This window comes from Notamacropus eugenii, chromosome 3, assembly GCF_028372415.1.
Source record: "Notamacropus eugenii isolate mMacEug1 chromosome 3, mMacEug1.pri_v2, whole genome shotgun sequence".
NCBI lineage: Eukaryota > Metazoa > Chordata > Mammalia > Diprotodontia > Macropodidae > Notamacropus > Notamacropus eugenii.
The window spans coordinates 254,278,384-254,566,741 of NC_092874.1; the positions used below are offsets into that span (position 1 = coordinate 254,278,384).

The window sequence follows — 288,358 nt, forward strand, 5'->3', positions numbered from 1 at the left end:
GAAACTTTATTCAATTGTGGGTATTGGCAGAAAACTTTATTGCATTTTTTGAACCTTGCCCTTTGTGGCTGGGAAGCTGGACCACTTCTCTCTGCTTCTTGGAGACCCTTAACTAAGGACCTAAGTTATGCTGACCAGAAGCCTGGTCGGATCCAAATACAGATACAAGGAATTTTCTCATAGTTGTACGTCTCATGCAACCCATATGTATTATCTGAAAACTGGGTCCATATGGAACAGTTGTTTCTATATGAACTTGATAGTCCACAGAGTCTTGGGGGAACTGCCTTTTCTGAATTTGGAGAGTTGTATCTATTTACTCTTCCCTCTCCCCATTTGGAAAGTCCCTAATCTTTCCTCCAATTAGACATCAGATTACCTAATGCTGTATTGTTTTCTTTTAATTCACTGAGCTTATTTTATTCATTGTTTTTTAATATATAAAAGTCTGTCTCCCTCTGTATTTGTGGTCCAGCTTTAAGCTGAGGAGGTCTGGTCCTAGTTTCTTAGGCAATTGGCATGCATTGCTTAATAAATCAATATGTACAGAAGATCAAATCTGTCACACCATTATAGACCATAGTTTTTAATTAAGAAATTCCTGACTCATTAATAAACAGAACGCCACTCCCTGAACCCATTACTCACCAAAAACACACTTATCTATACTCACTGGAGGCAAATGAGGGAAAGATGAGTTATGTTCTACATCCTCTTCCCAATCAAATTAGAAGGTATCAATTGATAACTATAATTTTGCCATGAGTGGCTAAGCTAAGTCTCACAACATGAAGGCTTTCTCAACTCCCCATCATATCTTTCCTGATTTTTCCTTGAAGCTTCACTCTTAATTTTGGACACTTCACTGTGGAGTACAGCAACATACTAGACCACATCTAGACAAAGGCAATCAGGATGGAGAAAAGCTTGGAAAGCATTTCCTAAGTAGAAGGAAGAGTTTGGCTCAGTAGAAGGGAAAACTCTGTAATAATTGGAGCTAACCAAACATATGTGTGCATGCATGTGTGTATGTAATCTTATATAATGTAATATATTATGCTGTGTTGTTATGTTATGTTGTCAGAACAGATTGTATTTATAAAATACATCCATATAAAAGTCAGTTGTTAAAGTTTCAGTCTGAGAATTTATACCTTGGGAAATGATGCATATGAATTAGGGTTTGCAATAGATTGGAGACTTAAGAAAATGGAGAAAATGTTAATGATTCCTAGGCTTCAGGAACAGGGAGGTGATAATTCTCGTTCTCTGCCCACATCACAACTGGAGTATCCATTTCAGCTCTGGTTACCATGATTTAAAAAGGACATTGATAGGCTGCAGAGTGACCAGAGGCATGAGGAAGGACTTTGAATCCATGTCTTAAGAGGATTGAAGGAACTGGGCAGGTTTAGGCTGAAGAAGAAGAGTCAGGAGGAACATAAGCATTATCTGTGAGTATCTGAAGAGTTGTCATGTGGAGCAATGATTAGGATTGTTGTTTTACCCTAAGGGACTGAACCAAGGGCAACAAGATAGAGGGAAAAGGGCAGGAGGGAGTTATAAAGGTGGATTAATTTTGACATCATGGCAGATTTCTTAACAATTAGAGATGTTGAAAAGTAGAATGTGCTGCCTTAAGAGGTGGTAACTTCTCTCTCCTTGAAGATCTTCAAGCAGTCATTGGAGGACTATGTCTCAGGCATATTCTGGTGAGGATTCATTTTGTTTATAAGCTTGACTAGATGGTCATTGAAGTCCTTCTCAACTATCAAACTCCACAATTTTGGATGTTTAGCTACCCTGTGTAGCTCTGGTAAACAGAATCTGGTTTACGTATAGAAGTTACAAAAGAGATAGATTTTAGCTAAATATAAGCAGGAACTTCCTAAGTTAGATCTCTCTAAATGGGAATGCTTTCACAAAATAGTGAGCTCTCTGTCATTGTAAGTGTCCAAACAAAGGCTCAGTGACCATCTGGGACAGAATCATAGACTTAGAATTGGAAGAGACCTCTGGCTGTCAGAAAAGTTTGTAAACCCCTTAGTATTTTGTCAAAGAAAATTATTTTTAAAAAGGAGAGTTCCCTTTTGCTTTTAACAAAATTCCTAATAAATACAGTAAAATAATTTTTAAAAATTACACAACAGTTGTCCACTGAAGTCCTATTCACTTGCTGTGTGATGGCATGTTCTCCAAGACTGTACCAATGGGGCGTGTCCACTGACAAATCTGACCAAGCTGGAAAGGTTTTACGAGTAACAGTGGCAGAATGTTTTGTTTGTTATCTGACTACTAGCCTGGTTAAGTTTGGAAAAGCTCATCACTAGGTTGGCAGTGGAATGATAAAACTTTAGCCATAGCAGTTCGCAAAGATTATCTCTGAATACAGAAAAGGATTGCAATCTGTGTCAGTGGAAAGAGGACCCACCCACATTATTGAAATCACAGATCTTTGAAGAACTGAAGATTCTGAGTCTCACAGAAAAGAACAGATGCCAAAAAGCAGCCCCACAGATGGGACTGGATGCACAGTGACTTGGGCTTGAGTGGGTTGGGGCTAAGCTGTCTTCATGCCTGGATTAGCAAGTCTTTAGGTGGGTCTCTTCCTGGATATGATCCCTGATCTTAGATCAGGATCCTTAGCCCTTTAGGTGTCTCAAATTGTTTATTCCTTCTGGTGAAAATAATGGGGGGAAGAGGGATTGGTAAAGAGAAGGGATGGATACAGAGATCAGAGGCCAAAATGAATCAAAATAAACTGATCATTTTTCTGCTATTAAACTGTTGCTGAACTTTCCGTAGGTGAAATTCCCAGCACTTGACATGGTGCCTGGCATATAACGGTGCCTGGCATATAATAAATACAGTAAATACCATCTCTCCTTGCATTTGTATAGTGAAGACCAGAGAATCATGCAGACCCAAAGTTGGAAGAGAATTCAGCAGCCAACCTTCTTCCATACACTCAAAACAATTAGTCATCTAACCTTTATTTAAAGACTACCAATGAGCGAAACTCCACTACCTCCCAAGAGACAGTCCATTCCATTTACAGAGATCTCTAATTGTTAAATCAAATTTTTCCTGACATCACTGAAACTGGCCTCTCTGAAATTTCTACTCATTGCTCCAGGTTCTGCGCCTTGGCACCACAGAGAATAAGTACAGCCCCTTGTCCATGTGTCAGCCCCTCAGATACTTGAAGGTAGCCACCATGTCTTCTCAAGACTTTTCTTCCCAAGGCTAAGTACTCCCAATTCTTTCAACTAATCCTTATATGATAGAATACTGAGGCCCTTAACCCTGCTTGGTTGGATACTTAATGAAAACTTTCCTAAAATATAGTGTTTTGAATTAAAAACAACATGGAAAGATAGTTTTCAAGATTCTTTTTTTGTGAAATTTTGAGTTACAAATTTTTCTCCCTTCTTCCTCCCCAAGAAAACAAGAAATCTGATATAGGTCATACATGTACCAATGTATATGTACAATATACCAGACATATTTCTACAATAGTCATTTTGTAAAAGAAGAATCAAAAGGGAAAAACCATGAGAAAGTTATAATATCTCAGATATGCTTATTTTTATATGTATATATTATCTTCCCTGCCCTCTAAGAGGTAGCTCAGTGACACCGGACTAGGAGTCAGAAAGATTGTGTGGCCCTGGAATATTCATTTAACTTCCTTCTGTCTTAACTTCTTCATCTGTAAAATATGGATATTAATAGCACTTACCTCACAGGGTTTTGTAAGAATAAAATGAGATAATTTGTAGAGAGCTTTAAAAACCTTAAAGTACTTACATAGATGCTATTATTATTAAAATATAAACTCCTTGAGGACAAAGACTGCATTCTCTGCATCCTCATCACCTGCATCACACATAATAGATAATATTTTTGACTGACTTTCTCCAGTTCACATAGCCAATAGGTGTGATTTGATTCTGGGTCTCCCTAACTCCGAGGCAAGATTCTTTATCCATTATATCATGATGTCTCTACTAATATTTCCAGAGATGGCTATCAGCACTAATATGAAATAAAGTTTCTTCCTTAGGTGCCAACTCACCCTAATTAGTCCTAGTGAACTGAAACAAAGGCCCTTAGTAAATGTTTGCTGAATGAAGAGACATTGAATTTAATAGCTATGGAATTTTTTCAATGCCATCTACTTTTATAGGATATTTGAGTGAGAGAAAATGGGAGGGGACAATTTGTTTGCACCCAATTTAAACCTAGATTAAATAGCAAGCTATATTTTTTCTGAAACAGTCCTTCCCTAGCAATGGGAATGTGAGACTTATTACTGTGTCTGGTCAAGCAAGCACTGCATTTTCTAGTACCAAAAATGCGACCTCTTCAGCCTCTGTAATAGTAGAAAATCATTAAAGCTGAAAACAAAAACATTCCTAATGAAATGTTAGAAGATTCCCTTAAAAGACTGCAGTCTCATGACTCTGTGGAACAGGTTACTAACCATTTTTGCGTGTATCCATTTGGCAGTCAGGTGAAACCTCTGGCTCCTTTCTCAGAATAATGTTTTAAAATGTATAAAATGCATTGGATTACAAAGGAAGCCAATCATATTGAAATACAGTTATCAAGATGTATTTTTTAAAAGTTCATAGACTCCAGTTAAGAATCACTGTAACGTAGAAGATAAAAGCAGATTTTTGTGAAATGATGAGACACATGGGGTTTCATGATTTACCATCAATTGCCTTAAAAGGTAGATGAGTAATGGTCTTTTTAAAAGAATAAAAATCCTGAGGTCCTTGAAGTTCTCTCCCTTGGAATATTGATTATATTCATCATATTCATTCGTGGAACCTCTGTCTCTCTGTGTGTGTCTCTCTGTCTTTGCCCCTTCCCTCTCTCTCTCTGTCTCTCTCTACCTCTGTCTCTCTCTGTTTCTGTCTCTCTGTTCTCTGTCTCTGTCTCTCTGTCTGTGTGTGTCTTTCTCTCCTCTCCTCAACTCTCCTACTCTCCTCTTCTCTCTCCCTTTCCCCACCTCCCCTCCCCTCTCTCATCTCTTCCCCTTCTCTCACTTCTCCTTCTCTCTCTCAATCTCTCAGTCTCTGTGCTTCTTTGTCTCTCTGTCTCTTTCTCCTCCTTTTCCCTCCCTCCCTCTCTTTCTTTCCCTGTCTGCAAGATATTTAGTTATTCTGATATTCTACCAAAATTCATGAATAACCAAACGTAGCATCCCATTAGATAAGAAACTATATTAGCTGAAGAAAGAACTCATCAAGTCTCTGCTATCCAAAATGGTTGGTCTTAGTTTAACTTTAGTAATGCATGAAATTTGGGTTTCCATTTTCCATATATAATAATTGTTCCTTTTTCTGCTTCAAATAAGTTAACAAATGGAAGCTATTTTCTTTTTTTCTATAAATATCCTTTGAATATTTAAGATGTCACTGACTTAGCATGTACACCAAAGATATATGGAATGTGCTCCAAAATGATCATTCTTTTGTTTTACAAAAAGGTCCCAAATTATTGAAAATCTATTAAAATTCAAAATCATCCACTCATTGATTCTTGTATCTTTGCCTTTTTTTGGTAAAGACAGAATATGACCTATGATTTCACTGATGAGGGGAAATCACTGATGTAGAAACTCTCTCCTCCCAATGCAGGGACAGATTAAAAATCAAACTCATCTCTAACTTCTAGTTTCAGAATTACATGGAGAAATTAAGCAATTTGACAGTGATCACAGTTAAAGTTATAACTTGAAACCAAATCCTATTATTTCAAAGTCTTCCACCTACTGTGTCCCCTACCTTTGTCAGTGTTTTTACATAAGACATAATACATAATTTTCATATTAATCAAACTTTGTCTTTTTGATATCATTTTCTAGAGCAGCTTTCTTTGATCTTTTTAATGGTATCTTTTATGGTATGTCAATCACTTCAAGGTTTTCTTCTACTAAATTTTTCCTTCCCAATTTCCTTAGTCATATTTTAAGTAATTCAATTGGATCTAGCATAGATAAAATATTCTGTAATGATGAGATATGTGCTGGCTGGTTAAGAAAATTTAGAGTTGCCACTCACTTGGGGAAAAAAACAGGCAAGAAGAAGCTAGAAATACTCTTATAATTAAAAAAACCTATTTAAATATTTTTGTAAACAAATATAGCTGGCAATAATTTCAATTGCCAACAAAGGAATAGTTTGAATGCAAAAAAGAGAATAATTAAAACAGGAATTAAATGTTCCTAAAGATTGTGAATTATTTTAAATTACCCATTAGGTAGACAATTATCTTGTATTTTCTATTATTACTAACCACAGGGTCAACAAATTCAAAAATTTCATTCAAACTACTATTAAGAGGACATGCTTGTATTTAGAAGCACATCTAGCTAAATATCCTACAAATTACTTCATATTATGCAAGTTTATCAAGCCTTAATTAATATTTTAATTAGCTACTGTGGTTTTTTAAAAAGACTCTTGAATAGTACCTTATTTTCATAAAATGATTTTACCTTGGAAATTCAATACAGATTTATAAAAGTCTTCCACTAAAGACTTACGTCAACATATCTTTGTGTTATGGAGGTGAACCCTGGGTTAGTGAAGTCTTTGATGGTGAAATACAAGGCTTTTTAGAATCCCGCCAAGCTCAAAAGACTTTGAGTATAAATCTAGTGAGAGACTATTATATTGTCCTAGGACAGGCATGACCAAGCTCAGAATCCCATCAGCACATTAACTGCAGCCAGAGTAACTCTTAAAAAAAATTTACTAAAGTCAAGTCACAGAGAGCTCATGAGAACTAGCATCGACTGAGATAATATATTTAAACCATTCCTTCAGTCTCTGAACACTATATAAATGGCAGTTATTGTTATTGTGAGCAGCGACAGTGGACAGATTACTGTAGGAATTTTAAATCTTTGAAGTACTGACATTTTATGAAGATGCAAAAAAATAGTCAACTCTATTAAATGCTCTCGTTCATAAAGGATCATACACATATGCATATATACATACATGTGTTTATCAACATGAATTGGCTATTTTCAAAATTTTGGAAAACTGAAAAGAGACATTAAAATGATTCCAATCATAACTACATAATTCTTTAAACAATTTAGAAGGCCTGTCAGGATCTTGCAATGTCTCAGGGTTATCATTATAAACATAAATTGTCCCTGTATCCTGGTTATCAGGAAATGCTTGTCCATAAAAAGTTCTACTAGTCAAATTAAGAATAAAGAATAATTTCCTATAGTAAGATTTTAAAAGGATGAAAAATCAAAACACATGTTTTTAATAATTAAAATTTAACTAAACAGACCAAAAACTTGACTTACCATATTGCAGTTCTATATCAAAATGACCATGAAATACAAATTTTGAGAATGATGAAGTTAACTACAAAGACACATTTGTCCTTAGTGGTGACAGCTTCTTACTCTATGAAATGCTATGTTTCGTTTATAGCCTTATGTGTGCACGTTATGGAAAATCTGTCACAATAATAAGTTAAACTCACAAAGGCTTTTGAACAAAATTTAAAATTTTGCATTTGCTAATTTCAAAGAAAAAGCTTCACACAATGATATATTTATTTACAATTCACAAAGAAGAATGATCCATGAAAAATCAAATTCTACATGTATAACCTGGAAAAAAAATTATGCATTTATCATAAAATAGTGACAAGATTTAGGATTGGCTATGGTTAGTGAGATCATTTTCTCCAAGAAAATGTGACTCAAGTGAATTCAGACTTATAGCAACCTATATTTTTGTCAAAATATGTATTTCAGAATATTATGGTTAATTTTTTTATCCTACTTTTCAGAAAATACTTTGAACACATACCACATACTTATGATAGTTGATGATATGACTAATTAAAATACATTTTAAATATTCCAATTTTCTTCCAAAATATTTAGTAGTATTTCTCCCTTGTCTAAATCCTAACACTAATGATGAAAATGAATATCTCTCCAAACGTTTTTGGCTCAAACAAACCACACTATATGTGTGTCACTTTCCTGATATAGGAGTAGCAACCATACTCTTCATTTTACAGATGAGAATAGTAAAGCAAAGGAGATGAGTGAATCAAAGGTGGATTTATATAGGTCACAGAATCTAGCCTTACTCACAACTGATTACTTTTCCACTTGACTAGACGTGCTATTTTAGGGCAATTTAAGTTTTCTAATTTAGATTACTTTAACATAAATTAATTTAAATTGTGAACTTAATTTTTTTTCTCCTTTTTTCCTTTTTGTCTATTTTACAAGGATCAACAAATAATATATACAAGATAATTTAACAGAAAAGGACCAGGAAATGTTTAAACATTAAAGTATGTCACATTTGCATTTGAACCACTTACAAGGTTTAAAAATATCATCCATTTCATTATATTCTTTTCCATCTTTCATTTATACTACTCTGCCACATATGTTCTATAAGTACACATCAATGCACCCTTTAATAATCAAAGTGAGCATTTTTCCAACTTAGCTTTTCAATGTATATATATGAATAAAGACAGCATGAATATAGGAGAATTATGAACTCCAGAAGAGAGAGACTGCATTGGTCAGTCTTCTAACTGAGTTATAGGGTAATAGACAACAGCACATAATTTGGGGTTGCATGACTTCGCACAACAACATTTAGAGCTTTATAAACTGTCTGTATACAAACCCAACATTTGTATGGGCATCTCTTCATGATTCTGTGTCTTATTCAATTAAAGTGACTGTAGTCAATGACAAAAATTTAGAATTACATTACAATTTTTTTTTACATAGCTTTTCATTCATTTAATATTTTCAGCATACTAAATACAAGTTGAACAGTTTTCTTTACAGATAGGTAAACCGAAAATTCACTGAAGCTTTATTCGGGGAGGGAGAAAGAAATTGGAGAGGCAGAAATAAAGAAAGAAGAGCAGAAGAGAAAGACAGAAATAATTGATAACATTGACATTCATAAGCATTTCTTTTCTACATGGAATTTTCCCATTGACAGTGATAAAAATGAACTCCAGAGAATCTCCACTGTGTTCAACAAAACGACAGTTCCTTTAGTGTCTCACACACACCCACAAACACAGCCCTTGTTCTAGAAATATTCCCCTTTCCAGACACAATATCTTTTGTAGAACTATGTGTATGAGGATTGAGAGAAGTCCCAGAAAGATTAAATATTTCATACTACCTCTCAATTTTTTTCCCATTTGAAATTTTCAGTGTGGGCAAATTTTCATTTGTGCAGTTTTCAAAACTAAATCCCCCAAGAATTCCTTAAGATATTAATGAAATCTTCATCATCTGATACTTCGCAACTTAGTCCTTCATAGTAATCTTCAAATTCACAGTATAACACTTCATGCATATGGCTACAGGCATTCTCTAGGGTTTCTATAAATGAAGATTTAATTTCTTCCTCCGTTGCACAACCTGCAAAACAGGGCAAGCTATAAAGCAATCTCCTAAAGAATTGGATTAATGGTATTAGCTCTATTTAAACAATTACTTATTCAGTTTATGAAATCATACTCTTAACAGCTTGAGATTATACATTAAACTACTGTCCAATTTATTCCAACTTTTTTTTCCATGAATAAAATTTATTGGTGATTGGAGGTGGTAGGGGAAACACAAGGAAGAAAATTCGTAAGTGATGTTTGTTAGCAAATATTTTAATGGTTGTTTTAAACTTTTAGTAAAGTTATTGCTCATTATATAGAGGTAAAATAATATGAACTATTATATATCCTTGGATTAGGGTTTTCTTGGGGTGGGGGCACCGTTGATGTTATAAGGAACACTCCATTTCAATTGTAAATGAAAGAAGAAATATCACACAAGTTCCAGTGGTTTATAGACTTTTCAGAACACCATGATCCATTGTGTAATGGATATTTTTAGACTTTATTAAACTATTTATTCAAAAGACAACCACTAAGCTTTGTGGAAATGGAAAACAGAAGAACAAGTTTACAAGTTTAGGAAATTCTTAGTTGAATGAGCTTTTGCTTGGTTAAGATTGTACTCAATATTAATCTATAAATGAAGACTTTTTATAATCTAGGACAAACAACCTCCCACTGCGTTACTGAGCCATATTCACAAAGAAAAACAATATCTAAAAATACATTTTACACATATTAGAAGGGAGAGAGAAACAATAAAGAGACAAAAAAAACACAACTAGACTGTGTTTTTGTTTTATAGAAAAATAATCTTTCATTTATCAGGGTTTTTTTTACACTAAGAAATGTAAGCAGAAAATATAAGACTATAAACAATGAATAAAACATATATTTATGTCTTTATCTCAGTTTTGTATTACAATTAAGGGAGAAGAAGGAGAAAGAGACAATGAAAAGGGGAGTAAAAATGAGGGCTTTGGAAGAGAAAATATGCAGCCCAGGTGGCAGGAGAGAAAGAAATGACGAGACAAAGACAAAAGAATCAGAGAAAAAAAGAGACAGAGAAAGAGAGAGAGAGAGGATGAGAGAGATGAAGAAAGAACTTTGGTATGTATCACACACACACACACACACACACACACACACACACACACACACAGCTACATATAAAAGAATACTTGGAATCCTGGGATTTTAGTTCACCCACTTTGACCAAGAGAGGGAAGTAGTTGAGTAAAGTGGAAAGAGTCCAGGTCATGAGATCAGATGACCTGGGTGTTTAAATCTGCAACTTGATGTGACTTCAAATAAATTCCTTAAGCCCTTGGGGACTCAGTTTCCTCCTCTTTAAATGGAGGAAATCAGACTCCAGGACCTAAAAGGTCTCCTCCAGCTCTAGGTCTACAATTGTTGGAGTCTCTTTGAACTTCTGTTTCTTCATCTGTAAAAGGAAGTTAGTAATGCTTGCAACTACCCATTCCACAAAATTGTTATGATACCTAATAAGATATCACACATGAAAAGACTTTGAAACAAGCATTATAGAGAAATAAATTAAAGGTTTAAGACAGGCAAAGAGGCAATTTGAAAAAAACTATCCATTTGCTGATAATATGATTATTTAGATAAATCTAGACAATCAGCAAAGTTGTTAATTAAAACAATATCTTCAGCAAGATTACAGGCAATGAAATAAACCCCAAATTTAATATTTCTGTATAATAATAACAAAATTCCAAAAGCAAATCCTATCACAGAAAGGAAAATAGCATTCAAAATGCCTATAAAATGCTTAAAATTGTTGACAATCAATTTGCCAGAGTACAAAAAAAAAAAATACTTGCATACATTCAGTTAAAAAGTGCTCCTTAAAACTATAAAGAATACCATACTTTAGGATATTCAATGTTTGTGGCTGGGCCATACCAATACAATAAAAATGACAATGCGACAAAAATTACTTAATACTTTTACTGCTACAACAGTCAAACTACAGAAGAGATATTTTTATAGAACTTCTTTAAAATAATAAAATTCATTTGGAGACGCAGAGATCTAAAATATCAAGGGAATCAACTTCTAAAAAATAAAAATGAAGGACTAACATTTCCAAACCTCAAACTATATTATAAAAGAGTAATCATGAAAAACATTTTGGAACTGATTAAAAAATAAAAAGATTGAGATCTATGCAACAGGCTATACAAGGGAAAATTGGAAATAAAACCCAATAACCTTGAAAAGCCTAAAACATTAATTATTTAGCAAACAACTCCTTGCTTGATAAAAACTTCTGGGAAAACTAGAAAGCAGTCTGGAAGAATTTAGGGTTAATCTAATTCCCAGGTCACTTAACCTGTCTGTCTCATTTTCTTCCTCTTTAAAATGAAAATAACAGCAGCACCTACCTACCAATGTAGCTGTGCAGATATAATAAGGTAACATTTATAAAGCACCTCACAAATCTATATAAATGCTAGCTCTGACAACCATAGAATTAACTTATGTTTGATGGAGAACCTCTCTTATCATCTTACAACTCAGTTGTTTTAAAATAGAATGACAAAGACACAAATACCTCACTGTATTTTTAATGAATATAGCCTAAGTAGCTATCCGAATGCTGATGATATTAGAAAGCTGGACAAACAGAATTGTGTGCTGGGAAGGAACCCTAGATAGTGCAATTCCTTCTTTTTATACATAAGGGAAATGAGACATAGAGTGATTAGGTGACTTCCCTAAAGTCACAGAGACATTAAGGTGGCAGAGCCAAGTTTCCAACCCAAGTTGTACAATCCCAACATTTCCAATTATAATATAATGCCACAAATGTTAAGTTTTACATGTACTTTAAAAGGTGTATACATCCTGAATAGTATTTATTTTAATGTCAGTGTCTTAATATGATAATGAAACAAAAGGATGAAAATGTCTTTTTTTAAAATTAATTTCACCTACTATGGTGTGTAACAAGTCTTTTAATAGTGTTGCTTAGTTTCAAGTACTTTTTTTCCAAATTACAATTTACAGAAGAATTTTATAATTTAAATTTTCAAATTTAAGAATAAAATTTCTTTTTTCTCACCTACAACTGAGATCAGGTTTTGCTGATCTGTCTTAGAAACCAGCAAATTTCTGATAAGTGAGTATTCCATTCTGCCAATAATGTTTTCTAATGTCATTAAACAGAAATGTCTTTTGGAAATCTTGTTTTTATTATGCCTTACAATGTTTTTTTTTTTTTTACTTTGATGGGATACTTAGGTTAAAGAATACCAGATGGTTTCCTAGAAACTAAATGAAAATGTTGTACAAAAGCCTTAATTTGTAAATGACTGTTGACTATAAACAATCCATATACCAGAAAGGTCTATGCATAGATTACCATTGACAATATATGAGATGAAAAGTTTAATTTTGCATTTTTTCCAATTTTAAGATATAATAGTAAAGTTCAATATATGTTTTTTCATGTAGTAAGGAGGAAAAGGGGAAGATTTTTTTCTGACAGCTCACATACATCCAGAAATATCATAATTATGAGCCAAGTTTAAAGAAGGTAGAATTTGAAAGACAAAATGTTTAAATCACCTTTCTGAATTAAGAACAAGATGAAAAATAAACATCAAAAAAAAGTTCTTTTCAACATCCAAGTCTCTATTTTGACCAACTAAGAAAGACAAAAAGACGTGATCCTTGGAAGGAGGAAGAAAGAAGTGGATAAAAGGAGAGAAAGGATACCCGGTGTATACATGGTAGGATAGACAGCTAAAGGAAGCAAAACCTCACTTAGTTCTCAAAGGAGTGGGTTGAGTAATCCAACTTAGAACAGGGATAAAAAAACTGAAAGCTAGAATCAAATGACAGGTAATTTAATAAATAATTTATGTGCGAAATAACTTTGCCAACCTTAAAATGCTACATTAATGCTAGCTCACAGCATAATTTGAAGTCATAACTTTGGACATAACTTTGATATAAGTATTGGATGCCAGCATGCCTCTCTACTACCACATGGCTTAACCTTAGATTTAACTTCTTTGGTCCCAAAGAGTAGAAGTGGTTCTCAATTAGGACCAAAATGACATCACCATGCTGGAGCCAAGGTACAGTGTGCCCAACCAGACTAATATGAGCTCAGAAGGCTCACAAAAAGGTTGAAGTAGGATCATAAGATGAATGGAAGCAAATTTCTTTTCCAATGGAAAGAAAAACATCTTGATAAATAAAGATTTCCACAAGTGAAAGCAGAGACTGTATAATCATTTATTGGAGCTGTTTTAGAGGAGATTCTATTTCTGAATAGGTTGGGACAGATGACCCATGAGATCTCTTCTAATCCTGACATTCCAGGATAATAAATTACAGTAATCTCCATGAGGGAAAAAAATTAGTTTGTTGTTTTTTTTTTTCACCACATCCTAATGTTCATTCACATGAGTTGTGGCCAGAGACAGTTAAGTGGTGGAGTAGATACAGCACTGGGTCTAAAGTCAAAAACATTTAAGATCAAGCAGAGCCCCAGATACTGATATCTCAAATCCTTGAATGCAGTTCTGGTAAGAGACTGAATCTGTTTTCCAAGGACCAGTCGAATTAGTGATACAGAGGCCCATTACCAGTAGACTAGATACCAAATAATGAACTCTTTTGGCCAAGAGAACACATGAAAGAAAGACATTTCTTTTTAAAATGGTCATAAGTGCTATGTGACCCATTATGCTTCTTCACTGATAGTAACAAAGCATTGGGAAATAGCCCAGATGTTACTTGGTATCACATCATTTTTAGACTGCCTATAAATTTCAGTTTGATTATTGATACTCTAGATGAGAGATAAATGGACATATTAGTAGAGACACTAATTCCTATCAATCTTGACATTCTTGCTATAAACCAAGGGTTCTTAATTTGAAGTCCATAGACTAACCCACTCCTTCAAAGGATTCATGGATAGATATCAGGGTCCATAAACACGTAAGCAGGGGAGGGAGGATAAAGGACATCTGTTTTCACTACCTCTCACCAAAATTTACCATTTCCTTCATTTATAAATCTAGGTAACAAATGTAATCATAAGTGGTCCATAGATTTTACCAGACTGCTAAAAGTGTCCAAGATATACAAAAAGATTAAGAACCCCTGCTATAGATGAAATCAGAAGAAAGAGAAGTGTCAGCTGAAGATAGTTCACAAGTACTCCTTGGAGAAGCAAAGAAAGGAGTTGGCAGAGTGGGTTTTATCCTATTCTCAATGACTACAAGAAATATTATGGGGGACATATGATCCTTTTCACATACTGCAGTGCTCATTATAAGTAGGTATTTAAAAAAACTACTGTAAAAATAATTGTTGTTTATACACTTATATCAGTTGCTAAGAATAAAATGGTAGAAAAATCCTTAGATAAAACTTGACAATACCCACAAAAATCAAATTAAAATAAACTGGTAGTTGGTTACTTCAGTGCAAAGGTGGGACAGGAAAAGGATGAGGAGACCATATATGGTAAAATGTGGTTGAGGAGAAAGAAATGAGAGAGGCCAAAGATTTGTAGTTTATAGAGAACCTTCACTTATCTATGTCACAAATATTTTATTAAAAAAAAAAACAAATGGGTATGTACTCAACATGGTGAGCTTCAGACAATACCACAAAGAACAAAACTGTCTATAGGAGCAAATCAGATGCACAGTGGAGAAAGAGAAGAACAACTGGCTACAGTAATGCACACAGAAGTAAAGGAAACACAAGTGAAAAAACTACAGCCTGGGACCATTTAGTATAGGACCTACTATCCATGGACACCTTAATAACTACATCCTAAAGAAAATCAGTGCATAGTAAAATAACTAATGTTCCTAAGGATGACCAAATGGTTGGTTCAAATCCTCCTTCGGTCATTACCTACAGGACCTTGGGCAAGTGACTTTATATCCCTGAGCCTCAGTTTCCTTATACATAAAGGAAAGATTTTTAACTGGATAACACCTAAGTTGAGGATTCCTAACCTGGGCTTATTGACTAGTTGATTTTGTTTATTTGTTTTACTATTTCAATGTAATTGGCACATAGGATTACTCTGTAATCCTATATATTTTATTTTATACATTAAAAAAAAAGCCTAATTCTGAAAAGGGATACATCGGCTTCCCAAAACTTCTAAAGGGATTCAGGACACAAAAGGCTAATAACTCTGCTATAGGTCTTTACAAGCTTTAAATCATATGATCCTATGACCCATGATCATCAGTAGAATGTTAAAATTCTACTGATTTTGGCTACATTTGGTTTTTAATGAGGCAGAGATTTATATGACATATTTTATAGTTTTCCAAAAAAAAAAAAATCTAGAGGACTATTGCTTAGATGAATAAGCTTCTGTTATCTGGAAAATTCATTTATTCAAAATATTTCATTCCCTGATGATACTAGATTAATAAGGCATTACTACCTAATGATCTCAGGAGAGCCAAATTTACAGAAGACAGAAGAAATTATATATCTTCCATTTGTGAACTGTAGCTATAATCTGCTTCACTTTGACCAAGACATTCTGGGCTAATTCTAAGAGGACTTCCGTGTCTGGGTAAGAAATCAGTTGTTCAACAGCCCTCTCCTCATATACAAGGGACTACCTCAGTTCCTTTCAGGCTGGTCCAGTCTGCTCTGATCTATTCATATTAAGTACAGAGAGACCGTTTTTCTGTGTGGTGGCTCTATATTTTTCTATGGGTGGGTAAGTAGCTATAACAGTAAAGAAAACAGGGGAAAGCAATAAAGAGTCCTTTCCAAAGACTTTCCAATTGAAAGCTATGAAAATCTGCCCCCATCAGTCCCTCCTCCTCTCAGGCTATATCATTCATACTTTGTGTGCTTAAATCTCCACTGCCTCTGGGAGAGAAAAGTGTTTTAATAAATATGTCTTTGCCAATATTTCTTTTCCTCCTCTGTCCCAAATCTGGATAATTCAAATTAAATTAAGTCATGTAACAGGAAAATTAGGTTTTGTTTTTTTTAAAGACTCCTAAGAAAACTTCCCTATCCTTGGTGACTTTGAGTGACATTTTCACCAAAGGTAAATCCCTGGAAGGACTTCATTATAACTAGATAACTCTGGTAGCCCCACAATGCATAGTTCTTTGTGAGGGGATAATTAAGAAGAGGAAAAGAGGTTTAAAGTGTACTGTTTCTCTCTGTCTCTCTGTCTCTGTCTCTCTCTCTCTGTCTCTCTGTCTCTCTCTCTGTCTCTCTCTGTCTCTCTGTCTCTGTCTCCCTCTCTGTCTCTCTCTCTCTCTCTGTCTCTCTCTCTCTGTCTCTCTCTCTCTCTGTCTCTCTCTCTCTCTGTCTCTCTCTCTCTCTCTCTCTCTCTCTCTCTCCCCCCCCCCCCCAATCTTTAAGACAAACCATATTTTAAGAAACAACCAAGACACCTACTCATTTAGGGACTAAATGTAAAGTCAAGATGGTTGGTGGTCCAAGATAAAAGGACCTTAAAACCTTCTCAAAGTGCTTTCCCAAAAGGTCAATACATATTTTCCCCTAAAAGTCATCATCTTTGCACTTAAGTCAATCACAAACTTAAAACTCAAAGAGAAATTGACAGTAAGATAAATTACCTTACATCTAATTTCAGGTTGCTGGTAAACAAAGGGGATGTGACTTGAAACAGGACAATGAGAAAATGGAATCACAATTTGCTTTAAACATCTTTACTCAGTTTTGTCATTTGTAACCTCATGTTTCAAAGCATGACCCAAACCAGTTCTAAGTCTGGGATTAATAGAGGAAACCAAAATAATGATAGTAACTCTTATTTGAAGAAAGAAAAAGAGGAGAATTACAACCTGTCAAAACTACCTTATAACTAGAGTGAATCTAGTTATAAGAAACTCTAATGATTGGATACACACATCTGTACAAATAACCATCCTTTCTTTTCTGCTCCATCCTTAAATATGAAGGTAGAGAGAAGCATTTATCTGGGAGTGCCCAATGGTACTGTCTACCCTGCTTCTGCTTATCTGACTTTCTGACCATCCAGTTCCTCAGCAGAAAAATAAAAGATTCTACAATAAAAGATTCTAAATAAAAGAAAGAGAACAATATCATTTTCAGAGAATTTCAAAAACAGAATGGACAAACATAGCCTGAGGTTATAGACCAGGAATATTAACTCACAATGAATTACAACAAATTTGAAAATATTATGGCTTTAAACAACAACCTAGAAGCCAGATATATTTGGACTTATATCACTTACCTGATATCACATGAGGGTGTTTCTTGGCACAATAGCATTTTTTGATATCTACCATGCTCACACTGCCAGTTTTGGTGAAGTCCAATTTCATATAGGCCTAAACAAAGAAAGGATATCAAATAGCAGGAAATCACTGGAAATCATAAGTAAATGATCTTGCATTTGCTTCAAACAAGGGATTCCTAAAGTACTAAAATAGCATTTACGGCAGGGGGTATGATGGGTGCAGCAGGAAGAATCCTGAAGGGGAATTTAGGAAATCAAGATACCAGTCTGTGCTCTGCCAAACTACACCTTCTTCTACCTTAGGAAAGTCTCTTAACCTCTGTAGATACGTTAGTTCCCTCATTTGTAAAAAGATGGAATCGTACTAATGTCTAAGATGCCCTCCGGCTCTAAGATTCTATAAGCTATGTAAATAGTATGTATAAATTTACTTGGAAGAGATGTATAACTGGAAAAATGAGATTGTAAATATTGCATAAATTATTTAATGGTTTCAGGGTTGTATTTTTTTTGTTATTGATACGCTTTAGTTGTGTCTGACTCTGTGTCCTCATTGGGGGTTTTCTTGGCAGACACCAGAGTGGTTAGCCATTTCCTTCTCCAGCTCATTTGGCAGATGAAGAAACTGAAAGTAAATAAGATCACACAGGTAGTGTCTGACTTAAAATTTGAATTCAGGTCTTCCTGACTCCACAAAGTATCAATAATAGTATTGTGCTCAACACAACTTTGAATAACAAAAGAGGTTTGAAGGATATAAGAAACCATCTTCTTTCAGTCAGATGGCAAATGATAATATTTCTATTTTATAGACAGCAAAAGAGGCATCCAGACTTACACAAGATACCTTCTTAGAACAATCACTACTAAAACTAAATTTTACTAATCCCCATTATGTCCTTCCTTCACTCAGCAGAAGAAGCTAGAGGGTACAGTGGATGAAGGACTGAGTCTGATGATAGAAAGACCTAAATTCAAATCCAGCCTCAGACACTTACTAAGTTGTATGACCGTGGATAAGTCATCTAACCACCATCTCAGTTTCCTCAATTGTCAAATAAGGAAAAGACTAGCATCTACCCACATAGGGTAGTTGTGAGAACAAAATAAGATAATATTTGTAAAGTGCTTACTTAGTGCAATGCCTGCCACAGACTAGACACTTAGTCAATGCTAGTTCCCCCTTGCTACACCTTCATTAAGAAATGCATCTTCTGAGTCAACCCTAGTTCTAAGAAGGTGTAAGGAAACATGAGGAGAAGGAAGAGAGAAAAAAAAGGAAACAATAATCACCCTTGCTAGCCCCGCTCCTGCTACCATATTGCAAGGTAAGGGGTCAGGATGTTGATCTCCCGCGTAGCTATCATCTTACAAGTGGTGAATGGATGTGTTTTCCTGGTCAATAAGGACAGGTATTTTGTTTTTCAGCCTGAGATTAATATCCTATATAATTGTTCACATAAGTACACTCTGGAAATTACTACCAAAAATCACAGTAATGAACAGTGTCCACCTCAGACAGGACTTGGTTGTACCTGTTTAATTTCCCTACTTAAAGGAGACAAACAACCAACTCAATTCAATAGAGAAAAAAAAAGGCAATAATGGGAGGAAAAAGGCAATAAATTCAGAATGTAGTTGTCTGTCACCCATCCTTGGGTTATGGTAATCATAAAACAGCTTCCTGGAAAAAAGCCATCTTTAGCAAGAATGAATCAGAGGTGATTTCCTAGAAAGGTGGTAGGAGGATTGATTCTCTAAGAGTGACTGAAATAGCAGTTGAAAAGGCTAAAGCAAAGTCAAAGAACACAGAATTGGAAAGACCCAAATTAGAATCTTCTATTATACAAAAGAGCAAAAGTGTTCATGATTTTTTGAAAATAGAGGTAAATCTAGATTTGATCTCTGATTACTTCTATTATTAAAATGAAGCAAGAATTGTTGCTCAAGTAATTAAATTCTTGGGCATTATTCACTCTTATCATATCATTAGGAATCTTAGAGATTACCTAGTGTAGGTCTAGACCTTTTAAACAGCATGCCCAGGGTCACACAGAAAGTAAAAGAACCAGGACAGTAGCTAAGGTCTTTTGACTTAAAATCCAGTATCCTTTTCACCATATCAGTAACTAACACGTAAAATAAATTTCAAAATCTCTCTTTTGTGTTATTCTTATTTTTTTAAGAGTGTATCTCCCTACTCACCCTTTGGCTAGAAGTATAGTAGTCACTTAGGGGCCCAAACAAACTGCTGATTAACATGGAAGCTTTGACCTGCAATGTTTCTAACCTGTCCTTCAGGTGCCTGGTGCCCTCCTCCCTCTTCCAGAGGCTCACTATACTGGTGCCAAAGTTAGGAGAGAAACAATCAGCCATAACCCTCAGAACTCCTGAGCTCAACTCATCCACCAGGCTCAGCTGCCCTAGTAGCAGAGATTAAAAACATGTGCCATGATAGCAAGCCCAAATTCCTCTAAGAGAACAATAACGTTTAGCTTTTTAAAAAATATTTAACATAAGCATTACAAAACCTAGCACACTGTACTTATAAACATCTGTCTTAAACATTTTTGTGATAAATTCTATCACAAACCAAAAAGAAACAAGTAAAATATGCTAACTGATCAAAATGCTTAATAAAGAATCTAATTCTCTACTTGATGTAACCATTTTAAAAGACTACTTAAAACAAACTTACTTTTCGAAGAAATGCTTTTCTGTATTCATTCATTTCACCAAAAATGGCACGTTTGAATTCTCCACAATCAACTTGACCATCACCATTGATATCCAGAATTAACCATAGATCCTCAAAGTCCTAGAAATTAAATTAAGCTATTTAATTTAAAATATATCTTTAAAAAGTCATCACAATACAATCTAACTAACTAATTACAAATAGTGGTAAGCAAGCTATTTAGAACCTATGGGATCAAAAGATATGAACAGTTTCCAGGTGAAGTTATCAAAGCTATCTATAGCCACATGAAAAAAAGTGCTCTAATGCATTACTGATTGGAGAAATGCAAATTAAAACAATTCTGAAGTACTGCCTCATAGCTATTAGATTGGCTAATAGAACTGAAAAGAAACATGACAAATGCTAAAGGCGATGTGGAAAAAAAGAAACATTAATGTGTTGTTGCTGAAGTTGTGAGCTGATTCAACCATTCTATAGAAAATTTGGAACTATGCCCAAAGGGCTATAAAACCATGTACACCTTTTGACCTAGCAATCCCACTACTAAGTCTGTATCCCAAAAGAGATTAAAAAACAAAAAGGAAAAAGACCTATATGTACAAAAATTTCTTATAGTACTCTTTTCTGATGACAAAGAACTGGAAATTGAGAGAGGGTTCATTAATTGGGGAATGGCTGAACAAACTGTGGTATGTGATTATCATGGAACATTGTTTTGCTATAAGAAATGATGAGCAGGATAATCTTATAAAAACCTGAAAAGATTTACATGAGTTGATCCAAGGTGAAATGTATTGTGTACGAAGTAATAGCAATGAAGGGAAAATGATCTGGTGTGAATGACTTAGCTATTTTTAGCAATACAGTGATCCAAGACAGTTCTGAAGGACTTGCGATGAAAAATGCTATCCACCCCAAGAAAAAAAACTCATGGTGCCTAAATACAGATTGAGGCATACTTTATTTTACTTTCTTCATTTTTCTTAAGGTTTTTTTTTTTTAATTTTTGGTCTATGACTATTATGGAAATGTTTTACATGACTACACATGCATAACCTATATTAAATTGCTTGCCTTCTCAATGGTTGGGGGGGAGGGAAAGCATTTGGAACTCCAAGCTTTAATAATGATTGCTAAAAAGTTGTTTTTTACATGTAACTGGGAAAAATAAAATACTAAATAGGTCCTATGCTAACGCTTTTAATTTAAAAAAATCATTTTGTGATGCAAATTACTACTTGCCACTTCAATTTTATGTTTTATAGCTAAAGTTTTACACACAATACACTCATTTTTATCTGTGATAGTTAAGAAGCGCAAGTATGTTGGTTAATGGAGAGTTTAAGTAAATCTTAATTTTTCATGGATATCAATTATCCATAATTTATGTGTAATGGGACTAATCATGAACTTTCCCCTCTCCTACGTGCGATGATTATAGCATGTCTAATTGGAGCATGCAGGGACCTGAGTTGGGCTGCCCTTGGCCACTTACAGTAGGCTGCATGTATTCTGAACTCAGTTCCAAGCATCCTTGAATGTTATTGCCTGAGCACTTGCATGACGGGCTGATTTGTGATTAAGCTTAGCATTACATAAACAAATACCACTATGTCATCATTGCTATAACTTGATTATAAAATAGATCCACTTTCAGTCATGTAGAAATCAAAATTCACAAATTGTGCTCCTGGTTTCAATATAAAGAGTCTTAAATTCATCTTCTATATTAATTCCTCCACCTACATCATATTAAGACTATCAGCTTTCAAAAAATTGGAGCATAGTAGCGCACACATATTAAAACAGCATTAGAATATTTTCTTTGATAACTTAGATTTCAGCATCCTACAGATATGTCACAGGATTATCAAATATCTTTATACTAAAGATATAGATGTAGATGAAGTGTAGTTTGGAAAAGTACTTACTGACCCTGGTGTAGACACCAGAAAATAGCATTAAAAAAGAAATGTGTAATATTGGGGGGGGGCAGAAAATATATCTATATGTATATATATATAGAGAGAGAGACAGACAGACAGACAGAGACAGAGAATAAACATTTACATAGCACCTACTACTATGTGGCAGATTACAAAAATTAACTCACTTAATCCTCACAACAACCCTGTGAGGTAGGTGCATTATTATCTCCATTTTACTGTCAAGGAAATTAAGACAACCAGAAATTAAGTGACTAGCCCAGGGTCACACAACTATTAAGTGTCTGAGGCTGGATTTGAACTCAGGTCATCTTGACTTTAGGCCCAGTGCTTTATTCATTTGTGCCATTCATCTGCTTTCAAATTGTCAATTAGTAGTGAATTCTGGTTAATTTAATGCAAGACCAAATTTTACTTATAGATTTTTTAGCACTCAGCAAGGTGTTTTCTACCTTGCTGTTATCATTCAGTCATTCAGTTGTGTCCAATTCTTCATGAACCTGTGGACCCTAGCACCCCAATGCAGTCCATAGAGTTTTCTTGGCAAAAATGGCAAATGGTTTGCCATTTCCTTCCCCAATGGATTAAGGCAAACAGAAATTAATTTATTTGCCCAGGGTCACACAGGTAGTAAGTGTATGAGACTGGATTTTAACTCAGGTGTTCCTGACTCCAGGTCCAGCACTCTATCCACCGAGTCACCTACCAACTTCCTAAGCACTTAATGCATGCTTTTTCATTTATTTATAAAATGAGACTCAGTTAAATTTCTCTATTGAGTGATTTTTCCTGTCAAATTCAAACTATAAATTATACAAATCACAAGAAATATTGCAAAAAAAAAATCCCTCAAGTTGTCTAGCTTTCCAAGAACTTCCAACAAGTCTCAAAAGTACAAATGCTTTCCTCCACCATAAAGCCCTGCTACCTCAGCTGACTCTCACTGCTTCTTACCAAAACTTGTACTTAATTCTCATTGGTTCTCTTTCACATTGTCCAGAATGATCGTTCCAAATTTCTTCCTCTCTCCCACAAACCCAACCCTGCTCTCAAAGGTAACCTAACCTGCTACTTCCCTGAGCATATCAATGCCATGTGCTATTACAGAAGAGAATTGTATCCAAATTCAAATCCGTATTCTTCTACTTGTTACCTGCGGTAACATGGGCAAGCCAGATCACCTCTACATTCCTCTGTTTTTTCATCTGTGAAATGAGGACATTGGACTAGACCGGGGTGAGGAACCTAAATCCAATTCACCAGTTTCACCAAGAATGGTTCCCCTGATAATACTTAAGGGCCCTTCCAGTCCAAAATCCTTTGATCCTATCATTTACTTTCTTTCACTCATCATCTTTTTCTTCACTTGTTATTTCTTCCTTTCCTTTTGTCTCAGATATTCTTACTCATTGTCAAATAATCAATGACCAAATGATAATATCTGTAAAAATGCTTCGCATAGGGCCCGGTACATAGTAGGCACTTAAATGCTTCTTGCCCTCCCTTCCCCCTTGCTAAGCCTAAGAATTCCACCTATGCCCTTGATCCCAATCTCTTCCCTCTCTCCTCCAAGACTGCGCTCCACAAATCAACCCACCTCTTCATATCATTTGTCAGTTTCTGCTTTTTGCTGGCTCCTTCTCCTTTGCTTAAAATAGTAGTCTTACTTATATTTTAAAAAAAGTCTTACCTATACTTTTAAAAATTCTGTCCCTTTACTCCCTTACTTGCCCCCTTGAATTCTTACCTATCTCTTTATTCCCTTACCCTGACAAACTTATCAAAAAAGTTGACTAAAACCTACTTTCTCGTCCTAGTAGACACCTAGGTGGCCCCGTGGATGAACTGCCAGGAAGACTCATCTTCCTGGGTTCAAATCCAATCTCAGATATTTACTAGCTGTGTATCAAGTCCCTGGACAAGTCACTTAACCTTGTCTGCCTCAATTTCCTCATCGGTAAAAAATGATTTGAAGAAGGAAATGGTAAACCACTCCAGTATCTTTGCCAAGAAAACCCCAAATGGGATCACGAAGAATTGGACAGGACTGGAAAATAACTGAGCAACAACTTCCTTATACTTCAAAACATTCCTTCGCTTTACTTTCTTCCTCATCCCTTTGAACTCTCACCGGTCTCTTTATTCCCTTACACTGACAAATTTATTAAAAGAGTTGACTCCACCTCCTGTCTCACTATGCACTCAACTGCATTTCCCTGCAACCAGTCCTCCATATCCACCACTCTGCTGACTGCAACTAGTAACCTGCAAAATACCATATATAATTATTTTTCCCCTTGGTTTTGATCATTCTCAACCTCTCTCCAACAGAATATTGCTGAATCTCCAGCTTTATTCTTTTTTTCATTGTCTTTTTTTTATTCTTTACCACTACATCACTGAGGAGATATTAAGTTTGTGTAAAACATCAAAGATATTAATTGAATTTTTTATCTAAACATTTTAAGAAAAATAATAATTATCATAACCATTTCCAGATGAAGAAACTGAGGATTGGAAAAAATAAGTAATCTGCTTAATTACCAGAGCCAGGCCTTGAATGAACATTTATTCTGACATCAAGATCTGGCATTTTCTGCTATTTCATATTTTCTCTCACCTGACAGGTAACTAGGGGGCATTTTTGGTTGAGAGTAAAACCATGAGCAGACAGGGCAGAAATTACGAGGTTTTGTCTTTGCTGTCTTTGCTATCTTTACTCCAGCTCTTCCTTATATGGTGCCATCACAATGGATGCAGAGGTCAAGTTCTCAACACAGCATGCTGGGTAAAAATCTTGTCTAGGTCAAAATTCTTCTTGAAAAATCCTTTGTAACACCCTAAACTACAGCATATTATCATTTGTGGCTGGAAAGGGAATAAAGTCTGTCTATATATAAAAGAAGTCAATCTGTATTGGAGGGAAGATGATTCAGATCACTACTGAGGAAACAATTAAATGCAAATTTTATTTTAACAATATCCAGCTAAGTTTTTTGAACAGGAGCAGGAGGGAACTAGAAATTAATCAGATCAGTAAAAAAAAGAAAGACTTAGCTGGAAAACTGATTGGGGAGTGGGGAGGGAATATTCCTGAAAAGGATTCATATAGATGCTAAGGGCAGCTAGGTGGTGCAGTAGACAGAGCACCAGTGCAGGACTCAGGAGGACCTGAGTTCAAATCTCACCTCAGACACTTGATATTCACTAGCTGTGTGACCCCAGTTGCCTCATCCTGGGTCATCTCCAGTCATCCTGATGACTATCTGGTCACTGGATTCAGATGGCTCTGGAGGAGAAGTGAGGCTGGTGACCTATACAGCCCTCCCTCACTCCAAACAAAGTCAAGTGCAAGTCATGTCATTATTACTCTGATGGCATGGTCTTCTTTGGCAAGGAAGAACGAACACAAGACACAAATAGATGCTATTGGAGAAGGATCCCACCACTCCATAAATGACTGTTTGCTTTATTGGGTGGCAAGAGAGAACAAGGTCAAAGGAAGATATCATAGCCCCTCTGAGCTGACCAGGAATAGCAGCCAGGCCAACTCACACTATCTTTATCAGGAGGTTTATTAACCTAACCAGTCAATGAATAAGCATTTATCAAGTGTGTAACTATTTTCTGAGGGCTACCTGGTATACAGAGACAAAAACAGAAATATTCCCTGACTTTAAGAAGCATTCTTTCTGAGCAGACAACACACTAACAGTGCATGCATGTATACACATCTACTTTAGTACATATGTAGCACAAAAACAAAACACGTATAGGTTATATGTATGTATGCCTACATGCACATATATAAATACATATTTGTACATACAATGCTTGCGTCAGCCCAGAGAATGCATATTACATATAATGCAACATATATTACATGTTCATATGTTTGTGTGATTATATTTATATAATATAATGTGCTTATACAGTATATATATATATATGCATTATCTCACAAGCACATGTGTTTAAATGTATATACATATTGCAAATATGGAAGTGTATGTATATACATATGTATGCATGTATGGATAGGGGGAGGATGGTGAAAAATGATGAAGAATCTAGTATGATTCCAAGGTTGCAAAGCTGTGGGACTAGGAAGATGGTGTTACCCTCTATAGTAATAGGGAAGGTGTGCAGGTGGCAAGGAGTATGATTTAGAGCAGAGGTTCCCAAACTTATCTAGTCTGTGGCCCCTTTTCAAAAACAATTACTCAGTACCCCCTTGGAAATCTTACAAACTCACAAATTAGGAAAAGAGTCTCAGATTAAGGGTCCGATTGTACCTGAGGCTACTACTGCCTCCCTGAACCTAGCACCCCCAGGGGGTGAGATCACCCACTTTTGGAACCACTGAAGAAGGAAAAATAATGAATTTGGTTTTGGATATGTTGAGCTTAAGACATCTTTAGCACAATAAGAGAGCAATGAGAAAGCAGAGAGTAAACTACTTTTTCTATGAATTTGAGAGTGACGGGAAGGAGACATATAGGATGATAGCATGAAAGAGTGGGAAGCCTCAAGAACATTTTTGTTTTGTTTTGTATAAGGAAGATCTAATCATTTTTATAAACTGAGGAGAAGGAGCCAATAGTGGAGTATGAAATAGAATATTATAGAAAAGCAGTCACTGAAGACATATGAGGAAACGAGAGAATATAAATAGATCAGTTTTGGCAAGCAGAGGGGCCACCTCATTCTCTATAATGGAAAGGAAGGAGGAATGGGTAACAGCCAAACATTTGATAAAACTTGTCAAGATATACTTGAGGAGGATTTCATCTGGCCGAATGCTGAGTTTCTGGATATGATGGAGTCCAGGCAGACTGCAGACCAGGCAGTCAATGGAATGGAATGGAATAACACTCCCACCCCTCACCACAAAGATAAAAGGTCCTATATTTGTCAAAATATTTACTACATCTTTTTTTGTGGCAGCAAAAAAACAAAGCAAAACAAAACACTGGAACCTATGGGGATGCCCATCAGTTGAGTCATGGCTTAACTAACTCTGGTATATGAATGTGATGGAATAACTGTTGTGCTGTAAGAAATGAGGAAATCAATGATTTTGAAGAGATATAAAAAGACTTCTATGAACTGATAGAGAGTAAAGCAAGAAGAACCAGAAAACACTCTTATACCATGACATCAACATTGTAAAAAATAAACAACTTTGAAGACTTTTGTAAATTGATGAAGAGCGCAGAACTAAGAGAATTTATACAATAATGATAATATTGTAAATTTAATAAGAACTGTGATGAACACAATGACCACCCATGGCTCCTGAGGATTGATGATGAATCATGTGATCCACCTTCTGACAAAGGTGATGGAATTCAGGGAGCAGAATGAAAGTATTTTTGAACATGACCAATAGGGAAATTTGTTTTTCTTGACTGTCATATTTATTACAGGGATATTGTTTTTCTTTCTCTCTGTTTTTCCCATTGGGGTCAGGGGTTAGAGAGAGAGAGAAAAAAAGATTTCTGTTAACTAAAAATAAATAATCAGAAATCAATAATAATTATAATATTTAAAATATGTCTTTAGGACATCTCATTTGAGATATCTGAAAAGCAGGTGGAAACATGAGATTGGAGGTCAGTAGGGAAGTTAGGACAGGATAGGTAGATTTAAGAATCATCAGAATACATATGGTGCTTAAATCCATTGGAGCTGATGAGATCACCATGTGAAATAATATAAAAAAAGAGACAAAAGAGAGGGTCCATGGCAAAATCCTGAGGGGCACTTATGTTTAGAAGGTGTGATGTAGAGGAAGATCCAGCAAAGGAGACTGAGAAGGCATGGTCAGATGGGCAAAAAGGAGGGATGTCCTTAAAATCAAAGACAGAGTGATAAAGAGGTAGAGTGATAAAAGTGTCAGAGGCCATGGAAAAGCAAAGGGGAGTGAAGATTGAGAAAAGGTCATTGAATTTGGCAACTAATACATCACTGGTAGTATTGGAGAGGACAGTTTCCTTGTCATGATAAAGTCAAAAGCTGTCAGAAGCTAGATTGTAACTGTCCAAGAAAAGAGTGAGAAGAAAAATTGGAGGCCCTGTGGTATTTGTTCAGTAGCACCTGTATAGGAATAAAGATAACCAATGGTGGGAGTGATCCAAGGATAAGGTTTGGCAGGGTATACCTGGTGATATAAAAAGGGGACCAAGGATTTGAAAGAAGAGGACAGTACAGAGAGGAATTGGTTCATAAGGGGTCAAGATAGGGCAGAGGGGTAAATGGAGCAATTAAAGCTCATGATATGGACAAAAAGATTTGTAAGAAAAGGCAGAGAGAGAGAGAGAGAGAGAGAGAGAGAGAGAGAGAGAGAGAGAGAGAGAGGTGAAAAGCCAATAGGCTATGGTTGGATAGGAGGATTTTGAAATTCTCGAATGGGGAGATGGTATCATTGTGGGTACCACCACAAGATCAAGAATATGACCAACTTTGTATATGGCTGAGGTGTGGTGGAGACATGGAAATAGGAGATGGAGCATCATTTATAAGAAATGAAGGTCAATTTGGCTGAACAGTAGAAAATATGAAGGGGAAAAGTAATAGACTTCGGGTATGATGAAGAGGAGATTCTAAAACCACAGTCTGCACAGCAAGGAGTGCATACTGTAAGATACATGGGGATCTAAATCAGATGACGGAAAAGCAGATTCACATCTCCTATTTCCCTCCCATTCTAGGGCATGCATGCATTGCAAAGAAGGGCAGGAGAGGAAGAATTGCCTAGACCAGCTAAATTGTCATTTTCTACCCCTTCCCCCTTCATTTTTTCTTCCTTAAGCATCTAGATGACTACACCAAAGTTAAATGAGGAAGAAATGACTCATTAAACGTGGATAGTTCATCCTTCTTCATCTACTGAATTCCAACATGCCTTTTAAAGCCTAGCCCAACCACCAACTTCTTAGTTAAGCCTCTCCTGATTCTCTCTGTAGATAGCCTTTTTCCCTTAGTTCTTACAGGGTCCTTTGTTTTGCCAGATCATGGATGAATTTTACATGTACTATTCTGTACAAGAATTATCTGTGTATGTGTCTTATTCCGCTAGTAGTCAGTAAGCTCCCTAAAGGCAGTGACTCTCTGTGGCCTTGAGGCCACATGTGGCCCTCTAGGTCCTCAAATGCTGCCCTTTAACTGAATCCAAACTTCATAGAACAAATCCCCTTAATAAAAAGAATTTGTTCTGTAAAACTTGGACTCAGTCAAAAGGCCACACCCAAAGACCTAGAAGGCCACATGTGGCCTCGAGGCTGCAGGTTCCCCATCCTTGCCTCTGTCCTCAATTGCAATGCCAATATCAGTGCTCAGTACGCAGCAAGAGCTAAATGTTTACTGGATTAAATTCCAGGTATGGGAAATAACTAGGCGACAGTGGGAGCTGTCTACTTTGGCTGAAATGGAGAGCATGGAGAGACAGGGAGATTTGGCAACAAAGGGCAAGAAGACACCAGATAGCAGACAGCTCAGGAGTCTAGACCCTAAAAGGGATAGCTGATGAGGCAGGAGAGAGGGAGACACTGAGTGTTTTCCAAGGAACTGATGATGAAAATGAATCCAGGGAAAGAATGGTTAGAGAACCTTCTGGAGAAAGCCTGGAGTCAGAGAAGTCAGTTAGGAAGGAGACTGCACTAGTCAAAGCATGGAGGTAATGAGGAACTAGAGACAGTCCTGAAAATGGCAAGATGTGGAGAGGAGATAACTTCTCCCAAGGAATAACTAAGATGGTTTTTCTGTTTTGTTTTTTCTTGTTTTATCAACTTGATAAAGCAAGTGGAGGAATGAAAGAAGAGAATGAATCTAAAACAGACAAATGACATCCAAAAACAGCACAGAACCCAAAAGGAAAAACTCACACTGCTTTTCTGCTGGACATACCTTTTCAGGTACCTCTAAGTGAAAAATTTCTAGGGCCTGTTTAAAATCCGCCTTACATAGAAGACCATTCCCTTTTTTGTCCAAATTCCGGAAATATTTTCCCAATCCTGTTAGAATACGAACAGCTCTTTGATGTAATTTCTCTTTCACCATATCTGTTTCAGCAAGAAAAGAGATAAAAATAAAAACTAAACACGTTATTCAGGAATGAATTAAATTAGAGTTGATTTTTTTCCACGTGAAAATGACATGATCAAGGTAATCCATATAGAGATCAAATAATAATAGCTAATATTTATATGGCACTTACTATGTGCCAGGAATTGTGCTAAGTATTTTTATTTATCATTATCTCATTTGAAACTCACAACAAACCTTGGAGGGAGGTACAATTATTACATCTATCTTAAAAATGAAGAAACTGAAGCAGAAAGAGGTGGAGTGGCTTGCCCAGGATCACACAGTGAATATGAGGCCATATTTGAACTTAGATCTTTCTGATTCCAGGGCCAGAGCTCTGCCCCCTGTGCCTGATATATGAAGCCAAAGGAACAGACAGACTTATAGCTAATAGCAGCCACTGTTCACACTGGCTAATTGCTGAGTATTTCTATACTATGGAAGTAAGGTGCTTATTTGCAGAGTTGGAAGGATACCACATTTTCACCACAGAGGCTCAGTTAAGCAATTGGAAATAAACCAGAGCTGTAGCACCACACTGTGGCAGAAGTTTTATTGCATGATTTGGAGAATGAAAGAAAAAAAAGTCAGATTGTTTTATCAGTGTATAAATCTCCTTTGTGTGAAAAATCAAATCTTACCATGTTCTCCTTGTTGAGGATTCCCCATTTCTATGAGCTTCGTTAAGACTTTGTCACTTTCCTATTTTTTTTTTCTATTGTACCCAAATACTACCATTTCTAATCTCACTGTTTGGATGCTCCCAAATAAGTCATTTGAAAGAAAGCGCCCATGCTGCTATGCTGATGGTATTGACAGTTCTAATTAACTTTGAAATCCTTAAATCAGTCAACAAGAATTTACTTATACATGCCAGGAATTAAGGTTACTTGTATTCAGTCAGGATGGAGGGATAAATGACGCGGATGAATTTAAAATCATTTTCCCTGCCAAAATCCACCTAGGGTCATGCTCTCATTTTCCTCATTTTTCTTCCCTATCCAGTTGAATTCATTTAATCTTTAATTCAACGTACTACCTTATTCTCAGGAAATAGGACACAAATAAGTTTGTTTAACAAATTAAAAGTAAAAGAATGAAAAGGAAACTGCTAGCTATAATTAGCAAAGAAAAAAACTAGAGTTTGTTTTGTCCCAAACAAAACCCTTGTTTTGATTTAAATAATGAATCTGTAGCTGTGTATCTATCTCATCACACAAATAATAGCAAGGAATACATTTGGGCACATTGACCAAATAGCGACACTTCAAGTCTCTGTCCACCTTTCCAACTATTGCTCACAAACTGAGGTGAGTCTCAAACAGGAGGAGCCGTTCCAACACCTGAACATATGGGAACTGAGCACAATAAATAAAACACTCAGAAACTGATTCAGGAAGAGGAAGAAACCTGGTTCTTGGTGTGGATAGGAAAAGAAATTTATGTTTCTATATAGAGATATATATGTGGATATATATGTGTGTGTAGATATATATCTATATATGTATAGATCTATATAAAATATATATAAATAATATATGATATATATTATAAAAATGTTATAATATATAATCTAAATAATCTATAATATAATTAATAATATATTAATTAATGTATTATATAATATCTAATAATGTAATATGAATAATCTATAACAATTTATATGCTATTAATAGTTTGTATTAATAGATTTATGTGATATATAATATTAATTCATATATAATATATTATAATAATAATCTATAATATAATATAAATAGTATTACATCGATATATGTATGTATATACAAATATTATCTATATCTACATAGAGAGAGAATGCAGAGGCAAGACAGAATTTGAGGTATCAAAACAAACGATGTCTAGTAAACAGCATATAACCAAAAATAAGGATGTCAGCTACTTTTCTGTGAGATGCATCTATAAAATGAAATACTTTCAGGAACTGCTTAAAATCTGCCTAACATGGAAGTCTATATTCTTTCTTATCCAACTGCCAGAACGATGTTCCCAATCCTGTCAAAATATGAATACTCTTTTGATGCAATTTTTCATTATATGTAGTCTGAATATAGACTTGGTTGATGAATTAGTTCTGCTGGGTTAAAAAAAAAATATTCCTTATAAGAAATGACTCTGGGAAAAAGGATTAGGGAGGATATAGTGGAAAGTAAGTGATATAAAAACAGAAGACATCAAAGAAAAAAATCTATGATATTTGTTCAGATTGAATGTTCTGATATTCAGAACTAAAAAGTAGATAAAATAGTCATCAGGGAATGGAAATACAAGCTAATTCAGAAAACATCTTTTCCATATTCTCTTTAGCTCTTCCACATTAATCTTCCTGAAGTGTCACTACATATCTTAAATCTTTCAATGATTCCCTATAGCCTAATTAATAAAATTCAAAGTCTATTTTTATTTTAAGTTCTCCTACTGCTGGTGCTGGCTTAAATTTCCAACTTATTTCACTCCTGCCCCTCTGCCCATATTAAAGCTTCATCTCAACCAGATTACTCACTACTTCATCGATATGTTCTATACTCTCCTGCATCTATCCCTCTATCCACGCTGTTTCTGTCATCTTCCTCTTCTCAGAAATAGTTTTTTTTTTTCTTTTTGGTCTGTGAATAAGCCTTTTGGTCATCTTTCAAATATGGGATATATTAATCAATCAATCAATAAGCAGTTATTGAGTACTTTGTATCTCTTCTTCTGATCTCCAGGGGAGCACTTGCTTTGTGGAGTTCTATGTAAAATAGTCTTTTAGGTAAACATATATTTGGCATTTGAACAATGTGACCAACCCAGAGAACTTGCACTAGGCAAGTGCTCCCATGGAAGTCAGATGAAGTGATACAAGAGCACTCTCAAGATCTCTCTAAAGAGCCTTGGAATCAATTGCAAAACATGGGAAACATTGGAAAAGAACCTCCCAGCATGGCATGCCCACATCAAAGTAGGTGCTGTGCTCTATGAGCAAAGCAGAATTGCTGTAGCTCAAAAGAAATGTGAGATACACAAATTTAGAACCATAGACCTTCAAATGTTCATATGGACTATTTGTGCCTAATCTGTGGCAAAGTCAACCAAGCTTGTGTTGATCTGATCAGCCACAGTAGGACACACTGTACCTTGACCCCAACACAGTGATGTCATTTTGGCCCTCTTGGAGAATGATGGACAACAGCTATTCAACACTAACTCTGTGGCAGGTTCTGCACTAAGAAGTGAACAGTTTTATTTATTTATTTCTATTCAGGCTTATGTACCAAATGTGACAGTTCAATGGAATGGAATGGAAACTTGAATCCAAACCTGATGCTCCTGTTATCATAGCAAGCTGTCTCTTAGTCAGGACACAATCATTTAAAGAAAACTTTATATATGGACAAGTGGTGATACATATACATATCTTCATAGATAGAACTTACAGGAAGGCATATTTTGGCTCACTAAAGATTAAAAAAAACACTTTCTAACAATTTATGCTATCCAAAAATAGAATGAATTGCCTCCTAAAGAAGTGAATTAATTGGAGGGTAGAGCCAAGACGGAAGAGTGACAGCACATACTTTCTAGAGTGCTGCCCCCAAGCCCAGCCAAATACCTGTAAAAATGGCTCTAAACAAATTCTGGAGTTGCAGAACCCCCAGAATGACAGAGTGAAGCAAATCTCCAGTTCAAGACAGCCTAGAAGGTTGCCAGAAAGTATTTATTGCGCCACGCATGGGGCAGGGCACAGTCCAGCGTGAGCTGTGCTGGCACAGACCAGCGTGGGCTGTGCTGGCACAGACAGGACCTGAGCAGGTCTTGGGAAGACTGAATCTCTCACATCTGTGGCAGTTTCCAGACTTCAGGACCCTAAAACACTGAGAACAAATTGGAAGGTCAGTGGAAAAAGCCTGTGGGACCAGTGTGGGAGAATGGAGTGGTCTAGCCCTAGTCCCAGGGTGGCAGATGGGAAAGCAGGTGGAGGAATATGCCACAGCAGCAGCAGGGACAGAGCTCTAGGCCCACAGATTGTGGGGGAATCAAGTGGCTAACAGTATACTTCCCACTCCCACTGGAAGCAGAGATCAACCTTGACAAAGATTCAAAAGTCAAGTAAATGGCTGGGGAAATGAGCAAAAACTGAAAAAAGAATCAGACTATGGAATCTTACTTTGGTGACAAGGAAGACCAAAACATGCAAACAGAAGACAATAAAGTCAAAGCTGCTCCATCCAAAGCCTCCAAGAAAAATATGAATTGGTCTCAGGCCATGGATGAGCTCAAAAAGGATTTTGAAAATCAAGTAAGAGAAGTAGAGCAAAAAGTGGGAAGAGAAATGAGAGTGATGCAAGAAAATTATGAAAAAAAAAGTCAACTGCTCACTAAAGAAGACCCAAAAAATGCTGAAGAAAATAACACTGTAAAAAATAGAGCAACCCAAATGACAAAAGAGATCCAAAAACCCAATGAAGAGAAGAATGCCCCAAAAAGCAGGATTGCCACATGGAAAAGGAGGACCAAAAGCTCACTGAAGAAAATAATTCCTTAAAGATTAGAATGGAGCAGATGGAAGCTAATGACTTTGTGAAAAATCAAGAAATTATAAAACAAAACCAAAGGAATGAAAAAAAGTAGGAGACAATGTGAAATATCTTATTGGAAAAACAACTGGCCTGGAAAAGAGATCCAGGAGAGACAATTTAAAAATTATGGGAATGCATGAAAACCATGATCAAAAAAAGAGCCTAGAAATCATCTTTCAAGAAATTGGAAGAAAAACTGCCCTGATATTCTCGAACCAGATGATAATAAAGATATTGAAAGAATTCACCTCTTGAAAGAGATCCCAAAAGGAAAACTCCTAGGAATATTGTAGCTAAATTCCAGAGCTCCCAGGTCAAGGAGAAAATATTGTAAGCAGCCAGAAAGAAAAAATTCTAGTTTTGTGGAAATATAATCAGGATAACACAAGATCTAACAGCTTCTACATTAAGGGATAGAAGGGCTTAGAGTATAATATTCCAAAAGTCAAAGGAACTAGGATTAAAATCAAGAATCACCTACCCAGCAAAACTGAATGTAATACTTCAGGGAAAAAAAATGGTCATTCAATGAAATAGAGGACTTTCAAGCATTCTTGATGAAAAGAACAGAGCTGAATAGAAAATTTGATTTTCAAATACAAGAATCAGGAGAAGCATGAAAAGGTAAACAGGAAAGAGAAATCATAAGGGACTTACTAAAGTGGAACTGTTTACATTCCTACATGGAAAGATAATATTTATAACTCTTGAGACTTTACTCAGTACTAGGGTAGTTGAAGGGATGGTATGCACAGGGAGAGCGCACAGGGTGAGTTGAATAGGAAGGGATGATAACTAAAAAAATAAAATTAAAGGGTGAGAGAGGAATATATTGGGCAGAGAAAGGGAAAAATAGAATGGGGCAAATTATCTCTCATGAAAGAGGCAAGAAAAAGCTTTTTCAATGGAGGCGAAAAGGGGGGAGGTGAGAAGGAAAAAGTGAAGCCACATTTGGCCTAAGAAGGAAATAATATGCACACTCAATTTGGTATGAAAATCTATCTTACACTACAGGAAAGGAGGGGAGAAGCTGATAAGGGGGGAATGATAGAAGGGAGCACAAATGGGAGGAGGAAAAAATTAGAAGTAAATACTTTTGAGGAGGGACAAGGTCAAAAGAGAGAATAGAATAAATGGGGGCAGGATAGGATGGAAGGAAATATAGTTAGTCTTTCACAATATGACTTTTATGGAAGTCTTGCATAACTACACATGTATAACCTATACTGAATTGCTTGCCTTCTCAGTGGGGACAGGTGGGGAGTGAGGAAGGGAGAAAAGTTGGAACTCAAAGTTTTAAAAACAAATGTTAAAAATTGTTTTTACATGCAACTGGGAAATAAGATATACAGGCAATGGGGTATAGAAATCTATCTTGTCCTCCATGAAAATAAAGGGGATGGGGATAAGAGAAGGGAGGGGTGTGATAGAAGGGAGGGCAGATTGGGGGAAGGGGTAATCAGAATGCACACTTTGTTGGGGTGGGCAGAGGGGAGAGATGGAGAGAAAATTTGGAACTCAAAATCTTATGGAAATGAATGCTGAAAACTAAAAGTAAATAAATATATTAGAATTGAAAAAAAATTTTAAAAAAGCAGTGAATTATCTATCAAGCAATCAAAAGATAAATTAAGTGCTCACTATATGCCAGACACTATACTCATCACTTGGGGTACAAAAACAAAAAATAAAACAGTCCCTGCCCTCCAAGTATTGACAGGACAACATATGTGACAGGAAACAGCATATGCAGATAGAGGTCTATACAAAATAGCTACAAGAGAGCTTGGGGAGGAAAGCACTAATAGCTAGTAAGGTTAGAAAGTGTATTGTGTAGAATATGGTACTTGAGCTGAACTTTGAAAGAAATTAGAAATTCCAAGAAGTACAGGTGAGGAGACAGTGCATTTCAGGAATGAGACATGGTCAATGCAAAGGCATGTAGATGGGAGATGGAGTATCTTGAGAGGAACAGTAGTAAGGACCATGTGACTGGACCACCAACAAGCATGCTTGAAGGAGAATAAGGCTTAACTAGGCTAGACAGGTAGGCTGGGAACAAGATGTATAGGGCTTTAAATATCAATCAAAGGATTATAGAGGTAATAACCACTGGTGCTTGAGTAGGGTAGATTCATGGTCAGATATGTGGAGAGAGACATAGTCATAGATGTACTTTAGCAAAAATCACATTGGCAGTTGCATAGAGGATTTATTAAAATAAGGAGATACTTGAGGCAAGGAGACCAATTAGGAGGTTATTCCAATAGTTCAGAACACTAGTGATAGGGGCTTAATTATGCTACTGGTTGAATAATTTAAAAGAAGGGGAAAGATATGAGTGATATTACTGAGGCACTGAGATGTCCTGAGGGTAGAAATTACAATGGATATGTTAAAGAGGGTACATAAGCATTTGTTTGGTAGACTAGAGAGGAGACTCAACCATTGGTCAGACCCTCTAAAGATCTGAGTTTTATAATATAAGTGCAATAACCTTGTGAATTTCACTGGATACCTGCAACAGCATTCCATAGGTAGGATGGTTTCTTATGTTAGTGAGTCAAAGAAAATTCCATCGTGTGAAGTACTTTAAAGCATTCTACTGTCTAATAGGTATGTACTAATCACACAGACAATTTCCATTGATAAGTTTTTCTTATTCGTTGAGTGGGACAATTGAATATACTTATAGACTTCCTACTAAACTATCTTATATTTAACTATTTGTTATTTTATATGTTATATTGCATGTTTATCATGTTTGTGTGTTATATACATTATATATAGGATTTTTTTCTATATTTATCTAATTGTCTTCCCCACTAGAACATCAACTCTTTCCAAACAGGCATTTCATCCATTTTACTTGTACTCCCAGTACGTAGAACATAGTTGGTACTTACTAAATGTTTGCTAATTGATTAATGACAAAGGAAGGGTATCTTCCGAAGTGACAATTAGGTCTTAGTATGATTTTTATTATGTATTCAACTACATTCCTGCTCCCCATACTTACTATCAAAATCAATGGGAAAAAGAAGATTCTATAGACATATTTCTGCTTTATATATTTCTGGACTAAAGCCATAATTTTCTTAATATCAGGAACTTTCAATGAGTAAACTCTCCTTACCAATACAAATAAGTCCCGACTTTGCAACTTGGAGTCTTAGAGAGCTACCTCCTGAACTGAGAGGTTAAATGATTTTCTCGGAGTCACTTACCCAGTATGTGACAGAGGCTGGATCTTTGTATATACATAATAATACTACCTTATATATGAGAAATACTCTACAGGTTTCAAAAAATTTTCATTTCTATTATTTTATTTGTTCCTTGTAAGACAAATAGAACAGATATTATTATTCTCACTTTGGGAACACTTGAATGAGAGCATTGGGCCTCAAAGAAATGTCCAACCTCATAATGTTGAGAAAATCAACAAAGACAGCTTTAGAATCCAGCTAGGTCTTCTGGCTCCTACTCCACTCACTATACCATGCTGTTACACAACTTACTAGCAAAGTAAATAATGCATAAAGGAAGGTCAAACTTCCTTATCAAAAATAATCTATGTTTCACTCAATTCATTTTTTCAATCAAATGTTCTAGTATCTGATGGATTCCACAAGCTCATACTTCATATAATTCTGCCATTCAGTTAAATATGGCTGTCATGATAAGAAACACTGCAGTGAAGAAGAAAGATGTGCCCATACACAATTAGCAAAAGAAAAAGGGAAGGGAGAAGGATGGAAGGGGAGGGGAGGGATAGGGAGGAGAAGGAAAGGAAAAGAAGGGAAGGGAAAAAGTAAAGGGGAAGGGAAGGGGAAAGGAAAAGGTAATTGAAGGAAGGAAGGAAGGAAGAAAGGAAGGAAGGAAGGAAGGAAGGAAGGAAGGAAGGAAGGAAGGAAGGAAGGAAGGAAGAGATAACACTGAGACACAATGGAAATGGATTTGGAGTTAGAAGATCTGGGTTCAAATTACTGCTCTGCCATATACAACCTGTGTTGTGGGCAAATAAATCATTTCACCTATCTAGGCCTCTGTTTCCTCCTCTGTAAAATGATGAAGTTTGACCTGATGGGTCATAAGGTCCCTTCCTACTCTAAAGCTATAATCTCGTTATCCCATGATCCTGAAGAACATGGAGAAAAGTCCCTTCATGAGTGGTAAGTAAAATATAGAAAGGCAGTAATTATACAAACCTTGTATATGCTTGAAGACATTTCTGTCACTGGCCTCTTTTTCAGTCAAACCATCTCCGTTTTCCATAAATTTTTTTCTGCAATTAGAATGTTTATAAAAGTTAGAGAAGATTTTTGCCTCCAATAAAAGCCTCAGTCCTCTTTTCAGAATTTCTCTGAATCTAAACAAGTCACTTTCTGCTCACAAGAGAAAGCAAACTTCCAATCAAACAAGAGAATGGAATATCCCTCAAAAAAGACCTAAAATCATACAGTCGAACAAGAGCGTCTTTTAAATGTTCTGTTCATTTTTTAAAAGTCACTTCAATGATTTTTTCAATGAATTTGCATTTATGAAGCAGGAAATCTTTTTGTCAGAAAAAAATTAAAATATTTGAAAAAAGGATAAAATTTTTGGTGGATTACATTTAGTTTGAGCACTATAACGTAAATAACAAGATCTGGATTTCATTTTATATATTTTAACCACTTAATAAAGTAATAGTAACACCCACAACACTTTGATATTTAAAGAAAGATTGCGACTATGAACAAATACTAAATAACAAAAATGCAATAAGCTAGATCCCAATTAGTGTGAACAACAAATCCCCGGAAGTGGTCACATTATTCAAGTTTGTATCTCTTATTTCCACTGGTTTGGGACCAATCAGCCTTTTAATCTCATTTTAACTTTGAATAGTGTGTTTCAAAATACATGCTATTATTTCCCAGGGTTCATTATTCACACTAATAAATTAAAGTATGGAATTATTACTGCATAAAGTGATGAAAGTTGAAAATCCAAGTTGTTTTGTTCTATGTTAGAGTGCCCAGATATCATCTCAAAGGTATTAGTTTCTGCCGTCAATGAAATATCATGATTGAAAAGTTTTATTATCTTGATAATGTATTAAAATTCAAAGCCTAAGAAGAAAAAGATCTTCTTAAAGTTCTTCTTAAAATGTATTTCCTATTTATTTTATTATTCACTTGCCATCTCCTTTCCTCCACTACACATAATATGCATAATATTGTATAAAATATGACATAAAAATGTAGACTGTTTAATACTTTGGAGGTCTTAAATGACTTTAACATTAAGACTCCTTGGAGTAAAGAATGACAATTTAAGGTTATCCATGACCTATATTCTTCTTTTCCCATTGTACCCTCTAAATGACAAATTGGTCTGTGACTTACCGGAGATTATCCAATGCTAATTGATCAACATGTGTAATTCGAAGAGTAATTAATGGATTTTCTTTAATTCTTTTTGGAAGACTAAGATGATAAGAACTCAAAAAAGTCAAGTTAGCACCCTAAAGACAATGACAAAAAGGAATAATTTGCAGCTATGACACACGTTGACTATAAAGAATCTCGACCTACTAGCTTAATATTGCAGAGATACTTAACACAGAATATTTAATAATCCTGAAAAAGTATGTCATGGGACAACCATGTAGATTTTGGTTAAATCTATAAATTGCCTACAAGAAATGTAAGAATTCATCTTTAAATATCATTCAGTTAAACAAATGATAAAACCCAAGTGATATTCTTTTCTCAAAATAAAAAACTAAACTGTTCAAGCTTACAGGAAAACTCAGTTCAACATATAATGTGAGTTCTCCAATATATAGAAATAGTCCTCATGAGCCATAGCCATGTATTTGAAGTCATGGTAGATTTTGCTATTAACTCTTGACACTTTTCACCTCCCTCTTAATGACTAGTAGCCCAAGTTGGTGAAACTGATTTAAAGGGGTTCGTGGGTACTCCATGGCCTAACACCAAGTTTTTCTCCGTGATGAGGGATAAATCAGAACCGAAACTTTAACCTCATTTATTCACTGAACATTTATTAACCTCTATTGCCCATAAGGCACTAGGTTAGCACAACTTTAGGAGCAAATGAGCTAACCAGCAGTCGGAATAGAGAGAGGGACTGGACCTATGAATTCATTACCAGGGAACTCCTGAATAAGCAAGCTCCCTTTACCAATGTAGATAGCATCTGCTCTGCAACTTATAATTTTAGAGTTTCCTGGGGCACGGATAAGTTAAGTGACTAGTCCAGAATCACACAGCCAGTATGTGTTAGAGAGGGGACTTGAACTCAGGTCTTCTGGTTCTCTACTACACTATGATGTCCCTCAACAATAAGTAAATAAATGAGTTTTTGTTCCAATTATTCAAGATAATCTTGAACAAAACAGGAAATGGGAGGGGAGATAACATGAATGTAGGATTAAGCTCACATCACCTTTTGGGGGCTAACATGTATCTTAAAAGAACCAGTGACTAAGAAGTATGCTAAATCTACTTAGGAGTCTGGCTCATTTCTATTATTTTTTAAAGTCACTCAAGGGAATGGAAAGGATTCTTCCCTTAAAAGCAATTCATCATTTCATTAATTTTAGTCAGATTCACATCAACATCAATTTATTAAAATTCAAACAGTATCTCTTGCATGTACAGAGTTGTTCACATGTTTTCTCCAACCTCCCTCCCAATTAGAATATGAGCTTTTTGAGGGCAGAGATCTTTTTTTTTTTTTTTTTTAACTTTTCTTTGCATCCCCAGCACTCAACATAACGCCTGGACCAGTTTGTTAATTGACTTATTTCTGAAGAAAGTTGCATATAGTTTACAAAATATTTTATATTCCATTATATAACTCATAATAGATGCCCTCCATGAAATATCCAAACAATTTTGTCAGGTTCTGAGATAACATAAAGCAATATGAATATGAAGACCAAATTTTTCACATAATTGTCTTAATTGATGCTCAAAGTCTTGATAGTGCTTGGTCTTTGCAAGGAGGAAGGGAGGGAGTTAAGAACTGTTTCTAAAATGTCAAGTTTACCTTTCAGCAAATGAGCCTTTTACAATCCAAAAGAACCCTAAATTATAATGTTACAAATAAGAAAATGGTTTACTTTCCTAATAGTGCAAAAACCTGGGAAACTTTGATTAAAATATTAAAAAGTCATTATTGTGAGATTTTTCAGTTAGAACAGGAATCTCTAACCTTTTTTCTGCTATAGACCTCTTTGGGAGTAAAGCACCTTCTCAGAATAATATTTTTAAGTGCACATAGTAAAATATATAGGATTGAAAAAAAAAAGACAACCCAACCATATTAAAATAAAAATGTTCTTTTTTCCCATTCAAGTTTGAAAACCCCCAAAATCTATCCATGAACACTTGGAGATCTATGGAATCCAAGTTAAAAATCTTTGTATTTGAAGACATAAGATTAGAATACAAGTACAGGCAAAAGTCCTAATAAAATGCTAATGTAAGTGCTTTGACTATTTCCTGCATTACATTTTTGTAACATTTTTTATCACACAGAATGAAATCAGAGTAATATAGTAATTTAATTGTTAAACGAAATCTAAGAAATGATTTGGATTAAATCATTGGGTGTTATAATCACAGTCTTGTTCATAAATTCACTCCTATGGTTCCTTTATTAACCTAAATGATTGAAATCTCATTAGTCAAAAAAGACAACTAAGTCAGTAAACACAGTGTATATATTTAAACAATATAGCAACCCAAGTAGTCATTAAGTGAGTGACTGCTACCATATGCTACATCATATCTTAAGATTTACAAAATACTTTAGATAATATGTTTGTGACATTTGAGCTTCAGTAATACTGGAAGACAGCAAGTATTCTAAACCCTGTTTTACAGATGAAGATACAGGAGCACCACAGGATGACATACCTTCCCTACATTCATGCTACTAACCAGTAACAGAGTCAAAACTAAACTGTCTTCTAATTTTACATAATCTAGTCATTATCACGATTCTTGCTCTCTAAATTACAGTAATATGTCACAAATATAATTATTCTAATCTTGTTATATTTTTCTCATTTCATAGATTATTAGAATGGAACAGAGCTTTCCTAGATAAATGAATAGCAAAATTATATTATCTTATATTATATTGTATTGTATTATATTAATTATATTATATCATATATAGATATGCTTATATAGAGATAGAAATATAGTTAGAGATACAGTAAACATATATAATATATGGATATATATGTAGATAGAAAGAGATATACTAAAAATAAATAGTATATAGAGATAGGTATATATATATATATATATATAGGTATAGATAGATAGATAGATAGATAGATAGATAGATAGATAGATAGATAGACAGACAGACAGACAGGTAGATAGATAGATAGATAGATAGATAGATAGATAGATAGATAGATAGATAGATAGATAGATAGATGGATGGATGGATGGATGGATGGATGGATGGATGGATGGATGGATGGATGGATGGATGGATGGATAGACAGACAGACAGACAGACAGACACAGACAGACAGACAGACAGACAGACAGATAGATAGATAGATAGATAGATAGATGGATGGATGGATGGATGGATACTTAAACCCAATCATAGAAGTTGTTACTGGCATCAGATCAATATCAATAATATAGTGTGTAATAAATTACATTTGACCAAGAGTTTTCCCTCCCACCCAGGATCACACTGCTAAAAAGGATATCAATATATCTTTTGTCCTAATTATGTGACTTTAGAGAGGGCAAAGGAGAGCTGAATAAACAATTTTAAAATATCTAGAGAACAGAAACTGTCATTTCCTTTGGTAGTTTATCCCAGTGTTTAGCTATAAAAACACAAAGCTTCCCTAGAGTCAGTATCCTAAAAGTTCCAATAGATGGTGATGTTACTACATAAAAGTTGCAATTTCAATTAGAAGAATGAGGTTTAGCTTTCCTTACTTTTCAGAGCAGGAAGAGGTTTGTTTGTTTGTTTTTTGGTTGATTGGCTTTTCCCTCCTTTGAAGGGGGTCAGAATTGATTTGTTTTGCTTGGTCACACATATTTGTTATAAGGGAGGAGCTTTTACTGGGCAAGAGAAATCTGACTTGTTGGATAGTGATATGAAAGAAAGAACAACAAAGTATTTTAAGAGGTGCACCAAGGAAGGTAGGGAAAATGTATAAAGAGACACAAATAGAATAATTAGTTACTATCTCATTATACTTTTAAATATATACATATGTGTATATATACGCATCCATACATGTAAATTATATATAATACTTCTGCCAAGCACGTGTTGTTTTTTAAAGAGTATACAAGTAGATCTATGTATAGAGATATACATATATATATATGCACACATGCCTTATATAAAAGTTTTTGTCTTGTAGTAGTGTTTTTAAAGAGTATGTATATATACACACAGTGAGAAAGGTCTTAAAAAGGTTTAAAAACACAACTCTCCCCTTGAGGAGCTCCTATTCGAATGGCGAGGATAACATGCAAACAGTTGTATGTAAACAATTTTTTTTTTTCATATAGAAGCAGTCCTAGGTTCCAGAAGGTTTCACCAGGGAAGTGCTAGCTTTGGACAGTAACTGACAGGAAACTGGTTGGTTGCTGTCCTTCCTTCTTAAAGAGGACCAAAATGGTATCACTGTGTTGGCGTCAAGGTACAGTGTGTGCCTAGTCAGACCAATATGAGTTCAGAAGGCTCTACTGCAGACTGGGCACAAATAGTCCATACAAACAGGAAACTGGGAAGGCTTGAAGTACTGATTCTGAAAAAATTCTCAAGTCTTTCCCCACCACACTCTAGCCTCCTCTTAGGAGTTAAAGCACAAATCTTACCATGTTTCTCTCATCCATTTAGTAAACTTCATTGGCTCCCAACCACCTTCAGAATCAAATATAAAAGTTTCTGCTTGGCATTTAAAGCCCTGGTCTCTTATTGTCTTTCCAATTTTCTTACACCTTTTTGCCTTCCACATTATCTATAATTCAGTGACAGGAGCCTGGTTACTGTTCCTCAAATAAGATGCTCCATTTCCTAACTCTAGGAACTTTCACTGACTGCGCCCATGTCTGTCTCCTCATCTCCACCTCCTGATTTCCCTGGCTTTCTTCAAGTCTTAGCTAAAAATTTGCCTTCAACAGAAGCCTTTCACAATTCTCCCTTAATTGCTAGTGCCTTCACTCTGAGATTACCACTAATTTATCCTTTATGCAGGGAGTGTCAAAATCCTACAGCAGCTTTACACTAGTTAAGCTTAAAACTGCACAAAGAAAGCTTAATTACTACACGTCTTGTTTGTACATAGCTGCCGCATGTTGTCTTCTACATTAATTTGTAAGCTTCTTGACGACAGGGACTGTTGTTGCCTTCCTTTGTATCCCCAGAACTTAGCACAATTCATATCATGCAATTGATTCTTAATAAATGTTTATTTACATGACTGAATGTCTATTGCTCAGGAACTAGCCAAAGTCCGAAGATGTTCATCATCAGACGAACGATCATCTGGCATGGTCTAAGCCACACCAACCCACAAAACTGTCTGTATTTGTGAAGGGAGAGTCTTATAGGGGTGGGGAACCTGCGCCCTTGAGGTCCTATAGGTACTTAAGTCCAGCCCTTTAACTGAATCCAAACACAATTACAAGACTGCACTTGAAGACCAAAGGGCCACATGCATCCTCGAAGCCCCAGGTCTCCCACCCTTACCAGTTAAAAACATTGATTTTGAAGATACTGGGGTCAGTTACAATTTTAAATTGCCCCTTGTCTTTTATCACATTCACCTCTGGCCCAATTTAATCTCACTTCCTCTTGTGTGGTCTTCTGCATCACCTACCCTAGTGAAGCAAAGGGCAGCTAAACAGACATCGAATGCCTAAAAAATAACAATACTTACAACATAAAAGTCTTGAAGTTGATACTGTTTGCCTTTTCTTTGCCCATGTTGGTGACTATAAATGCCTTTATGAATAAAGGGAAGTGCATTGGTTCTAGAAATTAAATTAGAAAATCTTGAGATTATGACATTTTTCTCAAACTGACCTTGAAAATTACTATAAAGTTATGGAGCCTACCTATTGCTGCCAAATTGTCGATACTCATAAATGGTAAGTGACTTGTCATGTGCAAAGAAGAACCCCATCAGGTCTCTGCAAGCATCGCGTCCATTCCTAGATGAGTAGGAAATTATTAAAGTCTTTTCTTTAGTTAACTGAATTTATTTCAAAGTCAAGTCAATGGGAAATGCAAACTTTTGCTAATAAACCCAAAAGGCAAAATAAAACCAAAATATATGTTAAGCCAAATTCTTATCACTGAAGATTCTGATGTTACCTAAACCGTTGAAAGGAAAATAAAAAATGGAAGAAAAACAACATTTATAACTTCATGAGAATAATACGCAGTATGTTTTAATCTGAGTTTTCTAGTTTCCCTTTAAATCATCTTGTTAAAAAAAATCATCTTTTTAATATCCTCTAATTTAAGAAAAATGCTAGTATTTTTATATTCACATTTTACAGTTATTTCAAATTTGTTAAATAACAAAATGGGTCATATCCATTCACTAGAAATTGTTCAAATTCATATTTCTTCAGTTAAAAGGTTAACTGAAAATTAACTTCTTATGTTTAAGTTTCACAAGAAAGTTAACGTATTTGTCTGTATTCTTTGTAGATAAGGCATGTTTATATTAAAATTCACAATTACCTTGACAAAATCCGAGCATCAAATCGTAATTTGTTAGAAAGCATATTTTCAGTTAATGTTGAATGAGTTTTTATCCTGTTAAGAAAAAAGTTAATTATTTTAGGGGAAGTTTAAATGAAAGTACTTAACCTTTCCAAAACAGTAACAAGTTTTCAAGCCATCTGTTAAAAGGAACATAGCTGAAAGGGACCTCAGAGTCCATATAGGCCAACTTCCTCATTTTACAGGTGAGGAAACTGAGCTTCCATGGAGGTTAAGTGCTAAATGCCTGCTATGGGCCAGATGTTAGGCATTGGTGATACAAAAACTGTTTCAGACTGCTAGGACTTTACAATCTAGCAAGGGGAGATAATATGTACTTAATATATATATGAGACTGACAGCCACATGTGTGAGAAACAGTAGGAAAATCAATTTGTGTGGACTATATGGTATGAGCGATGGAAACATGTATAATGCTTGGATAGGTTAAGTGGGAACCACGTTGTAAAGGGTTTTAAAGACCCAAAAGGGGAACTAATAGTTGATACTTGAAGGAGCATGGGAGTTTTTTGGGTCAAGAAGCAACATAGTCGTATCTGCACTTTAGGAAAATCATTCTGGAAGCTTTATGGAAGAAAAATGGAAATGAGGAGTGAGTTGAAGTCATGTGACCAATTAGGAGGCTATTACCATTGCCTGAGAGAGGGGTAATGAGGGTGGTCATTGTAAAAGTGGAAAGAAAAGGGCTAACACAAGAAATGTTGAGGTAAAAACAGAACTTGATAAATGACTCAAAACGTGGGGTGGGTGAGAATGAGAAGTCAAGGTTGTTTACACCTAAGTGATGAAGTTGGGTGACCAATGGTTTCATGGTGCAGTGAACAGAGCACTGGGCCAGGAATCATGAAGACCTTAGTTCAAATTAGACCTGAGATACTTACTAGCTGTGGAATTCTGGGCAAGTCACTGAATCTCTGAGGATAATAACAGCACCTACACCTCTCAGGGTTGTTGTGGCAATCAGAGATAATATTTGTAAAACATCTGCCACATTAGTAGATTATTCTTATTTCTCATGTTGGTACCCATGATGTCAATGATAAAGTTCAGAAAATGGATGTATTTGAGGAAAAATACAACTGGTTCTGTTTTGCATGTGTTAAGGCTGAGCTGGCTATAGAGACATCCAGCTGAAAAGGTTCAATTAGCAGTTGTTAAAGAGAGACTGGAGCTCAAGTGAGAGCCTAGAGTTAGTTATATAGATCTAGGAGCCATCATAGCATAAAGATGGTAATTATATTCATAGAAACAAGTGAGGTCACTGAGACAATGTGTGGAGAGGAAAGAAAAGAGAAGAAGGCTCAAGACAGAGGCTCCAAGTAGACCCATAACTTGGGGCCATGATATGGATGATAACCCAACAAGAAGACTGAGAAACAACAAACAGGTGGGAGGTAAATGAGGAAAGAGCACTGTCTTGTTTAAAAACCTGAGAACGTATCTAGGAGGAAAGGATGGTCAGCAATGTCAAATGCTGCAGAGAGAGCAATAAGTAAGATTATTAAAGGTTACAAGAATTGGTAATTAAGAAATCACTCAGGACTTTGGAGAATAGTTTCAGCTGAGGGATGGGGTGAACAGCCAGGTTGCAGAGGTTGAGAAACAAGTGAGAGAAGAGGAAGCGAAAGCAACAACGGAGACAGCTTTTACAGGAATTAGACTTTGAAAGGAAATAGAGACGCAGGAAAACAGCTTAAGGGAATGGCAGGACCTCGTAATGGCTTTTTCAAGAGCAGTGAGACTTGACCCTGTTTGAAGGCATTAGAGAAAGACCCAGGAGATGCAGAGAGATTAAAGAACAGATGTCAGAGAAATAATTTGAATTTAGTCTTCTGACTCCAAAGGCAATGCTCTTTCCACTGGTCTACGCTGTTGTAACATTTAGAAAAGGGGCACAAATTGGATAAGTAATAGAACCCTTTAACCTTTCCAGGTTGCTAGCCACACATTTAAGAAAGAAGCATCTCAGATAAATACTAAATCCCTTATAATTTCTATTTTATTTGATATGTTATATAATGGTAAAACTTCATTAAAATATTTTAATCAGATGAACCAGAACTCAAATATATGCATATGATTTGATACTAGAATAGTAAAAATTTGGTAGTTCAAAGTAAGCCAAACTGCAACTTCATCACAACATATGAAGCAAATGAAGAAAAAGTCACAGACTGATAGGTACTTCCTACTTAGTCTGGCATTGGGCTGCCTGAAGTTAAACAAACAAAGTAGGTAGAAGCATCCAATACACTGGTCACACATTTACAGAAGGAAATGGACAAGAATAATAAATGATGAAAAATTGTGACTAGCTTGTAGCTGTCATCAGTGGAGAAGCCAAACTAAGGAAATTATCCATCCAAGTATGTGCTCAAATAAGAACCATTTGCATGTCATGGCATCATCTCTCTGATGTCATAGTTCTCTTCTGAGAACAAAAGACAACAATCTCTGTGAATAGTAGTAAGAGCTGCCCTCTGGGGACCCAAGTGGAACCAGCCAGTTGGGCCACACTCTTTCTTTTTTTCTTTCTTTCTTTCTTTCTTTCTTTCTTTCTTTCTTTCTTTCTTTCTTTCTTTCTTTCTTTCTTTCTTTCTTTCTTCCTTCCTTCCTTCCTTCCTTCCTTCCTTTCTTTCTTTCTTTCTTTTTCTTTCTTTCTCTTCCTTCCTTCCTTCTTTCCTTTATTTTTCTTTCTTTCCCTCCTATTCCTTTCCCTTCTTTTTTCCTTTCCTTCCCTCTGTTCATATAGGGTATCATGCCCTTACCTGAGGGTGCTCTGCTCAAAGGAATGTAAATTTTGATCACTGAAGCCTCACAAGATATCATAGGGTTAACAGGCTAGATTTCTTTCTTAAGGACCATGCCTTAAACCCAAATCATTCTGGCTCTCAACAATAGGTCCCAAGACAAGCCCCACTTGCTCATTGTTAGGGCCCTGATTGACTCTAAGTGAATGTAAATAGCAATTGTTTCTGTTTAGGCCAGAAATCTAGTAGGTCTTCCCCGGCCAGATTGTTTTTTTCAAACTAGGTACAAAAGGCCATTCTCTGCCTCATTTTTTTTTTCTTTAACGTGTGCACTTTTATTTGAACTGGTCTTAAGTCAGTATACAGGTAAAGCTCCTCCCCTCCCCCAAGTACTGGCACCAATCTCATAAAACTTTCAGGGAGACTGTAAAGTCTTCATTCACATCTATGTTGGGGGCAAGGAGGGAATTTAGGGGGCCATTCAATATGGCTGACAATTTAAAAAAAAAGGAACAAGTATTAAGGTGGAAGATAAAAAAAGTTTTTATAAAGGATTACATTAGTTTACATGTAAAGCAATACTAGTACCTTCCCCCCTACCCCCTCCTGATCTGGATGTGTTACTTAGCTCCTTTACCCTAGAAGAGGACAGCCTTCATGGAGGCTCAAAACTCTGTAACAAAGCATTATACAATATTTGGAGTGACTATAAAAAAAAAACAAATGTACAATCAGAGTCCTGAAGATGCACTGTAGAACTTGGGGGATGTTTGCCTCCAACATACTTAGACTGCTCATCACCTTCACTGTTCCAGTTTTAAATCCTGAGTCAAGCACCAAAAAAAAAAAACAAACAAACAAAACCAAAAAAAAAAAATCAACAAATAAAGCCATGCCAATCTCATCTCTTTTTTTGGGCAATTATCATGTCACACTCTTTTGACAAAAAAAAGAAAAAGAACAAGCAAAAAAACTCAAGCAGTGCATTTAGAAGTATTTGTAATGGACAATGGAGGGCCCAGACTCATCATACTTCTGCTTGCTGATCCACATCTGCTGGAAGGTGGAAAGAGACGCCAGCATGGAACTTCCAATCCAGAGTATTTGTGCTCAGGTGGGGCAATGACCTTGATTTTCATTGTGCTGGGAGCTAGGGCTGTAATCTCCTTCTGCATCCTGTCGGCAATGCCTGGGTACATGGTGGTACCACCAGACAATACAAATCCTTACGTATGTCAATATCACACTTCATGATTGAGTTGAAGATAGTTTCATGGATTCCACAGGATTCCATACCTAAGAAAGATGGCTGGAAGAGAGCTTCTGGGCTTCAGAACCTCTCATTGCCAATGGTGACAACCTGACCATCAGGGACCTCATAGCTCTTTTCCAGAGAGGAGCTAAGTGCAGCAGTAGCCAACTCCTGCTCAAAGTCTAGGGTGACATAACACAGCTTCTCCTGTGACGTACAATTTCCCTCTCAGCTGCGGTAGTGAAATTGTACCATCTCTTGGTCAGGATCTTCATGAAGTAGTCCATCAGATCACAGCCAGACAGATCCAGATGGAGGATGGCATAGGGAAGTGCATGACCTTCATAGATGGGCACAGTGTGGGTCACACCATCACCAGAGTCCATCACAATACCAGTGGTATGATCACAGGCATACAGGGACAGCACAGCCTGGATGGCAATGTACATGGCTGAGGTGTTGAAGATCTCAAACATAATCTGAGTCATCTTTTCTCTGTTAGCTTTCAGGTTCAGGGGGGTTTCTGTGAGCAGCACAGGGTGCTCTTCAGGGGCCACAAGGAGCTCATTGTAGAAAGTATGATGCCAGATCTTCTCCCAGTTGGTGAAAATACTACGTTCAATAGGGTACTTCAGGGTCAGAATGCCTCATCCCCCAAGTAGCTGTCTTCCTGGCCCATACCCACCATCATACCCTGATGTCTGGGGTGCCCAACAATGGAGGGGAAGATGGCCTGAGGGGTATTGTCTCCTGCAAAGCCAGCTTTGCACATTCCAGAGCCATTGTCAACAATGAGAGCAGCAATATTACCATTCATGGCGAGCTTTGAAGTGGCAAGTTTAAACCCTAAAGAGACAGAGGAGGTGGTGCTGCACCTGGAAGCAGGGGGGAGGTGAGTGCATGCTGGGTGGAAGAGCTCATAGCTCCCTCATTTTTTTAATACAAATTATTAGAATTATACTTATGTTATATGTAAATCTGAGCAACAGAGGACATTCTGAAATTTTTGAAATCTTGATCAGTATATAAATAACATCTCCAATTCTTTTTTCACTTTATCACTGGGAAGAAGAACTGGATGACTGTGGAATAGAGTGTCCCATTACAATACTGCTTCTTCACTTAGTTGTGATAACATTTGTAGCTGGAGCCTAAAGCATTTTTCATGAAAGACTCATTCTTCCATCAGCAGGATCAAGTCCAAAGTATTTCACCTGAATTTCTTGACCAACTACTGATCCCAAGGAACTTGGACATTTAACCTTTCTTTGATCACGTTGGGAGTTATGAAGGAGTACTGCAGTTATATTTGGATAAAGTTTTATCATTATTCCTACCTCTCTAATTTCAGTTACTGTGGCAGTATAAACTGCTCCAAATCCTAACTGATGTTCTGGATCATCTTTGCAGATTTCAGTAATAAATTCTCTTGCTTCATTCATAGCACTAGGTGTTGGTGCAAACACTGAAAATGTCTCTTCATCCACCTAACAATCACCCCTGTTTTAGCCTGAAGTTTTTTTAAGTTATATCCACCTGGTCAAACTTTGTTCTTTTTGATAAAGGCACCTGAACTGTTTCTACAACTGGTACATTTTTCTTTCTACTTTCTCGAGGTTTTGAGATTGTTTTGTTCATAATCTGTAATATTTCTCTCTTGGCTGCTATAGCTTGTTGAATTGTCTCCATTGCAATTTTTATTGGTATTCCCAGTAATCTGATATCAGCCTGTAATGCAATTATACCCTTATTTGTTCCAGCCATTTTGAAATCCATGTCACCATTATAATCTTCAATTCCAAGTATTTCTGTCAACAAACGATAATCTTCAATTTCACCTTCTTTCTCAGAACTGTTTTTGGCAATCAGTTCTATTGCTTACACCAGCAACAGCAGATGAAATCAGAACTCCTGCATCCATCAGTGCTAAACTTCTACCACATGCAGAAGCCACAGAAGAAGAACCATTTGATTCCAGAACTTCAGATATAACTTTTATTGTGAAAGGAAAATTTTGGGGAATAACTGGATACAAAGATTTTTCAGCAAGCGCACCATGCCCAAGTTCTTTCCTATTCAGCCCAGTGACTTTGCCAGTTTCATTAGTTGCATAAGGAGAAAACTAATAATAAAGAGTGACATTTTTCTCTTTTATTCCACTAATAGCTCTTATAATAAGAGTCTGACTTCACACTGAATTCTAAAGAATCAAATGTAACTGTACAAAGTACCTGTGTTTGGCCCCTCTGAAACAGTGCTGATCCACGAAGGGTTCTGAACATGTCTACTTCACAACCAATACCCCTGAGTAATGTCAAATCTCGTCCATCACATCTTCTACATCCATTCAAGACAACACTTCTAAAAACTTCTTTTGAAACAACATTGAAGGATTCTATTATCTCACATGGATTGGCCTCTGGAAAATTTTCTTTTAGTAGTTCCTCAACATCTAATCTTATCTTGTTACTAGCATCATCTCTGGAAACTTTGTCATGATAAAAATCTGTGAAAACAGCATAGATCCTTTCCATGACATGTTCATTGCCAAATGTCACCATCTGTGGTGGGGCAGAAAATAGCTTTTCAGGGGTCCTCTTAGCACTTCCACCCTCTCTCATCAATTTCTGTATCCCCTAGATTATCTGTTGAGTGTGCTTCACCCCACATTTGATGGCGTAACAAAATTTATTCTCTGCAGCAGCTTCCAGAAATCACAATTTGACTGTTAGGTGCTCCAGTCACTACTAAATTTAAAGTACTACAGGACATTTCTTTTCTAGTTGGGTTAATAACCTATTCTCCATCACTTATTCCTACTCATACTGCACCAATGGGACCATTCCAAGGAATATCTGATAATGACAATGCTGCAGAAGCACCATTAATTGCTAAGACATCGGGCTCATTAACACCATCTACTGCTAAAAGATTACAAAGAAACTGTGTGTCATAAAAGTAGCCTGATGGAAAGAGAGGCCTGATTGAACGATCTATAATTCGACTCTCTTCTAAGATGGTTTGTGGCAATTCTCCCTGCTGCAGCAGCTTTCTGTTTATAGTCGATCACTAAAGGCATGAACTGAGAGGGTGAAGGCTTTGTTTTACTGACTGCTGTAACCATCACAGCTGTTTCACCTCACTGTACTACAGCACAGCCATCTGAATTTCTAGACAGGTTTCCAGAGGATATTTCCAGTTTTCTGCTGCCCAAGTTCACTGTCACAGTCCTGTGCTTCATGTTTCCCCAGAGCCTCACCCCTTTCTTGGAGAGAGGTTCTAGGTCCAGCCTGGTCCAAGGAAGGGCTGGCTCTTCAGTGGCCACAAGCCGCAGGCATAAGCAGCAGCATATCTCTCTGCCTCATTTCTTTAATTACTTAGTGGGCATTGCCTTAGACAAACTGAGACCTGGGAAAGATCTTAACTTAAAAAAGCCAAGATTTCACACTGCATTCAGGGCCATCTCTAGTTATCCTGATCTATATCTGGCCACTGGACCCAGATGGCTTTGGAGGAGAGAGTGAGGCTGACTGGACTTTGCATAGCCTTCCCTCACTTAACTACAACTCACTTACATGTCATGGCATCACTTCCCTCATGTCATGGTCCTCTTTGAGAATGAAGGACAAACAACAATCTTAAATGAGTTATCAAAAAAAGAAAAAGATGAAAAAAATCAATATTTGAACCTATCCTAATCCCATTCTTGTGCTATAAGTGAAGCATCAAAAAATAAATTTGTAAATAAGAGGAAGTCTCTAAAATGATACATATATTATTAATCTTCTGATAGAAAAAAATAAAACTTTTTTTTTTAAGGAAAAAGGCAAAGGGAAAAGGGGAAAAACTTTCCATACCAGTAGCATAGCTAGAATTTGTCAGCTTTTTAAAAACTTACTTTGTTTCATGAAGTGTTCGTTTCCTATAATGTAGAGGTGTCTTTTCAAGGAAAAAAGGAAGACAAGGAAGCTGTTGGCTACAAATTATTGAATTTTGTTCTGGGTCACTGATGACTGCTCTGAAATACAAGACAAATTGATCAACAATTAAATATAATTCCTATATTTGCTCCATCACTCTTCTATTTATAAACAGTTGGGATAGCTCACTTCTATGAGGCAAACAACTTTTCTAGTACAGTTGTACCTATCTCAGATAGGTACCAAAGAAGCATAGTATAATTAACACCAACAAACAAAAAAGATACTGATAGCAAAAAAATGAATATTGTAGTCTGGCCATTTTACTATGAATATTGTTTGAAATCAAATAAAAAAAACTGTGAGAGTGCTAAGACATCCATTGATTTCAACAAGTTATTAGATTATCACAGAAAAACTTTTCCATATCCTTAACCACTGGGGTGACTATTAATCATTTTACTCTCAATCTAATTAGCACTGAAGAGTTCATATATAAAGAAAAGTACATATTCGCAGAATAAGGGAAGCATAACCTTGTGTTCTCATGCATTCAGTTATGATTTCTATGTTTGATTAACTCTTCAGTATCTACACCCAATCCTGACCTCTTCCCCAAAATCCAATGGCAGTTCCACCTATTTAAAGGACATTTCTGCTTGGATATAATTAAAAGAATTGTCAACTTTTATCTACAGGACTTTTAAGATTTACAAAGGAATTTTCGTATATTATATCCTTTTCTCACAATGATCCTTTGAGGTAGGTACTACTAGTATGGTTCTCCTCATTTCGACAGAACTGACATTTAACACTGAAACTTGGACATTTCACTAACTTTGCCCATAAAGGAAAGGAAAGGAAGGGAAAGGAAAGAGGAAGAAGGGGAATAGGGAAGGGGAATGCAGAAAGGAAAAGGGAAGGGGAAGGGAAGAAGCAGTAGACACTGAAAAAATTGTTATTGGATAAATGCTACTCAGTACTAAAAGTTTACCTGGATAATTGATCAATCATTACTTGTTCTATTACAGCTTGTTGCTTCTTCTCGGCAGCTACAACTTCCTAAGAGAAACAAAAAAAGGTAAGAAAGTAATAGAAATAACAATTTCTTTTTCCCATAGCACAGAGGAGCAATGAAATGGGCTAATAGAGGAATCCAAAACATTATTCTGAGCATTTTTCCATAAAAACAATTCACATTTATGTAGCAGAAGGATATTTATTAGACCGTAAATTTAGCTGGTGTAGAATTTAAAGATAAGCAGGGATTTTTAACCTTTTTTGGAGTCCTAGATCCCTCTGCAAGTCTGGTGAAGCTTATGGAGCCAAACTCACAATAATGTTTTAAATCATGTAAAATAAAATATGCAATGTAGCAAAAGGAACAATTATTATTATCAATAATAACAGTTAACATTGATCCGTGCTGTAAAGTTTACCAACATGTTACATATGTTTTCTCATTTGATCCTCACAACAACCCTGTGAAGCAGGTGCGATTATTTATCCCCATTTTACAGATGAGGAAAACAAGGCTGAGAGAGGTTAATTGATGTGCCCTGAGTCCTACAGCTAGTAAGTATCTAAGGCTGCATTTGAATTCAGATCTTCTGGACTCCAAGGCCAAGTGTATATACACTATGCCAGCTACCTGCCTAGAAAATCACATTTTTTAAAAAAATAAGTTCATAGACCCCAGGTTAGTAGCCCTTGAGTTTATTATAACCCTTTGTTTTAGAGATGAGGAAACTGAGGCCTAAAAATATTAAGTGACTTAGCTGTGGCCCAACGAGCAATAACTGGAGAAACTGGTCACTAAACCCTGGTTGCCTGATTTCAAAGCTGATGCATGTTCCATTCCATCTCATCATCTGAGAATTTAATAAGTTCTTGATCTGGTTCTTTGCAGAGTAGACATGGGGAGAAATATACCTCAGCTAGCAAGAAGTTTAACATTTATTACCTATACTTCAAAATTCGACTACAAATTTTTCTTTTCAATAATTTTCAGTCCACTTGCATTGATATGACAAATCTTCAAATGATAAGACTGATTCAAAGATGTGACAAATTAATTTAATTCTTTATATGTGTTTAATATTAAGTTTCTAATAAAATATTTTAATTAAAATGATTACCAAAAATTAAAATGATTAATAGCCAAAAGCTACCAAAAAAGTTTCTAATAAAATATTTAATTAAAATGATTAATTACCAAAATTATTTAATTAAAATGATTAATTACCAAAAAATTAAAATGATTAACTACCAAAAAGACTAAACTTTAAAAACAGCTTTTTGAAGTTTTCACTTTTTCTCTGATCAATTAGAAAGGAGTTTAATACATCGTGAATTTCATTTCTCTTTGAGCTTAAATTTAATAGTCTTTAAAATAATAAATATATCATGTGGTAAAACATTTTTCCCAGACATTTCTTATACTAGATAAGTCCAGATAAGTCCACTGTCATAAATGGTGGTTATTATCATTTTACAAAGTATATTAGGATATCATAAAATGTTTTATCTTCCTAGTGAAATGAGATAGCATTAGCATTTTTTAAAATCAGAATTCATCCATATTTGAAAATAAATCCCATGCCCTTCCCATGAGAAAAAGAATCATCATATAGTTCACCAAATCACTAAGTCCAAATAATGGTAACTTACAGCTTGAGATCTCTTTTCACATTGCCGCATATTGAAAGGGTTATTTGTGTAACATTGCTGCAAAAGGGCTTTCCTGTCCAAAGCTGGAATGCTGTCCTTGACTTGTTCATCAACATGTGCATTCTATATATAAAACAATGCATGTGGCATAAATAGAAATATTTAGACAGAATAATCAGTCTTAACAAAATAAAATCAGACTTTAAACCAGTACCACACAAAACCATTCTAAAGTTTGGATTAACATACACTTTGGATCTGGCAGAAATTTCAAAACTATATAAGTAGCTATGTGTGAAATAAAAGAATAGATGATCATGAATTATATTTCTATTAAAAGGCATTCAATTCTTAGGAGTTTTTTTTTCCTTTATTACTTGTTCTATTACAGCTTGTTGCTTCTTCTCAGCAGCTACAACTTCCTAAGAGAAACAAAAAAGGGTGAGAAAGTAATAGAAATAACAATTTCTTTTTCCCATAGCACAGAGGAGCAATGAAATGGGCTAATAGGGGAATCCAAAACATTATTTTGAGCATTTTTCCATAAAAACAATTCACATTTATGTAGCAGAAGGATATTTATTAGACCGTAAATTTAGCTGGTGTAGAATTTAAAGATAACCAGGGATTTTTAACCTTTTCTGGAGTCCTAGATCCCTCTGCAAGTCTGGTGAAGCTTATGGAGCCAAACTCACAATAATGTTTTAAATCATGTAAAATAAAATATGCAATGTAGCAAAAGGAACAATTATTATTATCAATAATAACAGTTAACATTGATCAGTGCTGTAAAGTTTACAAACATGTTACATATGTTACATTTGACTGTGAATAGAAAAATAATAGGATATTCCGTATCTTCTCCTCTACTTCCAAAATGAAAACTTCAGACCAAATTTTGTTTGTCAACATGGGGAAAAATTATTTCACTATTAATATTCTTAACTCTCTGTCATTATTAACATTTAATGTTAAAATATTACAAATACTAAAATTGAATTTCTGGACCAGTGATATAACGTTACCTTAACACTAGTCAATTAAAACATTTTCTGGACCAAACACTTTTACCTGACTATAAGGAAATCATGAACATAAAATAAACTTCTCTCTTTTCTATGACCTGTTTATGGGATTCAATATAATTAGTCATGCTAGGATATCCTAATATCACAAATTTTAAGCCAGAAAGGACTTAAAAGATGGTCGAGTCCACCTATCTCATTTTCTAAACGAACAAAGGGAGACTAAGAGAGGTGAGATTAGTAAGTCACAGAGCAATGGTTAGAACTCAGGTTTCCTAACTCTCAATTTCACGCTTTCCTACCATACCATTCTATCTTAGCTTGTTTGATTTACTTAACAAGAATGCCATAATGAATAATGGTTGATCATTATTAAATGACTCATCTTCAAAGAGAACTTTGGAAGCCACCATTAATTGTATTAGTCATTTAAAGAATTTCCTTCCTCTTCCCAAGTGAAAGATTGTAAAGAATCTTTAGAATTCCTCTTTGAAGTAACTTAATATATATATGGGTTTTACATTCCAAGTACATTTATAGATAAGCAAATAAGTTATTCAAAAGTGTCATCTTCTTTATAGAATTAAGGAAATCTGGAGAAGTGCTTGTGGACTGCAGGTAAAAAAAAAGATATGAAATTAGATTCTGAAAATTAGGACAACAAGCTTAATTGTTTCTAGTTTTTGGAAAATTCTAGAATAGCTTATTAAAGGGTGAATATATGAACACTTAGAAAGCAAAGTGGTACTCACCATAAGCCACCATGAATTTATTAAGACCAAGCCACTGTAGAATAATTTCACTTCTTTGTCTGAATTATTTAATCAAGGAAATGCTGAAGATAAATAGTTATACTGGGGAGTTTACCAAGTTTACCAAGCCATTTCTCAATATGTTCTTGTGAACAAGATGGAAAGATTTGAATTATACTTAGGTGTATATAGAAATGACTGAACAAAAGAACCTAGAGGGTATTTTTAATGAATCTGAGTCAGACTGGAGGAAGATGTCTAGCAATATGCCCCCAGGTTATTATGCACTTGGCCTTGTTCAGTCTGAAACCAAAGGCCTAGGTTAAGCTATGGACAATTTATTTATACAATTAGAAGATTACTTGAAATTGGGAGGAAGATTTTTTTTAACGGATAACAGAATCAGGATACAAGATTTTGAACAGGATGGATCTAATAAGAAAAAAATGTGAAGTCCTATATTTGGGTTCAAGAAATCATTCATATGGGGAGGAGAGGGGAGAAAAATCATTGTTCCAGGCACTGTACTAAGTGGTTTTTTTCCTTTTTATAAATTTTACCTTATTTGATCAAAGATAGTATGATAGTGATATAGAGAACTGTTCATTTGAAAGAAAAATCTAGCCTTTTTGATAGCCTACAATTTCAGTATAAGCAAATAACATGGAAGCATTATGTCCAGACCAGAGAATGATGGTACCAGTAGAATGCAGTCAGGCCTAATCAGCCTCTATCTATCTAGAATATTTTGTTCCAATTTGGGGATGACATTTTAAGGAGGATGTGAACAAAAGGAAGAAGGCTGACCAGAAAAATAAATGTTGTAAAAGGAGTGAATGTTGAACTATGGATATTTAGTCTACAGTTAAGGGAACTAGCATTTATTAATCACTCACTGTGTAGCAGGCATTGTGCTAAGCACTGATGATACAAAGAAAGGCAAAAGTAGACCTTCAAGGAACTCACAGCATACTGGGGGAGATAACATGCAAAGAAAACCAAACAAGCAAGATATATAAAGGCTAGGTTAGGAGATAATCATAGAGGGAAGGCATTAGCATCTAGAGGACTGAGAAAGGTTATCTTCTGGAAATCTATAGAAAAAGAAGGGGCATATAAAAGACACATCTATTCAGTTCTAGAGCCAGAAGACCTAGAAAGGGTAGAGGTCATTTTAGCTCCCAACCTCTGATACTCTCTGTTACTATAATCCTGGATGGGTCACTTAATCTCTCAGTATCCCCAGGCAATCCTGAGATTAGAAATTGGGGAGAATATATTGATTTGTAATGATGGAAGGAATTTGTTTCCTCATGAGGAGGATGCCAGTATCCTACACAAATGAAATCATATGTCTAATTCAAAAATAGTTACTTTCTGCCCAGTCTCTATATTGATAATGCATTGTTTGCTTATTGTTAATGTAATTTTGCTTCTTGGGGGGCTGTGTTAAGAGAGTGGAGTAAAAGCAGGGATGAACTTGAGCTCTACCACAAGTTCCTTCAGATTCCTCTAAAAAGTGAATCTGAACAAGTTTTGGAATGTCAGAGTCCACTAGGAGACAGAGTGTGACAGATTTCCAGCCCAGGACATCCTGGAAGGTAGATGGGAAGGATCAGTTACATGGGGCAGAGGGAGTGTGGAGTGCACAGCCTGCACCAGGGTAGAATCTGCCATAGCAGAGTGGAGCAGGAACAGCCCAGCCAGACTGAAGCAGAAGCAGTAGTGTGGATTCTCAAACATATCAGCACAAGACAGGAGTCTAGTAGAACTGAGTAAGACAGAAACACAGGGCCCCCAGTAATAGTAGCAGCCACTTCTGAGACAATTAGCCCATAGATTAAATATCTGAAAGTCACCTACTTGAACTTCTGGGAGCCAAGATGGCAGAGTAAACTGCAAGTGCTCTCAGCCTCCCCTTGTTGACCTTGAAAAACTGAGAGAATATTTCCACAGGAAAAATCTTGGAATAGTGAAATCAGCAGAAGGGAAACACCAGTCTTTTAGCTCAGGAGGCTAAGGAGATTGACAGGAAGGGTTCCTCTTGTTGTGGCTGAAGGGGGCCAGTGGAGGACCAGAGGTGTCCCAGACAACCTCACCTCAGCGGTTTAAGAGGAGATCCTGAGCCCCAAGGGGGTGGAGCCCATAAGCACCAACACTAAGACCCCAAATGTGCCTTAGCACACCCAGGAGAATTGGGTAAACACCAGCACAAACAGGGGTTTACCAGCTGCTGAGTCTGCCTGTGCTGTAGCTCAACCCTAGGGGAGGAGGAGATCTCCTGTGGCCAGACCACCTCTCTCCCACACTTCACACAGTGAACTTCAACGTAACCCAGGGGAAACTCAGAAAGACTTCACCTGACTTCAGCTTTGGCACATAGCAGCCAACTCACCACCAGGTAAGCTGCAGCATTATGTAGCTTTTAGTTGAAAGAATAAGAGGCCACAACACACAAAGCCAGTAATCTCAAGTAAGCCTCAAGCTCCCAGCACAAGAAATATGGGCCAGAACCCACTATGCCCCAGAAGCAGAGACCCACTTTAAAAGCCAGGAAAAAGGCAATCACTATGAGCAAGAAATCAGAAAAACAAAGACCATAGAATCTTACTATGGGGACAGAAAAGGCCAAAATTTGAATTCAGAAGAGGACACTACTGACAACCTACCCACATCTGAAACCTCAAAAGGGAATATGAACTGGTTGAAAGCCCAAAAAGCATTCTTAGAAGAGCTCAAGAAGGATGTAAAAAGCCAAATTAGAGAGGCAGAGGAAAAATTGGCCAATGATTTTAAAAATACAATTGACAAAATGAAAAAAGAATTCATGGAAGAGAACAGCTCCTTAAAAAAAGTAAAATTGGCCAAATGGATAAGGAAGCACAAAACTTAACTGGGAAAAATGGACAAATGGAAAAGGAAGATCAAAAGCTAACTGAAGAAAATAATTTATTAAAAATTAAAATTGGGCAATTAGGAGCTAATGACTATGAGACATCAAAAATCAGTCAAACAAAACTTAAAGAATGAAAAAATAAGGAAAAAATGTAAAATGCAATTTTGCTTCTTAATAGGAAGATCTTTCCCCTTCATTAATAGGCCTGCATAAGTCACCTGAAAGCCTGAGTCACATGAGTCAGCAAGTCACATAGAACAGGAAGGAGCGGAGCAGGAAGGGTGAAACAGGATGAGGCAGAGCTGAGAGGAAAGTGGTCGGACTAATCAGAGCTGGGAAAGCAGTTGGCTAGTATGAGTGAGGGAGCCTGTTTGTGATTTGTTTAAGGGAGCTGGTTTGTGGGAAGCCTAGCAGAGGGAAGGCTTAAGGATATTGCCCCCTGCATTTTTACTAGGCATAGATGACTTTGTTACTATGATGGATTTGGCTTTCTGGTATCTGAATAAGTGTTTTGGTTCTGTCTTCCATGTGGAGAGTCTGTTGTATTTCATGATTCAGAATTGCACCAGCATATTCATGGCCACCATAGGCACCATGAATATTGTATTGGCACTAAAATCTCAAAGGAAAGAAACAGGACTAAAGGATGGACATAAAAGAGACAGATATCCAGCAGGCAACAGTTAGAGCTGTTGAAAAATAGAATGTGTTGTACCTTGGGGAGGTAGTAGGTTCCCAAAACTGCTGGTTTTTGGGGCTGGTTGATGACTTGTAGAAATTTTGCATCTTTCAGGTAAGTGGTTGGACTCAATTACCTCCTATATCTTTTTTTAATGAATCAATCATATGAATATTATATACTTCTACCCTTAGAAAATAACTGCCTTACTCTCACTAGTTTATAAATATTTCCAACAGTCAACCCAAGAGCTGTAACCAACCTATTTATAAAAAGAGCTCAGTATTCTTGAACATAAAAGCAAACAGATGTTTCCATTTGGATATAGTATCTAGGGGGGAAAAACAGCAAAAACTTCCACAATATATAATTTAAAACAGATGTTACTGGAAGGCTTTGTTTTATTTTGTCAACATGACCATGGTGTATTACATACCTATATATTTATATATACATATACACAAACAGATCCTGGATTCCAGCAGAGTATGAAATTGTCTGATACCAGATGGTTATGTTTGTATAAATCTGTTTGGTAGTTTCTTTTACAATGCAATTTTAAAGTACACTATAACCTCTATTATTATTATTAATCTATTAGCTAAACATTGAGTAATTCAGCTAATTTTTACATATTTGGAACAACTAAAAAATTAACTGTTGTCATGTACCATTTGTAAAGTTATTAGTTGTTTTTGTCTAATAATTTTTAAACAGTTCTCATCTTTTTAGCAACTACACTGTTGTTTATAAAAACAAGCTAAATGGGCTTTCTATTTGAATACATCCTTTTACTTATGAAAAAGCATATAGTATCCTGCTAAAAAAATTTTCTTTTGGAAAAAATTACTCACAGCTTTTTCTAAGAAGAGAGCAGAGGACAGGAGAAGAAAGCTAGCTGGCCAAGTGAGGGACACAGATTTAAGGACATATGGTTTTAGCAAAGGTGTAATAGCAATCAAATTAGTATCTTTTGCTGTTTTCGTTTTTCTAAAAGTGCCTCTGATTGAATAATATGATTGGGGAGAATCCTTCCCACTCATTGATGGGTCTGTCCATTGTGGGAAACTTGATTAGGGGAGTTGTTTTGTAGGAGGGTCCTACAGACCTTTGATTCTTTTCTATTGAGGCACTGAGTCAGAGGGTTATGCCCTATGGCTGTAAAAAGTGTATAAATACAATGAGGGCAAGGTTTTACTTTAGGACTTACTGACTTGGGAGTGTGTCTTTGGTCAGAGAGACTCCAGGAAGCTGTTAAGGAGCCTCCAAGCTAAAACCCAGAAATTGAAGCTTCCCTCTATGGTGACTGTGTATGTATGTAATGGTCAGGCAATTTGGAAGTGCTGTCTGTTGATTTATTTTTGACTTGTCTGAAATTTCAGTTTTGATTTTCTCTGATACCTGTGCTCGATTAAAGTGATTGTTAACCCCTTGTAAGTTGCTTTCCTTTTATGAATGCAGATCTAAGAACCTGTGATAGGAGGCCCCCCTAAGCATGTTGGGGTGCTTACTGTTACAAATGGAAATGACATTGAAGATATGTCCCATTCACTTTCTGCTGAACAGAGCCTTCTCATCTGACTTGTAGCGAGTAACTTCTATAAGTGCTTTCCCCCCCCCATTAGGAAGGGATCTCCTTGAAAGCAAGGACATTCTTGTTTTCTATCGATGTTCCTAATGCTTAGCACAAAAATTTGCTTCTAGTTCAATTCATAGTAGTGACTTACTAACTGCTTATTTCCTTCCTTTCTACCTTGAAATACATGTATCTATTTTTATTAACAAAAAATATACAAATAAAATCAGTTTTAGAATATACAGACATCTCAAAAATTTCAAGTGCATTTTTAAAATTTAACAAAACTATATCATAGACATAATAGAAAATTTCTAAGTGGCATGTAAAGGCAAAATTATTAAAACTCAAGATGACAATATTATACGGATGTGTAAAATATACTCAATTCAGATCCTGAAATAAATGAAACAATATCTATCAAATACAAGAAGGCAAACAGTCCATCTCAGCTGTGAGAAAAGACAAATACTTATTACTAAAAAGATTACACATGGTGTTTATAACTACAAGGTTTTTGTCAGTGCTTCTCAGAAAATGGAACACCGCGCACGTCTCATGAGTTTCAGTAGATATGAGAAGCTCCTTCCTATAGCCTGAAAATTCCAAATCCCTAAGGCCTTCCACTCAGCTACAGTTTTCTTATTACTCTTCCTTGCTTATCAATGGAAAGATCAGAACAGTAACTAGATCCAGGTGGCAAAAGAAAAAAAAAGTCAACCTTCTCGGTGGATCCTTGGGAAATAAAGAAAAATGAAAGGAAGGGAAAGACAATGGACCAAATAATGATTCTGGTGGCCTGAAATCCTAGGAACATTAGATAGATAGATGGATGGATGGATGGATGGATGGATGGATGGATGGATGGATGGATAGATAAAGATACATAGATACATATATATGCGTATACATATATATATATATATTCAATATTTGGCAATTCTTCAAGTAAAAGAAGAAGATAAGCAAGGCAAAGAATGATAAGAATCATTTTTAAGTTAAGAACATTCAAAGCTTTCACAGAGATGTATAAAGCTACATAAAGATGTATAAAGATGTATAAAGTATGGTACCATTTCACCTACAATCTTTGGAGACTGCTGCCATGGAACATTTGGTTGTTTCTTCTCTGAATTTATCTGACTATACCGCTTACATTCTTCTTTCATTTCTGTCTGATACTGCTGATATTTTTGCTTATATTTCTGGGTTGGAGACGGCAAATTTTCTGGTATTGTTTTCTGTGAGAAAAAATATTCAATAAAAACCCAGTCATTAAGAGATTGTTGTAGGAACACACTAAAACAAAAGCAGGTTTTTTAAAAATGTTTCTTCAGCTTAGCATTTTATAGAAAATTGACTGGATCTTACAATCTACACTGTAAATGAATCTAAGGAGGGAAGCAGTAAGTTTCCTATTTTTTGTTAGTTTATTGATAGAAACAACTTCTAAGTTGCCTATTGTCAATGAAATCATTGGCAATGTCAGTCTCCAGAAGAGAAATTTTAAAATCCAGTGACTTTGATATACTTTACACTTTTTTCTTCCTTCATGTCTTTTACCTTCCTTTCCATTCGATTACCATTCTCTCTGCTTCCTTTCTTCCTCTTTTTTTACTTTGTTTATTTCTCAATGACATTGATGAACACATCCTACACATCCTGGGAATGGCTAAAGAAGTTGAAATTTCCCATTTATAATAAGAGTTTTCTAACAGAAAAGGGGAGAGGTTCTGTTTTGATAATGCATTTTTTGTTTTAGCATAATCAAGTGCCTCTGACTGAATAAAGTGATTAAAGGTCTTCTCCACCCAATAATGAGATTTGTAGGAAGGGTCACACCTTTTGTTAATGAGGCACTGGTTCTCAAGGGTTGTATTACCCTCTGGCTCTAAAAAATGTATATATCCTCTGAGGTCAGGTTTTACTTTGGGGCTTAGCTTTTGGAAGAAGCTTTGTGTACCAGATGAGACTCTGGGAAGCCACTAAGCAGCCCCCCACCTTTGAAAACCCAAATGGTAGTACTTCCCTCTCTGGTAACTATGTATGTATGGTCAGACAGTTATCTGTCAATTTGTGATATATATCACATTTGAAGCCTGTCTGTTGATTTTTATTTTTCTGTATTTTCTCTAAAGTTTGGGTGCTATTTCCTCTGAACTAAGTGAATGATACATGTGCTTGATGAAAAGTGATCATTCACCCCTCCAAAATTGCCTTTCCTTTAAAAAAGCAGATCAAAAAACCTGTGACAGCACCCCCTCCCCCCATGTATGTCAGGATGCTTACTGATACTGGTTCCAACCTCTTTCACTACAAATGAACAGCACCACTTAGAAGTTTTTCAATTTCCATTTCATCTTTTCTAAATATTAATGCTCATTAGATTCCTTTAACAAGGATTCATTCTGATTCCTTATCAGAGTATTGGCATGTCCTTGGGTTCTCAAAGATTATGCCAAGCAGAGGGCAAAGCTTTGGCAAATCCTATACCAATACAGAAGGGCTCTGAGGTCAGTCGAGCCATGAACTTTGTATCTTTCTGTTGGGGTGTAAGCTCAGTTCTCACGTGAATGGTCTTGGGCAGGTAAAAAATGAAGGCTTCTTGATTGCGAGCTCTCATGAGGTCCCCCAGGGAACAGCTGGGAATTGAGGAGTGAGACTCAAGCTTTCTTGTTTCTCCACCTCTTCTCAGTGGAAACTTGCTGGGGAGAGCATTCCACCCTTGAGATTGGTCCATGGTCTGATCACACCTTTTTGTTAATTAGCTAAGGGCCTGAGAGCATGCACGGTATCCACGTGCGAACTATGTGGCTGGGAGAATTTAAGTGGGGACAGGAAAGCCTGAGGGTCGGGGGGGGTCCTTCCCCTCTTCTGCCCTGCCCCCTCACTCTTTGATCCTTGCTCCTTGAGGAAGAGGGGGGTTCCTTTCTCCTGGAGAAGAACTCACCCTGCATATGGACACATAACTAAAATCCTGAATAAAGCCTACCACTTGTTTGACTCTGGAAAGTCTCTTCTCTCAATACGTTTATCCGGCCGGCCACCAAAGACCTGGAGAAAGGTAAGATGACTCAGGCAGCCCATGGCAATTAGGCCAGGACATCTTTCATTAAAGAAGTGCCTAGTTCTATTGGAAGAGGTTCATCACTTGAAAGTTGGCCATGTGGAGATTTAGTTTTAGTTGAGTTTTTTATGGCAACAGCAATTGTCATGGTAATTCTTGAAAATCATCTGCTAGGCAAAACTAATTTTAGTTCCTTAAAGACAGGGAAAGCAAGGGGAGCACAGGGGTAGAGTACCAGGCCTGGATCTAGGAAGATTTGAGTTCAAATCTACACTCAGACACTTTGAACTGTGTAAAATGGAGATAAGAATGATACCTACCTCCCAGGGTCTTTGTGAGGATAAAATGAGTTCACCATGCTCCCTGGCACATACTAAGCATTATGTAAATAGCTATTGTCATTATTATTTTGTTTTCTTCTTTGTACCTCCAGTGGCCTAGCACAGTGCTAGAAACACAATAAGCACTTAATAAATGCTTACTGAAAAAATGAAAGAGGGGCTGTGATGTGTGATGGAAAAGTCAGGACCCAGACTGACAAAATCATACTTTATGAAAATATGAAGCAACAGTTTTATTATTTAGGGCTGGTGGTAAGTTATGGACAAAGATATACCTATTTATAAGATTCCCCCCACAAAAAAATTACTGACCAGAATGGAAATGGAGAAATTGATTTACCAAAAAGAAGGTCATTTTTTCCTTAAATTGCAAAAAGATTCAATAGAATTAACTTTAACCCCTTTAAAAAAAATCCTTGAAGGTTATTGAAAAGAAGTCATTTTTACCAAAATTATTACAACTAAGTAAAATTTTAATTTTGCTACTCGTGGATGGAGATAAATTTGTTAAATGAATGAATTTGACTTGATAAATAAATTCCTCTCTGAGGCTATGCCTTGGAATGGAACAATTTTTGATTCATTGCACCCTAGTAAGCTTAGAATATAAATCAATTTTCAAAACTTGCAATGTAAGGCATACATCACTCTACCAAGAATCTGGTCTAATACGTAAACAATTTCTGTTTTGTCAGACCATGCATTTGTATAATTTATCTACTTCACTGCATATTTTTTTTAAAGTGACACTATATTTTAAGTACTAATTACAGCAAATTTTAATACTTTCCCAAATTTGCTTCCAAACAGCAGCTATAAATTAAAAAATGATGAAAAGCTTAATCAAACATAATTTAATATACGAGAATAAATATAAGCACTTACACACTAAAGAGTAGTTTACCAAAGATTCAATAATGAATTCACAGATCCCATAAATCCCCTTTATGCTAATAATTCTCAAATCAACTCATACAGCCCTAACTTCTTGGCTGACTTTCAGACTCAAATCTTTAACCTCACAAACATCTTAAATTCAACATATTCCAAACCAAAATCCTTATCTTAGCCCCTAAACCTTCCTTCTACTTCCAAACTTCCCTATTTACCATCAAGGGCACCACTATCGTCTCAATGCCCCAGACTCACAACCTAGGTATCTTCTTTGCTCACTATCTCTCACCCACCCCATATTCAGTCTGCTGCCAAGGCCTATAGATTTCACGTTTGCAATATTGCTCCAATATATTCCCTTTTCTGCTGTGCTGGCCTACTGCAGTAGGCTGATTGGTCTACCTATCTCAGGTTTCCTTCCACTCTAGTCCATCCTCCATTCAGCCACCAAGGTGATTTTCCTAAAGAGCAAGTCTGACCACACCCCTACTCAATAAACTCCAGTGGCTCACTCTTGCCTCCAATATCAAATAGAAAATCCTTTGTTTGATGTTTGAAGTTCCTCATAACCTAGCATCCTCCTTTCCAGTCTTCTTATACCATACTTCCAGTTATACACTCTTTGATCCAGTAATACTGGGCCTCCTGGCTGTTCCACTAACAAGACACTCCTCTTTTAGCTTCAGACATTTTCTCTGACTGTCCCAAATGGCTGGAATACTGTCCCTTCTCATCTTTGCTTCCTGGCTTCCCTAGCTTCCTTCAAGTCCCAGGTAAAATCTCACCTTATAAAGGAAGCCTTTCCTGATCCCTCTCAATTCTAGCACTTTGTTGTTTTGATTATTTCCTATTTATCCTGTACATAGCTTGTTTGTACAAATGTCTTTGCTTATTGTCTCTCCCATTAGGTTATGAATTCCTCAAAGGGAAAGACATTCTTCTGCCTCTCTTTGTATTCTCACTGCTTAATACAGTGACTGGCACATAGCAAGTATTCAATAAATGCTTATTGACTACTTACCTACAGATAAATACTAACCTGCTCATTTGAAAGATCATCAGGATAAGGCAAGCCCCAACTAATAGCAGAGGATGAATATGGAGCATCAAACTTAAGATGAATTGTACTAAGAGGAAAACCTGTAGGATCATCCTAAAATAAAGTCAGATGAGATAATTTGTATCTTAAATTTGACATTCCTTTCAAACACTTACCACACAAACATCTAGACATGCCTACTGCGCAACACCCCCCCCCCCCCCCCGCAACCAAATCAAAGTACCTCATCATCGGAGTCTACCAGTCTCCCAAAATCAAGTTGTGGCACACTGAAAGAAATAAAATATGACTAATTGGTGAGTGTGTTTGTGGGTGTGTGGGTATGTGTTTAAATGACCTGTATTTGGAACCTGAATATACACAGAATTTAAAGATAGATTGCTAACCAATGCCACATAGCAACAACGACCCTATAAGCCTATCTAATTCTATCCTATATTTTTGGAGCCAGAACTCTAGATTAAGAATTTGAATTCTATGGTCTAAGATACTTTTACCAATGAAGAAATGTGATTCCCAGAGTGGAAAAAGATCACAGTTTAATATCCTGAAAACTTACATTTGAGATAGAGCAAATGTGTCAACTTGAGTAAGTCACTTAGTTCTTCCAAGTTTCAGTTTTCTCTTCTGTAAAATGGGAATATTTTCCTAACTCACAAGACTATTATGAAGATCCACTGAGATAATAAATATTTAAGAACCATGTAAATTATAAAAACCCTCATGCAAAAGTTATCATAACTCTTAATAGAATTTGAACACTTGAATTAAAAAAAAAGTATAACTCCTAAATTTAGGAAAAAATAAAGACTTGGCAAAATAACTAAACACAAATCATAAGAATATATTGTGGGGGAGCTAAATATACATCAATGGGTAATTATTTAAAAATTAAACTTCATAAAACAATTAAATTTTTCTAGTCAATGAAAAAGCACTGAAAAGATCACAGAATTCTTAGGCTCAGAATGTTAGGGTCAGAAAAGATCTTAGGGATGATCAGTTCCATCCTTCTCATTTTATGATAAAGAAACTGAGGCCCAGAGATCACAGATCAAGTATGTACCAGAGGCAGAGCTTAAGGTTAGGGCTACTATCTCCCAGCCTTTAGCTCTTTCCACTGTAACGTGGTACCTCTCCAACTATTAAATTTCTGTAATAGTAAGGTTCATGTACTTAACAATACTTAGAAATAAAAACATTAAAAATACAGGCATTAAGAATAAGATACTTACTCAGATGGACGTGGGCTACGTCTTGCCCATGATCTGGGTCTCCATCCCTGTGTGTTTGGTTTTTTTAATTTAAGAATAAGAACACACACATATGTAGTTAGTTCTTCAACATTTCTGTGCTTCAAAAAAAAGTCAAATAATGTTCTATATAGTAAATGCAACTATCATGTGCTTAACTATATGCACATGCATATGTAGATATATGTACCTGACAATTTTTTTTTGTTTCAAAAAGCTTGGAAAGTTATGCAAAATATTATACACCCATAGAACCAATGACTTGGCAAAACTAGGTTAGGTCTAGGTTCATAAAATTATAATTAAATAATCAAGATAAAAAATAAACAGCCCACCAGTTAGTGCTGGTACTGTATAAATGTCATGAAACACATTATTTCAGTAAAAGAGGCACCTGACAAAAACAATTTTTCAAAAATTCCTTTAACCCAGTAAAATTATCAGCAAAACTGGTTTGTCTAAAAAGTATATTTCTGTCATTCTGATTGATTACTCAAATTCTTGAATTCAAATTAGGCTAAGTATTAGTAATGATAAGCTAAAAATTACCATAATCAGTCAAAAAGTTAGGGAAAAGTTATTAAAAATCACTAAGAGATATTAACAGGAAAATAATATAGCTATGATACACTTACACACTATACAGATGTCTGTTTGTGTACATATAGCCAATATATGTGACTATATATATATGAATATATGATGTATCCTAAAATAATATCAGTCTTTTATTATACAACAAAGATAATTCTTAATTATAATTATATTATTCTGATTATAATGTATTATTGTAATACATTAATCTAATATTAATTTAATAATAATTTAATAATTTAATAATAATTTAAATGGGAAGATCTTTCCCATTCATTAATAGGCCCATGTGACCTGCTTGGGTCACATGGAAGCCTGACTCACGTAAGTCTAAGTCACATGGAACAGGAAGGAGTGGAGCAAAAAGGGTGGAATAGGAAGAGGTGGAACTAGAGCACAGCTGAGAGGACACTTGTCAGAGCAGTCAGAACTGAGGGAAAGAGAGGAGACAGACAGCTAGGCTCCTGAGTGTTTGTCTGTGGAAACACCCTAGCACAGGGAAGACTTGGGGATAGTGTTGTCCTCTGCATTGTTACTGTGTATAGATTTTTGTTACTATGATGGATTTGGCTTTCTGGTGTCTGAATAAATGTTTTGGTTCTGTCTTCCATGTGGAGAGTCTGTTATATTTTGAGATTCAGAATTGCACCTGCATATTCATGGCTGGGGTAGATGCTGTGAATATAATCTATTTTAGAGAATTAAAACCAATCATGTATACAATCTCTGATGTTCTTTTTATGGGAATTAGTTCAACTAAAAAGCATATAAGAGCAGAAGCCTCATATTTAATTCCAGAGATAATAAAAGATATTTTGAAAAATATATAGATAAAAGGCAAATGGAATATACTTCATTGTTCACATACTGGAGTAATACAATGCACTAACATTTAGGAACTTCAGACTTCAAGAGAAAGGCTTTTTATAAGGAGAAAATCATTTTCCTGTACTATGAGAGATGTAGGCAGCCAGAATTTAACACATGCTGAGATTCCTGAAAAAGTATGTATATGCATCTTCTAGGCAATTTTGTTTATCACAGAAGTATATGATGAACTATTTTAGGGCAAACAGAAGACACAGGTGACCAGTAGAGGGACCTCCTAATCATCAGTCTTTCCAAAATAAAAGGGTCCTCTCTGACCAATTAGGAATAAAAAGAACTGCCTGTAAAAATCTTTATTTCATATGATATATACACACAAATTATGTAATTTGAATGTCACATTCCATTAAATTGCAAGGTTCTACAGAAAAGGTTCTATATATGGTAGGAACTAAATGATATTTGAATATTACAATGAATTACAACATTTATAGTTTACTTTTTAATCTATTTTTTACTTCTAATCTAAAGATGTCTCTATAAACAAAAGATTAAAATATTCTAATTTCCAGGTCCATTGCTCACAAGTACATAATTTCCACCCCATTAGGATATATACTTCTTGAGAATCTATTAAACGTCTCTTGAATCCTAATTCCTAGGATGGTGCTTTTCTTCTAAGAAGGCATTTAATCATTATCTGTTGAATGTCAATAAAGTCATGAATCTCTTAAATTAGAATATTCTGAAAAGAAAAAGTATTCCTTCTGTTTTATTAGCCAATTTAGAAAATACCATCATTTCACGGGTCCTGGCTATGTTACTATCTTTCCTTATGAATGATAGATCAGTTCCCTATTGGTTCCAACTTTGAGGTGAGGTCCTCTAGACTGAAACCTCTGCCCCCCAATCCTGTCATTCCTATCTCCCTTTAAGAAAAGATACACTCATAGGCCATATATTCTAGTAACTATCCAATGGCCAAATGGGAGAACGAGGCATTTTCTGATTCTCCCACACATGAGAACCCATGTCACTGTAGTACCAGGATGCCCACATGCTGAGAGGCAATAGAATTCCCCTCAGTGCCTTCTGTCCAAGTCCCATCTTGTAGAGCACCTAGTTAGCTGCCATAATGATAATGAAATAATTCCAGCCTATCAAATGGATTGTAGAGGCAGCTCGCACTGGAGTGAGTCATGCTACTTGGACAATCAAGTTCAACCCAATATGGGGGCATCCCTCTAGGCTCCAAGTAGCAAAACTGAAAAATCAATGACTGTACCTTACCCATGAATCTGCCCACTAAAGGAGATCATTCCTTGAGGAATACAGCAAAAAGAATGACATAGCTGACCGAGCCTGAACCCAACAAATCCTCTCAATATCACAATGGATTCAAGTCTAAAATGATCATGCAGATGAACATATTATTCAGGAAAGAGCCCACCAGAGGGGTGCCCACATTCCCAAAGAAGAAGCCAAAGATGTGAGGGCTAGTAGAAGTACGGCCAGCTAGATCTTGGTGAGTAGCTTATTCTTCCATATCAGGGCCTCTTGTCACATAAGCTCTGGGGCATCAGGCAATAAGGATGAAGGAGGGGAGGGAGTTTGGGGATGTCCATTTAGTAGAAATCAGTATGTGGTGATAAATAGGGATAATGGATCCCGTGTGAGATAGAAGGCCAGGGTACCGGGGGACATTGTGGATCCTGATCACCAGAGAGTTCATCTTTAATTTGGTGGGAAAAGAAGTGACTAGACCCAGAAGAGAGAATGTTAGTTTGTGAAATGAAGGACCCTTTCCTGGACCCTTCCTTTACTTCCACAAGTAACTTTGGACACTGGATGGTAAATAATAGAGACTCCATTCTCACTGCTCCTGCTGACCTGTTTGATTTTCCATTTGATCACTGACCCTGTTCATCACCTGTGGTGGAGGCAAGCAGACCCAGATAGAACCATGAAAGCAGTCCTACTTCGCACAAGAACTCACTTTTGTTTGTGTTTTTTCCCCAGGTACAATGCTATGGAGCCAATCACATTGAACTCCTTCACATACTCGATGCCAGCAAGAGCAGTAGCATTGAACTTCAACATCATATGGATCTATCAGCTGAATTCAGGAATACCTGATGGGTAGATCCTAAATGCCTTCCAAATCCTGGCTTTCTGCATGATAGATAAAGTCATCATGCTAATGATAATCCATGGAGTTCTACAATGTATTCATTGCCAGCTCACTATCAACTTTCACAAGTCCTGGACAGGAGAACTTTTGATTTCAATGAAGGCTGCTAGGCCCAGAACAAGGTGGATTGTGTATTAGTAGATATGGTCTAATATGCATGTATACAAAAGATAATGCACCCAGAGACTGGACTTTACCTGCTGCCACCACCCTCCCCCCCAGCCTCTTCATGGACGACAGAATTAGAACTATGTTCCTTACATATCTCATGCTTTATTAGATAATTTAGAAACTATCTAATTTCCCTTGGCCTGGTTATACTACTATCTTTCTCTATGGATGAAAAAGCCAGACAGGCTTTTGTCTAATATTCAACGTAAATATAAGCCCTGAGAGCTTCTGAGCTCAGTGTAAAAGCCACTGCAGATTTCCATATCCAGAAGCCACCCCACTGTTTGCTTCCCTTGACTGAGGTACCCTGAGACTTCTCTATCAGCATCAATTCTCCTTCTCCCCTTGTGAAAATGATAAGGTTTTTTCCATTGCTGTCTCTATAAGACTCTGATGATCTTCAAACAAATTCTATTGTACTATGCATACTATTGGAGAAAGTGAACAGTATCACTCTTGACATTCTCACTATAAGTAGGACCAGAAGACAAAAGCAAATGGCAACTAAATGAAATAGACTCATGGGGTCTCTTGGAAAAAGACAAAGATGATAGAATTCACTTTTCATATGACCATATTCCACAAGAAACATCACTTTATAGTATATTATATCATCACATCTTGCAGTCTCTACGTAGGTACTGTTTCCCCCAAAGCTTCCTTCAGAGCTCCCTTCAGAGCCTCTGACACATACCAGTAGCTTGACAAATGGCTAGTGAATTTAATTGCTCATGATAAAGACCACCTACATGAATAAAATAGAACATTATTATGTGATAAAAAAAAATGATGATGAAGAGTACAAAAAAATGGCAAGATTATATGAAGTGATGCAAAGTGAAGTATGCAGGACTTGGAAAACAATACTAACAATATTATATGAGAAATCTAAATAACTCTAATGTAGCAATATGAAAGCTACAATATGAGAAGTGGAAAAAATATAAAAGAACATTGAAACTGAGCTCAAATAATAATGCCCAAGCTTATCCCCAAAGAAAGGATATGTGAATGCCCCTTCTTCCCCCTCCTTTGCAGGGGTAGGGGTCCATAAATGAAGAATACTACATATACTGTCCGTTGACATGTTGGTTTATTTCACTGAATTATTTTTCTTTTCTCTTTTCTATTCACTGTTATAATGGATGACTCTCAAAGAGTTCAGCAGTATCCCAAAGGACTATTTCATCTAGCACCTGGAGGTGCTTGAGAACTGAAGTGTGGAATAAATGGTGAGCCTGGAAGAATTTCCACAGAGCACTGAAATACTAGTAATATATAGTAGTAGTAGCCTTTGTCACAAATGTATCATTAGCCTGCCTCACTACCACTGGTCTAAGAATGGGCCCACAAACATGGTATTTATTTGTGGGAGAACATTCCCTAGTTTTATAGAGGGAATGTTTTCTACCTACTGTTTTTGCTATTACATCTTATGTCTACTGGGTGTTTGTCAATGAGAAGTAAATTTATAGGCATTTATGAGCTTTACAATCTTGGAAGGGCAACCTCACAGGCTGGTCCTAGAACTATGAAGTAGTAGCTTCCCTCTGGAGGACCTAAGCTGCTAATTGGAGTGCAAATTGTTGGAAGTAACTCAGTGGGGTACCAAAAAAGTAATTTAATTGTATTATCCACTGAGGAACTCAATGAAATGTGGGGAGATTTGGATAAACTTTTATAGAATCAAATATGTCTTTTTGTATATATGTATATATTCTTAAGTATTTGATTTCATAGAGGACTATGCTTCTTAAAATATCTTGTATGAATGTTAAAAATCATAAAATATTCTTTGAAAAATCTACCAGAAATTTCAACAATCTTCTAATTGCTAATAACAAGCCAGTCATAAAACAGAAGGAGTTCATGGCTACTATCATGGAGAATGTCCAGCACAGAATATAAAGGAAAGAAGTAATCCTTAGTAGACTAGAAGCTCCTATTTACAGATGACAGTGTTGATTGTCTCAGATCCCAGAGCATCCTAAATGAGACTGAAAATAATTCAAGAGTTCAGCCTATTCAAATAGGAAAAACTAAGAAGATGAAAAATATCTATTATCCATATTGTGATATGTATTTGGCTGGATGACCTCTGAATTGGACTCACAATTGAACAAGAAGGAAACAGAGATTTACATAGTCTTTAAGAAAACGTGTAACACTTTTAGTGACCTTGCACTTCTCCCTGAGAAAAAGACCCATTTTTTAAGCAATATTCTCCCAGTGGTATTTTATGGCTGATAGTCACAAAATACTATAACCTACAAAGTTGAGATACCACCCAAAGAGTAATAGAGAGGTGTATGATGAGTTTGTAAATGATAAAACATTTTAAATGAAGAATTTTATTGGGAACATGGCATAAAGGATGTTATCAGATATGTATGAATGGAAAAGAAGGTGACTTGGTGATGTGGAGAGTGTCAGGGAAAAATAACAGCTAGCCCATGCACTCTATCAGGATACATGCATGTGAAAAACACTATAGGAACTAGAGGGAGATCATCTGTGTATGATTTATGGAAGGATATGGAACAGTCACACAGAATCAGAAGTCATGGATGGGTTGTGATTTGTGTCACTGAAAGGAAGACTCACATCAACGTATCTCCATGAAAGTAAGATAACTAAGAATTGCAGAATATTTATAGCTGGCAGGGACTCTTCAAAGTTCATTTAGTCAATTCTCCTTATTTTAAAGATAAGAAAACTGGGGCCCAAGAAGATTAAGTGACTGATGTACACTGCATATTAATAAAAGTTTGTGGCAGAATAAATTACCAAAGGATACACAATGATTTAGAGGCAAGTTTCCTAACCACAGCTCCTTCCAAAATACTGAAATTTAAATAATAAAACCTGGTATATAATAATGACAATATCATTTGAACCCCAAATTGTAGTATACATACTTGCATATGTTTCTTGTTTCTGGAGAATTGCTGAGTTAGGCTCTTAGGGGAAGCAGGAACTCCTTTAATTTCTAAATTCATTTAAATGTAACTATATGTTTTGCAATATACTAAAAAAAGAAGAAAAAAGGGCAAGGTAAAATATGTACAAAACTCTGCATAAATGAACTATGCAATTTATTACAATTGATAAAAAGAAATCAGGGAAAGGCTTAACAACAGACTTTCTTAAAATCTGTTTCCTGATTCACCTTTCCCATTTTCTTTCTCTTCGTTGCCACTGAAATATATTCTTCCAACTCTCTTTGCTAGACACTTTTTATACTACTTTTCAAATTAAAATTTGGGAGCTATGTTTTTCTGTTGGGAAAAATAGATTTGTCTATATCTATGCTTAATTACTTAGTCACTATGGTAGATAAAAGAAGAAGTAATTACACTGTTCAGGAACTGAGTACAGAAAGTAAAATTGGAAAGTATACTAAAAAAATCCACTTTTGAGGATAAATTAATTTTTAAAAAGTGGATCAGTGCCTGTACTACCCAAGGTTTGGCAATTTTATTAGAGTTTTTGCCTCCTCATGTCACCAACAATGCATCTTTGTCCAAAAGTTCACTCCCTGTTTAGTAATGGAAAGAGAATCCCGACTTGCTTGCATTTGCTTGACTTGGCATTCAGTATATCCATGGACTGTTCTTGCCCAAGATTTCCTATTTGGGTACCTTTCCATCCCCAACCTGACTGGCCTACATCAGTCTCCCCTATCCAATTATTTTCCCAAAACCTTCAAAGGGTCTATAGGTTCCATCTATAAAGAGAAAAGTTTCCTGGGTTTGCCAGCAAGTGTATGATAGTAATAAAGAGATGACACCTAGGCCCAGCCCTTCCCTAAGTCAATCTCTAAGTATCCTTCAACTAATACAAGAAAAACATTTATTTGAAAGCCATATGCCCTTAATTTAGCTTATTATGCTTAACCACCAAAACTGTTACAGCTTTGCTACTGGTCCAAATATACTGATACTTAAGTACACATCATTGTTGTTCATTCTGTTATGTCCAACTCTTCATGATCTCATGGACCACATGCCAAGCAGGCTCTTCTTGCCTCTGCTATCTCCCAAATCCATCCAAGTTCATGTTTGTGGTTTCCATAATGCTATCTGTCCATCTCATCCCCTACCATCCTCTTTTCTGTTTGCCTTGTATCTTTCCCAACATCAGGATCTTTTCCAAGGAGTCTCATCTTCTCATTAATGTAACCAAAATATTTAAGCTTCAGCTTCAGTATTTGAACTTCTAGGGAATAGTCGGAAGCATTTTTTTTTAAGTATTAACTGATTTGATCTCCTGGCTGTCCAAGAGACTCTCAAAAGTCTTCTCCAGCACCAAAATTTAAAAGCATGGATTCTGCAGTGGTCACTGTTCTTTCCCTATAGTTGTACAGCCATACATTGCTACTGAAAAAACCATAGCCTTGACTTTACTGCCCTTTATCCCAAAGTGACATTTCTGCCTTTTTAGTAAGTGTCTAAGTACACATTTGAATATATTTAGGCACCATTAGTGGCAATATTTGTTGTTGCTATTGTTTGAATACTGTTAATGGGAGATCCAAAATTCAACGTTGGACACATTTTTTTGGAAGTCCCAATAGGTAGTTCTAACTCCACAAACATCTATGGCATGTACCTTAATCACGAACTGGGCAAGCCATAGGGGGAGGAGGGATAAAGGAAGGGGCGGGTGAAATAAAGAAATGTAAACATACCAGGGAAAGCTAAAAAGCTATTCAAGTATAATATTCCAGAGGTCTCAGGAAAGCCACTTAGGCTAAACTCACCCAAGGCATCTTTCCCAGTTCAGCACAGTTTGCAGTTTCCATAAAGACCAGTCAATTCGCCCCTCGTTAAGGGAAAGGGTGGAGGGTGTGGGCTGGAGGGGGGGCGGGGCGGCATTCAGATGGGCTACAATGCAGGACCCCTGTAATGCTCCCAGTCGATCCCAATGTCACCCTTCTCCCATCCCACACCCACAGTGGGGAGGGAGGCACAGGGGGATGAGGCGGGGCTCAAAGACCCACCTGATGTCCTCTGGGTCTGCAATGACCAGGTCTGGGGATGAATGGGAGCGCACGAGGCGGGTAAAAGATACTTCTTCCTCTTCCTTCAGGAGTCCCACTTAAAGAGACAAGTTTCCCTTTGCTTGGTTCTGGGACTCCCGCACAGCACACAGTCTCCGCGGTCCCGGACACTAAGCGCTTTGGTGGCTGGGGATCGAGCCACCTGGAGTAGGCGTGCTGGCCCGCAGCAAAGCAGGCCGGGGAGTTACTTGGTTGCCTAGAAACATATGGACGCTTCCTCCCCTCGCGCTCCCTCTCCCTCAAGCCGGGGCACTCGCAGAAGGGAGGGAAACGAAGGTCTTACGTTCCTTTGTTCCGTTTCTTTCTTCTCTGTACTTGCACCACCTCTCCCCTACAAAGGCTCTGCACCCACCCCACTCTGGAAGAAAGGGAAGCCCAGAGGGACCTCCACACGGTCTCCTCCCCACTGGCCATCTGGAGAACCTGAAACACCCTGGCAGCTCAACTTCCTCAAGCTCCTCTACTTTTGCTCCCTACTTTAGCCTGAGGGTGAAGTGATCTGCTCCGCAAGGGGACTGGGTAGGCCTTGGGGGTCCTACATCTGTTCGCAAAGCGGGGGCTGCCCGCACCATCTGGAACTTAAGTAGGTATCTGAACCTGGTTTCTAAATCTCCAAGGTATTTAGGTTAAGATAAACTTTCTTGTCTAGGCAGCTTGGTGACAGTGGATAGAGTGCTGGGGCAAGTCACTTCATCCTGTTTGCCTCAGTTTCCTCATCTGTAAAATGACTTAAAGAAGGAAATAGCAAACCATTCCACTATCTCTGACAAGAAAACCCCAGATGGGGGTCACAAAGAGCCAAACACGACTGAAATAACTGAACAACAAACTGTCTTATCCAGTAGAGATGGCAGAGCAGATGCAGAGTAAGCAGGTCTCCTTAAAATGAATAATATCAAAGAATCTAGCCCTTTTAGGACCTGAAAAGTCATCCAGTTCTATCTCTTCTGGTTACAAATAAAGAAAAACCAGGGCCCAGAGAGGTTTAGTGATTTACCTAGGATCTCAAAGCAAGTTCTTGGCAACAAATTAACTACAAACCTTATCTCAACTTCCAGTCTTCAGTCATTCCTCTACTATGACATGCTTGTCTCCTAATATTCTTGAGGAATAATTTGAATGCAATAGTCCTTTAAAATATTAAATTTAACTGGGTAGAAGAACATGAGGATGGGGAGGAGTAGTGGTGATGAAAGGTCATGACAAGAAAATCTGTACTGGTTTAAAGGCTCCCCTAATGAATGGATCATGTACAATGGTAGGTTGACAAGCAGTCAAAATAGTAATATGTATAAAATTAGTGGAACTTCATTGCAAGGCTTTCTGCTTCCTTCCTTCTCAGGGCATAAAACCAATGAATCACAGGCAGAAAAGAGAACATAACAAGGAAACTCATACTTGAAACTAAATATGTAGCACCCATGCTGTGTTATCCCCAACTCATACTCACCCTGGCAGGTTGCCTGCATCCCAACATCACCTTGATGGAAGATTGCTCTGTAAATAAGTGTTCTTAAATTGTAATTTATAAGCCCCCACTAAGTGAGCTTATCTTTCAGAACCAGATATAGGTCCTGAAAGTGATGCATTCAGTGAAGGAAGCTGTATGCCTTATTAGAAAGTAGGACAACTGAACTTAGAAGCAATTCCTTTACTTCCCAGAACTGCTCCAGAGACTCCTAGGGTACAGAATCAATCCACAGAATTCCAACAAACTGCGAGCCAACCTGACATAACAGGTGTAGACGCTCAAGTCTACAATGATACTGATAGTCAAACCCTTACCAACTACCTGCTACTCTGCTATAGGAGCAGAGAGATTTGTCAGTGAGAGAATTAGGCCTGTTAGTAGACACTATGCTAAGATATGATGTTACTGGTGAATCTGAAGATAGTTACACATGTATCTAGGTGACAATACTAGAGATTATCCATGTGAAATGTGCCTTGCATGTAATTGCATATGTTCACTCCTGTACATGGGGAAGCTATGTGAAGCTAGGTGACACAGCGGATGGAGCACTGGGCTTGGAATCTGAACTCAGACATTGGCTAGTGTGTGACTCAGGGCAAGACACCTGTTTGCCTCAGTTTCCTCACCTGGAAAATGAGCTGAAAAAGGAAATGACAAACTACTCCAGTATTTTGCCAAAAAAAAACCCCAAAACACCCTCAAATGGGGTCAAAGAGTCAGACACTGCTGATAATGAAACAACATTGCCCTATATGTGAGTGTGGGCAATGTTATATATATATATATATATATATATATATATATATATATATATATATATATATATATATATATATATATATATATATATATATATATATATATATATATATATATATGTGACTATATTTGTTTGTTTTTTGTTTTTCTGTTATAGTCATTTGGCTCTGTTTTGTTTTACTACATTCATGCTGTAACAATGTCTATTTGTTCACTGCTTTGCATATATGGGAATATTTATAGAAAAATTTGACTTTATATATAGACCAATTAATAGTGTTATTGTTGCAGCTAGCTAGTTTTACCTCGTGAGTTCATCATGCTAATTGCTTTTGAATGCTGATTGCTGAGTACTATGGCTATGCATGGAGTTTTGAAATGTGCATTGTTATATTCTATATGTAGTTAGACATGTTAACACTGTAGTTTCCTCCTAAGTTGTACTCTGTATATATGTACTGTTAATGTGTGTTTGTTTTATTTTCCATGGTACTGAAGGTTGGTTACCTGGGATACCATGAAACTCACCCTTGTTTTAAAGCACTGATATTTCTGTTGATACTGTATAGTTACAAGTTTTGGACCTGCTCCAGCTATTCTTTGCAACGTAATACAAAGTTTCAGCCCAATGAAGAAATGTAACCTGAGTCCCAAAGCCCTTTGGTACGGGCTTCTCTCATTTTTGGAGATTAATTCCTTGAGCCTGAGGATTCCTCTACTTTTAAACTCTCAATAAGGCTGCCTCCACCCAGAGACAAGTCCATTCACTGTACCCAATTCTCTACCCACTTTCTTTGCCTTTTCATATGCCAGTGGACCAACCAGAGTCCTCAAAGGAGATCATCCTTTGCTCTACTACCTACCCAATACCTCCTATGATTTTGTCAAATGAGTGTGGGGCGGGGAGTAAAGGAGGACTCAACTAATTGGTAGCTAGTTCTCTAAAAATCTGTTGCTGATGATCATACTGTTGGTTATCTCATGTCTGACTCTTCTTGATTCCATTTTGGGGATTTTCTTGGCAAATACTGGAATGGTTTGCCATTTCCTTCTTCAGCTCATTTTGTAGATGAGGAAACTGAGACAAACAGGGTTAAATGACTTTTTCAGGATCACATAGATAATAAATGTCTGAGTCCACACTTGAACTCATAAAGGGGAGTCTTCCTGATTCCAAGCTCAGTGACAAATTCACTGTACCACCTCAGAAATGACATAGAAAGCAGTACAAAGAGGTATGATGGAGAAAAAGAGTGTGATTAATAAGTGGCTATAGGTTTCATGGTGTTTTTGCAAACTGAATGCAATTTTGGAAAAATAAAAAAAATTGAAAAATATGATTTTAATTGCAATTTTTGACTAAGCTAATACTAATGATCACTGCTGATACTTGAGTGTAAGTTAAGAGTTCACAAAGAGCATTATATGCACTATGGATGTTTTATTATATTAATGACATTTCATGGCACATAGGAGTAATAAATACTTACTAATTGAATGATGTAACATTTTAAATTCATTAGCTATAAGTATTCAATTTATTTGAAAGCAGTTAGCAGAAGTAGGATTCTAGAGAATTTCTTTTAATAGCAGGATCAATGGATGAAAGTAAAAATATATTGTTTCATTCCTGAACAATGTAATTGATTTATATAATGGATTTAAATCATTTAGATTAATGTCCTAAAACTGCAAAGTGAAATTTCTAACTTTCAGTATATTAGCAACATAATTCTACTTCTAAGGGCTTTTATATTCCTGAAATGACAGGACTGAGATAGTTCAAATGGTAGAAGGAAAATTTACAGAGGAACTTTTCTTTTTCACAAGGTATCAGGTGGTGATAGATCTAAAGGCTTTATCAGTGGAAAAGTGACTATTTTTTATAAATTTCAGGTTTATCCCTTCAAGAAGTCAACCTTTTTCAAGGTAAGGAAATGGAAGCCATTACTTTGTGGTTAAAATCTTGGCAACATTACACATTTAACAGGTCTATTGCTTATATGCTGAAGAATAACTAAAACTACCCATGGTTTTCATATTCATATTCCCCTAGGTATGCTAACAATACGTGTAATCCTGTGTGATAGGACTATCTGACAGAGCCAACCTCAGCATGTATTAGGATAAGGCAACAAAACAAAGATATTTGCGGGGCAGGGGTACAGAGTTGAGTAACCCTAAAGCTGTACCTCCCTTGACACAGTTTTCTGGTGGCTTCAGGCTATATGGCTTCCTGGTCACCTAGAGGACGAAAAATTTCTATTGACATGTTTTGGGGGCCTTTCTAACTTGATGGATGTCCAAAGACTACATAAGTCATCATGGTCTGCCCTGATGACTGGACTGTTTTCCATATGGAGACCATTCACCCTTTCCCCACTCCACCCTCACATATCTGTAGAAGCTAAATCCCACTGTATCCTTCTTGCATATTTTTACTATGTAAATCTTCTTCTATTATCTGCTCAGTGAAATACCAGAGTGTGATTTCATTCCAACTGTTTTGCAGTGTAACCTTTCCTTGTAATTACCATGGAGACAGTGACACTTTCAAAAATTCTACCAGCCACTAACATCATAGAACTGTTTGCAAAGAATTCAGGGAAGATGAGAAGCAAGCCAAGTGATGGCATGTCAGGGTAATAGATATCAGTCCCCTTGGTGAACAAAAACACACCTTACAATCAGAGCAACTGTTTATATAGTTTGGTGGTTACATAAAGTCCAGTGATGCAAACTAAACTAAACTAAGGCTGTGATTGGTCTATAAGAAAGGTGACAGGTGGGCTATAAAACATATTGACTGGCAAGAAGGAGTCCCTAAGGGAGCAGAGACAAGATGGCAGAGTAGAAAGATGCACATACTCTAGCTCTTCCCCCATAGCTCATAAAATACCTGTAAAGAATGACTCTCAACAAATTCTAGAGCAGCAGAAGCAACGGAACAATGGAGTGGAGGAGATTTTCAGCCCAAGGTGACCTGGAAGGCAGATGGGAAAGGTCTATCACACTGGACACGGAGTGGAGCACAGCCCAGCCTTGGCTGTGCAGCACTAGGACAAATAGGACTGGAGCAGACCTTGGGGGCCAAATTGCCAGAAGCTGCAGAGGTTCTCAGATCCTTCAACCCACAGGCCACAAAGACACTTCAAAGGTCAGTGAGAGGGCTTTTTCAACTAGAATGAGAAGGGAGCAGAGTCCTCCCCTAGTCCCAGCTCCAGGTGGCAAGGAGGCAACAGCAGCAGCAGCAGTAGCAGTGGACAGTGGCAGCTGAATAACTCTGGCTGAGGTAGGCAGCAGCCAGCAGCCATTGTTGGAACCCTCATTATTAAAGCCCCTGGGGGAATTGAGCAGCTGATCTGAATCTCAGCCCTGAGCATGGTCCTGGTGTAAGGAGGAGTGCTGGCCTGGTTGAGCTGGAGGCCATTGAGGAGTAAACTCCTCTCTCTTGATTGTGCCACCTTGGAGGAACTGAGATCTTACAGGTCCCCAGAGTGTATCCTACTCATGGCAAAGGACCCAAAAGTCAAGTAACTGGTTGGGAAAATGCCCAAAAAAAGGGGGGAAAAAATAAGAGTACAGAAAGTTACTTTCTTGATGAATAGGTTTTTTCTCCCATCCTTTCAGATAAGGAAGAACAACAATGCTTATCACCAGAGGAAGATCTAAAAGTCAAGGCTTCTGCATCCCAAACATCCAAAATAAATTTGCAATGGTCTTAGGCCATGGGAGAGCTCAAAAAGGATTTTGAAACTCAAGTAAGAGAGGTAGAGGAAAAATTGGGAACAGAAATGAGAGAGATGTAAGAAAATCATGAAAAGTGAATCAACAGTTTGCTGAAAGAGACCCAAAAAAATGCTGAAGAAAATAACAAATAGGCTAGCTCAACTGGCAAAAGAGATCCAAAAAGCTAAAGAGGAGAAGAATGCTTTAAAAAGTAGAATTAGTCAAATGGAAAAGGAGTTTTAAAAGCTCACTGAAGAAAATAGTTCTTTAAAAATTAGAATGGAACAGATGAAAGCTAATGACTTTATGAGAAAACAAGAAATTACAAAACAAAACCAAAAGAATGAAAAAATGGAAGATAATGTGAAATATCCTATTACAATGGAGGGGAAGATGAGAGGTAGGTGATGGGTTTTACTTGAACCTTATTTTCATTGGTATTAGCTCAAAGAGGGAATAATATACACAATCACTTGAATATAGAAATCTATCTTATCCAATAAGGAAAGGAGAGGTGAGGAAACCAAGTAAGGGTGGGGGTGGGGGGGACTGACAGAAGGGAAGGTAGACAGAAGCAAAACATTGATGAGGAGGGAAAACGTGTAAAGGAGAGAGAGGATAAAGAGAAGAAAGAATAGAATGAAAGGAAATACACAGGTAGTAATCATAACTATGAATATGAATGGGTTTAACTCTCCCAGAAAACAGAAGCTAATAGCAGAATGGATCAAAAACCAGAATCCTACAATATACTATTTACAAGAAACTCACCTGATGCAAAGAGACACACACAGAGTAAAGGTTAGAGACCAGAGCATAACCTATTATACTTCAGCTGAAGTTAAAAGAAAAAAGCAGAAGTAACAATCCTAACCTCTGACAAAGTAAAAGCAAAAATAGACAATTAAAAGAGATAAGGGTAAGGTAAGATAAATAAGTAATATCAACACTAAATTATAAGCACCATGTGATATGGCATCCAAATTCTTAAAGGAGAAATTAAATGAGTTACCGAAAGAAATAGACAGTAAAACTCTACCAGTGGGGGACCTCAACTGCCCCTTCTCAGAACTCGATAATTCCAACCAAAAAATAAATAAGAAAAAAACTAAGGTCGTAAATAGAATATTAGAAAATTTAGATGTGACAGGAATATACATTTTTCTCAGTAGCACATGGCACCTACACAAAAATTGACCATGTAGTGAATTGTAAAACTTCAAAATCAAATGTAGAAAGGCAGAAATATTAAATGTATTCTTCTCAGATCATAATGCAATAAAAAGTGCATTCAACAAAGGGCAGTGGAAAGATAGATTAAAAATTAATGGGAAACTAAATAATCAAATCGTAAAGAATAAATGAGTCAGAAAACAAATCATACAAATAATAATTTCATTATAGAGAATGACAACAATGAGACAACATACCAAAATTTATAGAATGTAGGCAAAGCAGTACTTAGAGAAAAATTTCTTTCTCTAAATTCTTACCACAATAAAATGGAAAAAGAACAGATCAATGAATTGTCCATGCAACTAAGAAAAATTAGCAAAAGAACAAAAATCCTCAACTGAGCACCAAATTGGAAATCCTGAAACTTATAGGTGAGATTAATAAAATTAAATACACACACACACACACACACAGAGAGAGAGCTAATAAAACCTAGAAGCTGGTTTTATGGAAGAAAAACAATAAGATACATAAGCCATCAGCTAATTTGACTTAAAAGAAAGAAAAAACTAAATATCTAGTATCAAAAATTAAAAGGGTGAAATTAACACCAACGAAGAAGAAATTAAAGCACTCATTAGGAAATGCGTCAATAAATCTGATAATCTGAGTGAAATCAATGAATATTTACAAAAATATGAATTATCTGGATTAACAGAATGCCTAAATAGCCCTGTCTTAGAAAAAGAAATTAAACAAGCCATTCATGAACTCCCTAGGAAAAAATTTCCAGGGCCACATAGGTTCACGAGTGAATTCTACCAAACATTTAAAGAACAATTAATTCCAATGCCATATAAGATATTTGGAAAAATAGGTGAAGAAGGCATCCTATCAAATTCTTTTCATGATATAAATGTGGTGCTAAAACCTAAACCAAGAAGGGCTAAAACAGAGAAATAAAATTATAGACCAATGTCCCTAATGAGTATTGATGCAAAAAAATTTGAACAAAATTGTATTAAAGTGATTATAGTAAGATATCACAAGGATTATTCACTATGTATTTATGCCAGGGATGCAGGATTGATTTAATATTAGGAAAACTATCAACACAATTGACCATATCAATATCAAAACCAACAGAAATCATATGATTACCTCAACAGATGGTAAAAAAGAAAAGCTTTAAAAAAAAAATACAGCACCCATTTATATAAAAAAACACTAGAGAGCATAGGAATAAATGGGGTCTTCCTTAAAATGATAAGCAGATTCTATCTAAAACCATCAGCAAGCATAATCTGTAATGGGGATAAGCTAGAAGCCTTCTCAGTAAGATCAGGGGTAAGACAAGGATGCCCATTATCACTACTATTATTCAATAGTGTTAGAAATGTTATCCACAGCAATAAGACAAGAAAAAAAAATGAAGGAATTAGAATATGCAGTGAGGAAACAAAATTATTACTCTTTGCAGATGATACGATGATATGTTTGGAGAACCCTAGAGAATCAACTAAAATAACTACTTCAAATAATGAATAACTGTAACAAAGTTTGAGGACATAGGATAAACCCCCATAAATCAGCATTTTTTTATATGACCAACAAAGACCAGCAGTAAGATACAGAAAGAGAAATTCCATTTAACATTACTGTAAACGTTACAAAATACTTGGACACCTACCTCCCAAGACAAACCTAGGGGAACATTATGAACATAACTGCAAAATACTTTTCACACAAAGTCAGATCTAAACCATTGGGAAAATACCAATTGCTTAGGGGTAGGCCAAGCCAATACAATAAAAATCACAATTCTGCCTAAACTAATTACTTATTCAGTGCCATGCCAATCAAACTACTGAGAAAGTATATGATAGAGATAGAAAAAATAAAATTCATCTGGAAGAACAAAAACATCAAAAATATCGATGGAATTAATGGGGGAAAAATACAAAGGAAGGTGACCTAGCGATACCAGATCTCAAATTGTATTGCAAAGCAGAAATCATCAAAATTCTCTGGTACTGGCTAAGATATAGAGGGGTGGATCAAATTCTATTAGGTATACAAGGCAGTAGTCAATGACCATAGTTACCTGGTATTTGATAAATCCATAGACCTCAGCTTTTGGGATAAAAACTCATTATTTGATAAAAAAAAACTGCTGGGAAATCTGGAATAAGACACAAACCAGGCATTGATCAACATCTCACATCATACACCAAACTAAGATCAAAATGGGTGCATGATTTAGACATAAAAGGTGATACCATAAGCAAATTAGAAGAGCAAATAATAGTCTACTTGTGAGATCTATGGGGAAGGGAAGAATCCAGGACCAAATAAGAGACAGAGAGCATCACTAAACGTAAAATAGATAGTTTTGATTATATTAAATTAAAAAGCTTTTGAACAAGCAAAACCAATGCAACTAATATTATAAGGAAAGTAGAAATTTGGGAAACAATGTTGACAGCAAATATCTCTGATAAAGGTCTCATTTCTCAAATACATAGAGAATTTATTCAAATTTATAAGAATATAAGTCATTTCCCAATTGATAAATGGTGAAAGGTATAATGTTAATTAGAGTTGAAGATCTTCCCGCCTATCAATAGGCCTTACATGAAACCCATTAAGGGAAGCGTTTGTTAATTTCAATGAGACACTAGGGCAGGAGGGTCATGATGCTCTCCAGCTCTGAAAAGTGTATGCCTCTAAGAAGAGGTTTTGCTTTTGTCACTGTTATTGAGATTTGAAAACCCAAATGTTGGTGCTTCTCTCTCTGTAGGTATGTATGTAATGTTCAGACAGTTGGATCTGTCTCTTGGTCTGTATTTATGATCAGACAGAAGCCCTGTCTGTTGATCTTTATTTTTCTGCTTTTATTTTCTCTGTTGGTGAATGTAATTAAAATAGATTGTTGATCCCTCAAAAGTTGCTTTCCTTTCAGAAAAGCAGATTTAAGAACCTGTGCAGCAGGCCCTCCTGTGTATGCTTGCTGCTACAAAAGGATATGAATGGTTAGTTGTCAAGTGAAGAAATCAAAGCTATCTATAAGCATATGAAGTGCTCTAAATCACTTTTGATTAGAGAAATGCTAATTAAAAACTCTGAGGACCACCTCATACCTATAAGATTGGCTAATATGACAAGAAAAGGAAAATGATAAATGTTGGAGAGAATGTGGGAAAATTGGGATGCTGATGTACTGTTAGTGGAGTTACGAAATGATGATGATCAATGAAATGATCCAACCATTCTGGAGAGCAACAAACTGTGCATACTCTTTGATCCAGCAATACCACTGTGAGGTCTGCATCCCAAAGAGATCACATAAAAGGACAAAGGATCTACATGTGCAAAAATTTATAGCAGCCCTTTTGGAGGTGGCAAAATATTGGAAACTGAGGGGGTGCGCATCCTTTGGGGAATGGCTAAACAAGTTGTGTTTGTTGTATGAATGTAATAAAATATTATTATACAACAAGAAATGCTGAACAGACAGATTTCTGAAAAATCTGCAAAGACTTGTACAAATTGATGGAAAGTCAAATGAGCAGAACCAGGAAAATATTGTACATAGTATCATTGACATTGTGTGACTATGCATGACTCATCTCTTCTCAGCAACACAGTGATCCAAGACAGCATAAAGGGCTCACAAAGGAAAATGCTATCCACTTCCAGATAAAGAACTGAAGGACTCTGAATGTAGAACAAAACATTTTTTTCATTTACTTCTTTCTGTTTGCATTACTATGCTAATTGATAGATTCAGGAAGACCCAAATCAAATCCTGTTCCAGATAAGACCCTGAGCAACTCATTTGACTTATCTCAATTTGTTTACTATGAAATGACATAAAATAACAGTACTTAACTAATAAGTTTGTTGTAAGAAAAATTCAATACCAAGTATAAAGTGTTTTGCAGATCTTTTAAGCAGTTTATAAACGTTCTAGCTACCTTTGTGATGTTATCTTTATTCTCCTCTCCCCTCCCCTTCTCCCCCCTCCACCTCCCCCACCCCCCGTGCCCCAGCTTTGGGTCAGGGTTTCCTGCCTCTGTCCAGCTCAGTTCTTAATCATTCTTTCAAAGTTACCACTCCCAAAGTCATGTCAGACGCCTGGAGCTTTCAGGGTGGGGATCTGATTGCGAGGCCACAAGACGTGATGGAGGCTGGGGACCAGAACTGAGGAGTATGGAAGTGAGGCAGGTGTGGGGCAAGGATGATGGAGGAATACTGGAGAAACAACCAGAAGTTGGACTAATACTTTAGATATCCTGAACAAGGCTCCAAGAGGAAACAGCATGGCAAACCCAAGAGTGCAGTTGGAAGGGGGAAGAGAGGGAGGGCACAGGAACAGACAAAACTGGAGGTGGGGCTAGGATGGGTGGAGAGGGGCAAAGTCTGACTAAGGTAGGGGCAGGGCTTTGGGCTGGTGTGGACCACGAAGTGAGGGCGTGACTAGGGCGTGGTCAAGGCGGGGCAGAATCAGCCGTTGAGGGGCGTTAGTGCCTGTTGGGAGATTGCTGAGGTGTTCCAGTCCCTTCAGGATCTCAGTGACTCAAATCCCTAACCCATGAAGTTGAATCATAGGTTCCCCTGGCTATGGGCCCTGATTCTGGCCTTTATGGTCACACAATCATACCCCCAAACACCAACAATCACGGATCCCAAATTTATCGAGGATTGTGTCAATATCCACAATGAGATGCGATCTAAAATCAGGCTGGCTGCTGGAAACATGAGATACATGGTGAGAAAGAACTGGGTAGCATGGTGATAATTAATCCTAGTTAACATTTATCTAGCACTTTCTGATTTACAAAGCCTGTATTTTGTTTGAACCTCAAAAGAACCCTATGAGGCAGATCGCATAGGTATTCTTATCCCCATTTTACAGATGAGGTAATCAAAGTCTGGAGAGAAGCAAAGGTAAATAATCTCATAGACTTTGAGCTGGAATGGACCTTCGAGGTCATTTTAGTACAACTGCTCATTTTTCGGATGAAGGAATCAAGACTGAGTGGTAAAACCTTTGTCAAAAGGTCGCACAGGCCGTAAGTGATGGAACCAGGGTTCAAACCTGGGTACAGAACTCCAAATCTAGCAGTCTGCCCATTGCATAATGCTGTATGGTAGTATCTATAACAAGAAGGAATTTTTAAAAACCATACTAATCAGACTAATGTCTAGCCTCTTCATTTTCCAGCTGAGAAAACTGAGTACTCCCAAGGTCACACAAATAGTGTCAGTCCTCAGATTCATGGCCAGGACTCCTGATTCTAAATCAATGTTCTTTACCATTATATCAAAGTAGCACAAGTATCTTCCTTGACTGAATTGCTTCCTCTTACTCCTTCCCCTCCCCTAATATAATTGTAATCATCACAGTTATTTTGCAACTGTTATATGTAGAGGTTGGGAACACTTTGCCATTTTCCCAGTACTTTTAAATTTTTTCAATAGTATGTTTAGATAATTGACTATTAAATCTTGATTGTATGCCATATCATTTTCTCTTTATTATCATGCTTTGCTCTCCTTTGTCATAAATGCTGATCTTTACTCTTTGTGGATGGTCTGACTACGTACAGGAAGCCAACTCAAAAATAACTTCCATGTCAATAATGTCTGCAATTTCTCTTCATCCTCACCTTTTTCAATCTTTACATTTTAGTCAAATATCAGAGTGTTTGATAATCTGATATGGGAAGGTTATCAAGCCTTAATCAAATTTCTCTACCACTTCATCCTCAGCAACTAGCTTTGTTACTTAAACTGCAGTTATTTTAATGGCGGTCTTTTACAAGCACTTCTCATTAGTCCAGTGATATTTGAAGACCAAATGTCTCGTTAAATAATGCTTCTGGGAGTTTTCGGACATAAGACAAAACTCACTCAACTATTCCTTTTTTTCCTCTCCAAGGATGAGCTTAGGGGCCACAATTCCATTCAACTATAACTTTCTTCCTTCTCCCAGTTTTGTTGAGGGCAAAAAGAGATAGGATTTAGCTTCTCCATAGGACTGAAGACCTTTAAAAATGTTTTCTTTATTTCATGTGCTGCCATAGACAAAAGAATTCCACACATATTTGGTATTCAAACAAGATGGCTAGCCCACTGGAGTTGCACTCTCTGCAATAGAATTTGAATGTTTGGCAGTTCAGCTTGAGAAAGGACCTCAGTGTCTGGTACCTTCTTTTGCCAAGTGATCTTCAAAATCTTTCTAAGACAATTCAAATAAAAGTGATTCAGTTTCCTGTCATGGCCCTGGTATACTGTCTAGGTTTCACAGGCTTACAACAACAAAGTCAGCACAATGGCTCCGTCAGCCTTCAAATTAGTAGGCAATTTAATATCTCTTCTCTCCATACTTTCCTTTGGAGCCTCCCAAACACTGAACTAGCTCTGGCAATGCCTGCATCAACTTTATCATAAATGTGTACATCCCTGGAAAGTATACTGCCATGATAAGTGAACTTAATTCACAGCATTCGAAATTTCATTTACTGTAACTAATGATTCCACGTATGGATGGTGTGATGCTAGCTGGTGGAGAACCTATATTTTCTTGGTGTTAATTAGTAGGCCAAAATTAGCACAAGCAACAGAGAAATGATTCATACTTTGTTGTATCTCAACCTCAGAGGCTGCATTGAGTATACAATCATTTGTGAACAAAAAGTCTTGAAGTAACTCTCCCGACAATTCAGTATTGACTTGTAGCCTTTTCAAGCCAAATAATTTACCATCAATTTGATAGAAGAGTCTGATGCTGATTTTGTCCTCAGTGAAGAAGTCTAACAACTATCATGTTGGTAAATCCTGTGGAATTCTCCCTTGTTTCATTTAGTGGCTTCTGAATTTCCCCACCATTTTCATTAAACCAATCTTGATGCTTAAGGAGTGTTTTGAGCCAAATGAATTAATTCAGGGCTGTTCACCAAATCTCTGATCAATGCCCAGTCCTTTTCTACTCCATTGTTGCCAAATGTGTATTAGCTCAGTTGTCCCTCCACCTTAGCAAAAAAGTGCTCATTCTAGGAGAAGCTCTCTGATCTGTTGACATTGTCTTCTGGTAGCCATTTTCACTTGCAGTCACCACTTTTGTTGAATATAAATATTTAGCTTGAATAGTTTGTGATCAGTCTAGCACCATGCAAGACAGATCACCTCCATAACTCTCATATCCTGTCTGTCTCTTTTCCTTACAATGACACAGTCTATTAAATGCCAGTGCTTGCTGAAATGGTGGATCCATGAAGTTTTATTGCATTTAGGTAAAAGGAAGAGAGTGGTTGGTGATGAGGTCTTAAGATGCACAAGTCTTCAGCAGTAAGTGACAATTGCTGGGCTGTTTCTGGCTCCATGTCTCCCAAGGATTCCTTGCCATTTCTGGTGGTCTGTGCCTACTCGGGTATAAAAGTCATCCAGAATTATAAGCTTGTCCTCTTCTGGCACATTGATGATAAGGGTCTCCAGGTTTTCATAAATATTTTCTTTGACCTCATCAGAGTTCATCATGGTGAGAGCATAGGCACTGATGATGGGGTGGCATAGCACTTTCCTGTAGGTAGCAATCACATTGTCATGAGTCTGTCATTTGCCCCTTTTGGAAGGTGTACAAGCTTGTTGACTAGATGAGTTTTGATTGCAAAACCAGTGCCAGCTTTACAATGTTCCCCACCACTACAGCCACTCCAGAGAAAGGTGTATCCAGCCCCAACTTCAGCAAGCTGGCCTTCACTGGCAGCCTTGTTTCACTCAGGGTTGCTATTTGGATGCAATACCTGCTGAGCTCTTTTGCAACAGGAGCTTTTCATCTTTCCAGTCTACTGGATACCATGTTGTTCATAAAAGTATGTGCATCTATGTACTGATGATCAGTGGAATCATCTTTGCAAAAGTTTGTGTGTGTGTGTGTGTGTGTGTGTGTGTGTGTGTGTGTGTTTCAACTGCAAAATGGTAGTCTTACCTACTGTGGCAAGCAGGCCAGGATTGGGTGAAGCCGACAATTTTTGGAACGCTTTTTCTTGGCCCCTCCTCATGCCAGGAGGTGAGCAGTAAGATCCATAAAAGGCTGCTCAGCCAGGGGGCTGCTCAGTCCCACTGAAGTTTCCAATGAGAAGACTGGGCCACTGGTGTGCAGGGTTGTGACTACAATTCCCAGTGTATCCATATCCATTGCTTCATCACTTGCCTGTCACCACAGGATTTTGAGGTAGGCAAAAAAAATGGTAAAATGGTATGGGTGATGATTTTTGATTCATACGTAAATTGGATTTAAGTGAGGCAGAATTGTTCAAAGTCATCGGCCTCACTCTCTTGCAGAGTCATTGGAGTCCAGTGGCATGACAAAAGTCAAGATGACTGGAGTTGACTTAGTATGCAGTGGATAACCTTAGTTATCTTCAATGTCTGACCCGGGGGCTCAAGACCACATGTGACCTCTATATCTTTGGGTGTGGCCTTTTGATTGAGTTCAAGTTTCACACAACAAATCCTTTTATTAAAGGGATTAGTTCTGTGAAGTTTGGATTCAGTCAAAGGGAGACACTTGAGGACCTAGAGGGCCATATGTGACCTTGAGGCTGTAGGTTCCCAATCCCTGAAAACACTCCACAGCATCTACTTCAGCTGCCTTCATGACTGTTGGAACAAGTTGCTCTCAACTGTCCATTCCACTGGGGAAGTCTTCACATGCTTGAGGTAGGCACCCCCTAACACTTTGATGGTAACCTGTTGGTTATTCTCAAACTGGTCTAGCCTGTCTGCTGAGATGGTTTACCAGAGTGTGGCCACTGAGCATGCTACAGCTTCTTGGAGTCACAAGTGAGAGTTGGGTGAATCAGGTAGACAGAGAAGGAGGAAAGCAGCCCTGAATAGGGCTCAGTAGCCTTCCCACCATCTAAGTATTACCTGATTATTTTTACTTTCTTCAGTTTTAGTATCAGTCAGTCAACCAGCATTCATTAAATACCCACTATGTATTGGGACAAGTACTGGGGATATAAAGAAAGTAAAAACAAAAAAACAACAAAAAAAACCCAGCCCCTGCTCATAAGGAACTCATAGTCTAGTTAGGGAGACAATATTCAAAGAACTATGTATTAACAAGATGTATACAGGATAAATTGGAAATGATCTCAGGAAAGGTGAAAGCATTAAAGGGGATCAGGAGATCAAGAAAGTCTTTTTGCAGAAGGTGGGACTTTAGTTGAATCATGAACAAAACCAGGGAAGCCAAGATATCGAGATGATGGGGAGAGACTAGCAGGCATGGGAGACATCCAGTATGGGTCCAGGCAAGGATGACAATGTTGTTGAATCATGGAGCACATTGGGGGTGGAGGCATGAGGTTTAAGAATGAGGTTGGAAGGAGCCAGGTTATGTAGAGCTTTGAACACTAAACAAAGTATTTTATATCTCATCCTGGAGGCAATAGGAAGCCACTGAAGTAAATTGAACGGTGTAATGGTAATTTAAATGGGAAGATCTTTTCCATTTATTAATAGGCCAGTGTGACATGCTTAAATCACATGGAATCCTGAGTCTCATGAGTAAATCACATGGAACAGGAAGGGGTGGAGCAGGAAGGGTAGAAGAGGAAGAGAGCAGAGCTGAGAGAAAGTTGGTCATGAGAGCAATCAGAACTGAAGGATTCGGGCAAGCCCACAGTTGGCTCTGAGTAACAGAAGGGCATTTTGTTTAAGGGGAGCATGTCTGTGATTTGTTTAAGGGACCTGATTTGTGGGAAACCTACCAGAGGGAAGGTTTAGAGATAGTATTGTTCTCTGCATTGCTATTGTGTATAGATTCCTTTGTTACTTTAATGGATTTGGCTTTCTGGTGTCTGAATAAATGTTTTGGTTCTGTCTTCTATGTGCAGAGTCTGTTGTATCTCATGATTCAGAATTGTACCCGAATATTGCTTACTGTGAATATTGAGTTGGCGCCACAAATGGGGAGACTGGAGAGGGTGACATTGTCAAACCTGGGCTTTAGGAAGATCAGTTTGACAGCTGAGTGGAGGATGGAATGTAGTGGGGAGAGACTTGAGGCAGAGAGACCAAAAGGCAGACTACTGCAATAATCTAAGTATAAGGTTATAAAGGCATGCACTAGGGCTAATCACTCAGTCAAACAGCATTCATTAAGCAACTATATGCCAGGCACTTTTCTAAGTACCTAGGATACAGAAAAAGGCAAAAACCCAAAACACAAACAATAGTCCTTGCTCTCAAAGAGCTCATTTTCTTTTGGTGTTTTAGGATTTTTATTGTATGCTTCCCTCTTGCCCTCCTCTTCCTCTCCATCTCTCACTCTTATTCTAAGACTGACCCACTTTGAAGTCAGACGAATCCTATTTAATGTATTTTTATGCAAGTGGCCAGTGGTAACACTTCCCAGCCTGATTACACTCTTCTCTTCAGTCATTTTCTGGCTTGTCGTAATTCTGAGTTCGCAGTTCTCCACCATTCACGTCTGTACAGCATCATGAGGAACTGAACGCTTGTTATTTGAAGTAATGATTAGTCTAGAATTATTGGCATTTGTAGCAACAAACAGTGTGGAATCTTTGAAATAATTATGTAGTTTTTGAAATACAATGTAACTTTATCTCCTCCTACTTGAATCAAGGGAGAATTCACTGTCCTTCTGCCATATCTGTCTAGGGTCCAGTAATCCAAAATGCTGATCTTTCACTTCAGTGTCATACAACTGCATTTCCTATCAATTATTCATCCACCCCTCCATTCCACACCTGCTTCTGTCATCTAATTCTGAACTTTGTGTCTTATTTCTTCATCCCTGTTTGCTCTCTCATCTGTGCATTGTTTATTGCATCTTAACCTGTATTATTGCTACTTATATCCACGTTATCTCCTTTTTTATTCAACTGTGTATTTCTTGGGTCAAAGTCAATGAAAATATAGTAAGTGCCAAATATGCGTTAGGCCCTCTGCTAAGCAGTGGAATCAATTTCTGTTTTGTAGATTTGTAATCCATCTTTAATGAAAACTTTCTAGAATGGAGCAGGGAAATTTGTTTTAAAGCAGGATGCTTATTTAGGCAAAAAAATGCATGCTTAATACTCTAACTACAAAATAGAGTGCTGAGCACAATATAAATGCTCAGTAAATATTTCATTGACTGCTCTGGTTTTTGAAGGAAATAAAAGACATGGGTAAAATGAGACTTTAAAATATTTCATTTTCATATGTAGACAAGTGGAGATTATAGTTGTTAGGTTTGAAAACACATCCAAGAGACAGCAACTGTCTTTGTTCTTTTAAGGCAAATCTCAACCTCTTTCTAGAATTGAGAATGTATAGTCATGTAAAATGGAAACCTGAGGTCTATTTTAATGTTTCATACATCAAGGTGTTTTGTAGCTATAAGAAACATCAGCAGACAAGTTTGACAAAATTTTCAAAGACCACTATACAAGTACTAGCCTGGCAATGGACAATCTGCCTGTTATCTATGAACCAGCCTAATTCAGAGAAGTTCATTTCTAGGTTGATTGAAAGGTGATGAGTCATTCATTTATTCATTCATTCATTCGTTCATTTCATTCGTTTGTTTGTCACAGCAACTCACCAAGACCATCCACAATGGTGCAGAAGGTTTGTAATTGGTGTCAGTATGAGGCATATCCACATTGACAACATGGAGCACTGATAAGTTACTTAAAGTAACCAAGGAGATTAGAGTATACTTTTAAGGAACAAACAGCTAAGACTACACATTTGTGTTTTACAAGAATAATAAATGTAAACTTTCAAAAAAATTGTTATTTTACTTCAATTCCTAACTATGCACAATTTGGTTGTTTTTATTTTTCTCTTTCAGACTTGGGATCCTGCTTTAGCAAAGACTGCTAGAGCATGGGTAAAAAAATGTGTTTTCCAACATAATATTCATATTGGCCATAAATATCAATGCCATCCTGTTTTTAAAACTGTAGGAGAAAATATGTGGATGGGCACATATACCAAACATGTTCCCAGAAATGCTACTACTGAATGGTTCAGTGAAGTTGATCATTATGAGTTAGGCTTCAGGAAGTGTTACAGACGATACTGTGGCCATTTCACTCAGGTAAATATCTTTTATTCTTTTGCCAATTTCTCTTATTGAAAACCATGAATAAAACAATATTTAAAAAATCAACTTTGAAAAAAATTTTTGAATACTGTGTTCCTTCTGCAGAGATTCCAAAATATGCCTAGATGTGATTTATTTGTTTTAATGATTCCATACCAAATTTATAAAAAACAATTAACCTTCTACCCCAAATCTCTCTTTGGAAATATTTCCAAATATACATATAGATGTACATACGTACATATGTTCATTGTAACTATCATGTGCTGTTATGTAAACAAAAATTATGTGTTATCATGCCCCCAAAATATTTACAGTGTACTTGGGATGATAAAAAAAAAAAAACGTAAGTTTTTGCAAAATTATCAGGTCCAAGATCAAATGGTCTTATAGATTTGATCAGAGTTGGAAGATGTTTATCTGAGAGTGCTTCCTGGAGAGAAACATTGTTGACTTGAAGGAAATAATGCACAAGGTCTGGAAAAGAGTAGGAAGTTGGATGTGCCAAATGAGAAATAACAGACAAAGGAGTAGAACTGAGAGCAGAAATGATTAAATTAAGGAAAAGAATATTCTAAATATTTCCCAGGAGTGTATATTATTAATTCATTTGTATTTCAGAAACCCATACTGAAACTGATTCCATTAATGAAAACTCCTTAAAACCATTTGCTGTGCTCTCTTCTTTATACCCGAAGGGAACCCCAAAGGGAAAGGACCCTCACTCCAGGATTCTCCTTCATTCATTATCATACCCTGCTGACTAATATAATGCTTTATTTGTATAGCAGTAGAAAGACGGGTTTTGTGAGATCACTTTCAGAAATAATTCTTTTGGAGAAGGGAGGTTGCTGAGGTACCCAAGAAATACTAAATGACTCATTTCATGGCTGCCCCCAAAAGTACAGTTTATTCCCAAATGGTCATGTAATGTAAGCATTGCCTTATAATTTTCAGGGTGTTTTATTTTTAAATCCATTTTCCTCTAGGTTGCCTGGGCTGCTTCCTATAAAATTGGCTGTGCTCTTAAAATGTGTCCTAATTTAGGAAAACATATTGCAATGTTTGTGTGCAATTATTCACCTGCGTAAGTAATTATGTTGTTTAAAACTTTTTAAAATGGAAATTAATTGTAGATTTGTTTGCTATTAAGAAGAGTAACAGTAAGACCTATAGGATTATGTAGTTCAAGTAGAAGAAATCATATAAAAAGGGGTTGGGGAGCAGTACTACGTGGAAGAAGACATAACAATGTAACCCTGTATAACACTGTCCTCTACCTCTTCCACAGATCATTGAGGCATTGTCATAGAGATGTTGGAGGACCAAATATGGACATGCTTGTCTAGAACTGTGGTTTTCAAAGGGTGTATAATGACTTGTGTCCTGCAATTTTCTTTTGTTAGTTGTGATGCACAATTTTGCTTTATACATATTTATTTAGAACTTCATAAACTAGAAAGTATCTATTTTGGCCACCATAAATCCAGCTCCTTTTGTATTTAACAGATAACTCTATGAACCATGTTAACATGTGATTTTCTAAGTCAGTATGTAGCCAGCGGACAGCCTTACGCACAGTTTAGTGACCCTCTTTCCATTTTAATTTGACATCATGTTCTAGATTCATAGTAAAACATTGCAATGATTAGAGTTTTAAGTTTCTCACTGTTGTTTTCCTTTACAATGCTGAAGTCATTTTATAAATTGTTTTCCTGGTTCTGCTCCCTTTACTATGCATCTGTTTATACAAGTCTTCCCAGGTTTCTCTGAATCTATCCCTTCCATACTTTCTTAAGTCACAGAAATATTCTTTTTATTATTTTAATTAATTAATTTGTAGTTGTCAGCATTCACTTCCACAAGATATTGAGTTCCAGTTTTTCTCCCCATCTATCCCCTCCACCCACCCCAAGACAGCATGCATTCTGATTACCCTTTCCCTCAATATTCCTCCCTTCTGTCACACTCCTCCCTTCTCTTATCCCTTTCCCCTCTGTTTTCTTGTAGGGCAAGATAGATTGCTGTATCTTATTGCCTGTATATCTTATTTCCCAGTTGCATGTAAAAGTAATTTTTAAAATTCACTTTTAAAACTTTGAGTTCCAACTTCTCTCCCTTCTTTCCTTCTGACCCATCCCCACTGATAAGACAAGCAATTTGATATAGATTATACCTGTATAGTCACACAAAACATTTCCGTAACAGTCATATGGTGAAAGACTATATTTACCTCTATCCTATCCTGCTCCTCATTTATTATTTTCTCTCTTTTGACCCTGTCCCTCCTCTACTTACTGCCTCCTCATCTGCCTTCCCTTCTATTATCACCTCCCACCCCACTCCAGCCCTTATCCCCTTCCCCCCTACTTTACTGTAGTGCAAAATAGATTGTCATGCCAAATTGAGTGTACATGTTATTGCCTCCTTAAGCTAAATTAGATGAGAGTAAAGTTCAATCTTTCCCTCTCACCACCCTCCTCTTCCCCTCCATTGAAAAAGATTTTTCTTGCCTCTTTTATGTGAGAGATAATTTACCCCATGGGAGAAGTGAGGCTGGTGACCTTGCACAGCCCTCCCTCACTCAAAATAAAGTCAAGTGCAAGTCATGTTATCATTTCTGTGATGGCATGGTCTTCTTCAGCAATGAAGGATGAATACAACAATGTGTGAGTAGACACAGCTGCCTGAATGGGGACCCAGTTGGCTGGGTAACTCAACTCCTCCTTTCCTGTCTATCTTCCCCTCCCCTTCTCCTCTCCAAAGGAAGGTAAATTTGGATGGCCAGAGGATGCTGTTAATGTGGGATTTACTGGCTAGATTTTTCCTTTCCCTTCCTTTCCCAAAACCTTAAACATTACTGCACTCTGAAGCCCATAGATTGGACAACACTAGATCCTGCCCAAGCTCTACTTAAGGGCTGTTTTTTGGACCCTCCTGGCTTAAGAGTGATTATCAATAGTAACTGTTGCTGTTTTCCTCCAAGCCTGGTGTAGTTATTTTCTTTGCCTCATTAAAGGAGCCTTCCCCTGATGACTTCTTAAAGAGGCCTATTCACTGAATGGGCATTACCTCACCCTTTGTGAGTACCTGAATGGACCTTGGCCTAATGGGGCCAAAGTCTCCCATTGCATCCTGGGTCATCTTCAGTCACCCTGATGAATATCTGGTCACTGGATTCAGATGGCTCTGGAGGAGAAGTGAGGCATATGACCTTGCACAACTTTCTCTCACTCAAAACAGTTAAGTGTAAGTCATGTCATCATTTCTCTGCCAGCATGGTCTTCTTCGGCAAGGAAAGACAAACACAACAACAACAAATTCACCCAATTCTACTTTTCCCTTTCTCCTTCTCCCAATGTATTGCTCTCTCACCCCTTAATATTATTTTTTAAATAACATCCCTTCCTATTTAACTCACTCTGTGCCATCTGTCTATGTATGTAATCCCTCCAACTACCCAAATACTGAGAAGAGTCTCAAGAGTTACAAATATTATCTTTCATGTAGGAATGTAAACAGTTCAACTTTAGTAAGTCCCTTATGATTTTTCTTTCCTGTTTACCTTTTCATGCTTCTCTTGATTCTTGTGTTTGAAAGTCAAATTTTCTATTCAGCTCTGCTCTTTTCATCAAGAATTCTTGAAAGCTCTCTATTTCCCTGAATGACCAATTTTTCCCCTGAAGTATTATACTCAGTTTTGCTAGGTAGGTGATTCTTGGTTTTAATCCCAGTTCCTTTGACTTCTGGAATATTCTATTCCAAGCCCTTCGATCTCTTAATGTAGAAGCTGCCAAATTTTGTGTTATCCTGATTGTATTTCCATAATACTTGAATTGTTTCTTTCTGGCTGCTTGCAATATTTTCTCCTTGCCTTAGGAGTTCTTGAATTTGGATACAATATTCCTAAGAGTTTTTCTTTTGGGATTTCTCAGGAGATGATTAATGAATTCTTTTGATATTATTAAGAGCTTTCAGAAATCAGCATAATTTTAATTCATTTAGTAATAACATATTCATAGAATTTAAAAATAAACAATTGACATGATAACTATTGATAACTACCTAACTAATGAATATTATTGTTTTTGTAGAGGGAATATTGTTGGAGAGGCACCTTATACAAAAGCTTACTATTGCGCCCTTTGTGAGGAAGGAGATACTTGTGAAAACAATCTTTGCAGTAAGCAACAATGATTACAAAAACTAACAATTGCAAATTACAAAAAACAATTAAATGGGATAAGAGGATTTCCACAGTTGAATGAGTTTAAAAGTTTTAGCTTCTCACTGAGTCACAGAACGTTAGAAGAAATAAAAATAACAATAATAATTTGCATAGTTCTTTAAGGTTTGCAAAGCACTGTATAAAGATTTGTCTCATTTTATTCTCACAGCAGTCTTGTGAGCTGTTATTACACTCATTTTACAGATGAGAAACAAAGGTTTAAGGGATTTGCTTAGTCAAATTTGAACTTCTTGACCAGGGCTCTATTCACTGTGCCACTAACTCATACCCAAACAAGAATATATTCTACAATATATTCCACAAGTAGGCCTCCAGACTCCATTTGACAGGGAACTCATTCCCTCTGAATTCCCTCATTTCACTTTTGGTTCTCATTATTTGGAAGGTTCTTTTCTTATATTGAGCCTAATTTTGCCTCTGCAATTTTGTTATTACTTTTTGCGTTTGTCCTTCATTCTCAAAAAGGAGCATGACATCAAGATGATGACATGACTTGCCGTTGACTTTGAGTGGAGTGAAGGAGACTGTGCAAGGTCACCAACCTCACTTTCTCCTCCTGAGCCATCTGGGTCCAGTGGCCTGATATTCATCACGATGACTGGAGATGGCCCAGGATGCTATGAGAGACCCTGGCCCTTTCACACTAAGGTCTTATCACATTCTCACTTTTGAGTGAGATATACACATTCAATGAATAGGCTTCTTTAAGTAGTTACTAAAGGGATGGTCTCTTTACTTAAAAAAATCACTCAGGGAGAAGACTCTCAGTGCTCTGCGTAAAAGAGAAACAAATACTATTTGGTAATTATATTCATTCTAGTGGGTTTGGACTTGTTGTCCAGTTTATAAGCTCCAGAGTGAATTGGGTTTAAAAGGCTTGATCTTTGAGCAAGAAATGTAGCCAGTAAACCCAAAGGAAAAAAAGGCAACTTTTGGCCATAGAAGGTACTAGGAGTAAAAAGAACAGATCTAAATGCTCTTCTACAAAACTGTCTTTCAGGCACTTTAAGATCATTACATTATCTATCCTAAGTGCTCTCTTATCCATACTAAAGATTTTCATTTCCCCATATGGCATGATCTGAAGGCCCTTTAATGTTTTGTGACTTCCTCTGGGAGCTTGCTAGCTTGCCAGTATCTGTCTTAAAGAAGCAAAGGTAACTCTCAATAACGAAATGAAATCTCTTTAAGGATAGAAATGATAATATTTTCATTTTCCAAAGTTCCATGTACTATAGCTAGAGTAGTCACTCAATAAATCTTTGTTGAGTAAACAAAAACATAAAGCTGCTTAATAATTTACTTAAAAAGAACATAACAATTTAATAATAACATGTTCTCTTCACACCCCATCCCTAGCATAATTCCTTAACCCTAATGTATTTATCTGAAAACAGTGCTGTACTTGGAGTCAGGAGAGACTTGAATTCCAAAGCCACCTTACTAGCACTTACTAGCTTTGTGAACAAGAGCAAATCATAAATATTTCTGCATTTGCAAAATGGGAGTTTCCATGCTTGCCTCACAGAGTTATTATGAAGGATAAATGTGATCATGTATATGAAAGTTTGTATAATAATAATCTTAGAATGCTGTATAAATGTCAATGTCACTGTTATTATTGTGAAGCCAATGGAGAAAGGGGAGAACAAGTATTTGTATAGAGTCTATTATGCGCTACATGCATGCTACATGCTTTAAAAGTTTTATTTCATGCTATCCTCACAACAACCCTAGGAGGGAGGCACTATTATTCCTATTTTACAGATGAGGAAACTGAGGCAGATAACAGTTAATGACTTGCCCAAGGTCATACTGTTTAGTAAGTTTCTGAAGCTGAATCTGAACTCAGGTCTTCCTAACTCCAGGCCCAGTGTTTTATCGATCATACCACCTAGCTTCCATTGGGAGGAATTTTAGGCACCTGATAGACTTTTGGGGGAAATTTGTTTTTTAGTTAGACAATTATTTTTTATGTCCTTGTACTGCTACGAAGATCTAAATCTACCAGAAAAAACTCTCGCACACTGTGACAATTTTTTTCACCTTTCAAATAGCACCACATAAAAGACTGCCTATTCCCTTTTGTGCTAGGCCTACCTTCCCTCATACTTCTCTAGAGACAAGGAATAACTACTGAAAGTACAATTTTTGCTGACTTGCAAATTATATACAGAATTAAATATGGTTATTCAAACTTTAATCATTCCCACACTTGGTTAGTAAGGAGGATGTCTTTGCCAAATTGGCTGGAATATAGAAATCTTTTGAAAGGGCAAGGAGGTAGAGATTCTGGGAATTTGGATTAATGGGGCACTCATTGTGGTCCTGGGGCAGTTAAGGGGTCCTAGGTGATGGCAGGGCTTTAGTGCCAGGATGGTTAAAAAAAAGGAGGAGATTGAGAGGTACCAATGAGAAATCTTTTTTAGTTCACAATTTTAGCTAGGATAGACATATACTTTGTACATACAAAAGCTTTTCACAAATATTTTCTGATTCATAGCTTCTGTCAGTAATTTGAAAGCATAAACTTTTAAATGCTCTAAATCTTCCTATTATGTGTTTTAAAAATAACTAAAATTAGCTTCCTAAGTTGATAATTGATTTATTTTTAAAAGTGAAAAAAAACCTAAAGACCTTTTGATTTGTATTTTTTCTCTTTCTAGGAAATCCATTACGTGACAAAGTTGAAAGTATGTATACATTAAAATAGCTAATTATTAACTAAGCTATTTTTTGGTGTGACATTATAATAACTATTCTGTGCTGTCCTTGTAACAGGTTACCCCTACTGGAATCCAAGATGGGAAGTTCCTCGTCGGATGACTTGTAATCCATTTTGTCAAATGTGTGTGTCAGTCAGATTGGTACTACTGGCATTAGCAATTCCTGGTATTTTGCTACTCCAAAAGAAATACCCAAATATGCATTTAATGACTTAGTTTATGAGGAAGGCTTAATTACCATCAATCCAATTCTCTACTAAATCTCCATGCCTTAAATATCTCTCCCATTTGAATTAAATAGCAGGTCAGAGGAGATCCTGTGGAGAAGAAAAAAAATGGACTAATGAAATCAGGTGGTAAGGCTGAAAAAGTAATTTATGTGAACTTGGCATTATAGCTACATAAATGTGAAACAATTTTCATATGCCTGTTTACCAATAGAATGAGTGCCTTGGCATTAAAGATAAAGTTACTGTAAACTATAAAACAAATTAGTTGATATATTTTGCTTTGGCTCCAATATGACAATATCATCACCATGATTCACGATACAGAATATATGGGCATTGTCAGTTAGATGTGTGACATAAGGGTTGCCCAATATATTTATATAAATATATATTTAAGAATAATATTAAGATCTTATATGTTAAGACCATTATATAACAATTAACAGTGGAAAGGAATTTCAAAATGAAATATGGTATTCCAATATAATTCATGGAAATAAACTCTCAGTAAGTAAATTCACAGTTTTTGAAACACAAAATTACATTTTAGAACAAGCCAACAAGAACTGCTTTATTCTGACCAAGTTAAAAAAAACTTTCTTTTTAAATCTAAAAGAAAAATGTGAGTAATGAATGAAGCTCTGCACTGAGATGGACAATGGTTTTATCAACTAAAGCATTAATTTAACATCTTCCTACATGGTGACAAAAGAATTAGTTTTTAGTTCAATCAGTTTTTAAAATTCTGTTGTTAGAGTACCAAATTGACTTAATTTTTGCCACTGTTAACCAATATTGTAAAAAAAAAAAAAGAGTTTGTAAAATGAATTGTTGTGAAACAAATAGTATTTTTCCATGAACTGCCATTATAATGTGAGAAATATATTCTTGAAAGGGGATAGTGAGGAGTAGCTTCCTTGTCATTGTGCTTTTCAGCTGAAATACTGGTGTCTCTCAGCTGGCAAATGTCTGCATTGCCTCTGGATTATTGGTTATTTCTGCACAATAAAACCATTAGCATTAAAGTTAAAAATGCCCATCTGCAATGTTTGTATTTCCAAGTATCTGAATATTTCCACTTATCTGAATAATTGGTGAAGTAAAAGCAGATGTGTCCAGGTTCTTTAATTTTTGAACTTTTGAATCTGGTGTTTTGGTATATTGTAAATGTGGTTATTGCCTTCATCAGGTTTTAATACAAACCCTGTCATCATTAAAATTTGTGTTAACAATGGCTACCAAACAAGGTTTAGACAAGATAAAGACAAAGTTATGCATGAGAATAATACAATGTTGGAATTCAGATTACTTTTCCACTTGTCTAATTTATTTTTGCCATTTGATTTGTTGTCATGCTATATTAATAAACTTTTGCTTAAAATTAAATGTACAATTAAAACATTATTTGAGTACAGAATCTTCAATTACTCAGATTAATTAATTTATTTAAAAGTTTGTCAGGTTATTTGAAAGATTATATCATATCTATGTATATGTATACGTATACAAGGAGAAATTAATAATCAGTCCATGCAACATGATAAATACATAATATAGAATACTATATAGGTATATACATACATATATGTATTTTGAATGCCCTGATTCTCACTGGCTTTCATAAAGTATTATATTAGAGTAGATATTTTCTTAGGTTTTGCGGTTAAGATTTTTTAAAACTTCAAAACAGGGATAATTGTATAATTTCCAAGTAAATGCACAGGTTCCAATGATAGTACTTGGACTGTGTAAGTTACGGTAGTCTTTATTCATAAAGTTTGTAATAAGCAGTAGTCTCTAACACTGAAAATATTTATGTAATTGTATTCTGACACCCACAAATAAAATTAATGTACAGAATAAAATGCTCACAAAATATCATTTCTAAATGTTAGAATTCACTTGCTATTTATGAGTTATGTGATCAGGAAGATGATCAGGAGTAGTCATTGTTTCCCATATCTTTCCAAACTAAAAACTTCCAGGAACACAGGAAATATTCACCCAATCTATAGTCATTAAAACTGAATTCACAAGATAAGACAACCACCACAAAACCTAGAAATTTCACCAAATACCACTGAAGTCTTCCACTCCAGCCCCTTCCTCCAAATCTAACCTGCATGGGATCTTTCAAAGCAAGCTCATAGGCTTGTCCCTGTCTGGTTCCTCTACTGCAAAAAGTCAGGAGGATTGATTCTCCTTTCTACAAAAGACCTCTTCTGAATGTTTTAAATGCACAGAATGAAATTCCACAGAATTATAATGGAGCCTAATTATCTTGAAATACAATTATTAAAAAAAATTCATGGACCCCAAGTTCAGAATCTTTGCCTTAGAGTATTTTCTTCAACAAGTTTGCCATCTCTTCCATGAGTGATCCTGCCATGCAAAGCTTGGGGAGCTCTGGGCAGGTGCAAGGTAGAGAGGGAGTATAGGAAGTGGGTCCAAAGTATCCTGACAAATCAAGAGTCTGGGAGTGGGCGGAGCCAACAAGAACCTGAGGGCGGGGAGTACTGTTTCAGCGAGGGATCCTTCCAATCACAACTTAGGGAGCCATCCTTATAGGTGACACTGCCCTCCAATCAAAGCCTTAGAAGCTCAGGGAAAGGGCAGGGGGAAGGCGGGGGCAGACGAGAGAGAACTCTCCAATCAAAAACCCAGGAGCTCTGGGAAGGGGCGGAGCAGAGGAGCACACAAGAGAGAAGTCTCCAATCAAAGCCCCGGGTATTCTGGGCAGGGGCGGAGCAGAGGAGCAGACTGGAGAAAAGTCTCCAATCAAAAGCCCTGGGAGCTGGACAGGCGCTAGCTTGCTGCGCATGCCTGGTACCTGAGGCGCGAGGCCCGGCGGCCAAGTTGAAGCCATGAGGCGTTGGCCGTTCCATTTCTGCCTCCTGATTCTCACGATCGAAGCGCCGTCCAAGAGCAGCGTTCCAGACATCGATGATGTCGAATTTATCCACGAATGTGTGGAAATGCACAATTTGCTTCGGACGCAGCTGTCCCCGCCAGCAGCCAATCTCCAGCTCATAGTGAGTGGATTTAGAAATACTTTCCTATTTCCGTTTTAGCGTCCACTCTCATCAGCCAGTTAACGTTTCAAACTACAACAGTTTGAGAATTGTCCAAGTTTGCATTTCAGGGTAATTGGTTTCCTTTGTATTTTAAGCATTTAAGCATCCACAGTCTTTCACCATGATGCCAGAGGGGCCCATGGCTTGTAAAAAAGGTAAGAATCCGTGGTTCAAGCCAGCCCCATGTATTAAGTGCCTACTATGTGCCAGGCACCATACCAAGTGCTGGGAAAATGGATGACGACCCTGCCCTTGCTGGCTGGGGCCCCATTCAAGCTGCCCCAGATGGTCCCAGTTTTGTCTCCAGAAGCCCAAAGGCTGATGATACACGTTGGGCATCCTTCTTTGTGGTGTGTGGTTTCAGGTCAAGGGGTCTCATTCTTTTTGGGTCCTTGCCCACAGAACACCCAGGAACTTGGCCTGTTGAGTGGGCTACTGGATCTTATCACTGTGGTAGCCTCAGCCACCACGGATGAGCCTTCAGAACCTTAGACAGTGCCCTTAGAAGGTATGACCTAGATGAAGATAGAGTAGGCTTATAGGAGAACTGGTAGAAATGAGTGTCACAAAAGCCTAAAGAAATAGAAAGAGTAACTGATCGTTTGTAGGATGAGGATTGAGGAAAGAACGTTGAAATTGGCACTTAAGTAACTTTTGGTGGAATGATGAGGTTGGCAGCCAGACTGTAGGCAATTGTGAGAGTGAAAAGAGAGGAAATGGAGGTACCTATTGTAGATGGCCTTGGCATATTTAGCCGCAGAAGGAAGGAGAGGTATGAGGTGACAGATAGCAGGAAACAAGGATCAAGTTTTTGAGGATGGGAAAGGCATGGGCATATTTGTAGGCCATAGAGAAACAACAAGTAGACAAGGAGAGATTGAAGATAAGTGAGATGTAGGGATGATAGAGAGGGGTCAGTCTGCTAGAGTAGAGAGGATGGAATTGGGACCATTTTTGCATGTAAAGGAGTTTGCCTCTTCAAGGAGAATGGCTATCTCATTACATAAGAAATGGGTGGAGGAGATAGGAGCAAAAACATATTTGGGTAAGATGCAATGAGGAGGAGGGGGAAAGAGGGAGCTTCCTGTCAATGGCTTCAATTTTTCAATAAAATATGAGGTTCTCAACTAGAAAGGTGGGTGGGTGGGTGGGAAAGCCATGAAAGTTTGAAGAGGGGTGAAAAGATTTGGAAGAGCCACTGTGTAGAATGAGATTGTGAGTCAGTTAAGGAGAGAGAGCCCAGTTGAGGTTATGTACCATAAATTTATCAGTACAGTAATATGGTTCTACGATTAACTCAAGCTTCATTCAGCAGCATGTGTGTGGGACTAAAGATAGCAGAGAATGGAAGTGATACAAGGCTGAGACATGACAAGGCAAGACTACAAAAATGAACATGGGACTCAAGAGAAGTGAACTGTGCTGTGTTGAACAAGTTTACCATTGGGTCAGGATGGGGAAGGGAGAAGAATGTAACTAGTGTAGAGGTGATGGCCTTGAAAGAATTTAGGGGTCAAGGGATTAGAGACCATGGTGTGGATGAAGATCAGGACTTTGGGTTGCAAGGCAGCAGGAGAGGGAAATTGACAGTAAATTATTATCTGATAAGGGTATTTCACAAACATGGAAGTGGTACATTTGTGGGTGATGCCAGTTCAAGAGTGTGGCTATCTTTGCATGACACTGAAGTGAGTTTGAGAAGTAGATCATGAAAAATGTGTACATTTAGGAGCTGTGAGGTTAGGATGTTTAAGGGAACTACTTATCTACACAAATATATGAGAATATATACGTACATATGTGTATGTGTGTGGATACACATATAGGTGTACATATATCTATACATATAGACATGTGTCTATACATGTATACGTATGTGTATACACACACACTTACACACCCAAGTATGATGACAAAAGTTGAGGAAGACTGTGAGCCAGACACTGAACTCTTTAAGGAAAGAAGAATGTCTTGGAGTTTGGTAAATAGATGACAGCTAACAGGATTTTGATTGGGTAGTAGATATAGATATAATTAGATAGATATAGATTAAATGAACCTCAGCAGAGGAAAAGAGGTTACTGAATCATGGTAGTACAGGGTACATGGACAAAAGTTGCTCAGCATGGGGAGACATGGATAGGTTGCAATATGCATAATTGGAGAAGACATTCAAGTTGGTGAGAGCACAGATTCATTTGAGTATATTTTAAATATTTTTCAAATAAAGCAATTTTTTTAAAAGTCCATTTCCCAGTTTTTTTTTACAGATGTTTAATTGATTCACATTTAAAGTCATAATTTTTAAGTTTGTGCCTTCATTAAACTACTTTATATTGTATTCTCTGCTCTCCTTCTTGTTAGGGCAGTATTGGTCTTTTCAATTTATTTTGTTTATAGTAAAATATCCCTATCTCCTCCTACTAATTCCCCTTTCTTACTACCCAATTCTGAGTTCCTAGAATTTAATTTTATTGCTATTCTTTTTCCCTCTAATTTGTAGCTCCCCTTTCCAAAATGTTGTTTTGATTTCACTCCCTCTGTTACCCCTTTCCTCTCAAATACTCCAGTCTAATCCTTCCTGTTTAAATTTTGTGCTTACATCATCCTCTCCTTTTGGTCTTCTTATCTATCTGGACTTTTGGAAGACGGTTCCATTTCTGACCATTGTATATCTCATTTTAGAATGCTGAAACAATTTAAAGCATAATTAAAATTTATTTGTTTTGGTTTGCAGACTTGGGATGAGGCTCTAGCAAAGACTGCCAGAGCCTGGGCAAGGAAATGTGTTCCTGAAGGTAATATTCATTTAGAAGAACTGCGAAAATCTCATCCTGTTTTTAGTGGCCTTGGTGAAAATATGTGGAGTGGGCCTAATAATGAATATTCTGCAACTATTGCTATTAAAAGTTGGTTCAGTGAAGCCAAGTTCTACAATTATGAAAATAACTCATGTTCAGACATCTGCTCTCATTATATTCAGGTATGTATTTTTCATCATCTTGTTGATTTAAAAATTTCCAAAGTGCCTAAATTCTTACTGATTAGTTTTCCAAGAGATTGTTTTTAACAACTTAAGTAAATGAAATTATTATTTGTAATAATTCTAATAGAACTAAAACTATTTTTAGTATTTAAGTTTCATTTCAAAACTGTATGGACTAAAATAATTTGTATACAAAACCCATATTTTATTAAAGGATATATTTAAAATTCAAGATGTGTTAAATATGATTAACCTTTTGTCCATTAATGGAAGTGAAAAGCACTCCTTTGAAAGTAATTTAGAACCCTAGCTTCTGAGATAAAATTTCACCATTTGACAAAAACTATAAGGAAAACTGGAAAATAGTATGGCAGAAATTGACTGACTGTGTAACAAAATAAATTCCAAATGGGTACATGATTTAAAAATAAAGGCTGATAGTATAAACAAATTAGGAGAGAAAGGGACAGTTTGTATGTCAGATTTATGGAGAGTGGAAGGATTTATGACCAAGCAAGAAATAGAGAACATTATGAAATGCAAAATGGATCATTTTGATTACATTAAATTGAAAAGGTTTTTGCACAAGCAAAGACAATGCAACCAAGATTAGAAGGGAACCAGAAAATTGGGAAATAGTTTTTACAACCAGTGTCTCTGATAAAAGCCTCATTTCTAAAACACATAGAGAACTAAATCAAATTTATAGGAATACAAATTATTCCACAATTGATAAATGGTCAAAGGATACGAACAGGCAGTTTTCAGAGGAAGAAATTAAAACTCTATAGTCATATAAAAAATGCTCTAAATCACTATTGATTAGAGAAATGCAAATCAAAACAACTCTGAAGTACCACACCATACCTAACAGATTGACTAACATGACAAAACAGGAAAATGATAAATGTTGGAGAAGATGTGGGAAAATTGGAACACTGATTCATTGTTGGTGAAGTTGTAGATTGATCCAACCATTCTGGAAGGCAATTTGGAACTATGTCCAAAAGGCTATAAAAATGTATATACCCTTTGACCTAGCAATATCATTTCTAAGGCAATATCTCAAAATTGGGAAAAGGACCTACATGTACAGAAATATTTATAGTAGCTCTTTTTGTGAACTGGAAATTGAGGGGATGTCCACCAATTGGGGAATGGCTGAACAAATAGTGGCATATGAGTGTATTGTGCTATAAGAAATGATGGCCAGGTGGACTTCAGAAAAAACAGGAAAGATTTATGTGAACTGATGCTGAATGAAGTGAGCAGAACCAGGAAGACATTGTTCACAGAAACAGCCACAGCGTGTGATGACTAATTTTGATGCACTTAGCTCTTCTCAGCAATGCAAAGACCTAAAACAATTCCAAAAGACTCATGATAGAAAATGCCATTCACCTCCAGAGAAAAAACTCTGGAGTCTGAATGCAGGTCAAAGAATACTATTTGCTCTTTTTTTGTTTTGTTTTTTCTTTCCCATTCTTTCTAATTCTTCTATACAACATGACTAATGTGAAAATATGCTTAATAGGAATGTACATATAAAGCCTCTGTCATTTTGCACACTGTCTTGGGGAGGGATGACGGGAGAGGAGTGAAGAAAATTTAAAACTTATAGAAGTAAATGTTGACAACTAAAAATTAATAAAAAAAATGATAGCTTTAAAAAAAGTAATTTAGAATCAGGAAAATAAAATAACTTCTTATGATATTCACTTCAAACATTAAGAAAATTGTGGACTGTATTTAGACTAATAAGTTACTCTAACATCTGAATTACATTATGCACTGTATATTATGCATTAATTATTTGAGCTCACTAAGGTATCATTAAGCTCTATAATTTTGTTTCCTCAGAAATTTGATGTTTTTATTTCACTAGGTTGTACTACAATCTGTCTGGAGTGCATTAAAATTGGTTTAAGCTATTATTGAATCACAGTGGTAGTGTAAACCAGTCTTACATCTCTCTACTGTATGTAATCTTTATTTCAGTTCTTTCAGATTCATCTTGCCTTGTGAGGGTAAAACAGCATCTTTTTCAAACATCAAATTAGTTATGCTGCTGCCTTTAGAAATTTATGGTGATTTATTATAAAACCCAGATTCCTTAAAATTCATTTCAAGGCATTTAGCTATACCTTCCAGCCATCATCATTTCACCAGTATGAGTATTTGCTTTATCATTTTAAATTGCAAACCAACCCTGCATTACATTGAATTATCTCCATATTTCCGCAAATGCTTAACAATAACATGTGAAGCCTTTCTAGAGATTCTTCTAATGTTTTGTGGATACTAGCTGTGATAGAATCTGTGTTTTCTTGATTCAGCATCTCTGAGTTCTCTGACTTCCTTCCCATCATGCAGCTTCATTGGACCCAGCTTTCCTGACATAGCATCTTGGCTTGGGTACATAAAAGGTCAGGAGGTATCTAGGTGTTGCAGTGGAAAGAATGCTGACTCTGGAGTCAGGAAGACCTGAGTTCAAATCTAGCCTCAGACACTGTGTGACCTTGGGCAAGTAACTTAATCTCTGTTGCCTCAGTTTTCTGAACTGTAAAATGAGGATAATAGCAACATTTACCTCTCAGGAGTATTGTAAGGATCAAATGATAAAATATTTGCCAAGCACTTAGCACCATGCCTGGCATATAATAATCACTTAATAAATGCTCATTTCCTTCCCATTCCTTTCCCCTTCCCCACATGTAGTCAATGCTTCTCAGATTCTCAAGTTACCTATATCCACAAGAATCACCACACTCTGATAATGTGCTGACTAGACGTGTTTCCAGATGGAAGGGAGAGAGGCTGAGCATCCAGGGAAGCTAAATGACGCTATATTCTTGCTGTATATCCTTGTTTTTAAACACAGTAAACTTCCTTTGTTTTATGACCCTTAAGTGCCTTGTATTCAGCTGAACTCTGAAACGATCTGAACTCAGCCAGCTCTGTAGCTTACAGCTGTGTTTGCAACACTAACACTTTGGCTGTCTATTCATTACACTTTATTCTTAGTATAATCTTAGTATAAGCCCATCTTTTCTGGTCGTACATCAAGGGTCATACCCTCAATAATGTGTTTTATGCTTCTTCTAGTGTGCAGGTCATTATTGGTAACATTCCATCCTGCTTAGACTCAGATTGCTTTCCATCGGCCTTTTAGTCACTTGCAAATTTGAGTCCTCTAATGTTGGTGTCCTGTGATTCATAGTCAGATAGCATAACTGAGATAATGTTGGTATTTTTAAAATAGGTATTTGAAACATCAAGAAGATTGGAATCATTGGAAGTTCTACTTCATTTTCCAAATGTAATTTCTTCCAATTTAAGTCTATTCAGTTGTGAACCCAGCTCCTTGTCCTGTAGCACTTTAAATGATGAGTAAAGCAAAATTCATCATTAAAAGCTCTTTTCAGACAAGGAACCTTGCCTGAGTGTGTTAGGTATCTACCCTCGTTACCTCCATTTTTTTTGTCCTCTCACTTCTTAAGCCTTTGCATTTTGCTTTCAGACCTTATAGTGCAACTGAAATTGCCCCTCCCTGAAGTTATTTATTTCTTTATTTCAGAATCCAATGACCTACTCTCATTCTTCTTGACTTGTCTTCAACATTCATTTGACACTGTTGAACATACTTTCCTCTGGGATACCTTTTCCTCTCTAAGTTTTTGTGACAGTGTTCTCTTGATTCTTCTCCTTCCTCCGTGAATGTTGCTTGAGTCCTTTTTGCTGACTCAAAAGGGGTAGCTGCATGTTAAAGTGGATAGAGGTGAACTTTGTAGAATTCGGAAATGTTTGGGTTCTAATCCTTCCTCAGTGCTTGCTAGGATTGTGACCTTGGATAAATCATTTAACCTCTCTCTACCTCAGTTTTCTCTGTAAAATTGTAGTCCTTTTTTTGGTTTCAACCTTGAATGTTCTTGAAATGATTTCACTTAGTTGGCTAGCTTGTCATGCTCTTTTTCTTTAAAACAATAGTCATGGTAATTCTTTAATAGATACAGAAAGACAGTAATGTTCCTCACACATGGACAAATGTTGGCCTATCTAAATTGTTCATTTTGAACAAAATTCTTTAGAGAAATAGATTTTATGGCTGTACGAGCACAGCACTGCTATTTTACAGTATCAAAATAACTAAGTTTTAAAGTATGCAAAGAAGTTCTAGCCTAATTGCAATATATCTTATTTGTAAAATAAACAAAAGAAATAGATTATCAAATAAATCTCTTTCTTACTTCCAAAGAAGTATCTAGGAAATTTTAAAAGATACCAGGAAGTTTTATTTCACTGTTTCTTTTGGTTATATGAAATGATACTGCTCATACTCATTCTTCTTTGTAAGATTTTGCAACGTAGTATTACCTTTAGAAGGTAAATAAAATATTTACTAAGGTGCTAAAATATGCAACATATGGAAGCAAACAAACATAATGGCAGTATATGGTAAATCAAAATGCCCACATACTGGAGATGAAGACTCAATATTTGACCCACAACAAAAAATGCTGCCAGGATAACTAGAAAGAAATCTGAAAGAAAATAGCTTTAGACCAACAACTCATACCCTATTCCATATGCCATAAGCAGTACAAATAAATATATAACCAAGATATTTAGGCTCAAATTTTAAACAAATTAGAAGAACAAGGGAAAAGATTCCCTTTGCAACTATTGTTAATGGAAGAAATATTGACCAAACGAGATCGAGGATCACAGAAAGTAATTGTTGTGCACAATCTTGATTGCATAAAATTGAACAGGGTTTGCAAAAACAAAACTAATGCAGTTGAGATTTGAAGAAAATCAGCTTGGGAGAGAGGGACTCTTTACAGTAAGTTTCTCTGGTTAAAAATTTCACTTCTAGGATATATGAGGAACTGATTCAAATATGTAAGTATTATGGCCATTCCTCATTAGACAAATGGCAAAAGAATATGAAAAAGTAATTCTTAAAGGAAGAAATCCAGGTCTTTGGCAGCCATTTGAAAATATGCTCCACAATATGCTCCAAATTACAAATAATTAGAGAAATGCAAATTAAAATAATCTGGAGGTTTTAATTCATGGCCATCAGATTTTTGAAGGATGGGGAGAATGAGGAGAATGACTTGTTGGAGGGGTTCTCAGAAGATAGGCACATTAATGCACCAATGGTAGAGTTATGAATGGGTCCAACTATTTTGGAAAATAATTTGGAACTCTGCCTTAAAAATGACTAATTTGTGAATACCCTTTGATCTAATGATGCCTCTCCTGGGATCATACCAATAAAAGATCAAAGAAAAAGAGAAAAGAACCATATATGTGAAAATACTTATTACAACTGTATTTGTTGTGTTGAAGAACTGGAAACAAAGTAGATTTCTACCAATTGTGGAAAGACTTTACAAAAAAATACTGTGGTGTATGAATGTAATTGAACATTATTTCATGGTTCTAAATGATGAGAGGAATAGTTTCTGAGCAACATGGGAAAATTAATATGAACTGATGCAGAGTTAAATAAACAGAATCAGAAGAACATTTTCTATAATAACAAGGACAGTGTAAGAAATTTTGAAAGATTTAAGAATTCTGATTAGTGCAATAATGAACCACAGTATTCACTTCTGGAAAAAGGTTATTAATTTTTAATATATATATATATATGCACACATATATACATATATGTATGTATATATTCATATACACACACACATACAATTTCAGTCTTGTGAATTTATTTTGCTTATTAAAACAGCCAATTTTTATTTCATTTTCTTTGATAGGGTATATTTGAGTGGTAACAGGGGGATTAGTGATAGTCCTGACAAAAAAGAAAAGAAAGAAAAAGCATCATTAAAGAGAAAATGCATGGAAGAGAACAAAAGGCAGTTCAGAGGCAAGCACAGACAAGGAGCCAGTTTTTGGAAGTAGCATTTTGAACACTGGACAGCATAGGAATAAATGGAACTTTCTATAAAATGATAAGCAGTATATACCTAAAACCATCAGCAAGCATTATATGCAATGGGGACAAGCTAGATGCATTTCCAGTAAGATCAGGGGTGAAACAAGGATGTCGATTATCACCACTGTTAATCAATATGGTATTAGAAATGCTGACTGTAGCAATAAGAGAAGAAAAAGAAATTGAAGGAATTAGAATAGGCAGAGAAGAAACTAAATTATCACTCTTTGCAGATGATATGATGATATACTTAGAGAATTCCAGAGAATCAAGTAAAAAACTACTCAAAATAAAAAACAACTTTGGTAAAGTTGCAGGTTACAAAATAAACCCAGATAAATCATCTGTACTTCTATATATTACTAACAAAGCCCAACAGCCAGAAATAGAAATCCCATTTACAGCTATGGTAGAGAGTATAAAATATCTGGGAGTCTACCTGCCAAAACAAAGCAAGGGACTATATGAACACAATTACAAAATGCTTTTTACACAAATAAAGTCAGATCTAAATAAGTGGAAAAACATCAGTTGCTCATGGGTAGGCCAAGCTAATATAATAAAAATGACAATTCTACCTAAATTAATTTACTTATTCAGTGCCATACCAATCAAACTACCAGATAATTATTTTCTAGAGCTAGAAAAAATAATATCAAAATTAATGTGGAAGAGCAAGAGGTCCGGAATATCAAGGGAACTAATGAAAAGAAATGCTAGGGAAGGTGACCTAGTCCTATCAGATCTCAAATTGTATTATAAAGCAGCAATCATCAAAATCACTTGGTACTGGCTAAGAAACCGAGAGAGGGGTAGACCAGTGGAACATGTTAGGTGCTCAGGACACAGTAGTTAGTGAATATAGCAATCTACTGTTTGATAAACCCAAAGACCCCAGCTTCTGGGATAAGAACTCAGTGTTTGACAAAAATTGCTGGGAAAACTGGATAACAGTGTGGTGGAAACTGGGCATAGACCAATCCCTGACACTGTACACAAGAATAAAGTTCAAATGGATACATGATATAGGTATAAAGACTGATATTATAAACAAATTAAGGGAGTAAGGAATGCTGTATTTGTCAGATCTATGGAGAATGGAGAAATTTATGACCCAAAAAGAGATAGAGGACATTAGGAAGTGCAAAGTGGATAATTTTGATTATGTTAATTTGAAAAATTTTTGCACAAACAAACCCAATGCAACCAAGATTAGGAGAGAAGCAGAAAACTGAGAAAGAATTTTTGCAACTAGTGTCTGTAATAAAGGCCTCATTTCTAAAATATATAGAGAACTGAGTCAAATGTACAAGAATACAAGTCATTCCCCAATTGATCAATGGTCAAAGGATATGAATGGAATTTTCAGAGGAAGAAATTAAAGCTATCTATAATCATGTGAAAAAATGCTCTAAGTCACTATTGATTAGAGACATGCAAATCAAAACAACTCTGAGGTCCCACATTACACTTATCATATTGGCTAATATGAAACAACAGGAAGATGATAAATGTTGGAGAAGATGTGGGAGAGTTGGAACACTAATTCATTGTTGGTGGAGCTGTGAGCTGTTTCACCCATTCTGGAGAGTAATTTGGAACTATGTCTAAAGGGCTACAAAAACGTGCATACCCTTTGACCCAGCAATATCACTTCAGGGACTCTATCCCAAAGAGATCATAGAAATGGGGAAGGACCCCACATGTACAAAAATATTTATAGCAGCTCTCATTGTGATGATCAAAAACTGGAAATCAAGGGGATGCCCATCAATTGGGGAATGGCAGAGCAAGTTGTGGTATATGAATGTAATGGAATACTATTGTGCTATGAGAAACGATGAACAGGAAGACTTCAGAGAAGACTGGAAAGACTTATATGAACTGATGCTGGGTGAAAGGAGTAGAACCAGGAGAACTTTGTACACAGCATCAACCACAGTGTGTGAGGAATTTTTCTGATAGACTTAGTACCTCACTGAAATGCATAGACTTAAAAAACTTCCAAGGGGCTCTTGAGGCAAAACACCTTCCACATCCAGAGAAAGAACTATGGAATTGGATTACAGATAGAAAGAGACCATTTTCTTTTGTATTATGTTTTGTTTGGTTTTATGGTTTCTCCCATTTGTTTTAATTCTTCTACGCAACATGCATTTAATAGGAATGTACGTTTAGAACCTATATAAGATTGTATGCTGTCTCAAGGAGGCAGTGGGGAGGAAGTGGGGAATGAGGGGGAGGGAGTGGAAAAATTCTAAGATATATGGAAGTGATTGTCGAACACTGAAAACAAAATAATTCTATTAAAAAAAAACAAAAAAAAAATAGGAAACAACTCTAGGCAAAAAGAAAACATTTTAGCTTTTTGCAGATTATATACTTTATAATATATATTATATTTACTTAGAGAACTCTAAAGATTTAATTTAAAATTAATTCAAACAGTAATTTTAGCAGGATATAAAATGTGTTCATAAAAAAACACAAGCCTTTATATAACTTAATAAGTATCTCCAAAAAGTAAAGATTAAAAAAATAAACATAATTAAAAATAACTACAAAAACTATATAATTATCTGGTCATTCACTTACTATGACATGAACAGAAATTATATGAATGCAATTATAAAACATTCCACAGAAACAAAAATGTGCTTAAATATTTGGAGAGAGATTAATTGTTTGTGTTGGGTAGTGACAATATAATAAAATTATATTATTATTTATAAATTAATATCTAAATTAATTTATAACTTCATTGCAGTATCAATAAGATCATCAAAGAGGTTACTTTTATAGAAGTCTTAAAATAATAAAATTTATCTGGAGAAATGAGGTCAAGAATCTTGAAGGAAATGATGAAAGTAATTGGGAAGGAATTTGCGGCAGTAGGTGGGGGGGGGCAGGGCTTAGGGGGGAATTGCCAGTTGTACCAGATCTGATATTATACCACAAAAATGTTGACTAATGGAACAGATTAGATACATAAAATTCAGAAGCAATCAATATTTTGTTATAGTGTTTACTAAACTCAGTATTCTCAACTGCTGTGAGAATTTGCAATTCACCCAAAAAAGAAAATGTTGGGAATATTAGAAGGCTGGTAGGAATTAAGTTTAGACCAACATCTCATACCACGTACCACAAGAAGTTCCAAATAAATAATATGATGTAGATATAAAGATACGTAGGCATATTTTTATGTATTAGTGTTTGTGTGTATATACGTTTATATAGTTATATACTTATATTTATACATATAAGTATATCATAAAAAATTAGAGTATAAAATGGGTAATTCAGATTCCAAAAAAAAAAAATTGATAAGCATTCTCCCCATCACCACAAAAGCAATGCCATTAGAATGAAAGCAGTTAATTGGACGAAAATCTTTGTAGCAGATTTTTCTGCTAAAGAACTAAAATCCAAGAATAGAAGGATTTGATACAGAATACTAGAATCTCAGCCTTTCACTAATAGATCAGTGGTTAGAAGCTATGGACAAGCCATTTGGACAAGTTCATTCATATGAACTAATGGAAAGTGAAATGAGCAGAAATAACAGAATAATTTATACAGTTACTAGAGCAACTGAAAGAGTTAAGAACTACAATCAATACAACAACAAATCATAAACTCAAAAGTATATTAATAATAGTATAGTACCTACTATGTGCTAAGCACTGTTTTAAGTGCTTTACAATGACTTCATTTGATCCTCACAAAAATGCTGTGAAGTAGTAATAGGAATAACAATAATGATAATAATGGCTAGTGGCTAACATTTATATAGTACTTACTATGTGCCAGAAACTGTACAAAGGACTTTATAGTTATTATCTTATCTCATCCTCACAACACTGTGAGTTGTTATTACTCAGTTTTATGGATAAGAAAACTGAGGTAAAACAGAGGTAAAATAACTTGCCTAAGGTCACACAACTAGTAAGTATTTGAGGCCAAATTTGAACTTGAGTCTTTGTGATTCCAGACCCAGTACTTCCTCCTCTGTGCCAGTTACTCACCATTGCTTGGCAGAGGTGCAAAATGAGATATACATTTTTAGACATAGTCACTCTCTGGACCTGTTTTATGTATACTTATTTGTTACAAGGTAGGACTTTTATCTTTAGGTGGAGAAAGAGCTAAGGGGAGTGTGGAATTTGGAGTACAGTGATAAAAAATGACAATCCCTTCTGTCAAGGATCCTCCATTCCATTCTTCTAATTCTTTTTGATTTCTACTATTTTTCCTTCTGTTCCTGTGTGACTTAAGTAGGTTTTCAAATGGCACTTAGCAAGTTACTTAATTTGACAAGAAGAATTAGAAGCCAAAAATAGTGCTGCCCCTTGCACTGTAATATATTTTGTTTCTGTACATAAAAGGAAAATGAACGCCATTGTATATGACATTCATTGGTTGAAATGTCCTATAGAAATTGAGTTTTTTTCTACATTCTGGTGATTATAACTATAAAAGACTTAGCTTCGATATTCTGGTGATTAGAACTATATATGGGAAAATTGTCATAAATTTTTTCCTGAGCTCCAGTTGCCTGCCAGTGCCCTCTTTCAGTTCTTAATTCAGTGACTGCAAAGGGTAGTTGTATTTTATATCTTTTTAAAAAATTCTTGCTTTGTACTTTTAATCTGCAGTTATTAGTTTTCACTGGATTTTGTGGTGCATAAGTGATAACTGAATTTTTTTATAATGTATTTATTTATTTTTAGTTTTCAACATTCATTTCCACAAGATTTTGAGTTCCAAATTTTTTTTGCATCTCTCCACTCCCCCCACCACTTCCCCTTCCCCCAATCTGCCCTCCCTTCTATCACATCCCTCCCTTCCGTTATCCCCACCTTCTCTTATTTCTTGTAGGGCAAGATAGATTTCTGTACCCCATTACCTGTATTTCTTATTTCCCAGTTGCATGCAAAAACAATTCTCAACATTTGTTCCTAAATTTTTGAGTTCCAACTTTTCTCCCTTCCTCCCTCCCCACACATCCCCACTGTGAAGGCAAGCAGTTCAATATAGGCTATACATGTGTAGTTATGCAAAAGACTTTCATAATAGTTATGTTGTGAAAGACTATATTTCCCTCCATCCTATCCTGTTCCCCATTTATTATATTCTCTCTTTTGTCCTTGTCCCTCCCCAAAAGTGTTTACTTCTAATTACTCCCTTCTCCCATTTACCCTCCCTTCTATTATCCCACCCCCACAGCTAACTTATCCCCTTATTCCCTACTTTCCTGTAGTATAAGATAGATTTTCATACCAAATGGAGTGTGCATGTTATTCCCTCCTTAAGTCAAATGTGATGAGAATAAGCTTCACTTTTTCCCTCTCACCTCCCCCTTTTTCTCCTCCGTTGCAAAAGCCTTTTCTTGCCTCTTTTATGAGAGATAATTTGCACCATTCCATTTCTCCCTTTCTCCTTCCAATATATTCCTCTATCATCCCTTAATTTTATTTTTTAGATATTGTCGCTTCCTATTCAACTCACCCTGTGCCCTCTGTCTATATGTCTGTAATCCCTTCAACTACCCAAATACTGAGAAAAGTCTCAAGAGTTACAAATAGTATCTTTCCACGTAGGAACGTAAACAGTTCAACTTTAGTAAGTCCTTATGATTTCTCATTCTTGTTTGCCTTGTCATACTTCTCTTGATTCTTGTGTTTGAAAGTCAAATTTTCTATTTGGCTCTGGTCTTTTCATCAAGAATTCTTGAAAGTCCTCTATTTCATTGAATTATCATTTTTTCCCCTGAAGTATTATACTTAGTTTTGTTGGGTATGTGATTCTTGGTTTTAATCCTAGTTCCTTTGACTTCTGGGATATCCTATTCCAAGCCCTTTGATTCCTTAATGTAGAAGCTGCCAGACCCTGTGTTATCTTGATTGTATTTCCACAATATTTGAATTGTTTCTTTCTGGCTGCTTGCAATGTTTTCTCCTTGATCTGGGAACTCTGGAATTTGGCTACAATATTCCTAGGAGCTTTTCTTTTCTGATCTCTTTCAGGAGGTGATCAGTGGATTCTTTCAATATTTATTTTACCTTCTAGTTCTAGAATATCAGGGCAGTTTTCCTTGATAATTTCATGATAGATGATGTTGAGGCTCTTTTCTTCATCATGACTTTCAGGTAGCCCCATAATTTTTAAATTGTCTCTCCTGGGTCTATTTTCCATGTCATTTGTTTTTCTAATGAGATATTTCACATTGTCTTCTGTTTCTTTATTCCTTTAGTTTTGTTTTATAATTTCTTGAGTTTTCATAAAGTAACCTTCTCTAGTCTTATTTTTTTCCCCTTTTTGGGGTATTTTCCCAGCCAGTTACTTGATTTTTGAGTCCTTTGTCAAGTGGAGGGTATACTCTGGGAACCTGTTAAGTTCTCATTTCCTCCAAGGTGACACAGTCAAGGGAGAGGAGTTTTCTCCCTCCTGTCCTGCGCTCTGGTCTGGGAGCAACCACAAGCTTTTCTACCCAGGATCTGCGAGTGGAGTTCCCTTTCCACAATTATCTCCAGCTCCACCATGCCAATGTTCCTTCTTACCCCAGGGTCACCACTCAAGGCTGAGATTCAGATCAGCTGCTTGATTCCCGTCCCCCCCCCCCCCCAGGTCTTTAGACCAAGGGCTCAAAAACTGGATGCTTCAACCACCTGGGGCCAGCGCTAGGGCAGGACCCTGCTCCCTTCTCACCCAGGTGAAAGAGTTTTCTCACTGATCTTTAAAGCTTTCTCTGGTGTTTGTGGGTTGAGGAATCTGGGAACCAAACCCAGGATTCCATGTCCTGAAGCCTGCTCCAGTCCTGTCTGAGCCACTCCGTGCAGCCAAGGTTGGGCTGCACTCCATGGGCTGTGCTCCATCTGCTGCACTCCACTCTAGGCCCAGTGTGATACACCTTTCCTATCGGCCTGCCAGTCTGCCTCACACTGGAAATCTCTTTCATTCTGTTGTTTTGTAACTTCTGCTGCTCTAGAATTTGTTTAGAGTCATTTTTACAGGTATTTTATGGGCTTTGGGGGAGAGCTACAACAGGTCCATCTTTCTACTCTGCCATCTTGGCTCCACCCCTCTAATGACTGAATTTTTAAAAAGAAAAGAAAACCTTGCATCTGTTGCACTAGGCCAAAGATAGGTCTAGCTGACAGTAGTTTCACATTGTATTTGAAATCAGTGTTGTTAGGGACACATTTATTTATGAACAATCTTCAGGGAGAATTCTCAGACTCTGTCTATAATCTTAAGTTGGTATCTGATAAACAAACATGATAAAGTAGCTTTTATATGTTCTCAAGGTTAATCCTGGAAATTATTTATGTTTAGAGACCTAGGTAAACAATATTTTAGATCAGAATAGAACTATTTTGTCAAGTAAGTTAATAAAAAGACTCTTGGTAGTGTTTACCATATAGGATATAGCACATTATCTCAAGGACTCTCTAATAGGAGACACCTTAGCTGTTTAAGTTTCTAAGCAAACAGCTTTAGTTCTTTGTACACTCAGAACAGTGTTCAAGTTGTTTTCAACAACATTCTCTTCCTACTAACCCACAGATGCTGAAGTGTGTGGCCTATCTCATGTCCATTGACAATAGCAAACTATAGGGATTAAACTGTATGTTTTATTTTGAAATTGTTTTCTAGATTGCTTGGGATAATACCTACAAAATTGGCTGTGCTGCTATTGAATGTCCCAGTGTTGGAACTGTTCTAAATGCAGCACATTTCATATGCAACTATGTACTGAGGTAAGTTATTTATAATGATTGCTTTAATATTTTTACCTCAAAACTGTAATTTTATCTATTGATATAGATTAGAGCTCCACCTTGGCTTAGTTTAATGAACTCTACTGGTAAAGATCAACCAAAGTTCTCCTGTTGTCTTGTTTTCCCATGGTTTGGTTGTGGCCTTGGGCTCTCAAAAGTAAGGTCAGCAGAGTACAATCTCTGTTAGGTCCTACCAGCCTGAAGAGGCTTTGGATATATCCTTGTCTGTGTGCTCAGCTACTTTTGTCCAAAAGCCAATATAAATTCAAGAAAAATCATCAAGAGAAGATTGGTCACCAAGTGATTATTAAATTCATAAAAATTCATAAATTTATTAATTTATTACTATTATTACTATTTTTATTAATTATTAATTAATTAATATTTATTAATTGTTAATTATTACTATTAGTATTGCTGTTGTTGTTGTCACTGTTGTTGTCACAGTTGTTGTTTGGCCAGAGCAACTTGGTAAATAAATTAAATAAAATCTAATATATTTTCCTTAACTTTTTCCAAATTATATAGTCCATATGTAAAAATGTTTTATAAATAGTAGGATGCTATGGAAATGTAAAATACATTTTAAAAATAGAATATTATAGGGAAACAGTGTAGGCATATTGATTTTTCTTTGAGAAGTCACTTTATGTAAGTAATAGAACATCAAAATATTATCTCCTAGGAACCCCTTAAGTTGTAATCTTAAAATCATAGTATTGGAAAGGACCTGAGATAAAAATTATTAAAGGATCTATTGATTAGGTACTGAATTAACATGCAGAGATAGTTATCTGCAGATTTTATTTATGTCTAGAGTAGAGACTTGTTTATATGAAAAGTCAGTGGGCCTTGAACATTAGCATCCTCAACCTTATATACTATGTGAATGCACAAGCAGCTTCAAAAAAATGGAATTTTACAGAAAGCAGGAGGAAAAGATAAGAGTATATTGTTGTTGAGTAGTTTTAGTCATGTCCAACTCTTCATGACCCCATTTGGGATTTTCTTGGCAAAGATACAGAAGTGGTTTGCCATTTTCTTCTCTAGTTAATTTTACAGATGAAAAACTGAGGCTAACAGGACGAGGTGATATTAGTAAGTGTCTGAGGGTAGATTTGAACTTAGGAAGATGAGTCTTCCTGACTCCAGGCAAAACACTCTCTCCACTGCACCACCTACATGCCCATAGTTGGAAATAGACATAACTTAAAAAAACAAGATATTGATTTTTAAATTTCAGTTGCTTTACATTTATCTATAAATTCTACGTGTCATCTTTTCAGTTCTACTAACTTGTTAACTCCTAGAGGACAAGTTCTAATCATTTCTTATTTATATTCTTATTTCTTCAAGCATACAGTACATTATGTTGCTGAACAATGAAGGTAGAAAGGACATCAGCATTTATTATGCATCTACCATGACCTAGGCAATTAACATGTTTCTTGAAGACAATAACTATATCTCAATTCTTCTTGCACTTGTCACATCATAGGGAAAAGTACCTTGCTCATAGTAGATGTTTAATGCATTTGTTGAGTGGATAAATGAATAAACAAGTGATGAAAACAGTGATGATGATTTGACTTTAAGTTATGAATACTTGATAGGATCAAAATAACTTTTGGCTGTTTGCAAAATATCAAATCATTCCTCAGAAGATAAAGATTTGCCACTAAGGAGTGAAGATGGAAGAGCAGAGGAAACCTTACACCCAGGTTCTCCCAATATTCCCTTCCAAATAACTTTAAAATAGCACATCAGATCAAATTCTGTCGCTGCAGAGCTGGGTCAGGATGAGACATTTTTCCAGCTGAAGACAACTTAGGAGGTTGGAAGGAGAGGACTGTGACATTGAGATGGGAGTGGATCTAGAGCACATACAGGGGCAACATCAGCTGTGGACCTTAGAAGCAGCTATGACAGCAAGTGAAGCAGCTTTGGCAACTCAGCCAAGAGATAGTAAGGGAACTGGACAATTGGCCAGAAAGAAATTAGAAGAGACACCTGTACTAGCATTGAGCACAGGATTGGGCACAGTTTTGCAATTCTTTTGCCCATACTCACTTCTGGGTTATAGTTCCACAGTGCAGAGGAATGCTTGTGGAAGGAAACAGGAGCCTGGAGGAGCAACGATGCTTGTGGCTAAGGCTGTAAGAGATCAGGGTACAGACTGGTAGAGAAGTGATCATACAAAAGGAGGAACAAAAACCCACTGAGGAAAATAATTCCTTAAAAATTAGATTTGACAAAGAGAAAGCTAATGACTTTATGAGAAATCAAGAAACAAAACAAAATAGAAAGAATAAAAAAAATAGAAGACAACATGAAACTTCTCAGTGGAAGAACACCTGATCTAGAAAATAGATCCAGGAGAGATAATTTGAAAAATGTTGAATCATGATCAAAAAAGGGGTATAGACATCATCGTTAATGAAATTATCAAGGAAAACTGCCCTTATATTCTGGAACCAGAAGACAAAATATAAATTGAAAGAAAACACCAATTATTTCATGAAATCAGTCCCCAAATGAATATTCCCAGTAATATTATAGCCAAATTGCAGAGTTCCCAGGTCAAGGATAAAATATCACAAACAGCCAGAAAGAAACAATTCAAGTATTGTAGAGTTGTGGTAAGGATAGCACAAGAGTTAGCAGCTTTTACATTAAAGGATTGGAAGGCTTAGAAATATGATATTCCAGAGGACAAGGGAGCTGGGATTACAACCAAGAATCAACTACCCAGCATAACTGAGTATAATCCTTCAAGAGAAAAAGTGGATATTCAATGAAATAAAAGACTTTCAAGCATTCTTGATTAAACGACCAGAGAAAAATAAAAAATTTGACTTTCCAATACAAAAATCAAGAGAAGCATAAAAAGGATAAACAGGAAAGGGAAATCATGACTTAATAAGGTTAAACTGTTAATTTATCTTATCCTACAGGAAAGTAGAAGGGGAAGAGAATTGGGGGGAGGGAGTAGTCAGAAGCAAAACCCTTTTGAGGAGAGAATGGGGAAAAGGAGAGAGAATAGAATAAATGGGGGGTATAAGATGGAGGGAAATACAGTTAGCAATGGTAACTGTGAAAAAAATTTTGAAACAAGTTTTTCTGATAGAGGCTTCATTCCTTAAACATAGAGAACTGAGTCAAATTTATAAAAGTAATGGCCATTTCCCAATTGATAAATGATCAAAAGATATAAACAGTTTTCAGATCATCAGAGCTATCTATAGTCATATGAAAAAATTCTCTAACACATTACTGATTGGAGAAATGCAAATTAAAATAATCTTGAGGTACTACCTCATACCTTCTTGATTGACCAATAGGACAGAAAAGGAAAATGATGTGTTGGAGGGGATGTGGGAAAAGTGAAACATTAATGACAGTTGGTGGAGTTGTGAACTGATTCGACCATTCTGTAGAGCAATTTGGAAATGTGTCCAAAGGGCTATAAAACCATATGTACCTTTTGGCCTAGTAGTACCACAACTAAGTCTGTATCCCAGAAGAGAAATATGGAAAAGAAAAGGAATCTATATGTACAAAAATATTTATAGCAGTTCTTTTCTGGTGACAAAGAATTGGAAGTAGCGGGGATTGCCATCAATTGGGAAATGGCTTAACAAATTGTAGGATATGATTATAATGAAACATATTGTGCTATACGAAATGATGAGCAGAATGCTCTCAGAAAAAAACTGGAAAGACTTACATGAGCTGATGCAAAGTGAAACATACTGTGTACAAAGTGACAGCAATACTGTAAGATGATCAGCTGTGAATGACTTAGGTATTCTTAGCAGTACAATGATCCAAGACAGCTTGGAAGGACTTATGATGAAGAATGCTGTTCATTCCCAAAGAAAGAACTGATAGTATCTGGATACAGATTGAAACATACTTTTTTACATTCTTTATTTTCTTTGAGGTTTTTGTTGGTGGTGAATTTTTTTGGTCTTGTTTTCTTTCACAATATGACTAATATGGAAATGTTTTGCATGACTACACATGTATGACCTATATTTAATTGCTTGTCTTCTCAGGAGAAGGAAGGAAGAGAATTTGGAACTCAAAATTTTAAGTTATTTTATTTTAAATAAATGTTAAAAATTATTTTACATGTAATTGGAGAAAAATAAAATATCAAATAAAATTTTTAAACAACAAAAAAAGCTATAGAGTTTGAGAATGATGATTTAGAAAGGTCATTGGAATTGGCAATTAAAAGATCATTGGTAACTTTAAACATACCAATTTGGGATGGAATGATGAGGTTGGAAGCCAGATTGTAAGGGATAAGAAGAGAGTGAGAGCAAAGAAAGTAAGAGGAAAGAGAGTGAGAGGAAAGGAAAGAGGCAAGGCTCTCAATGGAGAGCAGAGAGGAAGAGGGAACCATGGAAGGTTTGAAGAGGGATGAAAAGGTTTGAAAGAGCCTTTGTGGAGAACGGGATAGTGAGTTCTTAATGGAGGTATAGTATGTTTCCCTAGTGACAGTGAGGGCCCAGTTGAGGTTGGATCCAATCAGAATATCTGCATAATTTTCTCCACCTTCATTCAGTAGCATGTGTGTAGGAGCAGAGGTGGCAGATGAAAGTGGTCCAAGGCTGAGGTTTGTACAAAACCTGCTGATAACATCCACAGTTGGAGATGTGGATTAAAGAGAAATTGATGACTCTATATGACAAGAAATATTAAAAGTCAAAATACTCAAAATATGTATATGAGAAAATATTTCCTATGAAATATACCTGATCTGGAAAACAGTTCAAAGAGAGATAATTTAAAGTGATTGAACTATCTGAAAACCATGAACAGGGCTTGCTAATCATATTTTAAGAATTTATGAATGAAAACTGGCCAAATAAATTAGAGAATATCCACAGCAAAGAGACTGTCTGAAGATCCTCTGATCTTCTGAAAGAAACCCCAAAATGAAAATTGCCAGAAGTGTCATAGCCAAAATTAAAAGCTTCCCATATTGAAGAAAAATACTACAAACAGCCAGATAGAAAGATCAGTGTCAGCATCACACACAGTTTTACAGCTTCCACCATAAGAGAGGAGAGCTTGAAATAAAATATTCCATATGATAAAAATACAACCAAGAATAATTTTCCCAGAAAACTGAGTCTAATCTCACGTGAGGAGAAATGAAACTTTAACAAGAAGTCTTCTAAGCATTATTGATGAAAAAACCAGAGCTGAATATAAACTTTGAAATGCAAATATGGGAATCAAGAGAAATTTATAAAGGCAAATACTAGAAAATTGGAACGAACTATATAAAGATGTGTTAACATAGCTGGGCATGGTGGTACATGCCTGTAATCCTGCTACTTGGGGACCTTAGGTGGATTGCTTGAGTTCCAGAACTCTGATTTTTAGTGATACTAAAGCTAATTTATCATCCACACCAATTATAGCACCAATTCGATGAGTGCCCAGGAGAAGGGTGTTATCTTACTCTATTATTTCTTCCTCCTCTGCGTTACACGAGGAGGTTGCCCTTCACTTTGCCAAGGCAAATCCCTCTGGATGCACAAGTGATCCCATTCCATCCCATTTACAGCAGATTTCCTCTCCCTCTATCATCCCTACTCTCCCACTAATCCTCAGTCTTTGTCTACTGGCTGCTTCCCTAATGGCTACAGACATGCCCATTTCTTCTACATCCAAAAAAAAAAAAAGTCACTATCTGTCCCTTCTAGTTATCGTCTCATATCCCTCCTCCTACTTGTGGCTAAATTTGAAAAGGCCACTTACAAGAGGTGCCTCCACTTTTTTTCTTCTTACTCACTTAATAGTCTATAGTCTGGCTTCTGACTCCCTCATTCAACAAAAACTGCTTTCTTCATAGTTACCAATGGGCACTTAATCAAGACTAATAACCATTTATCAATCCTCGTTGTTCTTGCTCTTTCTACAGCCTTTGCCACTATCAGTCACCTTCTTGATTCTCTCTTCTCTAAGTTTTCATGACACTCTTGGTTTTATTCTCCTACTTTTCTGGTCTTTCTTTTCTTTTTTGCTGAATCTTCATCCAAGTTTATCCCACTAATAATGAGTATCTCCCAAGGCTCTGTCCTGAACCATCTACTCTCCTTCCTCTATACTATTTCATTTGACAATCTCAGTAGCTCCCATGGTTTTACTTATTATCTCTATCTCTCTGGTCTACTTGCTAGCCCTACATTATCTCCCAATTTCTAGTCTTGCATCTCCAACTGACTGTTAGACATCACACTAGATGTCCCTAGACATCCTAAACCTACAGTGTCCAAAACTAAACTGCTTCCCCTTTTGATGCAGGATATTGTCCATAGAAGCACAACACTCGCTCAGAGGAAGTGGACTCCCTGGGCAACAAATTCCTGAAGATCATGCCCATTATAAGATCCTCATCTCCCATTCAAGAATATATCTCTCCCCACGTGGAAGTATCCTTCAGTGAGACTCCCTCCCACCACTGCTAAGATCATTCTCTTTTGTCCTTTTGTTTCATTCCCTCCATGTGTGACTTCACTCATTTACTTGTAGCTCCTCTTCTTGCTGAGAGAGTAAAGGAGCTATTTTCCCTTGTTTTTTGCCATTAATTTAATTAGGGCACATCACACATTCCCCTCTATCTTCTATCTCCTCTCTCCTTTTTTATGTACCCTTTCCAATCTGTAATTTAGTCCTACAAAATACTTTGATTCACTTGTGGTAAGGGGATGGGTTTGTGAGATTTATTTCTCAGACCTGTTCCTCTACTATCACTTCTATTTCTTTTATCCTTATCCCCTTATGCACCAATGAAATGAGATGTCTTAATGATTCCTCTGATATTATAGCTTTTCTTTGATGTGTTCACAAGTCAATTGATCTGTTCATATTTTTTTTTTGAGGAATGCTCCAAAATGCCTCTCTTTTTCTGCACATTCATCTTTTTTTCTTTTATTATTGATGATTAAACCTGGGTGTTCAGAGTACGTCATTTTCAGTAGTATCTTGAGCTCCTTTGCTTTTTGGAATTTTCCTTTCTGATTTTTGGTGGGTGCAGGGTAATCTTATTTTATTCAAACTTCCTTTATTTTTGAAGGTCTTTTCCTAGTTGTTTGTGAAATTTGTTGTCATTTTACTTGTTAAATTCTAGAAAGGATCTGTAGATCTTTTTGTGTTTTTTGCTTTATTTCTGTATTCAGCAATTCTGGGTTTTTTCTTGAATTATTTATTGCATTATGATATACAGATTCCTGTCTTGCTATGTTGTTGTTCAAGGCCTTTCATCTTTTAGCTGTTTCTGTACATCCTGTATTCAAAATCAGTCTATTTTGCTAGTAAAGAGATGATGTGTTCTTTTAATGTTTCTGCTTCTTGCTGATTTTCTTCCAGATTGCTTTTCACTTCAGTGTGTATTCACAATACGTTGTTCATATTTTGGAGAGATGTGCCACCATGGATTGAAGTTTTTCTCTTATGCTAGTTAGGGGCCAAGGTCTCCCAGTGCATCCTGGGTCATCTCCAGTCACCTGATGAATATCTGGTCCTTGGATTCAGATGACTGTATAGGAGAAGTGAGGCTGGTGAGCTTGCACAGCCCTCCCTCACTGAAAACAAAGTCAAGTGCAAGTCATGTCATCATTTCTCTGATGGCATGGTCTTCCATGCAGGCCATGAGTTCTGCCTTTTGTTCCCTTTTAGCTTCTATTGAGATTTTGATTTCTTTCTTTCAACATTTGGGAACATCTTCCTGGGGTTTCATGCTGTGATGGGAATCTACAGGGGTCCTTTGTTTCATCAAATATTGGTTCAGTCTTTTTTATCTTGCTATAGAAATGTTTTAATTTCTTTCAATTACATGGTCACCATCTTCCTTTTTTGGAAACATATGCTGTAGATTTATCTGCTTGGGTTACAAGTTTTAGCAGAATTTTCTTCCCCTTGACAGCTTTGGTGGTTTAAGATCTCTTCTGGAGCTAAAATTTGGAATCTATGTATGTATTTGGAACTTTATTCTAGGATGACTGGATGACTCCTTTGGTCCTAACATTGAGAGTTACCCATTAACTTTTTGTTGGACCCCAAGTGTATTTTTTAGTACCAGAGAGGAACCCCTATCTGCCTGCCTTTCAATGGATCTCATCTGCCCTTCCCTATAATTCCTTCTATTGCCTTTTAAAAATAATGTCATTTCACTTATTCTGTTACCCTGTACATTTCTACTTAGAAGTTGATACACTGCTTTTTCTGTTTGCTCGATTCTGTTATGCTAATGTACTTTTCTCATTGAACAGTAGAAGTTTGTGCCTTTCCTTAAATCATCCATCTGATTCTATATTTATTGGATGTAGTTAATATATCTATATACCTTCTGTTACACTGACCAGTAAGCAAATCTGATTATTGTCATCTTCTCCTCAAATAAACATATTAACACTTTAAAAAACCCTCTTGGCTTAATTTTTCTTTTTAAATTTTGCTATAGGAAATAGCATATATGTGTATATACATATAGATAGATTACTTTAAAGTAAAAAAAAACACAATATTTTCTTATAATTTCATAGGTGGTGAAACTAAGACTCAGAAAACCAAAGGGTTGAAATATAATCTGTGATATAAATTGAAGGAGGTGGATTAGCAGTTGTGGGAGACAAAATTTCTATATGAGGTAAAATCAGAGAAAGTTTTAAAGTCCATTTTCATTTTAAATTATGCTGCTTTGTCACTGGTACATGAAGAGGAATGATTACAGAAGGACCTATTTTCTTGGTTAAGTATTTCCTTGAGGTCATTTTCTTAATTCATACTAGCATTTTTTATTAAAAATTGATAGATATGTGTTATTTAATTTCATATGAAAATTGATATTCTAACAAAGTTGTTTTCTGCTTTTATAGTGGGAATCGTAGGAGAAGGCCTTATAAAGCAGGAAGATTTTGTAGCCAATGTAATAAGGAAGATAAATGCCACGATATGCTATGCAGTAAGATTAAGGCAATAGATTGAATGTGGAAAGAAAAGAATAATATCCATAAATGTATTAGATGATAATGATATGCTTTCATAGTAGTTTCTTACTGTCATGTTATTATTGTTCCACCTATAAAAGTAGAATTATATCATTTTCGAGTTGGGAGCTACCTTAGAAGTAATTTGCTTCAACCTATAACTATAACTATATATATATATATATATATATATATATATATATATATATATATATGTGTATATATATATATATATATATATACACACACATATATATATACATATATATATGAATTCCCTTCTAACAAGTGATCAACCAGCAATTTTGTTTGAAAATAAGTTAGCTCACTAAATGACCCCTTCATTTTCTGATAGTACTTTAGATGTGCTTCCTAATACTGAACTAAAATGTGCCTCCCTGTAAGTTCCACATATTAGTCCTAGTTTTTATCCTCCTAAGCCAAGCACAATAAATCTAATTTTCTTTCCTGTTGTTTATATATATGTATATACCCATATATATGTGTATGTGTGTATATACACACATATATGTAATGTGACATGTATAACATATACAATTGCAATCTTCAAATATTTTGAGATATATATAGATATGAATATAGATATACACAGACATATACATCTCTAAATATTTAAAGATTGCCATAATGTTGGTAGCAAGGTCTTCTCTTTTCCAGACTAAACTTTCTAGTTCCCTCATTCCTGGCTTTTTAATCAAGAATGCTTAGATATCATCATTCCTTTAAAAGTCCATTTTCCTCCTTGTATGATTATACTGAGTTTTGTCAGGTACATTTACCTGAGTACAGTAGTAGTTCCAGAGCAGAGAGAAGTTATGGTCACAAGGGAGGAGAGGCCCTACCCGGGTAAAGATCAGAATGCAGACAAGGAGAGCAGTGGCCACACTTCTCCACAAATCATATCACCTTGGAAGGACCAAAAACTTATAAGCTCCCCAAATTAACTCAGGCTATAAAAGCACTACACCTGGGAAAATACCTTCCCCCCCCGCCCCATTCTCTGCAAACACCCAGATGTGAGCAGAGTCCAACTCTAGGAAAAAATAGGCTGGGAAAAAGAGCGAATAACCATATATATATATATATATATATAAAACCTTAAAAGTTACTCGGGTGATATTGAAGCTCAAGATACAAATTCAGTAAAAGACAACACCTTGAAAACATCTACAAACTAAGTCTTAAATCAAAGTACAGGTTATACACAAGTCCAACAAGAATTCCTAAAAATGCTTAAAAAGAGATTAAGAAAAAAGCAAAAAAAAATTTTTTTTAATCAGATAATAGTGGTAGGGGGGAAATTGGGAAAACAAAGGAGAATAATGTTAAGAAAATTATGAAAAGAGAAATAACTTGATAAAAGAGGCACAAAAATACTGAAGATATTAATTCCTTAAAAATTAGAATTAGTCAAGTGGCAGTTAATGACTTCATGAGACATCAAGAAATAAGAAATAGAAGGCATTTTCAGACAAGGTCAATATATAGGCTAAGGAACATTGGGCTGGGATTAGAGGGGCACAAAACATACCTTTTGCCAAATAGTGAAATGTGTATCCTTAAATGGAGGCAGGGTTCAAAGAAACAAAATGGAGGTAACTTTTTGACTTCACCATTTTGCTTTCTAGCTAGTCATGCCATCACATCATCTTTCTGTTTGCCCTAGTGATGTCTTTGTCACTAGATGTGTTGAAATAGATACCAAATTGCCACTTTTTAATGGTATTTTAGAAGGAATTTCTCATTTGAGTGGTAAATGGAACTAAATGACTCTGAAACTGCATTTTAATACTAAAGATTTAGGAGTTTTTGGAAAGATTTTAAAATAAATTAATCTCGTTGGCAGTGTTGGCATAAAAGTAGTATAGGACAGTAGAAAGGGTCCTGGATTTATGGGGAAGGAGGCGTTCAAAATGATTCATTACCTTGTTCTGCTACTTAATATCTAGATAATCTTGAAAAAAACCTGCTTCATTTTTACTATTTATCCCAACATTTTTTATTTTATATTTTATCCCATCAGTTAACATAGTTGCTGACACATAGTAACAATAAATAAATACTTGTTGAATTAAATTGAAAATGAATTAAAATCCTGAGGCTATTTCCTCATCTCTAAATTGAGGTATGTGACCTAAATGTCCTCTCAGGGCTGATGACTTCTAGCTCTAATCTATGATTTTGAAATGAAACCATTTGGATTTCCCCTTCTATTCTTAAATTGTTTTTCTTTGCTTTCCTTTTAACATGTCCTACATTCTTCCAAAGAATACATTCTTATCTTTAATAAGTCAGATTATAGAGATATTGTTCTGACCTTTTTAGCTTATGCTAATGCAAATTTTATATGTATGTAGTTGCTAATTGGTTCTGGGGAAAACATGTATATTACAATCTCTTTAGTTTATTAGAACATTTTCCCTACGTTCCTTATTTGTGAAAAGTCAAGTATTTGGTTCTCTGTAACACTTCCTAGAAACTCTAATTGCTAACTGCTACAGTAAGCTGCATCTTTTCTCTTCATTTATCAGATATTTGCTCAGTTTTTCTTTCATGCCTTGTATTGCGCTAGGTGTTTTGATAGATATAAGGAAATATAAAACAAGGCTTTTGACCTGGGTGGGGGGAGGGGGAATAGTTCTTAAAAATCTACTTGGATAGACAAAACACACATGCATATACGCAAAGAAAGTGTTAAATTAACAATACAATATATAAATATGCAACAACAATAAATATGCATGTAAGTATCACATGATTGTTATAGGCAATAAGTGTTCTATGAGATCTGATGTGAGAAATAGCACTGAATACAGTGTAAGGTAAGGCTTCATGGGGAAGTTAAATTTTGAGCAGAATATGAAGAACAGGATAGGCTTTGGTGTAGAGGATGAAAAGTATGTCCCAGAGGAATAGAAAATGAACATAAAGGTTTTTGTTTACTTTTAAATCAATTTTTATTTTATTAATCATAGCAACATCTCTATATATTTGAAAAAGTAACATGTGGAAGATATTAATTATTTAATATGCAGGAGGTATATTTATTCATTTATAATTCACAGAGGAATTTACAGAACTCTTGCAATAACTCTTCAGCCTGCCAGTTAGAAAAAAATTGTCTTGATTATTTTCAAGAAAAGGCTGGATTACTACTTTGGGGAGATATTGTAGAGGAGATGCCTCTTCAGATATGGGTTAGGCTAGATGACGTCTGAGGTCTCTTCCAACTTAGATTTTGTGATTCTAAAAATATCCTTTTTTATCTAATATAGTTACATACATACTTTTTCTCCATCTTTCTAGGTAACAGTATGCGTGAGAGAATTGCACGTATGTATTTTTCTCTTTCTTTAATTCTTGAATTATTTGTCTTGTCTGAGTGAAAATAAGCGTCCAATTACTTCTTTATTTACAGATTATCCTTTCTGGTACCCACCGTGGGAAGTGCCTCGGCCAATTGTGTGTGATCCCCTATGCATATTTTGTTTATCGTTTAGACTCTTTTTATTTGCAGTAGCTGTTGCAGTAGTTTTCCTATTACAGCATAAATTTCCAAATATACGGTTAGAAAAAGATCTATTGTTGGCTGAAATATTAGCACAAAAAAAGTCAGAGAAAGATAAAGACTCAGAGAGCGACAGCATCAACTCAGATGTGAGCCCCCAAAACCTAAACAAAGTAGCCAAAGTCTGAAGGATTAGGGAAAGGTCATAGAATCAATAAACCTGAATAAGAGTGAGAAGAAAATATATAATAAGCTATGTATGGCTAAGAAGCTATGCTTTTTATCCCTTTTGTTGAACTCTTAACATGGACAAGAAATAAGATGGCTAAAAGGAATTGGCAAAGAAATCAACAAAAGTTTTAGTTGTATTTATGGTCCAGCTCCTTAAAAGTGAAAAAACTTCCTATGCTATTGCATTTAATAAAGATATTTCCATTTTAATTGTTTTAATGAAGATATTTAATATTTATATGAGATATTTATATTTAATTGGTTTTTGAATTTAACTTCATTAAAGGTTTTTAATGAATGATTAAAGTTGTCCAGTGTTTTTTTTTTACAACATATTAATAAATAGTCAGTATAATATGACTAATTATCTATTGGAGAGATCCATAAGAACAGATATTTATGTTTGGAAATGTTTTTAAAGATTTCAGAAGAGAGTAGCTCTCTTTGACTATTCTGTGCAGTTGAGATATGTATAGTACCTCTGTAACTTATTGAAAGATTTAGGTAATTGTTAAATGAACTTTTATAAATCTAGCTAATTACTTTACCATGTTTCCTTGCTTTTGCTGCCTGCAGGTGTTAATAAGTGCCAATAGTTTTTGTTATTATTTTTTTAAATTGTGATTGAGGACTCCAGGCATTTTGTGTGAATGTAGAAATATATGTGGATACATATATATATGCATATGTAGACATAACATAAAAATGGAAAACTATTAGTTTATAAACCACTGTTAATTACTTACAAATTTAAAATATTATGCATTAGTTCAGAATTAGTAAATGGATAAGAAAAGAGGCCTGAAGAAGAAATTGCTAACGTAGCAGAATATACATGTGACATAATCTTTACAACCGTATTCTAGCATCTTTTGCTTTTTTCCAGTTACATTTAAAAAGAGCTTTTGCTCATGTTCTTGGTATATTATTCTCTCTTTTTATTTTAATCCTGTTTGGATGTTTAGGCCAATTGGAGCTACCCTCTTTTTTCATTACCAGTCTGCTGAGAGTGAGATGAAAGCTTGAGTATGGTTTGATTTGCATTTCTTTTGTTACTAGCAATTTTTTGCAGTTTTTCACAGTTGTTAATACGTTTGCAATCTGTCTTTTGAGAACTACTTGTTCATAGCCTTGAATCATTTTTCCATTGTGGGATGACTTTTGGTCTTTATTTGATTGAATTCCATTTATCTTACCAGACATTATTTCATGGGAAGATAATTTCCTAGAAGGGTTTTTTTTCCTCTTATCCTAGCTATTTTGATTTTTTTTCCCTGCAAAGACTTTTAAAATTTTCATCTAATCAAAATAATTTCATCTTCCTGGTCTTTTTTTTTTCCTTGCTTGACTAAGGATTTTCCTCCTGTTCATAGTTTTGAAAGATATCTCCATTTTCTTCCACTTAAAGAAAAATGTGACCTTTTATCTTTAAGTTGGTGATCAATTATTTGGCATGTATGGTAATTATATGAAATAGAACATTTGTCTAAAACTATTTGTTTTCCAAACTGCTTTCTAGTTTTCTCAGAACTTCTTATCAAATAGATACTTGTTCAAATAAATTGTCTTCTTGACTTTAGTCAGCACTGGGGTTGTTGAGTTCTCTTGTTTCTGATTCTTGCTTATTTCATCTGTTCCACTGATCTATTTTTCTCATTTATAAACTATATCAATAATCTTGATGACTGTCATCTTTTAGTCATATCTGGCTCTTTATGACCCACAGATCGGAGCATGTCAGACATTTATATCACTTGACTATCTCCCAAAATCTGTCCAAGTTCATGTTCAGTGCTTCCACAGTACTTACCTATCCACCTCATCCTCTGCCATCTCCTTCTTTTGTCTTCAGTCTTTTCCAACCTCAGGATCTTTTTCATTGAGTCCTGTTTTCTCATTATGTGGCCAAAGTATTTAAATTTCAGCTGCAGTATTTGTCTTTCCAATGAGCAGTCTGAATTAATTTCTTGAAATATTGATTGATTTGATCCCTTTGTTGTCCAAGGGACTCTCAACAGTCTTCACCAGTACCACAATTCAAAAGCGTACCCATTGTAATTATTTTGAGTAGGACTTCACCTTCTATTATTTCCTCCTATATTTTAGTATAACTATATAGAAATATTTTGATGAAGTTTGTATATTTAGTCTACTTTACTGAAGCTATTAAATGTCTTGGTTTCTCAGCTGCCTCTCTGGGCTTTTCTAAGCAAACTATCACGTTTGTAAATAGGAATAATTTTCTCTCTTCTTTATCAGTGTTTATGCCTTTAGTTTCTTTTTCTTGTCTTACTACTAATGCCAATATTTCTAAAACCATGTCAAGATATAGTAAGGGGAAGGCATAGCTTCCCTTTGCCCTTATTGGGCTGGTGTCCACTGTTTTCTCCAAATAGGCTAGCTTTGGGGTTTACATATGTAGCTTTCAAGGGTAGAAGTTGAGGACTGAGTCTGTGACTTCCTTTGTACAAGGAACTCCAGAGTGAGGAATCTCCCTGTTGTAATGCAGGTGAGTACTTCTCCCTAAAGCTTATAGGCTCAGAGAATTGCCTAAGATGCCACAAAGGAAGGTGACTTGTTCAGAATCACTGTATGTTTGAGAGATGGGAATTGAATGCAGGGCTTTCTGACTCACAGACCAACTCTTTATCCATTATCCAGCACTGATCTGAATGGACTTTTTGTTATGTTAAGAATGACCCTTCTCTGCCTATACTTTGTTGGTTTTGGAGCATAAATTAGCACTGTGTTTCATAATAATAACATTTATATACTGCTTATTATGTACCAGATACGGTGCATAGTGCTCAACAATTATTATCTCATTTGATCCTCGCAACAACCCTGAGAGTTAGTTGTTATTATTTCCATTTTACAGATGAGGAAACTGAGACAAACTGAAGGTACGTGACTTGCCAGGGTCACATAGCTAGGAACTGTTTGAGGCTGGATTTGAACTCAGGTCTTCCTAACTCTAGGCCCAGGACATTTTCACTGTACCACCAAGCTGTTTTATCAAAGGCATTTTCTACATCTATTGATACCATGGAACTTGGGTTTTTTTATATGTATTTAATATAATCATGTGAATTTATTTTTTCAAATGCCAAATCCCCCTTGTTATCCTTGGTGTAAATCCATTTTGGTGATAGTAAATAATTTTTGTATATTTTGTTATACTCTTGTTAGGATTTTGTTGAAAATTTTTGCCTCAATATTATTAATGATATTGGGCTATGGTCCTTTTTTTGCTTTAATACCTTTTAGTTTAAGTTTTAGGATTCTATTTGCCTTAAAAAAATTTTTTCTCAATTTTTGGGAATAATTTGCATAGCATAGTTATACATTACTTTTTGAATGTTTGATCAGATTCTCTTGTAAATCTGTCTAGCCTTACTTGGGGACTGGGAATGTAGCTACTGTTTTATGGTCTTGTTTATTTTCATTTTCTTAATTTAGTTTAAGATCTGTATTTCCTGTTCTATTTCAGGTATTTTACATTTTGGAGATAATCATTTCCTTTCAGTTCTTGGTTTTGCTAGCATATTGTTTTGTACAATAAATTTTAATATTATTTTATTACCTATTGTGATTTTGCTTTTTTTAAAAAATGGTAAATTGTCCTGTTTATTCTTTTTGAGCAGTTTAGCTAATGGTTGATAAATTTTGTTACTCTTCAAAGAACTTTCTGTTTTCTATTTATGATTTCTGAAGACTTTTTGGTTTACATTTTATCTACTTTTCATCCAATTTTTGAGATTTCCTCAAGGTTTTATATTTTATCGGCAATAAGAGGTTTCCTCCTATGCTTTTTTGGGGTTTATTTGGTGATTTCGGGGGCGGAGGGTTAATCATGTAGTTCATTAATGCCTTTTTCTAATTTGTTAATGCATGTTTTCAGAGATATAGAGGTAAGCAGAAAGTGTAGGAGACAGTATGGGACGTAAAGTCAGGAAGATTTGAATTTGAATCCTTCCTCAGATACTCATTACCTATGTAAACCTGGACAGGTCATGTAACCTCTCTAGGTCTTAGTTTACTAGTCTGTAAAATGGGGATGAGACTGGATCTACTCCACAGAGGAGTTGTAAGGGTCAAATGAAGCAATATGTATAAAGTGCTTGGCAAACCCTAATGTGCTATATAAATGCTAACTCTTAATATTGTTATTGTTAAATGCCTTTTCCTCTGAAGATTGCTGTGTTTGCATTTTGAAACTTATCAATATGTCTCATCATTGTCATCCTCCTTCACATAATTATTAATTCACTCTCTTTCTTCCCCTTTTATTATTCAATATAGCATTATTATATCTCTGTTTAGGGTTGTAGCTTTTCTTATGGTCCCTGTACTTTTTACTGTTTTCATTATTTAATGGTATACAAAGAGCAACAGCGTGGCATGAACTGAGAGCCAGCCTTGAAGTAAGGAAGCCATAAGTTCAAATCCTGTCTTTGGCATATACCATGTTGTGTGGGATAAAACTTAAATAAATGAAGAGGCTTCTCAATAAGAACAGAAAGAAAAGGATTTATTACAATTCTCGAGAAAGGGACGTCCTTCCACCAGGTCAGGGAACCTGGTGGAGGGAGGCAACTTACAGAAGCTGAAGCACAATTTTATACCTTAACGCAGAGAATCCCAGCTCCCCACTCTCCCACCTCTCCATTGGCTGGGAGGCGGGCTTACAATCTAAGCCCGAAAACTAGGCAAACCCCGGGAAATCTTCACCTATCCCAACACAATTACCTCATCTAATATCTAACTTAACTGCTGATGTGGCTTTAGAAAAGATGGGAGGGGGAGAAGTGGGAGCTGGTAGCATTGATGTGACAACAGTACAACAAACAAAGGGGAGATTTGAGTAACTTCCAAGTTTCGGCTACAGCCCACAGCACTTTGACAAGGAAAGCTGGTAGCTGGTAAGGGGTGAGTGCCAACTGACTGTCCACAAGCCCTGGATACCTGAAACTCAGGTATCCAGGGAGAGAGGCCTTATGGAAGAGAAATTTTATTTCCCCATATTTTTATTATGAAAAGTCTTCACAATATCCTCATCTCACTCAATGTGATATGGTCGTCACTTAGCCTCTTGTCCCAGTCAGCTAAGACTGTAGCTTACAGAACAGATGCTCTTACAGAATGTTCCACCAAGGACAACCTGCATTGGTAGAGAGTTTTCTCACCAAGCATTCCCTTTGCCAGTGAAATCACAGGTCTAGTTGCCCCAAAATAGCCAATTGAAAAAGAGGTTCAGAACCCAACTAATGCAAAATAATATGTTTTGTATTTTTTGTGCATTTCTACTTTATTTCTGTATGTACATTAAAAATCATAAAACTTTAAATTCTGTTAACAATGATGGTTATTACTCCATGCAAAAGCTCTAATGAGGGTGCAGCAAATAGGAAGTAGCATGGGATCCATGAACCGAGTACTATCATCCTGTCAGGTCAGCAAGTGTTTACTAAGTACTTAGTTAAGTACCAGGTTAGGGATACAAAGAAAGACAAAAATTGCCCCTGCCCTCAAGGAGTTTACAGTCTAATGTAAACAATTGTATTTAAATAAAATATACAAAGGATAGACTGGAGATAATTGTGAGAAGGAATGTTATAGCATTATGGGGCCTGAGATTTTAGGAATGTGGGATTTTAGTTGGAGTTTGAAAGAAGTCAGGGAGGCTAAGAGATGACAATAAGAAGGGGGAGAATTCCAAACATGGAGGACAGCCAGTGACAATGCCTGAGAGAAAGGAGTGCCTTGTGTGAAGAACAGAAAAGAGTCCAGTGTCAATGCATTGCAATGTATGTTGGGGATAGTTATGTATCAGAATATTGGAAAGACAGGAGGGGAGAGGTTGTGATGGGCTATAAATACCAGAGGATTTTTTTCTTTTTAATTCTAGAGGTGATAGGAAGTCACTGGAGCTTACTGAATGGAGCAGAAGGTTGCTGTAACATGGTCAGAAATGTTCTTTAGAAAGACCAGTTTGGTGTCCAAGTGAAGTATGGATTGACAGTCATCTGAGAGTGGGGAAGAAGCTTGAGGTAGGAGGTTAGTTAGGGCTGTTAAGGGGATTTGTTCTGTGAAGTTTGGATTCGGTGAAAGGGCCCCATTTTGGGCTAGACAAATTGATCTGGAAATCATCTATATAAGAAATAATAATTGGATCCATTGGACCTGGTGAGATCATCAAGCAAACTAGTATAGAGAAACAAAACCTTAGAGGATACACATCATTATTCCAAGTTCTGGCACTGTTACATGTATAGCACTTTACAAAAATGAATGAATTTATGAAAAATGAAAAAAAATTTATAGAATGCTATACCAGAGAGAGATTTTGGATTTCATTCATTCAGCAAATGTTTCACATACCCACGGCGTAACAACAATTTGATAACCTTATTACAGAATGCTGTAGTGAACCACTACTACTACTTCTACTACTACTACTAACCAGAATCAGGATAATCTGATTCAAATCATGACACCACGTGACCTTCTGGCAATGAGCAAGTAACTTAATCTCACTGACTCTGTTTCCCCATTTATAACATAAGTATGATATCAGCAGCACACCGTTACAGGGCTATTGTGAGAATGAAGTGAGTTAGTGCTTGTAAGGTTCTTTGTAATCTTTGCATTTATTGAGTTATTACTAAGTATACTTAGGAATGCAGCATGTTTTGTGATGGCCTCCACATAAAGGCCCTTCAGGGGTGAAAGAAATCAGTGAAGCCCTATGGAAAATAACTGTTCACATATATAAATCCCTGTTAACTCTGATTTTGCCCTTGAAAGACCCCAGTATGCCATTCCATTGTTTTCTCCCCATATGACCAGGGGCAAAAAAGGACCGAGATGTAGAAATTTATTGACCCAACGCTTGCTGCTTATAACCTTGAGAGGCAGCAACAGTGGCTGACAAGCTGAGAGAGACCCTGGGGAGCAAAAGCAACAGATCTGAATTCCCTGAATTCCCCAGGGCAGTGGCCCAGTGGCTTTGCCGGCTGGTTAAGAAAGATGTGCTTGTGGACATGGACATGGAGGGAGCATGACTGGATTGGCAGCTGCTGGGAAACTGATCTCAATGCTCAACGTGTTCCCATTTCCTCATGGCATACAAGACTGCTCCACAAAATGTTTTAATACACATTCCCTTCCTCTAATCTTTCCCATGACCTGCGGGCTCTCAGGAGATCTGGGGGAAACGATGGACTGATGCAGTTTCTTTATGGCATTTCTGTTCTTTAGGCAGTGTAGGTTATGGCCACCCTGTGGCTTGTCTTTTAAATAGGAAATAGAGTATCTTGTTGAGACTCAAGGGAATTTCCCAGACAGGGCTTGGAGATTGCCATAATTGTAATAATTCAGAGTTCTATCCCATTTTCATGTCCTTAGATCAGTGTTCTCCAAAGTGGGGTACATACATACCAGGAGCTATGTGAAACAACTGGTAGAGATTCATCTTACAGAAACCATCAGATTGTTGGACACATTCCATACTAGCTATGACAGCCAATCATAGAGCATGTTTGAAACATGACTTCTCCATGCCCTTCATCATCTAGCCTTGCTTCTGCTGCCACCACATCTGCCATCATCAGATTTAAGTTCACTGCACCTCCTACAAATTAAGTACATCTCATAGCCCAAACTGTGATTCCCAGACACTGGAAATTTCTCATTTCTAGGTGTAGACAAGTGTAGGTACTTGTTGAAATCCCCTTTTCTCCACAATCTGATCCCCATCCCCACTCACCTTACCTCCTAATCTGGTTTAAGGCCCCCAGATCAGTTCCAAAATATCATAGTATAGGTAGAAAGAAAGAAAAAAACAACTCTGGAGTCAGAGGACCAGGGGTCAAAGTCTGCCCCTAACACTACCTTGAAGCAAGCCACTTAATTTTCCTTGACCTCAGTTTCCTCTTCTGCAAAAATGGGGAAGTTGAATTTGATGGTTTCTGGAGTTCTTTCTCATTCTAAACCTATAATCCTATAAACTTCCAGTCCCTCTGCCCCACTCCTGTCAATCCAGGCAGCTTGGCCCTGGGACTCAACCCCATTTCCTTTACCCAGGCAGCCATTTTACACAATGCATGCACACACATATGAATATACATGTATCTATCTAAGCACGTACACATATATCCACACATCATATATGATACATTAAATATTATATGTTATTGCTGGGAATAAAATAAAATTATATTAAAATGTTCTCTATTTCATCTTTATCTCACTTCAAATATTTGGTTTTTTGTATTTTGTAATATCCATAATATATTTATGTATATCATTGATAAATGTACATATATCGGGAGTGCATACTTTTTTTTTTTTTTTACTATAGAGTAAGTAATCAATAAGGACTGAGAGGTGGTTCAAGAAGGAAATGGCAAACTCCTCCAGTATCTTTGCCAGGAAAATCCCAAATGGGGTCATGAAGAGTCAGACACAATCAAAAAGACTGGACAACATCAATTAATAAAAGGTGATCAATAGGTATTGAATTAGAACCGACATACATAGTGCCATGAGCTGTGCAAGCTCTGGATTTTTAGAGTGAGAGAATGAATAGCTTAAGAGTGTGCAGGCTGAGCTCCTTCAGGTGAGAAATAGTGATACTACAGACTTTGGGAGGCGTATGTGCTCTGGACACACTTTGATGCAAACACTTGTCTGGTAGTTTGACCATAGCACCACCTGATGATCGAATTGTGTATTACATGAGCTCTCCTGCCAGTTAGTTAATTGCAGAATAAAATGACAACCAACTTTTCTGTCCAGGATTGCAGAATGCAGGACATTCCCTGGTGGGATATTGTTACTGTATCTACTGAAATTTCACCTGGGATACAAGTATCACAGATATGCACTACTATTGCAAAAACTTTTCCTTTGTAGCATTGGGGTGAGTCATACCAGTGTATGCCCCCCTCTCTTCTACCAGATTATTGGTTGTTTCTTCACGGAAATAGCTGTTCTTACACTTTGAGAAAGGCTGAGCTGCCGGAGGCACCAGCAGCATCCTCAGAATATCAGCCAGTTCTAAAGGAAAAATCCACCTTTAGAGCATCACTCACATCTGTCCCCTCTATTTCTACTGTCACCTCCATAATATAGGCCCTCATCATTACCCATTTGGACCTTTGTAATAGTCTCTTTCCACCTCTTTTTCCCCTTCAGTTTTTCTCTCATTGCATCCATGTTTATCTTTTGTATGATCAACTGATGTCAGTCCCCTGCTCAAAACACTTGTTGACTACCTATTTCCTCCAAAGTTTGAACACCTTTACATTGCATTCAAGTTCCACAACAATCTGATGCTAGCCTACTTTATCTAATGTAATTCCCCTCCACTACTTTTTATACTCCAAATAACTCATTACCTTCATATTCTCCAAATGTTCCTTTTCCTTCCTATCTAGTGTTTTTATTCATTTAATTCCCTATGCTCAGAATGCCTTCTTTCACTTCTTTGCTGAAATGATTATTAATAACCAATTAATGGTTGCTGCAGAGTTCAAGTCCTGATTTCAAAAGTTCAGTCTCTTGAAGAATGTTGCTGATAATGAGATTGGACTTTTTTGTTCAGACCCCAGTCAAGTAGGGCAGCCATGTGTTCTTCTCAGGCTAGGGTTCAGTCCATGCTAGACCAGTAGGAAATATTAGCAAAAAGAGTAGTATTATTATATCAACAGAAGACACTTCTCCATGTATGAGTCTTGGACACTCATGTACCTCAAGTGTATGCTCCTCCACACGTATCCACATATCTACACTTATCCCCTTCATGTCTACCACTCCACAGTAGTGGGGCCAATAGCACATCTCCCTTATGAGTCCTCCCCGACCTTGTGAGCTTTGTTGGCCACATGGTTTTTAAATGTCTCCATTTTTCCTGCTTATGATGAGTGTGTTTGTGAGATTCTCCAGGTTTGGGAGAAAACGTTTTATATCTATTTCCTCCATTATGCTGTTTCAGCACATACTGTTTAACAAAACAAAACTATGTCTTAGGACTGACTAGAAAAAAGTAAACAGCAGCAGAGACTGTTGAGCTATTGTTTTTGATGAGATATATAGATGACAGTGTGTCATATACAGGAAGCACAGCAAGGAAGTATACCTTCAATACAATGGGTTGCATTCTCTTGGAACTGCCAACCCAGTTGTCACCTTACTTCTCGAGAGCATGTGTGTAAATAGCTTCAACTCCTGCAGTTTCCCCTATGGCCGTCATAGGGTAGTCAGGCTGTAAACAGATTGTTCCCCCAACAATGTGGTGCAAAGCTTGCAAACCTGTTCATCCTGTTCAACAGGGATTCAATAGTGCCTTTGGGCATTCACCAGAGACAAAGAGCTCCCTGACATTTCACAAATTCTCTCCCATGCTGTGGGAACTTCCAGGTCACTAGAATGTAATGGCTCTTCAGAAACAAATTCAACTGCTATCACCTCCTGTGATATCATTTTAGGCACTTGGAATAATGAATCCTTGCTCTCAAAGATATTATATTCTGCTAGGGAACAATACATCTACCCAGTTAAATGCAGCATGATATGATGAAGGAAGGAACTCTGACAACTGGGAATTCAGGGAAGGCTTCAAGGAGGAGGTGGCATCTGATCTGATTTTTGAAGATAAAAGTTTCAGAGCAATAGGAGTATATTCTAGGTATTGGGGACAAACTAGTGTGAATGCATGGTGGCATGAGATGGAACCATTAATAAGCTTGTTTGGCCAAAACAGAATGCGTGAAGCAAGATGATATAAGGTTGGAAAGGTAGATAGAGCTCTTTAAACTGCTAGTTGAGGAGGTCGTATTTTCCTCTAGAGGCAACAGGAAGTAACAGATTGTTGTGGAACTTGAATGCAATGCAAAGGTATTCAAACTTTGGAGGAAATACGTAGTCAACTGGTGTTTTTAGCAGAGGAAGGGGTGGTGTGATTCAGCCCTTGTGCTTAGGAAGATCATTTGTGCAGCTGCATGGAGACATCATTCTTCCTCTACCATGTCAAGAAAACTCCTGTCCTAGCTCTGTGAAAGCAGTTCTAGCCCATAGTGTTAGAGGGAGAACACTAAGGTCCCTTTACTTTTCTCAGTTTGTTTCCCTTCCACACTGGATGAATGGGGTTAAGTGTGGTAGAAAATCTTAAGGTTCACGAGGTTCATCCAGGCTGGGCATCTCTTCTAGCTCAGACACAATGAGAAAGAGACCCTGCCTAGAAGATTGGTTTAAAGATTAACCAACTTTCTGTCCAGTCACTTCAATGCCAACTACTCTGAGTTAAGGGCCAAGCCAGTGACTTCCTCCACTACCTAAGTGGTACAGGGAATAGATCAGTGGACCTGGAGTCAGGAAGTACTGGATTCAAATCCAGCCTCACAAACTTTCTAGCTTGTGACCCTAGGGATACCCTTTCAACTTTTTTGCCTCAGTTTCCTCAACCGTAAGAAGGAAATAAAAACAGAATCTGCTTTGGAGGGTTGTTGTGAGGATCAAATGAGATAATATTTGTAAAAAGTGCTTAGCACAAAACCTGGCACATAATAGATATTATATGTTTATTGTCTTCTCCTTCCCTTACCCCTCTACCTAAGGCAAGAGGAGAGGAGGCTGAGAACAGAGTACAGACTATTCACTGCAGAAGGAAGGGAAGAGATAGAGCCCATAAAAGAGAACAGAGCCTTGTTAACAAATGAAGAACTCAAATTCATTGAGTGAATGAATCCACCTCATCACTATTTGGTGATAACTAGGCTCTAAGCTTCTTGAGGACAGGGACCTCTGTCTTGCTACCTATGCATTATTTCAGGCACAAACTAGGTGTCTTATTAAAGTATACCTAGATGTGGCAGACTGGGAGCAGGGAGGGGGAAGAACTTCTGTTCTCTTTCAAGAGAAAGTTAGTCACTGCATCAGTAGGACAGGAGGTCAGGTCTCTGGCAAAACTTTGCACAAAACAAATTTTGAGCCTTTATGGGGGAAAAAACATCAGCACCCCCTCTAAGGAGGTTGTCAAACTGGGAAAAAAGAGTCAACAGTGTCTAGAAGACAAGATATCAAGTCTTCTTAGGAACTGAGGCCATAAAGAGTCTACAATAAAAACATTTTAATGTGAAATATTTAATTATGGAGTAAATTCTGTGAGCTAGACAAAGTGTTCAGACTCAAGCTACTTATTAACTAAATCAAATTCTACTCATTGGATCCTACTTGGATGCTAGAGTAGACCAGAAGCAGCAGAGGAAAGGAGAATAAGGAGAAATGATTGAGGAAGAACCTGATGAGGTAGAGAATGAAGAAAAACACTCCAAACGGAGAATGACTTCAAAATTGTAGCTGAGTTTGTGGTGGGGAGGTGGAGTGGGGGGGTGTATGGGGGTGGGGTGGCATGACTAACTCCCCAGCACCTCTCTTGATCAGAAAGCTAAATCAATGGAGTCCCCGAAATGTTTGTACCAGATGATGAAGTGGGGAAAGCTACATTCTTCTTTGAATACAACAAAGAGAGTTGGCATATCTATGTTGTTCACACAAGAATCGAACTGTTGGCCATCTGGCTTAAAGGGTGGAGCCTGAAAACCCGGTTGCCCAATAGTACTTTCTCCAACCAACACTTTAGCCAGCACCATGATATGCCCAAATTTAGGGTCATAAACCGAGTTCATCAAAGAAGCAGTTTTAGAACGCAAGGAAAAGTAGGTTCCGTGGCCCAAGATGCCATCATATCTGCTTAATTTAGAGTCCAGACCATTGGTTGCCAGATCCTCGAAATTCATGGTGGTTTCATGAAAGAGATGATATTCCAGGGGGGTGGCACCAGTCTCGTGAAAGGTCATCTTTGACTTCTGCCTGAGGGGTTCAAGGCAAGGAAGATATTGCATAAGTATGTTATCTCTGTCTTCCCCAACATCCTCCCCTATTACACAGATTTAAAGAATCTCAGAGTTGGAAGGGCCATGAGAGATTGCCCAGTCCAGTGCTTCCCTAAAATATCTCCAATGCTTCCCCATTATTCTCTTCACTGTGATCATCCCTGTGATACCCTCACCCTTCTGATTTCTCCCCCTACTCCTACACCTTTTGTATTGCTCCCACAACTCTGGATTGTAGAGCCGGAAGATTCTTAATACAACTGACTGCTGGGGATCAATGGAGAAATAGAAGAGTTGGCAGCAGTACTGGTATGTAGACTCTGAAGGCAGAATTTCCATCAGAATGAAATGCTGGTTCTCGGGTATCTTCACGTTCATTTGTAACTCTGAGTAATTGTCCAAACACAAATCTAATGCCTCTCCATCCCAGATGGCTGAGTCTTTTGGTTTTTCTAAGTTCCATATCCTGGTAAATAAATGGAGTGGACAAAAAGAACAAGGAATGGTCAGTGACATATGAGAAAGAAAGGTTCCCCCTGATAAGGACAGTATGGGAGAGGACCGCAAGAGAGTAAAGCTTTAGAAAAAGAATGCCTCCACTTCTCAGGAAATTTCAGATCATTTTTTCCCCTTTTCCCAATGAAACAATGCTAGAAACCAAGACTATGGAAGGAGATGCCATTTCTATCTTGTGAAAGAGAAACCAATCACTAGGGGAGATAAGACTTTTTAAAAGTTGGCATAATTCTTTATATATACCCTCTCATTTGAATATCACGCAACCCTGTGAGGTAGTTAGAACAAGGACAGATGGGAAATGTGAGACTTAGAGATAGGGAACAACTTGTCTCTGGTCAGACAGTTAATGTCAGAGTAAGGATGTGAATGCTAACCTTCTTGATTATAGCCAATATCAGTTCCACAATTCAAAAAGCCCTCTACTCCCCTGTAATATACTTGCTAAAGTCTCTTCCAGCTTTAAATCCTATGATCTAAATAATGAATATCTCTTCCCCGAAATGTTCACGTGGACTGCTTATGCTCAACCTATGGTAGAGCCTTCTAAGATCGTATTGGGCTGATCAGCCATAGTTGGACACACTGTAACTTGACTAACATAATGATGTCATTTTATTCCTTTTTTGAGAATGAAGGACAACAACCAACCAACCATCATCTCTTCCCCAATTCTCTCTGTATTCTAAGGGTTGGTCCCCTTTGTGTACAAAAGGGTGAACTTGTATATGTTGGGGGGCTCAATTTAGATACTCATAAATGCTCATTCATGGTGGATCAGAGACAGGTTGAGAGTGAACAGGACAGGGTGGAAAATGAGAAATGGGATTTGGCAGACAAGTTGGTGCTGTGTAGCCTGAGAGAAATTACTATTAAATAAGCAAATATTGGGGAGATGCAAGATTTTTTCCCTTCCTCATTTAGAGATTAGGTCAAAGTTTAGTTCTCTGAAAGATAGGGTGGTTGAAGAGATGAAATCTTGGAACTGTACATGCACTGTGCTAAGAACTTTTTAAAAACATCTCATTTGATCCTCATATCAACCCTGGAAGGTACATACTATTATTATCTACATTTTATAGTTGAGGCAATTGAGGGAGACAGGTAACATCCATGGACTATATTCCTGAACCCCAACTTCCTATAACCCAGGCTAGTCTTCTGGTCAGAGAAAGGAGATTTCTTTGGCAGTGTGAGGCTAGGGGATTACTTCAGAAGTAACTTAAAATTTGAGAGTTTAAGAATGAGATACTCTGGAGAGTGGAAAGGGGGATTTACTTGGGCACCGTTCCTTCTTTTTTTTTTTTTTTTATTAATTTTTTTATTTTTTTAATGTTTAACAATCACTGCCATACAATTGCGATTTTATCCCTCCCCACCCACCCCCCACTACCTCCCTCCCTCCCCACGACTGCATACAATTCTGTATAGATTCTACATATACTTTCCTATTGAGTATATTTTCACTATAGTCATGCTATGTAGTCAGACTAAGATAAATGAAAGAATCCGTATAACAAATCAGAACATGATACACAAACAGATACACATACACAAACATGATCTGCTACGTTATGTAAGTGACTTCCATATTTCTCTCTCTGAGTGTGGAAGGCATTTTGCCTTGAGGTCCACCATTGGGATTTTTTTTTTTTCAGAAGTTCTTGTGTTATTACAAAAATCTAAGTCTACCAGAAAAAACTCTCACACACTGTGGTTGTTGCTGTGCATAAAGTTCTCCTGGTTCTGCTCCTTTCACTCAGCATCAGGTCATATAAGTCCTTCCAGGCCTCTCTGAAGTCTTCTTGTTCATCATTTCTTATGGCACAATAGTACTCCATTACATTCATATACCATAATTTATTCAGCCATTCCCCAATTGATGGACATCCCCTTGACTTCCAGTTTTTGGCAGCTACATAGAGTGCTGCTATAAATATTTTTGTACATGTGGGACCCTTTCCCATTTTTATGATCTCTTGGGGATATAGTCCTAGTAGCGATATTGCTGGGTCAAAGGGTATGCACATTTTTGTAGCCCTTTGGGCATAGTTCCAAATTGCTCTCCAGAATGGTTGGATGCGCTCACAGCTCCACCAACAATGAATTAGTGTTCCAACTCTCCCACATCCTCTCCAGCATTTATCATTTTCTTGTTCTGTCATGTTTGCCAATCTTATAGGTGTGATGTGGTACCTCAGAGTTGTTTTGATTTGCATCTCTCTAACCAATAGTGATTTAGAGCATTTTTTCATATGATTATAGATAGCTTTAATTTCTTCCTCTGAAAATTGCCTGTTCATATCCTTTGACCATTTATCAATTGGGGAATGACTTGTATGATTATACATTTGGGTCAGTTCTCTATATATTCTAGAAATGAGGCCTTTATCCCCGAGCTTAGCTGTAAAAATTTTTTCCCAATTTACTACATCCCTCCGGATTTTGGTTGCATTGGGTTTGGTTGTGCAAAAACTTCTCAGTTTAATGTACTCAAAGTTATCCATTTTGCATTTCATAATGCATTCTATCTCTCCTTTAGTAAAGAATTCTTCCCTTCTCCATAGATCTGATAAATACACTATTCCTTGCTTCTCCAGTTTGTTCATGGTATCAATCTTTATACCTAAATCATGTACCCATTTGGACTTTATTCTTGTGTACGGTGTCAGGTATGGGTCTATGCCTAATTTCCGCCACACTGTTATCCAGTTTTCCCAGCAATTTTTGTCAAACAATAGGTTCTTATCCCAGAAGCTGGGGTCCTTGGGTTTATCAAACAGAAGGTTGCTATATTCCTTGCCTACTGCATCTTGAGTGCCAAGTCTATTCCACTTGTCTACCTCTCTGTTTCTTAGCCAATACCAAGTGGTTTTGATAATTGCTGCTTTATAGTACAGTTTAAGGTCTGGTAGCGCTAGGCCACCTTCCCAAGCATTTCTTTTCATTAGTCCCTTTGATATTCTGGACCTTTTGTTTTTCCAAATGAATTTTGATATTATTTTATCCAGCTCTAGAAAGTAATTGTCTGATAGTTTAATTGGTATGGCACTAAATAAGTATATTAATTTGGGTAGAATTGTCATTTTTATTATATTAGCACGGCCTACCCATGAGCAACTAATGTTTTTCCACTTACTTAAATCTGAGTTTATTTGTGCAAAAAGTGTCTTGTAATTGTGTTCATATAGTCCCTGGGTTTGTTTTGGCAGGTAGACTCCTAAGTATTTTATACTGTCTACCCTAACTTTAAATGGGATTTCTCTTTCTATCTCTTGCTGTTGAACTTTGTTGCTAATATATAGGAATGCAGAGGATTTGTGTGGGTTTATTTTGTACCCTGCAACTTTGCCAAAGTTGTTTATTAATTCAAATAATTTTTTACTTGAATCTCTGGGATTCTCTAGGTAAATCATCATATCATCTGCAAAGAGTGATAACTTAGTTTCTTCTTTGGCTGTTCTAATTCCTTGAATATCTTTATCTTGTCTAATTGCTACAGCTAACATTTCTAGTACCATATTGAATAATAGTGGTGATAATGGACAACCTTGTTTCACCCCTGATCTTATTGGGAATGCATCTAGCTTATCCCCATTGCATATAATGCTTGCTGAAGGTTTTAGATAGATACTGCTTATTATTTTATGGAAAGTTCCCTTTATTCCTACGTTCTCCAATGTTTTTAGTAGGAATGGATGTTGTATTTTGTCAAAAGCTTTTTCTGCATCTATTGAGATAATCATGTGGTTTTTGTTAGCTTTGTTGTTGATGTGGTCGATAATGCTAATAGTTTTCCTAATATTGAACCAGCCCTGTAGTCCTGGTATGAATCCTACCTGATCATAATGTATTAATCTCGTGATAAGATGCTGTATTCGTTTTGCTAAAATCTTATTTAAAATTTTTGCATCTATATTCATTAGGGAAATTGGTCTATAATTTTCTTTCTCTGTTTTGTCTCTTCCTGGTTTGGGTATCAAAACCATATTTGTATCATAGAAAGAATTTGGGAGGACTCCTTCTTCCCCAATTTTCAAGAATAGTGTATGTAGTATTGGAATTAACTGTTCTTTAAATGTTTGATAGAATTCACTTGTGAATCCATCTGGCCCTGGAGATTTTTTCCTAGGGAGTTCATTGATGGCTTGTTCAATTTCTTTTTCTGAGATGGGGTTGTTTAAGTATTCAACTTCCTCTTCTGTTAATCTGGGCAATTTGTATTTTTTAAAATATTCATCCATCTCGTTTAGATTGTCGAATTTGTGGGCATAAAGTTGGGCAAAGTAGTTTCTAATTATTGTTTTAATTTCCTCCTCATTGGAGGTGAGTTCACCCCTTTCATTTTTAATGTTAGTAATTTGGTTTTCTTCTTTCTTTTTTTTGATCAGATTAACCAAAGATTTATCAATTTTATTAGTTTTTTCATAAAACCAACTATTGGTTTTATTTATTAATTCAATAGTTTTCTTTATTTCAATTTTATTAATCTCTCCTTTGGTTTTCAGTATTTCTAATTTGGTATTTACTTGGGGATTTTCAATTTGTTCTTTTTCTAGCTTTTTCAACTGCAAGCCTAAGTCATTGATCTCCTCTTTCTCTATTTTATTTATGTAAGCATTCAGAGATATAAAACTTCCCCTAATAACTGCTTTTGCAGTATCCCATAAGTTTTGGTACGTTGTCTCACTATTGTCATTCTCTTGAATGAAGTTGTTGATTGTTTCTATGATTTCTTCTTTAACCCAATCCTTCTTTAGAATTAGATTATTTAGTTTCCAATTGATTTTTGGTTTCTCTTTCCATGGCCTTTTATTACATGTAATTTTTAATGCATTATGATCTGAAAAGGATGCATTGATTATCTCTACCTTTCTGCACTGGATTGTGAGATTTTTATGTCCTAGTACATGGTCAATTTTTGTAAATGTTCCATGTACCGCTGAGAAAAAGGTATATTCCTTTCTATTCCCATTTAATTTTCTCCAAAGATCTATCATATCTACCTTATCCAGAGTTTTATTTACCTCCTTAACCTCTTTCTTGTTTATTTTAAGGTTGGATTTATCGAGTTCAGAGAGGGGGAGGTTGAGGTCCCCCACTAGTATAGTTTTGCTATCAATTTCTTCCTTCAACTCCCCCAACCTCTCCTCTAAGAATCTGGATGCTATACCACTTGGAGCATACATGTTTAGTAATGATATTGCTTCATTGTCTATGGTGCCTTTTAGTAGGATATAGTTTCCATCCTTATCCCTTTTGATTAGATCTATTTCTGCTTTTGCTTTGTCTGAGATTAGGATTGCTACTCCTGCCTTTCTTACATGAGCTGAAGCACAATATATTCTGCTCCATCCTTTGACCTTTATCCTATGTGTATCCCCCCGTTTCAAATGTGTTTCTTGTAAGCAGCATATTGTTGGATTATGGCTTTTAATCCATTCTGCTATCCGTCTCCGTTTTATGGGAGAGTTCATCCCATTCACATTCACAGTTATGATTACAATCTGTGTATTTCCCTCCACCCTCTTTCCCACCATTTGTGCTTTTAACTCTCCCGTCTCCCTTCCCCTCCTCAATAGTATTCACTTTTCTCCCCCTCCTCCTGCAGCCTTCCCCTCCTTCTTTTAGCCCCCCTCCCTTTTAGTCCCCTTTACTCTTATTGCTTCTTTCCTCCCTTTTAGCCACCCTCCCCTTTCTTCCCCCTTCCCCTCCTACTACCTATAGAGCTAGTTAGGATTATCTGCTTAAGGTTATTGTTCCCTCCTTTGAACAAATCAGATGAGAGTACCTCTCAAACAATGCTCATCTCCCTCCCCTCCTTCCCTCTACTATGGTTTTGTACTTCTTCCTGTTATATAATTTGCCATTTTCTGCTTCCCCCTTTCCACACCTCCTATTACATTCCCTTCTCATACTTAAATCATATTTTTGCCATGACATCATTTACTTTATGCCCGTTCCCTCTACATATATCCCTTTTATCATAATAGCTGCACAGTTCTCAAGATTAACAGGTATCATCTTCCCTTACAGGGAGGTAAACAGATTGCCCTAATTGAGTTGCAAGTTTTTGTTTTTGTTTTTTCCCCTCTGTTTACCTTTTTATGATTCTCTGGAGACCTGCATTTGAAGATCAAATTGTCTATTGAGTTCTGGTGTTTTGGTCAGGAAGCTCTGGAAATCCCTTATTTTGTTGAATGACTTTCTCCTTGCCTGAAATGTTATGCTGAACTTTGCTGGGTAGTTGATCCTCGGTTGGAGTCCCAACTCCTTTGCCTTACGGAATATTGGGTTCCAATTCTTTCGATCTTTTAATGTAGAAGCTGCAAGGTCCTGTGTGATCCTGACTGTGTGACCTTGATATTTAAATTGTTTCTTTCTGGCTGCTTGTAGTATTTTCTCCTTCACTTGATAGCTCTGGAATTTGGCAACTATATTTCTTGGGGTTTTGAGTTTGGGATCCCTTTCCGGTGGGGAACGGTGGATTCTTTCGATGACTATTTTGCCCTCTGAGTCTAGTACTTCTGGGCAGTTTTCCTTGATGATTTCCTGGAAGATATTGTCCAGACTCTTTTCTTCATCATGAGTTTCTGGCAGGCCAATAATTCTTAGATTTTCTCTCCTGGATCTATTTTCCAGGTCAGTTGTTTTTCCAATTAAATATTTTAGATTTTCTTCTATCTTTTCATTCTTTAGATTTTGTTTGACTGATTCTTGTTGCCTCATTGAGTCATTAGTTTCTACTTGCCCAATTCTAATCTTGATCGTATTGTTTTCTTCAGTTAGCTTTCGCATCTCCTTTTCCATCTGGCCAATTTTTCCCTTTAAGGAGCTATTTTCTCCATTTAATTTTTGTACTTCTTTTTCCATTCGACCAATTTTCCCAGTTAGGTTTTGGGTTTCCTTTTCCATCTGATCAATTTTCCCTATTAGGTTTTGAGTTTCCTTTTCCGTTTGATTAACTCTTCCTTTTAGGGAATTATTCTCTCCAGTTAATTTTTGAACTTCCTTTTCCATTTCTTCAATTTTCTTTTTCAGATTGATGTTCTCATCAGTGAATTCTTTTTTTATGGTTTTAAAATCATTGGCCAGTTTTTCTTTTATATCCTTCTTCAGACGTTCCAGGTAATCTAGTTGTGCTTGCGAGAAATTCATAGTCCCATCTGAGGTTTCAGATGGAAGTACAGTCTCAGCTCTGACCTCTTTGGTGTTTGTGTTTTGGTCCTTATCCCCATAGAAAGATTCTATGGTTTTTTCACTTTTCGTCTGCTTTTTCCGATTCATGATGTTGGCTGAGTGTTGTAGCTTTTGGTTCTTTCAGTCAGAAGATACAGATCTTTTAAGTTGAGTTGATGTTTGTCTAGGCTAAAAGCAGGCTTTTTTTTGTTGTTGTTGTTTCCCAGATCAACCCTGGGTTTAGCTTGATAGGTGTGTGGGAGGTGTGGTCTGGTCTCAGGATATCTCCTCAGCTGGCCTGAGGCAAAGGCAAGGTCCGGGGGGATGGTGATCCCAGCTTCCCTATTGTCTTCCCTTTTCCCCTGGAGGGCTGGGGCACGCCTAGAGGCTAATGCGTGTTCCCGCCCCTCCTGGGGCTCGTCTCCCGGGCTTGCTTGGGTCTCAGTGCGAATTTTTCTCTGCCCTGGGTCGTCTGTCCCTCCAGATAGCCTCCACCACGGTAGGAAGAATCCCCCTTTGCCACCTCTCCAGCCTCTGGTGTTATGAGACCACCCACCCCCTTCTGCTGCTCCCACTGATCCAGGATCAATCTGGGGAAGAATTTTATGGTTCCCTCACGGTCATCGGGGGGGAGGGGAGAGCACTTACTGATCACTCCGGCATCCCAGCTCCTGGATGTTCAAGTAGTGACCCACTGAAGTCCCGTCTTTAGGCTGAAGATTTCAAAGGCTGTTGCGCTGATATCGTTGGCTCGGCCTGGCTTATCTCCTGCTCCGCTGGTCTCGCCCGCCACTCTCGGGCCCCTCGGGTCGCCTCCGCCCTGCCGCGCCGACCGCGCTGCGCTGTGCGCCGGGGTCTTACCCCCGCGGAACAGATCCCTCCCGTGGACCTTCCAGTCCAGCCTGGGCTCCGAATCTGTCAAAGCCCGTCTCCCACTGGATTCTACACCTCCAAAGTCTGGTCAGACTCTCCCCCCAGATATATCCAGAGGAGTTTTTCCAGGAGCTTAGGTGAGTCGTTGCTTTCACTCCGCCATTTGGCTCCGCCCCCCCCCCCCCCCCCCCCCCCCGTTCCTTCTTAAAGAAGGAGAAGGATCAACAATGTGACCACCATGGCAAGAAGAGCATCGGGAGAGACTCGTTACTTGGGGAAGGAACTTGGAGCTTGGCATTTCATCCACCTACCCCAATTTCAAGGAGGGAGGTGGACAATGCTAGTCTAATTGGAAGAAGTTGCTTGTTCAGAAGCCCCAAAATATGATTGTTCCTGGGAGGGTGTTTTATTTGACTGCTTTGCATATTTTTTGTGTCTTCTTATGAGCTGCTATGAATACTTGGCACTTTCCAAATTCTTTTGTGGGATGGTATAAAGGCTATCCCAGGTAAGATGCATGTTTGTTACCATGAATACTTGTATGGGAGATAAGGATTCCTTTTATCTACCTTCAAGGAAATCTAGACGTGAGTTATACCTAAGCTATATATGTGTGCATGTATATGTGTGTATGCACACATATATACATATATATGTGCATATATTATATAATAACATTATATATTATGTATAATATCTATATATGAAGTGTTTATTGACTGGCTCTATTTAAAGAATATAAATTCCTTCTGTGGACATAACAAGACCAAGAGAAAAACAGAATCTTGAATCATCTCCAGGAATTGACCCTGCTGAGTGGCTTTGGGTGGTACTGAGTTACATGTATATTTTCTGTTAATATATCTTTGTATAAGTTATTTCCTTCCAAACCCTACAGTAGAATATAAGCTCCTGATGAGCAGAGACTGTGTCAATTTTGTCTTTGAATCTTCAACATTTAGCAAAATGTCCAGTACCTTTTAGGTAGGTGATGCTTGCATTGAGTTGAGTCAGACTTTCACACTTAGAAGGGAACTTATAGTTATATAGACTGACCTATACCTGAACAGGAATTATTCCCATCTCTAACATCTTATCTAAATTCAACTTGATATTGCTCCCTGCCCCCACTTTTTTAGATGAAGTCTCCCATTCTCACCCAGGCTGAAAGAAAAGTGGCCCCTCATAGGGGAAATCACACTCCTGATTGGCCCAGAAACTTTGAACTGCTCTGCTTCCAACCTGGGCAGATTTGCTCCTCCTTAGGTACCTTGTCTCCCGCTCACCTTCCCCAAGCTTTTTCCATAGTGGCATAGACTTAGCATAGATACTCAGTTGACATTAGCCCTACTGCAGCTCGGAAGTCCCAAGCTCAAACAATCCAGCACAGCCTCACTTTCTCTTTGTTTCAGCAATTACAGGCATGCATTTTCATGCCTGGCTTACCTTCATTTCTTCTGAAAGGGAAAATTGAGGCCCAGAAAGTCAAAGCCATTTGCCCATATTCACACAATGGCAAGGTTAAGATTTGAACCTATGTTCTCTAATTCCAAAAGCAGGATTCTTTCTACTCTCTCATAATGCTTCCTCATATCAATAAACCTATATTCTAGAGGGCTGGCATAGTGTGATGTTACTAATGGCCCAAAACTGAGAAAGATAACTAAAGAAATTAAGGGGCAGGATTATGTTCTCTAGTCAGCCTAAGAAGAGGTTCCTCTTTAGATCCTTGTGGAAAAGGAATAGGACAGATAAGTGTGTGTGTGTGTGTGTGTGTGTGTATATGTGTGTGTGTGTGTATTAGTCCTTCATTGCAAAAGAAGACCATGCCATCAGAGAAATAATGACACGACTTGCACTTGACTTTGACAGATAAGTAGAGCTACATTCAAAGGAAGCTTCCTTTGGTAGCATCCCTAACATTATAGGGATACTATAATAAAGTTGCCCTGGTAATAACATTCCCTCATTGTCTCTAATATGAGAGAGATGAAGAAAGATACTACAGATAGAAAGACCCATCCTATCCCCAATAAGATGCCCAGAGCAGAGAATTCTCACCTGAGATTCTGCACAAGTAGATGGAGGGGGATGTACTTAGGCCGATAGCATATTAGTGATTTCCATTTATCATTGGGTATCGAAGAACTCTCTAAGTCTAGTAGTACTTTTCTCTCATCTAGCCACTCTAGCCCCAAATTGTGGGCTCCATGCTGTATATTCTGAAGAAGATAAAAGTAATAGCAGAGTAAGACTGTGGCTCTAAGGACCACTGGCCATGCTGTCCCAATCTTACAGTAGGCACCCAGTGGTGGGGAGTGGGAGAGACCTTGGATTTTTCCAATCTTGGCTTTACCACCAGACAAAGTATCACTAATTGGTGGCCCTGGTTTTCACATGACAAATAAGGGTGGGGTAGCTATTAAGGAGGGACAAGGAGGAGTATATTAGAATAAAAGACATGATAGAGAACTGCAAGGGATAGACTGTTGGCCAGAACACAATGTTTTGTGAGAATGCTCAACTCTTCAGTCTCTGGCTTCCGATAAGTTTGTCTTAGACCTTATTCCTCCCCTTTAGAACCCTACCATGGCCTTCCTTGGGTGCCTTTATTCTACCTTACCCCTTCATTCCTTCTCATTCTCCCATTGTCACAGACTCCACACCAAATCCCACCAAATGCTGGAAATGGAAGGAGGGCTTAGTCCTATTTTACAGAAGAGGAAACTGAGTCCCAGAGGGATAAGGTGACCTGGATGAGAAAGTAGCATAGGTGGGATTTAAATATAGTCTTCTAGCTCTAAGTGTAGAACTCTGTCCACCATATTACATTTTCCCCTCATCTCAACTAACCCACAAAGCTTCTTCTCTTTCATTAAAAATATAACACAAAGCTCTAGGGGGTAAAAATAATAGTTCATATTTCTATAATGCTTTAAGATTTACCAAGAGATAGATAGATAGATAGATGATAGATAGATAGATAGATAGATAGATAGATAGATAGATAGATAGATAAACAGACAGACACACAGATAGGCAGCTAGTTGGCACAGTGGACAGAGCACCAGACCTGGAGTCAGAAGATCTGAATTCAAATCCAGCCTCAGCCACTTAGTAGCTGTGTGACCCTGAGCAAATCAGTCAACCCTGTTTGCCTCAGTTTCTTCATCTGTAAAAATGAGCTGAAGAAGAAATGGCAAACCACTCTGGCCAAGAAAACCCCAAATAGGGTCACAAAGAATCAGCCACAATTGAAACAACTGAACAACATATGGATAAATATGTACATTGTACATGTATTATCTATCTATATTGTACATATATGTATATACAAATATGTGTATGTGCATATATACACATAAAGCTGAATAATTTCTGTAATATCCAACCTGTAATACCTATTATAGGTATTATTTACATTTTATAGATAAGGCATCTGAGACATGGGGAGGTTAAAAAACTTATCCATTGTCAAGGAGCTAGTGAGAATGAGATTCAGGATTCCAAAATTGGTCTCCCCTGATTCTTTCCTATTACAACCCAGATGAAGTCAAAGCAAGATTATGGCCTTGATATTGACCAGAAACCCAAGATCACACAGTCAAGGTCTGGAACCCATTGGAATATCCACAATCCTCCCATAAGCTTGTAACTGGTCAAACTGGATTGATTCACGTACTGCCATTAGACAAAATGACCACCTAAAGTACAGTTGGCTCTGGATTGTTTGGTCTCTCTCTAGTTTTTCTAAACTTTTGTCATGAGTGTTCAGAGAATAGCAACATTTTTTCAAAGTCAATTTTGTCCATTGCCAAGCTTGTTTTTTGTTTGTTTGATCATGCTGCTAGGCTTCATGACAGCATGGATACTGTGTTGGACTTGGACACAGAAAGACCTAAATTTGAATACCTCTTCAGATGCCTACCAGCTTTATGAAAAAGACCAATACGCTTAGTCTGTTGGAGCCTCAGCTTCCTCATCTATAAAGTAGGAATAATAGCACCTACTCACTTAGTACTTCATTGCAATGCAAGGTCTTAAAAATTTCCAATAGACTCTTGAGGCAAAATGCCTTCCGCATCTCGAGAAAGAACTATGGAATTTGATCACAGAATGAGGCAGACCATTTTGCATTATGTTTTGTTTTGTTTTGTTTTATAATTTCTCCCATTCATTTTAATTCTTCTATGCAACATGACTCAGGTGAAAATATATTTAATAGGAATGTGTGTGTAGAACCTATGTAAAATTGTATGCCATCTCAGGGAGGAAGTGGGGAAGGAGGGGGAGGGAGGGGGAGAAATCTAAGATATATGAAAGTGATTGTAGAACACTGAAGACAAATAAAATAATTTAATTTAAAAAATAAAAATAAAATAAAATGAGAAAAAACAGCACCTATTCACAAGGTTGTTATGGTCAAATTTTACAGTATATCTAAAGTGATTTGCAAAACTAAAAGTACTGTATAGTTGTCAATTACAATTTTATTCAGAAAATAATCATGAGCCTTGCCTCTGCTACTTGGTTATTTTATTATACTTGGTTATATTACCTAGGGCAAGTCACTTAATCTCTGAACCTCAGTTTCCTTAATTCTAAAATGAGATTAGACCAGATGTTCTCCAAAGTATTCTGCCATTCTTAATGTCTGTGGTTCTGTGATTCTCTAACTCAGAAACCCTCAGTGGTCTGTTGCCTGTGGGATAAAATCCAAACTTCTTATTCTTTCATTCAAGGACATTTTTGATCCACAATCTGGGTTTTCCAATTTTGATTAATCCATGGAGGAGAGTAAATGGGAACTGAATTGATTTTCTTGCTGTCTCCCAAGTACACGTGGTCGCCTTTATGTTTTTACTCACGCTTTTCACTTGATGCCTCCCCCTCTAAATCTTTCCCCTTCAAGTCCTAAATTCATGTCCCTTTTCCCAAAAACCTTCCTAACCTGTGCTCATCTCCTTGTGATCTCATTTTCCTCTGAATTCCTATAGCAGGGAGTTTCAGTTCTACTCATTCAGCAATTGGTCACATAGTGCCCTGTGGCACCTTTATGTTGTTGTTTAACTTTTTACGTGAGTTAATCTCATCCCCCTCTACTAAACTGAGTTCTTCGTGGATGGGGTTCACATCTTATGCTTCCGTATCTTCTCCAGTACTCGGCCCAGAGTTAGTGTCAAGTTATACTGCCAACATTTCAATGTCCTTTACTTTTGCAGTCAGTGAAGTTCTTCCCACGGATGCAGAACACATCCCTTCTAGATTTGCCAAATGAGTTTCTATGACCAAAATTTATAAATAGATAGATAGATAGATAGATAAATAGATAGATAAATGAGTGAATGGACAAATAAATAAATAAACAAGTAAGTGGAATGTGTCATTTTATGACTAATTTGAGATTGGCCAATCTGATCTAGTTTAAATTGACTGTCATGGTCTTATCCTTGAAATCTTGAACTGTGAGCTTATGCAGTGGTGACAAAAGCTCTGAGAACCTTAGGTCATACAAACTTGATCCCAGAGAAAAGATGTGTGTCTGTGTGTGTGTATGTGTGTGTGTGTGTGTGTGTGTTTGTGCATGCATGTGCACCCACATGCAGTATATGAACCCAGCACATGGGAAACACTCATTTGATATATTGGTTACTTTGACTTTCCCTCACCTTCTTACCTCCTTTTAAAATTCCTTGTTAAAATAAATAACTTTCCAGGTAAGTGAAGGATGTAGAAATATATTTAACAATGAAGGTGATATTAAAATGAAAGATGTAAATTTAAAAAAAAAATTAAAAGCCTTCAAGCCATAGTGAGGCATTAGGTGAGGATTGTAGTAGAGGCTATTTATAAGAGTTGCTAAATATCTGTGGGATAAATTCTGGGGTTTTATATCCCTTCACTAGTTTGTGATACCCTCTTTTGATGCAATGCATTGGAACATTTCATCTATATTTAGGCCCAGAGAAGGACTGTATCCCAGATGCTGATTGGGCAAGCATGGGACTAGTTAGTGTCCAGGGGTTAAGTCAGCCTTCATCTACAGGGAAGAATACAGACTATCCCACAGGTCAACAAGAAAATGCCTTTGCAGTTGTCCAATGCCACTTAGAATTCCTTCTCTACACCTTTCTTCCGTTCCTTCTCTCCCCACTATTTTCTCTACCCTGTTAATACTTACCTGGTTGAAGAGGGTCCAGACCATACCATGAAACAGATAAGGTATATGGCATGGAGCAAAGACACTGTCTTCTTGGCAGCAGAGCCTCCGGCAGAGACTGTAGAAAGAATATTTCGAGAATGATTGTGAAATCATGTCCAAAATGATAAAGCTATGCCTGGGGAAAGAAAAGCAAAGAGTTGTTAAAATCAGTCCCCAGCTTTTTCTCTCTAGTGTATACTCTGCAATCTCTCTTTCCTTCATCCAGTCCCATTCATTGTTTGGCCTTTGAATGTCCAAAAAAGAAACTGAAAGAGAATACCATTTCTTGAAATTAGTGTTTCATAGGCAGCCCTAAGAGAGAGTCTGGAATGGAGTTCTTTTTTGGTGATAGTGGTGAAAAATTAGGTTCTTGTTAATACTAGAGAGAACATCGGACTGAATTTTAGGAAACATTTTCAAAATCCTCAATATGTCACCACCTAACTCTGTGGCCACTTCTCTAAGCCTGGGTTTTTTTTTCTATCAAATGAATGTGCTGGGTTAGGTCCATTACCCAACAAATGTTAAGCATGCTATACTCCAGGTTTGTAATAGAAACACATAGATGAGGATGAGGATGGCACAATCCTTCCCTCAAGGAGCTCACAGCTTAGTATAGAGACAAAAAACATAATATAAGATCAGCTGTGATGAGTGAAGAAAAGAGAGATAGAAAGTGGTATAAGAGCTCAGTGGAGGGAGAAATTGTTTTTCTAGCTGAGGGTCAAAGGGGCCAAAGGACAGATCACTCTATAAGTTAAATGCCACCTCTCCCATGAGATGAGTAGACTATTAACAGGCAGAAAGAGTGTTGGAGTCGCAGGGAAGGGAACAGGATATTTCATGTGTATGCAAAGGCAAAGACATAACTAAGGAGAGTTTTTTTTGTGGGGGAGGGAGGTGAATGTATATCTTTTGGAGACATTAAGTGGTTCAATTTGTCTGGAATCTAGAATACCTACAGAATAATAAGAAATTAGAAAGAAGAGATAGGTCGGGACTTGATCATAGCAAGTAATTAATGCCAGGTTAAGAAGTTTTATCATTTTAACAGGGAGTAGAAAGTCATTGAATGTTGTATGTACAGAAATTAGGCAACGGAAGAGGAAGGAGATAGGAACTTGCCACAACCCAGTCCCAACCTACCTTTCCAGCATTTCTTGTGCTACTTTTCCTCCTGAATGCTTGTGAAGCCCTAAATGAACACATCCCATACTTTCTTCATTTTCTATTTTCGCTCTTTTCCACCCTTTGTGATCCTCTTCCCTGTTCCGTCTTACTTGGTGGACTCTTATCTGTACTTCAAGGACTAACTCAAGTATTGTTCCCTCCAAGGAAGTTTTCTTTCTGCTCATCCAGCTAGAAGTGACCTCTCTCCCAGCTTTGCACTACTCTTACTCATTTATTATTTGTTATTATATATTGAACAACAGCTTTATCTCTCATACTGGATAATAATTTTGAAGACAATGACTGGGTCTTATCTTTGTATCACTGTTAGTCCTGAGTTCAGTTCCTTGCATGTAAATATTTAATAAATGTTTATTGAGATAAGAATGAGACTCCCTAGGAAAAAAATTGGTCCAGGTACGAGTGAATGTAGGATGAAACTAGGGCAGTATTTGAGAAGGGAGGAAATGGATAAGAAAGCTCCCGGAACTCAGCTTAAGGTGGTAGACTAACAGTACAGAATGCAACAAGTGTTTTCAGACATGACCATAGTAGTGATTTATCTTGATTATAATCGTCTGTTACAAAGAACTAATCTTTTGTAAAAATTGGTGATGTCAGTGTTGAAAAAAAGATTATCAACAAAACTGGTTTTTGTGCAGGTAGTTGGCGCAGTAGATAAAGTGCTGAGCCTGAAGTAAGAAAAGCTTATCTTTCTGAGTTTTAAATCTAGCCTTAGACATTTGCTAGCTATATGACCCTGGGCAAGCCACTTAAACCTGTTTGCCTCAGTTTCCTCATCTATAAAATGAGCTGGAGAAGGACAACACTTCAATAAGTTTGTCAAGAAAATTCCAAATGGGGACATGACTGGAAAAAAAGACTGAACAACAATAATTTTTTTCAGAAGAAAGCTATTGAGGAAGTAGGATCCAAAAGATGCAGTGACTCCTTAGTTTTTGATGGTAAAAGAGGAGAAAAAAATAAAAAAAACTAACCAATTTCATGTCTTAGTGAATGAGAATGGCAAATTGGCAGTCATGCAAGACAGTTAATTTGAGGGCTAAAATAATGTGGATGGATTGTGTTTGAAGGACAATCAGGGAAAGAATTCCTTGAAGACAATAGAAATATGGGATTGAATTCAGGTGATATCAGACACTGGAAATAAACAACATGGAGGATCAACTATATAGAGTTAATATACACCATATAGAGTTGTCATATACTCTATATATCATATAGAGTTAATAAATAAAGCCACAACTATAATGGAGAATACCTAAGGATAGATTGTAGAATGGGAAGAAAATTAAAGACAAGATCTGCTATATACTAGACTGGTAGAGAAAGAAGAGCCCTAGAATTGGAGTCAGAAAATATAGGTTCAAAGCCTGGCTGTATTTTTTTAATATATATATATATATGACTTTGAGTAATATTTAACCTCTCTAGGCCTCTGTTTTCTAACTTTTATAGTAAAGGTGTTGGACTCTCAGAGAAGATGGAGAAAACATAAATAAGGTGATAAATTCAAGACTGGTTAGATGACCAGACTCAAAGATCAGTTGTTAGTGGTTTGTTGTCAAGGTGGAAAGGAAGTCTCTTAGGAGAACCCCAGGAACTTATCCTTAACTCTGTTCTGTTTAATATTTTTTATCAATAGTTTTAATGAAAGCATAGTTGATGTAAGCAACTAACTGGCACACTGGATAGAGCGCCAGGCCTTGAGTCAAGAAGACTCATGTTTATTATAAGTTCAAATTTGGCCTCACTTACTAGCTGTATAACCTTTGACAAGTCACTTAACCTTGTTTGCCTCAGCTTCCTCATCTGTAAAAGGAGCTGGAGAAGGAAATGGCAAACTACTCTAGTATCTTTGCTGAGAAAATCCCAAATGCGGTCACAGAGTTGGACGCAAATGAAACAAATGAGCAAAAAATTTTTACAAGAATTTTGTTTTTCTTCCTTCCCCTCCCAAATAAATGCTTGTTAGTTGGGGGGAAAAAGTAATTTTAAAAATAGATAAATTGATTAGTGGATCATAATAAAATGAGAACCAGAAGCAGTGAAACATAACAATGAGGCATATAGTGTTTGATAAACCCAAGAACACCAATCACTAGAGCAACAATTCACTATTCAACAGAAAACAGCCTTGATTTCAGTCAGTATCTTGTATGATAAATTCCAAATGGCCACATGACCTCAATATTAAAGGTTATATTTTAGAAAATGAAATGTGAATGGAAAGAAGTACCTTTTATTATAATGATGGCTAGGTGAGGAATTCATAACTAAGCAAAGTGAAGGTGAACTTAGAGGGAACGATATGGGACTTGAGATGTGGTGAGTTAATGGGGATTGACATACAAAAGAGACTTTAAAAAGAGATAAATATTTTTTAAAAAAGATAATTTAGAAGGGGACAAACAAATGATGCAGTGTGGCACTAATTAAATTTTATATTTCATAGACTATGTAATAGCTCATATATTTATATACCTTCCTCTTGTTTTTGTACATCTAAATATTTGCATTTATTGATGATCAAATTCACAATTGAAAAAGAAAATGCATTAAATTTAATACCTTTTGATTCATCAATCCTACCATGGAACATATACTTCTGTGGAGATCAAGCTCTCCCCGCTCCTAAAAAAGGGGCCTATGTATAACAAAATATTCTTAGCATAACTCTTTGTCATAGCAATAAACTCATTAAAAGGAAATAGATGGTCACTAATAGATTGGGAAATAACTGAATATTCCTACCCTCTCCCAAGTTCAGACCATGGCCCATCTGCATTTTCCTCTTTACAGTCTCAGCCTTGGAGAGCTCAGTCTTTCCCATGGTTGCTTTTGAAGTGAAATTTCTACCTTTTATCCTGAGGTATATCCCAGATGCCATTCTCATATCTTTAATAGCCTATTAGAGGACATCCTCATTGAGTGGCCAACCATCAGCTTACATGCAATATATGTAAAATTGAATTCCTTTTCCCTATCCTACCTCCCCTTGCTACTTACATCCATAAAAAAGAGAGGGAGGAGAGGGAGAGAGAAAGGGAGAGAGGGAGAGAGGGAGAAAGAGAGAGAAAGAAAGAAAGAGAGAGAGAGAGGAAAGAAGGAAAGAAGAAAGGAAGGAAGGAAGGAAGGAAGGAAGGAAGGAAGGAAGGAAGGAAGGAAGGAAGGAAGGAAGGAAGGAAGGAAGGAAGGAAGGAAGGAAGAAAGAAAGAAAGCACTCTGCTCTCTCTTGACCTCCTTATTTCTGTTAATGGCATCACCATTCTCCTATTCACTCAGGTTCAAAAACTCAGGGTTATCTTTGTCTTCTTCCTCCTTAAAGGTTTGTTAGTTCAAGCCATTTTCTCTTTTGGACTATTAGAATTGCCTGCTCTCCCTACCTCATCCTATCTTTCCAATGCATGGCCATTCAAACTCTCCAAAATACCATTTTCCAGTGGTGTTCCAACAGATATTCTTCTATGCAAAATCTTCTGGTATTCTATTACACAGCAACTGAAATGCCAATATTCCTTAGCTCTCTGAAAAAGTATACTTTCTAGCCTTTGTTTCCTCACTCTTACCCTACCTAAATCTACTTTGACCAAAGTCCAAACTAAGGTCTGTACTTTGCACCATTCTTCCAAACTTGAATCTTCTTTCTCCTCTTCTTTGTCTACCTAATTCCTAGCTATTAGGCCCCCCTCAACTCCCTCTTGCATTACACTTCAATCTTTATTGATCTCTTCCTTCTCTGAATTCATAGAAAGGCTTAGAATGATGAAACATTAAAGCTAGAAGGACTTTAGAGATCCTGTAACCACCCTCTTCTGTTCAACATACACTTTCACAGAGGAGGAAACTAAGCCCTAGAGAAGAAATAATTTGTCCAAGGACAAAGCCAGGCCTGTAGATAGTAACTAACATTTATATAAACCTTTCAGGTTTGCAAAATGCTTTACCTCTGTTATCTCATTTTCTCCTTAAAACAATCCTGTGAAATAAGTGCTATCATTATTCCCATTTTAGAGGTGAGGGAAAGGCTAATTGACTTCCCAGAGCCACACAACTGATAAGTATAGAATTTGAACTCAGGTTTTTCTCACTCCAAGTCTAGCACTCTCCCATGGTACCACCCACTTGCCTATATTCTTTCCACTACTAATTGTATTCACCTCAAGCTAGCAATCAAGCATCCAAATCTCTTCTGGGGTGGGCTCTGTCCCAGACTACAACCTTCCCATGCTCATGGGCTCCCATTAGAATAGTACTCACGATTCAGAGACAATTGCTTTGTAGTTGTTGGGATCTGCAAAAAGCATCTCCAAGTGCAGTTGGGTTCCAAAGGGGACACTGTGCCATGAGTTATCTTCCTTTGACAGGAACTGCCAGTGGAAAGGGAGCAGGGTATGGTAAAGAGGGCAGTCTGAGCCATTCTGACAATTGCCCATTAAGAACTTGTCACACGCATGTAAACATTTCCCCTCTTTCAAAAGTCCTGATTCTCTGTGTGACATAATCTTCAACATAACCCCTTTTTTCAGGGAGCATAGACTATGGGAAAATGTGAAGAGATACTTAGACAGAGTCCTAGATTCAGAGCTACTTTAATCCGTCTCTGGATCTTGGAGGACAGGTTGTGGGTTTTCAGTCTGACTGCTTGTGGTTGAACTTTGAAGGTGGCTTATTTCATGGGAAATCCTGACTTTCATCCTTTTCTTCAATGGTTCAGAGCTCTGCTTTACCTGAAATGTACTGGTTTGGGATTCCTTCAACTTAGGAAGGATTAAGGGTATAGGCTGCATCTCACTCTTTTGGGATGGCTTCTGTGCTTCTGCTGGAGGAAAAGAAGTCTGTAATGGTCTAGTTTGACTCCCTTCTTGCCCTTCTTTCACAGATGACCCAGTTTGGGCCCTTTCCATGGACTCCTTAGGCAGTAGCCTTTGATCTTCTGTCTTTAGAGGTAAACAAACCTTGGTCTCCTGAGATGAACTAGCTTTGGGTACTGAGTCTATTAGAGATGGCCAGGGCTCCTCCACTGGAAGCTTCCCAAGACTGTCTTGAAGTGGTGCTTGAGCCTCCCCTAAGTTGACTGGGCATGATATCAAGTTTACCTTTGGCTGTTCAGTCCAAGCCTTTAAATCTACCTCAGGCACTCTAGACAAAGCCCCTGAAGCTTCCTTATCTGGCCCAGAACAGGCTTTCAAATCTGATTGAGATGGTTTCTCCATGGCCTCTAAATCTTCTTCAGATGGCTGAGAATAGACTTTCAAACCTTCATAAAGTGATTCTTCCATGGTCTCTGAATCTGCCTAAGATGAGTCAGGCTTAGCTTCCATATTCCCCTGAGCTAAATTAGTCAGAGAGTCACAAGCCCCGGATATCCTGGCCTGTAATCTTGAATCCTTCAGCCTTCTGACTAGGCCTCTGTCAAGTTCACAATAGATAGATTCTCCAACTCTACCTCCAAGAATATAAGGAGAGAAATCAGACCAAGTTTTTCATAATCAGTCAATAGCAAGGAGTCAAAAGCCAAGGAGTGGTAGAAAACTTGAATCTTATTCCACCTCTCCAGTAGAAGATCTACCAGCTACCCTTGGCAGCGTGAGGGCATTTATTGCTGAAGTCTCTCACCTGGGGCTCCATTAGCTAATTTACTTAATCTTTTTCTTCCAGCCTTCCTCTGTCTCTCTTTTTCTGTTTCTGTGTTTCCTTCTGAATGTCTCTGGTTCTGTTTTGGTGTGTGTCTCTCTATCTTTGTCCTCCTCATCTTTAATCTTCCTTAACTACTGGTTTCTTTCCCTGATGCTGACAAACAAGTCCAGGTGGGGAAAATTATTTACTAGGCCCTACTATCCCCTAAAATTATTACCCTGTATACCTCCTCACTTTCTTAGCCAAACTCCTAGATGAAGCTGTCTATATTTATTGCCTCAATTTCCTCAAATCTCAGTGACTCCTCATGCATTTGTATTGAAGTTCTGAACTCTTAACTAAACTGAAACTGTTGTCTGAATGATCTCTTGATTGCCAAATCTCAGTCTTCATCAGGGCTGGGCTCTGGTCCTGACTACAGCCTTCCCATGCTCATGGCCTCCCATTGGTATAGTGCTCACAATTCAGAGATGATCACTTTGGAGTTGTTGGGAATATGTGAAGAGTATCTCCAAGTGTACCTAGGTTCCACAGGAGACACTGTGCCGTGAGTTACATTCCTTTGGTAGGAACTGCAACCTCTATCATACATCTGCCCCCAATAACCACCTTCTCCACCTACATGCTCTCTCTAGATAGTCTCAACAATGTTCTCTTGATTCCTCTCCCACTTGTCTGACCACTCCTCATTCTTCCTTGCTAGTTTGACATCAAAGTCATGACTCTTAACCATGAACATGTCCCCAGTCTCTGTCCTAGATCTTCTGTTCTGTTTCTTGACTCTCCCTTTTGGTGACTTCATAGACTCCCATGGATTTAAGTGTCATTGCCATGCAAATTCCCCACATCAGCATTAATCTCTCTCCTGACCCCTGGTCTCTCATCACCAATTTCTCATTGGATATTTCAAAGCAGATTCCCTGCAGACATTTCAAATTCAATATATCCAAAGCAAAATTCAGAATTCCTCCACCCCAAACCCTCCCCTCTGCCAAAATTGTCTATTTCTGTTGAGAACTGTTTCTATCTCCCAAATACTAACTTTGATATTACCCCTCAACCTCTTTCCTATAATAATCTCTAATAATGTAATGATCTCTAATAAGGTATCTGGGGAACTGGTGGGAAGGAGGGCAGTGTGTGCCTAAGGGCTTGTCCTAGAGGTGGGGCAAAGTTCCAGGGAAGTACCCATCTCATGAACCCTCCCCTAACAGTTAGGCCCTGGAAGGATTCTTTGGAGAAGCAGGATCTGACTATCCCTATTGTAGTCTGAGTTTTCTCCATCTTCTATCTTCACATGGGTACATGAGGCCAGAGTCAGGGTACATATGAAATATGCTCTTCTCACTACAGTGGAGATTGGAGAGAGAGAATAGGGCCAGAGAATGACTGCTTGCTGATTTGCCTTCTTGATTTCCTGCCTCATATCTGCCTGAGAAAGAGCATCTGTAGCTAATAATTCAGCATAGCCCTCCCTGCTCCAGGCAGAGGGAAGGGGAGCTGTAAAGACAGGCAGTGTCTTCAAGTACATAGAATATTTGTGCTCCCCTCAGTCCTAATATTTCTTCACACACTAATAATATTGGATACTATCCATGATACACACTCATGATACTTTAAAGATTACTGACAAATCTAATGGATGATTTATTTGGCCACTCATAACCAGCTGATTTTCAAATTATTATGTCTATAACCAATTATTTTGTCAGTTGACATGTATTCAATTTCATTTTTATTGTGCTGTCTTTTTCATAAAGTATATAGAAATACTGTTCAGACAACTAGGGAGAAAGTCAGGAAGACCTGAGTTCAAATCCAGCCTCAAATACTTTCTAGCTGTGTGGTCCTGGGCAGGTCACTGAACCCCTGGCTACCTTAGTTTTCTCAAGTGTAAAATGAAGATAATAAAGCACCTACCTCCCAGGTTTGCTGTGAGGATCAAATGAAATTATATTTGGGGGAAGGGTGAGTGGAGCCAAGATGGCAGATTAGAGGCAGCAACTAAGTCAAACTCTCCCCAACATTGGCCTCCAAAGAACTTTAAAATAATGATGTAATTTTGGAGTGACAGAGCCAACCAAAGGACAGAGTGGGACATTTTGTAGCCTAAGGCAGCTTAGGAGATCAATAGAAGAGATCTGTGATGCTGGTAAGGGAGCCAACCCAGAGAGTATATGGCAGCAGCAGTAGTTTTGGGAGCTTTCAGCCCAGAAATGATAAAGGGGTTGGACAACTGATCAGAGAGATTATAGGAGATCCTTTGTTGGCACTGGGTGCAGCTAGTGCTGATTGGCAACTTATTTAGTCTTTACTAAACTGAAATTGTTGTCTCCAATGATTTCTTAATTGCCAAATCTCAGTCTTCTTCAGGGCTGGGCTCTGGCCCTGACTACAGCCTTCCCATGCTCATGGTCTCCCATTGGAATAGTGCTCACAATTCAGAGATGATCACTTTGGAGTTGTTGGGAATATGTGAAGAGTATCAACAAGTGTAAGTAGGTTCCACAGGAGATTCTGTGCTGTGAGTTACATGCCTTTGATAGGAACTGCAACCTCTATCATATATCTGCCCCCAATAACCACCTTCTCCACCTACATGCTCTCTCTAGGTAGTCTCAACAATGTTCTCTTGATTCCTCTCCCACTTGTCTGACACAGTTCTGGATTTCAGTTCCAAGGCAGAGATGAGAACTTGTGGTCAGTCACAAGGGAACAAGGGCTCTGCTCATAGTTCTAAGGCCAAGAGGAGGACTATGAACTTGCAGGTGAAGGTGAACAGGGGCTCTTCCTGAGGAAACAGAGACTAGAATAACAGTGAGTACACCTCTCCCTGGATTATACCATGTTGGAAAAATCAAAAACATGCAGACTCGTAGAACTAGCTCTGAAAGCAGCAGCATGATAAAGTCTAAAGCTTGGTTAAGTGTCTCCCCACTCCCAGGTGAGTAGAGTTCAGCTTTAACATAAAGTTCTAAGTCAAGAAATAGGCTAGAAAAATGAGCAAACAACAACAACAACAACAACAAAAACACTTGAAAATAACAACCTTCTGTCTTGGCTGGGAAGACCAAGACTCAGAAGAAAACAATCTTGTGAAAATAACTACAACCAAATCCACAAAGAAAAATGCTAATTATACCCAAGCCCAACAAGAATTCCTGGAAGAGTTAAAGAAAGTTGGGAGAGGAAAAATTGGAAAAAGAAAGGAGAGTAATGAAAGAAAATTATGAAAAGAGGATTAACAGGATAGTAAAAGAGGCATGATAAACATACTGAAAGAAAAGAACTTCTTAAAAAGTAGAAAAGGCCAAATGAAAGAGGAAGTACAAAAGTTTGTTGAAGAAAATAATTTCTTAAAAATTAGAATTGGGCAAGTGGAAGCTAATGACTTCATAGATCAATGAATAGGGCTATTATGAACCAGGATTCTCTGGAACAGAACTGGGATATTTCAAGTTAACTTTGTCCCTAAGTGGATTGCCCCGAAACCTAGCTATGGGCGCTGTGAATAAAAAATATGTAAGGACTGCCCTTTTTCAGAGGCAAATTTCTAAGGCCCTACTCCCATCAAAGGAACTTCCTTTCAGGCTACCTTTACTTCCTGTGGACTGCTCTTAACTAAGGGTTGTCAAGTATGTCCTCTGAAACCTTGGATTTTCAGTGGTTCACTGTGCTAGTTGTGGGAACATCAAGGACAAAGTTGGGATCCATTTTCAGGAGCTGAAGAACATGAGGCCTTGGTCCTTAGGTAGCAGTCATCTGTCCAGTAGGCAACTACTTCAGTAACACTGGTAGTAGCAGGACAATGGGGAGGTCAGTGGTAACTTGGTCTTTGTGTAGCAGCACTGAGCAGGGAGATGGAAGGGAAGGGAGGGTCAATCTGCTCACTGGTAGTGAGAGAGGATATCTGGCCCACAGTTTGGATAGCACTAGAAGCATCAAAACAATGGGGCCCTCCCATTGGCATCCTGGCCTTCAAAGTGGCAACACCAACAACAGTGAGACATTAGGGAGGGAAGTGGCATTATAGCCTGTAGGTGGTAATATCATAGGCTTCCAAACATCTGGGGGAAGGACATTATGGGACCCCACAATTAGCCTTTGACCCTCTGCAATTGTTGATTTGATAAGACCCACACCCACTCTCCATCTTCATTGCAAGGATGAAAGGGTAGGAGTTATATTGTGAGGATGAATGTTTTTCTTCCCAGGTTATAGGAGACCAGGAGTCAGGAGTATAGATTGTTGTAGTTTGTACTCTAAGTTAACCCCTCCTTTTATCCCACTCCACTGAATAGGGCTGTTATGAGCCATGATGCTATGGAAAAGGCCTGAGACAGCTCAAGTTAACTATGCAACCAGGAGGATAGACCTGGTTGGCTTTTGTTTGCACAAGTCTGGTGAAATCATCAGTTACCACCAGGATGTCACATGTTTGCTACCATCTTCCAGAGATTAGAATTCAACAGAGGGGCAGCTAGGTGGTGCAGTAGATAGAGCACCAGTGCAGGAATCAGGAGGACTTGAGTTAAAAAAATCTCACCTCAGACACTTGACACTCACTAGCTGTGTAACCCTGGGCAAGTCACTTAACCTCAATTGCCTCATCCCGGGTCATCTCCAGTCATCCTGATGAATACCTGGTCACTGGATTCAGATGATTCTGGAGGAGAAGTGAGGCTGGTGATCTGCACAGCCCTCCCTCACTCAAAACAAAGTCAAGTGCAAGTCATGTGGTTATTTCTCTGATGGCATAGTCTTCTTTGGCAACGAAGGACAAACACACACAGAAGTCAACACAACCAAGTTCCAGAAGTTGACTGGTACTTATTTTCTCCTAATATGCATCATGAGCTATCAGTGCTTTTGGGGGTACATATTGGGCATGAGTTTCACATGTCTTGGTTACACCTTTAGTCTCCTTAAGCCAGTCATATCAGTTTCTTACTTCTTTTCCTGATACCTTTTGCTTTGATATCATCTTCCCATTGAATCTACGTCACCTAATTCAACTCTCTTTGAGCTTCCTGGAATCTCAACTAGATATTCCCTCAAAGTGGGAGTAACCATTTAGATACAAGAATTCCATCTAAAAAAAAACTGATCTCTTGAAGTGTGCAAATCTATGACCCCAACAGATTTCTGCTAATTTTTTTTGTTTCATCCCATTCCTATTTCTGCTAAGTACCTCCACATTCTTTCCAAATCCCCTCAGATTTGCTGCTCACTTTCCCGGCATCCCATTTCTTGCTTTGTGATTGCCTGCTATTCCCAAAGGCAAGGGAAGAAATGGAAAACTTCTCATCTTTTTCTTCTTTCAAGTCCTGACCAGTCTCCCTCCATTCCTCTCCCTATCTTACAGTTGTATTTCTATATTTTCCTTCCATCTAAAATATTAATTTTCTAATGTGGGGGTGATGTCCCCCTCCCCTGAAATACTCATTCATTCTTAACCTCCCTGGAAATCAGTTTCTATATCTATCAAATGAAGATGGCATGATCTTTGATGTCCCTTCCAGGGTTAAGTTTTGGATTCTGTTACAGTTTAATTACCCCTGAGCTACTTTATCCCACTGGTGCTTTCTTTGCCTTCTCGTTGTATCCCAGATCATGAAAAATTTAAAAAACAAACAAAAAGATTTCTTTACTCCAAACTCATGTCCTTGTAAAAAAAATTTTGCCACATGAAAAAAAACCACATTGCATGTCTTAGTTTTTGATTACTATTGAAAAGTTTTTTACTTACTTCTGTTTAATCTATTTGCCTGTTGATTACCTTCACACATCCTGGGTTCTATTGCAATAGGGATTTCAGTGTTTCCCTGTTGCCCAATGTTCCATTCCTTTTTTGTGTGTGTTAAAGATCAGCTTTACAGAATACTTCATTCTTCATTGCCAACTGAGCAATGACTTTTTCATCTGCCAACATTTAGCAATTAATTATGGATACAGAAACATTAAAACTTTTGAGACATATCATATCAATAAATCCAGCAATTTGCATAACAATATTGTCATGCAAATATTAGATCAAGATAAAGTCAAACTAGTTTGGACAAGCTCATCAAAAAACAATAAAACAAAATAAAAATGACATTAAAAGCAATGCTTGGATACAATTAAAAAGAAACAAATTTTTGTGTGTCTAGGGAAAATTTACTTCTTATGAAAATAAAAGGAAAGAAAAGGGCTTTTTCTTTCCATAATGAAAGGACAACACCCTTTCTGAGACAAAAATGAACACAGCAAAAATGTCTGACTCTTTTAAAGTCAGAGAAGTTTCCTGTCATTCAGATTGCTAGTCTGAGACAATATCCATTCAAGTGCAAAAGGATAGATAAAAGGATATCAAGATTCACTATCACTGGAGAGGAAAAAATAAACAAATCTTTTCTTCAAAGTTACTAAAAAATAAAACCAGTGAGCATGTAAATTTAAACTGTAAGCCATGCAGTTTTTTGTACTTTAAAAAATGTCCAAGATAAACTCATTATAGGATAGCAAAAACATAAAAAACTTCAAGCAATAAGCATCTTAAAATTGAAACCTGGGGTTTGGGGGCCACTCATTACTGATTCAGGGTAAAAGACTCCCTAAGTTTTGCCATTCAGCAAACTATGAGCCAGATCTTGGCAATATATTTCCCCCTCAGAAGGAGGGTAAAAAAAGTTAATTGTTTAAGTCTTAAAAAATCTTGCAAAAATAAGTGACTAGGAATTATTACTATATTCCTGTGGATAGAGTCACACATGTAGGGTGTAGGTTTTGTCCATGTAGGTTTTGTGTCTGTCCACATGGGTTTGTCTAATTGTGGCTAGAAGGGAGGCATGAGGAGATATAACTGCTGCTGATATATTCTGGAGATGACTTTATGCTGCCCTCTATCCAATACCAGAGTTCTTTCCTGCTAAGTGTTGAAGGTCTTTGCCTTGACTCCCAAGCCACACACTTTTTCTCTTATTGCCGCTATCTAGTGGGTCTCATCTGCAGCTGTTATCTATTCCCTATAAAAGGAAGAATTGGGTCAGCCAGCACCTTCTCTCTCCCTCCCCCTCCTCCTCCCCCTCCTCCTCCCCCTCCTCCTCCCCCTCTCCCTCTCCCTCTCCCTCTCCCTCTCCCTCTCCCTCTCCCTCTCCATTTCCCTCTCCCTCTTCCTCTTCCTCCCTCCTTCTGTCTCTCCTCTCCCTTCTCATAGACTAGAGGCTTAGCTTTACTTTTGTCAGAGTGAAAAGTCAGTCCTCACATAACCAATAATAATTCTATAGAAGAAGCAAAGCTGCCTTTTGGCTTTCCACTAGGAGAGAACTCTGTGAGTTCCCAACATCTTGGCCCCTCGGTCTCAACTCTTTTGGAAGGCAGACTAATAAGCCAGCTAATTAGAACCCATGGGCATTTAGTCCATTTTTTGAACTGACTTCCTGCTAGTAGAATCAAAGTCTTGTTCCAAGGCTCTATCTGACAAGATTCAAAATTCTCTTTTAATTCTAGTTTTATTCCTGATTGTCAAACTATATTTCCACTCAAATCCATTTGGGATTTGTTCCAATAAGGTACAAAGGGCTAAGTGGATCTGAGGTCTCCCTCTGTCCCTCCAAACCCAAATGAGGAAGATGGAGAAAGCAAGAACATAAAGGGGAAGTGGAGGAACTGGGAGACTGTGGCCAGACACCTCCAACTCTTTGTTCTAAAGTCCTGCCTTTCACATATAAGTGGGGCTGGTAGCAAACTTCCAGGCTTCAAGATGCCTTCCATATCATCTGTTTGGCAACTATACCTCATCCATGGGAACTCTGTCAAGCGTCTGTGGGTCCCTGCAGTTCAGTGTGCACTGCAGTATGTACTGCACCCCAACAGTGGATGTCAAAAATAATATAGAATTATAATATTAAGCAGGGCAAAGTGTGTAATCTCTGAGCAACAAGAGAGCTGAGATGGCATAGAAGCAGTAGCCAGAGCAGGGTAAAACAGAAACAGAGAGAGGCAGTGTAGCATCTTAGCAAGAACCAAGTCATGAGAAACCAGTGTTCGAATCCTTCCTTGTATACTTAGTAGCCATGCTGCCCTGGACAAATCTTCTAACCTCTCCGAATATTTATTTCATATCAGTAAAATGGGAATGGCAATACAGCCAGCACTGATGTATTGCATTAAAAATTTGGAAACAGCTTTGCTTTTGTTACCTCATTTCATCCTCATATCAACCCTGGGAGGTAAGTGCTACTATTATTGTTTCTTCAGTCATTCAGTCATTTCCAACTTTTCCTGACCCCGTATGTGGTTTTCTTGGCAAAGATACTGGAGTGGTTTGCCATTTCTTTCTCCAAAAGATTAAAGCAAAGAGAGATTAAGTGTGCTATTATTAGCCCTATATAAGAGATCAGGAAATTGAGGCTGGGAGAGGTTATGTGACTTGCTCTGGGCCAGTTAAGTTTCAGCGATGAGATTTGAACATAAGTCTTCCTGATGCCAAGTTCAGCACTTTTTTTCACAGTGCCACCTAGCTGCTTCCAGTGATTATAGATCCCCTGGTCTTCCAGTTCCACCACCCTATGTCCCTTGAGGGTTAGGGACTGTTTCTTTTAGGTCCTTATATCCCCAGCATGTACCTAAGTACCTAGTACATAATATGTACTTCTCAAATCCTTGGTACTTGAGTGATACATGAAATAGTTCTACCCACTGAGCAATCTACCACATCACAGGTTTGTCTGTTGTCAGTTGAGGTAATAAATGTGAGTAATAAAGAGACACCCCCAGAAGGAATGGAATTACAAAGTGTAATGCAATCATTAAGGATTTTTTTTCCATAACCTTACAATAATGTGTGAATTAAATCCTTTAATCAGCTTGTGAGAATTATGAGAACTTGGTTGGCCATTGTAGGAGAGAAACTAATGCCATGTAGAAAACATCTTTTCCTCAGCTTAGAAAATTAGTCACACCTTCTAGCTTGTATAGAAAAGGAGCAATTCTACATTTGAAGAATCCAGGCTCAGGCACTCTTTGTGAAGACCTCTGCATGGAAAGAAGGGGATTTTCTTTCCTATTACAGAACCCTAAGAGTCTTCCCCTTCCAGTTTGATTTTTTGGTTTTTTTACTTTCTTTTATCAGAAGTGGTCATCCCTTGAGTAACTAGCCTATTCATTGAATGGGTGTATCTCATTCAAAGTAAGAATGTGATAAGACCTTAGCCTGAAAGGGTCAGGGTCTCACATTGCATCCTGGACCATCATCCTGATAAGTAACAGGCCAGTGGACCCAGATGGCTCAGGAGAAGAAAGTGAGGTTGGTGACCTTGCACAGCCCTACCTCACTCAAATCAAAGTGAATGACATGGTCCTCTTTGAGATCAAAGGATAAACACAACAATGCCACACCCTCATTGGTTATGTCGTTGGAGCTTCTGAATCAGTAAAAGTCAGTGCACATAGCTGGGAATAGAGACACACACCTGAGGATAGGTATTTTCACAGAGGAGTCATTACCTGTGCAAGGAAACAGTTTAGAGAGTATGACTTCTTGTGACTAAGGAGAGAGCCAGCTTTGGATTCTAGAAAGGAGGAATGTAGAAGCCTGTATAAGTGTCTGAATTACACCAAAAAATCTGAAAACAGTCAGTCCCACTGCCCCTCATTAAGCAACTTATGAGTGAAACTTGTGGGCATAACCCCTAGTATACGTAACAGATCTAAGAGTATTTGTGTACCTTGACATGTGACTGAAATGTCAGCTAATATGATTTTATAGTCTCTGTCTATCTTAACAGTTTGTCTCCAAACTGGTCACTATTAACATAATGGGAAAAACAACATAACTAAGTCACAGAGGCAGAAAGGAAGCCAATATGTTTGTAAGGCTAAAAACATATTAATGTCTTGGAGGAGTTTGTGAGTGTAACACATGATGCATGTGCCCGACAATTTACCATTATGGACTAGTGTGTCACTAGTGTGACAGAAACACTAATTCAGACATAAAGTCATCATTGCATGTAATTAAACTTTATTAACTTAGAATATTCAGTGATCTATTCATCAATTTTAAAAAATCTGCCCCTCTAGGAGCAAACAACCAACCTGATCCCTAAAAATCCTGTTCAGCACGTCTCATACTGGTGCTCATGGTAAGGTTTTGTCTCTGCCCAGGTAGAGACTGTGTATCCTACCTCTGAGGTCATATTCTGGCAAGTCTCTGTCAGTCTCCCTCAGTCAGAGCTGCTCTCAAACAAATATGGGATTCTCAAATTTTTCAGTGCAGGGAACACAAGAATCTCTTCCTTGTTAACTAGCATTTCAGTCATGCCTAACTCTTTATGACTTCTTGAGGGGGAGGGGTTCCTGGCAAAGATAAAGAATGGTTTGCCATTTCTTTTTCCAGATCATTTTACAGATGAGGAAAGGAGGCAGAGTTAAGTGACTTGCTCAGGTGTCACACAGCTACTAAGTGCCCTGAAGCTGGATTTGAACTCAGGTACATCCTAACTGCAGACCCAGTACTCTATCCACTGAGCCACCTAGTTGGCAGCTCAAAAGCAGGATGATGACTGGGGCCTCTGACAGATGGTCATGATTCTAAGGGTGTTCACAAATTCTATCTAAATTCTGATTGGTGATTGATTACCTAAGCTTATGATGAAAGAAAACTATTCATCAAAACTCTAGTGTCTGGATATCATCAGCAAATATTTATCAGGTGTTTATCAGATTTGGGACATACATACACATCATTACTATTTCTTTTCCATATTCGGGGTTACACAGACATCATTGCAAGCTTCACCTCTCAGGTGCTTATCTTATTAAAGAAAAATAACTTACATGACAAGTACTTAGTCACAAAATGGAGCCTTAAAACAAAAAGAAGTTACTCATCCTAAGTTAATATACTTATTCCCACCATAAATGAGCCACCTAAATATTTAAGCAAGGGGAAGTAGGGGATAAGGGAGGAAGGGAAAAGATAAAACATCACAGCAGAGTCATAGAAATCATCAGAACTTTCATGGCAGAAATAAAGCAATGCAGAAAGCTCAGTTTGGCGACATGGGGGCAACTGTGTAAGGAAAGCAGGTAGTATGTTCCATTTATTTCTCTTCCGCATGTGTCACTATAATGCTACCCTGCCTTGAGGTCTAGGCTCAGCTAGTACTAGAGCAGCTTGCAGTAAGGCAGTGCAAACCTTCTGAAGTCACCCTTACTCTCCTAAGGAGGCTAGTTGGGACTAATATGAGCATTTATTTAGAGCTTACTATGTGCCAGGTACTGTGCCAAGTGCTAAGGATACAAAAGGAGGCAAAAGATAGTCCTTACCCTCAAGAAACTTACAATATAATGCAGGACACAACAAGCAAACAAATATATACAATGGGAGCTATATACAGGATAAATAGAAAATAAGTAACAGAGGAAAGACACTAGAATGAAGAGGATTAGGGAAGATTTCCTGTAGAAGGTGGGATTTTCGTTAGGAATTAAAGAATTAAAAGAAGCCAACGAGATCTTGATCTCAGTAGTCTGAGCAGAGGAGGGAGAGTGTTCCAGGCATGAAGTCCAGCCAGAAAAATAAAATACCATTTACTGAGGGGAGCAAAAGGAAACCAATCTGCTGGAGAAAAGAGAAAGTGGGAGAGCACCTAGTGAAGACAATGAGAAACTTAATGACCTGAGAAAGTACTATAGAATTGTCTTCAGAGAGGAGAAAACAATAGCCAATGAGCCAAGAAATAGCTTTTAAACAGGTGACCCTGAAAATGGTTATAACTGCTATTCTCTTAATCATAAACTTTCCTCCTGTTACGATTATTTCATTGTATCCTTCAGAATTTTTAAAATGGAATTACTTGTCTGAACTACAAGTAGGTTGCTTTCCCAGCTACTTAGTATCAAAGAAAGCACTTTTTCTGGGTAATGGGGCTAAGCAGCTGCCCAGGTGTGATTCAGATAAGCAAAGCCATTTAAAAACTCATTCCACTTGCTCTGGCCAAACCATCCATTTAAGCATGTGTAGAACTGAACTAAATTTCCCTGTCCATTTCCATTTTTTCCAGTTATTTTTTATGAGTAGTCAGAATTGGGAAAATTTAAATAGGCAATATAGTGTATTCTTTTTAAATTTCTGAACTTTAACACCAAAAAATAAATCCCCTATATACACAGTAGAATACAAAAAGATTTTATGTGCACCATGAAACTTTATTTTTTATAGCACTTGGGTTTTTTTTTTATAAAGTTCAGATAGATTCCACACAATACTTTCAAAACTATCCTGCTTCTGAACATCCTTCTGCTTTGTTCTATACATTTTACAAAATATTTAGGTGATCCTCTTTTGGCGGGGGGGCATCAATATTGCTAACTACCTATACTCTTTGACATTCTTCACTCCTAAAAAAACTAGAGAAAGGAAAAAATAATGAACAAGTATACTCAAGCAAAATAAATCCTTACAGGATCCAAGTCGAACGTGTTCTGCACCCTGAGTTCATCGACTCTTTCTCAAGAAGGGGGTAATGCACTTCATCATAAGTCTTCTGGAGACATAGTCAGTCATTTCTTTGATCAGAACTCTTAAGTCTTTCGAAGTTGTTTTCATGTACAGTATTGCTGTCCTCGTATAAATCATTCTCTTGGTGCTGCGCACTTCACTCTGCATTAGTTCATATTACCCAGGATTATGTAAAATAATTTCTTTCATAATTTCTTACAGCATGATTATATTCCATTACATTCATATATCATAGTTTGTTCTGCCAGTCCCCAAATGATTGACATTCTCTTAAATTCTAGTTCATTCTTCTCTCCCCACCTCCAATTTCCTACCCCCTTTTAGTGTCCTCTTTTGAATCAGGACATGTATTTCTCCTATAACTTTTCCTTCTGTGGTATTATCCTCCTTCCTAACCCACCCATCCCTATCCCTACTTGTTTCCATATGTTGAGTCTGATGTATTTCTGTGCCAAACCATTTTTGTGCATGTTCAACATTCTTTTGCTCATTTCTGATATGAGTGAGGTCCATCTGAGACCTGCTCCCCCCACTCTATTTTTTGTATTTATTTAGAATTTAACTTTTCCCCAGTTACATGTAAAAATAATTTCAACATTTGTTTTTTAAAACTTGGAGTTCCAAATTCTCTCCCTTCCTCCCTTCACCCAACTGAGAAGGCAAGCAATTTGATATAGGTAATACATGTGTACTCATATGTTCATAATAGTTATGTTGTGAAAGAAAACAGACCAAAAAACTCCAGAAAAATAAAATAAAAAAAGTATTCTTCAATCTGTATTCAGATACCATCAAGTCTTTCTCCAGGGATGGATAGCATTTTTCATCATGAGTCTTTCAGAATTGTCTTGATCCATTGTATTGCTAGAATAGCTAAGTCATTCACAGCTGATTATCTTACATTATTGCTGTTACTTTGTACCCAACACATTTTGCTTTGCATTAAACCATGCAAGTCTTTCCAGATTTTTCTGACAACATCCTCATCATTTCTTATAGTACAATGATATTCATCGTAATTACATGCCACAACTTGTTCAGCCATTCCCAAATTGATGGGCATCCCCTCAATTTCTAATTCTTTACCCCCAGAAAAGAGCTGTTATAAATATTTTTGTGCATATAGGTCCTTTTCCTTTTTGGTTTTTATTTTTTTGGGGATACAGACCTAGTAGTGGTATTGCTAAGTCAAAGAGTATACATGGTTTTATAGCCCTTTGGGCATAGTTACAACTTGCTCTATAGAATGGTTGAATAGTTCACAACTCCACCAACAGTGCATTAATGTCTCATTTTCCCACATCCCTTCCCACATTTCCCATTTCTGTTTTCTATCCTATTAGCCAATCTAATAAGTATGAGATAGTACCTCAGAATTGTTTTAATTTGCATTTTTCCAATCAATAGTGAGTTAGAATAATTTTTCATATGACTGTAGATAGCTTTGATTAATTCATCTGAAAACATTGTATCTTTTGATCATTTATCAATTGGAAATGTCTTTTATTTTTATAAAATTGACACAGTTCTCTATATGTTAGCAAAATGAGGCTTTTATCAGGGAAACTTGCTTCAAATTTTTTTTCACAGTTACTATTGCGAACTATATTTCCCTCCATCCTATTCTCCCTCACTCCCTGTTCTATTCTCTTTCTCCTTTCACCCTGTACCTCCTCAAAAAATTTTGCTTCTGACTTTCCCTATCTGCATTCCCTCTTGTATCACCCCACCTTCTTCTCTTATTCCCTTCCCTTCCTACTTTCCTGTAGAGTAAGACAGATTTCTATACCCAATTGTCTGTGTATATTATTCCCTCTTGGAGTCAATTCTTATGAGAGTAAGATTCACTCCCCCTTACCTCTCCCCTCTTCTTCTCCAGTGTAAAAATTTTTCTTTCCTCTTTTATGTGAGATAATTTACACCCTTCTACCTTTCCCTTTTACTTTTTCTCAGTACATTCTTCTCTCACCCCTTAATATTATTTTTTAGATATCATCCCTTCCTATTTAAGTCATGTTTGTGCCCTATATCCATATATCCTTCTTCTAATTGCTCTAATAATGAGAAAGATCTTCAAATTACAAATATCATCTTCCCATGTAGTAATGTAAACAGTTTGATCTTATAAAGTCCCTTATGATTCACCTTTTCTGTTTCCCTTTTTATGCTTCTCTTGAGTCTTGTATTTGAAAGTCAAATTTTCTTTTCAGGTCTGGTCTTTTCATCAAGAATGCTTAAAAGGCCTCTGTCTCATTGAATATCCATTTTTCCCCCAAAGGATTATGCACAGTTTTGCTGGGTAAGTGATTCTTGGTTGTAATCCTAACTCCTTTGTTCTCTGGAAAGTCATATTGTAAGTCCTCTGATCCTTTAATTTAGAAGCTGCTAAATCTTATGTTATCCTGACTATAGTTCCATAATACTTGAATTTTTTTCTTTCAAAATATTGCTTAAATATTTTCTCCTTGACCTGGGAACTCTGGAATTTGGCTGTAATTTTCCTCAGAGTTTTCACTTTGGGATCTCTTTCAGGAGGTGATTGGTGGATTCTTTGAATTTCCACATTATTCTCTGGGTCTAGAATATCAGGGCTCTTTCCCTGGATAATTTCTTGGAAGATGATGTTCAGGCTATTTTATTGATCATGGCTTTCAGGTAATCTTGTAATTTTTAAATTCTGTCTCCTAGATCTATTTTCCAGGTCAGTTGTTTTTCCATTGAGATATTTCATGTCTTTTGTTTTTTTCATTCTTTTGGTTTTATTTTATTGCTTCTTTGTTTCTCATAAAGTCATTAGCTTCCATTTTCTCTATTTTACTTTTTAAGCAATTATTTTCTTCAGTGAGATTTTGGACCTCCTTTTCCATTTGGCCATTCTGCTTTTTAAGATATTCTTCTTCTCAATGGCCTTTTGGACTTCTTTTGTCATTTGGCCTAGTCTGTTTTTAAGGTGCTATTTTCTTCAAGATTGTGTGTATGTGTGTGTGTCTCCTTTACCAATTGTTGACTCTTTTCTCATGGTTTTCTTGCATCATTCTCATTTCTCTTCCCAATTTTTCCTCTACCTCTCTTACTTGATTTTCAAAATCATTTTTGAGCTCTTCCATGGCCTGAGGCCAATTCACATTTTTCTTGGAGGCTTGGAGGATATAGGGGCTTTGCCATTGCTATCTTCTTCTCAGTGTGTGTGCTATGGTCTGTGAGTGATCACAAGCACTCTTATCTGCCCTGGAGCTATGAGGAGGGTTCCTCCTCCATTGCTGTCTCAAGCTCTGCTCTGCTAGTGCTCTTCCTCACCCTGGTACTGCCACCCAGGACTGGGACTTGGATCCAAGTGTGGGCAAAGCAACATACTCCTGCCTCAGTGCTAGCAAACAGAACCCCTATAATCTCCTTCTGACCAGTTGTTCAGCCCCCTTCCCATCTGTGGGCTGAGAGCTGCAGAAGCAGCTGCTGCCTCTGCCAGCCCTGATTCAGTCACTTCCAAGGCCTACTCCTGGCCTTCTGGGGCCAGGCTGTGCTGGCAGGGTCTCAGCTGGACTGTGCTCCACTCCCATCCTGGCATGACAGATCCTTCCTGCTGACCTTCCAAGTTGTCTTGGGCTGGCAATTTGTTTCACTCTGTCTTGTTATGGGTTCTGCTGCTCTAGAATGTATTTAGAGTAATTTTTAAAGGGTTTTGGAGGAGAGCTCAGGTGAGACCTTGCCTTTACTTCTCCATCTTGGCTCTTCCCCCTCCCTGCCATTCCTTCTATGTTTATATATTGTTCTTACACATCCTGATTATGAGAAATAATAAGTTCTATCTCTTTTTTTGTTCATTGAAGGATATATATATGGAATGCTCCTTTATTAATGTATTTCTTTTATCTTGTCTTCTCTTTTTCCTCTTCAAACCTTTGGAACAGAACCATTATACCTGAAGTCCTCTGTTTTCTTTATTTAACTACTTCAAAACCTTTATTTATTTAACTTTACTTATTTAACTACTTCAAAACCTTTTACAGACATTAAGGTCCTGAAGGGACACATGTTTCTTTCACCCTGATTAAAATACTAGTCAGTCACTCAGTAAACATTTATTAAGTACCTACTCTGTGCTGGGTATTGTGCTAAACACTGAGGTTATATATAAACGAAAGGAAAAAGACAATCCCTGCCCTCAAGGAGCTAAGAGTTTTTACAAACAAGCTGGTATACAGGATAAATTGGAAATAATCAACAAAGGGAAGTCATTAAAATTAAAAGGGATCAGGTAAGACTTCCTATATAGGGTGGAATTTTATCTGGGACATAGAGGAAGCTAGGAAGGCTTGATTGAGGCAGAAATGAAGAAAGAGAGCATTCCAGACAGAGAGAACAGATAATGAAAATTCCTGTAGTCAGGAGACAGAGCATCTTATTTGAGGAAAATCTAGCCAGTGTCACTGAATCAGAAAGTATAGGCAGGAGGAGGGGGGTGGTGTAAGGTATAAAAAGACTTAAAAGTTGGAGAGGAACAGTTTATGAAGGGCTTTGAATACAAAACAAACAAACAAAAAACCAGGATTTTATATTTGATCTTGAAAGTGGTAGGGAACCACTAAAGTTTATTGAGGAGGATAGGGTAACATGATGAAATCATGCTTTAGGAAAGTTACATTAGGTGGAGCATGAACTGGAGTTGAGAGATATTTGAGGCCGGCAGACTAACTAGCAGGTGTTAGAAACACTCTTGGCACACCAAAAGGTATCAAGGAAAATTTATTACCGCAGAGTTCAGAGGAATTGAACACTTTGGCCAAAGTAGACCCCCCCATTCTTTTCAGGAGGAGGGAGTGCCTTCTATATTCATTCCCCCTGAATAAATATGTAGCTCCCAAGTAAGGCTATAGAAAGACTACAATTTGTTCAGACTAATGCAAGCCATTTATCCTGATCTGAATTTTGGACTTCCTGCCACACCATCAATTGGCCACATGACTTCATGTTCTCCTCTCTGATAGGCTTTCCCTCAAACAACTTATCATGTCTGCACACAAGTTTCTGACCTTTTTACCTGACCATGCTGGGTCACAACTCTGATTAACTATCATCATTCAAAGCTAGAAGTTTTTACCCTGTGGAAACAGAATGCTTTCCTTTGTTTCTCACACAGACTACTGTCATAGTCCAGGCAGAAAATAATGAGGACTTATACTTGGTATGATCATACCTAAATGAATGTAATGTCTCTGCGGCAAAGAAATAAAGTACTACAATGTAACACAATACAGAGAAATCAAGTGAGTTGGTTATTAGAAAAACACGATTGAACTGAGTGATTTGGTCAAAAATGTTTGAGACTTTTGAGAAAGCAGCTTTAGTAGACACATGGAGGGGGAGAAATCAGATTGCAAGGGTTTGAGAAGCACATTAATGATAAAGTGAAGACATAAGTGTAGACAATTTCTTATAGGAAGAGAAAACAGAGTAACAGAGTGGCAGCTATGTAGGCCAGAAGATCAAGGGAATGCCTATTTTTTGTTACAAATGATTGGAGTGAATTAAATATGTTTGTAGCCAAATTGAAAAGAGCCCAAAGAGATGGGTAGAATAAAAATATGAGATTATACTTACTATGCCTTTTTTTCTTCCTTGAATATTGAAATGTTTGGTTCTTGTTGATGATTATTAATTTCATAATGAAAAAGAATGCTTAATTTAAAAAGATACAGAAGAGAAGGCGGATAAGCACTCAAGAGAAGGGGCAAAAGGGATTGAGATCAAAGCTATAGGTAGGAGTAGTTGGTGGAGTCTCAGAAGACTTGGGTTCAGATTTTGACTTTATCACTTAAAATATCAGTGTCCTTGAGTGAATTGAGTGCCTTGGCATTACCCTCAATATAGACTACATTCCTTCAGGGGGACATTACATTATTTATTGTCTTTCATGCTATTTTTTATTTTCTTTCTTCCACCAGTATCTCCTGATTCAAACATCAAGTAACTCTTAGATCAAGGTTGCTCAGTATTAGCTCTAGGATAATTTAAGCGATGGCACTCCCATCCACAAACACATGCTAGTTCATCTTTAGGATCTTGGCACCAAGGAGAGGGATGTAATGGGAGCAACAAATACTAAAATGCATAGACTAGGCTATTTTTTTTTCCCTAAAAAGGCAATGAGGTGTCCTCAAGATTTAATTGGTCTAAGGGACTAAGGCTCAGACCACTGATATAGTTGTCCAGTTCTCTAAAACATAAAAATGCACTCTACCACAAATATACACAATATCCATGAGAAAAGTGGGATCAAACTTAGAGAACAATAAATAAATAATAAAAAGCAATAAATAATAAAATACACATATCAGGAATGTATCTAGCCAAGGCAATTCGCAACTCAAGACCTGCAGGGCCTCAAATTATTTTCTTTTCCTTTTGTGGTCCTCTCTGCAGCCCAGTTCTCAATTTCCAGGGGTAGTTCTCCCTTGAGTGTATAAGTAGCCTCTTGGGTCCTTAAGCCCTTCAAGCTGCTCCCTTCAAGCTGCTCCCTTCAAGTATCATGTGATTGTCTCTGTGTATATGTATGTCTCCCTCAAACCCTCTCAAATTGACTTTTTGACTTACAAATGAGGTGTTTCCTCTTCTAGATGAATAGTTTTACTGCCAGACACCATGGCCAGAGGAGAAAGCAGGAGAAAAACCTGACCATCCCCCAAATGTGAAGAGTTGGGATTCTCCAGGATTGCTGGATCTCTCTTTGCTCATTGAACTTTTAAACTCCGAAATTGCTGGATTTCTTCTGGTTTTAGCTATTTAATCCCCGGGAGAAGATCATTTTTCAGCCTGATTTGCTGCCCCCTCTGACTTAAAGAAGGGTTTTATGCTTCCTAAAGTCATCACCAAGTGATCATCATTTAATAACTCTTGGTTATCTTATCAATACCTTTGCCTTGCCATCTGTCACTACAACCTATGACCAAATCAGCTGGATTGGGAGGGGATTATTGTCTAACAGTTCTTTCAGTGGAGTCTGACTTCTCCTAATCTCATCTGGTTTTTCCTTAGCAAAGATAATCGAGTGGTTTGCCATTTCCTTCTCCAGCTCATTTTATAAATGAGGAAACTGAGGGAAACAGGGTTAAGTGACTTGCCCAAGGTCACACAGCTAAGAAATATCTGAGGTCAGATTTGAACTCCTGTCTTCCTGATTCCATGCCTGGAGGTCTGTCCACTGAGCTACCTAGAATCAAATAACTCCTTCCCTACATAACTTTTTACAGTGGGAGCTGATCTCTAAGGAATGTTCTTCCTTTTTCAACTCTCTGTCCTGCCAGTTAGAAAACATCCCCTTAGCTGGGGCTGGTAACAGTAGTGTGATCTAAATAGTCCCAACCAGAGAGATTCTTTGGGAATTAAAATAGACAGTTGGGGTTTTGATTGTCAGCTCCTAAATAAGTAAGAATTTCTCAGTTGGGCAGGGGGATGCCATTTCTGGCTTTCTAAGGCAGAAGAGTATTAAGTAAAAAAAAAAAAACAAACTTTCCATTATATTTTGAATCAGATCTATTTGACTCATATCTTTCTTTTTATATTTCATTCCACTGCAACAAGGCTGGTCTCCCTGACTGATATATGACATCATGGAAATAAGAGGTAGTGTGGGAAAGGAGAAGGGAGAGAGAGCTAAAGCTATTAATTATCTCAAAGAACATCTTCAATGATTCTTCGCAATTATCTAAGTACATTGGAATCATCTCCAAATAAGTGAGCAAAGAAAGACAGTGACACAGAGAGAGAGAGAAAGAGAGAGAGAGAGAGAGAGAGAGAGAGAGAGAGAGAGAGAGAGAGAGAGAGAGAGAGAGAGTGAAAGGGAGATAAAGAGAAAAACAGAGCCAGAGAGATCTATATAGCAGACATAATATGGTAACTTCTCTACATTCTAGTCCAGGAAGTAATCCAACATCTATATGTGTAATATTACAGATCAAGACAGAGTAGTTAATTTCCCAAAAACATAACTCAGGCACTCTTTTGAAGCACTGAAAGGACATCACATAGAATGTTAAAGACTGATGGATGTGAGCTGATAGCAATGTTATATCTCAAAACAAATAGCTTTATGTATTAGCATCATCTTCTTAGATCCCCAGAGTAAATGGCTTTGGTTGCTTGTCTATCACCGTCTCTGTCTCTCTGAGTCATCAACAATAGAATCTCACAACAGTGTGAAATCTTAATTTCTTGGATCCTACAAAAAGACATGGTGAATGGTTATCTATAAAGCTGAACCTGGCTTGGTGACTAAAACTCCCTCAGATCTCCAGAACATATTCCTGCTGCCTGGACAGCTTTATGTGAGTCCACAGTTGCCAGAAAGACAAACAAAGGGGAATAGTGTTCAGGAGAGGTGTTTCCTAGTTTGGACTGTATCACTTATGCTCTTAGCAAGGGAGAACTCTGCCTTGGCCACAGAGGGAACATCTTGAATGCCTTGCAGTCAACTTTGCCAATAGATTGGAGCCAAAGAGCATGACCGATGCCATCTACATGGAGCTGCCCAGATCTGTAGGAGGGAGGCGGAATATGTCAGTTTGGTTGTTACTGTAAATGAATGAAATACTGTCTTTGCAAAAGATTTGCTCACTGGAAGAAATCTTTTCTTAAAAAAAAGAAAGAAAAGAAACTTCCCTGCTTTTATTCTACTCCCTACTTTTGCTATACTCAATCTTTAAATACAACGATATTCTCTACCTTTGAACTACATGTTGGCCAATGGGAAGTTGATCTCCTTGGTTAAAAACTGAGATAATGAAAAATCCCTCAAAGTGAATATAGGTGCCTGTAAGGGGCCCAGAGGGTCCCAGGGGGGTGCAAGTCAGAGGCAAAGCCTGTTCCCGTGGGAAAGGTGCTGACGCACACCCTGGCAGAAGCTCTGTGTGACCCTGGAACCTAATGTTCCTGCAGATACTGATGTCCAGTACAGTAAAGTTACAGGTGAGCCTGGGAACCCAGGAACTAGCTTCAGGAACAAGATCAGCTTCCTTACTTACTGCGGGTGTAAGGATGTGGAATAGTCATGAGATGGTGAAGTACTGGGATGAGCTCAGCCTGTATGTGATTGGTGGTTACAGCCTTTATAATCCCTAACTTTCAGCTGAATAAAGAGTTGTTGCTTGGAGTTGCTTATCATCTTGTCTCTGGTCTCCTTCCTTCAAAGCTCACAGATTGCTCAACCCAGACTGACAGGCATTTAGAGACCTGTTGGTCAGGGGGACCCCAGGGGGGCAGGTGCCAAGCAGATGCCTTTTACCATGAGCAAGTGTTTTGCCCTGGACGTTGCACAGGAAACCAAATCAAATACAAACTTGTACATTTGTGGTTTCCTCCTTCAAACAGACTTATGTTAACACATCCACTCATTAGTGAAGTCATCATGGAAGTGAAGTGTTTTCATCTTCTATAAAAGTAGCTCAATGCACATTTCCTTTTTTTAAACAACTTTTTTTCATCTTGTGGTCTTTTTTAATCACTTTTATTTCCAGATATATCCCTCCATCATTCCAGTGAATTAGCTTTTGTAAAGTGAAAAAAGAAGAAGCAAAAAATAAAAATGATTCAAGCTTTTTTTTTTTTTTTTAACAATACTAATAAACTGAGTCTGCCAGTATATTCAGTGTTTCAGGCTCACCATCCTCCACCTTTGCAAAGAAAAAATAGAGGTACATTTTCTCATCTCTTCTTGAAGGTCAAGGTTGGTCGTTGTAATTATATTATTTTCAGGTTGTTGGGTTGTTTGCTTTTTAATTTTGCTTTCCATTTACATCCTTGTATCCACCAGGGATATTATTTTCGTGGTTCTGGTTGCTTCATTCTGCACGATTTCATACAGGTCTTCCTCTTCTTCTCTAGGTTCTTTATATTCTCCTTTTCTTACATGGTAATAATATTCCAGTACATGCATATATCACAATTTGTTTAGCTATTCCCCAATTAATAGGCATCTACTTTGTTTCACATGCCATTCTTTCACAAAAAAAGTGTCACTATGAGTATTATGAATATTTTGATGTATATGGGACCTTCCTGTCTGTCTTTGAATCTCTTAGGGTATTTGCCTGGCAGTGGGATCATTGGGTAAAAGGTGTGGATATTTTGTTCTTCTTAATATATATATAATACCAAAATGTTGGCACATTTTAAATAGATACACACATATGTGTGTATATATTCCATACTCAACTCAATTCAACAAACCTTAATGAAGTGCCTACTATATGCCAAATATTTTGCTAGATACAGTAGATACAAAGGGAAAAACAAAATAGCCCCTACTCTCAAGAAGTTTCTGTTTTACTGGGAGAAGATGGTGGCAGATAGGGTTGGGGTGAGTAGGAGAATGGTACAACATGTATACAGATAAGTAATTACAAAATAATTTCAAGAGGAAGTAATTAGAAACAAAGTTGTTTTACTGTGTTCATCCAACTCATTATTTTATTTTATCACATAGCTGCAGAGAATGAGGGTCACACTATTTCCCCATTCTTGAAATGAGTAATGTATTTAAAAAGAAGCCTCTGTTTCAATATAAGTAGGTAATTATGTCTAATCCTATATTTTTTTCCTTCCAGTTCTTGTACAAGGCAAGTTAATTTTTAACACTTTTATATATATATACACACATACATACACACATATAATACATAGACATATTAAAGATGTATATGTTACTTATGTTTATTTTATATATTTGAGATTCAAGGGTATTAACCTCTCATATTTGCCATAATTGTTTTTTCTCACTAAATATTTTTAATAAAATACTAATAACTAGGGATTATAGCAGCCTCCTTCTCCTGGCCTACAGTTTCTATCTTAAGTCCATGGACACTCTCATCATTGCCAGGATCTGTGGATGTCTTCTTTTTCCCTTGCTGCCTCCTGACAAGAACTTTAAAATAATCAGTGATAGGTTTTCTATAAACCAACATCCTGTGAGAACATTTTCTCACTAACACATAGACTCTTGGCAAGTAGTTCCTTGACAAAGCACCTTTCTTCCATAACTGTAACTTGTGAATAGAATTAATCAAAGTTGTTCATAAAAAACTAGGCTAGATAAATGTCAAGGCCATATCTGCATAAGAACAAGACATATGGCTGAAAAAGGAGAAAGACTCAGCTCAACTGGATATTCAGCACTATATGTGTATATGTATATATACACACACGCATATATTTGTTGTTGTTAGTTATTTTTCAGTCATGTCTGACTCTTTGTGACCCCATTTGGGATTTTTTTGGCAAAGATACTGGAGTGTTTTGCCATTTCCTTCTCCAGCTCATTTGACAGATGAGGAAACTGAGGCAAACAGAGTTAAGTGACTTGTCCAGGGTCACACAGCTAGGAAATGTCTGAGGCTAGATTTGAACTCAGGAAGAAGATTCTTCCTGAGTGTAGGCCTGTCACTCTACCCACTGCACCATCTAGCTGTACACACATTGTATATACACATATTTATATGATTTATATGTGTATGTATGCACATATAAATACACACATACATAAACCTCTACATATATGCACGTGTGTGTATGTATATGTATATAGCGTATACATGTGCACCATGTGTGCATGTTGAATATACATATGTGTGTGCATATGTACATGCATACATATACTCTGCAATTGCTGGGTAGAATTTCTAAGGCTCAGCCTAGCTAAAATATAGAGAAGTTGTTGACAAGTTGATGCAGGGTTTTCATTAGGCAATAAATTCTTTGGTTATGGAAAACCAAAGGAAAACATGAATTGTGGCCCTTAATCTTGTGTCATCCTGTCCCTAAGTGATGGCAGTAGAATGGACAAAATAGGGGCAGGGTGCTAAAATCATAATCTTTGGACTTTATATAAATGTTAATTCAACTCTTGTGTTCTAAATACTCATATTTTGTGCAATGACAAACAAATTGATATGATTACGGCAGCTGAAGGACTTTAATATTAATATTCTTGCCATACATGAAACCAGGAGCCACAAAAGCAGTTAACTGAAAAGACAGCTCAAAGCTTCCCTTTTAGAGACAAAGGATTTAACAGAGTTGTTTTCATCATGAACCTAAAGGCAACAAAAATGTCACTTTATGGGATACTAGGCTGTCTTGTCTTAGAGCATTCATGATGTGCATAATCAAACTGACCATCACAAAAATAAATCAGCATACCAAAATCTGTTGAAGATGAAGAATAAATAAAGACTTTATATGAAGAACATTATAAAATACTTCACACTACATGAGCATTTATACTGACACTTGATGACTCTGCAGAAGTCACAGGAGAGAATGGTGAAAAACATTTTTGAAAATGTAGTTAAATATCAAGAAATGGAAAATTCCAATACCAGATTTCAAACTACACTATAAAGTAATAATCATGAAAAAAAAAATCTGGAACAAGCTAAGAAACAGTGGTGGATCAGGGGAATAGGTTAAGTGCACAATACACAGTAGTAAAGAACCATAGTAACCTAGGGTTTGATAAAAGTTTGATCTAAGTTTTTGAGTGAAGAACTCATCATTTAACAAAAATTCTGGGGAAAACTGGAAAGCAGAACCAGATAGAGCAGAAACCAGATATAGACTGTCATCTCACGCTGTGTATCAAAATAAGGTCAAAGTGGTAAATGACTTAGAAATAAAGGGTGATATGATAAATACATTAGATGAGCATAGAAAAATTTACTTGTCAGATCTTTGGATGAGAGAAAAGTTTATCACCAATCAAGATTTAGAGAGGATCACGGGAAGTAAAATGGATGAAATTAAACACATTTTTATATAAAAACCAATGTAGCCAAAATTAGAAAGAAAGAAAAAAGTATAATGATTCTCTCTCATAAAGGTCTCATTTTTCAAATACATAGGGAACTGAGCCAAATATGTAAAAATAAGAGCCATTCCTGAATTGATATATGGTCATATATATTATAAATATATGATATATGCTTGTGTGTGTGTGTGTGTGTGTGTGTGTGTGTGTGTGTGTGTGTATATATATATATATATATATATAGGCAGTTTTCAGAAGAAGAAATCAAAGCTGTCAACAATCACATGAAAAATGCTCTAGATTTCAATTGATTAGAAAAATGTAAATTAAAACAACTTTGAAGTACTACTTCATATCTATCATATGGGCTAATATGGCAAGAAAGGAAAATGGCAAATGTCGGGGGATGTGGAAAAATAGGTCTATTAATGCACTATTGGTGGAGTAGTGAACTGGTCCAACCATTCTGGAGAACAATTGGGAATACTGACCAACATGCATCACCTTTGATCCAGTAATGCCACTACTAGGTCTATATTCCAAAGAGATCAAATAAAGAGGAAAAGGACATATTTGTACCCCCAAAAATACTTCTAGCAGCTCTTTTTGTTGTAAGAATTGGAAATTGAAGGGATACCCATCAGCTGGGAAATGGCTGAACAAACTGTGGTATATGATTGTGATTGGAAGACTGTTGTGTTATAAAAAATGATGAGCAGGATGAGTTCAGAAAACCTGGGAAATCTTCTGTGAACTAATGCAAAGTGTAGTGAGCAGAACCAGGAGAACGTTGTATACAGTAATATCACTATTGTAATGAAGATCAGCTTAGCTCTTCTGATCAATACATCGATCTGACACAATTCCCAAGGACCCATAATGAAAAAAATGCTATCCACCTCTGGAGAAAGAACTGATGAAGTCTGAGTACAGATTGAAGCATTCTTTTTTCACCTCTTTTATTTTTCTTACCTTTTTTTGCAACATGGCTATATTTTGCATGACTTCATTTATATAATTGATATTGTAATACTTACCTTCTCAGTGGATAGAGGAAAGGCAGTAAGGAGGGAGAGAATGTGAAACTCAAAATTTTAAAAACTGATTGTTTTTAAATCAACAAATTAAAATAAACATGAAAGAAAATGGAAGATTCCCCATGTCCCAGAGATTCTACCTTTAGCTATATTCCCCCCAGAAAGTCAGTAACACCAATAGTTAGAACAGTAGTCAAAATGAATGCCAAATTAGAGCAAGGCTTAGAAGGAAAAGATATTAGAACAGATGTTATAACTTTTTACCTGACATTTAAATATTTTGTTGACTCTGAAACATAGGACATGGATAAAAGTAGACATTTACTCTGATTGTCCCCATTCCTTATAAATTTTTACCAGAATAAAACAATTGCCACAGGGAAGAGGTCAAAAAGTACAGAAACCACCTCAGCCTAGAAAGCCTTGCTATTCCTGCCGAATAAAAAGACAAAAGCTGTATTGGTTTAAAGTACACGATCATTTGTCAAACATTAAGGAGAAAAATAGTAAGAGATTATAACTGGTGCTACTTCCAAAATAGAAAAAAAGGAAGTGGAAAAATGAACCTGCAGAAAACTAAACTTGAGATGCAGTCATGTTGGCCCAGGTTACCCTTAAAACATTTATATACAAAACTGGAAGGACAATACACAAATGTACACAAATATGAAATGGAACAGATTTGTCAGCTTTTCTAGATGTATTCTTGGATTGATTCATTTTTTTATCAATCTATTGCAGTGAAAATATGATATATGGAATCAGAATTGTAGAATTTTATAGTTGGTATAGCATCTAGTTCAACCAACAACCAAACTAACAAAAGTCCTCCTCTACTACATATACTGAAAGGACAGGAAGTTTCTGTGAAGACTGGAGAAAGGGAAATATGAAAGTCAGTAAAATATATCATTTCACAGTTCAGTTTTCCTTCAGAAAAAAAAAAGCTTATGGGATATCTTTTCTTCCTAAATATCCATTAGCCTGACTGATTCCTTAATTAGGCAAGATGAAATGGAAGTCAATACCATTTATGATGAAAGTGACTATGATTCTGATAAATACAGGCATCTTTTCGCCATGCTAACTGCATCTACATTTTTTATATGTAAAAAAGTCATCTTTGTTAAATAGCTTGAAGTTAATATTTGGGGAAGACTGAGATTCCAAAATTAAAAAAAACCATGATGTAGTCGACCAGATTTAAGTATTGATTTGGTGACCAGGTCTATAAAATATTAATCATCTGTCCCATTGCTTTTCCCTTCCTCCAAGGAATCCTCTGATTCTAAAATACTTGAAATCTGACCAATTAGAGATTCATTTAGATTAAAAAAAATACCCCTGGTAAAGTGGAAAGAATGTTATATTAGAGGCAGATGACCTATCAGTTCTGTCATTTATTAGCTGTATGACCTTGGGGAAGTCATTTACTTTTTTTGAGCCTCAAATGACTCCACTCTACAATGAGGAAGGGTACACTAGATTACCTCCAAGGTTTCTTTTACTTATGAATCTATGGTCTCTACAGTAAATAGTAGCTCTAAAAGTCTGAGGTTATTTTAATGACAAAATTTTAAATGTAACCATAATGTATATAACACTTTTGATTATATAGTGTTATTCTTAATCAAAATGATGAAAATTAAAGATGTTTTTCATAATATACATTTGTTCCACTTCACTTCAATGCCTTTTTCAGGCCAGTTGTTCTTAATCTCTTTGAAAATTCAGAGTACTATTTTCAATGTCAAAATATTTTGTACTGCCACATTAAAAAAAGTTGTATTTTTCATATAGATTGATTGAAAAATTCCATAATAAGAAACTGCCATGAATTCAGTAATGTTCTTAAAAAGATTTTATTCATCACAACAGTATCTATGTCTTTTAAAATACTTAATATGTGAGGCATATTATTTATCCATTTTATAGAATCTATATTTGTTTATATGTCATACTGAGTCATTTAATTAAGCAGATAGCTTGTAGTGACTCAGAGGTTACCTGGAGTCCACCATTCATAGGTTGGAAACGTCATCACCTTTGTCTTCAAATTACTAATCTAAATTAACCTGGGGGTATATTTTCTATGCTATGTTGCACTGAAATTGTCAGCAACATTATCATGGCAGCTAAAGTAGTAGAAAGTAGTGGATTATTTCTTGTTGCTATAAAAACCTTCTTTTCCAAGACTTTCAAAAGATAACAGTCCCGGGCAAGCCACAGAGTTGAATAAATCAGAAAAATAATTTTGGGGGAATAAATTATTTGTGGTAAAGGGAGAAAAGAAAAGAGGAAACAGAATCCTGATAGCATATCAAAGCTATTATTAAGAGGTATTCTTATAAATGATATCTTAATAGTAGTTTCAAGCTTTCTTAATCACTCTATACAGGGTAGGATAGTTTTTCCTTAAAAAGGTATCGAGACATGGAGACATGGGGACATGGACTATATATATATATATACACACACACATACATGTCTCTTTCTATACATATATGTATGTATATATGTATGTGTATGTGTGTGTATATATATATGTGTATGTGTGTGTATGTGTGTGTATATATATGTATGTGTGTGTGTATATATGTGTGTGTGTATATATATTTAGTGGCCACACCCTGGTAAACTGACTTGGCAGATGGGCTGAACCAGGTTGAGGCCTCAAACCTGACAGTAATTTAAGGGGTGGATGAGAACAATTTGTTCCAGAGGCCACATAGGTGGCTGACAGCCATTGTGGAATGTTTAGAGCTTGGTTAGACACCAAAGACTCCAAGATCATTCACTACATCCAGAGCCATTGTCAGTTGTCCTGACTTTTGTCATGCTGCTGGACTTTGATGACTCTGGAAGAAAGAGTTAGGCTGATGACCTTGTGCAACTCTGCCTTACTTAAATCCAGTTGACATAAGTCAAGACATTACTCTGTGATGTCACTGATCCTCTCCCAAAACAAAAGACAAACAACATTGAGACATTCCTTTAGACTTGTTTGGCTCAGGGGGCTAAGGGTACAGATTGTTGGCATGCCTCTGCCCAAAGTGGGCATGAGAACCTTGGAGTGGAGTGAAGGAAAGAGGTTCTCAAATGATTGCTTGCATGGTGCATTGTGACTGAGCTGAATCAGCTCAGAGTTCGCAGTGCCTTGCATTGTTGAATAGCCATCTCCCACATTGGCTTAGTAAATTTCATTTTGTAACTATTGAGGATGACTTCTGAGTGTCTCATTTAGTTACAAAATAAAAAATAAACTACCAGAAAATTGGCCTGAGTCAAGCCCGGTCCAGAATACCTTCAGATTGCTTTCCTGCAAAGGGTTATTAATTTGGTGTTTTGGGCTGAGCCTGCCTCTGACCAGTACCCTGTTAGTTCAGGTTCAATAATTGAATAAAATGAGATACTCAGAGACCATTAAATAGTTACTAACAAAAGAAGAATTACCAAAAATTATTTAGTCATAGGAAGAGAAGATATTCAACAAGGAGAGATATTAAGGAAATGTGGAGTTGATTTAGCCGAGCAAAACTCCCTTGCCTACCAAAACTCCCTTGCCTAAATTCCACATCATCTACAGCAAAAGGATCCTGCAATACTACAAAGGCCATGTAGTAAAATTCTAGTTGGCCTCTGAAAAGCCCAATTGAAAAACAAACAAAACTCAAACAGTTCCTTCATGCACAGTGGCTAGTCAATCCTAAAATTCCAGGGATCTGCCTCAGTTTTCATTCTTTCACTGTTGGGTTCCTCAATTGTTCCACTCCACAAGTGCCTTGCTGTATTTATAAACTCTTACATGACAGTTCAACTATATTGTCATTTACAAAACGCCATTCAAAACCAAACAGTTCTTTCCCCTCTCACACAAAGTACGACCCCCTTAAAAATGGGAAGGAGTTTCCTTTCAGTAGCTTTCCCAAGGTAATTTAATAAATTAATGAAGCATTTATTAAGCACTTACTGTATGCAAAGCACTATGCATAGGCTGAAGATACAAATAAAAAAGTCACTCCCTGATCTCAAGGAGTTTATATTCTAATGGGAGACAGACAATATATATGAAAAGTTTTAACTACAAATCAGATGGCCCCTAAAGTACAGCAGCAAAGCGAAAATGCCTCTTTTTTAATGTCATTTCCACCAAATCATCAGTTTCTGATATTGAACTATTGACAGAGCCAAGGACTTTGGTGGCAATAACTTTCCTTTCTCTATCTTCAGTAGCTGTGGCTACTGAACTGTAGGAGCAGTTGCCAGGGTCCATCTTCATAGGGGTCACTTCCCACAATAATGATTCGGGGCATTGGTCTGGAAACATTGCTGTTCTCAAGGGTCTTGGGTTCAAGGTTCTGGGCTATCTCCATTGGGATCTGAGGGAAGATAGTGGTCAGATTGGTGATAGTGATTTGACTTGCTTTGCACCTGCTGCCTCTTGTCTCTCCCTCAGAATGCCTTGCTGTTTCAGTTAGTCTGGCTTACCTGTCCTGTATGTGGCAGTTGGCTGTATGTGGCTACTACTCCTGCAGCTCCTGTACTCACCTGCCTGTTGGTCAGCAGTTTTTGCTAGTGGTGATAAGGAAGGTGGGTCACCTCTCCACAAGGATTTCTCACCTCATTGATAGCTGTGGGAATTTGAAACAAGTCTGCTGATTTCAGGGAGGGAGAAGGCATTGCTATTTCCAAGGCTCTTGGGCTCAGAATCTTGGGCTGTCTCCATCAATGTCTGAGAAAAATGGTGGTCATGGTGGTGGTGATAACTATTTGACTTGCTTGGCACACGTTGCTTTCTTTTTTTCCCTCAAGGTGTCCTACAGCTTTAGCTAGGCTGGCTTGTCCACCTATGTTTATGTGATTGGGTGATGATAACAATGAACGATTCAAAGACATTCAGTCCAAGCAAGGGCAGAGCCAGATCAAATCCTTCTGTATTTGTTCTTTTATGAAAGGGGAAATGTATAGCTTTCAATTCACCCCAAATTCAGTTTGTACTGCCTAGATAAATTGAGGAAAAGGAAGGGAAAGGAAAGGAATGGAAGGGAAGGGAAGGGAACCGAAGGGAACAGAAGGGAATAAGATAAACTGAGTTCTTAGCAGATTCTTTTAGCTGATCTTGGAGGAACCTTAGAAGGTCCACAAACAGTATAGCTGGAATAGCTAAAAGTTTACCATGATTATCTTTATCATACAATTCTTAAGGTCCCAAGCAAACTAATATCAGTCTTTCTAGTTTCTCTTTTAGGAAGGGTCACAGATAATTTATTCTCTAATCTCCTAGGAGTAGGGGAAGTGGGAATCACCTCAGAGTAGCAATCTCAAACTCTAAAGGCATCACTAAAAGCATCACTAGAACCATGAAGGCTAATCTGGGCTTCCCTACTTCTGCAATGTGTATCCTCCATTTCCACAAACTCTTTATGTCCCAATCCCACAAGACTGTCCCAATTGTTCTGGGTTGGGCCTGCCTCAGACCAAGTATCTTGTTAATCCAGTTTCCCTATTGGAACAAAATGAAATGCTCAGAGATCACTCAACAGTTAACAAAAGGAGATTGACTTAGTCATAGAAGGAAAAAGAACATCTGACAAAAGAAGCCCTCTTGCCTATTATTTTCCCTCAGTCAAGAATCACATTACTCCTACTTCTTGTGGCTGCTTTGTATTCAGGCAAACAGAAAGTATTATCAACAGCCTGAAGCTTTAGTTAACTGAGCCAACTAGGTTTCAAGGATCTAAGGATAAACAACTCTAACTTGAATGATAAAAGTAGTGAAGATATTGCTCCTGTCATAACTGAAGTCCACAAACTTGTTTTCTTCTTTAAAAAAATTATAACTGTATTTTAACATAATTGATTTCCCTTGCAATCCTATGAACTTGATTTTATATATTTAAAAACATTATTCTGAAAAGTCCATAGGCATAGGAGGCATCTGGGTGGCACAGTGGAAAGAACACTAGATCTGGAGTCAGGAAGACTTGAATTCAAGACCAGACTTCGAAACTCCCTAGCTGTGTGACCCTGAGCAAGTCACTTAACCTCTGACTGCCTCAGTGTTTTCTCAACTATAAAACAGATGTAATAATAGCACCTGCCTAGCCAGACTATGGTGAAAATCAAATGATGTAATATTTGTAAGGCACTTAGCACAGTGCTTTACACATAGTAGGTGTGTAGTAGGCACATAGTAGGTGCCCACTTCCTCTTCCCTTCCACTTTGTATTCATAGCACCTAGAACTAGTAAGCACTTAGTGCTTAATAAATATGCATTTCCTTGTTAGAAGATTATCAGGTGATTAGAAGGAGAACAGCTTCAGTAGAATGGTTAGGGAAGGGAAGCAGACTGCAAAGGATTAACACAAAATGGGAGTTACAAGCTGGTACCCACCTCTGCCCAACTTCAATTCATAATATTCTTCTTCTCCAAGTTCATGCTCTATCCAGACTAGACTATTTAGTGTTTTCCCACCCTCATGCTCACTTCAGCCGTTAGGACAGGACAGCTCTCATTATCTCTGCCCCTTCCAGGCTTAGTTTGGCACCTATCTCTTCTATGAAATTTATTGCACCCTCATCCATGTAGAAATTTCCATGGAGCACTTGGTCGGTATCTCTCCTTTGATCTTATTGTATTCTACTTCCTATCATTCTATCATACATATTTGCATATTAGTTTGTGAATTCTGGATCCTATCCCCAGAACCTAATAGAGTACTTTTCTGTAATAGTATCTCATTTCCTAAATATTTTTTGAATTCAGTCTGTTTCAGACAATCTTTTCTAAAAGTTTGACAAAGAAATAAAGGAGAGAGATGACATAATAGATACAAGTAAAATAGGTGTAAGGAAAGCTTTTGAAAATTTAATTTAATTTTTTAGAATCAAGGATAGTTGAGTGTGCTATCTTTTAGGGAAGAAACCAATGGAGAAGGTCAAATGAAAGATGCATGAAAAAGAGAGAAAATTGCTGGAGCAAAGTCCTAAAAGAGATAGGAGAGGACAGGATCAGAAAAAAAGAACTCAGTTCATTTTTGCAATTTCTTAGGGCAAAGATTAATTGTTAAAGTCCCTTGGACAGTGAATCAGCATTAGTGGTGGCCATGAATAACTGGGATGGTATTGAGATATTCTTTCCCATTGTTTACCAAGGCCTATTTTAAAACGAAAAGCACTCAACCAGAAAGGAGGAACTGAAAGAATAGTTGGTTAAAGGAAAGCTACAGCCAAAAAAACAGTGGTCTGTCCACATTATAGTGGGGGTGAATATGAGCAACTGATAGTTTTGACTTCCTGGTCCAGTTCAGCATATTGGGACCATGACACTGCTAGGTACTTTTTCCCAGTTCTTACCAGACTTGCCTTTCTTAAACACCCAGGTCCAAAACAGTGCCAGAAATTATATCTTATTGGTATGATCAGTAGTAGAAGTGGTGCATAAAGACATATGGTGTGTCTGTGAATACACAGATGATCAATTGTTATTAAAATTTTCTTTGGAGTACTTTCATGTTCATATCATTTAGATAAAAAATGAATTGCATCACATTGCATATGTGTGTGTATGTGTGTGTATCTATCTAACCTTCAAATGTGCTATACCATAAGATACAAAGGTCAGGGTTTTATTTTAAGAAATGTTTTTAATGTAAAATGCTTTACTTTCCTAATTTTAAGAACAATGAATCACTACATTGCCCTATGCATACTTTATAGTTAGATTTAAGGTTTTTACATGGAAGAGCTATAGAATGCCACATTATAATCCAAAGACATAGTTAAGGTTAAAGAGATATCCTCACTGATGGATGCATTCATTGCCTCAAGAGTATTAAAGATTGAAAAGACTTGGCATTATTGAAAGTTATTATGCCAAAATACATTTCTGATGATATGCTTTAGGCAAAATTACTTTTCAGTTTTTCAGTTTTCTGTGCCCAGAAGTTAAAATACTTTTAAAAAGTTGTTGGTTTTTAAAGCAATTTTGTAAAATTGGTTTCAATTTTAGCATCTCTTGCTAATTTGGTGCCACTAGCCCACTGGACCTCATAGCACGCACTTTTTTCTATCTGCAAGCCCTAGGCCTTGGTGCCATGTTACCACTCCTTTCCATTGAGCCATCCATCTCTGTTTTGGATTTCCAGGAGACAGCTAAGCCTTTTCTTTTGACTAAAATGACCATATATCAATTTTTCTCTAGAAATATTGTACACTCACTTTAGAATCCCACTTTTCCCAAACAATTCATGATTACTTTGGTGATTGTTGAAAAGGAGAATTGATCAGATTTCCTTCCTACCTTTAGTGACAGTTGCTTTAAAAATGAATGAGTTTGTGATAAGCTAACCATTACATCCAGGGAAGAAAAGAAGAGAAAAACTGCATCATTCTAATTCTAGGAATTACATTCTAATTCTAATGAGGTTTAGTGAAGTGTATATTTGTACCCAATACAGCAAGATTTTGAACCTTTTTCTTTGTTATGGTACTCTTTGACTGTCTGGTGGAATAGCTGGAATGAAATAAACATTTATTAAGTCCCTACTATATACTAAGGACTTGTGCTGAGTATTTTACAAATCTCATTTGATCCTTTCAACAATCCTATAAGGTAGAGGCTATTATTAATCCCAGTTTTTACAGTTGAGGAAACTGAGGCAGACAGTCTAAAAGTCTCAGAGTATCTAAAGCAAAATTTGAACACTGCCACCTGTCTTTATAATAATAATTAGCATTTAAATAGTACTCTAAGATGTGCTAAGGTGTCAAACATGTGGCCTGCTATCTTTTTTATTGTGCTATGTTTTGAAAATGCTTGTTTTATTCCATAAATTAAAAATAAAATGAATTTTTGAAAAAGATTAAAATACAATTGGGAAATAGTTAACATAAAATACAAGAGGACATAAGTAATGTTAATATGTGGTTTTCTAAGTTGATACATGCCCATGAGGGGTCCTTATGTGCTATTTTGATGTCCCCTATGTCTATCTGAGTTTGACACTACTGCTTTGGAATATCACAAGCCCTCTGTTATTATTCCCATTTTACAGATGATGAAACTGAAGCTCATGGAAACCTGACATAGTCAAATAACTAGAATATATCTAAGGTAGAATTTGAAGCCCATCTATCTTACTCCAAATCCAGTACTCTATTCACTATACCATGGTACTTCAAAGGAGCACTTGATATGGTTCACCATTCCCCACTTAGCTTTACAGATAGCACACTCCCCTGGTTCGCCTTCTTACTTTTACAGCTATTTCCCTCCCTCTTTCACTGAATCTTCTTCATCTTCTTCAAGTGGGTATCCCAAGGACTCTGACTTGGGTATTCCCTCTTGGATGGAATCTCTTCACTCCCACTTGGGAGGAATGTTCCATACCATGGGAAGTCTTGGTACATCAGCATGCATAGCTTCCACAATGGTGGTTCCAACCCTGACTTTGTTTCTGAACATGAGTGACCCTCATCTTCAATTTGTCCACTTTGCAATGGCCCTCCAGTTCCTCAAAACTAAAACGCTCAAAGCAACATCTCCCATGCATGATCTTATCTTGGTCTTTTCCTTTTTCTTGCCCCAAGTCATATTGATTCTATCTCTGCAGTATTTCTTTTAACTGTCCTCTCCTTTCTACTCATGTTGACGCCATCCTGTTGTAAATCCTTGCATTTGCAATCCTTATTTTTATGTTTATAACAGAAAAACGAGACTCATCCACACCTGGCCTGAAGAATTGAGGGGCGGAAGGAAGGGTGGTGGGGGACAGGATCAGTTCTCAATACTACAGGAAACAAAGTGACATGAAGAGTGCCAGGAAGTTGTAGAAAAGAATAAAAATAACTCAATGCCTTGTCCCTTCCACTGGCTAGGAGCAAGCATGCCAAGAGAGGACAAGACAGGGAGTCTCTTCCAGAAGGTCTCAATTGTAACTGACTCAGGATTTGTACACATCTCTAGGATTTTGGTTTTGCTTTCTTCCTTTTAGTAAAATTTCCCTCTGTATTATTGTTGAATTCATACTTGCAAGTGGAGGTCATGTCTCAGCATACTTGGAGGTGCCATGCATACATTTTTCTAGGTTACCTGAGTGCAGGCTATGAGTTAAGAGTGAGAAAAATGACCAAAAACACACTGAATCCTCTGTTTCATGAAAAAGCATTTAATATAAAAAATAGGCTCATATTTGTCATATATTCAACTACTTTATAAGGTCCTTGAGGGCTGGGAGCATGTATAACATTTTCATAAAAATATGTCTATAATAATTGGTGTAATAACTGACATATAGAAGGTAGTCTGTAAATATTTACGTATTCAATTTAATTGATTTGATCTGTTCACTCTAAAGCCAGTAAAGTAGGAAATAAATTGGTGGTAATTTTGCCAAATGGAAAAATGAAATTATGTTATGAGCCTATATGGATACATTAAGTAAATAATCAAAATATCTTTTAATATTTGTATACTGCACAGAAGCTTAGAATTAGAATGAATTTAATTAATAAATTTATCTCTGACAGGCTTATTTCCAAAACATAGAGAGAACTAAAAATTTTCTTCCATATACACAGAAAGGTTTTATATCTATATCTATATCTATATATGTATATATGTATATATGTGTGTGTGTGTATTCAAACACATACATATACATACACATACATATTCATTCATGTATGTATACATGTTATAAATACCAGTTGGAATTACAGTGTTAAACCAGTCACCCCACAGTAGAAGCACTGCAGATGGATAGATTCAAAAGGAAGTCTAAAGGAGTGATTTAAATATTGGCAAATCTCTCTTCCTGTAGAGGAAGGAAGTGGAGGAGGTGCATTTCCTTTTTAATTCAGTGACTGATATTGAAAATGAATCATTTCGTTTGGTTTAACTAAACTTTACTTGTTATAAAAGAAGGTCTCTCCTCAGGGTGAGAAGGGAAATGAGCTAGGGGGTACTAATGGACATATAAAAAGAGTATCAATAAAATATTTTTTTGATGTACCAAAAGGAAAAAAATACAGAAGGGGATGCAAATATGGCAATTTGGTTACTGTGTTAAACTTTATATATACATATATTTCTTTTCTAAAAGAAATATATGAAAGAAATGATCTGCATGTAACAGAAGTTTAAAACAGAAGTTATTTTGTGTATATTTCTCTTTCCCATTCTCCTTTGTGTTTTGAAATGATTATGTCTGTTGAGAAAATTAATTCATAAGAAAAATTTGTAATAAAATAATTTTTAAAAATTAAATTCATAATAAAAATATTTTTTTAAAAATTAAGTCTTAGGGCGGAACCAAGATGGCGGAGTAGAAAGACGCACATACATATAGCTCCGAACCCACAACCCAGAGAACGGCTAGAGGGGACCAACTTACGGTGAATTCTGCACCCAGAGACCACGGAATATTGGAGCGAGGGAGATTTCTGTTCTGGAGAGACCTGCAAACCTCTCGCGGGGGGTCCTTCGCGCTGCGGACTGGGCGCCGGGACTGGCAGCAGAGGGCAGCCCTGCAGCGGCCGCGACACCGTGAGGAAAACATCCGAGCGGGCTACGGGGATGGGATCTCCAGCGGCCACGCGGGTCCCTCCACCCACAGAGGGACCTGCAAACCTCTCGCAAAAGGTCCATCGTGCTTCAGACGCAGAGCCCAGCCCAGACCTGCAGTGGCCGCGGCTCCGAGAGGTACAGATCCGAGCAGGCTTCAGGGATGGGATCTCCAGTGGCGGCACAAGCCCCTCCACCCACAGGAGACGGGAGTCGGTGAGAGAGTCTCTTTGGCGGGTCGAGGGGGGAGTGGGGTGCCCCCATGGCTCGGGCCCCCCCGGGGGATAGAAGCTGAGAGGCGGCTGCAGACTGGGGCTCCCCAAGTGGGCAGGAGCCTGGATCCATTGTGGAAGGTCTGTACATAAACCCCCTGAGGAAACTGAGCCTGAGAGGCGGCCCTGCCCCAACCTGACCACCTGAACTTAATTCTCACACTGAATAGCAGCCCTGCCCCCGCCAAAAGCCCTAAGGTGGGAAGCAGCATTTGAATCTCAGTCCCCAAACGCTGGCTGGGAGGACCAGGAGGCGAGGTGGGTGTGAGGAGAATATTCAGAGGTCAAGTTACTGGCTGGGGAGAATGCCCAGAAAAGGGAAAAGAAATAAAACTATTGAAGGCTACTTTCTTGGAGGACAGACATTTCCTCCCTTTCTGATGAGGAAGAACAATGCTTACCATAAGGCAAAGACACAGAAATCAAGGCTTCTGTGTCCCAGCCCACCCAATGGGCTCAGGCCATGGAAGAGCTCAAAAAGAATTTTGAAAATCAAGTTAGAGAGGTGGAGGAAAAACTAGGAAGAGAAATGAGAGGGATGAAAGAGAAGCATGAAAAGCAGATCAGCTCCCTGCTAAAGGAGAACCAAAAAAATGTTGAAGAAATTAACACCTTGAAAACTAGCCTAACTCAATTGGCAAAAGAGGTTCAAAAAGCCAATGAGGAGAAGAATGCTTTCAAAAGCAGAATTAGCCAAATGGAAAAGGAGATTCAAAAGCTCACTGAAGAAAATAGTTCTTTCAAAACTAAAATGGCACAGATGGACGCTAAGGACTTTGTGAGAAAGACAGATATCACAGAACATAGCGAGAAGATTGGAAAAATGGAAGATAATGTGAAATATCTTATTGGAAAAACAACTGACCTGGAAAATAGATTCAGGAGAGACAATGTAAAAATTCTGGGACTACCTGAAAACCATGATCAAAAGAAGAGCCTAGACATCATCTTTCATGAAATTATCAAGGAAAACTGCCCTGAGATTCTAGAACCAGAGGGCAAAATAAATATTCAAGGAATCCACAGAACACCGCCTGAAAGAGATCCAAAAAGAGAAACTCCTAGGAACATTGTGGCCAAATTCCAGAATTCCCAGGTGAAAGAGAAAATATTGCAAGCAGCTAGAAAGAAACAATTCAAGTATTGTGGAAATACAATCAGGATAACACAAGATCTAGCACCCTCTACATTAAGGGATCAAAGGGAATGGAATAGGATATTCCAGAAGTCAAAGGAACTAGGACTAAAACCAAGAATCACCTACCTAGCAAAACTGAGTATAATACTTCAGGAGAAAAAATGGTCTTTCAATGAAATAGAGGATTTTCAAATTTTCTTTACGAAAAGACCAGAGCTGAAAAGAAAATTTGACTTTCAAACACAAGAATGAAGAGAACCATGAAAAGGTGAACAGCAAAGAGAAGTCATAAGGGACTTACTAAAGTTGAACTGTTTACATTCCTACATGGAAAGACAATATTTGTAACTCTTGAAACATTTCAGTATCTGGGTACTGGGTGGGAGTACACACACACACATGCACACACGCACACATACATAGAGACAGAGTGCACAGAGTGAATTGAAGAGGATGGGATCATATCTTAAAAAAAAAAATGAAATCTAGCAGTGAGAGAGAAATATTGGGAGGAGAAAGGGAGAAATGGAATGGGGCAAATTATCTCTCATAAAAGAGGCAAGCAAAAGACTTATTAGTGGAGGGATAAAGAGGGGAGGCGAGAGAAAAACATGAGGTCTACTCTCATCACATTCCACTAAAGGAAAGAATAAAATGCACACTCATTTTGATAGGAAAACCTATCTCACAATACAGGAGAGTGGGGGACAAGGGCACAAGCAGGGTGGGGGGGATGACAGAAGGGAGGGCATGGGGAGGAGAATGCAATCCGAGGTTGACACTCATGGGGAGGGAAAGGATCAAAAGAGAATAGAAGTAATGGGGGACAGGATAGGATGGAGGGAAATATAGTTAGTGCTATACAACACAACTAGTATGGAAATCATTTGCAAAACTACACAGATTTGGCCTATATTGAATTGCTTGCCTTCCAAAGGGAGGGGGTGGAGAGGGAGGGAGCTAAAGAAGTTGGAACTCAAAGTGTTAGGATCAACTGTAATGTTCTTACCACTGGGAAATAAGAAATACAGGTTAAGGGGTAAAGAAAGCTATCTGGCCCTACAGGACAAAAGAGAAGACGGAGACAAGGGCAGGGAGGGAGGATAGAAGAGAGAGCAGATTGGTCACAGGGGCAATTAGAATGCTTGGGTTTGGGGGGGGGGAAGGGGATAAAAGGGGAGAAAATTTGTAACCCAAAATGTTGTGAAAATAAATGTTAAAAGTTAAATAAAAAAAAAAAAGAATAATTTCATAGTTCAAGAAGAAAAAAAATCCTGACCCTACCTAGAGAGTAATTACAAAGTTTTAAAATGAAAAATAGAAAATATTCCATATAAAGATTTTTAGTATTGTATTCTGCAACAATAATAAATCTTGATTATTGTTCAAAAAAAAATTAAGTCTTAGAAGTGATTAAAAATAAACTAATAAAATCCATACTAATTAAATTAAATAAACATTTCTTTAACAGTAGGAAACTTTAGTAAGTCTTCTAGTTAAAAGAATCATGATTTCTCCCCCAGCTCCCAGAAACTAGTGCTGTCCCCACCAAAGTTACCTTGTATTTATTTGTATTTAGTTGTTTTACTTCTATATGTATGTGTTGTTTGCCCTAATAGAATATAAGCTCAGTGGGGGCAAGGTCTATTGTATTTTTGAATTTGTATCCTCAGTGACTAGCACAGTGCCTCAGAAATATTAGGTGTTTAATAAATAAGTGCTTGTTTTGAAAACCTACAAAGGAGAGAATGTGGAGGAGAAAAGAATGATTAACAGTGTAAAGGCTGCATGGAGAGAGGTCAATAAAAATGAGAATTGAGAAAAGATCATTAGAACTGGTATATAAAAGATCATTAGTAACTTTGAAGAATAGAATTTCATAATTATTTGAAAAATGAGATAATGAGATCAGAATAAGAACAGAAGAAGCCGGACTGAAGAGTTTAGAAGAAAGTTAGAGGAAAGGAAATGAAGGCACCTATTATAGTTGACTTTCTTAAGGAGTTTACCCAGAAAAGAAGGAGATATAGGACAATAGCCAGAAAGGATGATAAGATCCAGTGTGGGGTTTTCAAGTATGGGTGAGATGTTGGCATATTTCTTAGGTCTCAAGGAAACAGTAAGTAGACATGGAAAGATTGAAGATAAATTAGAAAGTAAGAGGTAATCTGCTAGAGAAAAATAGATGGAATAGGATCGCTTGTACATATAGAGAGGGTTAGCCTTGATAAAGAAAAGAATCATTTCTTTATGTAGGAGGCAAGATTCTCAGCTGAGGGGGAAGGGGGTAAAGAGGAAGTCTGAGGGAGAATGAAAAGGTTTTGAGAAGTTGCTCATGGAAGTAAGGGTAACAAATTGATTAGGGTGCTATAAAAGGAATACCTTGCTGCAGTGAGGGTCCAGTTGAGATTATATAACATACACAAATGTAGTGGACCCAGTCAACCCAATTTTGTGATTTTCTCCATCTGTGTTCAACAATTCAACAGTATACAAATGGGAAGAGAGGCGGACCATGATAGGAGTCAAATCAAAAAGTCAAGAAGCCTCCTATGTGCCAGGTGATAAATGCTGGGGATACAAACAAAGGCACAAGACTCTCCCTATTCTTAAGGTGTTCACACTCTAATGGGGGAGGTAACATGCAAACAACAATTTATCAACAAGTCATATACAGGATAAATGGAAGATAATCAATAGAAGGAAGGCACAAGAGTTAAGGGGGATCAGGAAAGGTTTCTGATAGAATGTGGGATTTTATCTGGGATTTGAAGAAAACCAGGGAAGTTAAGGAGCATAAATAACAAAGGAAAGAATTCCAGGTATGGTGAACAACCAATGAAACGCACAAGGTCAGGAGATGGAATATTTTGTGCAAGAAACAGTAAAGGGACCATTGTCTTTGCATCACAGACTATGAAGGTGGGGGGAGGGGCTAAGAAGACTAGAAGGTATGAATGGGGGGGAGGTTATAAAGGGCTTTATAAATGCCAAAGAGAGGATTTTATATTTGATTCTGGAGGTAATGGATGGATGAAATAAGGAGAGACTTGAGACAAGGAGACCAAGACCTCAAGGCAATTGCAATGGTCCAGGTGTGAGGAGATGAAGGCTGCCCCAGAGTGGTGGCGGTGTCAGAAGTGAAGACAAGTGATCCAAAGTTAGAGAGCTAGGGAAGACATGAACACTGATAGTAGGCAGTTCAATTTGCTCACCATGAAGTTGAGATAGCAAGGGATTTAGAACAAGTGGTAATGAGAATTGAGTGAACCATACTGACTCCATTTTGTGACTCATTACTAGAGCTAGCTCAGTTCCCTTTCTATTCAATTATGGTTCTGTCTTCTGTCTTGTGAGAAAATCTGTCTTCTGTCTTGTGAGAAAACTTTATTCAATTATGGAAACTGTGAGAGGATTTTTATTGCATTGTTTGAACCTAGTCTTGCATGACTGGGAAACTGAACCACCTCTACCTATTCTTAGTGACCCTTAACTAAGGACTTAGGTTATGCTGACCCGAAACCCAGTCAGATCTGAAGATGGATGCAAGTTTTCTCACAACTATATATTTCAAGCAACCCACATGTCTTATCTGAAAATTGACCCCATAATCTTCTGTCAGTTATTGTTTCCATGTTCCTTTGATTGAACACAGTCACATGGGGACAGTAGGACACATCTTTTATTTCAGAGAATTGTACCTGTTCATTCTTCTCTCCCAACTTGGAAAGTCCCTAATCTTTCCTCAAATTAGAAATCAGAATGCCTAAATTTGTATTCTGGTTAATTGTTTTCTTTTAATTCATTGGTTTTATTTTATTAATTGTTTTAAATGCATAAAAGTCTGCCTTCCCCTTGTATTTGGGGTTCCATGCTAAAGCAGAGGGGCCTGGAAACCATTTGTTACATGATTGGCATGCGTTGCTTAGGTGACATTTAAAAAGGTTCAAGAGACAGTTTCTAGGTAATTTAATCATTTTATAAATAAGGCCAGTATGTTATTAATAAAAGGATGGTCATTTAGCTGGTTCTCTTAGACCAAAGACCATCATGATGGCAGACTCACAATTTATATACCCTTTGAAAGACAGGCTGTCAGTGAGGGGCTCAAAGTGACCCTCACACAGAGAAATTATCTCTACTCAGACAAGCCACAGCTTTGGGTTATCTACAAAAAAGGTTCTCTCTCCCACCCAAGCTTGAGTAGAATATAATGGGCTTCCTCTGCTTTAGATTAAATTCCCTGTATGGTTGAGGGGGGTTTTACTAAGAAAGGGGGAGAGTTAATGTAACCTCATTATCAGTAATGTCATTAAAAAAACTGAACTTCTTAAAATGAGACATTTAGGATAAAGAGAGAATTCTAAATCACTCCAAGATATTGGTTATCAATAATCATTTCTCCCACTTAATAAATTGATATGTTTGGAAGTTCAAACCTTTGTTTCCTCAATAATTTGATCTTTTGCCTGCCAGAATAGGAAAGTAAGAAGAGTGTAACCAGTACAGGGAAAATAGCCTGGAAAAGAACTAAGGGTTAGAAGGACTGGAAATCACCATGAAGACCACCAATAGTTTTAGGAATCTTAAAACAGAGGGAAAGATGGAATAATCAAAGAGTATAATCAGATAAAGGAATTTCAGAATTAATGAACATGGAAGTGGAACACTGGTGAGTAATAGGGAAAACAAGAGTATGTCCATTTGTCTATGTGTATAGCTGAGGTGATGGAGAAGTAAGTCATGAGAATAAAATAAATTGAAGAATTGTAAAGTTCGGGTGGCCACATATAGTTTGAAATAACATTATGAACATGAGCTGCAGAGGAAAGACTGTGAGCAAAGCACATTGAGAAAAGAATAAAGGCTGGTATATAACTACTACCAGAATCTTGATTGGGAGATAAATATGACTTGAATGACCCTTGAAGGAGAAAAAGTTCATACTGGTGTTGGTAGAAGGAGGCCTGAAAGTGGCAATGGGGATGGAGATAAAGATTTGGACATCTCTAGGGTTTTAGTGAAAGAGCTCAAAAAATGTAAACAAAGTTTGAGCTGGGATCGTGAGATCACACATTTACCTTGGAAGCCATCTAGTTCAACCCTCTCATTTTACAGATGAAGAAATGATACCCCATTTTTTAAAACCTTGCAATCCTAATTAAATTAAGCTACTAAGCTGCAGAGCATGGTTCAAAAAACTATTTACTTTATGAAAGAGGAACTACTAAAAACAAAATGTTGAAATTATTATTAATAACCATTGATTAGGGGAGATCCAGAGTGTCCTCATTTCTATAATCCTCATTTCAAAGTTCAGTTTCTCTTTTGAAATTAAAATTTTTTTTTCAAGTTCAGTCTCTTCGAGGACATTACTCATAATGAGAATGAACTCTCCTCAGTCTTGGTCAAACCCCACCCAACTTTACAAGGAATTTAATCTTATGGTGTTCTACTCAGGTCTAGGTAGGGATAAGTTCTTTGATCAGATTGCCCAAAGTTAGAGGTAATATAGAAGTAAATGGCATAATTGAAATTCATTAGAATAGGTCCAGCCCCTCATTGTAATATTCATTCTCTCTCATTATTTGTTAACCAGAGTTGATTGCCACTCTCTGGAACACCTACTTTTCCAAGGCCTTGAGCCCACTGCCATGAGGGTCTTTGGCATTCAAGAATGCCACTGACCTCTTTTATTAAAATGCTAGCATTATTAATAAAAATGAGTTATCACCCAGAAATTATGGTTCTCTAACTTTTTAAATGTCACAGTGTTAAAAGTAAAAGCAAAACAACAACAAAAAAAACCTATATCCTGTTACACCATTCAGAGGAGGAACGGCACTTATCACTAACCAACTTCCTCAGACATCTCTCCTGCTAATGCTGTGCTGCTTTCTGTTGCCTCACAATTGAAGGCTGGACACACCCTCCAAACTTCAGAAAAAGTCTGATGCCTCATTCTCACAAAGTTTATTAGAAACAGGAGTTGGATGGCCATGGACTCCTGGCTTGGAATAATGATATTTTCCACTTTCTCCATCTGCAATTGGGCATATGAAATGGATACTCTGCCAAGCATCGAAAATAAAACTTTCATCGAAAAGTGTGTTGAACTTCATAATGATTTTCGATCACAAGTGATCCCCAAAGCCAGTAATATGCTGCATATGGTAAGGAGACAATCACAAAAGGAATGTGGGTTCTCAGGTCCGTGGCAAATCACTAGCAACTAGATTTCACCAATTCATAATGGCTAATATGGAGGGTAGTTTTGCAAGACTGAGCTTCTTGGGTGGAGATAAGAGAGGAGGGAAGTTACCATTTACACAATATTTTAAGGTTTGCAAAGTACTTTTCATAGCTATTAGTAGGCTCTATTAGTAACCCCATTTGATAAACAGAGAAGCTAAGGCTCATAGAAGTTAGGTGATTCACCCAAGGTCCTTCAGTTAGCAGGTGTCTGAGGCAGAATTTCATCTCAGGTCTTCTTGCAGCTGCCTGACAAACCTCCAGTGGCAACTGGGAGTGACCCTGGCATCCAGGCTCCAAGAAAAATGTTTCTTTACTCTGAGAATTTTATTCTCTTTGCTCAGTGTTGTTGTTCGTAGGACTTTTTATTTAAATTGTATAACTTCTTTTTTGTGGGTTTTTGCTGTTATTGTCTTGATAGTTTCTGTGTCCTCTCTGTCCTTCAGGTTGTAGACTATAAGCTCTGACACTAGAGATAACTTTCTTTTTTCCACATGCCCAAAGAAAACTCATTTGCAATGTTTCTTTTTTTTTCTAAAATAAAATCTTATTGGTATATTTTTCACATTATTTACATTTCCCAGTATTTTATGCATCCTATCCCTTCCCTAGTTATCCCTTGAAACATACACAGAGAGACAGAGACAGAAAGAGAAACTGACACAGAGAGACAGACAGAGAGGAGAGATAGAGGAGAGAATCAGCAAAACTAGTCAATATATTAAAAAATTCCATAATACACAGTGTTCCATGACCATATACTCCAAGGTCTGCAAAGAAAAGGGAAATGTACCTTCTGTATTTTCTTTAGGGTCTTTATAATTCATTGACATTCATATTCAATTATTTTGTTATTCTTTCCAGTTATGCTGTTCCAGGTGTTGTGTATATTGTTTTCCTGTTTCTGCTAACTTCACTTTGCATCACTTCATGTCTTCCCTCTAAACTTGAGATTTCATATTTCTTATAGAACGATACAATTCCAACATTTATTTAGCCATTGCTCATCAATGGGCATCTACTTTGTTTCTAGTTCTTTACTGTTACAGAAAGTGCTCTTATCAATATTTTGGTTCATAGGGGACCTTTCAATTTATCATTTACCTCCTTGTATTATATGTCTAGCTGTGAAATCTCAGGGTCAAAGTATATGAATATTTCGTCATTTTTTTTGTCTCCACATGATTCCACATTGCTTTTCTCAATATTTGGAACAAAACATAGATCCACCAATAATACATTAATGCATCCATCTTTCCACAACACTTCCATTACTGATTATTCCTAATCTTTGTCCATCTTTTACCAATTTGCTAAGTTTTAGGAGAAGTTGCTTTTATATGTATTTTTAAAAATAATAATTAGAACTTGATGCACTTTGCATATGATGATTATGGGATTATAATTTTTTTTCTTTTGAGAATTGTAGATTCACATCACAGTTATTTATTCATTGGGGAATGGTTTCTGGTCTTGTACATTACTAATAGTTTTCAATACCTCTTGGATATCAGATACTTATCAGAGATATTTTAGGAGAACTGACAATGTTTGTGTATGTAACCCTTGGCTCAGAGGGCTATCTGCGTAAGGACCCTCTCTTCATTGTTGGAGATTGATTGATTACTCAATGCCCCGTGCCTGTGTTAGAGATAGGCAGAGCTGGTGAGAGATGAAGAAAAGAGAGGTCCATGCTCTTTTGGTTTCCAATGTCAATAGGGAAGATATACACCATTCTAAACTTTCTACAGATCTCTAGAGAGAGAATGACTCTGGGGGAGGAGCTGTCAGTTTCTCTCAGGTCCCTATATCTCTAGTTTTACTAAACTAGAAACACTGGGTGAGATCTCTCCTCTAGGGTGAGATCTGGAACTCTTTCTCTTGGTTGGGCTGATTTTTTTCACTCTCACAAGTACAGCTCATTAAATCTGTAATATTGGTCATATTTTTCTTGTGTATATAGTTGCTCTGATTTCTGCGTTGCTATCAACTTAGATAAATGGGTTTATTTGCTATATGTATTCATTGTGGAACTGGTATCTGGTGGGAAGGAAGTCAAGTCTTGGATATGCAGCTTGGGCACCCTTTTATGAAGGGATAGTGATCAGAAATAAAATTTGAATCTAAAAAACATACTTCCCCTAAACTTATAACATTTAAGAAAGTAGGTAGACATAAATTTAACCTGATAATCCTTGTCTCTGAGGAAAGCAGAGTAGCCAAACTCTGGCCTTAACCTCCTGCTTTTCCTCCTGGCAGGAATCAAAAGAGGAAGAGATACTAGAGATATCTGTTCTTGCCTCCCCATGAACCCTATCTAAACAGACTCATATGGGCACCTACATGGACAAAAACCAAACAGTGACCACATATAGCACAAACCTCTCTTATACATAAAACCTGTCCCAAGGTGTGGCAGGCCTATCCCATGTTCCCATTAACCCAAACTGTCCCCCCCAAGTTCTTATTCTACATTTCTTCCACCAAACTATGACTGATAGATTCCTCATGCTTATCATTTCCTATCTGCTCTTTTCTTTATAGACCTGGGACGCAAAGTTAGCCGAGACTGCTAAAACATGGGCATCCAGGTGCGAGTTTATACATAATCCTGATACAAGTGTACCCGGAAAGCTGCATCCTACCTTTAGGTACCTGGGAGAGAATATCTGGATAGGATCCATTGGGTTATTTTCTGAAAAACATGCCATCACAAGATGGTATAATGAGGTCAAAATGTATGACTTCCAGAAGATAACATGTGCTGGTACATGTGGCCATTACACTCAGGTAATTTTCTCATTTGATATGGCAATGACCCCAAACATTCTAACAACAAATACTTGTTGTCTGCTATGTATACCATGTATTATGCTAGGCCATAGGGAAACAAAGGCAGTAAAGAAACCATCCTTTCCCTCAAAAAGCTGACATTCTATCAGGGAGACAAAATGCAGATAGATAAGAATATAAAAATAAAAATTAAGAGGTTAGAGGGTGGGGTGCCAAAGGACTAGCAGCTACAGGGATCAGGAAAGGTACCTTATAGAAGGAGGTCCTAGAGATGGGTTGTAATGGAGACTAGGGAATCTCAGAGTTGGAAGTGAAGGAGAAATGTATTGCATACATGGGTGATAGCCTGTGCAAAACTGAGGAAAGAGGAAATGAAATGTCATATGTGAAGAATAACAAAGAAGGATAGTTTGGCTAGACTACAGAATACATAAAAGGGAGTTATATTTGAAAATTCTGTAAAAGTAGGTTGGAACTTGATTGTGAAGTGCTTTAAATGCCAGATAGAGAAATGTGTTTTTAATTCTTGAGGTAATAGGGAGCATTATGAGTGGATTCATAAAAACTGAGGAAACAAAGTCCAAGCTATAAGATTTGTTAACAAAGCATGCATAATAAACTTGGTGTAGGGTCCTTCATTAGGCACAAAGCCCTTGAAGACAGATTTTGCACAGAGTTTTATACATTGAAAGAAAAGAATAAACAGGATATAGGATTAGGTGATGAGATTTCTTATTGGAAGAAAGCGCTTTCCCAGTTGGAGGGTAGGGATGGACAGGAGAGCAAGTGAGTGGAATTCTCCCAGATCAGGTGATTTATGAGAAAACAACAAAATGGAGGTTGTTCACAAAATGGAATCAACAGTCAAAAGATGCAGTGGGTCTGGTTTTCACAGGAGGCATTGGTGTTTATTGAGCAGGAGCATTTATTGGATGAGTGACCATGAGCAAATCATTTAACCTTTCTTTGAAATATTTTAAATAATGGCTGTTATATTCACCTCACATGATGTATATTGATAATAGTAATAATATAATAGTAATAACATATGTAGATATTTAGTAATAATAGATATACATGGTAATATAGATATATGGAATATAATCGATATGTAGTAATAATAATAGTAATGTAGATAAATATAGATAACACTATATGTTCATTGTTATTAAACAATGACATAAATCTAAGCTAATCTTTTCAGGAGGACCAAAGGAAGATTGCCAAGTCTTTAGAGTTCTTTGTTTGTTTGTCTTTTAATATATACAATATTTGAACTGTAAGGAGGAGGACAGAGAATCAGCAAAACTAATCAACACATAAAAAAATGTATAATATATTATATTATTCTATATATGTATATTCTGTAATATATTCTAGAATAATAAACCCCCAAGCTCTGCAAAGAAAAGGGGGAATATACCTTGGTGTTTATAATTCATTAACATTCATATTCGTTTTGTTATTTTTTTCCAGTTATACTGTTGCATGATTGGCTTCTAGTCCAGCCCCTTGATTGTTAGAGATGAAGAAATGAAAGTCTAGAGAGCTGATATGATTTGTCCAAGGTCACACAGCTAGTTAGTGGAATAGTTGAGATTTATTCTCTAGTCTTATTCTATTGCGTAGTATAATTTGATTGGATTCCACAAGATTGATTTAGTGCTTACTGTGTTCTAGGTGCTGTTCTGGGTTCTGGGCATAAAAACACAAAAATAAACCAGCCCCTGCCTTTAAGATGCTTATATGGGGGAAAGGGGCTACATATGCACAGAAAATAAATATAAATGATTTGCCAAAAGAAAAAAAAAAGTCAAACAATTTCTGAGGGAGGGGTGCTGCAGTTGTGGTGGAAAGTACTTTCCTGAGGGAATGGAAAAAGCAGTAGTTGTAGCAGTCAACAGTCAATAGCACTTGAGATGAGCCTTCAATGGAACTAAGGATTCTAATAGGTGGAAATGAGGAAAGAGAGTACTCCTACAATAGGGAACACCTCAAGAAAGCATATGTAGATAGGAGATGGAATGTCTTACATGGGCAATAGCAAATGAGCTAGTTTGATGGAATGTAGAGTGCATGAGGGGGAAGAAAGGGAAATGTTTGGAAGGATCAGCTGAAGTCAGGCTGGGAAGGGCTTTCAATGACAAATAGAGGAATCTTTAATTCTGGAGACAAGAGGAAGCCACAGACACTTCTCCAGTGTGTAAAGGACATGAGCAGAGCTGGACTTTAGAAATACCAGTTTGGGATCTGTGTAAAGAGAGACAGACATACAGACAGAGAGAAGAGAGAGACAGAGAGATGGTCAGCTACAGAGAGGAGAGACAGAGACAGAGAGACTGGAGGCAGGGATACCAATTAGCAAAGAATCCTAGACACCCAACTGTGAGTGGAGAGATGAATGTGAGAAATATCATAGAACTAGAATCCATAAGATATGACAAATCACTGGATATTGAGGAATGGTGTTGCTCCTTCCTCAATATGTTCCTCAAATAACAAGGTCTGAGAATGTTGAGGGGAAGAAACTCTTAGGATGGGTCCCAAAAAAGGAGGGGTATGTGACGGTAAATTGGAGACAGGGCATTAGTGGCCTTCCTCTCTCTCGTCAACTGACATGAGTGCTATTCTCTAGGTGGTCGGTGCCCAAGTTTTTCTTACTTCCTTTCACAGATACCACAGATGAGTCTAAGAGGGTGGAGAATAGGAGAAGCACCATGGGTTCAAGATATACACACTACCACTTTGCCCAAATTCCATTCCTAAGACCTCATCATAGCCAAAGAGTCTTGCCTCTTCTCCATGTCAACTCTTCACATTTATTTATTAGCCTCTTTTCCTCCTGTCAACAGGAAGAAACCCAGTTCTAGAATTTTAAAAGGGGAAAGGGGTGGTAAAAAAAAAAAAAAGGTCATAAGTATATGGGAAAGAAAGAAAGGTTATATCTGAAACATGAAGTATACTGCCCTACCAAACTCTATGCCTACCAACAATGGGATGCCTGCTTCAGCAACTTGGACGAAGCACACTGAGATCTTTGGACAAAAAATACCAAATACGAAATAAAGAATTTAAATGTAGTTTGACTTCATCATGAAAGAACTTAAATGGTTGTCAGTTAGGCTCCAGAGAACACTCAGGCATACAAAATTATCTTTAAGAGTGTCCAATTAGACTCATAATGATGATAACTAGCATATGTATACTGATTAAAGTTTGCAAAGAACTTTATGTGTTATCTCACTTGATCCTCACAATAATCCTGAGAGGTAAGTGTTGTTATCACTATTTTGAAGGTGACGAAAATGAGACAAATAGGAGTTAAATGATATATTTGCTGTCACATAGGTAGTCAGAGACAGTTCAAGATGATGTCTTCCTGATGAAATATTCCATGCTATACTTTTTTTAATCAAAGCCTTTATTTTCTTTCAGATTGTTTGGGCAGATAGTTACAAGGTTGGCTGTGCAGTTCAATTTTGCTCCAAAATTAAATACAGTCACGTTACCAACGGAGCATGTTTTGTATGTAACTATGGACCACCGTAAGTTCTTCTATTAATCTGTCTGAAAGTCACTTATTTTGCTCCCTGAAGGTGGGTTAGAAGAAATCTATGCATCTCTCTTGAAATTATGCTGACAGTAGAAGGGGAAGACCTTGAATAGAGAGCTATCCCTGCCTGAAAACTAGAGGAGAATTACTTTGTATGAAGAACACACACATACAGAAACACACACATACACAAGTACACATGAACATGTACACATGCACATACACACAAGTAGGAGCGTGTGACCAAAGTTCTAATTATATCAAAATAATTTAGTTGGTGTGTGTGCATGTGCATGTGTGTGTGTGTGTGTGTGTGTGTGTGTGTGTGTACCTAATTATAATTCTTTTTTTTTTTCAAAGTTGGTCATAAGATAGTCACCTGGTTATGCTGGACAAGAGAGAGTAGTCCATAAGTACAAAACAAGTTGGGGAACTTTCCGAGAATCAGGGTATGCCACCCATGCAGGATTTAGACATGAAATCTGAACAAAACAGGATGGAGATAGCTTTGTCAACATTCTTGTGGTTGTGCAAATGGACATCATAAATGGTATACAAGAAGTGAACATTACATGAAAGTTTGAGGCCTATTATAAAGGCCTACTGTCTTCTCTATCACTATATGATTTATGTAAAATATCAAACTTATTCAAACTGATTGGAATAACGTAGGGGTTCTAATGAATCATATTTCACATTCACTGGAATTCAGGGATGGGGAACTGATGGCCACATGTGGCCCTGTAGATCCTCGAGTGTTACAGCCCTTTGACTTGCATGGAATTGTTCTGTGAAGTTTGGATTCAATCAAAGGGCTTCACTTGAGGATCTAGAGGGCCACATGTGGCCTCGAGGCCACAAGTTCCCCACTCCTGCAGGACTAGATAATGGATGAATCATAGGATTGTAAAGTTAGAATTCAAAGGACCTTAGAGCATATGAGATCCAACCTTCTCTCTTTTTACAAATGAGGAAATTGAGTCACTTAATATCTCTGAGACCCTAGTAGTTTTCTGAGTTATAAATGAGTTTCAGATGGAGGGAGTATCCAGTATGGGAATACCCACACCATTTTAATCATAGGTCTTTGGCACATAGGTGTACACAGAGTGAGAGACAAAGCATAACCTATAGGCCAAAGACTTAATTAAATCTCACAATTAGAGAGGGACAAAATATGGACTGTTGTTATAATACAATGTGGTTATTTTTTAAAAATGTACAAGTATTTAAATAATAAAATCTTATTAAAATAAAATTTAAAAATAAATTAATATTGCTTCCTGGAAAGCAGTCATCCCTTTAGGGCAGGTAGATGGTTGTTTCGGGGATACTTCTATTATTCAAGCTATTGGGAAAACTTCCTTTTAAGTTGCTCTCAGAATCTGATACATTCCTTCCTGGCCATCTTGAGGGGGAGCAACTCCTCACCCTTTTAAAGGGCTGAATGCCCTTTTGGGCACATTGCTAAACCTTTCTTTGCCTTAATTTCCTCAGCTATAAAATGGGGATAACTCTAGCAGCTACTCCCCAGAGTTGTTGCGAGGATCAAACAAATTAATATTTGTAAAACGCTTAACATAGTGCCTGGCATGTATGGATGTTTACCAAATGTCTGTTCCTTTACCCCCACCCCCTTTTCTTCCTTGAGGGCAGGGACCTTGTATTACCTTGTATTCCCAGTGCTTGGCACATGGTAGACACATGACTTACAGGATGAATGAAAAGTGAGGCTCAGACTTGTCCACATGGGGATGGATTTTGAATTTAGAAAGTCTTGCACTTAATAACCTTCACTGGGCCCCTCAAGTATTAGAGATATTGAAACAAGAGGAAGCTACAGTCATGTAGTCAGATGACCTTACTTTACACTTCTGGAAAGAGGTTCAGGTTGTTGTGACTCAATAAAAACCCACACAGGATATTAAGAAATGGAGACTCTTTCACCCCAGGTCCTCTGTCTCCAAATTCAGCATTTGTTCTCTGCACATTGCCTCAAGAAACTGTGTCATTTTGGTTAAAGGGAAGTGGGCCAACTCCTAGTGATTTGAATAAAATAAAATTTGATCTGACATCTTTCTGTGGAAAACAAACCATCTCTAGAGAGACTTACTCCCTACTTTCCTGTTTGTGATCAGTCATGCTTTTGATGGGATATTTGGCAAGCTTATTGATAGGAAATCTTCCTTGAGTACTGATTATATCAGATGAATTTCATGGCAGAAAAAAAAAGGGGACATCATTTTTCTGTTTGTCTACCATCCTCTTTCCACTCTTAACTCCTGTGAATGTTAGGAAGTATATTTGCCCCACACTTAACCCTGCTCCTTTTGCATATGACAGTCAAGCATCTTCCCAGTTTTTGAAGATGACATCATGGAGTGATGACTTCCAGTGTGAATTGGATTTAAGTTCACTCTCTGACTTTTGTCTCCCAGTGAAGTAAGCCAGAGAAAGGACGGAGCGGGAAACTTCTGCTTTGGTGTCCATATTCTCCTTGTACACTTGGATTATAAAAGGTCCACTGAGAAGGGAAAGGGCTAAACTTAATTGCTTCAATTCCATTAATTTGACCTCTGAGTATCTACCTAGTAAAACTACGGGATGGATAATTAGGAGTGAGCACCAATTTTTCTTTTGTGACTCAAGAATTTGTTTTGAAGATATTTCTAGAAGAGCAGGTCCTAAACTGGTTTGAAAACAGTAACATAATAAAAATTATATGGTGTCCCAAGGTGAAGGGAATACCATTCATTTGGACTAAGGAAGTCTAGCAAGCTGACTGAAAAAAGACCTTATTTGAGGACAATACCTTGTGTTTGGAGGCAATGAGCCATTTTTATTTGGTAGAAGAATTTGCCATAACAAGATAAAAGAGCCTGGACCGCAGCGATGGTTCAGAGTTGAGACTGGCTGACCTACAGATGTTGGACCTGGAAGTGAATATGCTCTATTTTTCTAGGAGCCACTGATCCCTTCCTGGCCTGTCTTCTATACTCCAGGCCTTTCCCCCTTTTAAATTAGCTCAGAGGCTCATGGTCTATTGAAATTATATGTTTCAATTAACGAACACTGTTCATCTACTCCATAGAGGAAATTATGCTGGGGCACGACCTTATTTGGAGGGAGAACCCTGCAGTGCCTGCAAAAAAGATAAGTGTGTGAACCAGCTATGTGGTAAGTCAATCAATATCCTCAGATATCCCTGGCTCCAGTCCTGATGCCGTATCCACTGTGCCACCTGGTAGCCCTAATATAGTAGGAAAGGTAGCAATAAAAATTACCCAAGAACTTATGTAGCATAATTTGCCATGAATGTATACACCATTAGTAGATAAAACTACTCTTGATGGTGATGGAGGTAGTGGAAGAGGAAGGAAGGAAGGAAGGAAGGAAGGAAGGAAGGAAGGAAGGAAGGAAGGAAGGGCATAGGAAAAAAATGACATAGAAAAGAAGGAAGGAAAGATGGGAGAGGGAAGGGGGGAAGGTAAAGAGGAAGGAAGAGAAAGAAGGGGACCCATAAACTGTCTGAGTATATCACTGACAAATTTTTGGCTTTAAAAATGAAGTGTAATTCCTTTTGCTTTAGGACCTAATGTTAGCTAAAAATTATTTCTAAAACTCTTCTTTGTACAATTTCTTATTTCACACTTGTTACTCATCACTCATCATGTAGTTAGCTGTCTGTTTCTTGTACACAGGAAGTTCTCTTCACCTTCCTTATTTCCTCTTAAGCAAAGAAATGTACATCTCTCACATGATAGCACAGTGTGAGGAAGGCACATCCTTTTGTGATGTTTGCACAGTTCATCCTACTCTTTCCTGGTAGTTCCTCTTGAACCTACAGCCTGCATTTCTGTAAGTATCAGCTGAGGTTCAGAGTATGGTCAGTCTGTCATCAAGGTAGAGAATGCTTCCCTGGGTAAAAGAAGTACTTAAGATGGGAATGGAGTCCACAGTCTTGGTCCCAGTATCACCATCTTCTAATCAGTTGGGCATCCTGACTGAGATATTTTTTTCTATAAAAGAGCACTACATTATGTGCATGTCTTCAGGTGAAGAAAGTGACCTGGACCTAATAATCCCTTACTGCCACCCTAGTTAATATCTAAAATACCAACATATAAGTATTTACAAGTTGAGGGTTTGATACTTCTGGTTAAGATGGCATCCTAAAAGGCCCTCGAGGAACCTGGCTTTTCCTGGACATTCCAGCAAAGTTCTCAAAATGCACAGGAAGGAATAGTGATAAAGAAAATTAGAGAAATTGCAAGCAACCCCTTCTATGCAGGCCGGTCCTATATAAAATGATGCCCAAGAGAGATGAGACAAAATGGAGGAAGGGGAAGCCAGCTCTGTAATCTGGCTCTGAAAGTTATCAGCCCTGGTTTGGGAAGTGAGTAGGAGGGGACAGTCAGCTCTCATAGCCCCTTGCACAAGGAGACAGGGCTGGGGAGTACAGCTTCACCTAAGATTTTCCATGAGCCATGAAACTTGGTGGCTTGCTCAGTGTGGGGGTCGGGGAGAGAACCCCTCCCTACAAAGCTCTGAAGCCACTGTTCCTCCCAGCATCACCCTGAAAGGTAAGGCCAGCACAACAACTGGACAACTCCTGTACTAAGGGTCTTGCCAGAGGCCTCAGACCAGAATAATCTCTCACATAGGACTGGGGCCACAACAGGGGAGGGAACCAAGTCCCAGTTGGGATCTGTGCAGGGAGATAAAAGAAGGGCTAAGGCTAAAGGATGTACTGGGCTACCAGGAGAGACCCAGAAGCCAGTCTCAGATTTCTCTGAAATGTAGCAGCATCTCCATACAGACCAGAGAGGGAACAGCACTAAGCAGAGCTGGCTCACCCTCTATATCTTCGGATAATAACATCCTAGATTTAGAAATGGAAGGGGACTAATGACCAGTCCAATTCCTCATTTTACAGATGAAAAAACCAAGGCCCAGTTAGGGGAACGTAACTTGCCCAAAGTCACACGAATAGAAGCTTTGAACCCAGGTTCTTTGAGTTCAGATCCGGAGTTCTTTATATTATACCATGTAGCTCCTCCCTCTCCACCTTCCCCATTGCTATACCAGGGCACTGCATACAGTAGGTGCTTAATAATTATTTGCTCATCTAAAGTTCAGTAATAGCTAGATAGATAGATCAAGGCAAACGGATGGATAGTGCATTTATTAAGTAATTAATGTGTGCCAAGCACTGTGCCAAAAGTCACATACACAGTTATGAACAAATACGATAGTCTGTGTCCTTGAAAGCTTACATTCTTATGGGAAGGTGGGGAGAGGAGACAAAACTAAAAGGGGACTTGAAAGGAGGCATAAAGATGGGACTGGGAAGTGGGGAGTGAGGAGTATTTGAACCCAGCATCCCAGGGTCACAGACACATGTTCCATTGGGGGAAGAATTTGATGGTTGTTCACCATGGTACTGAAACAGTAGCCACAAAGTGACATGTTAGTTAGGCCTGGTTCCAGACAAGCGTGTGTCCTAAGCGAAGAGTCCAAGATTCTGATGGGGGGGTGCTTGGGGGAGGAGAGACGAGAATGATGACTGGAGTGAAGGCAGCATGGCTTGGAGGTAATGGCTGGAAACCATCTCTTGTATGGGATAGGGGAGAGTCACGAATTAGAAGTCAGGAGACTTAGATTGTAACCAGTGGTATGCTGGATAAAATAACTAGTTTTCCTAATTAATCTGCATTATTAAGACTTTCTTTAGTCCAGATGGTCAACAAAACAATCCACCAAGATTGATTTTTAGCACTTGCCAATTGCCAAGGTGTAAACGCTCACACTGAAAATTTAACAGCCAGCTCTCATCAGTGAGAACAGGCACCTGTACACCCTAATGCTGACTGCCATTAGCCTCTTCTTGTGACTATATGTATATCACTAGCTCTCTAGGCTGCTTCCTCATCTGTAAAATAGGGAGTTTCTATCATCCAAGGTCCCTTCTGCCGCATAATTGGTGATCCTGAATCTTTCCCAGACCCAAAGAAATTGCAGCTTTTTCCTCTTCCCATTGTCAGACTATATTCCATAGTGCTTCAATTTTTCCTTGTTTTCATCTTCACATTTTTCCTATCCCACAATCAAAGCCAGGATCTCCTTCCTGAAACGATCTTTTTACAAGATTTTGGAAGCCATGTTTGTATTGCCACTGAATAACCTTCACAACTTTATAACCCTTTGCGAATCATAGGGTGCTGAGGATTACAAAGGAGTCTTGGGAATGGGATGATGGTTGTCTGCAAGGGTGCCGTTCACTGCCCAAAAATAGAACCCACCCTCTCTTGTGCAATAAGTCAAGGATAAAGATACTTATTTACTAGAATTATGAGGAAACTACACTTTTCTTTCCAAAAATCCAGATAAACTGTTTTCATTCAACTTCCTCCTTGAAGGTGACCTGAGGTATAGAGGTAGCAGGATTTAGATCAATTATTGTGCAAGTGGTGGGGAGATTTTCTTTCACCTTTTGGGATACTACGCAGACATCACTTTTGCACTATAACACCAAAGGGTCAGGAGGAGCTATTACTCTGCTCTGCACTCCTGGGCACCCAGCAGTCTCATTTTCATTCTAGTTATTTTCAGCTGTGCCAGCACCATCTCATCCTCCCCGCCTGTCCTTCTCACCTCTTGCTCTGTGAAATGACAGGACTGTCACTGTCACTGGAAAGAGCACGCAACTGAATGACCTGTTGTTCCATTTGACATCTTTGTGATTTCCCAAAGCTATATCACTCCCTGGCCACCATTCCTTTTTGTTTTGTGTCCCTCATTAAAACAGAATTTCTTGAAGGCAAGGACTGTCTGGCTTTTGTATTTGTATTTCCAGCCTGGCACATGCTGAGCTTTACAATAATTTATTCAAATAAAAAATGCCAATTTATATGATTTTTGCATTGATTTAAAATTCATAAAACTTCCAACCCATGTATGGCTTACAGACATCCATCTAGTCTTGCCATGAATTCCAATTAAAAACTGACATTTATATTAGCTACTCATGACAGAATATTCCTGCTGTTCACATTCAGTTATTCATGGTGGTGCAATAGATAGAGTATCAGGTCTAGAGTTAGGAAGACTCATCCTCCTGAGTTCAAATCTGGCCTCAGATACATACCCTGGGCAAGTCACTTAACCCTGCTTGCCTCAGTTTCCTCATCTGTAAAATGAGCTGGAGAAGGAAATGGCCAACCCCTCCAGTATCCTGGCCAAGAAAACCCCAAATGAGGTCACCAAGAGCTGGACATGATAGAACAACATTCATACAGCCAATCTGTGCTTTACAGCTATTGATTGATCTTTCTAATGGACACGATCTATGTGATGCATGTGGTACAGCTATCATTTTGCAGACTGAGATGCAGAGAAGTACCTTGCTCAAAGTCACATAATCAATATTCTTCAGACTTAGGATTTGAATTCAGTACTCTTCTGAATTCAAGTCTTGCTCTTGCATTAATATGCATTATACCATTCTGTTCTATTCATGAAACTATCATTTCCCTAATTTTAGTCAATGCTTAAGTCACTTTAAGGAATTCCATTCTAAGGGTCTAGTGTTTATAAAGGGAATCTTAACTTTAAATGGGAAGTAACATTTTTCTAAATGTTAAGAATAAGAGTCAAGCTATACGATTAGCTAAAATGGTGAAGATGAGGGTATTCTATGTACTCTAGGTCTAGGGCAAAGGAGACAGATCTCTCAATCAATAATACTTTCTTGTCTGCTGTCTTTTTATTGACTTAGGGAAGAATATGTGTATGTTTATTAGGCAAATATCTGTGAAGTGAGTTAGCTTATAAAGCATTGGAAATGACAGTCATTCTGATTATAATTACTTGTTTACACTTCTTCTCCCACCCTTACCCCCACAGTAAATCCAGAGCGTGATGGAGTTAAAGGTATGTACAACAAATACTGCTTCAATAAAACAAGAATGAATGACATCACCGTATCATGAGAAACAGTGGCTAAGATTGTTGTCTTTCACAGATAAACCACAGGAAACACCATGGGGACCATCTAAGCCTTCAGGACCATCCAAGCCTTCAGGACCATCCAAGCCTTCAGGACCATCCAAGCCTTCAGGGGAGAAGACAGCCCTACGTGACCAAAGTGTTTCTTTTGTTCTTGTCTTGGCACCATTTTTGGTGATGCTGTCTGTCATACTGGCCACCCTGATAAAGCGTTATTTCACAAGATAAATTATTTCTCAATAACTTTAATCAAAAGGGAATATGGGATAATATTATTCTCAAAAATGTTTAAACCACAAAAGATAATTCAGAAATTATCTTTATCTTCAGAAATGAATAACTTTGAAAATCTAAAAATGGGATAAATTATACTACTTGATTACATACAAATATAAACTAAGTTTTAAATTATTTTCTTTCCTACCATTATTTTTATGACTTGGTGTCACAACAGAAACTCAATACCTCAGGGAAAATGGAACAAAATGTTCAACCCAGGGAGAGTTCTGATGAGAGGCTTAACCAAAAGCACATGAACTTTCTGGAGGCAGAAATGTTTGTACATTCATGCAATGGGTTCCAAATAATGGAACATTCTTATTGGGATTATTTTCCAATAGAGTGTAAGCTCCTTGAGCAGGGACTGTCTTTTATCTATTTTTGTATCCCCCATGTTTAGTACAATGCATGGCACAAGGTAGGCACTTAATGTTTACTGTTAATCAGATATTCTATTTACTATGCCTTTCATAATTAAACATCAATAGCTAATAATAAATATATTTATACTAAGCATTTATAAATAAGTCTCTGGCTTTCCAGTGAGGTGTTCTTTGCACTACATTTTGCTGTCTTTTGAAATGTTTTCATGCTTATATCCAAATAAGTTATAATTCTCTGGGAATTCACAGTATCTTACAATTAGGAAGTCATTTCTTCCTTCCTATTTTCATCAGGAGGAGGAACTAAAAGTGTTGCAGAGTGGACAGCACGCTTAACTTGGGAGTCACAGGACTTGAGTTTGAATCCCAGATCTATTACTTATTACTGGGTAACACTGCACCTTACTTCTTTGGGCCTGTTTTATCATCTGTTTAAAAAAAAACCTGAGAAGGCTGAAGAACTCCAAATGGATACAAGACATAGCCAGCAAAGGGCACATCCACAAACAGATCAGAGGAGCAAAGAAGAAAGTTCTTGCACAAACAAAACCAACGAAGGTATGATTAGAAGGAAACAAACATTTAACTGGGAAAATACCTTTGCAAGAAGCTACTCTGATAAGAGTCTCCTTCATGTGTGTAGAAAGTAAGTGAGCAAAAGAGAGATCCTGCAGACAAGAAGAGTGTGTGGTCTGTGTATATACACATACATGTATGCATATATAGTTGTACGTATGCATGCATATATGGTTGATTCAAATGTATACGAACCCAGGGCTTCTTAAACTTTTTCCACTTAAACTTTTCCTTCAGCACTCCTTAAACTGGGTTGTGACCCCACAGTTTAAGAGATGCTAAGAGTCATTCCCTAATTAATAAAAGGTCAAACAGACAGTTTTTAAAGGTAAAAACTTGAACTATCAATAGCCATATGAAAAAATGTTCCAAATCATTAATTAGAGAAATTAAAATTTAAGCAACAGTGAGGTTCCACTTCACATTCATCAGATTGGCAAAGTTGACAAAAAAGAAAAATGGCAACTGTTGTAGGGACTTCTGGAAAACAAGCACATTGTAGGTATAGTGACTTAGATTTGAAAAGTAATTTGGAACCAAGCCCAGAAAATGATCAAACTGGGCAAACTCTTTGACCCAGCTAAGCCATTGCTAGGCCTATACCCATGAGAACAATGAAAAAAGAAAGACTCCTATGTACAAAAATATTTACAGTAGTTCTTTTTGCAGTGACAAAGAATTAAAAATGAAGATTATCTACCAATTGGGGAATGGTGGAACAAATCATACTATATTAATGTAATTGGGGTGTACTGGTAAATGTTGAACCATTGGTTCTTTAGGGAAAAAAAGCCATACATGACATACATTTAAATTTAATCTATATTACTGTCACTTTAAGTCTAGATAATCAACAAAACAATAAATCAAGCCCTGATTTGTAGCATTTGCTAATTTCTGAGTTATAAATGATGAGTTCTTGGGAGTAGTTCAAAGCTGTTTTTAGCACACTCCTGAATGTAATGCAATACTACTGTGCTATAAGAAATGATAAAGAAAGGGAGAGGGTGCAGGGTAGGGGCAAAGCCAAGATGGCAGAGAGCAGCCAGGAAGTTGCCTGAGCTCTCCCCAGTTTTCCTTGGAAACAATATTAAATCAAGCCTCTAAAAAAATTCTGGGGTGACAGAGTGCACAAAAAGATGGAGTGAAACAATTTTCTAGCCCAAGATAACTTAGGACTTCAGGAAAGGTCTGTCTCATTTAGGTAAAAGGGGAGCGGAGCTTAAGATAAACCAGAGGAAGGGTTTTAGCCACAGCACAGATCAGCACCCAAGATCCTGGACTCAGCAGTCAGTGGTATAGCAGGCCAGTTGTGAGGCCTCTAACCGCAACACCACAAGCAAACTGCCAGCCTCTGAACTCAGAGCACAATAGGCCTGGGATATCACAGCACAGTGGGCAAGCCATCAGCCCAAGGCCCCCAGCACAGAAAGCCAGCAAGAGGCACCTGGTCCCCAGGACAAGAAGCTTGGGTCAGTGCCCCATCTACTCTAGGAATAGAGTTCGACTTTTTAAAAGTGAGCAAGAAAACAAAAAAAAGAGCTCTGATTACAGAAGGACAGCAAAGATCCAAACACAAACTCAGAAAAGGATAACAATGTCAAAATGCCTACATGTGAAGCCTTAAAGGGGAATATAAATTGGTCTCAAGCCTGAAAAGTCCTCTTGAAAGAGCTCAAAAAGGATTTTAAAAATTAACTAAAAGGAGTATAAGAAAAATTGGAAAAAGAAATGAGACTTATGGAAGAGTCATCAACAGCTTGGAAGAGAAAGCACAAAACGTGACTGAAGAAAATAACTCCTTAAAAAACAGAATTGGCCAAATGGCGGAGAAAAATCCACTGAAGAAAACAATTCCTTTAAAAGCAGAATTGGCCAAATGGAAAAGGAAGTACAAAAGTTAACTGAAGAAAATAATTCCTTAAAAATTAGAATTGGGCAAATAGAAGCTAATGACTATGAGACATCAAGCATCAGTCAAACAAAATTAAAACAATGAAAAAATAGAAGAAAATGTAAAATACCTCATTGGAAAAACAACTGACCTAGAATAGGAGAGATATCCAGGAGAGATAATTTAAGAATTATTGTACTACCTGAAAGCCATGGTCAATAGAAGATCCTGGACAGCATCTTTCAAGAAATTATCAAGGAAAACTGCCCTGATATCCTAGAACCAGAGGGCAAAATAGTTATTGAAAAGATCCATCAATTATCTCCTGAAAGAGATCCCAAAATGAAAATTCCAAGGAGTATTGTAGTCAAATTCCAGAACTATCAGGTCAAGAAGAAAATACTCCAAGCAGCTAGAAAAAAGTAAATATCAAGAAACCACAATCAGTATTACACATTACTTAGCAGTTTCTACATTAAAGGATCGGGGCTCAGAACAGAACTGCATAATATGCAGGCCATGGACCATTTACAGCACACCAAAGGATTTCTGGTGACTCTGCAAAAAACGTAGAGGAATTTTCCCAAAATCCTTTGCCGTACCTGTGGGCCAAAAGCTGTGCAGGCCTGGCTTAAGAATATGATGTTCCAGAAGGCAAAGGAGTTTGAATTACAACCAAGAATCAATTACCCAGCAAAACTGAGCATAATCTTTCAGGGTAAAAGATGGATATTCAATGCAATAGGGTACTTTAAAAATTTCATGATAAAAAGATCAGAGTTGAACAGAAAATTTTATCTTCAATTACACGACTCAAGAAGTATAAAAAGGTAAACAGGAAAGAAAGAAACGGTATTCAATAAGCTTAAACTGTTTACATCCCAACATAGGAAGGTGATCTCTTAAGAACTGTATCAATATTAGGGCAGTTAGAAAGGATTACTTAGACAGAGGGTATAGGCATAAGTTGATTTTGATGTAACGATTAAAAAAAATATGAAGGGGTGAAAAAAAAGGATTGTACTGAGAAAAGAGGGAGGCAGAATGGGATAAATTATATCATGTGAAGAGGCATAAAAGATCTATTACAGTAGAGGGAAAGAAGGAAGGGGGTGAGCATTGTTTGAATCTTACTCTCATGAAATTTGACTCAAAGAGGAATAATAAACACAGTTGGGTAAAGAAATCTATCTTATAAGGAAGTAGTAGGGGAAAAAAGGGTGTGTGTGTGATAAAATGGAGGGCAGATTGAGGGAGGCGGTGATCAGCAGCTAAACACTGCTGAAATGAGACAGGTCAAAAGAAGACAGAGAGAAAAGCATAAACAGGAAAAATAAGATGGAAATAGTAATCAGGACTCTGAATGTGAATGGGATAAACTCTCACATAAAATGAAAGGGATAGCAAAGTGGATTAAAAACTAGAATCCTACAATATGTTGATTACAAGAAACGCAATTGAAACAGAAGAATACACACTGGGTAAACGTGGAGAAGAATATATCACAGTTCGGCTGAAGTATAAAAAAAGGCAGGGTAGCAATCTTGATCTCAGACAAAGTAAAAGCAAAAACAGACCTAATTAGAATAGACTTGGAACGAAACTACATCTTGCTAAAAGATACCATAGACAATGAAGTAATATCAATACTAAACAACCAAGTGGCATAGCATCCAAATTCTTAGAGGACAAGTTAAGTGAGTTACAGGAAGAAATAGATATCAAGACCGTACTGGTGGGGGGCCTCAACATCTTCTTCTCAGAACTAGATAAATTTAACAAAAAAATAAGAAGTTAAGGAGGTAACTAGAATTTTAGAAGAGTTAGATATGATAGACCTCTGGAGAAAACTGAATGGCGAGAGAAAGGAATACACCCCTTTTGTTCAGCAGGAAATAGGATCTACACAAAAAGTGGCCATGTACTAGGGCATAAAAATCTCACAATGCAATGCAGAAAGGCAGAAATATTAAATGCATTCTTTTCAAATCATGATGCAATAAACATTATATGTAATAAAGGGCCATGGAAAGAAAGATTAAAAATGAATTGGAAACTAAATAGTCTAATCCTAAAGAATGAATGGGTCAAACAAATCATAGAAAAAATAATTTCATCAAAGAGAATAACAATAATGACACTATATCAAAATTTATGGGACACAGCCAAAGCAGTACTTAAGGGAAATTTTATCTCTAAATGCTTATGTGAATAAAATAGAGAAAAAAGGCATATCAACAAATAGGGTATGCAATTAAAAAAGCCAGAAAGAAAAAAAATTAAAAATCTCATTTTAAGAAATTCTAAAAATCAAAGGAGAGATTAATAAAATTGAAAGAAAATTATTGAACCAAGAAAGAAAAATAATAGCTGGTTTTATGCAAAAAATAAACATTTGGTTAATTTGATTAAAAAAAAAGAAAGAAAACCAAATTGCCAGTATCAAAAAGAAAAGGATAAATTCACCACCAATGAAAAGCAAATTAGGAGCTATTTTACCCAACTGCATGCCAATAAATATGACAAGCTAAGTGAAATAGATGAATATTTATAAAAATATAAATTGCCCAGATTAACAGAAAAGGAAATAAAATACTATTTAGAAAACAGGGGAAAAGCCCTACACATTCCTTTTATGGCACAAATACAGTGTTGATATCAAAACCAGGAAAAGTCAAAACAGAGAAAGAAATTACAGAACACACATACTCCCTAATGAATATCAAATATCGATACAACAATTTTGAACAAAAGAGCAAGGTGATTACCGTAATTTACCACAAGGATAACACACTATGACTAGGTGGAAATTATGCCAGGAATGCAGAACTGGTTCAATATTAGGAAAACTATCAGCATAAGTGACTATACTAATAACAAATCAACAGAAGTCCTATGATTATCTCAATATAAAAGCTTTTGACCAAATATAATGCCCATTCCTATTAAAAAGAAAGCAAAGGAATAAATCGAGTTTTCCTCAAAATTATTAAGTTGTATATATCTACAACCATCAGTAAGTATTATCTGTAATGGAGATAAGCTAATGCCTTCCCAATATGATCAGGGGTGAAACAAGGATGTCCCTTATCACCACTATTATTCAATATTGTATTAGAAATGCTAACTTCAGCAATAAGAGAAGAAAAAGAAATTGAAGGAATTAGAACAGGCAATGAAGCAACAACCCTAGAGAATCAACTAAAAAAGCTACTTGAAATAATCAACTTTAGCAAAGTTGCAGGATATAAAATAAAGCCACATAAAATCATTGGCATTTCTACGTATTACCAACAAAACCCAGAAGCAAGAGACATCAAGAGAAATTCCATTTAAAATAACCTCACACAATACAAAATATTTGGGAATCTACTTGCCAAGACAAACTCAGAAATTAAATGAACAAATTACTTTTCACATAGTGAAAGTCAGATCTAAACAACTGGAAAAATATCAGCTGCTGAGAGGTAGGACAAGCTAATATAATAAAAATGACAATTCTACCTAAATTAACATATACATATTCAGTCCCATACCAATAAAACTACAAAACATTATTTTATAGAGCTACAAAAAATAACAAAATCCATCTGTAGATACAAAGGGTCAAGAATATTAACGGAATTAACGGAAAAAAAATGCAAAGGAAGGTAGCCTGCCCACATCCAATCAAAAACTGTAATGCAGCAATCACCAATATTATTTGGTACTGGCTAAGAAATAGAGAGGTGGATGAATGGAATAGATTGGTACAGTGTTCAATGACAAACAATCTACTGCTTGATAAAGACTCCAGCTTCTGGGATAAGAGCTCACTATTTACAAAAACTGCCGAGAAAACTGGAAAATAGTTTGGCAGAAACGAGGCATAGACCAGTATCTCACAATATACGCCAAGATAAGGTCCAAATGGGTATGTGACTTAGACATAAAAGGTGACACTACAAGCAAATTAGGAGAGCAAGGAATAGTCAACCTGTCAGATCTATGGAGAAGGGAAAAATTAATGACCAAACAAGAGACTGAGAACATTATGAAATGCAAAATGGATTTTGATTAAAGTTTTTGCACAAACAAAACCAATGCAACCAAGAAGGAAAGCAGAAAGATGGGAGAAAATTTTTATAACTGTTTCCGACATATTATTTATAAGAATTTATAAGAATACAAGTCATTTCCCATTTCATAAATGGTCAAAGGAAATGCACAGTTTTCAGATGAAGAAATTAAAGCTATCTATAGTCATATGAAAAAATTCAATTGCTATTGGTTAGAAAAATGAAAATTAAAACTCTGAGGTACCATCTCACACCTAGCAGATTGGCTAATATGACAGAGGTAGAAAATAATAAATGTTCTGGAAGATGTGGGAAAATTGGAACACTAATGAATTGTTGGTGGAGTTGTGATATGCTCCTGTCGTTCTGGAGAGCAATTTGGAACTATGCCCAAAAGGTTATAAAATTGTGCATACACTTTGACCCAGCATTACCATTACTAGGTCTAAATCCCAAAGAGATCACAAAAAAGGGAAAAGGATTTATATGTACAAAGATATTTATAGTGGCTATGTATGTGGTGTTCAAGAACTGGAAGTTGAGGGGATGCCCATCAATCAGGGTACGGCTGAACAAGCTGTGGTATATGAATGTAATGGAATACTATGAAATGGTGAGCAGGTAGACTTCAGAAAAGCTACCAAGGCTGATGTGAACTGATTCTGAGTAGGTCAGCAGAACCAGAACAATGTACACGGAAACAGAAAGAGAAACACCGTGTGATGATGAACTACGAATGACTTAGCTTTTCTCAGCAATATAGTAATCCATGACAATTCCAGAAAGACACATGATGGAAAATGCTATTCAACTGCGGAGAGCAACAAGGGACAAAGAACTATGGAGTCTGAATGCTGATCAAAGCACACTATTTTCACTTCTTTTCTTGTGGTTTTTCCCTTTTGTTCTGATTCCTCTTTTAAAACACGACTAATGTGGAAATATGTTTACATGACTGCTTATGAATAACCTATATCAGACTGCTTACTGTCTTAGTGAGGGGGGCTGAAGAGGGAGGAAAGGAGAAAGCATCTGGAACTCAAATTTTATAATTTGAATGAATATTGAAAAGTACCTTTACATGTGATTAGAAAAAAATAAAATACTATTTCCAAAAAAAGAAAAAAGAAATGATGAAAGGGACAGTTTCAGAGAAACCAGTATGAACTGATGAAGAGTGAAGTGACAGAACCAGAAAACACAATTTATTCAATAAACAATATAGTAAAGACAAGTGGCTTTTAAAGATTTTTTAAGAACTCTCTTAAATGCAAGGATCAACCAAGACTCCAGAGCACTAATGACGAAGAAAGCTACCCACCTCCTGACACAGATGTGATGGACTAAAGATGCAAAATGAGGTGTACATTTTTAGACACCACTATTGTTTTGCTTGTCTATGCATATTTGCTGGAACCCTTTTCCCCCATCCCCACACTTCCTTGCCTGCCCCCAAGAGGAATGTGTCTGGTGGGAAGAGAAAACAAATACTTAATTGAAAAAAAAAATTAAATAAGAGGATTGGATTAGAAGACTTCTACAGTCCCAACCTTAACTCATCTTCAGTCCCTAGTTTTCTGTGGCTGAAAAATGTTACCTTTCAAAACAACCTTTTCTCTCTTTTAGTTGTCAATCTTTCAGTTTCAAATCTTAGCTAGAAAACAAGGGAAATAGGTGAGACAAAATGGGTTTCCCTTCTGCTGAGTTCTAAAATGTATCTGAGCAAGAGTAAAGAGATAGCAATTATGTCAACAAAGAAATTAAGCAGAGTAAATGGTAAATTTAAAATACGATTTGCTAATGTTATGTCAAAAATGCACTTACTGAATTTTTTGGTAAGGAAAATAGAAGTTTTTGATACACAGAAGGTGTAACATCTTTCACTGAAGTTAAGCAACAGTACAAGATATTTTTAGGAAAAACAAGCAGTAGCAAATTAATTTTCTTTTACAAGGCAAGTTTGACAGCAAAACAGACTAGCACATGTCAGATGTTTTTTACTCCACCTAATATAAAACTGAATGGAAATTCATTTCCACAATTCCTGGAATAAAAGCCCTAATCTATACAAGTTAAACATATGCCTTTCTTTTTTAGTGCATACTTTATTTTGTTAGCAAATATGTAAATGATAATAGTCTGTACTTAGAGAAAATCTTGTTTTACGAAACAAGATTCATTTAAATTACCAAAAGTGTGTCCCGTTGCATAGCCTCACTTTTCAGATGAGGAAACAAAGGTCAAGGTCTAAAAATCCTTTACAAAAGGAAAGGAAGATAATACGAATACTGTTCTAACGCAAGTCCTTTTTTTTGCTTCTCATTTTTTCTTCTTCTGTCTCTTTTCATCAGCTTCCATCTTCAGCTTTACTTCCTCTGGAGTAAGGGCTCCCAGTTTCTTTTTCTTTGCCTTCTTCACTTTTTCTTTGAGAGCAGCTATATCAATTTTTGTTTCAGCAGGAGCTGCATAAATAGAAATAAGATGAGTCAGTGGTTCTGTGGAGCTCTAATCATTAGCCTCACACCTCACATGTCTATGATACTTTACAAAGCTTGTCTCACCGATTACCCAATACAGGGTCATAGAGATCATTCTCCTCAGGACATTAAGGCTGGGGAAGTTAAGTGACCTGTGCAAGGTCCCTGAGCTAAGAAGAGCCAAGAGTGGCATCCTCATGCTTGGAGCCTCAGCTTGGTGTTCTTCCTAACCGTTGCCCACCCTCATGCCCATTTCATTGCATGGTTCTGCTACAACAGCCCTTCTCGGAGGCTTCCTGGAAAGATGAGAGGCAGGCCCCTGAGACCGTTTCAATTCCCTTTTGTTTAATATTCCCAGAATAAGAGAAACACAATTTTCTATTACCTAAAGGCAAAGTTTCTTTCTGAGTGTTTAACTGAATCATTAGCGATGTTAGCAAAAAAAGCCTTTTATTCTCTTCTAAACATCCATAAGAACCCAGTCTTTGTATTTGTCCCAGTGAATTAAAGGGCTAGAGTAGCCCAGGAGATCAAAAAGCTTGGAATAAGAGGACCTCAGTGCCCAAAACAATAGTCAGAGGGAAGAGGTGGCAGGGAAAGTGTCAGTATGCGTCATGAGAAAACGTGCATCCCTCAGTGCTTCTCCTTTAGAGGGATCAAGACATAAGTACCCTCCCCCTAATGTCCATGAAAGTCTCAGCACTTTCCCAGAATTCAAAAGCGCTCGCATTAACGAGCCAGCACCACCTGGATCTTAAATAAATGTAAAGATCACAGATTTCACAATCAGAGGGGACAAGAATCCCTTCTTGGTTTATCCTGATGGTTTGAACCTTTCCAATGACTGGGAACTCACTCCCTTGTGAGACTGTCTGAAGTTTTCTTCTTTATACTGAGATGAAATATTTCTCTTTACTTTTCTCTTTAAAGGTCCCAGCTCCTTCCTCCAGAAACAGGAGGTCTATGCTGTCTCTTCCAGAAGACAGTCCTCTCTCACTGTCAGAAAGCAACTCTGATACTTCCCCAATTGTCTTCTCCTTTCCAAGCTCAAAATAACCAGTTTCGTTAAGAAATCCTAACTGCAAAGTTTTGTTGAAATACAAGTTAATGAAAAATGGAATGCATTCTGTGATTACCATGAATGAAGATTATAAAGAACTAGCCCTTCAAGTTTCCTCAATTACCAAACAACTAAGCAAGGACGTTACTGATCAAATCCCATTTCGACTAAAAACAAAACAAAAAACCCCTTCAACCTTCAATAAAGCAAGGATTCTAGGCAGCAGCCCACTTATTTCAGCCCAAAATTTCATTTAACAAATTCCAGAGTGGCAAAACAAATAAAAATTTTAATATAGAGTAGAAATTTCAGAGCAGTGAAAGAGTAAGTAGAAAAATAATCTGAATTAACATACAAAAAATCTTACTGAATAAAGTCACTTCTAAGTAAAAAGAAAGCAGCAAGAGATTTAAGAGAGGCACAAGCTACTTTGCAAAAACATCCAATTTTCAACAACAGATTTGAAGAGGGTTAAGTTGGACAGGAATTAAACCAAACAACTAATTAGAAAACCAATGATCTGTATGCAGAGTACTTTCAAAGCTGCTACTCCCACAGCAAGTAACAACAACCTAAGAGTTTTTTTTTTTTTAATTACCAATTTATGTCATTGGTCAACTGGTTTTAAAATCTATGACATCCAAATTATAGCAGAGAGAAAAAAGATGAAAACAGAACTTACACTTTCTATTCCTTTATGAAAGAAGAAGAGGGGGAAAAGCACCAAATGTCAGAAAAGGGAAGAACCAAAGTGTATCAGAAACCATAGAAAAGAGAGTAAGAGACCAAAGAAACAAAACAAAATCCTGCTGCCATTGTTTAGACAGCATCCTTTATTGTCACAGTGTGGGGGGAAGGAGAAAGAGAAGGTAAGGAAGAAATTCTGGACAAAGAATTAAAAGATAAAAAAACCAAATTATTCAATCAAGTATTTATTAACCCCTTACAATGTGCCAAGTACTGTGCTAAGCACAAGGATATAAAAAAAGGGTGAAGACAGGGTCCTTGACCTCAAAGAGCTCATATGCCAATTTGAATAACTATGTACAAATGAAATATATCCAGTATAAATAGGAGATATTCTCAGAGGGAAGAGACTGAAAGTTGAGGAAACTGGGAAAGGTCTCCTATAGAATTTAAGTCGTCTTTTTTTTTATTTTTTATTTTTAACACAGTTTATAACAGATAAAGCAATTCAAACTTTTAGTCAGGTGATACATCTTTTTAAAGCATTTATAATAGGGACCACAAAAGAATTTTTTTTTTTAAACATTAACCACAGATAATATTTATGTTGCTAACTTCACAAACTCTTGACATATTTGCCTCCACAGTATTACTAAGAATTAAAGGACCCTAACTTAGTCTAAAGTCCTATGTCTAATAGCTTAATTTTAGACAACCTTGGATGTTCCCCTACCCATAATCTATAACCGAATAGATCTGGTATTAAGCTTACAAACCTTTTGACTATAGGAAATTGCCACCAATAGTAAGGACATTGCAGGGATACAATATGTCCCCAACTTCATGTCAACCCCAGGCAGGATTAGATTATCCACTTACATTCAGTGAGGCTTAAAGTCTGCCAGGTGTCAGTGGGGAAACTGAATCAGGAGAATCCCACCTCAACCCATGCTGAACAGCCGCTCTCCCACCCTTCCCTTGCAATCACCTATGCAGTTCATACCAGCATCTCATCAGCTTACTGGCATCATGTATTGGAGGCTCAGACCTCCTTTCTTGCTACCCATACCTGGAGTTAGACTCAGAAGAACAGTCACTTAATAGTCCCATAGCATCTAAAAATGGCAAGTTCCAATAACCAGGTTTCAAGTAAGATTATAATTTCACTTTGGCTAAGGAACATCTTTTGAGGCAAGTCTTAAGTGGCTTACATGTCTTTCTATACATGTTCTAGTTCCTGATTAAATAAGTCAAGTCTTAAAGGAAGCCAGGGAAGGCAGGAAGCAGCATCGATAAGAGAGAGCATTCTAGGGGTGTGTGGCGGGGGAAGACAGGAAAACAAGGGACTCTATCATACTATGCTCCCCTTTGACAATCTGTGTAAGTGGGATTCAGGAGCAGCTTCCTGCCCGTCTCTGTTAACTAGAGTCCTACTGTTCCAGCTGGTTTTGTACAGTAAGGATTCTTTCAAAGACAAAGGTTTAGGGGTCAAGCCAGGCTGACCACAATCAATTCTAGGATATTTCAAATTATACACAAAGAAATCTAATGATAAAGCACTCAGAGTCACACATAGTCCATTGATACTTAATGATAAATGAGAGAAGGTAAGGCTACTTGGGAGAGTTATCAGAGTTTACCTTTGTATCAAAAATGTAAAAACAACACCCAAAAGACTACATTACCTTTTTTAGGTTTCATAACTGGCTTTTCTTTTGGTGGGATAAAAGCCTTGTTTCTTTCCGCTTGTCTCTTACTGACTGCTTCAGCTTGTTTAGCCTACATTTTGAATTAGAAAAATAGTTTTGTCACATCAATAAACATTGTTAAAATAAACAATTAAGGGACAAATTTTCTGACTCTCCTCTTAATATTTAAGACTAAATATATAGAGGTTTACCTTAATTTGTTCCATCCTTTGTTGCTTCTTCTGACTTTCTTTCAAAAAGTATTCACCACTAGCCAATTCTTTATCAATCTGTTAAAACATACATATATATTTAAATTTGGAAAGTTCACATTTTAGATGTGCAAATATAATCAGTATAGGGTGCATTCTTGGACTGAAGCTGCAGTTCACAGTGAAGTCTTAAATCTACAACCTCAGGAAAAGAGGCAGTTTGTACAGAAAGAGGATCAGTAATTTTTTACAAGTTAAGGACTCAGGTCAAAGTCTTAACCATTTATAAAACAAATTCTTTACCAAACACATACTTTATATCCAGACTAGATCCTCCAGAAGGACATCAGAGATAAGTAACTGTGATATGTGGCAGAACACTGCAGACGACAAAGCTACAGAGGTTTATAGACGTTGACATTACTCCCAGTTAAAGTAAGCACAGAAACCTCCTTCTGGGATAGGCGATAAAGTATATCAGGTTTCACAGACAGAAGATGAGAAATGGAGAGCACTGCAGACACAGAAGTGGAAAAAGTGTAGAGAGAACAGGGAAGGCAGGGAGAACAATCCTGCTATAACAGGGAGCTGGTGTAGCTGGGAAGGTAGGAAAGGATTAAACTAGGGAAGGCCTTGAATGGCATAGAGTAAGAAGTCTGGAGTCCATCCTGTTGTTAACAAGGAGCCAAGTTACAGGAGAAATTCAATGTTTTATGAAGCTTACTCTGGAAAGAAACCAGTTATGAGGTGAGTGTAACAATCTAGTCTTTTGGAAATAAGGGCATGGATATGAAAAAGATAGGATGGAGGAGAGAAGTCATGAAATAAAAATGAGCAGAATGTGATGCGGTCACCCAAGCAGGAATGTCCACTGCTCACCTAGTGAGCCTGATCACTTTAATGGAGTTTACACTTAGGTATTCAAAGTCAGAAACTGCTTTTAGTCACCAATACAGCTTGGCAAGGTCTGCTGTCACTTTCATCCTTTTCTCAAGCAAAAAATTAAAGACCAATTCATTCCATAAAGATTTGTTAAGTATCTGCTGTTTACAAAGAACTTTGTAAAACTTGTGTGTCCAAAACACTTCAGCGAAGCCTTTAGAACCGAAGTCCAACAAGTTGCTTTTTTTTCTCTTCCTTACAAAAGCTAAGAAATGAACTCACCCGACTTTCTGGCTGTGGAGGTGGGAATGGTGTATACTCTTTCTTAACAGTTTTTTTCTTTGGCTCCTTGCGTTTATTCAAATTTTTGTGTTTGAACTGTGGCAAAAATCTTTCCCAGTTTTGTGATCTTAATTCAGTGTCCTTTGAGAGCTCTCGTTTAATCATCAATGTCTTCGATCATGGCAACACATGAAGAACAGAAAAAATACAAAAGCACACACTTCTCAAATGAGTTATAAAAAGGAAGATATCCTATTAACAAAAGTAGACACATTTTAAAAAGTCTTGATTCTAAAATGAAAGCAAAAAGAATTTTCAAACCTATAAGAAACCACCACATTATCAGAAAATTGTGGATGGCAAGGAATGGTGAAATGAATTGAGATGGAGCTGCAACTCTCCTCCAAAAACTAAAATAATGAAATCAAGAAGGAAAGGACTAAAGTCATCCCATGTTCCTTACAAGAAGGCATGGAGTACCCGAGACATTTTAGGGAATGGAAAAAAGGGCAAGCGGCTTCCTTGTCATGATTAAATAATCACCCCAGTCACTTCATCCCACTGTGTTTTCTTCCAACTTAAGTGTTACAGACACTGGGAATACCAAGAATGGCTGGCAGAAGTCACAAAACTACTTCTCGTGCTTTTTGTACACAATTCTCTGCCCTCAATTGCTCCTCTAATGAGCAGGTTTTTAATGTCATTTACCTCATGCAAAGTCCTGAACAGTAGCCAGCATTCAACAAGCTTTATAAACTACAATTAAACAGTAGTTCCCTACATTACAGACAGTCACAGATCCCAGAGGCAGGGAGCTCTAAGAAGACTCAGAGGGTCTGGGTTCAAACCCAGTTCCACTATTTACTGCTGGTGACCTGAGGGCAGAACTATACCCTTTTGGATCGGGGAGACTGGATTAGAATACATCTAAGTTCATTTCCAACTCAGAATCTAAAATTCTATGACCACAAAATTAGGATGAGAGAATAGAGACACAGCAGCTTATAACCCTAAAGAGTTCTTATTATACCTGAGTTTCCATTAGGCTTTACCTAACTGTGCATGAATCAACAAAAAACCATTCATTAAGCACGGCACTAAGTGTTGGAACACACAGATAAAAAGAGGGGCAATCCCTGCCCATGAGGAGCTTATATTCCAACAGGGGAAAACAGCACATATAGGGAAAGGGGGCAGCTAAGGGAGTACTGGTGGGAGTCATAGATAGTGAATTGGTGTGTAATGGAACATGTCAGAAATAATGGAACTTTTCAGAAATAATGGTATTACTGATTTGATTAGGGTACTCAGAGGAAGAAGCAGAAAGTTCTAAGGGGAGGAAGGAGGGGGCTGAGTTCATGGTTAGCATGAGGAAGATGGTAAGATTGACTGGGTGGGCTGCTGGATGGGAGGTGAAAATATCTAGTGTCCAAGGCCTGCTAGCAGACATAACAATTTAAAAAGTCTAGTCTGAACTCACTCACCAAATGGGCTGAGTTCCAGTTCTGGAGCTCTAAAGACAAACAGATTAATTTCGCCCGGGGCTAGAGCTTGGATCTTGGAAGTCCAGGTCTAATGTGTAGGGCACTGGTCAGAATGCTGTGGTAGATGTAATGCTGAGCTTGTAGTCAAGCCCTGGGTTAAAATCCTGTCTCTGACATTTAGTAGCTCTGTAACCCTGGGCAAATTATTTAACTTATACAGGCCATGGCCATCACTCTAAGACACACAGGAATTTACAGATGAGTAATCTATACTTATACTATTCCGACAGATGGAATTTCACTCTAGGAAGTCCTATGCTCACTGAATCAAAAATCTTTGCCTATTTGTGCTTATAGTGTAAATATAACTTGTGTATTTTGTGCCCCCATTGATGCAATATGCCAAAGTTGATGTTTTCAACATTATCCTCACAAAAACATTATGATGAAGAAGCTACTCTATATGCCTATGCATGTGTAGATATATCTATTTCACACCTTTACAGGAGCCTGGAAATAAGAGAATCCTCTAAAATACTGCATCTTCATATATGGAATCAGAGCGGAAGGAAAACACACTGACCAGACAGTTACACATGAAGGCTTCCATGAATTTCATGTTTTGCTAAAAAATGTGCTGATACTCACTTTGATATTATAGATTGGATGAATATTTTTCATAGTATCCAGGACTACTTTTCGAACCTAAAATTAATGGAAAAAAGTTCACATTTTAATAAAATCTTTTCAATCACTAACTTATAAGTGGTCAAAGAGATGAATAGTTCTTTAAAAAGAATTATGAACTATTAACAATCACATTAAAGCATGCTTGAAATCATTGATAAGACAAATGTAGATTAACACTACCTTGGAAAAATCCAAAAAACACAACCCTGAAATTTCATCTCCCACCCTGCAAACTGGCAAAGATGACACAAGGTGGAATAGTCAACATTGGGGTGGTGGTGGTGGTGGTATGGGAAGACAGGCACACTAGTGCATTGTTGATGAACCATCTTGGAAATTATAATGATGCTAAAAAAAAATAACCATTAAAAACTTATTTTCAAGAACAGAGTGGTAGTAGCCTAAAGAATAGAAAGCTGGCCCTGTTGTCCCACCGCTAACACAAACTGTCTATGTGAACCCAGGCACATCACCTTGAAATGCCATAACCCTATGTAACCCTAAGACTATAATGTGCAGAGAAGGAACGAGCTACTGGAATGCACTGGTAGTCAATCAGTTAACAAACACAATTATTATTAAGTGCTTTCTAAAGTGTTTACCAGGGATTCTGGAAAGTGATGGGGATAAAAAGTAAGGCAAAAACAATCCTGGCCTTTAAAGAGTTCACATTCTAATAGGGGAGACAATATGCAAACAATTCTGTATGTAGGAAATATACATACATGTGTGTGTGTGTGTATATATATATATGTATATATAGTGTACATTGGAGGTAATCACAGAGAAAAGGAACTAGCTCTGGGGGGAGTGGGGAAAGCTTTCTGCAGAAAATAGGATTTGAGCTGAATTATTAAAGCCAGGGAAAACAAGAAGTAGAGATGAAAGAGACCACTCTAGAAATGGAAAACAGCTAGTGAAAAGACATGGAATGCCGCGTGTGAAAAACAGAAAGAAGACCAAGAAGTTCAATGTCATGGATCATGAAAGTACCTGAAAGGAAGTAAAGTGTTAAGACTGGAGAGGCAGGATGAGTCCAAAACATGAAGAGCTTTAAAAGCCAAACAAAAGATTTTATATTTGGTCCTAGACTTGGCAATACACTGGACATGTGGGGTGAGTGCAAATGAGTTGAGGATAGCTATAATACAAACCTGGGTGCTTGGGAGTGCAGAAGAAGGATTGGGAAAGAGGGAAGAGCTTGAGGCATGGAGACCAAGTAGGTTTCTATATTAGTCCTGGAGAGAGAAAAGTGACGGAAGAGTCCTGATCGGATATAGACAAGAGACGTCATGAAGGTAGGAACAAGATCTGGAAACTGACTGCTTGTGTGGAGAAAGGAAGAAGATACTGAGTTTGCAGACCTCGCTGATGAGGAAGATGGCAGTGCCTTTGACAGAAATAGAAAAGTCTGAAAGAGGGGAGGCTTTTGAGGAAGGACAAGTTCTACTTGGAGCACATTCCTCTATACTGATGAAATCATTCCAGCTCAGCAAAAATCAACAAGACTGCAACGACAGACAGATTTCAGATGGCCAATCTGGGACACTGTGTGATATGGTCCAGGGTAGGGAACCCGCAGCCTTGAGGTCATGTGTGGTCCTCTACATCCTCAAGTACAACCCTTTGAATCCAAACTTCATAAAGGGAGTTCAGTTGTGTCAATACCAACATCTCTTCACATGGAAATTGAAAACCTTAGTGCTAATCTCAAGAGTTCATCACGTTTAACACTTTCCAATGCAGGAATCTCTCCCACAACGTCCCTGAAGCTAGTCTTCGGGCCTCTGTTTAAAGACTTTCAAAGATCGTGTGAGAGCTTAGGAGGGAGGGGAAAAACAGGCAATAAATTATTTTTTATAAGGTAATGCCATTCCCTTGCTAGAGAACTTGCATTATTACGAAGTTCTTTCTGATACTGAGCAAACACTTGCCCTCAAATTTCCATGCTAGAACCAATCCTTGGGTCTTAATACTGCTAGGAAGCTAAAGTATATCTGGATTTCAACAGGAATTATCATAATCTTGTTGGGGAGAAATGTGGGTCCTATGAAAGAATAGTTAAGTGGATACAGGAACTGGCTGAACGAACAGATGCAAAGAATAATGACTAACTAAATGATGTCAACTTGATACGACATCTTTAGCACAGTGCCCTAGTACCATCGTTGATTCTACTTTTATCAAGAATCTGTATAAAGGCCCTTTATCCAATTCTAATGCCTAATCATGTAATGATGTTATGCTGAGTTAACAAAGATTACAACACAGGACAGCATGCTCAGACAGGAAGTACACACCAAACTGGAAAAGCCTCAAGTACAACTCCAGTTAAAAACTGAGTCTGACAACCGAAGAACAACCAAATTAAACATGGAAAAAATCATTATCTTACACTGGCTAATGAACAATGAATTCTTTGCTACAGAAATACATAAACAAAGAAAATACAGAAGAACCTGCATTTAGTCCTATAAATGGTACTGTATAGGCCTCTTTCACTTTTGCAGGGACTGTGACACAGTAGTAGAAAAGTGGGTGCAGGGGGCTAAGAATGATAGTTTTTTGAACATCGGTAAACAGTAATTTAACTATTGTCAGTCTATGACAGACCCTGACCAACAATAATGAAAATATATCATATATTGGAGAAAATACAACCCATCATCTAATCTCTTCTCTCTACTCACATGGTCACTGTCTTAGCTCAGGCCCTCTTTCTATCTTGCTAGCCAATAACCTCCTAACTAGTCTCCCAGTTTTAAGTTTCTCTTTTCTCTAATTCATTCCCTTAAAATTTTTTCATTACTTTCAGTTTTTAATTCTGAATTTAAACATTCCCCTCCAACATCTATTTCCATATATTCAGTAGAACATAAAAGGACTGCACGCAAAACTCTGAATCTCCAAGAAGCACATGATAATGACATATTATTTTTCAAACCGTTCTGCATGTTTACGCTTTCTTCTGAAATTCCTGCTCTGCTCCGTGTGTTTCAAACAACTTTGAAATGGTCCTCTTTTCTCTGGCGCTACTGCTAACCCTCCCTCCTCCCAGCTCAGTCCGACTCCTAACTGAAAGCCTAGACAAAAAACAAACCAAAACCAAACCCAAACCACCTTTGCAACAAACAGGTATAGTTAAGCAAGAAGAATCCAAACAGCAGCTATGCGCAAAAATGCATGTCTCCTTCTGTTTTCTGGTTCCATTGCTCATACACCTGCAGGTGGGTAGTTGCTCCACCATAGGTCCTTCAGGAAATAGTTGGCCACTGCACTGATCAGTTCAGTCTTTCACAGTTTTTCCTTCACACTGTTGTCCTTGTATAAACTATTCTGGTTCCGTTCATCTCATTCTCTATCAATTCATACTATCCAGGATTCTGTGAAATCATCTCTTTCGTTATTTCTTTGGTGTATTAGTATCTGATTACATTTTTATATTTATGTACCCCAATCTGTTTAGCCATTTCCCAACTGATGGGCAGTCCTGAGATTCTATTAGTTCTTTTATTTTATGAAAATTTATTTACTTTATAAACCCTTTCAAGATCAGGAAATTGGCTTTGCCTGAGGTTACTCCCTCTCCAATATTACCTTCCCTCAAACTATCCCACCCTCCATATCTACACCAAGCTTGGTGTGTTCAACCTTCCCTTGTTTCAGATATGAATAATGGTTGGTCCCTCATTCATTTTTTCATGTTTACATGTGCTTCCTATGGCAACTCAACTGGGAGAAATTGCCAGTCTAAAGAGTATAAAGAATGAGGCTACGGGCAAATCAGCTGAAAGAACTAGGGATGTTGGATCAGAAGACTTCAAAGGACCCATTAGATGACTTTTAAATGTGTGAATGGATTTCACCCAGAAGAGAGATTAAATTTGTTTTGCTTGGCTTGGGGCAGAACTAGAAGCAGTATGTGGAGTTAAGAGAAACAGATTTCTGCTAAAAATGTAGAAACACATGTGAGGTAGCCCAGGAACACAGAAAAAATTCCTGTCCTGGTGTGTGTTCCCAGAGTCCCAGCTCAGATATTCTATGGTACCCTTTCACAAATTAAACATTCAAACAAGGCTGTTTTCCTTCAGCCTACCTGCTCTCAGTTAACCAAAGGATGACATTTTAGAGATGGAAGAAAACTCAGACATTAGCAAAGTGCTGACCCTGCTCCTCAGTCTACAGGATGAGGAAGTTGAGGACCAGAAAAAAGTAAATGATTTCCCCAGTCACAAAAAGGAAGATGCAGAAAGCGAAGTGATTCATCTGGGAATATTTTCTTAAAACTATTAAACAAATTAAATTGTCAGGAAGTTCTTTCTTCTGACGTCAAATCCTTCTTTCTCCTTATTCTATGACAAACTAGCCCTAATTCTGTCTTCTGGAAATAGACAGAAAAGACTACTCACTTTTTCACATCATAGCCCAGTGTTAAAGGGCAGATGAAGAGAGAAATAGAAAAACAGACCTCTAAGGGTTTATCAGAGTTAGCTGCTATTTATTCAGCTTCACATGGGATAAAAGGATCCCAAATTACATGGAGTAAAATATTTATCAATTGATTTGGGTCAATTTAGGTAGAGAAGGCACAAAAAGAAGATAATTTTCAGTGTGTGATATTTGCATTAAAAATACATAAAAATGTTCCGACCAAATGTTAAATTAAAATTAAATTATTTTTTTAAAAAATACGACAATTAAAAGTTAGATTAAAGAAATTTTTACTTACTTCTTTTAAACCATTGAATGGTCCAAGAGCTGAAACAGTGTTACCCTGAACCATGATGTAACAGTTTGTCAACAGTTCCAATGCCTATAACATGGGGAAAAAAAGATGTATTAAAATTATGTGTACAAAAATTAACACCAGTGAAAAAGATACTTAAGGTTAGGTTACGAAAGCCACCTTCAGAGTAGATCCTTTTGGCCCAATAAGTCGTTGTCTTCTTTTTACAAATCTTTCTTTGTTTCTTACTAAAGAACCGATCTTGATAATGTCACATGCAGTGTCATCCCCAAGAATTCGTATTGCCTTTAAATAAAAATAATTATTTGTAATTTTTTTTATAAATACTTTCAACTTTAGAATAAAAAAATTAGCCAGCCTTTTGTCACAGATACACTATTATGTGAACAAAGTCAGTTTCTACCTTTAATTAACAATGTAGTCAACTTAATTTAGTTTTAATAAAAATTTATAATTGCAGAAGGAATGTGTAATTTCCTAACAAACAGCTAATGTAACTAAGATCAATCTTTAATTCTTGTATTTCCTGGTTACATACCTGTTCAAATGGGACACTTCTTGCTAAAAGCTTTATTAAGTCCCTGGCCCTGATGATGATATAAGGATCAAAAGTCTTCTTAGTTGTGCAAACAGTCATGCTACCTTCAATTAGGTCCAGTGTTGCATTTACGTGCTGCAAAAATGGTAAAACAAAGCAATATCAGGGAATTATTAGTTAGGTCTTCACATGGGAAGAATTAGCTCCAAATGCCTCAAACTTTCATTTCTTTTTAATTCATAAACAATTAACCTTTAACTAAGCATGCAAAGATTAAAAGTCTTGTCAATTCAGACTTAGATTTGGCCCTATGAGGTGTTTCTTTACTTACTGAATACTGACCAGCAGAAGTGTGAAGTTAGGAAAATGTCTATCAGACTGATACTGTGAAGCCTTAACTTAATCTGTCCTGTTTCCTCCTCCTGTACTCCTTTCCCTGTCTTCTCCACAATCTACTACAGTATCAGACTAAATTTTCCTTCCTAAACTTTCCCTCTAGCAAAAGATTAAATGCAAAAGGAAAAAAATAGAGTAAGGAAAGTATAATTAAGATTTATAAAGATTACTTCATAATACTATACACATACATATCAAAAAAATTTACTTAAGTACTGAATTTCCATACCCCAATGGATAAAATTTGGGAAATGCCAGAGATAGGCAAAAAAGGTTGATCTTCCTATAGTCAAAGGGGCCATGTCAGCCTCCAATTATGACCTGTGAATACATATGGTTTACTGGGCCACACTTAATAGGCACCAGATGAGATTATCCAATCCTTGCATCCAAATCAAAAGTTCAGAGAACAGATTACTAACATATCTGAGTAACATGCTTCAGCAAGAATCAAACCATTACAAGAGTGAGGGAATGGTCTCCGAACTTTTTAGAGTGCATGGCTCTATCAGTAAACATATTTTGAGCACAAACCTACAGTTATACTTACTTATAAATTAACTGAATTATTTATTTATAAAACATGCTACTTAAAAGCAAGAAAAACATTAAAGGATGAAAGGCAGTTTGGAGTCAATAAAGAAGACAAACTGTACCTATTATGTTAGCAAATTTAACTTAAAAACATAGAAACACCTTAAGGTAAAGTCATGAGCAAGAGCAACAGTCTCATGAAAGAAACCTACAAGCTATTCAAACATGTTCATGCAAAGTTTTCTGCACCAAAGGCCAACTTCATTATTTTGAAAATAATATTTTTTTTATTAATGTTACAAAAAAACCTTTTTGTCCTAAAATACTATTAAAATATTTTAGAAAACTATGGGAATGAACATGGCTCACTATTTTTGAAAATTTTGGCTTAGTGATGGCCTTGTGATACAGTGATTCAAAGATCTAGTTCTAGGTTCCATTTATTTTAATACTTGGTTTTCATGTCTACCACAGGGAACAAAGATACACACAAAGATGCCAGATGCAAATGAGAAGTGCATCTTTGGCTGCATTTACTAAACATGATACTCATTTTTAAACCCTTCCACCAATGATATAAAATTCATTTTTGAAACCCTCTATAGTAAATCAAATCTGCTAATCTTGCAAATTAGATGTGGTATTTCTGCAGTTTTAACAAATGAGTACAAAACACACAGAAATTCTATTCATTTGGAAGATTTTTAAATAGGCTAAAAATCTGGGGGTTTTAAGTATAGGTAAGATTTTTACAGTTTCCTCAGCAACTCAGTGAGATAGGTCAATAAAGATGAGAACCTAGATGAATGAAAGACTGGTGATGCCCTCAAGAGAAATAAGGAAGTTCAGAGGAGGAACAGGTTTAGAGGAAAAGATAATGTAGTAAGACCAGCAATGCCAATCTCAATTCATCCATGCATGTTTAATCTATGAAGTTGAAGGGGAAAGTCTTACTAATTGACTGCTCCAGAGAGAGGAGCCCACATGCACAAGGACACCTTTGGTAGCCACCCAGTATCTGGGAAGCAGTAGTCAAAGTTCTAACTGCCCATGGGTGTTTACTCTCCACATCCCAACTAGCCAGTAGGAGGGTGGAAGAAGAAAGGGAGATCACTGAGCTATAATAGGTGAGAGGAGTTGTTAAGAGATAAGCCCATTCTTTGTGCAAAAAAATTCATACTCCCACTCTCCACAGTTCATCACACATGGTCAATCTATACATAAAGGCCTTGATTCCTACTTTGCAGACTATAAGGTCTAGAAGATGTTTCTGTGTTTCTGGCACTAGGCTGTTTGGAGTCAATAAAGAAGACCTATAATTGTATCTATTATGTTAGCAAATTTAACTTAGAAACATAGAAACACTTTAAGGTAAGGTCGTGAGCAAGCGCAAGTCTCATGAAAGAAATCTACGGGCTACCCATACATGTTCATGCAAAGCTTTCTGCACCAAAGGCCAACATTCCTTCAGGTAGGCTTCTCTGTATTTGGGAAACAAAGTTGCAAAACTACTTTCTTCTAACAGTCCTCTGGGGTTGTCATCCTTTGTAAATGGAGGTTCTTTCCATCCATCAGGAACAGTGAGGAGTTCGGATTCATCCACACCTATAAAATAATTTATTCGTAAGTATTTTTAATCTAATTCAACAAACATTTATTAGGAATTTACATTTCAAACTCACTATGTCTGAAAGTAAATTTATCATCCTTCCCCCCAAATCCCACCCATCCTTCTTCTGACCTACCCTAGCTATTTCTGCCAATGAGGTATACACCATCCTTCCAATTACCCAGGTCTGCAACTCAGGTATCATCTTCAATTATTTACTCTCCCCCCATATATCCACTAGATTGCCAAATCTTGTCACATCTACCTCTACAGTACTTCCACCCTCTTTCCTTTGCTCACAAAGCCACCTCCCTGATTCATCTCTCACCTGGAACTACTGCAAAGATCTCTACCCCACTCCAATTCATCCTCCATACAAATGTCAAAGTTATTTTTCTAAAGGCCAGGTCCAATTGTGTTGTTTGCTCTCTAACACTGTCAGGATCAAACATAAATATATCTAGAATTTAAAGTCCTTAACAACACAGCTACACCTTATACATATTATTCCACTCTAAATACACGACAGCCAGACTGACCTTCTAACTGTTCACCATAAACAGCACCCCATCTCCCACTTTCATGACTTTGTACTAGCTGTCCCTCATGCCTGGAACACACACCCTCCTCACCTCCATCTTGCAGAATTCCCAATCTCCCTCAAGGCTCAACCCATATGCCATCTTCTACACAGGCTTTTCTTGTTCTCCTCCAGCTGCTAGTGCCTTCTCTCTCAAATAATTTTTGTACTTACCCCACAGAAGTCCATGTTGTTTCCCCTGTGAGTGCAGGGATCGTTTTTACTTTTGTTTTTCTAACCTCAGCACCCAGAAGTGTGCTTCTTACAGAATCGGCACTTAATAAACACTGCATTTGATTAATTCCTATGTACAGAGCATATGTCCATCCCCGGGCTGCTCACTTGTTAACCTGTGTAACCTCACAGGCGCTTGGCCTCTCTGGACCTGTTTCCTCATGTGTAAAATGAGTTTTGGTTTAGATGACCTCTAAGGTCCCTTTTAACTTTAAAGCAGCCAGTCTATCAACATCCGACCCGTAATTTCACTCGCATGGAGAATGCCAGAACTTTCTCTACAACTAAGTCTCAAAAGGTTGCCCAGAACACTGAAAGGTTAAACAATTTGCCCAGGGTCATACAGCTAGTGTGTGTCAGAGACCTCAACTCGGTTCTTCCTAACCAGGACGCCAATTCTCTATCCACCACGTTTATCTAAATCTATACAAAGATCAAATACAGCTCCTGTCCTCATGAAACTTCCAGATTACAGAGATCATACCGCTCAAGGGTAAAAACCCAAAGCCTCAGACAGTAAACTGTCCTAGAACGCAACTTTCATCGGCCTGGAAACCGGAGGGTTCACCACCTACTGTCTTAAAACGTTCACGGACAACTCGCCAAGGTCACACAGCTGTCAGCAGCTGGACTGAAACCCGGGTTTTTCCCCTATTAGAAAGTAAGCTGGCTCGGGGCAAGGATTGCGTTTTTGCCTTTCCTTGTATCCCCAGGGCAAAGCACGCCGCCCGGCACGCGGTAGACAAATGTTTGCTCATCGTAGTCATAACTGGCATTGACAGGGCTTTAAATTTTACAAAGTGCTACACACATCATCCTATTTGATGCTCACAATAACATTCCCCCTCCCAGCTTGGGCGCCCCGGGGGCGTGCGCAAGGCAGGAATCTCGCGAGAACACCGGGGGAGTCTTGCGACAACCCCCCCCTGCTCCCGCAACTCGTCCGCCATCCCCAACTTCACCCCGCCAGGAGGACATTTAAAAGACCAGCTCTGGCCACCGTCCAAAGCGCAGGGCTTACCACGGTTTCCTCGTTTCTGGTTCCTAAACCCATTCTCCGTAGTTATGGCCTCTTTCTCTGTCCGCGCCTCAGACGCGGCCATGGCAAAAGTTTCCGGCCTCCGGAAGTGCAGCGCTCTCAACAGCGCCGGCTAAGGTACTTATCTCTTACGAAATTAGTTCCGTGGAATCCCCGGATGGAGGGAGTTGCGCAGACTCAGGGAAGGCTGAGACTCAAGGAGCCCTTCCGTTACTTACACCAATGGAGTCAAGAGTGTCTTACAGGAACTTCTGGTAGGGTTTATTGTAAGGAAGTGGGAAGAGCACCCAGGGGTTGCTGGGAGTTGTAGTTTAGCTCTGTGGCGCACGTGGGATCTGACTTACCTCTGCTACTCTCCTGCTTAACTTGCTGGCTACTAAGTTACTGAAATTTGCCATTGACCCGGCAAGGCGACTGAGATACAGTAACCATCCGTTGCCGGAGTTACTGATGTATTATTTTTCCAGTGGCAACATTGTTTGTAAATTTTACTCAGATATGGCTAAATTATCTTATATTTACTATTTTAACCAAATATAAGATTATTTTAAAAAGCCTTTACGCGTGGCAGTGTTGGTAGGATAGATGTCCTCCATGCATTTAATAAATGCTTGTTGACTGACTGACCAAATCCCTCCTTGCCTTTGCCACTTGGAGATCCTAGCTCTTTTCAATCCAAGCTCAGTTTCTCCATGAAGATTTCCTAATCCCGGCAGCTCCTCAGTGATAATGTTTAATATAAAATTTTAGAATAATCTCTTTGTTCTCTCTGAAGCAAACTCAGAGAGTGCCTCTTCCTATGTCAGCAAAAGCCAGCCAAGGCCGACTCTACACTCCTTAAGGAGACCTTTAACCTAAGACACTATATCTCGAATAATGAAACTTTCCTTTGATGAATCTTATTATCTATAGACACATACTATGTTATGAATAATGGGACTCCCTTACTCCCTTATCAGACCCTTCTTCTAGCATCCTAGTGTGAAGAAAGGAAAACACAGATACCTTGGGTTGTAACTTCAGCTTTTGTCAAACTCTGTTAAGATAACAACTTCAAAGGCCTGTTTAGGACAGGAAGCCTGGTGGGATTTTCTTACCCAGCTGGAATTCCAAGGCCTGACCAACATTGCTTTGTTAATTGTCCAGTCTTACTGAATTTATGGTTTGCTTAATTAAGAGAGTTTCTTTCTCACGGCAAAATGTATATAGGCCAGAAGATTTCTGCACTGGGTAGCCAGAACATTTCTGGCTCCATAATGCATTATGTAACTGTTTTCTTTAATAGGGTATTGATTAATTAATTAATTAAATCATAAAATGTATGCAATTAGCCTGTTGCCTTTCTTTCAAAGTTTTAAGGTCAACATCAGTAACTCCTCTCCCTCCCTCCCCACACAGATCCTGAAGTCACAGCTGAACAATGGTCTAGCAGAGATGCTGAGCCCGCAGGTAGCTTTATGAAGGCTCCAAAGGAGAAAAAAGTCTGATGTCCCCTGAGGAGTGAGTAGCCTTGGCCACATGAGTCCCCTATGTTTCTCACTAGCATTATACTTTTAACTTTGTACCTAACCTTCTCATTAATACTATGTGTATGTGCCCAGGTCATCCGCTAAATCCTGGGCCATTGCCAGTTGTCTTGACTTTTGCCCTGCAACTGGACTTTGAGGATTCTAGGAGAGTTAGACTGACAACTTTTCGAAACTGTGCCTCTCTTAAATCACTTAAATTCACTCGCAAGTAAAGACATCACCCGTCCCATCAGGTTGTCATTGAACCTCTTCAAAAACACAGGACAAACAACAGTAACAAGTAAATGCCTGTTCTTTGATTTAATTGTATCTGCCTGATTGCTAATGGAAAACCCACTTCTGGGGGCTTGTGAGCTACAGTTTTAGGAGTGTGAGTATCTACAAAATACTCCTTGAATCCTAGGAGTAGTAGCCACTCTCAAGGCATAGAACCTGTGAATGTGAGGGCAAATTAGGGGAGTAACTCAGTGACTCATATATGCCATCTAGAAGATCCTGGTGCTTCCTGAAAGTCACATTATTTATTAAAAATAAATAATTGTTTAAAATTAATAATAAAATTAATACATTTTCACTAATGTTCTATTCTAAGGCCTCATGGTGTTGTGGAGTGCAAAGTCCACCAGTTCCAAACATGGGAAAGCTTCCAGAATGGGGATGATGATGGACCAAGTCTGTTGATCAAAAAATCAGTCTAGCTCGTTTCATAGAGGTTCATAACCAGGTTGACACAGTAGGATATTGTCTTTATTATTTTTATCAATTTCCTTTTTATATTATAAACATAACAAGCATCAATAAACATCATCCAAGTAACAGAAAAAGAGGATTATATATGAAACTATACAGTTAATTTTAAAATGCCTATAAAATTTAACATAATCACCACCGAAAGTCACGCTTTCTTGTATTCCCTTCTCTACTTCCTCCTCCTCTTGTCTGTGCATTTTTAATTCATTAATATTTCCTTTTTAATCTCTTCTTTCTTTTCTTCTATTTTTGAATCTCTATCAATACCTACCAGATACTTCCTCTACACAATTTTCAGTCCCATTTCTCCAATAGGAACCTTCCCTTGAAACAAATAAACATAGTCAAATAAAACAAATGCACTGATTGTGTCCTAAAGGTCTTGTCTCATTCAGCACCTCTAGTCCATACCCCCCTCTTCCAAGAAGTGGAAAAGATGATTCATCATGTGTTCTGGAGAAATGACACTCTTGGGGCAGCTAGGTGGCACAGTGGCTAGAACACTGGCTCTGGACTCAGGAGAACCTAAGTTCAAATCTGACCTCAGATACTAACTACCTGTGTGACCTTGGGCAAGTCACTTAACCCTAATTGCCTCTCCCCAAAACCAAACAAAGGAGTTCATATTGAGAAAAGAAAGAAATGGCAGTCCCCTCGGCAGATCAGAGTTCTGAAATCTTTCCCCTTATGTTATAGTAGTAATGATAACCTTTTCAGCCAAATAACCTTTAGAAAACCATCTCCGATGGCATAAAGGAACTGCCATAATAGAAGTATCGACACTAAAGGGATCTAGGTATCTTCAAATAGTAAATTTCAAATATTGGTATATTCCTTTATATTCTTTTAAGCATCTTCACTTCTCTTTACCTCATTTGAATGAGAGCAGGTGGTGAGAGATTAGTATTTCCATTTTACAAATGAAGAAGCTGAGGTTGGTCCAGGTGCAGAGAAATGACATAACACGATGAGAAAATCATTGCATTTAGTGTCAGCTGTCCTGATTAGAATCTCCTGTTTTCAAGCACTGCCTTTGTCACCTTGGGCAAGTCACTTAATCCCTGTGGACTTGGTTTCTCATCTGTAGAAGAAAATAATTGAACTAGATGATGATCCCCAAATTTCTTCCAGCTGTAGTGGAAGATCAAGATGGTTAAGGGGCAGAACCAAGAATGAGTAAGCCCTTGTCTCCTCTCTATTAGGCGAAAACTCAAGCAATAATTTTCAGTGACAACAGCTTCTACTAACATATGGAGAGGACAGAAAAAGGACATGGACATGAGCTTCCTTTTGGAAGCTTCATTAACCCTTTGGACTGGAGTGTGGAAATAAGACAGATAAATTCCATCCATGCTGTGTTTTCTAGGCAGGTGTTTTTAGAGTTGGGAAGGCCACCAAGTCTCCTTCCTTTACCATCAAATATGTAAAATGTGAAGTTTACCCTGCAAGTTATGGAGCAAATTCCATTTACCTTCTGGGTTATTCCAGTCATTTTTCCATGTCACTGAAATCTAATTTCATACTTAGATAATATTGTAGAGTAACAGTAGCCAAGAGCATATTTTTGAGTTATAAAAAGTTAAGTTCTACGTAGTAGTCTTGTCACTGAATAAATATTTCATCGAGTTCTTTTGTTCATTCATCACTACATCCTGAAGACAGTGAGTAGCCTCTGACAGGGTCTGTCATGACACTTTAAAGGGCTAAACACTCTATCATCTGTTCTTGTGGGGCAATACAGATGATCCAAAAATAATTCACTTTTTGTTCTTGAGCTTAGAGTTTCCTTGGAGAGAGAAGGCCAACACACATGGAATAATTAGCAAGCTGCTGCAATGATCCTCCCTCAGTTACTCATCTCTAGTGCAATGTTTGTCAACAGTAGGCACTGAGAAAATGCTTTTTGAATTGAATCAAATTGAATGAATCAAATCAAGTCAAAGTTAGTTATTATGTGGAATTGATTCTGGATTGTCAAAAGCTATGTCAAAGGAGTATATACTCTGACAACTCCTAGAAAGCTGGCTTTTGTGATTTTCTGAAGTTGGTTTCAACTAAATTCAGAAAGACTCATCATCTTGGCTACAGAATGATGGAATTTTTGGCCACAGCTACTCCCCAAAACCATCTATTCAAGTTGTAGATGGAGTTTGATGTGTACCGGTGGAGGGAGAAGAGCCATTAGCTGAAAACATTGGTGCCTGGGATAAGCTCAGTGGAGATAGGTACCCAGAAGCTGGCATGCACTGCCATGGTCATTGAATCTAGTGTCTCACATAGTGAGAATGCCACCTTCCATTGTATGTGGGCAAACTGCCAGGGTCAGATCCAGTCATGTTGTTGGAGGCTGTGGGGAGATGGGCCTTGAGGGAATGGAGTGATGGTAACTGGACCCCTCAAGGGCTGGTCCTCCTCCCTCCTCCTATATAGGGAAGAGTATATCCTCCTTGCCGAAATATCTGCATCTGGGGATATGTATTTCTCCTTGTCTCAGTCCAAGATCCTCCCCTGGCCCCATGTCATCTGACTTGACCTCAATAGTGAGGATATCTAGTTCTCTGAATATCAGAGTTCTGGGGCAAAGTTCTGTTTGACTACCTTATTGGGAAGGAACAGTCACGCTGAAGAAACTTTACATATCCTTGAGGGATTAACAAAATATTTGGTAATGGTACATTTTTGTAATAATTTTTAAATTATGAAATAATGAACTTTATATAATTTTAGCTTTATAATTTGTTATACTTTTGATAATGAACTTTAAAAAATGAAATAATGAAGCCATATCATGAAAACCAAACTTAAGAGGAGTTAGAAATCTGACTACATTTTCATTGTTTAATGTCAGAAAAGGCATGAATAGCCCTAAAGAAATTTGTGTCTCAGAAGGTAGCTGCAGTTCTGCTCATTGGAGTTGCAGATAAATTGGCCCCTCAGCTCAGTTCATCAGGTACACCTCATTCCTGGAGCTAAGCAAAGAATTATTCAGATGGTGAAAATGCAAACATATAGTGGAACCTCCAAGATTCAAAACTAATAATAAAAAAAAAATCCTTCTGGTTTCCCATTCAATCCTAGAGTGAAACATCTTTACAAATTGGTGTGATGTAATGCAATAGGCTGAAGAAAACTGTCCTCATTTCCCCCTGTACTTTCTCTTCATCTCACACCTCTGATACATTTTGTTTTGAAAGACCAGTCGTGTCCAGCTGTCACTAACTTAAAAATTGAATGAAGAAAAAGAAAGCAGACATGGTAATGATAAAAAGGAGTTTAAATAACTAATAGCTTGTTTATATACATCAGGTTAGAACTGTAATTATGCAATTCCATCTTCACCCTTTATCTAATTTTCATTTATTTTTACCTTTGTTCTAGCCAGTAGTTAATCTGAGTGCACATGGTTTACTTAGAAATGAAAGATAAGTCCATAACAAATTAAAAGTTTCATTTTTTGTCATTCTATTCAGTATTCACTATATTCCAGTGCCTTCTGATTGCCTTCTTAAAGAAAATATTCTTTATGAACAGGTTTGAGACTTTTGAATAGGCCAGTAGAAAGATATTAATGGATTGAGATAGGTCATTGCCTATTACAAGTGGTGACATTTGATAAGTACCATGAAAAGATCACTGACAAAATTAGACGTGGGTTAAAAAAAAGAGAGAGACAAAATTATCACAGCTTTTATAAGTAAGTTTATACATAACATTGCAGAGTCCCAGGCATCCATACTACTTCTATGCCATCTTTTCCCTATTATCCCACTCTCCCACAAACCCTTGTCTTGGACTCTTGGAAACTTGGACTCTGCCCCGAGTCTCCTACTCTGGGTCTGATAGGTGAGCTTTCACCTTATGTTGCAGGGGACCAGGCCTCCATACTACTCCACAGCAGTCATCTCACCATATCTCTGTGGGAATATCCTCCCTACTCCTGTCTACCCCTTTCCAGTTCTTATCTCAGTGTTGTATTCTCCATTTAGAATGTAGATGTTCCTTAAGGGCAAATTACTTGCATTTGTAGCCCCATTGCTTAGCTCAATGCCTGGTACAGAGTAAGTGCTTAATAGATCCATCTATCTATTTGTCTGTCTGTCTGTTTGTCTGTCTTAAATCTCAATAATTCTTTCCTTCCTTATCAGGTACTGGGTAAAAATAGAAGAGATGAATGGAATAGAAAAATAATTAAGGCCTGGCAGTAGGTGCATATGTTGGTCTGGTGTTTGGTAAACAAATAGCAGTTAAATAATAGAAGACATGAGTGCTGATGTCAGCAAGTATCTAGAAAGATTTTTCTGTGGATATTTGAGATTTCACTATATACGTGATATAGAGTTTCTGCCCATTAGACATCTTAACCTGCTCGTTTTTATCCAAAGCCCCAAGTGGTTTACATCAACCTAGCTAAAGGCTTGATATTTTTTTATAATCTACATTCTCTCACTTAGAATATGAACTCACATTCTGAAAACAAATTCATCATTCAGATGGCATCCAGTCTTTTTTATGATCTCTTGAAACTGTCCTAGTGAAAGTGATCCTGACATTGGCAGCCAATTTTCAGACAGCTCAATCTGTAGAAGGTAATTGGACAATCAGATATTTTATACTATTTATTTATGTAAAAGGTAATTACTTTTCAGCAGCGGGGCAGTGCTGCATTTAGAATAATTAAGAAATTTTATGCTTCATTTCAGTCTTTAAACTGTATCTGTTTCCTTTCCATTCAACCTCTCTATAAAGCAATTTGCAGTGTCTCACAAGATATTTAATTTTATTGCAAGAGCCAACAAATGTTTCATAATTTGAATTGCTTGCCTCAGGTATCAAGATTAATTGATGCTTTGGTTTTAATTGTTTGGTAAATGATTTTTCAGTCAAATTCTGTGATTAAGAATTCAGCGAAAGACTCATATTGAAGGTAATCTGTCAGTGAATCTTTTCACTGGATAAGGAAGCTTTTACCTAACATTGAAGAGTAACCAGGCATCCATACTACTTCTGTGCCATCTCATCCTTATTATCCCACTCTCCCATCAACCCCTGTCCACTGGAAACTTAGACTTTGCTCTTAGACTCCTGCTCTGGGTTTGGTAGGTGAGCTTTCACCTTATGTTGCAGGGGCCCAGGCCTCCATACTATTCACCAGCTCACCATATCCCTGTGAGAGTGTCCTCCCTACTTCTCCCTACTCCTTTCAGGCTCTTTTCTCAGTATTGTATTGTCGAGTTAGAATGTAAGGTCCTTAAAGAAAAGTCCTTCAAGTAAAGGTCCTTACTTGTATTTGTAGCCCCATTGCTTAGCTCAATGCCTGGTACATAGTAAGTGTTTAATAGATCTCTCTCTCTCTCTCTCTCTCTCTCTCTCTCTCTCTCTCTCTCTCTGTCTCTCACTTTGTTTTTGTATACAATTGGGAAATAAGAAATACAGGTAATGCGGTATAGAAATCAATCTTGCCCTACAAGAAAAGAGAAAAGATGAGGATAAGGGGAGGGGGGGCGGTGATAGAAGAGAGGGCATTTTGAGGGAAGGGGTAATCAGAATGCAAGGCGTTATGGGGTGGGGGGAGGGGAGAGATGGGGAGAAAATTTGGAACTCAAAATTTTGTGGAAATGAATGTTAAAAACTAAAGATAAATAAATAAACAGAAAAAAATAGAAAAGTAGATGAGTGGAACAGAAAAATAAATAAGGGAGGGGAGGAGCCAAGATGGTGGAGTAGAAAAACACACATATGCTAGCTCCAAACCCACAGCCCATAAAATATCTGTAAAGAAGAACCCCCAACAAATTCTGGAGCAGCAGAAGCCACAGAACAACAGAGCGGACGAGATTTCTGTTCCAGAGAGCCCCAAAAACCTGACACGAAAGGTCTGTCTCACCCCGGACCCAGAGCCGAGCCCAGTCCTGCCTTGGCCACGTGGCGCCAAGGGGAGCAGATCCAAGCAGGCCTCAGGGACAGAATCTCTAGCAGCAGCGCAGGTCCCTCCACCCACAGATGACAAGGGTCGGTGAGCGGGTCTCTTTGGCTGGTCCAGATGGGACTGGGGTGTTCCCATGGCTTGGGCCCCCTTGGGAGGCACCATTGGAAGCAGCAGCAGACAGGGGCTCCCAAAGCAGACAGGAGCTCGGATCCATTGTTGAAGGTCTCTGCATAAACCCCCTGAGGGAACTGAGCCCTGTGTGGTGGCTCTGCCCCCACCTGAGCACCTGAACTTAATCTCACACTGAATAGCAGCCCTGCCCCCACCCAAATCTCTGAGGCTGGGAAGCAGCATTTGAATCTGAGACCTCAAGCCCTGGCTGGGTGGATCTGGAGGCGAGGTGGGGGTGGAAAGAAAACTCAGAAGTCAAGTCACTGACTGGGAAAATGCCCAGAAAAGGGAAAAAAAATAAGACTATAGAAGGTTACATTCTTGGTGAACAGATAATTCCTCCCTTTCTTTCAGATGAGGAAGAACAATGCTTACCATCAGGGAAAAACGCAGAAGTCAAGGCTTCTGTATCCCACACATCCAAAATAAATATACCATGGGCTCAGGTCATGGAAGAGCTCAAAAAGGATTTTGAAAATCAAGTTAGAGAGGTGGAGGAAAAACTGGGAAGAGAAATGAGAGAGATGAAAGAAAAGTATGAGAAGTATGTCAACACCTTGCTAAAGGAGACCCAAAAAAATGCTGAAGAAAGTAACACCTTGAAAAATAGGCTAACTCAATTGGCAAAAGAGGTTCAAAAAGCCAATGAGGAGAAGAATGCTTTAAAAAGCAGAATTAGCCAAAGGGAAAAGGAGGTTCAAAAGCTCACTGAAGAAAACAGTTCTTTCAAAATTAGAATGGAACAGATGGAGGCTAATGACTTATGAGAAACCAAGAAATCACAAAACAAAACCAAAAGGATGGAAAAATGGAAGATCATGTGAAATATCTCATTGGAAAAACAACTGACCTGAAAAATAGATCCAGGAGAGACAATTTAAAAATTATGGGACTACCTGAAAGCCATGATGAGAAAAAGAGCCTAGACATCATCTATCATGAAATTATCAAGGAAAACTGCCCTGATATTCTACAACCAGAGGGCAAAATAAGTATTCTAGGAATCCACAGATCACCACCTGAAAGAAATCCAAAAAGAGAAACTCCTAGGAACATTGTGGCCAAATTCCAGAGTTCCCTGGGCAAGGAGAAAGTATTGCAAGCAGCTAGAAAGAAACAATTCAAGTATTGTGGAAATACAATCAGGATAACACAGGATCTAGCAGCTTCTACATTAAGGGATCTAAGGGCATGGAATATCATATTCCAGAAGTGAAAGGAACTAGGACTAAAACCAAGAATCACCTACCCAGCAAAACTGAGTATCATACTTCAGGGGAAAAAAATGGTCTTTCAACGAAATTGGGGAGTTTCAAGCATTCTTGATGAAAAGACCAGAGCTGAAAAGAAAATTTGACTTTCAAACACAAGAATGAAGAGAAGCATGAAAAGGTAAACAGCAAAGAGAAGTCACAAGGGACTTACTAAAGTTGAACTGTTTACATTCCTACATGGAAAGACAATATTTGTAACTCTTGAAACTTTTCAGTATCTGGGTAGTGGGTGGGATTACACACACACACACACACACACACACACACACACACACAGAGCACAGAGTGAATTGAATAGGATGGGATCATATCTTTAAAAAATGAAATTAAGCGGTGAGAGAAATATGCCAGGAGGAGAAAGGGAGAAAGTGAATGGGGCAAATTATCTCTCATAAAAGAGGCAAGCAAAAGACTTTTTAGTGGAGGGAAAAAGAAGGGAGGTGAGAGAAAAACATGAAGTTTACTCTCATCACATTCCACTAAAGGAAGGAATAAAATGCACACTCATTTTGGTATGAAAACCTATCTTACAATACAGGAAAGTGGGGGAGAAGGGGAGAAGCAGGGTGGGGGGGAGGATGGTAGGGAGGGCAATGGGAGGAGGGAGCAATTTGAAGTCAACATTCTTGGGGAGGGACAGGATCAAAAGAGAGAATAGAAGCAATGGGGGGCAGGATAGGATGGAGGGAAATATAGTTAGTTGCTGGGGATGGACGCTCAATTCCATGTGGACAGTCTCGGGCGGGTAAAGGTGGGAACTTCTAAATCTTAGAGTTCTCACGAGGCCCCCTAGGAAACGGCTGGGAATCGAGGTGAACCGAGCTATCTCGTGTATTTCCGCCTCTTCCCGTGAGAAACATGATGGGAGAGAGCTCTCCCTGCCCTCGAGACTGTCCCGGGTCTGGGCACACCTATTGTTATCTAACAGGCATGGTATTCAGGTGCAAACTATGCGGCTGGAGAGCTTAATTAGGATCAGGAAAGCCTGAAAGCGCTCTTAGCTCGGGATGGGTCGTTACAGGACAGAAGGCCTCTCCTCCCTTTCCCTCTCTTCGCTCTTCCCTCCCCCTCTCTCCCCACTTACACTTCTGCTTCCAATCTCTTATTGTAAGATCTTTGCCTCCTTGGGAGATTCCTCGCTCCCTCCTAAGGAAGAATTCCTCTGCACTTGTAACCAGAACCCTGAATAAAAGCTTAACCCTTGTTCGACTCTGGGAGGTCTCTTCTCTCATACGACTATCCGGTTTGGCCAGCCGAAGACCTGCGAGAGGTAAGGTAAGAAGACTCGGGTAGCCCTCAGGCCTCTAGGCCTGGCAGTTAGTCATACACAACCTGACTATTATGGAAGTCATTTGCAAAACTACACAGATATGGCCTATATTGAATTGCTTGCCTTCCAAAAGGAATGGGTGGGGAGGGAGGGATGAAGAGAAGTTGGACTCAGAGTTTTAGATCAACTGTTGAGTACTGTTCTTGCTACTAGGAAATAAGAAATACAGGTAAAGGGGTATAGAAAGTTATCTGGCCCTATAGGACAAAAGAGAAGATGGGAACAAGGGAAGGGAGGGATGACAGAAGAGAGGGCAGATTGGTGATAGGGGCAATTAGAATACTTGGTGTTTTGGGGTGGGGAGAGGGAACAAATGGGGAGAAAATTTGGAATCCAAAATTTTGTGAAAACGAATGTTAAAAGTTAAATAAATTAATAATAAATAAATAAATAAGGCCCAGCAGTAAGTGTATATATTGGTCCAGTGTTTGATAAACAAATAACATCAACTACTTAGAGAATGATCCTCTTTTCAGCAGAAATACTGAAAAAAAAATCAATCCCAGTTTGACAGGAACTAAGTTTAGACAAGCATCTTATATCACATGCCACAGTAAGCTCTAAATGAACATGTAAATTTCAGGTAAAAGAACACAACATAAACATTAATTAGGTGAAACCAGGAGGCATTTTCCACAACAATGGATATAAGAAGAATTCTTTTTTTTTGGAGGTGGGGAGGAGAAGGAAAGACAGGAATTCATTTTATCAATAGATATTAGTGGGCTGCAAACTCATATTGTAAAGCAGAATAACCAGCATATTGAATTTTTTTAAAAAATTATTTATTTGCTTATTTTTAGTTTTCAACATTCACTTTTATAAGGTTTTGAGTTTTAAAATTTCCCCCCTCCCCAAGGCAGCATGCAATCTGATATGGGCTATACATGTATGATCATATTAAACATATTTCCACATTAATCATGTTGTAAAGGAGAATCAGAACAAAAGGGGAAAACCATGAGAAAGAAAACTTGGATATCCCATTATTAACTCTACCTCTGCATATGCAAAACCAAAACTCATCACCTTTCCTTAAAAATGATTTTTCCTTTCTAATTTTTCTATTCATGCCAATAACATTATCATTTGTTTGGTCATCTAGACTCAAAACTTTGGAGTCACGTGAGATTTCTCCCTCTCTCTTATCTCCAGTCCTTATTTAGTCAATAAGCACTGTGTTTTGTTTCTTTTGTTTCTTAAACCTGTTCCTTATTTTACTTTTCCACTGCCGCTATCCTAGCCTATTGAGATAGATTTGTGTGATATATAGAATCTTGGAGTCAGGGAGATCTCAGTTTAAATCCTACCTTAGATACCTGTATGTTGTATTCCTGTCTTCCTCTCCCCCTTTCTCCTTTCCCCTTTCAAGCTCTGATGCTTAGTGTTCCAGACTAGCATGGGTCTGGAAAGGAAGGTTCCACCTGAAATAATGCAACATGAAAAGTAAATATCTGAAAGTATATGAATCTGTGGCACAACTGACTTGCAGAATTGGCTGGGGAATGTCTCGAGAAGTGAAGGGTAGTCATCAGGGTGTGGGCAAGGAAGATGAATAATGAATGCCCAGGAAGGAAGATGCTGGTGAGGAATCAGCCAAGGAGCAGGAGTTTGTGTCAGCAATATCAGTCTTGAGCTGCCTCTTGGAGCCTTCATTCATAGTCATTTACACAGCAGGAGCAAAGCTGGTTTCTATCAAAAGCTGTCTTGGCACCCTGGGACTAGATCATGAGATCTCAAAAGTCAGATGCCTCAATCACTGCTGTTACCTTTCTGTCGCTTTTTCTTTCTCTTCCTCCCCAGTCACAAACTGGAATGCCGTTTGACTCCCAGATCTCTCCAAAAAGGGAAATGGAGCTTTCTGAGCATGAATAAAAAATGTTAGAGGTATAACTGGGAATTTTCCCACCTTACGGTGTCACAAGAGAGACAAAGGGGACAATTGGAGAACAGAAGGGGGTAACAACAGTGATAGCATAAAGGACCTTGGCTCTTTCCTGGGGCCATTTCCCTTTTTCTTTACACTCTGTCCTTGTAACCTCTTCAGTTCTGATGGGTTTAATTATGATCTCTAGACAGATGATGCTCACGTCTCCTTTTCTTTCTTTAATCTCTCCTGACCTCCAGTGCCACATTACCGTCTTTATTTTGGGACATTTCAAGCTGCATATCTCGTAGGCACCTCAGACTGAATATGTTTCATTATCTTTCCCCCAAACTGCTCCCTCTTCTAAATTTCCCTATTTTTGACAAGTATATTGCCATCTTTCAAGTTACCCTGATTCACAACCTGGGAAAGTCATCCCCAACTCCTTACTCTTCCTCACTCCAATCAGTTGTCAAGTCATGTTGATTTTACCTCCATACTATCTCTCCTGTCCATCCCCTTCTTTCAACTCACATGGCCATCACATTAGTTCAAACCCACATCATTTTTCACTTACAACTTACAACTGCTACCATCTCTTAATTAGTTTTTCAGCCAAAAATCTCTCCTCTCTCTAATCTGTCCTCCACATATCTGCTAAGGGAACATTCTTAAAATGTAGGTTTCACCTTGCCACTTTTCTACTCAATAACTTCCAGTGATTTCCTTTTAACTCTCAGTTCAAATACAATCCTTCTATTTGTTACTTAATCCTTTACAACCTGGTTCCAACCCATCTTTTCTAGCCATGTTATTACTTACTCTGTGGTTTAGACAAAATGGCCTTCATGCTATCTGTGCACATAACAATCTGTATCTTGCCTCCATGCCTTTACCTAGGCTGTTACTTGCCCTTTTTTTTTTTTTATCAGAATCCTTTCTTTTCTTTTCTTTCTTCCTTCTTTTCTTTCATAATCAGGGTTAAGTGACTTGCTCAGGATAACACAACTAGTAAATGTCTGAGGCTAGAAGTGAACTCAGGTCCTCTTGACTCAAGGGCCTGTGCTCTATTCACTGCTCCACCCTTCTCACTTTCACCTCTTGGAATACCTCCTGCTGTTCCTTCCTCTGTTCCTCCTCCTGTTTCTGCTTCTTCTTCAAATTGAAGGATTCACCTCATTTCTCCCAGCTGCTAGTGCCTCCTGTCTCCTCCCCATTATCCTAGTATCTTGTGTACACTTATAGATGTGCATGTTATTATTCCTGGTAGACTTCAAGCTCTTGGAGGACAGGATTCATTTCATTTTTTGTGCCTTTCATTTCATTTCATTCATTGTGCCTTACCTAGTTCCCAGTATGCTCTAGATGCCTGATAAATGTTTGTGGGTTCATTGATTGAATGGCAGGCTGGTAGCAGTTCATAATGGCAATCTCACTTATTGGGAGGTGTGGGAATGGCAGTGTCTGCACCACCAGAAACAGGAAGTACTACCTCCTGGGTAGAAGTGTGCTCTCATGTGGCACCCTTCTGTTGCCTTACCCTAGTTATAGTTCGGGTGAATGCTTTATTCCCCCATGGGATCTAGATACTATGAATGGCTAGCTCTTTAAGGTTCCAAGTCTATATGATGGCTAGGAATCCAATCTAGTCTTTCCCATTATAGATACAGAGCCATTTTTCTTTCTCTTTTTTTCTTTTTAAGCATTCTGGTGATAAGCAATAGCTTTGATTCAATTTTCAGTTATAACATCCTCCTCCGGAGGTGAAAAATGGAACACATTTCATGGTATTATGTTCCACCATAGCAACAGGAAAGGTTTACTAAGGCATGCATGAATATTCAAGATTTGATCTGTGATGTGTGAAATTTGCTGGTACTACTGAGAATTATTTTATGCAAACAGAACAAGCCAACTGCTGTCCTCTATTTATATGCACAATGCAGAAGGGATATTTGAACTTTTCTAGAGGCCCCTCTTCCGCCCTTTGTTAATTCCATATGCTTCTGTTGAGCTTGGTGGTGCCTGGGGATCACAAAGATGTATAATGGTGCAATGAATTATTCAGGGGAAATATTTCAAACATGTTAATGGGTTTATATTTCAACAAATTATTTTGAGATGCTAATTAGATATGGAGACATTAGATACTTCATTGTTGCAAATTCTCTAATTAAAAAGGGAATTAGTTTAGCTCCTTTTCACACTGGGGACATCAGATTTCAGGGATTAGCTTTATACCATTCTCCTGGTGTGTCTTGGGAGTAGCTCATTCCCATATGGCTAAACATAAACCACAGAGGATTGGGGTAATTTTTGTTTTCGTTAGAAATATAGTTTCCGGGGGCGGAGCCAAGATGGCGGAGGACAAAGATGCACATACACATAGCTCCGAACCCACAACCCACAGAACGGCTACAGGGGAGTAACTCACGGCGAATTCTGCACCCAGAGGCCACGGAATATTGGAGCGAGGGAGATTTCTGTTCCGGAGGGACCTGCAAACCTCTCGCGGGGGGTCCTTTGTGCTGCGGACTGGGCGCCGGGACTGGGAGCTGAGGGCAGCCCTGCCGCGGCCACAGCACCGAGAGATACAGACCCGAGCAGGCTTCGGGGACGGGATCTCCAGCGGCCATGTGGGTCCCTCCACCCACAGAGGGACCTGCAAACCTCTCGCAAAAGGTCCGTCGCGCTGCAGACGTGGAGCCCAGCCCAGCCCAGACCTGCTGCGGCCACGGCACCAAGAGATACAGACCTGAGCAGGCTTCAGGGACAGGATCTCCAGCAGCGGCACAAGTCCCTCCGCCCACAGGTGATGGGGGTCGGTGAGAGAGTCTCTTTGGCGGGTCGAGAGGGGAGTGGGGTGATCCCATGATTCGGGACCCCCCAGGAGGTAGAAGCTGAGAGGCGGCTGCAGACTGGGGCTCCCCAAGCGGGTGGGAGCCTGAATCCATTGTGGAAGGTCTGTGTATAAACCCCCTGAGGGAACTGAGCCTGAGAGGCGGCCCTGCCCCAACCTGATCACCTGAACATAATCTCATACTGAATAGCAGCTCTGCCCCCGCCAAAAGCCCTAAGGCGGGAAGCAGCATTTGAATCTCAGTCCCCAAATGCTGGCTGGGAGGATCAGGAGGCGAGGTGGGTGTGAGGAGAATATTCAGAGGTCAAGTCACTGGCTGGGAAAATGCCCAGAAAAGGGAAAAGAAATAAGACTATTGAAGGCTACTTTCTTGGAGAACAGGCATTTCCTCCCTTCCTTTCTGATGAGGAAGAACAATGCTTACCATCAGGCAAAGACACAGAAATCAAGGCTTCTGTGTCCCAGCCCACCCAATGGGCTCAGGCCATGGAAGAGCTCAAAAAGAATTTTGAAAATCAAGTTAGAGAGGTGGAGGAAAAACTGGGAAGAGAAATGAGAGAGATGAAAGAAAAGCATGAAAAGCAGATCAGCTCCCTGCTAAAGGAGACCCAAAAAAATGTTGAAGAAATTAACACCTTGAAAACTAGCCTAACTCAATTGGCAAAAGAGGCTCAAAAAGCCAATGAGGAGAAGAATGCTTTCAAAAGCAGAATTAGCCAAATGGAAAAGGAGATTCAAAAGCTCACTGAAGAAAATAGTTCTTTCAAAACTAGAATGGCACAGATGGAGGCTAAGGACTTTGCGAGAAAGCATGATATCACAGAACAAAGAGAGAAGAATGGAAAAATGGAAGATAATGTGAAATATCTCATTGGAAAAACAACTGACCTGAAAAATAGATTCAGGAGAGACAATTTAAAAATTTTGGGACTACCTGAAAGCCATGATCAAAAGAAGAGCCTAGACATCATCTTCCATGAAATTATCAAGGAAAACTGCCCTGAGATTCTAGAACCAGAGGGCAAAATAAATATTCAAGGAATCCACAGAACACCGCCTGAAAGAGATCCAAAAAGAGAAACTCCTAGGAACATTGTGGCCAAATTCCAGAGTTCCCAGGTCAAGGAGAAAATATTGCAAGCAGCTAGAAAGAAACAATTCAAGTATTGTGGAAATACAATCAGGATAGCACAAGATCTGGCACCCTCTACATTAAGGGATCTAAGGGCATGGAATAGGATATTTCAGAAGTCAAAGGAACTAGGACTAAAACCAAGAATCACCTACCCAGCAAAACTGAGTATAATACTTCAGGGGAAAAAATGGTCTTTCAATGAAATAGAGGATTTTCAAGCATTCTTGATGAAAAGACCAGAGCTGAAAAGAAAATTTGACTTTCAAACACAAGAATGAAGAGAACCATGAAAAGGTGAACAGCAAAGAGAAGTCATAAGGGACTTACTAAAGTTGAACTGTTTACATTCCTACATGGAAAGACAATATTTGTAACTCTTGAAACATTTCAGTATCTGGGTACTGGGTGGGAGTACACACACACACATGCACACACGCACACATACATAGAGGCAGAGTGCACAGAGTGAATTGAAGAGGATGGGATCATATCTTAAAAAAAAAATGAAATCAAGCAGTGAGAGAGAAATATATTGGGAGGAGAAAGGGAGAAAGTGAATGGGGCAAATTATCTCTCATAAAAGAGGCAAGCAAAAGACTCATTAGTGGAGGGATAAAGAGGGGAGGTGAGAGAAAAACATGAAGTCTACTCTCATCACGTTCCACTAAAGGAAAGAATAAAATGCACACTCATTTTGGTAGGAAAACCTATCTTACAATACAGGAAAGTGGGGGACAAGGGGACAAGCAGGGTGGGGGGGATGACAGAAGGGAGGGCATGGGGAGGAGAATGCAATTCGAGGTCGACACTCATGGGGAGGGATAGGATCAAAAGAGAATAGAAGTAATGGGGGACAGGATAGGATGGAGGGAAATATAGTTAGTCCTATATAACACAACTATTATGGAAGTCATTTGCAAAACTACACAGATTTGGCCTATATTGAATTGCTTGCCTTCCAAAGGGAAGGGGTGGAGAGGGAGGGAGGTAAAGAAGTTGGAACTCAAAGTGTTAGGATCAACTGTACTGTTCTTGCCACTAGGAAATAAGAAATACAGGTAAAGGGGTATAGAAAGCTATCTGGCCCTACAGGACAAAAGAGAAGACGGAGACAAGGGCAGAGAGGGATGATAGAAGAGAGAGTAGATTGGTCACAGGGGCAATTAGAATGCTTGGTGTTTGGGGGCGGGGGGAAGGGATAAAAGGGGAGAAAATTTGTAACCCAAAATTTTGTGAAAATGAATGTTAAAAGTTAAATAAAAAAAAATAAAAAAAAATAAAGTATGCAGCACAACATGGTAATACTTTCCTCTGAAAAAAAAAAGAAATATAGTTTCCCTATATTCAGAATGCATAATTGTTGCTATTGTTAAGTCATTTTTCAGTCGTGTCTGACTCTCCATTACCCCATTTGGGCTTCTCTTGGCAGAGATACTAGCATGGCTAGCCCTTTCCTTCTCCAGCTCATTTTACAGATAAGGAATTGAGACAAACAGGATTATGTGACCTGTCCAGGGTCATATGGCTAGGAAATGTCTGAGGCTGGATTTGAACTCATGAAGATGACCTTTCCTCATTCCAAGCTCCATATTCTAACCAGTGTGTCACCTAAATGCCCAGAATGCATTCCAGTACTACATAATTCTTATTTAGTAGGTACTCCAAAGTTACCAGAGATAGTTATGATGCGAAGAAGTAGCAATAAATTGTGGTTGAAAGATTAGGCACCAAACTGGGAGTTAAGAGATGGATTCCAGTCATGAGTTTTCCATTAACCTTGAACTACATTGAATAAGTCACTAGAGGCAGTGAGAAGGCTCAGTGGATAAAGTGTTGGACCTGGAGTCAGAAAGACCTGAGTTCAAATGTGGCTTCAGATATGTATTAGTTGGGTGACCCTGGACAAGTCACTTAACTTCTGCCTACCCCAGTTTCCTCAACTGTAACATAGGGATCCTAATAATAACTACTTCCTAGAGATGTTATGAGGATCAAATGGAATAATATTTGCAAAGTGCTTAGCACAGTACCTGGCACATAGAATGCCCTAAATAAATGCTCATTTCTTTTCCTCCCTTCTTCCCTATTTCCTTGCCTATAAATTGAAGGAGTTGGATTAAAAGATCTTTTAGCTCTCTTCTAGTTTAACGTTGCCATATGCTCTTCTAAATTCTTACAGGGACAACACCATTTAAAATAAATAGTTTATGTAAAAGCCATTGCATCTGATATAGATGGATTGTGTAATTCTTGGCAAAGTGTCCCAGGTAGACTAGAAGTCGTACAAGAGATACTGCTCGGCCTTGGTAGAAGGTGTTTCCTCACTATACCAAGGAAATCAGAAATCCATCCCCTATCCCTGACTTCTCCTTTAAAATCCTTTTCTCTATCTTCTCTCTCTACTGGGGACATCAGCCACTCAGGGCTCTAATGTTTGGAGTCACCATCTCTACCCTTTGACCCAGAGATTCCACTGAAAGGCATATAATACTCCAAGGAGGTCTTTGATAAGAAAAAAAAGTTTCCTTATATACAAAAAAAGTCTGTAGTAGCGCATTTGGTGGAAGCAAAGAGCTGAAAACAAGAACAAATTGTGGTACATGGATATGATGGAATATTACTGTATTGTAAGAAATAATAAACAGAATGAATAAGGAGAAACATGGAAAGATCTAGATGAACTGATGCAGAGTGAAATAAACAGAGCCAAAGGGCAATATAGGTAAGGGTTACAACATTGTACTTGGAAAAAAGAACCATAACAAATCAATCAAACGTAAATGTTAAAAAATAAAATTTTAAAAATCCCAAGTATGGTTCCAAAGGAGATATATGAGAAGACACTTTTATCCTGCTCCTTTGTAGAAGTGGAAGGTCAACAGGTTTGGAACACTGCATATGTTTTCAGAACTTTTTAAAGAATATATTTATTGGTTGTGCTGATTTCTTCCTGCTTTCCTTTTTTCTTTCTTAAAAAAAAAAAACAAAAAAACAAAAACCTGGCAAGGGAAAGGAGAAGGGATACCTGATGAAATTTTTGCAATGTAAAAACAAAAGATATCAATAAGATTTTATTTTTTAAAATTTAGAAAATTTCCTTTGGTTATTTTCACAGCACAATCAATGATCCCAAACTCCTGATTATGCCAAAAATATGTCTTTTTTTTAAAATCAGTTTTCCCAGAAATGCTACGTGACAGTGAATCATGAAATGTTGGAGAGTGGAGGTCTAGGGAAATTGTGTTTTATCCTATAGACAATAAGGTATCAAAGAAGATTTTCAAATAAGGAAATGACATATTAAATTAGAGTCAATCATGGAAGTAATTGGGATAATGAAGGCTCCCTGAATATGAGGAATTTGGAAATGAGGGCAAGATTTGATTAGTTTCCCTCACTCATTCCAATTTCTTCATTTGGCAGCAAATGCCTCTCTAAATGAGGGATTATGTGGTAACCCAAGCATCCTCATTAGGGAGAGGAAAAGGAAACACATGCATAAGATTTTCTTGTCCAAAGGAGATCTATTAAAGGATATTCTTTATAGCCAGCTGGAGATGGGAATGGTACGTCACATGCCTCCAAATCTGAATCCAGATTGGGACCATGGTGTGGGAGTTATCAAGATTGTGGTGAGATGGTATTTCCCAAGATGGCCCCTCAGCTTTCCGTCTCTGATGTGTGAGATAGTTTTTTTTCCCCCTTTTGGGAGAGTTCCAGGTGCAGGGTGGTTTGGTGGAGCAGGGTGTTATCTGCTACCTTGTCTTCCACATCTATGCTTATGAATCTTTAAAGGCAGTGAATGGTTTAGGCGGATGAGAGTGTGAAAGTGGAATATTTTCCTCATTTATTCAAAGTTGGCTGATAATGATAAGATCTTATCCCTAATACCAAGTGCTATGGGGCTTTTTGGATCAAATGCACATTTTGTCCATACGATTACATCCAATTTACCTTGTATATATCTTTATGCGTATGCTTTTTCATACAAAAGTTTGCATGTTGTCTTTTCCAATAGAATTTGATCTTTCTGAGGGCAAGGACTATTTTTGACTTTCTTTGTATCTCCTGTGCACAGTGCCTGTTATATAGGAATCACCAAATAAATGCTCATTGATTTGACTTGACTTCACCTGTCTTGTGAAGTGACAGTCACTTCTCAATTATTTGTTCACAGAATATGTATTTTATGGATTATCTATGGCCACTTTCTTAATTCCTGTAGAATATTTCCCCTTCACTGATCAAGCTTGTCTAAGTGAGTGTTTAAGGAGGCCTGGAGTCAAGAAGACTCATCTTCCTGAGTTCAAATCTGTGTTTAGACATTTACCAGCTCTGTGGCTCTGGGCAAGTCACTTTATCCTGTTTATTTCAGTTCCTCATCTGTACAATGAACTGGAGAAGGAAATGGCAAATCATTCCAATATCTCTGCCAAGAAAAGCCCAAACAGGGTCATGCAGAGTCAGACATAACTGAAATGACTGAATAGCAACAAATGAAAAGTAAGCCTTGTCTGCCCAACACTTATGCATAGTAGCCAACACCAGAGGGCACTCCTGGGTAATGACAAAACTGTTATTGCCTGTAAGAGTTTGTCTTTTTCCATTTTCAGGGAAGATGCATCTCTTATGAACTTGGGGTGTTAGGAAGGCCTCTACTGGGAGGCAGCACTTGCATTGAGCCTTGAAAAAAGTGGGATTTCAGGAGATAGTGATAAGAAGGAAGACCTCTCCAGGTGAGGGGTTCTTCTTGTTTTTTGTTGTGTCCAACTCTTCATGACCCCATTTGAGGTTTTGTCGGCAGAGGTACTGCAGTGGTTTGCCATTTCCTTCTCTATCTCATTTTACAGATGAGGAAACTGAGACAAACAGGGTTAAGTGACTTGCCCAGGGTCACCCAGCTGGTAAGTATCTGAGGCTAGATTTGACTCAGGAAGACTTATCTTTCTAATTGCAGTCTGGCATTCTGTCTACTGCCTGTTCAAAGCCATAGAGATAGAATATCACATATTTAAAGAAATGGGTCATTTTGTTTGGAATAAAGCATGGGTAAGGTGGAGGAACAGTGTGATCTTAATATAGAAAGGTAGACTGGAAGTATATTGCTGAAATAAATTAATATCCAAGTCTCAAATGCCCATGCTTTCACCATAATTTGTCTTCATGGGGATACAGTTAATGCAATTTGGTAGTCAGCCCCATTCATCTTATAAAAATCTGCCTGTTCTGAAGGAGAAGCTACCGAAGTCCTTAGCATAAAAGACTTGTGTCCCATCAGACAATGAAGAATGAAACCAATCTATGACAACTCAAACCTGGCTTTATTTCAGTACCAATAAACTGAATGTATGAGTTATGTGTGCTGCCCCCTAGGTTACCTCTTGGGAGAGTCTTAAGTTTTCTCATCTATAAAGTGAAGGGTTCTATTATTCGATGATCCCTCAGTCTCTTCCATCTCTAAAATACGATTACTCTTTATGTTCACCATTTGGCACTATGAGAAAGAGGAAGTATTTGATACTGTCTTTGTCCACAGAAATCTTACCATTTTATTTGAGAAGGTAAGACATATAGATAAATAATAGTGTGGGGGAAAGAGGGCAGGACCTGATATCGGAACATCCACATGGGAGCTCTATCTCCACCTCTTAAATACTAGTGGTGACATCTGGCATCAGTTGTGTCACAGCTTTGGGCATCAGTATCCTCATCTTAAAATGGACGTGTAAGGGTAGTTGGACTCGATCAGAGGTTTTTAACCTGGGATGTGTGAACTTAATTTTTTTTTGATAACTGTGTTCCTTATAATTGGTCTCCTTTGTAATCCTGTGTTTTTTTATTTTATGCATTTTAAAACATTCTAAGAAGGGATCCCTAGATTTCACCAGGGTGCTCAAAGGATCCATGACATAACACAAAAAGATTAAGAATGCTTGGACCCCATCTTTAAGGTCCCTACCTGCTTGTTCTAAGATTTTATGATGCTGTGACTTATAAAATGTTACTGTAGAGTAGACAAGAAATATACTCACTCTCAAAGTAACTTTTTGCTTAACTGGGTCTTTTTTTTCTTTTTCCCCTAGAGGGCAGAACTGTTACAAATAATGGATAAAACATGTTGTAAATGGCCCAGTATCTCCTTTCAGCACATATTCAACTTAGCATGTTATATTGACATTCAGATGTTTTAAAATAGATGATATAGATGAGAGCTCATTACAAGCATCTTTAAAGGATTATCTAAATTTAGGGGGAAAGTAGGGGGATAATGGAAATACTTTATTCCCTCTACATTACCCCCTCTGCCTTCTCTCTCATCTGAGACCTTGCCTCTTACTGACTTGTGAAATCCATTAAGACCAAGAAAACTGAGGCTTTGAGACATGAGCTGAGGCCTTCATCTTTCCTTTTTCTGTCTTGAAACGCCTTGACACCATCTTCCATTGTCTCCACCTTTACCCAAATTCTGACAATGAGGTAGCCCTTCTCCCTGCCACATCTAACCCCCTCTTGTGCTCTTGAGCCTATTTGCTTCTATGCTCTCTAGCAGATTTTGATCTCAATCCTTCCCCTTCTCTGTAATCGTCCATCTCTGTCTCCTAGGTCCTTCCCTACTGCTTTCAAACATGCTTAGGCATCCTCCATCCTCAGACATTCTTCCCTTGGTCCTACTATCTTCTCAAGTTATCATTTTCTGTCCTTCTTCCCTTACTCAGTCAAATCTCTCTATACTAGCCATCTCTACTTCCTCTCACTCCTCAGTTCTTTGAAATCTGGTTTCTGACTTCATCTCTTAACTGAAATTATTCTTTGCAAAATTACCAAAGATCTCTTAAGTGCTAAATCTGAATGGCCATTTTCTCAGTGCTTCTTTGTTTATTAGATAATTATTAAATATTTATATATAAGCCTATCATTTATATGTAAATATGCCACATATTTATATATGTCATATTTATATATAAAATATGCCACACATTTATATATAAATATAGTTTTTGTATTTATATATACACATATTATTATATGTTTATTATATTTATTTATTATAATCTACTTTATTAGATACTGTCAACGTTCTGCCCTCTTGGTTATTCTCCCCTCTCTGAGGTTTTTAATACTTCTCTTTCCTAGTTCTTCTACCACCTTACCTAATGACTCTTATCTCCTTTCTGGCTTTTTGTCCACTTCACTTCTACAAACTGTGGGTGCTGCCCAAGGCTACCTCTTTGTCTTTCTCTCTCTATGCTCTATGATCTCATGAACTCATTCTTGAGTTTAATATCATGCTCTTCTCAGATGTGACCACTAGGTGGTGCAGTGGGCAAAGTAAACTCCAGCGGTTCCCCAATTGACTAGGATCGAATATTCATCTTTATCATATCCTTTGTAATAATTATTAGTATGGCAGTACATGTAAATAATTTGTAAATCATTAAATGTACAATCTGGAGGGGTGCACGCTTATTTGATTTTATTGCTTTTTACTCATCAGGGTGTACAAAAAGGTTTAGTTAGTGTAACATCACCCAACCCTTTCCTTTAATAAGTGAAGAAACAGGCTGAGAGACTTTAAGTGACTTACACAAAGGAGTGGGAGAGGTAAAATGTACATCCAAATCCTCTGATTCCAAATCTAGTATTCTTTCCACTCAATATATCTTTACAAAAATTAATCAATCAACAAGCATTGATTAGGCACTTACTGTGTGCCAAGCACTGTGCTGCATGCTGAAGATAAATAAAAAAGAGGATACAGCAGTCCATACTCTTAAGGGGCTTACATTCTAAAGGGCATAGCACAGAAAATGACAGACTAGGGACAGGGAATAAGGTATGTCCAGTTATGTTAGAAATGGAATCCATCTTCCCACCCTCATTGGTTGATTACATAAGCCTTGGGGTTAGGTCTTGGCCTTGATGTAGGTCTGGCTCCCACTTGGAAGATGAGTGGATTAGATGACATCTAGTATCTTTTTTAGTTCTAAATGAATGGTGGTTTTGCATCGTGGATAAGGCACTGGGCTGAGTGGAGAAGCACTCTGAGTTCAGTTCTCCCCTTAATACTTGCTAGCCATGTGACCCTGTGCAAATTACTTAGCATTTCTTTGATTTTTTTATACAATCAGAGGACTGGTTGCTATGAACTTTTAGGCCGGTCTTAGCACTGTCACTGATCTCTGACCTTGTGAAGCATTATTTCATTACATTTTACCTGTGCTACTTTTTTAATGCTAAAAGATCTAGGGGGTGGTTCCAGCATTATGGGTAGACCCCTTGCGGTTGTTCGACCTTCATTCTCAAAGAAGACCATGACATCAGAAAGATGATGCCATGACTTGCAAGTGATTTGAACTTAAGTAAGGGAGGGCTGTGCAAGGTCACCAGCCTCACTTTCTCCTGCAGAGCCCTCTGGGTCCAGTGACAAGATAGAGATCAGGACAACTGGAGATGGCCCCTGGATCCCTTGTGGTAGATTTATGGAAGGACATGGACATGAGTCTCACAGGCGTGGATGACTGACAAGCTGTATAGGGGAAGAGAATATCATACATAATTGATAATATCGCACATCCATGGAAATATTGAGGTAGCTTTGAACCAAGCTTAATAATGGAAAAAATATTGGAGACAGAGAGGAAAAACCCTTTCTTTCCTTCCCCATTCCCCACTGACTAATTCTGTGGTTCTAAGTTGGGTACAGAGAACTTAATTTTTCTTTATTTCCCTTCACCAATAAAATGAGACTAGCACCTGCCTCCTTGTAATCTCAGAGGGAAACTAAAATGATTAATGAGGTAAAATTTATGAATGTCTCTTAGTTCCTCAAGACAGATGCTAAATAGATATGAAGTGTTATTATGATGATAATTAGTCATATTCTAGAGCAGATGGGCAAGTGTGAGAGGGTAGCTGGTTAGCTGGAGCTGGCGCTGCATCGTAGGGATGAAATAGGTGTCCGCGACATCAGGTCTATATTGAGGTAATTGGGATAACATCAACCTCTGTATGATATTGCCAGACAGTAGAAGAAGACATCTCTCTATACCCTCAAGGATCATAGCATCACTTAGAGTAGTAAGGGATTTTATAAGTGATCCATGTATTCCACCTAACTCATTGATCTCTTGAAATTCAAGTGACTTAGTCAAGGTCATACAGATAGTAAGTGAGAACCTGAACTGTAACTTGGGTCCTCTGAGGCTAATCTAGTGATCTTTTTGCTCTAGATTTCTAAATTCCTGTATAATAAATGAATCTTCTTGATGAAAGAATTTAATTCAATTCTATAAATATTTATCAAATGCTTGCTATGTTTTATGCACAGTTAAGATAAAATGAAAAACAAGTTGCAGCAGTCTCAGCCCTCAAAATTACATTCTACTGAAGGATACAATTAATCACTCAGTCAACAATCATTTATTAAGCACTTACAATGTTCCAGGTTCTGTGCTAAGTATTGGAGATTAAAAAAAAATTGCTGCCCTCAAGAAGCTCACATTTTAATGGGGGGACAATATACAAATAATGTGAGATATGTATAGTGCATGGTATATGGATGGTAATTTTAAAGAAAAGGCACTGGGGTGGGGAAGCAGGTGGAGGAGGGGCAAAGCCAGGAAAACATCCTTTATGAAAGAAAGTGGGATTTGAGTTGAGTTCTGAAGGATGAAGCCAGAGAAGGCAGGAGGCAGAGAGGAGAGAGAACATTTCAGATATGGAATGTCAGGTATGAGGGATAGCAGGGAAGCCAGTGTCCCTGGATTCTACAGTGTGCAGGGGACTAAAGCATAAGAAAATTGGAAAGGTAGGGTAGGGGCCACACTGATGTGCTATCAAAGTCAAGCAGAGGAGTTTCTATTTGGTCCTGGAGGAGATAGGGAGCCATTAGAGTTTACTGAGTAAGGGGAAGACCAACCAGTAAAAAGGGGAAGAGTTGGGATACAGAGGAGTAAGAAATTAATATTTGAAAAACAACTGTATTTACTCAGTGCTCTCTCCATTTATAAATTTATATAAATACATATTATATATATGTATATGTATATATATTTATATGTATACATACACACATACAACTGTAAACTGACATACACAGGAGGGCCTGTCATACAGGTTCTTAGATCTGCTTTTCTAAAAGGAAAGACAACTTTTGAGGGGTCAGCAATCACTTTAATCAAGCACATGTATCATTCACTTAGTTCAGGGGAAAAAATAAGCATCCTGAACTTTAGAGAAAATACAGAGAAATCAAAATCAACAGGCATGCCTCCCCCTCTCTGACATAAGCAACACATACATCACAGATCAACAGACAGATACAAAGTTACCAGAGACAGAGGTGACAACATCTGGGTTTCAAAGCTGGGGGCCTGCTTAGAGGTTTCCCAGAGTCTCATCCGTCAAAGCTTCTTCTAAAAACTAAGCCCCAAAGTAAAATCTCAACTCAGAGTCTTGATACCTTTTTACAGCCAGAGGGCATCATAACACTTCAGAACCAGGGCCTCATTAACAAAAGACACAGGCCTTCCTACAACTCTGCACAGGCCCATTAGTGGGTGGGGAAGATCTTCTTTAATCACATTAGTCAATCAGAGGCATTTGATTATACCAAAACAAAAGCAGCAAAAGATCCTACTTTGCTTGCCATTACATACTCACATATGCATGTGTATACATGCAAATGTATGTATATATTCATATACATGTGCATACATATACATGTATGTATACAGAGAGAGAGAGAGAGAGAAAGAGGTGGGCCAATGCACAGAGTATCTGATAGAGTCAGGAAAATTCATCTTCTAGAGTTCAACTCTCACCTCAGACACTTACTTGCTGTGTAACACTGGACAAGTCACTTAGCCCTGTTTGTCTCAGTTTCCTCATCTGTAAAATGAGCTGGAGAAGGAAATGGCAAATGACTCCAGTATCTTTTCCAAGAAAACCCCAAATGGGGTCATGAAGAGTTGGATATGACTGAGAAATTACTAAATAACAAATAGATGGGATTCTTATTCAGTTCTAAGACTCTTATTTTACAGATCAGAAAAAAGTGACACCCAGTACAATACAAGTAGTAGAACTAGGCTCAGACTTAGATTTCTAGTGTCAAAGTCAGTTAATTGCCATTCCAGTACACCTTTGAGAGAACTGCACATTAAGGGATTGTGTGACCTAGGCTTAGTCATTTCATTTTTCTGGCCCTGAGTTTCCTGCATAGAGACATGGACTAAAGACATGTACTTTGTCATGGTTGGTCCAACTTTGGTGTATTGTGTTTAGTTCTGGTTCCTTTTAGGAGGAACATTAATAATCTAGAAAGCATCCAGAGAAGTGAACCAAGGTTATGATGGGCTTTGAGATCATGCTCTCTGTGAATCAGTTGAAAGATCTGGGGAAATTTAGGTTGGGGAAGAAAAGGATTGGGGGGGGGGGGTGTACTTGATTATCATCTTCATATCTTTGCTGAGCTATCAGTGATTAAACTTGTTCTACCTGCCCCGCAGAGGACAACACTAGGAGCAAAGAGGTGCACACAGGTTCAATACAAGGAAAAGCTTTCTTTTTCCTCTTCCTCTTTCTCTTCTTCCAATCAAGGTTAAGTGACTTGCCCAGGGTCACAGAGCTAGTAAGTGTGTGAGGTCAGATTTGAACTCTGGTCCTCCTGACTGGGCGGTGAGGACGGGTGGGGGGTGTATCCGCTGTGCTACCTACTTGCCCCAAGGAAAAACTTTCTAACAGTTAGAAGGATACCAAATTGGAATGGGTATATGAGATTGAAAAAGTGATAGAGCAGTCTTCTAGAGACAGTCTTGTGTAGCAGAAAGAGTGCTAGACTCAGTGTTACAAGAGAGCTCAGTTCAAACCCTTCCTTCAACGTTTCTGAGTTGTGTGATGATGGG

General features: G+C 37.5%; 5 protein-coding genes, 1 long non-coding RNA gene and 1 pseudogene across 9 annotated transcripts; 4 read left to right on the forward strand and 3 right to left on the reverse strand.

Moving 5' to 3' along the window:
• Positions 1-8,794: 8,794 nt before the first annotated feature.
• On the reverse strand, positions 8,795-80,017 carry CAPS2 (calcyphosine 2). Of its 4 annotated transcripts, none has more exons than XM_072655402.1 (18): positions 79,752-80,017; positions 77,668-77,777; positions 70,948-70,994; positions 69,936-69,981; positions 69,692-69,805; positions 65,436-65,591; positions 57,423-57,545; positions 55,747-55,814; positions 54,731-54,850; positions 46,789-46,863; positions 46,155-46,250; positions 45,977-46,070; positions 40,416-40,534; positions 39,234-39,310; positions 30,263-30,417; positions 20,406-20,525; positions 17,702-17,798; positions 8,795-9,460 (listed from the first exon to the last, which is right to left on the reverse strand). In XM_072655402.1, exons 2-18 carry the CDS (start codon positions 77,746-77,748, stop codon positions 9,285-9,287), a joined length of 1,764 nt encoding a protein of 587 aa, XP_072511503.1. In that variant the 5' UTR covers positions 77,749-77,777; positions 79,752-80,017; the 3' UTR covers positions 8,795-9,284. The 4 variants fall into 4 exon arrangements, with proteins under 4 accessions (XP_072511503.1, XP_072511501.1, XP_072511502.1 ...); XM_072655400.1 differs by having other exon boundaries at positions 65,424-65,591; positions 79,752-79,887; XM_072655401.1 differs by lacking the exon at positions 79,752-80,017 and adding an exon at positions 79,512-79,584 and having other exon boundaries at positions 65,424-65,591.
• Positions 51,816-54,160, reverse strand: LOC140534408 (polyribonucleotide nucleotidyltransferase 1, mitochondrial pseudogene; annotated as a pseudogene).
• Positions 80,018-90,979: 10,962 nt separating the features above from the next.
• Positions 90,980-107,670, forward strand: LOC140534409 (GLIPR1-like protein 1). The gene is made up of 6 exons (XM_072655405.1): positions 90,980-91,720; positions 98,825-99,073; positions 100,069-100,166; positions 103,174-103,262; positions 105,995-106,021; positions 106,110-107,670. The coding sequence occupies exons 1-6, from the start codon at positions 91,544-91,546 to the stop codon at positions 106,268-106,270; spliced, it is 801 nt and encodes a 266-aa protein (XP_072511506.1). The 5' UTR covers positions 90,980-91,543; the 3' UTR covers positions 106,271-107,670.
• A 1,424-nt stretch (positions 107,671-109,094) lies between these two features.
• On the forward strand, positions 109,095-138,947 carry GLIPR1L2 (GLIPR1 like 2). Its single transcript, XM_072655406.1, has 6 exons — positions 109,095-109,316; positions 112,096-112,341; positions 125,966-126,069; positions 134,988-135,073; positions 138,426-138,452; positions 138,538-138,947. The coding sequence occupies exons 1-6, from the start codon at positions 109,149-109,151 to the stop codon at positions 138,813-138,815; spliced, it is 909 nt and encodes a 302-aa protein (XP_072511507.1). The 5' UTR covers positions 109,095-109,148; the 3' UTR covers positions 138,816-138,947.
• A 79,637-nt stretch (positions 138,948-218,584) lies between these two features.
• Positions 218,585-233,510, forward strand: GLIPR1 (GLI pathogenesis related 1). Its single transcript, XM_072655408.1, has 6 exons — positions 218,585-218,849; positions 221,473-221,718; positions 225,157-225,266; positions 228,366-228,451; positions 233,180-233,206; positions 233,298-233,510. The coding sequence occupies exons 1-6, from the start codon at positions 218,670-218,672 to the stop codon at positions 233,507-233,509; spliced, it is 861 nt and encodes a 286-aa protein (XP_072511509.1). The 5' UTR covers positions 218,585-218,669; the 3' UTR covers position 233,510.
• Positions 233,511-241,654: 8,144 nt separating this feature from the next.
• KRR1 (KRR1 small subunit processome component homolog) lies at positions 241,655-259,909 on the reverse strand. Its single transcript, XM_072655407.1, has 10 exons — positions 259,593-259,909; positions 257,575-257,753; positions 255,219-255,353; positions 254,840-254,965; positions 254,663-254,746; positions 249,892-249,948; positions 247,760-247,930; positions 246,596-246,673; positions 246,381-246,474; positions 241,655-242,933 (listed from the first exon to the last, which is right to left on the reverse strand). Exons 1-10 carry the CDS (start codon positions 259,672-259,674, stop codon positions 242,791-242,793), a joined length of 1,149 nt encoding a protein of 382 aa, XP_072511508.1. The 5' UTR covers positions 259,675-259,909; the 3' UTR covers positions 241,655-242,790.
• Positions 259,639-261,717, forward strand: LOC140534413 (uncharacterized). Its single transcript, XR_011977289.1, has 2 exons — positions 259,639-259,727; positions 261,009-261,717. It is a non-coding gene; the product is annotated as an uncharacterized lncRNA (long non-coding RNA).
• The last annotated feature ends 26,641 nt before the right edge of the window (positions 261,718-288,358 follow it).

Excerpts from the sequence above, each read along its gene's own strand:
- CAPS2 (XM_072655400.1), bottom strand. The coding sequence starts at position 77,748 with ATGAATTTAGAAATTAAAGGAGTTCCTGCTTCCCCTAAGAGCCTAACT. Across the intron at positions 54,851-55,746 it reads ATGATTGATCAATTATCCAG|AGCAGTCATCAGTGACCCAG; the intron begins GTAAACTTTTAG and ends CTTGTATTTCAG. Across the intron at positions 39,311-40,415 it reads TTAGCATTGGATAATCTCCG|AAAAAAATTTATGGAAAACG; the intron begins GTAAGTCACAGA and ends TTCTAATTGCAG.
- LOC140534409 (XM_072655405.1), top strand. The coding sequence starts at position 91,544 with ATGAAGTTGAATCATAGGTTCCCCTGGCTATGGGCCCTGATTCTGGCC. Across the intron at positions 91,721-98,824 it reads CTGGAAACATGAGATACATG|ACTTGGGATCCTGCTTTAGC; the intron begins GTGAGAAAGAAC and ends TTTCTCTTTCAG. Across the intron at positions 99,074-100,068 it reads ACTGTGGCCATTTCACTCAG|GTTGCCTGGGCTGCTTCCTA; the intron begins GTAAATATCTTT and ends ATTTTCCTCTAG.
- GLIPR1L2 (XM_072655406.1), top strand. The coding sequence starts at position 109,149 with ATGAGGCGTTGGCCGTTCCATTTCTGCCTCCTGATTCTCACGATCGAA. Across the intron at positions 109,317-112,095 it reads CAGCCAATCTCCAGCTCATA|ACTTGGGATGAGGCTCTAGC; the intron begins GTGAGTGGATTT and ends TTTGGTTTGCAG. Across the intron at positions 126,070-134,987 it reads ATATGCAACTATGTACTGAG|TGGGAATCGTAGGAGAAGGC; the intron begins GTAAGTTATTTA and ends CTGCTTTTATAG.
- GLIPR1 (XM_072655408.1), top strand. The coding sequence starts at position 218,670 with ATGGCCATGGACTCCTGGCTTGGAATAATGATATTTTCCACTTTCTCC. Across the intron at positions 225,267-228,365 it reads GTATGTAACTATGGACCACC|AGGAAATTATGCTGGGGCAC; the intron begins GTAAGTTCTTCT and ends TCTACTCCATAG. Across the intron at positions 228,452-233,179 it reads GTGTGTGAACCAGCTATGTG|TAAATCCAGAGCGTGATGGA; the intron begins GTAAGTCAATCA and ends TTACCCCCACAG.
- KRR1 (XM_072655407.1), bottom strand. The coding sequence starts at position 259,674 with ATGGCCGCGTCTGAGGCGCGGACAGAGAAAGAGGCCATAACTACGGAG. Across the intron at positions 254,747-254,839 it reads CAAAAGGATCTACTCTGAAG|GCATTGGAACTGTTGACAAA; the intron begins GTGGCTTTCGTA and ends CCCATGTTATAG. Across the intron at positions 246,674-247,759 it reads CTCCACAGCCAGAAAGTCGG|ATTGATAAAGAATTGGCTAG; the intron begins GTGAGTTCATTT and ends ATGTTTTAACAG.